The sequence below is a fragment of the Corvus cornix genome, chromosome 1 (assembly GCF_000738735.6).
Source record: "Corvus cornix cornix isolate S_Up_H32 chromosome 1, ASM73873v5, whole genome shotgun sequence".
Classification (NCBI taxonomy): Eukaryota; Metazoa; Chordata; class Aves; order Passeriformes; family Corvidae; genus Corvus; species Corvus cornix.
The window spans coordinates 11,340,224-11,628,581 of record NC_046332.1 but is presented as its reverse complement, the minus strand read 5'-3'; the positions used below and the strand labels follow the sequence as shown (position 1 = coordinate 11,628,581).

The window sequence follows — 288,358 nt, the reverse complement described above, 5'->3', positions numbered from 1 at the left end:
ATATAACAGTGATGTTTCAGCATAAAACACCCCACAGTTTTATATCATGTTCCAAAACCAGCATTAGGGTCTACCTACAGTTGCTCTGATCAGCTGAAATCCTCAAAAATAGTGTACTTTAGGCAACTGCATATGGAAACCATGTGCAACAGTCAATGCACAGACAAACCAGAGAGAGGAAGGAATCAACATGCCACACTGCTGATAGTCTTTCTAAAGCCTTGGTGAGGAGCCCATGTAAATCCTCAGAGCATAGCAAATAGCTAAATTGGCAAAGCTTTACAATAACCAGCAAATCATTATTGCTTTACTCACCATTTGTTTTTAAAACAACGTGCTGTATTCTGTTGATGTTCATGTGATGGTTACGCTTACTTGTGGCAAGAACTTTGTTGCCCTTTAGTGTAAGAAAAGAGAAAAAAGTGTAGAAAAGGAGGAAAAAACTCAGATGTCCCCAAATTAATCCCTGCTGTGCTTACACACTCAGGACATCTCAATGGAAATGTTATGTAGGTTATATTGGTGAATTAAAGCCAGGTGAAGTTTGTAATGAGTCAGGATAATTATGGCAGAATTCCTCCAAGTCGAAGGCCTTGGCGGCTGCTGGCTCATGTGACACAGCAGCTGCTTCAGAACAAGTAGACTGATGCTTTGTCTTTGACTCTCCACTATTTTCCAAACTTTATTTCTATTAAGGACTCTCTCCAGGTAGTTTTCCTTGTTTTATTATTAGTTTTAAATATATTGTCCAGTGTAGTTTTGTGGAACAATTAATGTCAAGAGGAAATCAGAAGAAAACCAATTAGCAGAAAAAGGTCAAGCCTGTGAGTATTTTAATTTTCATACAAGTACTTGCCTGCGTAAAAACCCCAACAATGTGGGGTCACCCCAAAAGACAGGTACATATTCATGCTACCTGCGAGGCAGCAACACAGCAGCTGACAAAACCTAGACAACGCCCTACCATTAAAACATGTCAATATTCATACCAAAAATAAGAGCATCAACTGCCAGTCAAGACAAATACAAATGCGTTTCTAGTGTGCCTTCCCAATTCTCTCTGTCAGGTATAACTTACAGACAAGACTATTTTAAAGAGCATTTTTAGAGCACTATTAATTGTTTTACTGGTGCTATTTTCAGTCTCTCTTTATGTAAAAGCTCCTTCAACAAACAACCTGCACATGACAGACAAAAATGCACAGATTAAAATATCTGTAAAGATCTGTTAGAAACAGCCAACATTTCATGAACTGTGATAATTAGAGTGAAACATACTCCATGACAGTTTCAATTTCTTGGCTTTTCCACAGCTTTTTGGCAACTATACAGGAGCCTTAAGCAAGCAGGAAGATGGTGCTTCAAATGTGTTTTTCAGAAGGCTGACACACCTGACACACCACATTTAGGACCCAACTTTCCAAACCAAAGAATGACCCACCATCACACTCTCTTTTTGATGAATTAGTTTTTCTTGATACATATTCTCATCAGAGAACTTAATAAAAAAAAGGAGCCTTTTGATTTTTTTTTTTATGTCCACTTGGGTTTAACAGCAATACTGTGAGTCAAAAACAACCAAGGTGAAGTATAACGACACAAGTACATTTAGCTCCCTCAGGTTCAAAGCCACTTGAAATCCCTGTACTTCCTAAAGGCCATTTCTAGGAGATGTGGATCATAAAGCAGAAACAAAAAAGTTTTGACAATTAAACTTTCAAAACACTTTAGACAGTGAGAACCAAGAATTAGTGTAAATGTTTGACAGAGTGGTTGCATAAATTATTGAATGTACACTGGATCTGCTGGTTCCACCCTGGTGTAAGATATCACTTGGGCAATATCTTTACTGCCTGATTTTTCCTTAAGAATTTCTAATCTCTGTGGGTTTCTAGAATGCATGTTCAAATATATGAAGAAGTCACACTGAAACCTATGTTAACTGGACTTCATTATGGGTTCATATGTATGACTTTATGTGCATAAATATGTAGGCAATGCTGGTTCCCTTCTACCAGACGATCAAGCAACATGGGAAAAGGCATTGCTAGTAGAGAAAGGTTATTCTTTAAAGATGTTGAAGCAAAACAAGGCATTAAGTACTTACTTTCTGTCAAAAGTGTTACAGGTAGACAGGATGGTTAAAGAATTAAAGCTCAAAATATCCTGTGCATCGTACCCTGTATTAATGAAGCAGCTGAAGTATAAAAATTTAAATCCCTAGAGGGCAACTTTAATATCAATTTAATTCTTATTTATAAATACAAAACTCCTTTTTGTATTGTAAAACTAGGCTTTTAGTCTAGTTTTAGAATAGAATGAAAAAAAGTTGAATTTGAGGTTAAGTTTGAAAAACTGCAGTGGGATCTTGAGTTTTAGTGGTTAAAAACCAATTGCTTAACAGAACTGGTAGAACAGGAACTCTTACCCATTTATTTGTGAAAAAAATGTATGCCATTTTTTACTGGAAGTTTTCAAAATGGAGAATTCTTTTTTCCTATGTAATATGTAAAAAATACATATTATATTTGCCACATGTTCACTCTCTTCCAAGAGGCAAAACTACAAAAAGAACCTTTCATAGATCACAAAAGTAAAAACTGATGATAAAGCTAAAGATGATGAACTGATAAAAAGATTTGTATCTATAGAATTTGGATTAAAACATTTTTCTCTGATTCCCTGAAATTAATTAAAAAAAGAAAAACGGCAAAACTCTTATGATACCTGTATTTCTCACTGTCAGCTGCTCAGAAATATCATGCAGACTTTTTCTGCACTTTTTACTAGATATGGAAATACAAAACCAAGATATGCAGAAATATATTATTTCTTCCACACCGAACAAAATTCAGATTTACCCAAAATGTACAGATGTGAGATGAAGACCAAATGAAATATTCAGCTTTGTTTCGTAGTACCATAGATAGGTCTAATTCATTTCTAAGTGACAGTAGCAGGTTAGCCTTTGATTTTTTGCCCAGTAATTCAATGTGCCAGTAGGTTTTGGGGAAAATGTGCACCTGTAGGAAATTGAAGATATATGAAATGAGGCTCCTGGGAATTTGTTATCACTGGAGATCCCAGGCCCATGTGAGATAAGTGCAGGTGGAAGAATCAAGACAAAGAACAGCACAGCTTTACACTGTTGGTGTGATTGTCACTATTCTCCTCAGAAGTGAAAAAGGAAACTGAAGTGGGGTGATGGTGTTTCCCTCCAGCCCTGAAACTTGCAGTTATAATAGGTAAGCAAGGGGTCCAGAGCAAGACAGTGTAAAGAGAAATCATACCCAAGTAATAGTAGAAATGACAAAAAAAAAAATTGAAATAGCAAGTTTTCCTGCCCTGGGTTTGCTCCATAGTGGTGTAGAGCACTTTGCAAAGGCCAGGGCTTTGTACTGGGCTGGAGGGAGGGAATTCAGTGGGGGCACTGATAACCATCACAATGCAAACAGAGTTAAATAACTTATTACAGGAACTGAGCTGGAGGGGATATATGTGTGTTGCTAAACAAATGCCAAAATTTCTAACCTAACTTTTAGCTCCCTCTTCCCTCACAGACAGCCCACCTGCTGCAACTGCTCCAAAACCTTTAATTGCTTGCAGGTTCCTCATGACACTTCTGCCACAAACCTGGGAAATATTAGCATCCCTAAAATAGTTATATTCTAACTTTGAAACATGCCCTTTACTTCCATCCATCCCACTGCTCCAAGCTCCTCAGCTGCGTCATTGAACTGCTGATTCATGTCACAGATGGTGCTTTTAGCTAAAGGCTGCCTTTTACAACTGGGCAGAAAAATGCCTATACAGAGACGTTGCTCAGTACACCTAGAACAGGATGCGCTATTTCAAATAAAAACACACTTTTAAAGCTAGAGTCAACAATATTTAATCACTATGCAAATCTTGCCATATGTCCAGACATAAACCCAGACAGTCATGTCCCTCCAGCCCTGTTGGTCATATGGTCAACCTGGTTTCTGCCAAGTCTGTGGCAAGGGTGTATTTTTTCAGGGCCCTGGAAGCTTTCCTCCTTTTCGGATTAGAGCCATAATTATTCAGGGATCCCAACAGTTTACAGAAGAACTGCCTGTGCTCATGCCAGGTAGAAACCACTACAGGCCAGGCACTCAAGCACTTAGTATTATGCTGCCTGACATGTGCATTTGAAAATGCACTGAAATCTGTATGACTGAAAAATACAACCACTTTTATCTCTCATTTTGGAACCTTAATTCCTATATACTGGTTCAGAGGTTTCCCTCCTTTGTCCCCAGAATGGAAATTTCAAGTGTATAATGGAGTGGGAATAACAGAGAAGTAATTGTAAAACTAGCAGTGCTTGATATTTTTGAAAAAGCTTTTTTTTCCTTTCCGCCACTGCAGCTCTTTCTGCCTGCCTGCCTGCATCCCCAGTGATGACAGTGCAGTTTCTTTGCCTTCAGGGTCCCTTTTGTCATTTAGGCTCAGAATTCACTAGAAGATGTAGACAACCAGGCCTTTCATTGATCTCTGCTAGACAACTGAGGTGGTGACTCAGCGTCTGTACTGAAATATTGCCTTAGCGATAAGCAATTAACCTGATTAACTGCCCAGATTATCTTCAGGTAATTCTGAGCTCCTAGCATATGCTCCATATACTTTTCTGAGTGTTAGCTGCTGCATCTCCATGCTGCATTCATATTTCTCTGTCTGGCAATAGCTATGCATGTAGACTGCTAGATGGATATTCGCAGATAAAAGCAATGATGAACAAAACTGCGTCTCCCCCTGTTTTGGTATTCTGTGACATTCCCATCTCAGCAGACTGTGTCTGGCAGTCTCACAATGAGGCACTGCATGTGTCAGGGAGATGGATTATATCTGCAGTGTCTGAATTTCAACCCTGACTACATTGGCTCCTGCTTAACCTCACCTCAGAGATCTTGAATTTTGTGTCATTGAATTAGAACAGCAAATACATATATTTTTGTGCGCCCTTATGATGGCACATTGCAAACATTTAGTAGTGTGAGATAACAAAATTAAAGAAAACTGTATCCTTTTTACACATTTGGCAAATAGCATGTTTACTCTTTACTTTGAACTATAAAGATCAAAATACTGCAAGAACAGTGCAATAGTAATTTTTGGGGTGATTTGCTCTAGGTACTGGGAATTTTAAAAAAATGAAAATATTATGAATTCCTTTTCAGGGTCTTTAGGCAGATCACATAGAAACTAGAAATAAATGGATTAGTGTACTCGTTTCCACTAACTGAGGTGTGAGCACCAATGCCAAAAAAGCCCATAATGAAATAAATTGATTCATCTCATCTCCTTCTGACTCATTAAAAAACATTGGTGCTGCAGCTCACAGCTTAGCTGAAGTTTATATATGGTATGTATTAAAAGAAACAATGAAATACTTGGAACATTTCAGAGTAACCAATACCAGGATGAAGCAGAAAAAAAACCCCAAAAAAATCACAGCAACGGGAGCTGCACACTGTTTTTTCCATGAAAAAGTTTTTCATGAAAAATTGCTAAACTTGGACCTTCCCTGCTATAAATTGAGATCTGGGCAAAACCAGGAAGATACTAAACATGTAGGGTTCATACTTTGTAATTCTTGAAGGCAGTTTTATGGGAAATAACTTTGGCCATTTGAGGTTAATTTTGTCCTTTTAAGTTATGACCTAAAATTTATCTTTTGGAAATTTAAACACTGTAATATGTGTGTTACCTTGAGTAGAGCAGTGAATGCAGATGAAAGGAAAAATGTAATTAAATCTGATAGCACACACCTGCAGTTGGATATCTCCTACTGCTCACAATATTGGGCATTACACTGATTTCAGAATGGAAACATCAAGCTAAAATCCTGACAGGTAAGTTTGTTTTACCACTATTTTCTCCTTTGTAAAATCACAATTAGCAGGACTTATTGCACCAGCAATTTATAAAAGCTGCAATGTGACTTTTTCTGAGAGATGGCTACAGTGCTGCATTGGGAGCACTTTTCACCCATCCTTATCCCAGATGGGGTTTGGGGTTTAAAGTACCATCTGGAAGAGTACAGGGCTCTGGTGACTACCATGCAACTGAAAAGGTTGGAGTAACACAAGGGATTTTAGGACTGTTTAATTAATCTCAGTACCTGCACTTGAAAGGCTAACTTCTTAAAATAAGAACAGAATAACTCCCTGGTTCTACACCAGTTCTTCCCTTTCATAGTCCTGAGTCAGAGAAAATAATATTAAAGAAAATCTTAATAATACAATAGACTGGGACCACAGTGCTATACATATATCTCTCTGCATGTTCATTTCATGCTAACCCTATATAATTCCCTATATCAGAACAAGTTGTTAGGAAGAGAAACACTTATACATGGTTTATTGTCAGAGATATAGCTCATAAAATATTTCAGGTTTTACCCTTAAGCTTGGTTCGCAAATAATATTTATCCATCCTGAATCAACACATTTGAAAATTTAGAATCAAGGCAGTGCAATAACGAAGCACTCCAAAAGATTTGCAGAAATAGCCTCATACTCTAAATTGTAATTCCTGGCTCATCCCAGCTGAGGCAGAGCCCAGGAGGTTTCTCATGCGCAGACAACACAATGGTTTAATTGATCACCTTATTTTGCATTTCAACACCACTATAGTGATTTAGTTTTCAAATTGTCCTTGTTTCTATAGCTGTTTCATGCTCCCTTTCCTTCTTCCTGCTGGAGACCAAGCTCTAACTCCATACGGACATATTGCACAACCCACAGTATTTCTCATGACTGCAGATTCTGCATATCTTGGAAAGCAATAACCAGAACGACACATTCAAAAGTCTTCAGTGACCTTATTTTAGAGACAGGCTTGAACAGTAGAGACAACTTGATACATTTGAAGATCAGTGACAGACTCACACTGTCACTGAGATTATTTTTGGCTGCCCCCGTCCTCTGAATGGTATGAAAAGCTGCTTCTACAAGTCATTCCAAGTCTGAATATATTGCCTCAGGGTATACATTGCATTAGTAGTTAATACAGTTACTTCTGTTATGTAAACACTGTTGATGTTCTGTAATTTCACCATGGATCCCAAAGGCATTTAATGCTGTCTGGTGCTTCTGGACCTAACAATATTGATAATGCCTTTGGAGTGATGTCTTTGGAAACTAGCAGCAATGTCTTTCTAGAAGACTGTACTGGGATTCACGCTCACCTTGGGAAGTTCTGCAGAAGCAATTTCTTATGAGTTTTTGTTTTGCTAGAAGGAAAAATTAGATTATGAACAACTGAGCACCAGTAGATCATATCCATTGTGTCAGGTGCAATGCAGAAGACTTCTGTATGCATAAATACATGCCATTCTCTCCTCCTTCAATCAATCAACATACATTTGCTCACAAACATAGACCTACCCCACATTAACAATACCTGTAGAAGGTTGAAACTAGCCAAGCCAGTCTAAAATAAGTAACATAATTCAGTGTAATTCTTCATTATTTGAGGGCAAAGAGTAAGAAAACAGTTGCACTAAAATTGCTAAAACTTAAGTCTTGACAATGGAATGTTACCTCTATTATTTTATTATAGGACCTGATTTTATTCTTTTCCTCCAAACTGATGCCAGGGATAGCACCTCAAGGTCTTCAATAAAAGCTTTTGGGTTTTTCATCTAGAATTTCTTCCTGAACTTTGTCACTTACAGTAAGAAAACTGCATTATAAACAATGTCTGACAGATGGTCTTGTTGTTTCTCTGCAGCTTCAATTTTTCACAAAATCATTGTTTAGATTTAAAACAGAGGACCAACTGAAAGCAGAAAATAATCAGTGAAATTCACCTGTAGAAAATGCTATCTGTACTACATTGGTAAGCCTTTAGAAGACTTTTAATCATCATAAGGATGTCTTAGTATTCCCCCCTTCCCCCCGATTTCTCCCTTGGAAAAGTCAGTCAGTTAGGGTAATTGTCCCATGGATCGAGCAGCATGGCTGGAAAAGTTAGCTGCTGGACAAGTTATATCAACAGATTCACCCCCTAGAAATTAGGAAGAAAATTGTTTTCAAGAGTCAAACTTTTCATCTTCCTTTTATAACTGAATTGAAAACATACTACCATAATCGCTGGGAATTGTCAATCTGACTACTTAAGAAATAGAATGAAACAAAAATCAGGTTTTGATCTAAGATGCATTTGTTGAAATCAAATTTGCATTAACAATATTACTCTTCAAAGTCATCTTAACCTCACAGGTTGGCAACACATTCCAGAGGCCGCTGGCTGAGTTATGTTGCCATCAGTCAAACAACAGGCAAATAGCAAGAATTTAAAAGGCAGAAATACTTAAAAACTGCATGAAAGGAAAGGGGTTGTTGGTGTCATAGGGGGCTCATACTGAACAGACTGTATATGAACAGAGCAGGTCCACTTCCCCCCTTTGAAAAATGAACTATGAAAGGAAAGCTTGCAGGGCTTTATCCAACAAGAACAAGGGAAAAACACTGCTCTTTCTGTTCATAGATTGCTTTATCTTACTGGTCATTCCTATGAGCTCTGACTCCAAGTAAACCATGACAACCTGACAGTGTGATCTACGTCTAACAACTCAACCAGAAAAAACAAACAGATTGCTCATCAATGCAGAACTAGAGTTCAAACAACTGAATGCTCTCTGCATAACAGGTGAAATTCAGTCTCTCTAGTTACCAGTTATTTTTGACCATAACCAAAAATATTTCTGACTTAGAGCAGTGGTATCTTAACAAGCTTCCTTTAAAAAAGATGTACAAAATGACAAATTCCTGCTGAAGTACAATACTCCCATTGTCTTAAAAACAAACAACCAAAAATTAAGGAGGGAGAACAGAAAAAAAAGGACTTTCTAGATGTAATAAGTAACCACAATACCATCTCTCCCATAAAACAAAGGAATGCTTTGGAGAAGGAAAATGACGCAGCAAGATGACAAAGTAGAAAGAACACCCAAATGTCCTGAAAATGTGCTGACAAGTTCACTTATTCACCTTTGTGCCATGAAGTTCTTAGGTTACTAAACTTACTATCTTAGGAATGGTAACTTAATCAAAAAACTTCACCACAGGAGGAAAAGATTAACATATATAACTCAAATGGGTTTCACTTTGTTTCTACTGGTCAAACTCTTTGGACAAATTCTCATTGGTCCTACACTTGAACCTCTGTCCGTTTCCTGCGCTTCACGTGTCGGAGGAAAATAACTTTAAGGGATGGGACTATGCAATTACACGAATTTATTGTTTAAAATAACAAACGCATCAGTCGAGGCGTGAGATTTTACAACACCTCTGAGTAATGGCGACTAGTCACAAGATTTAGGGTTACATCGTAATTTATAACTTTCTAATCCAATAGATACTTAAAATGACACTTTGTTTTAGATTAATGACCTGTCACCTGTGGCACTTCTCACTGCAATGCAGCTATGTCTTGACCAATAACTTCTCATGTCATGTACACACAGTTGTCTCTCTTATACCATCTACATTCTTAACTTAAACTATATAAAACCACACTATTCTATTTTAAAACCCTTCACCAAAACACCCAGTGTACAATTTTACTTATAATGATAGGAACACAAGTTTGTAATCCTTTTGCTTAAAGTCCACAAATCTCTGTCAATTAAGCCAGACCTAGTCTCTTCCAGGGTTGTAAATCAAAGCCTCCTTTAATTGCAGGAGTTTCTACTCCTCTGTCTCCCACATCTCCCCCTCCTTTCTGCACCAAAAAAACTCCTTTGATGGATTTATCAATCATTCGCTGTACACATTGAAACAGACAAGGCACCATTATGAGAACTATTACTATGACTGCCAAAGTGTATAGGCCTGTTGTAAGACATTTCTTTACCCACGATGCTAAACCCCATCCACTAAACAAATTATCCAGCCAAGTTCCATCATCGATTCTTACTTTTCAGCACACCCTCTTTAAGTGGTTGTATGCTCTTATAAATAGACTCTGAGTGGTCAGACAGATTCACACAGCACATCCCCTCAAAGTCTTTGCATCCATGTCCATGGGCTAGTAAAAGAAAATCAATGGCTGCTCTATTTTGCAAAGTTGCATGCCTTACATTTTTGACATCTGCTAAGAGGCCACTTAGTGCAAGGGATGTGGCGTTAGATTGTTTACTCAGCCAACATCCCAACCGATCCAACTGCTTTAACGCAACTACTGAGGCAACTGGTGGCATAAGAAGAGATGTTACAAGCCTTTTTCCATAGCCCCATGGGGTAAAATCATCTTTGCAATCTGGTCCATATTGATGTGGAGCAGATCTTTTTTGTCTGTGTCTCATGTTGGCAATTGTCTTCATATTAGGAGTAAATAATGTAAGCTCTCCCAAAGTACACAGACCACCCTTAATGTTTGAAGGGATAGCTGGCCATGCCCTGTCTCCACATACAAAAAACATTCCTCTTGGTAATTGCAGAGGAATAGAGCTAGGTGCAGATGAAACTACAAAAGTACTATTACACCAAAAGGAGTGGTTCTTATAGACAGGGTGATATGGAGAAACATCTCTCATCAGTGATTGATTAATGTTTGTAGAATGGAACTCAACACAGAATTTCACTTTTACAGAACCAAGGATTTCCAATTCTTCAGGTTCATCAGAGGTTTTAGGAAGATAGGGAGTCCACCATTCCCATATATTTACTGGAGTATAGTGTTCCCAAACTTTTGATCCTGCAAAGGTACCTCGTAAGGCCCTGTCAATTTTCTCTGGGATTGGCCAATTCTCTATTGGAACATTGACTAGACAAGTTGAAAATGGATTTTCTGGAGTTGTGGCAGACAGACATAGAGTATCCAACTGTGAAGCATTAGCTAAAGTCACCCAAACATTGGTCTTAGGTTGATCGACCAGCAAAGCTATCCCACTGAAAACAAACAAGACAAACAAAGCAAAAAACAAACTTAACATTTGATTAAATTTCATGTTTCTTGAAAGTTCTCTTGGCAAAAGACTCCTTCTCAGATCTCAATCTCTAAATGAATTTATAAGAGTATTTTGTATTTCCCAATTTTTCTTTCACTTCATCTAATGATGAAGCACAAAAATATTTTATACCTTCTTTAAATAAAAAAATGAGGATTATTTGCCAAAAGATCTTTACAACACATTTGCTTATGCACTCTTACATCAATCTAAAACCTAAAATTTACAGCTTTAACAATAAAACAAAAGATTGCAGGTATGGGCTGCGAAGTTCACGTCTGCGTACTCTCTTCTCTACTCGTAGAGTTGTCAGCTTCTTTCTGTGCGTGATATGGTTTCACATTCTTCGCAGGAATCCACCTAGGTCCCGTACCTGTAGAAACACAAGCAAACCCTTTGCCCCAGGTTATTAATGGGAATGGACCTTCTATTTGTCCTGTTTCTGGATTTCTAATCAGAACCAAAGGATTTTCTTTCAATCTTGCGTGTGTGCTATTAGAGAAATGCCTAAATATTGGAGGATCAGGCTCTGTAGAAGAACTATTCAAAAAGTTATAAACATACAAAGCCTTACTTAATCGCATCTGTGGTGTTGCTTGTGCTAGATCTCCCTTTTGCTGATCTAAAATACGCTTCAAGGAATGATGTGTCCTTTCTACAATTGCCTGACTCATGGGCGAATAAGGAATGCCAAAAGTATGGCGAACACCCCAATTCATCAAAAATGTGGCTACTTTCTGGGCTGTATAAGCAGGACCATTATCTGTTTTTATTTCTTGAGGCACCCCCAAGGAAGCGAAAGCTTGCAAAAAATGCTGACACACATGATTTGCTGTCTCTCCTGTGTGTACAGAAGCAAAAACTGCATTGGAAAATGTATCCACTGACAGATGGATATTTTTATATTTTCCAAAAGACGGATACTTAGTAATATCCGTTTGCCACAATTGCAAACTCTGTAGCCCTCAAGGGTTTACTGCTCCCATGGAAACAGGAGGCTGCACCAGTTGGCAATCTGGGCAGGTATTTACAATTGCTCTAGCCTGATCTCTGGGAAGACGAAACATTCTCATAAGAGCTTGTGCATTCTGATGAAAAAAGGCATGACTCAACTTTGCTTGTTCAAAAATATTTGGCAAGGTGTTCACTATGGCAACTGTTAATTTATCAGCCCTGGAGTTGCCCTCTGCCAGGAATCCTGGAAGTGAAGAATGAGCTCTAATATGGGAGACAAAATATTGATTAGTTCTATCTTGCACAAGTGTATAAAGACATTTAAGATAACGATACAAAGCATTATTGCTAACATCCTTCAAAACTGATCCTTCTATTCTCTTAACTATATTAGCAACATAAGCAGAATCTGTAATCAAGTTAAAAGGCTCCGGGAAAAGCTGAAATGCTCTAACTACTGCTGCAAGATCTACTACCTGGGTCGAACCCTCTACTATTTGAATATTCTGTTTCCATGTTTTAGTTTCTGGGTCTTGCCACGTTACCACTGAACAATGTGTCTTTCCTGATCCATCATTAAAAATTGTCACAGCATCCAAAGGCACTTCACTTAACAGTGGTCTTTCTCTAAAGCTTAATTTTGCCTGAAATAATTTGTGACTAGGGAAATGAACAGAACAAGTACCTGGATAATTCAATAATGCTATCTGAAGTTCTTCTGAGTTTAGTAATGCCCAATCAAAATATTGCTTCTTCAGAGGCAAATAAATTATAGCAAACTCTTTCCCTGCCATAGTTAACAACCTTGACCTGCCTCTGATTATAATCTGAGCTAACATTTCCATCGTTGTGAAGATTGTTTTTGGAGATCTGTAAGGCAAAAAGACCCATTCTATTATCAATAAGGGATCTTTGGCAGAAGCATCCCATTGAAATATAAGACCATACAATTGCATTTTTTCCCCCAGTACTGCAAGGAAGAATGGTTGTGAATCTACACAATGATGTGCTTGTCTTTTCTGTAAAGCCTCGGTTACTCTGTCAAGTGCCTTTAGAGCTTCAGGTGTGAGGGTTCTTGGGGATGTAATGTCACAATCTCCCTTTAACAAATCAAAAACTGGAGCAAGTTCATCATTAGTAATCCCTAAAATAACTCTAATCCAATTTATCTCTCCCAAAAGCTGCTGCAAATCTTGTAAAGTATGAACTTTAATTCGAAGCTGTATTTCCTGTGGCCTTATTGACTGTTCTGTCATTTTCCATCCCAAATATTTCCACGGTGGAGTTTCCTGTATTTTTGACGTAGAAATCTCAAGTCCAGCCCTTTTAATCTCTGTTACAACACTGTCACGAACTTCCTCCATCTCGGGTTTGCTCCTCTTCTCTCATATCTCACCGGCAAGCTAACAATGATTTACGAGCTGGGACAAGATCATCCTCTTTAGATACCTCCCGATGTATAACATTCCAATTTGTTAAAACAGGCTTTTCTCTTAGATTTATTTCTCTCTGCTTATCGGCAGAGGAAAGCCTATTCATACCTTGAAGGCTTAAATTAGATTCATCCACTGATGGTAAACACTCATCCTGAGTTTGCACATCTGCTGTGCTACCGGCAACCCTCCGAGGTGTCATGGGGCCATCCATCTTTGCTTTCATCACTTCTGAAGATGTCATTTCCTGAGATGTAATTTCCGGGGCCTCCCGCCCTCCGGCACCATACATCACTTCCAAGGGCTCCCCCTTCTTTTCTTCACCACCCCTCCTTTCGGGTGCAATATCACAAGCGGCCGGAGGGGGCGACTGCGAGGGAGCCCGTGGCGCAGTTAAAATTTGAGAGCCGCCATTAATCACCGAGCTGTTCAACAATTCTATCACCACCCGGCAAGCAGGGATTAACATAGCCGCCGCCTTATCGCGTTTTGAAGCAAGATCATAAAGTCTAGTTGTGATATCGTCCCAAACTGATTTAGTAAGAAGAAGGTCAAAATCAACATCAGGGCAATTACGGAAAACCCAAAGCAATAAATCTTTCACTTCTTTGCTGGGAAGAGGCTCAGAATGTAACTTCAGCAAGGCATCTAACTTATTATAAACATCCCTTCGTTCTTTTGAAATATTCTCACCCATCTCTTAACCTCCCCGGGCCCTGCCTTCACTCAACGTTGAAGACAGTTCTCCTACCGGCGTGCTTTGGAGAAATTGGCCCTCGACCCTTTGTTTAAGCTTCCTTTCAGCTTTAGCTCCCGCCGGATCACCCTTCGTTTCAGGGTTTGGCTAACTCATGTTGACGGGGGGAATCCTCTTCATCCTACTCCGACCTCTGCGCTGTAAATCCGCCGCACACCGGGCACCACTTGTCCGTTTTCCGCGCTTCACGTGTCGGAGGAAAATAACTTTAAGGGATGGGACTATGCAATTACACGAATTTATTGTTTAAAATAACAAACGCATCAGTCGAGGTGTGAGATTTTACAACACCTCTGAGTAATGGCAACTAATCACAAGATTTAGGGTTACATCGTAATTTATAATTTTCTAATCCAATAGATACTTAAAACGACACTTTGTTTTAGATTAATGACCTATCACCTGTGGCACCTCTCACTGCAGTGCAGCTATGTCTTGACCAATAACTTCTCATGTCACGTACACACAGTTGTCTCTCTTATACCATCTACATTCTTAACTTAAACTATATAAAACCACACTATTCTATTTTAAAACCCTTCACCAAAACACCCAGTGTACAATTTTACTTATAATGATAGGAACACAAGTTTGTAATCCTTTTGCTTAAAGTCCACAAATCTCTGTCAATTAAGCCAGACCTAGTCTCTTCCAGGGTTGTAAATCAAAGCCTCCTTTAATTGCAGGAGTTTCTACTCCTCTGTCTCCCACAAACCTCCAGTAAAGTACCTGAATAAGCATGAAACAGTAAGTGGAAGTGTTGGGGTTTTAGTTTAGTTTTAGTTTTTTTTCCTGTTAAAGGAATTTTCTCCCATATGCATGTTGCTAGGGGACAAATAGCTGTATTTAAGAAAGACAAAAGAGGGGTGGGACGGGCCTGGCTACTCCTTTGTTTACACCTGGGTGTGGGGTCAGTTCGCTCTCAGCGTTGGGAGAGAGAAGCTGCAAAGAAAGGAGCTGCTGGTTCTTTTTTTCGTCCGTTTTTCTTTCTGCTGGAAACAATGCCGGGATCCCAAAAACCGCTTTCCTGCCCTGCTGGAGGCCAGGCTGTGGCCGCCCTGCCCTGCTGCTGCTTCGAGCTTTCGCTGCGTTGTAGTCGTGCTCACCCTGCCTGCCTGGACCTCCGGGGGGTTCCCCCTTTTGGATACATCTCGTCTGCCACCCAGGATTTGTGTTTGTGCCTGCCGCTCCAGCCTGCTGTTCTAGCCTGCTGTTCTAGCCTGCTGCTCCAGCCTGCTACTCCAGCCTGCCGTTCCAGCCTGCCGTTCCAGCCTGCCATTCCAGCCTGCTGTTCCTGAGAGTCCGGGATCGGCTGCCCAGCGGTTTGTGAAGCCTTTGTTCCATCCCTTCCCGGGATCCCAGGCCACCGGTGCCGCGTGCTCCCCGAGCTCGCTCCGGAGCGCCCCCTGCAGCGCGGGGGAACCATCGCACCTGCCCTGCTCACCGGGAGCCGCCAGCGCCCCTGCCGGCTGCGAGGGGAACTGCACCCGAGGGGAAAGGGCCCGACAGCCGAGAAGGCTGGGACTGGGTTTGTGTTTGCTGTTACTGCCATAGTTGTTGTTGTTTTGTTTGACTGGTTATATATATATATATATATATATATATATATATATAGTAAAGAACTGTTATTCCTATTTCCCACATCTTTGCCTAAAGGCCCTTGATTTCAAAATATAATAACTCAGAGGGAAAGGGGTTATATCTGCCACTTCAAGGGAGGCTTCTGCCTTTCTTAGCAGACATCTGTCTTTCAAAACCAAGACAGGAAGAAATAACTTTTGTGATTCTGATATCTTCAGCTAAGTCTGTAAAGAAAACCTTGGCTGTTTTAATAGAAGAAGGTCTGGCTGCATAGCTCAGGACATAGTCTTCAAAAAGCATGAAGTATCTTTTAGGAGTTAATGTGAGTGCATACATTAAGAGGACAACAAACAAGAGCAAATGAAAAGTAAGCAAACAGGCCTTAAAAAAGACCAAAATAAAAATTGGGAGCTCCAGCTCCTTTAAATCTGTTTCAAGAAGGCTTACAGGCACAAAGTGAAAAATTAACTAGACTGTAGTCATTGAAATATTTTCTAGCTCTTCACTGTGCTAAAGCAGGCTGGGCTTTGCTCCCACTGGATCTTTGAACTGCACTTATTTCTCCTTCCACACCACACAAGCAAGATTCAAAGGTTTCCTTTGCCTATTCTTCTGGTTTTTGCAAGGAATGTGATGCCATTCTGGTGCAGCATAACTCATGAGATGCTGAATGAGTATCTCATTCTGAGCAAAGTTCTATCCTTAGCAACAGTTCATGACTTTATTTTATTATTTTAATGAGAGATGGAAATAGCAGGAATGTTCAGCAATGCTGCAATTACATCACTACATTGCTTATTCAAATGAAACTGTATTAGATACAAACTATTCATTAAAATACCATTATGTGAGACTTAACCTTAGAAAGAGGGCAATTCAAAGCCAAAGCTGAGTTTTTTCTTTCGTTTGTGCCTGCACACTGCAACTGTCACACCCCATTGGTAAACAGACAGAGCAAATGATTTGCAAGAACTAGACTAGCAAAGACTTAACCTGAAATTCTTTCTATCACTATCTTAAACATCAATAAGAAATGTTATTCTATAAATTTTTAAAAATTTTCTTAGTACCACAACTTGATAAAAACTATGAGTCCAGGAAAAAAACCCAGCCACGCTGTGTAACAGATTGGGAGTTTTCCAAAGCTATGCATAAGACAGATGCCCATTTCCAACAGAAGACTGAACAAGTTTTATAAAATGTGGTTTTTTTTCTAGATTAGTAACAAATAAACAGATGTATGGAGAAAAAAAATGGTACACAGGTTTCTCACACACAAATAGACTCAGAAAAATCCAGACTTGACAACTCATTTTACACATGGGGAGGGAAGGTATAGCTCTTCTGTTCTCTTTCCACATGAATATGTCTCAGTGTCATTCAAATCAGGCGCATGAAGGCCTTCCCCTAGTTATTTATATGAAACAAAGGGATAAAACTATCTTGATTGGCTGAATCAGTTTGGCAAGAATAACATCCATAGTAGTTTTGCTTGTTCAACTGCTAATAATACACTGAGTATCACAAAAATCATAGAACGGCTTGAGTGGGAAGGGATCTCAAAGCTCATTGAGTTCCAACACACATCTTCTACTAAACCAGATTGCTCAAGGTCCCACCCAATCCAGCCTTGAACATTTCCAAGGATGAGGCATCCAGAACTTCTCTGGGCAACCTGTTCCAGTGCCTCACTACCTTCTGAGCAAAGAATGCCTTCCTAACCTCTAATCTAAATCTCTCTTCTTTTAGTTTAATACCATTTTGCCTCTTATCCATTATCTGCTTGTGTAAAAAGTCACTCTCCCTATTTTTCAGAAGTCCCCTCTAGGTTCTGGAAGGCCACAATGAGGTGTCCCCAGAGCTTTGCCTCTCTTCTCTTCCTCTGAACAACCCCTGTTCTCTCAACCTGTCTGCAGAAAAGGAGCTCCAGCACTAAGAGAATCTTTGTGGCCCTCTTCTGGCCCAGCTCAAAAGCAGCTCTTCCTGATATAAACCTGTCCCATTCTTCTCTCTCCAGAGATACCAATATATGCCATAGTATTCAGGAGGAATGACAGGAGATAGCTGGATTTTTTTAGCATTTATTAATTTATGTTTATGATACATAAAGCACAGCCAAATAAGCATACTTTATCCATGAAACCAAAGCAGAGTGGGGGTTGGTGATTCCCTAGGGGTTTGCAGAGATGTTGAATTTGTTTGTACCTATTGTCTAGAAAGTTCTTGCTCCACCTGTCTGACCACTAGATATGGAGTGTGTGTGTGCGCATATATATTTGACTTACTAATTAAAACTGGGTCATTTTCTTCCATGTTTTGTTTTTCCTTTGCAGTACTAGCTGGAAGGAGGGTGTCCCTGGGGATCTCCAGGGTTATAGAACAGATTTTGAGATATTTCTTCTGAATGCGTTCAGAATGTATTAACAATATATATGTATTGACTTCACATTTCAGTCAACATCAAAATTTATCGACCCTTGAGGTAAATATTAATCTCAGCCTTGAGTCAATCAATATTTACCACTTGGTTCAATGCATCTTGATGATCATCTCAAGTTAATTCAATATATACTTGATATGCAAGAAAGTTTATTACACTGTTACATGGGGTTTATGTACCTTGTATGTTCTTTCTATTTTAGTTTAGGATGAAGTTTCTAAATAATATTTTGATAAATAATATTATCTACCTTTGAATTATATTCTTGATCATAAATAAAATTAAAGGTTCATAGACCTGATTCTCAAGCTTGGGGAATGAACTGTTTTGCTTAGTAACAAATTCAAGAAAATGTCAAGGACAAAGTACACAAGTGCCATCTTTAAAAAAAATTTTTGAAGTCAGTATTTTTCAATCCTTCATGCACTGTACAGAGCAATAGAAAGGCTTCCAAGAAACAAGAGAAATTATCTATCTTCAAACAGGCCTGCTTTCACAGGACAGAGATAAAATTCAATGATTTCAGACTGCAGTACTTGAAGATTTTGTATCTCTGACCACACAGCTAATGAGTACTTTAGATATACATTTCCCAGGCATACTGATGTCGAAAATGGCAAACCTGATGCTGTTTACTGCCTCTGTATTGATTTCCACAGGAGCAGCTGAACCTCTCAAGGAGAAAATGAGCACATAGAGCACTCCAAATGCTGCATGTATGAAAATATGGGCAAAATATGCCTAGATTACCTATAAATATAGGCACCTGAATTTGAAGATGTGCACAAATTTACTGTTTACTACTCCACAACATTAGATGGTGAATGACAAGTAGTTCTTAGGTCCCAACTATGAGCTCCCAGAAGCCAGCAGATTACACCTGCCTGCAAGAACTAAGAGAGCAAGCCTATATTCAGCAAACTAAAATTGCTGAAGGAAATCTCTTTCTCCACTGGAAAGTTTTTGATTTATGCATTCTTCATAAGATTAGGTACTACTGATGAAAGTCCCATCTATTTGTTATACGAGACTGAAAATGGGATCAAAGCTGTAAACTAACATACAAGATGAAAATTAAGCTAAAAGTAGATAAAGCTCCTCTTAGTGCAAGGAAAACACTCTGAAGAGAAATTGGGATTCTGGAGAAACATATGGATCACAATTTTTTGGTCTGTTTCCTTTCTCTCCCATCTTTAACTCAACTTTACCACCTCACTTCTGTGGCTGTAGAAAACAGCAGTAGAAAAAACATTGCATAATTACAGCACTGAAATGGCTACAGTTCCCAATGAAGCAGCAGAAAAAATGTAGGCTGGAACAAAGGAAATACAGACATAAACAAGGTCAATATAAGAGAAATCTTTGTTGCATAGGAAACCAGTAAAATATACATTAGGATAGAGAAAAAAAATCAGAAAACAAGAAAACCACTGATAATATAAAGTGTGAGAAATTGTCCTTTTTAATGAAGTGGATCTCTCAAGTCCTTCTGTAAGCAGCCAATGCCCCAGACTTGCATTTCTTTACAAGATGCTGATAAGTCATGAACCTGATCAGCCAAACCCAAGGAGGAACTCTCAAAGCTGAACTGAAGATTCTTCCAGACAGAAGAGTTTTGTCCTTTGAGTAAACATTCAAGTCAAGGGCAAAGACTGGATACTTAAAAAAAGAAAAAAAAAGCATGTAACAAAAAATATGTAGGAATTTGGTGATTGGAATAATAATTCTAATCCGCCCCAAAATAAAGAACAAATTATTAGGTAAAAAAGAGTTTTGCCATTTACCAGTACCATCAGGATTAGGGGGAGAGCAAGGGTGGCCCTAAATAATTAATAAGTCTTTTTTGGCCCTATTCTCCATTTTCTTCCTCTACATTCAAAATCAATATGTCAGCAAAGAAAAGAAAAACTGAAAGGTGGACAAGATTTGCCAGGGGACTTAGAAACGCCCCAGGTACATCTCATTTCTTCCTATTCCCAACTCACTTTTCTACTATTGTCTTAAATCTTGGATTATATACTTCTGACAGGACAACATCAAACCACTGCAGGAGACCCCAAGGAGGCTGTGTATTTTCAAAAATACACCGAAGGTCTCTGTGCTCTACCAGAGGTCAGAGATGCTGCCACTGAAACCTCATCAATAATTGCTACCAGCGAAGTCAGACAGCCCAACCTCATGCTTCCAACATGTAGTGCAAACTGTCTTACAAAAAGATAATAAGCTTTCTTAACAAAAAAACCAAACAAAAAAAAATGCACAAAACTCAAACAAACAGAAAAACCCACATAAAAAACCAGTAAACCCCAAAATGAAAAATATCAGGATAAAGACCCATTTTTCAGCCAAAAGTTAGAAAGCTATTCTTCTGCTTAAATCCCTTGTTCACAAATCAATAGGGTCCCTTTATGTAACTGCCAATGATGGTATGTCAGCCTGCACAACATATAGTACAAAAATAGTTAAATCACTGAAAGCTGCATCATTTTACCTTTACGCTTTAAGATGATTTTGCCACACATTTTAGACACTGGGTGATCTCTGCAGAGACAATACAGTAAAGAATAAGATAAGCAACAATTACAGTTAGTGAAATGATCTATTTAGAATATTAGTACAGATTTATGAAGTCCAAATAAGTCAAGATTTGGACCTGTAAGAGCATGTCCTGGCAAAGGGTGATACTGTCAACAATATTTGATGTTACACCTCTGTGCTGGTTTGGGCAAAATTGGAAATATATCCTCTGAGAGAAGGCAGGTAACAACCATCCCTCCCCTACCAGGTTTGGGAAAAAAGAAATTTTCCTCAAAGTAAAGTGAAAGAGATAAAAACTATTTATTTAACAAACACACGGGAAAAGGATAATAATACTAAATAATAATAAAACTTCTCTCTCTGGAGAGAAAAACCTGGGAAAATTTCAGAGTCCTTCCGTAGATCTCTCTCTCCCCCTCCTTGGAGCTGGGTCGTGGTGGGCCCACCTCCAGGGCCAAAGCCTCAGTGGAAATTTCTCCCAATGTATTCTAATGCTGAAACAGTCCAGCAGAGAGAAAGGGAAAAAAACAAAGTTCCAGGAAAACAAAAGTTCAACTCTCCATCTCTCTCCGGAGAAAAAAAAGCCAAAAGCTGGCTGGAAAGCAAGCAGCGTGCTTCCTCCGCTCTCTACCGCAGAAAAGCAGAGGAGTCTGTGTGTCCTTGAAACAAAACTGCTTTGAAAGTTTTGCTGGTTTTTTTCTCTCTCTCCCCTCTCAGGCTCAGTTTAAAGGAACAGAAAAGGCAAAAAATTAATTTCTAGGCATAGGGCAGTGATATGGGATACACATCATAAAGTCACCCCAAGAAAGCCTAGAAGATGTGAAAAGGCTACTGGAAACTACTCTAAGAGCCATATTTAACCATTCCTCAAAGTAACCCATGCATTCAGAGCAGCATTCATGGAAAATAAACAATGTGTTTTAGAAATACTGCTTTCTGAATTTTGCCTCCCCCACAGTTTCAGTGAAATAAATCAAAAGCAAAAAGCACACAAGGTTCTATATTTCAAACCCCAAGCAACACCACGTGGAGCAGCACATGCCAAGGCAATACCACAAGCCAAGATGCAGTGGATGAGAGCTGAAAGGGTCATCGTGTGCAGGCTATAGGCACATGAGGGCACACCAGGTAAGGTGGACTGATCATTAGCCAAAAAAAGGCAGAGATTATTTATGGATTTTAGGCTGAGCACAAGTTCCCAAATAAATCTGCTGTTAATATTATCTTGTGGTCCAGTCAAATAAATAGATAAAATACAGGACTTACAATGTGTAGCCATTTTTCTCCTCTGAATTTAAGTCTGAAATTCAGTGCACAGATAACCAGACAGAAAGATAATTTTATCAGAAGAGAACAATTCATCAATTACACTGATAAACCATTTAGTTAACAATTATGAATCAATAACAATATTCTCAACTGCAACAAGATTGCATTCAAAAAGAGGTAGCAGACTAGAACTAAGGAGTTTACAGAAGTCATCCTTGAAAAACAGAAACTCACAAGACAGAGTAGAAGGGCTGTAGAAACCCAGCCATCTTGTGATTCATATGATGCTGACATATTCTTGATGCAAATTTACACATTACAAAAATCTAACACATAGGAAATATTATATACTTAAGCAAAATAATGTGCATATTTGTAAATAGTAAAGGAATATGTAACAAAGATGGTGTTTTGCTATCGATAAGTTCAAAAAGAGTTTGGAATGGCTGGCTGCACTAAAAGCCCAGAAGGCCTTCAACACTCAGGGAGGTTTGCTATAATCTTAGCAGACCCCTGAACTGGGATATCCCATTTCCTCCAAATAACACTTGCTCTGTATTACACAGGATGCACATGCAGCTACAGCTTCTGATGGTACAGATGAAAAAAGGGTGAAACAAAATATGTGAGAGGCAGAGGAAGGGCATGCCCAGTCAAAGATAGATTATCAAAACTTCCACCAAATCACTTCCAGGAAGTGAACATGGTTATTCAAATAAGGTGGTTGGATCAGCATATTTCTTCCTTTTGTTAGGAACTTAAAGAGAAGCTTTCATTGTTAAAGGCATTTTTTGTAACCACATGAAGACTGGGTAATTCTGCTCCTTTATGTAAAAGAAGAGCAGAAGCCACAGAGGAATTGAAAGAAAATCAAAGAGAAGAGGTGAGAAAAAGGAACAGTGCTACTGTGAAATTGGGGTATTTGTTAAAGTATGAACCAAATGGAGAAAGAACTTCATGTGAAAATAGTGAAGGAAAGGCTGCCCTGACACAAAGTATGCTAACAGTTGGATAACAATAGCTGGAAAAAATATAGCTATGACTATCCTAGATCAGTGTTCTCACTTTTCCGAGGTAGCCTTAATGGGAGTTACTGCAGTTAGACAGAGCCTTCTTTCACCGAATGCATCTTGTTAAAATGCATTTCACAGTGACTCTCACTTGATGAGCATTTTATTGGGCACTTAGCAGTAAAAGATCATGCATGCCACAGCTAGACGTCATCATCTTTAACCCATAAGGCAAACAGCAAATGTTTTTAAAATATTAAAACATATAGATTTAAAAGAGCTACAGGTTTTGCTATACTCTCTTGAATTTCAGAATGACACTATTGAAAGTTTTGCTGACTTTTCCTTTTTGCAGAAAACAAGAAGATATTGAATGATCCAATGTCTTAGGATTTACTTTATTGTTCCTAAATTAAGCTTACATCTGCAACAAGAAACAAAAAAATACAAAGATACCACAAAAGAAACCATGCTGTCACAATGAGAAGCTTTCCTTGGGCAACCAGAAGTTCTCTGTGAATAAATGGATGATACCTTTACAGAAAGAAGGGAGGCGGTAGCAAGTTGTGTGTTTCTCAAAGATCCGTGTGGCAATGAAACAGGTGAATCCCAGAACTGAGGATACTCAGACTGAAGCTACCAAAGGCTCAAAACTCTGGTGCAGTTTACACAAACCATATCTACTGAGCAACAACTGGACTCCAGTGTGACCTCTGAAGACAAGACTTACAATTCATATTCCCCAGTATAATAGAAAGTAGTGGGAGGAAATTGAAAATTTCATGATGGGATCATGGGACAACCAGAAGTGGATGCTTCCATTTTCTATTCTAAAATAGACTCAAAACTCAAGCTAAAATGTTTATATTTTATAGTCTATGGGGTAAGAAATTGAAATAAAATAATTTTAAGAGATCTGTGTTATCATCATGACTCTGCAGGGCTCACTCCTTATCTCAGGCTTGCTTTCATTAAGCAGCCCCCACTGCCAAAGTAATTTACCCTTACAGTCTAAATAATTTCGACCAGTCTTTACACAAATGTTACCAAAAGTTTAGCAGCAAAGAAATTCTCATTGCATTCCAAATACTACTGCAGATCATCAGAAGTTCAAATTGTTTTCTGAGGTAGTTAGCCACACCTGAAGAAAATGGAAAAATAGATGGTACATATACATTGATTTTTAACTATTTTTGTCGCATTTTTACCTACTGTTTTGAGAAGTACTGGTAGAGTCCTCTGTGTTTCTCTAGATGAGAAAAAATAGTTGAGTAACTATTTGACCATCAAGGCAGACTTAAGTAGAAATAAACCTACACACTTAAATGTAGTCATCTGGCTGGCATGTTCACAATTCCACTTGTACTGATTTTTGGGCTGAAAAATAATCAATTTCCCTTCAAGCCAGAGCACAAGTGTTTTTTTACATAATTTCACCGCTGTTCCTAGCCTTCACAGGGTAAAGAGGCCTCTGTCTTTGAATTTTAAATAGTTACTGGGTTTAGTTTTCAGTACCTCAAAAATACTCTGTTTGAAACAGGAAGGTAGAAATATAAGATATTATCAATTCTCTCCTAAGCTGAATCCATGGGTCCTTTTGTACTTTAGATGTCCCTCTTTGGAGTAATGTCAACAAAGCTGCCGAGTTTGAAACCTTGGCAAAGGGGTCCCTCTGGGCTCGCTGAGAAAAGCTCACATATTTAGTGCCGCTCACTTGCTTGGCCCAGGTTAAAAAAAAATCATACCAGAACCCTGCCAATAGTTACCTATTTATATTTGGAAATGCATAGTTTTATATGAACACAAATCTATTCAGCGGGAAAGCTTGCAAACCAGAAATGAAGACTCTTGTTCTCTTAGGAGTAGAGAAATATTTAATTTCTCTTACGATTTTTTTCATATTTCTCCTTTTGATTTATTTTAAATAAACTCCCTTTAGGCTCGTAAGGCTGAAAGGAAGGGGGGTTCTCCCTCCCCTTCTTTGTAGTACAAACAGAAATTGCTCTCCATGCAGGTTTTTCCAAATGCCCACAACTTTGCTCTTATATAAAAGGTCTTCGAGAGACAACCGTGTAGGATGGTTCGTCATCGATTTGAGATTTTTCTAACATTCCTACACTGCTCCAGTTTGGAGGGGTTTTTGGTCAAAACCTCAGCTGCTATTTTCATCCAGCCATAGATATCAAGATAAGCAGAGCACACTCTGGTACTTGATACTGGAGTCATGCACATCATCAAGGATGTAACTTTGTTGTTAACAGAGACTGTCACAGCACCCACTGAATTTTTCTTTGTGCATATTTTTAAATTCCAGGCCACGATCTTGTTTCACTCTTTAACTTAATGTCACACCCTCTGCTTCTAAATTTATTCTTAAGCTGAAGTTGTTCAAAAGGCACTTTCAATGATATGGAAGGGAAGCTAAATAGGTGTTGCTCTGTAAAATGATATATTCCCTAAAACTGTTTCCATTGGGTATTATAAAGGCTCAGCAAGCAAACTCTCAGGAGGCATAACTAGGTAATGCATCAACAAAGACACAGAAAAACAAGAGGCAGCTGGGCTATTATTAAGAAATGAAGCAGAAGTAGTTGAAAATATAGGGTGCAAGCTAGAGGAAAAAAGCAGTTTGGTTAAATAAAAAGAGCACCAGCATCTGCATCTACACTGGAAATCAAGAACAGCCATCAACAAAAAATAAACAACAAAAAAACCAAAACAAAACCAAGAAATACAGCAACCCCCTATTTCTCATCGTATAAGTCTTCTGTCTTTTAGCTGCAACCAGAGCGCACAGCAAAATCCATGTCTGAAGGGCTCTTCAAAGCAAAAATTGCCAGACATATTTCCACCTTCACTGAAACCAGCAGGACTTTTGGGGTGTGGGCAACTCTGGGAGGAGCGGTGTGAGCCCTGAGCTCTTTTATCTCCACGTGGGGGCACAGTTGTACTTGCATGAAGTCCCACTGAGCTGTATGGGTCAATCACCCTCCCTCAAACCCTCTAAACCACATAAGGGCATCTACTTAATCACCTCAGTACAGACTTTGGCACTCTTCTTTGTCTTTTTTTCTGTTTTTTTTAATAATTTATAACCAGATTTTTATTCCCACCATCAACTATCTTCACTTTTCCTCCAAGCTGGTCCTTTATCCATGGCACTATGGAATACAATGGGAAACCATGAACTGAGATATGAGCTGCTCCAATTTTTATTTTCAATGTATTAAAACAAAGTTAGAAGTGATGCTTACTAAACTCAAATAGAGATTTCCTGTGGAGGCATACAATAAAGACTTCAACATTAGCTGATCTTTAAGCACTAAATATCACACTAAAAATTTGTTTTCGTAGTGGTGCAGACATAACATTCAGCTTGAACTGTGGAAATATGTTTGAAGTTCATCACTTCATGTGCAGAACAAAGTCTGGACACTTCAGTACTGAAAAACCAACCAAACAAATTAGGAATTACAACCATGCAGATCCAATATCTAATTCTATAAATAATTTCCCTGTCCTAGTGTATTACACATCCCAGTGAAGCAAAGACAATAAAAATTCAGCCAGAAAACAACAAAAGAAGGAGATAAGGACCTAAACAATTTACAGGAAGTATCAGAGAGCAAGAATACAATTAGTGTTTACATTGCAGTGGTTTTGGACTGAATTTGTTTTATTGTAATAAAAACCAGGGCTTGACCCTCAGCCACCTAGTTATGGAACATCAAGCTGGGCTAGAGTCCTTCAAACCTCTTTGATAGAACCAGTCCCCAGAATTCAACATTCCAACACTCTACATGTGACTTTGCCCACAGCACAGGCGCCATCAGAAGAAGCACTTGCTGCCTTGAACGTAGTAAAGGCTCCCCTGGTCAGACACAATCGGCACAAGACACTCACCTGGCAAGTGACCCAGGGCTGCATCAGAGCAAATGCCCTCTTATGACTCATTTTAACATACAGAAAATTATCAATTCATCCATATGCAGCATCCATTTTAATGCCTTAGACATAGTACCAGGTAGATGTGTTTCAAAGAGCATCAAACTATCTTTTAGTCCAACCTACAAGTCAGTTTTTTTGCATTTCATCTTTCACTGTCTATGATTTTCTTCTTTCTGTGTAGTTAGTGGGTTTACCTGTCTCAGGTTAACAAAACCCCTTTATACTCATACTCAAAGCTTTGGGGGGGGGGAATATATATATATATATATGGCTTTGTAAATCCCAGGCTGGAAGAAATGACATTGTCAGCTCTTACTGTAACTACTCCATACAAGTAAGACCACAAGGCCCATTTTTTTCAGCAGACCACAAGACCCATGTTAAACTGCCTAGAATCAGCCTCTTCTTCTTACTTACCTACATTGTTTTTTATTTCCAGACTTTCCTTTCTTACAGTCATAGTTGTAGTCTTTTAAAATTGCTGCCTTTAGTGTGCAGCAAGAGATGGGAGAGTAATTAGGGGCTCCATTAAGCCTTTACATGCTTCAGGTACATGGAATATACAGCCATGCCTTGCAATATCCCAGACCACAGCCAGCTCCTGACCAAATTATTGCCTCAATGTTAAACTGCAGAATGGAGATGCAGTTCCAGCCTTCAGATTATACATCTCTGTCTATTGACCCGACACTAAAGTCACAGATTCAGTTGTTTTTCTTACTTGCAGTTTTGCAAAGTGGTGAATTTTCATAGGGCACATGCATTAAAAAATTGTGAGCCAGTAAGTGCTCAATGCAACAGAAGAAAAAAAAAGGTGTGAGCTAGGAGGGACAGAGGAGTAGATTTTGTTAAAAAAATTGTGCAGCTATGAAAAGGACATACCAACTGTCAAAAGAAAGATGATCCAATTTCTATTTGTCAAACCTTACATTCATGCAGAGCAATTTAAAATATTTATTTCCAGTCAAGACAAAAGCTAACAGAGGAGGCATTACTGAAACAGAATCACATTAAAAATATTTTAAAGGAATTTTTCAAGAGGCTCATAAGGACTCCATCTAGTTTCCTCTGAAATCACTAAGATACTCGCCATAGATTTTTTATAAGGGACATTAGGAAAGAACCTCCCTTGAGAGAAAAAAAAAGGTCTTTCCACCAATTTATGACTCTGAGAATTGTGCAAGTGGAAACAAAATTTTGTTGCCAGCACATGCCCTGCCATAACTCAGATATTACATAGCAATAATAGCAAGAAACTACCAAATATTGAGTAAACGCATTGCCACATTAAGAGCAGCATATACTGGATGAGCACATATTACATTTTAGAAAAACTACTTTTTAATTAAAGAGTGTTTAATTTCTGACTGGAAACTTGACTCATCCCATGTCCCAAAAGGAGTCACTCAGTCTGGCCATAGGAAAGGCGCTTTCCTGGGTCTGCATGGAGCAGCATGGGTTAAACAGGTTATTACTATCCCTGCCCTTATGAAATTTAAATATATTTAAATACATTTTTAAAATTTCAGTGTAAGAGGAAGATAACTATCAGCTGATATGGAAGTCCCTCCACAAACATTTCAATGTTTCAATCATTTCATACTTATTTCAAACTGAAACATTCTTTGTAGTTTCAATGATGACATATGCTTTTGAGTTCTGTAAATTTTTTTGTGTTAATAAAGACACTGGTATAGGTATATATATCCCCTATCAGAACCAAAAAAGTAATAGTAGTAGTAATTTAAAATAAAAAAAGAAACAAAAAACAACAGACACTAAAAAAGCCTCAGAGCAAAACAAGATAGGAAGCCATTGAAATTGGTTATATAGAAAATATTAGAAAAATATGAAAAATAGAATTCCTCCCCTTCCTAAATTTAACCATTACCTTTATCAGCAGAGAAATAGTATTTCAGATGTGTGACATGAAGTCTGTTGTGATCTTAAAATTTACTAAAATTTTAGAAATTTCATTAAGTACCTTCACCATGATGCATCGTAACAGTTAAACTTATTACCAAGAGTGAAAAAACCCCATGAAATACACAGAATTTCCCAGCAAACTCATATAATTTTCTCCTCCCTTTGTCTTACTTTCTTCTCCCATGACTACAACTCTATATTCAGAGTGAGTATAACTATAATACCACTATATAAAACCATGCCATTGCACCATAAAATCTTTTTTAAAATTATTTTTCCCACAAACAGATTGTAAGATAAATTTTTGTACATAATTTTCTTAATCTAAGTGATGTCTTGGTCTGCAAAGAAAGCAATTAAGTAGAATGAGAGGCATATTCAGTACTCAATTTTCTTTATCATAAGGAAAATACTTTTATTATGTACAAAGGACTGTAACTTATGCCTAAACATGGTAAACTTTTGTATTCTGTGGTATGTATGTATGCATCTCAAGACATCTAGAAGGGAGCCTGTAATTGTCTGCATGTGAATCACCCTAATATAATTTTTCTTTATTGAAATGTGAGAGGGAAAAAAAAATCTAACCTTTAAATTGAAAATTTTTGAAGCCCAAAACAGACTGGCATGCACTCTTTTGAAAGCATTTAAGTAGACTGAACACTCAGCTCAGCTTTTTTTATCTTTCTTTTTTGGTTTTTTTTTCCTCTTTCTGGGCTTGTCGACACAAGAAGGGATAATGGGGAGGTGTATCATTCCCAGCGAGCTGCAGTTCAGTAGCTGCTGCATATTTAATGTTACACTGCAGCCATGGCCACGCAGCCAGCTGGCTCACATCTACAGTGCAAATAACTGCTTTCAGAGTTGGGGGGATTTTCTTGACATTAGGCATTACATGACCATACTCCACGTTCCTTTCCCCCCTACCAGCCCATCAGCATTGCAGAATTTCACCTGCTGTCCACTTCAAACCACAGCAACAAACAAACAAAGCACATTTACCAGTCCTCTGATCCCTCTCCTGCCATGCAATAATCCATCTCCTCCTCCCATTCTGGCAGTACCCCCACCCAGACCAGCCACCCAAGTGGAACTGGTGCAGCTTTTGTGGTTACCAGAAAAAGGGCATCTGGAGGTATATTTGGAGCTTTGCCAGGGCCCAGGGCAGCTGCAGAATGCCAGCCTGCCAAAGCCAAGCTAGAGCCTGGTCACAGAGCAGTGATTGGCCCATCTGCAGCCACAACAAGGGGACAAGGCACAAACATAGCTGGAAGGAAGTTCCTTGGGATAATATCTCCCCAAGCCACTGCCCAAAATTCAGGGCCAGATGCAGATGGTCAGCTAAGCTGCTCTGCTTGGCAACATTTAACAAAACACAGAGACTCATCTATCAGCCAGAGTAGTAGAAGTGAAGAAAGATCAGGACATGTCAGCTTGGGACATCTGTAATGAGATCATCACTATTGTCGATGGTAGTACACAGGTAAGAAAATTTGGGCTTTCTTAATGAAACAAAAGGGTTTTGAAGATGCCCTGTCAATGTAGGCCTTTCCAGATCAACCAGTATATTAGAAAATGTGTGAGCTCAAAGGACAGAGGACAACAATACAAAGAATATGATCATAGACACCATTTGTTGCCTCAGTGCAATTTGGGAGCCACTTTTGTGCAGACACCCCAATAGTGTCCTACAGGCTGGCAGGTTTTATCATCTGGCTGATAAGACTTTCTTAATGAAAACACATCTCTCTTATCAATGGATCTGCCCCCATCATATTTGTAGGCTAATGACTAATAGCTAGGTTGGAATTTTGGGGTAAAAGCAGCTACATGATTTCCAATGAGCAAGGGATCCCTTGTGCTCTTAATCTGCTGCTGTTCCTGCGGCTCTGGGAGGAACCTGTCCTAAATGCGCAGGGTAATTTTTTTTCTATGAGGTTTGTTTTGAGAGCATGGCAAAGGCATGGATACTATACTCATTATTCTGCGGGAAGTCACCTGCCAGATGCTATCCTGACTGATAATGACTTTTATTGGACAACTGGATATTCAACAAAATGGTTTAACCACCATCAGAGCAATTACATTTGGCTGAAGGAAGTGAAGCTGGTGCTCTTTCACAAGTTGGTTAGTGCCTGCTAAACAGTGTCTCCACCTGGTATTTTCAGAGCACGTTAGGTGTTACATAACACCTGTGTAAGCATGAGACAGCAGCTCTCTGGTGGCTGGAAGGCACAGGTTCAGTCAGCCTTGCAGAGCCAGCAGTCAGCCTTCTCCAAGATGACACTTACAAGGGACATGTCCAGCTCTTACTATATTCTTTCTAGCTTTTCTTGCTAGATAAAGACTTGTCTTTTAAAATAAAGATTCAATTTCCAGTGGTACATTATTTTTCCAGTACTTGTATAGTTTTCATGCATATTTCATGGGCAGTCGACGCAACACAACATGAATATTTCAAGGCTTTTTATCCCCAGAATGCTAGGGAAAGTTGTCTTTTATTTGAGTATGAAAATTTTCTTATTACTCCTTTTTAAAAGCTTTTTTTACTGAAAAAGGAGGAAAATGAAGTATGAGTTAAATACAGGTTTAGCAACTACTGCACAGAAATCCTGCTATGATAATACTATGATCTAAACTAAACTAGATGAGATGGATCCCAACCTGTGCTGTCTCATTCCAGCATTCCTGAGGATCCACTGACCCTGACTGTCTATAGGCACCTTGCAGGTCTGAGAAAACAGCAAATTACTCTTACAAGTAATGGGGTGTGTTCACTTTGGGCTGTGGGAGAAGCAGGACCGATTATCAGGCCACTTGGCACTGGTGCAAGTGTCTCTTCTAGCAGAAGAAATGGGAACAGGGAGCAGAGAAAGTTTCTTTAGGCAGACTAAAGTGAGCTCAGCACTGTATATAATATGTCATTCACCAGGACAGTGACATTTGGTGTTAGTGGAAGGGCAAAGCTCCCCACTGAGGGATGGGTGACAAGGCCTCTATGCTTGGCACAGTTTGGATTTAGTAAATTGCTTTCCCTATCTTTCCATTTCATACCCCCTGAAGTCATGCACAAAGTTCACTGTGAAATAAATGGAGTTTTGAAATGATTGCTGACAATGTCTTCATACTGATATGTATTTTCATGGAATTATCCCACAAAATATTTTTTTTCTTCCTTAGAGTTCATTGCCTAAGAGCAATACTAGGTTTTGTTTAAGGGCAAGAACTGAAATGCCTTTGTACAGCTGTAATGATCTAATCTACATGTGAGTAAATGCTCCAGGGAATACCTTGCATGTTGCCTTGCTGGTACTCTGAAATGCACTTCATAACATGCTATGATATTTGTAGAACCAAAAAAGGGCTTTTAGAAACCTGTTTCTTTTCAGCCCTCTCAGACTCCTATTGCCTCAGCTTGGGCTTTTGTTGCAAGAATTGCTTCTCCTGCTCTGAGAGATAACCCAGGCCATCTGCAGCCAACTTGCTGCCCTTGCATGCACCGTAGTCCAGGATTGGTGTCACAGGACCAAATACCCCTCGAAGGAAGCTGTTCTTACTGCTGGAAACTAACACAAACCATGCTGTTTTCCTGAAATGGGTTCTCTGTAAATATACAGGAGAGGGCTGCTTCTTGACAATCCTTGCTAGCTGAACTCTCAGATTCTTGCTGTTCTTCTGAAGCCAGTGGTCAATCTGAGTGCAATGGCCAGTGGGGAGGCCACAAACACATATAGTCACCTGCCCACGGTCATGTAACAAATGTTTCTGCTGTAAGAGGTTCCTGAGCTCCTATCTCACTGGAAATAGGCTAGCCTAAGGACATTCAAGGCTTCCAGCAATTTGATTTTACTGTCCTTGCATGCAAGCCTAACTGAAACTAGACTGGTCCTGGCTGAACTCAAACAGCAAGAAGATAGCTAAGTAATAAAAAATACTCTAGCTGTCCTAGTGGGGACATAAACCAGAGTGAAGGAAGAGCATAGGGATGCCAAAATGTAGAATAGGCCAATTTTGTTCATTATTAGCTCCATGCTGTCTAATTTATTACACTTTGAAACAGAAGTATGGAGCAAACAATATTCTGTCAGGTGTATGTACTATAAATTGTATTTTGGCAATGAAGTTTAGCTCACTAAGCTCATTTGAGAAACTTTACTCAGAACCAGCTTCCTTTCCATCCTCCCTTAGATAATTCCCCTATCTCACTGAAGAAATGAAAGCATACTAACAAACCATGCAAAAAAGTCCTGACAGCACCCCATTAATTTTACAGAAACAGACTGATTATTTGTGAAAATGAAAAAAATCTTCCCTTCTGAACAGAATTTCCTCGTTTATTTGTTCAATAATAAATGCATGTTAAAAGTCCAAAGTTAATCTACTTCTCAAAATCATTCTTTGCACGTTCCTCCCCCTCACCTTCCACTGCTTATGTAGCCAGTAGTCCTGTCATCTCTACACAAGCTTTTCACTAAATCCCAGTGTTCCTGTGGATTAAACCAAGAACATGAATTCTTTCTGTGTGTTTAAATGCTAAAAATAAAGCATCACATTTTCAGCTGACATAAATCAGCCTGATTACACTGAAGACCCATGAAAGCAGGGAATAACCCAGCATACCAAATCCAGCTCAGAAATTTCTGAAAGTTGCCCACGTACCTGCTTCAGTGTGTACCCATACAGACAAACGGCAACACAGAGAGAATAGGAAATGTATACTTGCTTCAGTAGGCTTTCCACCAGAAATGCTTTAATTTACCTGCTCTTGATTCTAACATACATTTGCTAAATTTTAACTAAGCTAAAGGTGTACAAAATAAACACTGTAGCAAAGCTAACCATAAACAGGCGCAGAAAGAACCTGTTCACCCGCTTATGTTATTTGCACAGGTAAGACCTAAGCATGCCTCAGATGATACTCCCATGATTTTTACCCCGTGTTACCACAGATTTCCATCCTCAGGATGAAATTTGCTGGTCATGCCTCTGCAATGCTGTTTCATGATGTCTGCAGAAGTACTAATAAAAGCAGCTGGAAGGTTTATGCTTTTTGTTAAGTTTGTGACAGTTGTAAATATTTTGTACTTTAATGAGATGATAGAAATCTTGAAACTCCAGATCTTATGCTCTGTTGCGGATTGCACTATTTGGGCCTTAAGGCTTTTGTTTGGAATGTCTCATGCCAAAACCACTGGCTAGGGACAGAGCAGAATCCTAGGATTTACCCAGGCCCCCCTCAGCTTCAGAAAGGGTCACAGCACTTGTCTAACATTTCCCAAGACATATTCAGCAATGGAGCATCCTTAAACTTGCTGCTGCAGTGTTTTACTTTCCTTCCTGATATAAAGATTATCTAATGTTTAAATTTTAGGTTTCTTACTGAAAATGAAGTCCATTACTTCCTTCTTGGCATATTTGTCATGAAGATAGGGAACAGATCATTCCTTTCTTCTGTGCATTCTTAAAGATTAATGTCATGTTTCTCATCAGACTTCTCATATTTAAAATATATAATTTTACCCTGCAAATGAAATTATATGGACTTCCCAATTTCCTTACTTCACTCCAGATTCTCTTCAATGAATCTGGAAGAGCAGTGGCCGAGACTGAGCACAATGATTCAGTTGTGCTTCTTCCTGTTCTGTAAGATGAGTGTATCTTATAAACCAAACCTGTTGGTACACCCTGGTATATATTTTCCTGGTTTTCAGCAGTATAATTATCTTTACTTCTGGTTTTAGTCTCAACAATTTGCAGGTCCCTTTCCATAAACAATTTACCTGGCTGTTCTCCACCTGCCTTAGTATGGTAGATTATTCCTACCTAAACTTTGCATTCTGCAGTTGTCCCTACTGACATTCATCCTATCCCCACTAAGCTCCAAGAAAATTTCTCCCATTTTTGAAATAATTTTAAGCTCCAAAACTGTCTTTCACCACTCTGGCAATCCCTTCCTACCTGGAGCTGAACAGGCAACTGCAGAAACTTTGAAAGATCTTTCCATCTTGATAGTGTTATGAACAGTGGCTTCCCAAGTAGTTTCTTTGCCTTTTAATTTTTTCATGTAGGTCCCTCTAATTTGTTATGTGCTACAGTTTAGTAGCACAAAAAATGCTACTAAAACCTTCTTGAAAGTCAGTATATAACATCTGCTGTTACTCTGTTACAGATATTCGTTAAATTTCTTTAGAATGAAAAACTCTGTTTACTGTTTTGTTTTGCTGCTGTCTTCTAGCTGCCTGCAAAAATTCATTTAAATCATTAAGTGTGAGGTAAAATAGGGTTTTTTTCCAGTCTTTTTATTCACTTCCATGGTAGTTAAGTTCAGGAAGAAACTTTTTCTAGCAAAGATGACACTCAACAGTGGGATCTTCCAAATTCTTCTTCTATTAATAACATCAGTACAAAGTCCTTTAAGTACCAATTTCTATAGATGTTAAGGTTAGCTCTTACCACATATGGCTGTAAAAGCTGAAACAGTATCAGCTAAGCAGGAAAGAGCAGTGAGAGCCAAACTTAGCCATGTTGTGAAAAGACATCTTGCAGAGGAGGCTGTGTAGTACTTCTACCTTCCAGAACTATAGTACTAAGCAACAGAATTATCCTTGGACTTGTGCGTGGTTGTCTGCTACTTCTGCTTTTCTGTGTGCCTTCTGGCAAGTAATTTAACCTTTTCCTGCTACAGATTTTCTGCCTATATGATGGACATAATGATACTCACCATCCTTTTTAAAATGTGCTTTAACAGCATGAAAGACAAAAAAATTTCTATAGAGTGCTAAGGTGTTATTTATGAATCACTGTCCCTGGGCAGAGGAAAGTGAAATTTAGAAAATGGTGAGGTTAAAAAACCACAAACAGGTAGCATCCAGGGTAATAAAGGTAATATGTATGAAAAAACCTAAGAAGTTTCAGAGTTCATTGTTCTGCTCTTAAAAGTAAATGAAGATGTAACATATGCTTTTAACTCCTCTTTCATTTCACCAGCTGTCTCATGCAACCTTTAACTCCTCAGAAGAAATAAGCACATAAGAAGTGCATTATTGGTTGGAAAAAAGAAATCCTGTCAAATTTTGCTGTACCATACTCACTCCACAAACATTAATAAGAAATGAGGATTTATGGAGTTCAGTGCCACTTTTTTGTAAGATTATTTTTTTCCCATAAACTTAAGTACCACTCTTGTCTAGACCTTGATGACACAAGGTAAGCTGTCATCTCAAAAACCAGCTATCAATGCAAGCAGCTATAGAGATTCTATGGAAGAGAGCAGAACAGGTCAAGCAATTTAAGCCCCAACAATTAAACTTTTCTCAAGAAATCACAAGATTAAATAAATAAATATTAGTATCTATAATACTAAGTCAGTTATATATATTTTACGACTCCTTGTGAAAGAATGTGCAAAAAAAAAAAAAAAGAGAAAAAGAGAAGAAACAAGAGAATGGCTACTGGGGAGCCTTTTTAAGATCTTTGTAAGACCAGTCTGGCCTTGACTAGACCTTTCTTTCAATTTAACTTACTTGAAATATTTGATTAAATTTTGTTTACACCTGTATCATGCCCCTGACTTAAATATCATTGAACATTTTGTCCTACCACGTTCTGTCATATTCCTTGAAAATTTGAAGTAGTTGCTGAAACAGGAAAGTAAAGCTTGAAATCTGATGTGGGGGTTTTCCCTAGTGAACTTTAAAGGTACCCAACACATGCTGGGGGGTGGTATTCCTCTAAAGAACTTGTCGAAGCTATAAAATTATGTGGTAACATTTGTAAATCCCATTTGCTAGAGTGTCGCCAAGTTCAAACCAGCAATGGAAGTGGTCCTCACACACATTTCCATATGCTTGCATTTCTGAAGTACTTCAAAAGGAGTGTCTCCTGCTTGCATATGGCCTGTGGAAGGCATTTACAATTCTGGAGTGCTAACTGTGGGATGGGAAGCAGCTCTGTACAGGAAAGGTGGTTTCCATGTGCAAATGCAAAAAACTAGAATTGTATCCTCATCAGAGACTTAGCATTTACTTTTTCTTTCTTAATTCCCTTTATTGGCGTATACTGGGGTTACACATTTCAGATCTGCTTTTAGCTTTGCTGTGATAGTCAGCAAATGGAAGTCCATTCCTAATGTTTTGTTCTTTTATTCTTTCCTCTTCTTTTATTTTCTTAAACTCTCCGTTACCCCCCTTCAATATCAACCTGATTACCTTCTTTAAAACATGCTCACTTTTGCTCTCCCTTCTACTCACCACACCCACATGTTCATGATAAACTGTTTTCATCAACTCATCCACCAATTTTGAAAATACAACACTGTGATCGTTAGTTACACCCTTCTACATTTCTTATTTAACTCAAATTGTCTCAAGTTTTGTCTTGCAACTCTGCTTTTGCTGACAATGCAATATATTGACAGTAAACTTTGGTTTCAGGACCATTCTCTTTATATTTCTCACAATTCTGTTGTATAGTCTCGACTATATCAGCCAAACTACCTTATAAATTCATTGCCAGCTGAATAGATCCCAGCTGAAATGTTGTTTCTCACTTCAGTGTGGATTCTAAGAGTTTTAACATGCCCTTCCTGACTTTCATCAAGTCACAAATGTTACTTGAAGAAGAATATTTTATTTCTATATGGATAGTCTTCATGATTGTCCACCACTTCTAATGGGGAAGGAAACACTGGCAGTAGGCAGCACAGCTTCGGAATATTCTCGTGAACGGGATACTTTCCCAAATGAGACCACATACCTCAACAAGGACTTGAGCCACACATTCTGTATGGTTTTAGCTGTGTTTTAATTCTCCCCAGGATCTGGAAAATGGGAGTAAACTTTCACTGCATGATCACATAGCTCTATCTGTATCTACAAAAATTGCACAGAAGACATTTGTGTCTGGATTTCAGCATAACCCTGGGAGCAAGATCCATCCCCTCCTCCATGCCACATCGGAGCAAAGCTTTCAGTTACATTTGCAATGCCACACTGATGGTTTTGGCAGTGAACAGCCACTACTACACAAGTCTGAGATGTCATCCAGGTTTCACAAGTACCCTCACCCATAGATTTAGATATTTTCATCACGAAAAAATATTGGAAGACATTTGAAGTTTCCATTTGATGCATACAGATCTGCAGCTGAGCACATTTTGTGATTGTTTCCCTGTACTTGGCACAGAAGTTGGTGTACCTCAAATTCTGTGTTTAGTTTTGGGCCTCTCCCTAAAAGGAGGACATTGAGGTGCTGGAGTGAGTCCAGAGGAGGGCAACAGAGCTGGGGAAGGGTCTGGAGCACAAGTCTGATGAGGAGCAGCAGAGGAGCTGGGAGTGTTTAGCCTGGAGAAAAGGAGGCTTGGGGGAACTTTATATCACTCTGGACAACTGCCTGAAAGGAGGTTGTAGCCAGGTGGGGGTCAGTTTCTTTTCCTAGGTAGTAGTTGATAGGATAATAAAACAGCCTCAGTTTGCACCAGGAGAGATGTAGAAATTGAAAGAAATTCTTAGTGGCAATGGCTGTCAAGCTTTGGAACAGGCTGCCCAGGGAAGTGGAGTCACCATGCCTGCAGGGATTTAAAAGCCGTGTAGATGTAGCACTTGGGGACATGGTTTAGTGGTGGGCTTGGCAGTGCTGGGTTAATGGTTGGACTCGATGACTTTAAAGAACTGTTCCAAACGAAACAATTCTGTGATAACTTAAAGTGTCAGGATAATAAAATCATTTTTGGCAGATTATTTCTGCCAGGTGTTTTTGATATAAGTGTTTGATAATTCTGAAGGCATAATCTCCACGTTTCAAGTTGGTAGGTAGCCTCACTCAGGGATTTCCATAACAAGGCCAATCATAGCTTAAGAAGCAAATGTAAATCAATCACACTAACAACCAAGTAATCAAACAACTCAGCTCCTCATCTGTTGTGAAGAAAGTTTGTAGAGCTCTTGCAAAAACTCTAAGCTTACTGTTCCAAGACTGTTTTTCAGTTCAGTACTGTTTCTTTCTTTGAGCAAGCTCTACAGCCAAAAGTATAAAAAAAAAAAGAAGCCAAAAATCTGTCCCAGGTCGAGCCAACTCTATCATGGTATTTCCTATTATAAACAAACCTTTGGAATCACAAATCAAAACTTAGTATCTATATTGTTCTTTTTCTCCCCAAGTTAACTTTGTTCTCATCCTCCAAACTCACTTTATCCAATTATCTTTGAGGGATAGTTTCCTTTATATATACACAAACCATCATTGCAGTGATTGATAATATAAATAAGCTGTAAGCACACATTCCAGCTACGCTTGTACTGATGTCCATTTGCTTGTAGCATTGTGTCAGGGACATTTCTGACCAAACCTAACAATTAATTAAAATACCACTCAACTACACAGAGGGAGGATGCCTCACACACCCAAGGGAAATGAAGAGTCTCTGTCACACTTGCTCCTCCTTTTGGACTGGCATAGTTTTTGAAAGTAAGCCTAGTATGAGACCTGAGCTTAGATTAATCCATCTTTTAACAGGACTCTGTCACACAAAGTATTTCCACAGTCATTCTTTTTTATTATTCTATACTTATATTTTTTTCAGAAAAGATGATTCAGTTCTTTTCCTTGTCTTGCTAAAGCATCCTGCTTCCTTTTGGGGTAGGCATAAAAAACAACAATCTCTTACTGTGTGGTGTTCTTGCTCTTCCTTACAAGCTTGAAGAGGAATCATTAGATAATAATTTTACAGGTAACCAATGACCATATTTGTGCTTTCTCAGCTAGGCCAGAAATCATTTAGCACCTCAAGTTTTCCAGTCCAGCAAAATCTGTATCAGAACTGTCCAGCTCAGCCTCTACATCTGTAGACTGAATTAATGTGCAGAGGTATATTTCAGTGCTCTTCCAAGTACAAGTTTTCACAAGACTCTCATGTGCCATTTTTCTTCCCCTGTGTACTCATGCAGGATTCTTTGGTTCTTCCAATTACTACTTCTTTCGGAGGAAACTTTCTGTGTCATCTGACATCACAGACTATGACCACCAGAAGGTCTATTATTGAGAGACATTTCCTAACCCTTTCCTATATTATTTTCATCTGCAAAACTCAGACTTCTTAGTGAGGGCCAAAACGCCCATAACAACACCAGGGTTTATCTAAACTTATAAAGAGACGATTCAACTTATCCCAAGATAAAAGCAGTTCACCCAGTTATTAAGAAGTCTCTCTTCATTTGTTCCCTTTTTGATTCCTTCTGTTGTACTTCCATCAGATAGTCCCATAAACAAAGTTCATTATTATTTTATTATTAGTTTTCTAAGATACTTCGAAGTCTTTATTTAATGGAAAAAATAAATCTTGAACAGAGAAACAAGCTATTTAAAACAGGCTGTGCCACTATCAGTTTCCTATGCTCTCCTGAATTTTCACTTAAAGGAAGAATAAGGAAAAAAATCTAAATAAAATAGGAAAATATTTTCCTTCTGCTTTTTCCCCCAATAGAAGGCTCAAAGACTTCATACCATGCAACAGAACACATGGCACTTCTACAGATCTTAACTAAAGCACCTACAGTGAAAACAACTACTTTCTGCAGAGGATCTTTTAGAGGTAAAAGGGCTCTTCAGACAGGGCCTCTGAACAGGCTGTTGGTAGGTTCCTCTTCATGAAGAACTCCAACATGCAGTTGTACCCACCATTCTCTAAGGAAGATAATGCTTCCCTTAACTTCCATTTGATGGGCCAAAGCTCAGCACCAAAATTAAGCTTTCCAGACTGCAAAAGTCCCCCATAGTAGGAGCATGAGTTCATATAGAGCTGGTAGGTCCACAGTTGGGAACGTGGGTGAGGGCCCCAAGCAGGGCTGGTTAGAGCCATTAGGGCCTACTCAAGACCCTGTTATAGAGTAAATAGTAAGAAAAGTGAGAATATGGCCAGATTCAGAAATAATAGTAATAAAAACAAACAAAAACCCCGATATTTTTCACTTTGCATGAATTTTAAGAGAACTGCTTGAAGAAGATTCCTTGGTAAGGTACCATGCTTTGGGAACTATTAAGTGAAGTTCTGAAGGCTGTCCTTTAATGATACGAGTTATTTGAATAATGAAAGCTTGTAGAAAAAGGAAAGCACCCAGAAAAAAGCAGTCATTATAAAATAAACTACTAACAACACAGAGTGTATATCTCCACCTGTTTTGGTATGCTGTTCTTTAAATTATTCAGCCAGTAGCCACAGACACATCTTCATGTGGGCTAGGAAATATGCTTCACAAAGATTTCCAGAAGACCAAAGTCTTTTTCCACCACATCAAAAAGCCATGCAAAAAAGTATGCTGAAATAGAAAAGAAACTCCAAGTACTTGCACAGACTTCTTTACTTGTTCAGTTCATATTTGTTCATGGTAGCTTTTGACAAAAAACAGGATACAGTTCACTGGATATTTTTTTCAACTATGATCCAAATAATATGATTTTATTTAATTCTTTCCCCACATGATGAACTTATCACACAAAAGTTTTCAGAAGAGAAAACACTCCAGCCTTTTGAAAATAGAAAGGGGAACCAACCGCCAAACTAAGAAGCAAAGATGATGATAAGTGCAATCTGACCTCATCCTGGCAGCAATGTTGGTTGATCAAAGCAAGTTAGACATGAAAATCTAACACATGAGATTTGCCAGTAATTTCAACTCCACCTTTGTCAGTGGTGAGTGAGTCAATGTCCAGCAAATCCATTTCCATACCAGCAGGACTGGAATAACCTTTACATGACTGATAGACTGCTTCTGAAAGGACCACTGATTTTGATCCCTTGAGCACTTCAGAGGGCAGTGTTAGTCCAGTACCTTGAAGAACATAAATTTATAAACAAATACAAGATCAGATCACAACATGCCGTATACTAGACTGTTTGGGGTTTTTTTCCAGCACATTCATGTTATCCAGTAAATAAGCATTTGGAATGTAATAATTTAAGTGTAGGAAGGGGAAAAAAGGCACAAATAGTAACAATCACCAGGGCCATTAATCTCCTCAAAGCTACCTGCCAGATCTTGGCAGTAGAGGCAATAGACTAGTTTTTTTGGAAACGACACAAATACAGTACTGTGGTTGATTACTTGTCCAGATATATTGGTTTGGCTCTACTTATATGACGTAAGTGGCACACATTGTACAGAAAGTAAGAAAATACTTGAAAAACATGAAGTCTTCATGTCAGACAACGGACCTTTAAAACAATCAAAGTTTTCATAGAGCTGTTACTTCCAACATTGTTGGCATAGTTTATTTTGCCCCCAGAGCAATGGGACTAAAAAGGTAGAGATGAGAAGAGCCCAAACTAGTACATATTAAAAGAAAAACAAAACCCACAAACCATCTGCAGAAATTAATGGGATGATATAAAAAAGTCTAGCCAGTCAACAGCCGTTGCACCTGGATCTGCTCCTGCACAATTTCTGATGGTAAGAAGATTAAAGATGATTCTATCCATGGCACCCAGATAGCCTTAAACTAAATGTTCCAGCTGAAAGGAATGCTGAACATGAGAAGATGAAATAAAAATCCATCAACAACAAATGTCAGTGGTTGGCACACAGCAAAACCACTGCCTGACCTGCGATCGGGGACTGGAGCTCTCAGACATGTGGAACTTTTCAGAATGTAGCAAATATTCCCAGCCTCCCTTTAGTGATGATTCAGAAGGATTTCTTTGGAGGATCTGGGCTCATCTGCAGAATTTTCCAGTTCAACAATGAGAGAATCAAGGACCTGTTTGCATTCTCTAATGAAATGTAAACTACTTAGGAGGCTTCCCACAAGACCCCATCAGAAGCCAGAACTGTCTTCCCCATGAAGTGATCTTAAAACCTCTCTCTATGGATATGGTCCATAGGCATGTGTGTTTGTGCTTTAGAAATGTTGATTTATCATTTTAAGTTTTAATACAGTTGCCAGACAGAACCATGATATAGCATAAGGTTAAGATAATGAACAGGGCAATTTCAAGAAAGAGCTTTTCCTAGCAGCAGCATAAGCCATGTTCTTCTTTAAAACAGGGCAACACCAAATATTTCATTTTGTACGAGATCACCCATATCAAAAGATTACCCTTTTCTAAAACACAATACTACTTTTCATGTTGGGAAAGGTTTACGTTAAACTCTAACAACTTGGAGCAGTTATTTGATGCAGTTGATGCAGTACCTTGTACTGCAAGGATCTTATTTTTCCCTCTGGTGACAGAGGCTTTCCTTAGTTTGGAACTGCCAGACACAGTTACTTCTGGAATTGAATATACAGTCCAATCCCAGAGTACAGATATCCCATGTCTGTAATTTTATACAACAAAGTAATCTTACTTTAAATCTAGACTCTTCAAAGCCCTAAAAGAAAGGAACACCCTAGCACATCTTATATGCAGATATGGAGGCTGTATGGTTTATTCTCTTCCTTCCAGTCTTCTTCTTGCAAGATGTTTTTCTCACCATCAAGCAAATTATTTCAGCCAATATCAAACTACACTAATACCAAAACCACAAAAAGGAAAAAAAAAAAAATACTGTCCCCACCAGGGACAGTTAGAAGAAGAGCTGGCTATCCTGAATCCTATGGTGGGTTTACCCCAAAGAACCTATGCTTCCTCAGTAATTTTGAAAATCTGCTCTTGAAGGATAAGAGGAAGAATTTGCTGGAGTGACAAAATGCAGAAAAAAAAGTACTACTTCAGATGGACTCGATAAAGCAGCTCCAAACTGATAATATCCTGAAGTAAAACCTTTGCCGCTGACTCCAGCAGAGATCAGATCTCCTCTGTAACTTTGTTCTGTTGGGTGGATTTGGATTCACTTGAAAATATAACATATGGTTGGGATCTACATGATACACATTGACATAGTACCAGTATTTCCAGTTCAGGAGATTTTTGGCCATGACAGGTGCCCCTGAAAGGAGTGCAACTACTGTAAACATCCAAATCTTGACAAAATTCATCATTTCATAGCTGCAGAAAAAACTGGGTCTGAGTGTGATCATCCTAGTCTCCCTTTCATGGTCTCCCAAAGGAATAGGGAACTGGCACGAAAATGAGAGGGAAAGGCTCCAGGGCATCTTTTCAGCTGTAGCTGGACATGCCACTTTTCTCCTGCAGAGCCATGTGTGGGCATACGAATCTCCACACTCCTAACTTTGGGGTCTGCAGAGGCACCAGAGGAGCCCGAGTCACACTTTCAAGACAAGGAGTTCACTCAAAGGCACTGAAAAACCAAAAAGGAGGTTGCAGACAAAGTGCGAAACTCCTTCCCAGCCTCCTCAAAATAGATTTGTGTATCCTTTCACTGAGATTCTGTCTTGTTACTTCAGTTCTTCCATAACATTATTTATCAGAGTCTCATCATTTTAACACGGTAAATTTGCCTGCCAACCAGGAGGAACTGAAATTCATGAACTTCCCAGGCCCAGGTTCAGAACTGAAGTACATATTGTTTCTTCCCGCAGTTAGAGACACACAGCTGCTCCTGTGTCAGCCAAAGCAGTGCTCAGACATCCAAAAGTCTGAGAGTTTATTTTTATCAGTCAGCAGTCCAACAGAGGGTTTACACAGATTGGTTAGAATCCTACTTTTATGTGTATATTTTATTTATCTATCTGTCTATAAAAGAATATTTATATACATATATATTTATGATACATGCATCTCTTAAAGCAAAGTCAAACCTATCATCAGCTGAATATTTAATGCAGATGCATTACTTGCCTAGAAGAGAATCTGCACGAGGGAGTCCTGGTATACCAGCAAAGTGCATTTTGTACTTCGGTGCAAGATTATCTCACCTCCATTTCCCCTAAAAATCTTGGTAGAAGAGGAAATTAAGGGAGACAAACTGAACTGTGATGCTTAGGGAGTCCCTTGATTCTGCCTGTCACAGTTTTAAGCCTGCTCGGGGCCTCAGGGGAGTCTGGCTGTTCTTACTCCTCCTCTGCCAACCAGACAGTAACGGCCCAGTGCTTTTATTCATTACCCTGAATGTAATGCACTAAATTTAACAAGTAACACACTCAGCGGGAATTTATTGGCCTTTTGCAGCATGATTGCAAGGTAGGATATGGATATGGGTTCCAATTACTGCTGACATCCAGATAAGAGGAACAAAGCCTATATATGATTGTTATTAATCAAAGGTGATATCTGGTATTACAAAGAAAAGGAAAACAAACCAAGAATAATTTAAAAATACTTAACTAAGTACTTTTTTCCTATCAAAATGTCAGTTGTTGAAAATAAAATTATGCTGGCATTTTCTAGCTAGGAATAATAAGCATAATATACAAAAATGGTCAGAAAGAAAATGTAAATAACAACTGCTATTGATTATAAAATGACATGCAGAAAATTCACATCCCAGGAGATGTAATATGCTGTGTGAAGCCTAAAAAAGAAATATGCCTAGGTTCACAGCTATAGAAGTATTAATAATCACTAAACAAAATGAAAATTCTGTGTAATATATTCCAGGGAGCTGAGATTCATATTCATCTGACAGTATTAAAAGATGGGATAGGAAGAAATTAATTTTTCTTGTTCACATCTGGAGTTTAAATAGGTACAATATGAATGGGCAAAGAACAAGTCAAAGACCACTGCATCAAAATTACAGAAACCAATAGATGTGAAACACATGTGTATCTCTCCCAAACCTCTCCCAGGTGTGCACAGAATCAAACCACTGAGTCATATGGGATTGCTTTCATTTCATAACACTGCAACCCACAGCATGTTAAATACTATGGTCATTCAGAGCAGCGAGAGGCAAAGGATTTGGATTCATAGTGTTTAGAATTGCCACTCAGCTTGGACCTAGAAGATGAAAGTCCTTTCCGAGTTGTCTAAACTGTTAAGGTCAGTAGAGTGGGACAAGAGAGCTTATGAAGTTTTTTACTACTATTTCCAGTATTCAGGCTGAGCACATCTGAACCAAAAGCAGGATGAATTACTTTTCAAAACCAGAGGGTTAAAAAGAATTAAAATTTCTGAAAGACACAACAGTAAAATTTGCTTGAAATCCAGTGAGTCTGCTATTCACTGATAGGCTGCCTTATATGCCTATAACTTATGTATTACTTAAAAAATGAATCAGAAAATGGGAAAATTATGTTACAAATACCACAGTGGTCCTTCCTGGATCTATCCTAGACTCTTTCCTGCTTCTTGAGAACATTTTTATTTCCCAGTTCCTTCAGTGTTTGTAAAAGGCAATGTATGTGCCCACTGGGACCAGAACTGACACAGTAGCTGTCTCAAACAAACCATCACAAACTTCTCAGTGAGGCTTCCAGAAAGGAATGTAATGCAATGACCTGCAGAACAAGCTTGAAAGAACTTTGACAATTCTCCAGTCTTTAACTAAAGATTTTTTTCTGCAAGACATCGCTGTCACACCCTCTACATAAGGCATGGCATATGCATGAGACTTACAGCACATATAACTGGGGTTAGCCTGCCTTTCATGGATGCTGCCTCTCACCTGTGAGAAGAAAGAGACCAGTTTTTGCTGATATTGAGGATTACATTTTCATCTCGCTTGTGCGGAAAAGTGCCATAAGCAGTGATCATGCCCTACACACACAAGATATATAAAATACAAGCTATAAAGATTTACACATTTCATCATATAAAGAGGGGAGACAATTTTAACAAAGGCCCTTAGTGAAATAGAAAAGCAATCATGTTTTCTCACTGCTTTTTGCTACTTTACCGGTATATGAAAGTGTTTTCAGTGTGGGTACAGCAGGAAGGAGAAGAGAATAAATAGGAATAATATATTTTTGGAAAAAAAAGTATTTTAAACATATCCTATATACATTATATACTGTATATTATCTATCACATGGCATTTGCTATGTATATATGAATGACGGATTGCATGAGAGTATAAAATCATTTTAGCTGAATTTGATGCTGCAAGGTTTTACTGATAAATATTTGATTACAAATATACATGATTTCAAACTGGGGGACAGGCAGCTCGGTGATGCAGCCTCGGATGTCGAACAGATCTTTTATTTTTATTAATAGCTCTAGCATTTTCTTGCAATAAATGAAGTTTGTCACTGAGGCTGAAACGGAAACAGCTAAAATTTTGATTCATCAGAGCATGCAGCTATGTTTATAAATTTCAGCTTGAGATTAGTGCTCACCAGGGCTTTGTAAATAAGGACTTTACTAAGCAATGACTTAGTAAATACACCATTTCCCCAACATTGACTGCAGATTACTGCAGTAACTACATATTACTTCTGTAGTCCTCTAGCTAAAATGCATGCTAGTGTTTTACAGTCCTTGCTCACAGTAAAATAAATGCACAGAAGGCAAGTTTCTGTGATTGTCTACACACTGTTTTGCAAAGGACATGAAACTAATGTTGTTTCCTCATATTGCAGCTAGAACCTTATATGAGTAAAAGCCCCATGGGTGGCAACAAATGTTGAAACTTCAGTCTTTTGTTCTCAAATGTTAATGACAAAAATCCAACAACATTTTCTGAAAAAGATTACAATTTAAAATTGTAATGGTGCATTTGTCTCAAGAGAATTTGTATTCTGCCTGCAAACCAATCAAGATATGGTAAAAGGATTTAGAGAGAAATCACAGCTGAATGCGTAAAATCCTGGGAACAAAGAATGGTACCTGCATGCAGGAGACAGCTGGCAATACCCATCCGTGGACAGAGAATGCAATTCTCTTTATTCTTCCAAATAAAAAACCTTCTAAATTCTGGTAGTTTCTGCTATATGTGACAGTTTTTGTTCACAGCGCACTGTCAAGGAAGTTACTATGTCCTCCATATTTTTGCTAGCCCATAACATGGATGTGTATTAGATCCAGACTCTTCTGATTGGAATAAAAATCACCGAAATGTGGATCAGGTTGATAACTCTAATGTAAAATATTATCTTCTCCTTCCCCCCCCATGCCTCCCCCCCCCGAATTTCTCACAATGCATTGAACACACTAATCCTTAAGAATCATTTAAGCAATAAGAGTAGGAGAAGGCATCACATTGGAAGGGAATAATTTCATGCCTCAGATGTGTTGTGAAGCATGAGGATGAAGAATAAGTGACTTCAGTCACCTGAGAAGTGCAGTGATTCCCAGAAATGCACTGCCTAAAGTATCTTATTCCTATTATTGCATGGAAATTATTTTAGAAAAGGTCACACCCATGGAGCTAGTAAGAATGATTAGATTTGAGTGATCAAGGTGGCAACCATACAGCTTGTAATTCACTTTTTAATAAATAAGTAAGTTCTCCCATCATGCCTTTAAATATAAAGTGTACATTTTAAAAATTGAAAAGGACCTCCTTGCTCAGGTGAAGTTCCACTCTGGCCAAGGTCTGCCACAGCAGCTGGGAGAACTCAGTGTTTGAGCCACTGTACCCACATCAGGAGACTTTCATGGTGATGTTTGTCCAAACCCAAAACAAGCATCAGCATTGGGAAGTGCCCGTTTTCCCTTCCTCTGAGTGATTCCTCTGCCACAGTCTTCCAGGATTTAGGAAGGCCAAAGAAGTAAACATATGTTCTGCACCAGTGTACAGGCAAGAGACACCAGTGCTCTCTGGGTCAAACATCTGTTTGGGTTAGGAATGGGTACTTCAAATTTTATTATTAGTTTTGTTAGTTATCACCATTTTGCTTCTTTTACAGTGAAAAATTACTTCTATTCTTCAGAGTTGAAAAAAATGGTGTCTTCTTTGTGCCGATTTCATTTTTAATAAAAAAGAGGTTTCAGAAAACCTGTAAAAATGAAAAATTAAAAAAAATCATTTTTCATTACACAGATAACAAGCTACAGTTCTGCTTGCTGAGGCATCATCTCATGGGTCCTACTAGGCAAATTATCAAATATTGAATGGAAACAACACTTTGGTTTTGGAAAAAAACATCTTTCTTTTGAAATGAATTGAGCTGTAGCCAATTTTTAAAGTTATATCATTAATCTAAAGTTTAATCTTTAAAGATCACACTCCTCTCATTCTTGGTATATGTTGTAATTTGACAATACTGTAAGATATATTCTTCCTTATTTATGTCATTTTATGTTTCTTTAAGTCCGTGATACTATTTTTTATGACACAATTTTTTGTAATCTGCCTGATAACCTCAGTACAAAAAAAAAAGAAAAAATAAAGTTAAAAATTTAAAGAGCCAGAGGAAAAGAAAAAGCATTTCAGATTTTAAACCAGAATATTTTTTATTCCTGTTAGTCTGTTATGGCTCTGAGGAACTGATCAGAGTATCCGAAGCACTTTTGACTTTGCTGCCGCAATGAAATATTTAAATTAAGGGACTTATTTTTGCTCCCCTGTTCAAGTACCTCATAAGGGTAAAATGTGATGAGAAATCAAAAGGGTGAGGCACACTTGAGGAGGTATTCTCACAGCTTACTCAAGGTACATAACTCAGACATGATTCCACATAATGAAGTTTAGCAGCCAACGTACAACAGAGGCAATAATGTGTCAGAGGATAGTAAAGAACATTATTTAGTTCTAAACAGAAAAGAAAGTCTTACATTCAAGATAAATTTACAGGGCATTTACTGATTGCTAGAATGCAAGAAATGCTGTAATTTCCTCTTTCTAGCCTGAAGTTCTACTGTTCCATTTTTAGCAATTGTTCTGGCAATAAAGGGAAGTGAGTGTATTGGTCTCAGCACCTGAGAGCAGGAGAGATCCTGCAAGCGTTTGTCTTTCACATTAGAGAGGATCAGCTGTGGAAGGACTTTGGGGACTCAGAAGGACTTGACAGCTTTGCATCCTTGGGAAGAGACTAATTTGCTGCCAGTTGTGGTAAACAGTATATACTGGGCTGGGTAGTGGGTTTAATTACCTACAATAATGGTTCCCAGTATAAGCACTCAAACTGCTAATCATGAAATAATTTTCTCTTAGTCATCATCTTCCCCCTGCCCCTCCCTGCTTTCCTTGTGATCTGGTTTACATGCCCTCATTTGCAAATATTGTTGGGACAATGTCAGGTTGCTTCAGGCCAAACAATGAGATTTCTCATCTATTTTTATAAAACTTAATCCCACTGGCAATATTGGCTTGATTTCTCTAGTGGTTCCAATGAAAACAGTGTTTCATTTGTCTTTAAAACATTGATCACAGATGAAACATTACAGGACTATGCCAGGCTATGAGGGCCAGGCATCAAAACCAGCTCTAAACAAAAACTGAAACTATGTAGTCTGTATTTTCATTATAAAATCTTAAAAAAAAGAAAAAAAATGGTAGGGGGATGGGAATAACCCTAAAAACCCCATAAAAGTTTTTTATATAAAGAAATAAATCTATTAAATAGCAACATACCACTGCTATATTGTAACATGCTGCTGATGTGGTATCAACCAGAGCTGTGGGGTCTCAGATGGGGCAATGTTTATTAACACCCAGCAGCTGGATAGTTTATCAGCCACCCAGCACGCAGAGTTTCACACCGCTCGTCTGTAATTCAAGGGGGACCTTCCCCTCCAGCTCACTCCCACTCTGAGTTTAACTCCACAGCAAAACTTTTATGCTATCATTGCAAGGATGTCTAATCCACACTAAATACGCTAACCAAGGAATACCTCCAGGGCCTTTTTGGATGGTTTTGGTTATACATATATGCTAAATCTGCAGCTTTCTGCATTATCCTCAGTAGGAAGTCTCCATCTCTGGTTCATGAAATGCCATTTTCTTTGTCTGGTATAATAGGCAGGTTTCAAACATTATCAACAAACGCAGGCTGGCAGATTAGCTCAGAAGGACACGTTCCATAGCGGCAAGACGGATGCGCCTTCTACACTTTGACCTTCTAATCAAGAGACCTTGGCACAAATAATTTGGTGGGGAAAGGGGAGGGAAGCTGAGAAGAAGTGTCCACCCTGCCATAGAATGCACAGAGCTGTATGCAAGAGCCCTGTGATGGATAGTGGTGCAAGTCCATCAATTTTTACAGCCAGCCTCTTTTTTTTTAAATGGCGAGATTCCGCAGAAAGAATAGTGCCAATAGGAACCACAGGTGGGATGAGTCCCAGCAGCACTATGGTGTGCACTGCCAGATGCCAAGAATCTGCAGCCTCTGAAAAATAGAAACACAAATCCTGCATCAACAGTCCTGTGCTTCTCTGGAACACCCTCTGGGATCTGCCAGCTTTGGGAGAGAAACCTCCCTTGCTCTTTTAAAGGTATGAAAAACCCATGGACAAATTAAGTAAATAACTGTTATTGAAATTTCATTGATTATCCCTTCCATCAGTAACATTAATTGTGAGTTTTTCATAGAAAGAAGAGGGGTTTATGTCCTGGCTTGAAATCACTAAAATTGCACGACCATGTTACACTGCATATAAATCTTGGGAAAAAGCACATTTGAAAACTGGACTGAAGAAAATGGTGGATATTCCTCCTTCTCCAGCCTGATTTTGTTCACTCGAAGGTCCATATGGTGAGGTGCTGCTCTGCCTGCACCTACCCCAGGGCCAGGGTGCTGGGCCCTGATATGTTTTGGTGGCAGATGCCCAGCGCCTCCAGGTTGGACCCCCCTTCCTCCTGGGGAGAAAAGGAAAATCAGGGAGGCATCTACAGAAACAATATGTCAGTTCCTCGTAGCTTTGCTCCCTTGCTGCAGGTACCTAAGATGGGGCACTGTGTGCTAAAACCAGACCTCTTGTAAATATTTCATATTCCTGAGACAAGCAAAGAAGGCCTGTCACCACCCTGTGCATTTCTATTATTTAAAGGGTCACTAATCAAGCAGTGAACTTACCTTTCCGACAAATCTCCATACCAGACAATCAATATTCATCTGGTGCTAGCGGTACCCTTTCCCCGCCCGCCCAGCACAGGGGTGCAAGCCGGACTGTCCTCCTCCTCCCTGGGGATTAACACAGCCTGGGCAACGAGCCCTGAGGACTCAGGAGGGTGTGCTGTGTCCAGCACCCCCAGGAAAAGGTTTGGAATTGTCACCAACTGCCGCAGCGGGTACAGTAGTGGCGGGACTAGGAAGGGTTAAAGTTTTGTCTGTGACACTGAAATTGAGGCCAGCTGTAGGTCATATTCATGTCCCAGTCACAGGAAAATGAACCTGTGAGACAGAACCTAATTATCTGCTAAACCAAAAGCCAGTCTCAGTTCAATAACTTACGACAGAGCTGGCAGCCAGATATAGTGTTGTCATGGTAACGCCGAAAAAAAATGCACTGCAGTAGAGAACAAGAAGGAAAAGAAGGAGACTGTAACCCTAAATATGCTGTAGCCGTTTGATCTTGGACAAGTGGATATGTCTAAAGAGCCAGATTGCTACAACTGTCAATCCACTTTAATATCCTCTATAATTACTGAAATGAAAAATGCAATTACAGTGTGCTCTGAGCTAAAAACCAGGAGTAACTGGCTAACTGGGAATTAATTTTAGAGGGAACAATATCGGTTTCTTTCCCCTCTCAACACTCATGGACTGAGAAGTATGTGGGGGCTGGAGAGCATAGACGCCTGCTTTCTGCTAGTCCAAAATCACTGCATGCCAATCAAACCCTTGCTTTTCCCTATCACCTTCCCCTCCTCCCTCTTCCATCCACAATCCGTTACAGACAAGGGAAAAGTTCAGTAGAGCAAAGCATAGAGATCTCGCTTTGTGGACTGCAATGTCTGAACTACGTGAAGTTACAGGCAGCTTGAGTTTAGAGCTCACAGAAAAACGTCCTGAGCGTGGCCCCTTACATGAGACACACAATAAGTAAGAGCACACCACAATGGACCCATGCTCCTGGAAGCCAGGGGTCAAGGGATCCCATCCTCCCAGCATGCTCCTATTGGGAGCTGAGCATAGCATCCTCAAGCAAAGCTGGTGCTGGATGTGGGGCTTTTTCCAGCTGAAGCCCTCCAGGCAGCAAAACAAAGGACATCATCCTTGGATTGCTCGCTGAGGTGGTCGGGCACATGGGCACAGACCAGCAGCTCAGCTGTGGACCACCAGCACCCTGCTCTGCCAGGCCCCTCGTCACAGCTGAAAAAAAGTTTATGGCAAATCAGACACAAGTGCGTACCAAACACAAAATCAAATTGTGCTTTGAAATATATATTCAAAAAGTCATATATCTATACATATATATATGTGCACATATTGCTTACTGCTGCGAGGACCACAAAACCAATCTCTGTTCGTTTTGGTCAGAGATGCAGATTTGATGTCGGAAAGATCAGCAGTGATTCTGTGAAAGAACATATATCTGTTTATGTGTATTAAAGACAGAGATTGGAAGTGAAACATCATGGTTAGAACAGTATAATTAAAGCAAATAAGCCACTTATTTGGCACTTCTGTATCGGTGTTTCCAGCTGGCTGCCAGAGCTATCTGTGCTTTTCAGAGCAGCTTGCTGAACAGTGAGACTTCACTCCCAGATGCTGGAAAGTACATGGTTTCAGACTCTCACATAGACATGCTATTCAGACTCAAAATGTTCTTGCCATTATTAATTGCTAGAGACTTCTGAAAAAATTACAGTATTTCAGATGGTCAAGATAGAAAAATCGTTTCCAACCTGAGAATGTGACCAGGAAATGTTATTGTCCTCATATTTTTACTCTGCACAGGCTTGCTTTCTTCTGACTGGGCAACTGAAGACCAGATTTGACATTTCTTTTCCAGAAAAAAAGCTTTTATTCTAGTAATAATGCTGTCTGAATAAAAAATACTCATTTAAGTATAGTGCCTTCTGAAGAAGGTTATGTATCAATCATTACTGAACAGTGCTGTGTATGTGTAATGAAAAAAAAGGAATATTCATTCAGCAGCATGTTATTGGCATTCTAGTTTTTTGAATAAAAAATGCAAAAAAAACCCCACCAAAAAAACAACCAAAACTCCACAAAACTCCACAGTCAACATATCATGTAGATCTTCATATCTCCATATAGTTTGACACCAGCATCCTGATCTTGTAAATATTTACCCTTAGTACCCACTCCATGAGTAGTTCAGTTGAGGTAGTAGATGTGTCTGGTATCGACAGAGAAGTGCAGCACGACCTTTCTACACCTGCACAGTTTTTGTCAGCAATAATGCAGATCAAAGGATGTCCATAGCAATATTTTCAATGAGCCAGCCTGACACTTGGCATACATAAGGTCTCCTAAGGTCTGCAGGTCCAAACGTGATTAGGGTGGTCATTAATTTGGTCTGATTTTCATCATGGAAAATATGAATGACCTCGTGCTTTTCTTTCATTGATATCTGTGTTTCTGAAATTTTAGCAACTTGTTTTTGTACCAGTCTGAGAATTGTGCTTAGTATTTTTAAATTGTTTAAAGGATTTTTTAGGAAAATGTCTTCTGTAACTGCTGGAAATTGGCTTTAATACACCAGTTTTCAGCCTTCAAGGAATCGATGTAAAAAGGTAACTCATTTTTGAGAGAAATTTCCCAACAAGGCCTCTGATTCTTTTCTACAAGGATCACTCTCACAGCAAATTCAGAGGCATGCAAATAATGCAAAAGAAGAGAAAAATTATTGGGAAAAGGTATTAACTTCAGCACAGGGAACAGAAATTCTGCTTCCATTTAAAAAACTAAACTGAAAAAGACCCTGGTCTTCACACATGGTAAAAGGAAAAAAGTCTTGATTTTGCTACTCAAATGTGCTTTGTTTCCCACCTGAGCCTGCAGACATCCTGAGACAGCACTTCCAAAACCAGTGGACGTCCCTTTCCCTCTCACTTACAAGGGTCTGCTGAGGAGAGACAGGCTCATCCTGGGGATGAAGCAAAGGAGAGTCGCAGTGTGGGTCTGCAGAACCTCTGTGCTCGCTGTGAGTCTGACAGGGCCACTCTTACAGCTGCAGCTTTTTCGGGAAAGAATCACCCACCCTCACCTGTGATGCTGGCAGCACACTTATCACTAACAAATCCCTGGATTGTACACTTTAAGCTGCTCATTGCAGCTATGAAAGGGGTAAGCTAGAGTACTGATATGTTTACACAGCTGAAATCCAAACGTGTGCCTCAGTTGGTGTTCTGACATTTGTTGAAAACAGACAAAAAAAAGACCAATTAATGAAAAATGAGAGCACCATTTTGTAGTGGCAGAAGCATTACAGACAGCTATTGGTTAAAAAGTCTACCTTTTAACATCAACATTAAAAAAAACATAAAGAAGAAATTAAAGAAAGAGAAGCCATGACCTGACCATTATAGCAGTAACTGTGGTCAAATGCTGTCTTGTGTCCCTGTATGAAACTCCAGCTTTCATAAACCTGAGCTACACCAATTTTATTAATCTGTGTTTTTATCCAACATCCTGAAAATACAAACTCAAAAAAATGAAGCTGGTTGTAATAATCACAATGGAGTATTTTAAGGCAGTATTTTAATTTTCTGAACAAAATAGTTTGAAGTTCTCCAGATTACAATGGAATGGGACAGGTAACACAGGATTTGGTTTCCTATGTATTAAGTGTCTGTTGCCTTTTGTAATGATTTGAAGCATCTGAGACACCAGTATGAGGCTGGCAGATATGTCACACAGTCCCAATGGACTTGCCATCTTTGGGAGTACCACCAGTAGGATGCCCTGAGGCAAATGGCAACTGTAACTTTACATTTTCTAAACATTTCTAATGACTTACAGCTCCTCCAAAGTCCCAAGCACTAAATTTGATCCAGGTCTGAAAGAAATACCAAGTAACCACATGAATCCATTTTGATTTGTCTCATCAGCTGCACTGTAATTTCTCCTAACAAACTGGCATTATACTGCGGAGTGGCTTTATTTAGTCTAACCCTCCTAAAATCAGCACTTACTATTAGATGTTAAATTTTGTTCTAAAAATGAGAATTCAATCACTATATTAAAAAATGAGAATTGTGAATTACTTCAGGTAGAGTTTTTGGTAATATCATACAATTTACAAATTTTGATGCTATAGTTCCTTTAAAAAAGTTACAAATAGCTGACATGAATTATCCAATAAAGCTGCTATATTAAAAGCTAAAATCTCTGTTTAAACTAAGCAGTTAATATTTAAACTCATGTTCCATTAAAAATATGCCAGGATAGTTTTGCATCAAGTTAAATGATAAACAGTGAGGCCACTTGATTTGTTTCCATTTTTGTTGCAGTTTTTAGATCCTGAGCAAACCAGCTGAACATTACATTTCTTTGCTTGAATCTAAACAGAACCTTTCAGTCTTGGAATATAGACAATTTAGACTCTTTTTTCCAGAGCTAGCATTCTGCTTTTGTACAGTCTTCAATGTAAACTTCTCATCTTGTTCTTGAAACCTGTAACTAGGTAGGAATGATGTTCTGACAAGGGAAATGCTTTCCAGGGTTCACTACATAGTTCCTCATGTAATTTGGGAATATGTTAAGTGCAAAAGGATCCACCTCATAGTATGGAGCCTTTTGAAAGTGGAAATAGTTTAAGAAAGTGTTTTGTAAGGATGGTGGCCACTCTTCAAAATGTTTAAATTTGATGATGACATTTTAGTGCCTGAAGCCAAAGGCTCGCCTTGACTTTAACAAGGTCAAAGAATTCCTTTACAGAAACTACAAGGCTGCAAGGTACCTCTGTCTTCCAGAACATGCTTTGTACTGATAAAAACATCACAGTGCCAAATGTCACAGTTCTGATCTAATCCACCTTTAAGTCCCTCCATTGCACAGAACAGTGTGTGTCTGGAAAAGTTTGCCAGTAAGCTACATGCATCAGAAAAAAACATTGGCCCCAGGTAAAATCTGTCATATAACTGAACATTAAAATTCTCTCTGCCAAGAAAACACTTAGAGAAAACATATTAGGTGAGCATAATGTTGCAGGTTACACAGAGGCATTGCACCTTGGAAATCCATGAAAACCACTTACTCATAGCTCCAACATTTTCTCAGTCTTCCTTGGATGCAAATGAATCTGCAGAACATGGAGGTATTTGTAATCAAGAAAAGATACCATTGTTATCACACCAAAAGTTCAGAAAATTAAAGCACAAGTAATTAAACACATGCACAAAAGAAAGGAAAAATTCTGCCAAGGGTGCTTAAATATGTTGGTACCAGCTATTAGTCACTGCATTGAATTCCTCAGGAGACAGAAAAAAACCCCCACAACAGAGAAGTATCACTTTACTTGTCCTGATCTTATCCCTTTCCCTGGGCATGTCCTAGTGGCTATTGTCAGAGGGAAAGGATTCTGGGCTAGATGCTAGCAATCTGCTAGATTGTTAGCATTTCTTTCCACGCCAGAAATGTTTTACTGCTCCTTAAGATGTGCTGCAATAAAGCCCATGGACAGTGTCTAGACACAGCACAGAGCTACGGCCTTTCAAAGTCATTTGATGCACTTGGGGCTGTGTTACACATGCATGGTTTTAATGAGTTTCTTACAGGTTTTCCAGGAGTACTGTGCAGCAGGCAAGAGACACACAAAGAGAGAGAAATCCTTACCTTTGATTTCACACCTGTTGCTACAGACACTGCAACGTGTTTCACACTATCCTGTTTAAGGGGCTTAAACATGGAATGGCCATCAGATATTTTTAATCCTCTGTATGCTAAGGATGCTTTTCCTTTCTTAGTTTCACATAGGAATGCATCTGTTGGCAAATTTAGGCACAGCTTACTCATTGGCATAGATTCTCATACATGCATTACCTTACGCCACCTTCCTTTTTTTAACCAGTGTCCTCTAGATGATTTTGTTTTGCCAAGTAAGAAAACTGAAATTTTGCACAACGTGGTAGCTCCTCATAAAACTACTGGAAAGAACATTTCCAGGTTGGTTTTGGACCTTCAGTCACTGGAGGTCTGATGCCATTTCAAAGCCTTCACCTTGGGCAGTGGCCTTGCTCCAAAAGGGGTGTTGTGCTACATATCAGAGCAGTTGAAGTGAAGGAAGCTTGGGATAGTATTTACTTACACTGGTTAGTGCAACAGTTTCATGGGTACTACAATCACTAAGCTCATTCCCCTCCCTCCTTGAATGGGGAATATCTCGTCTTTACAGTACATTCTTATAGATCAGGCAAAAGAAAAACAAAATAAAAAGTACAGCTGAAATCTTTAGAACTTCTGGGCCATTTTTGTTACAGAAAGGCTGTTACAATCATGAAAATTTATTGCACAATGGGAACTCCTGGTGTGCCAATACTGCCACCCCTTTGGAGTACCCCACAGGAATTCACATGCAGGACAGCAGGGCTGTGGCATCACATGCTTTGAGCCTGCCTTTTCATCCTTCCAGTGCAGGACAGCTACTGCCTTTGGAGGTGGGAAAAAGGTAAGGTAGGTCCAGGAGCTGTGCCCATCACCTTCAGCAGGCTGTCAGAAAAGGGAGTTTCTTTCTCCATGATACCAGGTCCTGTGATGCACTGCACACATGTGTATTTCTGTAATCTTGCACTGTACGTAGGAAAACAGAGTTGTTGTCCAGCCAACTAATCCTTCAACAAAATCATGGAAATTCTGAATAAGGCACAAAAAAAGGACCATGTTTGGAGTATCCCAAGATTTGTGAAATGAAATTGATTTCCATTCAAATCAGGTCTTTTACTCTTCTTGAAAATGTCAGGGTGTCAGCCTTGGCCATTACCGGACTGTGATTTATAGTTGAGGCAGAGTGATAATACTCAGGTGACTGTCTGGAACTGTACTGCCGTGTCTGGAAAGGCTACAGATGACAGCTTCCTCCTTTCTTAACCAACTTGCATTGCTTATCTAAGGTCAGTCTTTCCCCCCCGTCCCTGCTCCCCAAACACATGATAGGAAAATGATAAAACATATAGGGTTGCAGATATACTGAGATCAGACAAATAAGCCTTGTGAAGGGACTGGGTTACAGAACTCTGGAGAAACACATTAAAAATAATCCTTTAGCTAGCTACATCCTAGTTGTTTGGATGGATACCTGTAAAATGTGAGACTGATTGCCTGGCTTCAACACATGGGTATGTTTTAATCCATCTGTAGGATCTATTTCTGTAACTCAAGCATACAAGAACACAGAAAATGCTGAAACCAACTAAGCTTTCAATAGTAAGAATAATAGAGCTGCTGTCATTTCCTTCTGAAATTAAACACAATTTGTTCAATAAATAGATTAATGGAGGTCAAAACCTACCTGGTTACTAATTACTCAAAGAATGATAAGCTAATTCTGTTATTTCTCCCATTGACATAAGGTTTTGCTTAAATAAAGGCAACAGAAGTACTTAACAGTTTAGGTGATAAACACCTACTAATTTTTGCTGGAATTGGGCACCTTCAAATACCTCAAACAAGACTTTTACAAATCTTTTTCTCTCTTTATTCCTTTAGCTATACTTGTGCTCTGAGTATAGTGAAGCAAAGAAGAGAAACAATAAGATAAATGAGCAAGTAAGTCAAACAAAAGAGGAATTACTAGCTAGCTAGTCATACCATTCCTGGCATCAGCTCACTCATTTTACTATGCATATTTGCAGAGGATATTGACAAAAAGGGAAAGACTCAAACAAGAACAAGCAACATGGTCTGATCTTCCCACAAAACTTAGAGTAAGACAATGAAGACAATCTCATTCGCTTTTCAGTGAAAATCCTAAGAGGAGGAAGGAAGCAAATGACCATTTAAATTGTCAGGAAAATTTTTTGTAGCTGGAAACTGATGCTAAACATATTCTAATTAGAAATAATGCCTATGTTTTTAATATTGATGTAGTAGACTACTGGGACACTGTTCCAGGGGGTTATTCTCTGCCATCCCAAATTATAAATATACATGCTAACCAAACAGAAATTGTTGGTGTTGACGTGGGAGTTGCTTGGTGAATGCTTTGGCATGTTTTATGGAGGAAGTCAGACTGGATGATTGAGTTTGCCTTGGCAGCGGACAGGATATTTCTGCTGTGTGTGGGAGACACAAGGAAGGAGAGCAAGGGGGAGGGAAAAGGAGGGAAAGAAAGAAAAGAAAGGAAGAAAGGGAAGAAAGGAAGGAAAGAAAGAAAGGGAAGAAAGGAAGAAAGGAGGAAAGGAAGAAAGAAAAGAAAGAAAAGAAAGAAAAGAAAGAAAGAAAGAAAGAAAGAAAGAAAGAAAGAAAGAAAGAAAGAAAGAAAGAAAGAAAGAAAGAAAGAAAAAAGAAAGAAAGAAAGAAAAAAGAAAAAAGAAGAAAGAAAGAAAGAAAGAAAGAAAGAAAGAAAGAAAAAGAAAAAGAAAGAAAGAGAAAGAAAGCAAGCAAGCAAGCAAGCAAGCAAGCAAGCTAGTTTCTTGCCTAGTCCATGTAAGGTGCAAGTCCTGTGTGGTACCAAGTTTCCTGGTTTATTGAATGGCACATGGTAGCTGGAAGCAGAGAGGATATAGGATGGCATCCATGGCACTCATGGATGGCATTCAGCCATAGGTTTTACCACAGGCAGAAGAGTCTGCAAGTCCTCTCAGAAGACTACTGCAGGTATTAAATTCTGCTGTCATTTCATAATCCAAGCTGAAGGATTTTTTCACCATGGTAAAACCACCCAGGATTGAGACACACACATTAGACTGCTTCATACAAAAATGATGAGCCAGAGACTTTCTGCGGAGCTACTTCTTTGCAATTTCTTTCTTACTGGCTACGACAGAAGATCATTGGGACCATTAAAAATATTAATCTAAAAAATGTAAATGTGCATGTCAAAACAAATCTGTAGAATTTAAATGGATCCCATAGCTTGTCCAGATGCAACTCTCTCTCTTTCCAACCACTTCAGTAAGTTACTGTGAACAAATGAAGGACAAACAGCAGAAAGAAGATGGTAAAAGAAATGTATAAAATGTTCCCTCACACTGCCACACTAAATCATGACCTTCTGCTTTGCTAATATTTGCTTTATACAGAGGTCTCAGAGCTCCAATAAAAGGTCCCCCTGTGACAGTCACTGCACTCCCATTAGTGAGTGGTGTCCCTCACATGAAAGAGTCCATGGTCTGCCTGGACAGCACTGGGAAAATGGCAGGGAAGGAAAGTAAAGGCTCGAGGGAACTTGTCTGTATTCATGCTGGGTGCCAGGAAGCGACCCTGAATCTTTAGCCATCGATGCAGCAAAGACGAGCACGTAGGCAGCAGTTTGGAAACATTTCAAACGGTTTTAAAAGTGTTAGTTATTGCATGTAGTAATTTTGATTTCCCACTAGCATTTAGGGAATGATTACCAAATTTCAGAAAGCCAAGCTGCAGCCTTTGGAATTTATTAACTCATAAAAGACTACCAAACCTCAACACTCAGATACTGGCAACACCCACAAGAAATCTAACCCTCTGAGTCAGCCAGGAGAGGTTTCCAATGCTGCACTGGTAACCTGCTTCACTTCTAAACATCCAGCCATTGTTTAAAAAGCGGGTGCCTCGATGGCTCCTAAAACATCAATATTTTGACCATACTCCTCTATTTCAGAAGGATACATAAGTTTGAGAATTAAGATCCAAAATAATATGCCAACATAATAAACAACAGAAAAGCACAGTCTCCTACGTTTATTTAAAATCTAACAGTAAATCTAACTCCCTGAATACCCCAGTGTGTGTATATAAATATACCAGCAAGAGCTATAAGCACTGTGTATCCTCAGACTTGTGACAAATCTTCCCAACAGAGGGATGAACCCTGTGTTTGCAGTGGAAAGCTATAAATCCCACCACAAAATGGCTGTGCCAGCCATTTCACGTGCTGGGCTTGCTGAGTGCTGATTCCTGTGCTGTTGGGACACCATGCCATAGGGATGGAGAGGTGCCGTGTCTGGATTAGGCTCATGCCAGCTGCTGCAGGATGGCTGCACTGTGTGAGTTTATGGACCTGCCTCCTGTATGCCCAAAGCAGAACTAGGCTCCCTGAGAGCAAGGGCCCACTGTCAAAACTTCTGGAAATATGAATCTGGCTGAATGCTGGTAGCACAAGTTTCATGCACATCACCAGCAGAAGCTACCCCTGCTGAAGAGAACAGCAGAAAATTGTCCCATAGCCTGCTTCCCCAATCACAGCTATTAAATCTGATGTTCCACAAATGAACCTCCATTCTGATTGTGCAGAGATCAGGAGTATCATGCCATTCTTCAAAAGAAAAGGAGAAAGAAGAGCTTTATCTGGAAAACTGCAACCAGCAACCTAATACATAACCTCTGACTGCTGGTTGTTTCTGAATGGGGCCAAGGCAGGAGATGCAGATTCTGCAAATATTTACAGGTAGGGGCAATTTATACGTCCTTCAAGATGAACCACTGTGGAGAGAAATGCAAACAATGGGAGAAAGGCTAATTTAAACTCTTAGGAGAACAAAGCCAGCATCTTGTAGGGCCTTACCGTGGGGCTGTGGAAGGGGCTGAAACAAAGAGATGAAGAGAAGAGGAGGAGAGGTGATTGTTACTCACTAGTAATATTGTGATTCTATTTCACAGAATAACTTTAGCAGAAGAAAAGCAACCACCTTGTCCAATTCTCTGCTGTACCTACACCCACATGGACAGAAGCATTTTAGAAGTAGAGAGTAAGTGAGGATCCCACAATCAAACTTTTTCTAGACACAAAGTTTTCCCTTGCACTTCAAAGGCAGTTTGCAGAGGAGAGAGAGTGTAGAGGAACAGACAGTGAACCATGAAGACTTTTCATCTGCTAACTGTCTCACTTGTATGAAAATCAGTATATAAATCGGATAAACAGAATCTATTTTTTTATGCATTGAAGGCACTCACTTCATCTGATTTATTGTCATCCGATGGAAATGCTTTGAATAAAGTGATACACTATGAAGAAATGCATTCTACTAGGAAATGCTTGAGTTTGAAATTAAATCCCGTGCTAAACTTTTCAAGAAGTATCTACCTTCACTGAAGTCTTTTCATGTCCCTGGTTATTTCTACTTTAAACTTCTCATTTATTGTACTTTAAGCCCCATCAGTGAATGTAAATGGGGTTTCACTATACGTTTAGTGCATTCAAGCATTCTTTGTTACAGTTCCCACCCTGCTGCATTATGTGAGCTCTGCCACGGAAGTCCAGCAGTCGGTTTGTTTTCTGCTATTAATAAAAGAACCTACTTTTCCCCACTTCTTTGAAGAAGTTGAAAGGGCTACATGTTAGAGGGGGAGGTGGTGGGGAACAGACTGTGGTGTAATCCCCAAACGCAAATGCTGTCTAGATTAGAAACCTCCCTGAAGAAAATTTACAAATGCTAAGACTGTGCTTTTTGTGTGATGAACACTAGAGCAATAACTTAGCCACATACTGAGTTCTGCTTAATGCTTAGGGAGCCTACTAGGTGAAAGGAATTAAATGAGAAAAAAAAAAATCTTCCAGTTGGCTCTGTGCCGATACCATCCAACCCTTTCAGTATCCGGTGACTTACTAATGCAACTATTTTCATATGTATTTCATCACTGAGGTATCTTAATATAATACTTAGGAATCTGTTAAAATAATAATAACAAACACACAAATGGGATTTACACTTTGCCAGTGTTTTTACATAGTCCAGGAAAAGCTTAATTAAAGGGGTGGGATGTGTCTCTGCTGAATAGCTGTTTTTCCTTCATACCTTCCCATGCATGACACGCACACATCCAAGAAAAGAAGTTGGGGGTGGTGGTGGTGGAAGAAAACCACCCAAAACCAAAACCAAAATTACCAGCCCTAAACTACTCAGCACAACCCTGTTGATTTGCTTGGCCATTTAAATAAATGAACATGCTCTTTGTAGAGAATCACAGCCCCAGTGCAACAGCTAATGAGTAAAAGTACAGAATATTATCTGCCTTGTTCCCTATAGGATGCTCATATTGCTCAAACTATCATTGCCATATCTAGTTTATCCCACAATTACAACTAATCCTTAACTCCTAAATAAGTAGGAACAGGCACTTCTGAAAGCCTACCAGATAAACTTTAGTCTATAATCAACTGTAAGATTCTGCAATTAGTTTTAAATCCTGCTTAATAGGTTAAAAATGTTTTTAAAGATGAAATAATTTTATTAGTGTTGATTTTATTAATCTGACGTTCACTTACTCTCTAAGGCTTCCATACTCCATCCACTTGTTGCTGCTCAGGCACTGCAAGTGAAGCTCATCAACCAATTGAGCTGGATTCTGGTCAGAATATAACTCACCAAAAGAATCACTCTAGTGTTGCCAAGGAGTGCAACAACACAGCATCCAACCAACTCTGAAGATGCCTATTATAATCATCAAACAATGAAAAAACTTAACAAGGTGATGAATGCCTCAGATACATTGTTTGGATAAAACCACTTTACATGAACATAATAAAATAAATCTGCTTTTAACTGAGTGATACAGTTTCAGCTGGCATTTTTATAGTATTCCAGATATGTTTTTTCTATTGTGTGACTACGTAGCTAGTCATAGACCTCAGACAGCAGTCGTTCTTTCTTTCTTATTTTTCTTTTTTGTAGGCTACATTTGGTCCCTAAGAGGAGATGACTGCTTTTCAGTGTGAAATTATGTACCTAGTCAGGAATTGAGCATAATCATCACATGGGCGAATCGAAATGATGGCTACATTTACTGCCTACAGAAATTTCTGCTGCACTGCATATTAACACACTGAAAATGTTGTGTTAGCTTATCGTGGATGTGCTGATTTTCATTACCCACGGAAATGCAGAACATCTTCTGTTAAACCTCACTGACATTTTTCATCAAGTGAATAGAGCAATGCCCTGAAATGTGATAATTGTAGATTCTTTAGTTATACAACTTCGAGTAAAATATTCTTCCCTCTAATTCCAACAGTAATTAACTTGGATTGGAATTCCCTTGACTCATGTAGCAGTCTTCAGCACTGTATTAATGGATCCTAGAGTTTATATGGTTTGAAAAGGAATCCTGTCCCATATATGTAATACTATATGAAGGTGCTAAGGACTTTCAGGCTAATGAAAAGAATTGATCAAATCACCCCAACTTGAGCTATGAGCTTTTTTTTTTTTTTTTTTTTATTGTTTGGGTGAAATATGAAATGCTATATTGCTGAAACTTAAAATGCCTCAAAAATGAAGCTCCAGAAAATTGTTGCATCTCCCATGAAGACTAAAAATTAAAGTAGACAATTAGCATAATAATAACTCAATTGTACATGGCAGACAAAAGAGAAGCTAATACTTCCCTCTGCTTTTTGACTGATGTTTTGTTGGGCTGTAGCTAAACAGCACTTTAAGTTGACAGTAAATTAGCAAACAATATGAGGGAGGAAAAAAGAAAAAAAAATCATGTAGGGGTTAAGATGTTTATGTAAAACAGTGATTTTCCTTTTTAAAATTAAAACGTACAAATAAGCTGGTGTCAGAGCCTAGGTGATCCTTCATTTCCACCGCATTGAGCAGGCTCCCATCAGCAGCAGACAGCCGCTAATATATGCGTCTGGCTCAGTCTGCTCTACCAACTAGGAACCCATCGAATTGTTAATATCAGTCCTTTTTTGTATGCACCACACATCTTTTTCACTCTCTCTCTCTCTTCCTCCCCCTTTGCAAGAGCCTGTGTTTTTGTTTTTTGTTTTTGTTGTAGCACAAGCTGATTACTCCAAAATCACATATTAAAGGGCATTTAAATGCATTTTGCACTGAAACAACATCAAGTCATATAGAAATATATGATTCCTATACATGGAAATAGATACAAATTCTGTACATATATCTAAGCATAACATACTGAAGATGATGCTTTCTATTTATTTGTGCTAATAGAGACAGCTTTCATGTACTGTCACTGGGTAAATGGGACTGCTTGCTGCATGGTCTCTGTAGGCGTTGTCACGTAGTCCCAGGACATGGAAACACCTTGTTGATCTTGGTGGAAATCCTGCCTGAGTGAAGACCCTGCTTCTCCTTCCCCTTCATCTACCCCTGCCCTACCTGTGTACCTGAGGTTGGGCTGGCTGTGGGGAGACTGGGGAAGAAGGGGGAGCAGGAAAAGAGGAAGGCAGTGCGCCAACTTTCCCATCACTGTGGCAAGGGGCAGCAATGAGTATGATGGGCAGAGCGGAGCCACTGGAGTCATCCCAGTTCAAGCAGTAATGCAGAGGCAGAGCTGCATATTTACGACTTTTGCTGGAGCACCAAATAAGCCAGGCAGGGGTTTCTAATGACTCATTTTCTTCTCACTCTCAATGCAGGGCAGAGTGTAGTTGAAATCTTCAGGCTGACAGAGACAAAACGTTTCACACCACAGTTTCACCTTCATTGTACATACAGTGCTAAATGCAAAATTATTTCAGAGTGCTGAATGTGAACTATCCTCATTCAAGTAAATTTTGCTGATTGAGAAATAAATGCAATGACAATCTTTAATATGCATAGATGGGTGCATCGTACAGCTGATTAAATCTATAAGGATCTTTATTTTGATAAATACTATGGGAAATTTAAATTGTATATAGATGTATATACCAACACACTATATAGTTTTATCTCATTATATAGCTTGAATGAACAGAATATGTGTTCACCTGCCCAGTATCTTAAATAACCTGTTTTCAGTATTGAAAACTGCTACAGAATATGTGTAAATTTCTAACAAAGTGCTTCACGAGTGTAGCACCTATCTGAGTCCATTTGTCTTTCCTATACACATTCAGATCTACTTTTCCAATATTGCCTAAACAGAAGCCAACGTTGAATATCACGTCTGTGTTAAAAAAGTTACCTCAATATCTAAATTTTTACATGTAGCTCTTTTGGGTGTTCTTAGCATGTGGGATTGACAGTTTACGAAGAAAAGAATTACATATTTACAGGAACTGTATCATCACTGAAATTGCTAAGGCAATATTTTTTATGACTATTTAAAGACTAATTATATCTTGAGCAACTTGAAAACTATGTACTGTGCATAGTTTCTGTCTCTTAAGAAAACAAGACAAGAAGAAAAAGTATTATACTAACAGATAAGAGCAATTTATTTTAACAATAGTGTTGATGCTTACAATAAAACACAATTCCTCCCACACAAGTGGAAAAAATATACTGCAGCCAAAATACGACTTTTGAAATGAACAAATAGTTTAGATGCCTGATCTGTGTGAAGCCTTTGTTTCATTGAAGTCTGATGTATCAACAAGGTCCTGCAGCATCTTGGTTAGACACAGGAAACAGAGAAAAATGATTCAGAACTAACTCACTTATAAAATATTAAGAAATACATATCAAATGATGTGTTTTAGATCAGAAGTTTGAGAAAAATAAGCAGTGCAGAATAACTCGTGCTTGTGAATCTTCTTACGCAAAGTCAGTGAGGTACTTAACACATGAGGGACAAGCTAAAGCTCACACTGGCTTTTTTCAGAGAGGTAAAAAATACAAGAAGTGATGGAGAAGTTAGAAGTTGAGACTGCGGCTTAGAGCATTGTGGGTTCACTTTAAATAGAACAGGTACAAGAAATATGGTTCTGAGTGCAAAGGGATTTTAATGTTGCAGTATGATTTTTAAACCAATATTCTCTTTCAGTTTAAAATGTAAATTAAATGAGAGAATATACTAAATGCCATATTGTGTTCCCACTAGAACAAAGAAAAGGAATGGCAACTAACTACAAAATCCTCTTTGTCCCATGTTACAGGAAAAGCTAAGCAACAGTTTTCCTGTAGACTGAAATCATTATTCAAACAATAGAATGAATGTTTTCTAGGCCTTAAACATCAGTGTCTATGTTTTATGTTTTAAAAATCACTTGATGCTGTAACAGTAAGGATGAATATATACTTTGCGGTAGTTATATATCAGAATTGTCTACAATAATAATAATAGTAGTAATATTATGGCTGGAAGTCTTCTGTATATTTTAGTATCTCTTTTGAGTGGGGGTTTTGTTGTTTTTGTTGTTTGGGGGGGGGTTTAGGTGCAAACTAACATTCAGGTTAAATTTTAATTCTAAATATTACTGGACATCTAGTCCAGTTTTCTAAACATATAAATATGTAACATCCTAGTGTTGCACAATGGGTAACAGTTGTTCAGATTTTTTTTCTTTTTTTTTCTTTTAGGAACAGTTCTGATGCTTAACATTTGAAATAGGTATATTTTCCTTTTTACCCTTCCAGGCAAGGAAAGCTCCTTTGGTTCTCTAAATTCTGCAGAGAAACAATCACAGTCCAAAGCTGCTGGTTCCCCTCCGCCTAGGTCCCAAGAGCCTGACTTGTGATTGTTGCTAAAAACCTCACAAGTTAGGGTCTCAGGGACTAGGAAAAGTCCGATATGATCCAGTAGAATTCGTCTTCCAATAAACTGAATTGTTTAGTAGTCATAATCGCTGTCAGCAAAACTTTCACTGCTATTGTTAAATAGAAAAAAAACCAAACCCGAAAGAAACCCTAAAAACAATGTCCCCCACCCCCCCAAATCACCACCACCTCCTTCCCCCCAAATAAACAAACCACAGTTTCAAGTAGGGGGCAGAAAAGATCAAATAAGCAGGCAAGACACATACATACATTCAAACAATGTATCAGCTGACCGAACAGACTTTTCTGAGAGTATAGTCCTTAACTTTTGAAAAGAAAAACCAAGGAACACAGGAAAAAAATCTTCACTGCCTTGTCTCGCAAGTAGCTGTGTTACTATAATGCATCAGAGGGAAGCGTCTACAAATGGGTTAAAATCTGCTTCCAGCAGATTTGTACAGTAACAATTTTATTCTATTTCCTTAATGCCTGAAAGAAGGATTAAATGCTTGTTAAGGGGGTTCTAATTGAAATAGTTCCCCATTATACTTTTAGTCCTACTGTTCAGGTGGGCCCTGGGTTGCAGAGTACTTTAAACCCATTCACGATGCAAGGATAACCTTTGGGCGTGTATTCACTTTTTGCCTCTTCCCCACGTTCAACATTTAATCCTTCTACAGACTGCTAGAAAAAGCTTCTTCCTTTCCAATGGCAAAACTAGCCTTCACTCCATAAGCTGCAGAAAACATTGACATGCAGAGATTGTTGTCACTTGAACCAGATTACTTAAAGCACACATAACTTTCAAATACTGTCGATACAGTAAGAAGAAATGCTCGGATTTCCCAAATAATTTTGTTCTGAAGCCGAACACTTTTAATGGCACAACCACAATCCTGAACTACTTTTGCATTCATTCTCCTCCGATCTTTAGCCTTGTTTGCAGAATGAAAAAGAAAATTTCTACTTTAGGGACAGGATCCATCGTGGCTTTTTTTTTTTCCTCCATCAGATCCCAGAGCAAAAGAAACTGCAGCCATAAAGGTCCTAGCCACTGGAGCAGAATCTGGCATAGAAAACTCAGTGCTCTTCGGGAAGCCGTTCAGCTTTAAAAAGGAAGAAAAAAAGAGAAGGGGGGGAAGAATTAGAATCTCTGCTGGTCGAACAGGTGAACCATCCATTTACAAGAAAGCTGTACAGAGTGCTCTGCTGAAGAAAAGATTTGCCAGTGCCCCCCACCCCCACCCCTGCCCTTCACCCTCCCCTCCAGACTGATACTTCAGATTTCAGAACATTTTGGATTATTTACAATATTATTTCAGCTGATGATATAATGCAACATTATATAAGAGCCGTTTCTTTGTCACTGTGCACCATTCAATCAGTTATGCCTCAGACACAAAATAGTTAAATGAAACAAAATATATATATAAGAGAGAGATATATATGTATAGCAGTCCCTAGATTTCATTCAATTTCTTTTTTTAAAGCTGATCATGATTTAACAAACAATTTTGACCACAGCTTTCAAATCAATAATTAGAATGAAAAATCTCTCCCCTCTATAAATATGACATTAACATAATTATACCACCCCCATCGCATAGACCCATCCTCTTTAGGGAATACATCTGATGCTCTGAAGATGGAAATCAGTCAGATTTTAGTTGCTCTCAAACGTACCTTTGCTTCTCACTGACTGACTGGCTTTACCTTCCATGCACACACACGGTCACAGCACACACACGCACACACACACACATGCGCACACACACACACACACACGCACAGAAAGGCACGGCAAAGCAGCGGATGCTGACTCAGAGCAGTTGTGTGTGGAGGGGGTGGTATCGGCTGGTATTTTCACTGCACTCATCATTAACATTAACTCACTCTCTAGCATCCACCCTCTCTCAGACCTGCTGGACTGCAGCATTTGCATGACGCTGTCACTCTAGCCCTTGTGGGTCAGATGTTAGAAGAAAAAAAAAAAACCTCAAGGCTCTCATAAGGAATGCCTTCATTTCTTCCAAAGGGTCCCTCTTCTTATTTTTCCACCTTTCTACTTCCTCTGTTGCTGTGTCTCAGTTGTTTGACATCTTTCCGGAAGAAAATGTCTTGAGCTGCAATAAGCCAGTAGTCAGTCGGTCCTCCCCTCACCTCACACTCCTATTCCCACCCCCTTTTTTTCCTAATCAATAAGACAGATCTCCAAATGCAGTTGTGAAAACAGGCTCTGACACACAGACTTTCATCCTCGATCCTCTGCCTCAGGAATAGCAGGCAAGCCAGGCTCACACGTGATGTAGAGAGAAATAATGCCAGTAATTCTTGAACAGTCTTAGGAGTTTATTCTACGCCTTCTTCATTTTTTCCTTTGCTCGAATAAATACCAGTGGGAAGGACAAACTAGCTCTCAAAAGCTACAAGGATTCATTTCTTCAGAAAATAATGAACATTAAAAGACTAATATTAATCTTCCCCAAAATTAATGCTATCTTCCCCCCGCCTTCATTGTACTCTTTATAAGTAGGAATTGTCTCATAGCCAAAACCCTGCCAGGGTCTGAATCACCATTCACTGTGCTGAAATCGTGAGTTTCTGGGCTTCAATTGGCATTTAACTGGACTAAGCAAATTTTTTCCTCTTTTTTTTTTTCTCTTTTATTTTAGACTTCTTAGTTAAAATAAAATAAAAAATAGAAGCTGCTTGCGTCAGAGGGAGCACTGCAACAGAACAATGGCAATACACCCGCACCACCACACTGAGTACTGAAAATGCATGTTCGAGCCCTACTTGTGTATTTTTCTGTATGGTATTTGCTCCGTTTTGGTAGAGAAGTCTGAAAGCATACACATACACCGAATACACACACAGAGAAACTCAAGACGCGTATAGAACATACACAACACAAAACAAAGCACAAAGGCTGATAACTGAAACACAGGCACGAGTTGTCTGACAGGCTATGAAAATCCACAGAGCGTAATTATTGTGTGCATTTTTACCTTGTTCCTTTGTTCTTAAGGCAAGGGACTTTAATGGCTTACGGTGTTGACAGTCTTTCGGCTTTTCCCTTTTTTACGCCAACAGTATTTGGGAATTACTTTTCCAGACAATACCACACCACTGTGATTCGCGGTATAGAAATTATTTACCGGGGGGGGGGACAGGTGATACGCAATTCACCAGCCAATTCTCAGAGCTGCCTGGTGCTGTGGAAGCCCTCGGCATAGCCGGGCGGGCAGGTCCCAGGATGCAGCGCTGCAGTCCCGGCTCAGGTAGCCTTTTGGCAACCTTATGGCAGCAGCAGCAAATGGGAAGGGCATCCACTTGCAGGAAAGGTCCAAAAGAAAATACCACACAGCCCCAAAGTAAAGGAAGGAAGCCAAAATGCCAGGTACACGCCCTAAGCCCGGTTAGTGCGCACTTGGGATCAGCCGTGGTGATGGTGATTAATTTCTTGGGAGAAGGATGGAGGAAAGTAGACAATTAGGAAACAGTTAAGTTTGTAATCTCAGAGAAAGGGAGAGACGGAGACAGACACACACCCACAGACAGAGAGCGAGCGAAGAACGCCAAGCATGAGACAACAAAAACAAGACCAAAATCAGATTTGGGAAACTGAAAAAATACAGGATTACAGCATTCAGCTTAGCATTTACTGAGGTATAAAAAAAAAAGAAAAAAATTACCACATGCACAGCATGGCTTAAAATACTTATTGCCATCAACAGCCTGTGACGGATGCCGGCTTCTTACTGCTATACGTACATTAGATTGGTCATCGCCTCTTAATCTCCTTTTGCTCAGACCCATCCATTTTTTGCTGCTCCAGCATCTGTGCCCTTTATGCTTTTTTTCTGTATAGTTACCCACAATACCCTGGATAAATTAATGTCATGACCTCGCTACGGCTATCAGACAGAAAAAAAAGTCTACTATTTTAATAATTGAACGTGCGCGTACAGCAAACTGCCTACTGATAGCCCAGCTTTGTGGACTGCCTCCAAAAGCAGCCTTTGCTAGCTCTGCGAATCAGAGACAACAGATGCAAATACTGGCCACAGAGCCCCAGCTCTCTTCCTTGCCTTTTTTTTCAAAAAACCCACCCTTTGCAGTCTGTGCCACTTCATTTTCCCTGTGCCTGTCCCCTCAGTGGTTAAAAACATTAGCCTGATGAAATTAGAAGCTTCTGAATAAAAGGATGAAGATGAGTGAAAATTATAAACAGCTGCAGATTCTGGAAATTTATAACCAAACAGTGAGTAGGGAAGAGTACCCAGGTTCAAGTGCTGAGCCTCACTTGGGAGTACCTCTGGGGCCAATGGGACTGCAGACTAGATTAAATCAATAGTCGTCTGAAACGAGATGTCGTAATCAATCAGCTCAATTACCACTGTCATAGATCTGGGCTTAAGGTCTTTCCTGATTCCACTCTTCTAATCATTAACCCTTATACATCCTCATAATAGGAACCCACACTTGCTCTGCTGCCCTACCTTCAGACCATCAAAGTTTAGCTTAGCATTTTCCCCTTTTTTTCCTTTCCCTATTTAAAAAATATAAGAGTGGGTCAGCAAGAAATATTTTAAATGTGAATATGGTGAGATTGGATGCACTCCTTTAAGTGTACCTATTATATATGTGCTGCTGTGCACTTATATATTATTATTATGCCTCCGGGAGTGGCTGGGTGGATCAAAGACTGCTGTTTAATTAACATTCAACTCAGCTGTTTCCTTGGAGATTAAAAATAGAAGACTAGTTGAATTAAACTGAAGCTGTTCACTCCTTTCACTAATCCAATATTACAGAACCCTCCTCCCCTCAACCAAGTTAGAAACAACTCATTTCTGGTTAATCAGCCACCAGGAAAATCCATTTTCAGTTTGAAGGTAAGTGTGAAAAAGTTGGAAAGACAGTTTTGTGTGCATGTCTGAATTTCACGGAATTGCCCATCATTTACATTTTGCATTCACAGTACAGTAAATCCTCATGCAATGCAAGGAGAAAAGAACCATCAGGCTTGACTATGAGCGGAACCACTTTAAATTCTTGCCTGCAATTATTATTTGCTGTATGAAGATTAAATGTCAACCATTAAACTTTTTTTTTTTAGTTCCTGTGCAGGAAAAGATCTAAGAGCTTTCCATAAAAATGCTCCAGCAATTCTCACATATCCGTCTCTTATTTTCTCAGGAGGAAGGAAAGAATCCAGGTAGCAGGTATCCAGAATTTAAGACTCTTAAACCTGATTTATTCTGTCAGACTTAAATAATAATAGTGAAAGAAAACGCTGGTACATTTACACTTACATCACTGCCTGTACACATTGCCTCTGTTTCTAAGCAGAACCACACCTTTTTTAACCATAGATCTGCTTCTCATCTGGAAAGACTGAACGCAGAGCCCCAGCCCAGGCAGCACTGAGAATACCAAATAGCAGAATTAGCTGTGGCAATGGTATTTTGGGAAGGAACTTGTGCTCCTAGAGATGCTAGCAGTGGGTATGGGACAGGGGCAGCAAATAGGGGTCTCACAGCTGAGGCAGAGGCCAAGGTTGGGGATCTGTCTGGGCAGAGCTCCATGCTGTCCAAGACAGGTTATAATTGGAGATCGACTGCTGGATTTAATGACCCAGCTGTTTTCATTAGTAGAAATATAAAAAATTGGTCTCGAAAATGATTCAGCTGCTAGCATAGGTGCTTTTTAACAGGCTCATACCTCAGCCAGGAACAGCTTGGTTGCAGTCACTGACCCCTCACAGATGGAAAAAAAAAATGACCTCAGCTTTGCCCCTTTTCTGGGAAAGCTTTAGCTGGCAGGGGGATGAGAAACAAAAAGAACCTTAATTTTGTCCTTCAGTAATGCTAAATGAATGCACTGCACCAGACACCACCTTAAACTGTCTGAAGGGCACTGCTCAGTTTTGCAGGCATCAGCTCAGACTGTGAGCATCATCCACAAGGGGACAGCATCCACATCCACACTGGAAAGATGCAGTTTGTGTCTGTGAGGAACAGACAGGGAAGCAGCCATTGCTGAAAGCACCCAAAAATTAAAAAAATAAAAAAAAAAAGAGAGAGAAGAAAAAAGAAGGCGTTTCCTGGATTATTACTTCTGGATGGAGAGGGAGGAGAGGTGAGGCTGGATATGCATGTCAGATACCAGAACCTGCTCAAATACGGGATGAGCCTTTTGTTTCTTAAACAGCAAGAGTGAGGTGATCTGCAATGCTAAGGCAAAATTTGTGTGACAGATAAGGACTCTCTGGAATGACAGATAGTAATGTTAATAGAATGTGATGACAAGAATTAGATACCATTGGAGCAAACTCAGAAGGTATCTAACAGGAAGAGATGTATGCACTAATAACAAATGTTATTCTGATTTTACCGTTCTCATCTTCATATCCTCAGCATGCACCAACTGGGACATAATGTGCTCATCCCTTTCCTTTTTCTAGAAGCAAAAGTTTCTTCATCACAGTGCACATGGAAAGGATATTCATAAAATAAATATTCTCTTAATGTAGCATTTAAATGACTTAGAAGAGTGACACTGTTAGAATGACCCATGCCTAGAATGACCTACATCATAGTTCTGTATGATTATCCATAACACCTTCTCACCTCACTGATGAACAGCAAGGAGATAAAGACTTCAGAAAATTCCCACAGCTCTCTAGTCCCAGATCTACCTTAAAAAAATCTACCCTCCTATTTTGTTGTTTAGAAATGCTACATCCAGAATTCATCTTGCAATTTAGTACGAGTGCCTTTTTTAACTTAGCTGAAATTCCCACCTGATCATGAAGTATTAAAAATATATATAGCCTACACAATCTACTACAGAAAGGAAATCACAGAAATAAAATTACAGAGAAACAGCAATATCCTTCTCTTCCTACGCAAGCTCCATCTTGCTCGAGAAATGCTATTATACCATCTCCTTGCTGACTTGTCAATTTACCTGCCCTTTATTAAAACACAGACATATGACAGCAGAAATTATTGCAGTTTGAATTACTTTGTGTGTGAATACTGTTCAATAGACCTTGATTTTACCAACACTTTCAATTAAAAAAGTAATTGATTGTGAAAACAAACCACTATGATATTATACTTTTTTTGACCTGTTTCCTTGAGCTGTGAAAGCATGAAATAATGAATGAGTTAACTTTTCTATTTATGTGCACTTTTTATACTTCACTAATTGCTTTGTGTTACTACTTAATACAGCATCAGCACAATGTGAAGAAAGGAAGGGCCCAGTACTAAAATGAAATTCCAACTGTTCAAAAACCTGGTTTTGCCTAAACAGTCAGGTCTGCATTCGCAGTCTGTTCAATAAGAAAAATAAGAAAGACACAAAGTGCCAAGCACTATTTTAAAAATCCCGCTTCATAAATTTTCCAGTCTGACATTTTTACTGTGTCCTTACATGCAGGTATACCTACTTACACACACACACACACACACACACACACACATATATATACAATTGATAAAAACACAAGATTACATAGAACTAGATCACCAAAATATGCTGTTTATCCCCAGAAGTCACCCCTCCATGCTGGTTACACACTATTGTTGCAACCACCAGTGGGCCTGATTCTGAAATAGGGCAATACTAGTCCCTTTATTTGGATGGATAATGTCTCTGAAAAGACCTGAGCCATTTCTCCGAGCACTGGTTCCTGGATGTGTATTTGCCACATAAAAATCCAAGTTTGTAAAAGGAAATTAAGGGCATTTGGTAACATGCTGCAAACACTACGAGAATGTACAGACTTCTGATGTAGGAAAAAAACACTTATTTTCTTAACAATGTAATCTGAAGATAAAAATTTGTGAGAAACATCCAGACACACCATTTCTACAATCTTGTTTTTAGAGGTTTAAGAGGTCTGGGGAAAAGCAAAGCATTTTAAGAAGAAAATACAAAATAAGTTCAATGCCTGCAAAACCGGAATATTTTAAATTTTCTAGACAGTGAAGGTTAAAGCTATCCTGCATTCTCATAGTTCTCTCTCTCCTTTCAATCAATCTCATTGATTTTTTTTAAAGGTCAGAGGCTATACCTTCATTGATCAAAGAAACAGCCTGACACAGCGAAAGAGTCTGCCAATTCCAGACAGATCAATCACACCTTTGTCTGCTTTTGATACATTATGGTTATTTATTCTGCATCACCACGACTTTCTGTCGCATGGCTCTTAATGCAATAATGCTGCTCGGGGACAACAATAAAAGAAAAGGGGGGAGGGGAAATGTTCTATTTAAAATATTTTAAGGCTCCCTCTGGTATTTCTGAGGGTGGCTTATGATGGAACTTGGCCAACTTGTCTGATTTCATTTTTGCCTTGGAACTCCTGTTCTGGTATTTAGCTCTCCTTGGTCAGCGTTTTGTACGATTTTAAAAAGGCGATCCTTTGAAAACAATTTGTGCAAACTGTTTTTAAAAAAGTAATTAGATCTTGATAGGACAACAGTTATGATCTAATCACAACCATAATTTTCCACTTTTATGCACTGTTTTAGAAATGTTTTAATAAATAGGATGTAACTGATACTCAGCTACAGCTACCGACTGCTTTATGACTGTAAAAGGAAACTAATGGTCAGCCTAAAATAATTACTAGGAAATATTGCTGAATAAACAGATATAAGTGCTGAAAAGCTCCTGGCTTTGCAAACTATTATGCTGAAAGCCAGCTAAAGCTTTAAAAAATGCACTATATGCTCACTGCCTGCCATGACTGAAAGTTCTGTGCTATTATTTTGCTCTCCACAGTTCCTGAAGGAAGCCTTCAAAACTCCTGTTGGTCTAATATCAAATCTTTTGTTCACATTTTGTAGCCTATCACTTCACTAGCAGTTTCACTACTTAAGAAAAATCACTTGTGGGTCTTGGGATATTGGTTATAAGTAAAAGCATTAAAATCCAGTCTTAAAAGTGAAATTGTAGCCTAAGAGAAGCCAGTGGAAAAATGCCCAGTGACTTCAGTGGAGTTGGGACTTCACTGGAAGATGTCAATCTCAACTCCTTCAACCCAAGATACCTGCAGTAGAAAAAGCAGCTTGTGAGATTTCAAAGGACCCTAATTGTATAAAGCTTTTAAAAACCCAACACATTTCTTATCAAAATAGCTAACAAAGCTGTGATGAACTCTATGCACCACTCAGTCCTATCAAGCAGAGTGGAACTGTTCAATAAAATTAAGCATGTAAATCTTTGCAGAATCAGGATATCAGGTAATAAGACATAATCACCATCGTTACACATTAAAATAAGATATGTGATAATCCAAACACCTGGCATTAGTTTCTGATTTCATTGTCCCTGCTCTGTAAATTATTGTGCACCCAATTTACAATTACATCAGCACTATTATGTAGAGCAAAAGGTAAGTGGTATACAAAGCTGAAATATTAAACCCATTAAAAAGTTATGAGTTTGACAGAGTCCCTACATGTATTTGTGTTCATGCCAAGAAATGCATTTGAAAACCTTTAACAAAAGGAAACTGCCTTCCAGTGATAAACTGCAGTGCCTACAAGACATTGCTAAAATCCTACTGCCACTCTCAAAGGCCAAGAGACCTTAAAAATGGTTGCTGGCTGACAGCATTATACAAAAACATACAGTTTCTTCTGTAAAGAAATAAAGCTGAATGCACAACATTTCAGACAAGTTTTGAATAAGTCTATTTGTCCAGCTTACTTTGCAAAGGCTCCGAAGAAAACAGCACCATAAACACTTTCAGTCCCCACACAAGGGCTAAACAAAGAGTCCTCTTTCTAGCCATTTAATCCAGTAATTTATTTTTTCAACCATCACATAAATCGAAACACAGCTGTAACCAATGACTTGCAGATCCAGTTCCCTGCCAGCTGGATCCTGTTCTGCTGAAGCAGCAAGATTTTTACATTGTTCACTTCTGTACATCTGGAGAAATCATTTAGGTTCAAAGGTGACTAGAAAAGCTCTTTAAATAAACTCAACCAACAGTGAAGAGAGGCCTACATATCTACAAAAGCTCCACAGAGTTCCATTTTATAAGTTTTTTTTTCATATTAGTACATAGAGCAGTTTGCTTCCTTAACTATTTTTGATTATGACTTTTTAATTGAATTCTACATTCAAATATGTATTTTGATAACAAAGAGATATTTAGTATTTCCCAAGAACTTTCAAACAATGTCAATACTCAAAAGTGATCACAGTCAATGGCATGTGTATTTATCACATTTAAAAGAAAGACCAGACAAATATCAGTGGAATGAAAAAAAAATATACCTCAATTAATGCATCTTAGCTGCTGCCTGAAATGCATCTCGACTTTAAATTAAAAAGAAAGCAAAGGATAAAAAAGCATATACTATGCTTGTATATGCTGAACCTGAAATCTCTTAGAAGTTAGTCCTTAAAATAGCCTTACTTCAAAAAGTCTGCCTCATCCCATACTGCATACCCATACTGAGTCTGCAGGTTAAAGAACAAAAATGTCCCTGACATTTTAAACTGCACAAAGAAAATTGATTACAATGCAGCATTTCTTTTAGAAAAGCAATCACAAAGAAAACCAACAGAATCTTTCAGAGGTAAATAACAATGAATATTAAAGGCTTGTATAATCTGTACCTTTGATTACTTTTCCGACAAAACAAGCACCTAAGCACATTTACAAGGAAGGGGTTTGTGCCTAGCCCAGGCCACACTATCAAAAATATTTGCAAAGTTGAAAGTTTTGATGGTAGGTCTTATTTAAAAATTCATAACCATGTGCTCTCAATTACAAATTCAGCTAGAATTTGTCTCTGTATTTGTGTTTCTCTTGAAAGCAGGTAAGCAAGACACATCCAGAACATGCCCCAGTTGCTCAGGTAAAGACGTAGTCCCTGTCCTGCACATTATTAAAAGGCATTTCAAAATTCAGTTAGGCTTCACTACTGTAATTGCTTCTTTTCCTCTTTTAGTACTTACTGTAATAGCTGCTTTGAAACAATGCTGATAAAAGTATCCATTCTGCTTGCCTCTCTGGCCACATCTCTTCACTGCTTCATGTTATTGCCAGTTATCTCTCCTCACAGATTAACTGAGTAGCTACCTCACCTTCAGCTCTTGCTTCTCCTTGTCAACTCTTGCCTGCACTTTCCCCCTTCACTCATAATTATAGGAATGCTATCTGTGCTCTGTTGTGGAAATAGGTGCATTAAAAAAAAAAATAAAGAAGGAAGATATAATGTCTTTAAAAGCCAGATAAACCAGATAAATCACCTGCAGAAATCAACATGCACAACTCATAACCACATAATTACCACATCACTCCAGGGCAAACTTCAGAGTATTTAGACATGCATTTCTGTCCATTAACATGTATAGATTCACATAAATATTCTAAAATTAAAAGTATCTAGTTTTCAGTTAATTGCAATGTTTTTGGAAAGCTTTCTCCCTTCAGTTCCTAATGTATATTTACCCATAACTGTGGTTGAGTTTTTGCTTGTTAACCAGTGTAAATATCACAAAAGGAAGTGAATTTTGTCAGAACAGAAGCCATCAGTGCCCAGTGAGTGAGGCTTTGCAGGGCTTGCCATGATCAAGTTTGTCAAAATCATCAGCACGATTCAACAGCATAAACTTCATTTACCACCCATTCACCCAGTTCTTTTGTTTCACCAGCAGCACCCTTCTGTAGTTCAGATTCTGTCTTGTCAGAACTATTTGACTCAATAGGCAAATGGATAATAAATTTCTATCAGGAGTTATTATCTAGTTCAAACATCATCTATGGTCCATGATGTGACGTTGCATGTTTCCTGCCTGGCTGCCTAGGGTTTCAGGTAAGTTAGATTTGGGTAGCTTTAAGTCATGGTCTGAAATACACCCTTTGGAGGCCTGTGACAGTCTAGGAAAAGTAAAGTAGCCTATTTCTGTCAGCTGCCTTTGGTTACTTAAAAGACCTCGCTTAGCTCTCTCACACTGCAGTTGGCAGTACAGATAGTACTCTGATTTATCTAGGAATATAACTCCCATGGCAGATCCTGAGGCCATGGCTTTGGAAGTTTTAATATATATCTGGTTTAAACCTAAGCTCTGCTGAAAGAATTGCCCAACTGGAAATCCAACTCACCAAACTAGGAAGACCAAATCAGGGATTTTGGGATCCCGAAGGCCAATTTCAGAATGTGCTAAGCCAGATATTCCAATTATCTGAATTTTCGTTTGGCAAACATTATGGGTGCTTCTACCTAAGGGTTTGGATAATTATGCTTATCTTCTATAAGGCATTTACTTGTGCCAGATTACATTGTAGAGAGTAGTTTATGTAACCTGTACCACTGGGTGCTTGTAGCAGGGATGAACAGCTTACAAAGCCTGGAGTGCCAGACTTCACATACATCTCCTGCATTAAAGACAGAGCTTGTTAATGGGAACCAAACAGGGGGACAGAAGCTGCTGCCATTTAAAGATGAGTGATGTTCACAATCACTTTTTTGGCAAACTCCTGCTCCCACACAAGGTAGCAATTCCCATTTGCCAGTTCCCAGTGAGTGCGCGGGCCAAGACCTGTAGCATAAATCAGGACATCTGCCAGAAGTGGTGGTCCTTTCTGCTCTCCCACTTGAGCTCACTCATTTGTTCCTCCACCTTGTTTGTGCTGGCACTCTCACAGCTGCATCCTAAAGCAGGTTAAGGAACTGTCCCAAAAAGCCAGCCAGAAGAAATAAAAGATTAGTTTGCAGCAGATCAATCCTTCATCTGGCTCGTTTAGCAGTCACATAAACTAAGTGCCAGCACAAAAAGCCAGGTGGAAATGAATGCCACCAGCAAGAGGATGGAGTTCTTCTTTCAGTGGCAACCTTAACTTATGCAGAATGTATGTGGCCTTACACCTAGCTGGAACCAGGAGCTGTATGAACCAGGGCCTCTCCAAGGAGGCCTTTTGGCCTTTAGGATACTAAAATTCCCCATCTTCTGACCATGAATTAGTGTTGCTACGCTCCCAGGCATCCGTGTTGAGCCCTGCAACACAAAACTAAAAATACTTTCTGATGCAAAGGTATGAGACTGATGTACAGCCAGAGAGAAATTAGAAGCCAGGGGATAAAAGATGAGACACTCCAAGAAGTATCATGTAGAAGGGCTGCTCAGGGTGGTCAGAATAGTAAATGAGATATTAGCAACAGTCAAGCAATACATCAAGGCTGTAAGTAACTGTGAAATCAGGTATTAACAGTAATCATACAACACACAGAACCGGTGCTCAGAGATTCCAGTACACTCGAAATGCAGATTACAGTAGAGCTAAGAGTAGTTGTGACAACAGACTTGAGCCAAAAATTAGATCTCCAATTTTCAGACACTATGAAGAAATTTCTTTGAACTTTGCCAAAACAGGCTGAAATGTACCATATATATGTAATTACTTGTACAGTCTTCTCCTTGCATGTATCTCATTCCACTTATCCAATTTAGAACAGTGTTCTCAGTCAATTATTTACAAAGATAAAATGGACAGGCTTGGGGTTTTCATAAAGCCCATTATATCCATAAAGCATACAGAGAAAATCAATAAATTGTATGTTGTCTCCACATAGCATTCAGCATTTTCCTGCCTTTTTTTTTGTGGGTAAGTAACACGCCTATTACTGATGTAGTCAGTTCACTTTTCATTGGATTTTGAACCACAGGCACACACCACACAGCAAACATATGCCTTTTTTTTCACAAATAAAGTGCCATCAGCCACCGCACCCATGTTTGTAAATCATTTCCGAGATGCTGTGTTCTCACACATGCAATCTGAGAGCAACAACATAAGACGAAACATATCATTGTGAAACACATCACATACAGGACTTATGAAAAAAAAAAAAAAAAAAAGAGGTGGAATGGCACAATCCACAGCTAGGTTTACGTTGTGCCCTGAATTCCTAAGCAGAACATCTCAGCGCAACGACTGAGCATTTCAGCCCCCAAAGGACCATGCCTCTCCAGGGATCACAGCATTTGCAAGTGCATGGGGATTCCATGTGACAGGAGCATGTGACAGACTCTGCCTGGGAACCCACCAGCTGGCTGGAAGAGACCAGCAACTTTTGTTACCAGGCAGCTTTAAGAATTATTGCACAGACAGAAAATAAGCTTCCCATGTCCATGCCCAGTTACCTTTAAGATAGCCCCCAAAACATAACTCATTTTGATAAAGTAAATTTGACCTCTAATGTTGGCTCAAAGCACTTCATTTGCATATCCTCAAGAGAATATGTCCTTGAGCATAATCCTAGGGAGATGTAGGCATCAGAGAATACAGGTATCTTTCCTATCTCTTCTTCTTTTTTGACTATTAGGTTGCAATGGCACCTGTGTGAAATCCATCTGTACGAAGCCTTGCCTTCCCAGAGCCCAAAACTTCAGTTTAGGACAGCAACACAAGGATATTGAGCAAATCCTTCTTAATATACCAGTTTTCTCCATGAAGAGCAGAAAGCTGTGCTGCACTTTGAAAACACATGCTCCCATGCTAGCAGGAGAGATGCCTGTAGGATAACCAGCAATAGGAGGAATGTAACTCTCAATCCCTTATGTAGCATAAAAATGGCCATAATGGGTTAAATCCAAGAGCCTTCTTGCTCAGTATCCTGTCTTCAACACTGCATATAAATAGATGCCAAAGGTCTTCCTTTGAATGAGACAAGCACAGATGATCCTTCTAACAAGAGACTGTGAGGTGACTATAAGGAAAAGGAACAGGTTTGTATATTATTAAGAGAGACTCCAAGTGGGAAAAATGAAATATCACAGAATTTTTTAGTAACATTTTTTCAGGAATTGAAGAGTGGCAGAGGGTGCATAGGACAGGGAAGGGGATAACATGCTGTTCTCCGAAACTTACTAAAACTTCCCTGTTCCCAGGTCCTCTCTGTTTTCCATGGATATCATTACAGTGATTTCAAAGCCTCTTTGCAATTCTTTCAGAAAGGTCAAATTCCACACTCTGTTCAACATGAGCAGTGGTAACTGCACTGCCGTTGAACATCAGCTCTCTGGTGCAAGGACTATGTTGTTACCAAAATGTGAACTGCTTCATCAGTCAGACCCTGGAGTCTGCTGAGTGTAGGTACCCAGATGACAAATAAGCAAAGCCAACAAAACCCAACAACGACAGCTAACAGAGAAAAATTATGTTTAATAATTACTTTTGGGCTTTTTTCTCTCTATCCAGGGATCCTTTGGAATCCATCTTGGGAGTTTTGAAAAGAAAGAAAAGCTACAAATAAACTCCTAATGACAAGATCACATATTTCAACTGCATCTAGAAAGTTCAGAAAGCCACTTTGAAGATACAGTCTCTAGGTGAGTCTGATAAGCATAGTTAAAAGCTATTGTCCCCTACGTGTCAACAAGTGCACAACTGACAACTTCAAAGAGAGATACTCCGCTAATAAAATGTACAGGATACTCAGTAAATATACTACTATGTTACATTTCTGAGGCATAAAAGTTCTTCATAAAGCCTTGAGCCAACAACTGAGAGTCTTATAGTCTGAGTTCTTATACTGTTTCCTTTATTAGACACAAACATTATACCTCTGGACAGGGTACAGACACCATAAGCATAGTTGTTTGAAAAATTAATTACCAAAATTTTCTGTGGATTTAATTAGGTAACTGCAGTCTTCCTCGGCTGAAAACAAAAACCTGTGATCTAGCCAAATGTCTAAGTCCCCAGATTTATGAAGTGGTTCATTGCAATGCAGAAGGCTGCTTTCCTAAATCTACCTGCAAGAGAAGTGTCACGTGATCTTTTTCCATAGAAAAGTGGCCCTCTGAATCCTTGATTATATCAGAGTTCTTTAAACGCAAGTTGAAGCACAGTATTTTTTCAGCCTGCCAAACAGTGTCTTTGCAGCTGCTTCACTCTCAAAATTCAGCAAGTTAAGTCAACAGGCATTTTCATTACTCAGTGAGAAGCATCAGAACGCATGAGGGAAATACATGAGGACAGGCTTATAACTTCAACCTCTCCATCAATTCTTACAGATTTCAGTTTTTTAAAATTGTCTTCTGCACTCCTGTCGCTACTTTAGCTAGTGAACTCATAGCAGCAGCTGTTAATTTTAAATACGAGGCATTCACACCTCAATAAATGTGCAGCAAGTTACACTACATCAGCACAGCTTCTCCTTGTTCACAAGGAAAACTGCTTCTCAAACTTAGGACTCATACTCTTGTATTCCCAGATTTTTTGGCTGAAGAAACACTGAAAAATTCAGTTCATTGTTAATCTATTAATACTTTTCTATCATTTTTGAAAAAAGAAAAATACAATGTCTTGCATTCCTTTAAAACCAACATTCATTTGAAGGAAAAAAAACCCAACCCAAACAAAACAGTATCAGATGACACTCCACATTCATTCATTTGGACTCTTGGTATCATTATTAGTACTCATGATTGTGAACCCTGGAATCCTCTCACTCTATGTTACTCCAGGTTGTATTCTGCTCTTAACAGGCAAAATTTATTCGACTCTTTGTTTAATCTGAATACAGGAGTTTTCTTTTGAATTGTAAGAGTTTCAAATATGATGTTCTTAGTTGTGGGAGTGAAATCCACAGAATCTATGCAACATTTCAGTTTATTACCCAAAGGGTTAAAATAGACTTGATGGAACAATAACATTTCTTTCACAGACCACCCTTTCACTTTAAAATAAATCAAGGAAACGGATCTCAAGCAAAGGGTTTTTCCATATAAACCCAGGCATGTAATTCATTAAGGTCTACTGGCTCCTCTGCTTCAGGACTACAGTCAGAATTTACCCAAATTGGCTTTGAACAGAAAGTTTGCACTACACATTTTTCCTATATGAATTTTCTCCACTGGTGTAACCTATATGCAAACGAAGTGTAGGAAAATATTTTCTCATTTACCATTGCTACCAGCGTACAGCCAAAATTAGCCTAAAATGAGATGTACCAGTCAAATGAATTTTCATTAGCTCATCCCATTCTGGCCATCCTGTTATCAGAAACACTTTGAATATGAGGAAGGATTTCAGAAAAAAAAAAAAAGGAGTTGTGATTAGGCCAACATAGCCTGAAGAACTGTCAAGAGAGGTGAATGTTTTAAGCATTTGCACAACAGCCTACAAGTATTTTTGGGCAATACCTCCACAGAAAAAGTGCAGAGTTTTTCCATAAAGAGTTCTACATAGAAGCGAGATAGAAATAAGAATTTCTATTTGTGTAAGAAGGAATTCTTTTTCACAATGACACTCTATTTCAAGATAATGGCTAATGTGTGAAAAACTAGCTTACACCAAACACAGGTAGGGACTAATCCTTCACTGGCTCAGAAAGCATAATGGATCATTTTTAGCTCTAGCTCTTACGGGCTTCCACACAAAAATAAAGAAGTCAAAGAGTGACATCACTGGTGAGAATCAACAGAAAGGAGGTACCTGAGAGCATGGCAGCAGTTCAAGGTTTCATCTGCCTTGATAGGGACTGAAAGAAAACCACAACAGCAACATCACAGTGAGAACGCTGCAACCTGCCCTTCCAGGAAATTGAGGTTTTTATAAGGATATGAAAATATTGTAAACTGTGGAAGAGAACAGGAAGTAATTACAGAGTAAGAGGACTATTCAATGACAAAAGAATGATGAAAGCCTTTTGATCTCGAAAAAAATTCAGGAATTTAGAGGAATTTTCAAGTATATAAAAGAACATAGGACAAGATAAAACTACCAGAAAGAAGAAAAGAAGACAAAGAATAGATTAGTACGTGGATTTACCTTGGAGTTAAGAGTAACTATCAAAAGACTTAAATTAATTTCTTTGGTTTGGGGTTTTTCTGAGATTCTTTGCTGCAATTGTGATATGGAACAACCTGGCAAAAGTTGAGATAGCAATTTAACTGTAGGTGAAATCTGTACCTTTTCTTTATGCTGAACAATAGATATATGTCAGCATCTTCAACTCATACGAAGTTCAAACAAATTTAGTAAAAGAGTATAGAATCAGAGCATCAGAGAATCATCTAGGTTGGAAAAGTCCTTTAAGATCACCAGGTCCAACTGTTAACCCAGCCCTGCCAAGTCCACCACTAAACCATGTCCCTCAGTGCCATATCTCCAGGAACAGTGACTCAACCACCTCCCTGGGCAGCATCCGACCTCCTACCTCTGCCCCTGTGAAATCCTTGGCACCAGAAGTTCCATCAGCAGAATGAATCACAGCCACCTTAATGAACACCTTTTAATGGATTTCTACAAATCCACTATTTTCCAAATATTTTTAAAAGCACAGTTGTTTGAGTAACTGCACAACTATCTTTTCTCCTTGAAATCTATTTTAATCAGTTCTGTACATAATACTAAAAAAAAATGGATGCTTATTTTACTTTTTCCTTCCTCTCCTCCCACGTGTTCTACTTGGAGGTACACTGTGTAAAGATCCCTGTTGTGGCTGTGTGACTGTCCATGGTAACACTGGCATAGTTCTTGTACAACCATATAGTTAATTTTTTTATAGCATGAGATTTCCTATTAACCTTACCTTTGGACTGGAGAGAGATACCTGTAGCCCAGCAGTTGCAGAGGATGCAGTCTGGCTAATTACAGGGGTAACTCTGTAAACCTTAGCTGTGCTAAGTAACTGAAATATAAGCAAGGAAAAAGGAATCCCTCAGCTCTTTCAACTGTGGCAAAGACAGGGTAAATCTTGCCCCACAGAGGGAACATCAGGACAGAAGGGCTCAATTAAGACCTTCACTGACACCTCCCCTCTCTGAATTTCTGAGAAAGAAGAAAAGTCTCTATGGGATACTCAGCACCCTGAAAGGGTTGATATTAAAAGCACTTTTATCTGAGTTTGGCTTTACACATCTCAATTGCCTTCCCAAATCTAAGCACCTACAAGTTTGGAACCTTCTTGCATTGACTAGCATTTAGTTACTTACTTAATGAACAAAACAATGTTGTTTCTGCATACATAAAACTTGTGTCTCCTCACTTTTGCCAAACCTTTACTCATTCTACTTTAGAAAGAGGCACAACGTATTTGTTAAGACATAGGCTGTTTTATTCTTCTTATTGCATATTTCTTCTCTATCACAGCAGTCAGAATATGAGATAATGCTGCATTATACACTATCAGCTGTACTGCATGTAGTTTATTGCACAGACAAGGTCTTCTTGTCATTGATTCTTGTTTTGTGATGAGGGGATTCTTTTATTTGGAGAATTTATAAGGGGAGGAGAAAGGTTGCTGAAACCTTAACGGAGATCACAGGTTTTATTGAGTTGTCCACAATGACTTGATCTCTTTTTCTGGTATTTCTAAATTAATTTAGAACCCAAGAGAGGTCATAAATAGTTCAAATTACTTCTTTCAATGCCTGCTAGCTTTCATACCGTTGAATTTTGTTTGACATTGTGTCATCCACTGCTGTAGATCTCAGGGCTCCCTTTTGAAGTTCCCCACATAGTGTGTTTTGGATTTCAGTAACCCAGCTAATTGTGACATTTGCAGATGCTGCCATCTCATTGCCTAACTTTATTTCCATTATTTCCATGTATTAAATAACAAACATCATATCATGAAGCAGTGGAGCAGCCCACTCTAATCTTTCAGCCACAGAGGAGGATGGCTATATATTTTTACTCTAGACTTTGTCATCTAGGCATTTTCACCCCATGATGAGGATTTTCCTCTCCCCCAGTGACTACTTAGCTTCCTTAACAGCTGCTCCTGTGGAGAAAATTTTTGCAGTCCAAATAGTATGTTGACTGATTCATTTTTCCCTTCTTTTCAAATAGTTGGTTAAAAAAAGAAAAGGCACAAATAAAAGAGCTAATAGAATAGTGAGGAATTAATTTCTTTTCCAAAAAAAGAGCTGGTAGCTATGATATTAGCATTTCAGCATCTTACTCTAAATAGAGCCTCCTCTAATTCCCAGTCTCTATTTCTTCCTATTGTGCAGAATATACTTCACTAGATTAACAGTTTTCTGAAAACTTGTCACAGTACTATTAAATTCTTCAGTACTGAAGAACCTTCACTCTTGGATTTGTCAACAGAGAAACTAAAACATGGCCACATATAAATAGGAAATGTTTATATACTTTATCACATGATTCCAAAAAGTAAATCTCTTTAAAGCAAGAAGTGAGAGGTATTGTCACTTTCACAGACCAGAGAAATTGAGACCTTTTAATTTAATTTACATCCAAATACAGCAAGCAAAGCCATTCAAATCAGAATAAAAATCCACACGCCTAGATATTTTTTGATCTCAACCTTTCTGAACTTCTACTTTTATAATATTGAACTGAGAATTTTACAGCTAAACCCTTTCCCACACAAGTGTCAACCATTACCCCCACAGCTGCGGGATTCTTGAAATTCGTATCTGAATACTGCAATTTGAGGTTATGTAGGGGTTTTTTGCCACATACTTTAAAGAGTGAAGAGAACAATGCTCACATAAATACTTTAAACTTGTCATTCCTAAGGTGCAGAGCATACAGTTCACACCTTGTGGCAAGTGGAAGTAAAATGGATTTAATCCAATTTTGAGCCTTCTCTATCCTGGGCTGCTCTGCATCTCCTCACATAATTCAGTTGTCTCTTTGAGTCTGCCTAGGTCTGAGCAGGGAATGCTCAGCTGCCCATGAGCTCCAGTAGTGATGGCTGGGGTTTTTCCAGCAGTGCCTGGCACACTCCAAGTTCTGCAGCCTCAGGGTTTGCCTGGAAAACAGCCTAATGGCTATTTCCTTGCTTCCCTCCACAGCAGAGTTCTTCCCTAGATGGACCTGGAGCTCTTAGGGCTATGTCTGGCAGGTCTAGTGGTCCTTTCCACAGGAAAAGGGCCAGGACACAGAGGGTAGAGAACAGGTGAAGTCAGATGCTGTTGGCAAGGGCATTTCTTCAGCTTCCTTAATGAAAAGTCAATGCTGCAGATTATTTAAAGAAAAAAGTTTGAACTTCCCATCACTCTTCACCCTCCTTGTCCATATGCCATATTCCTCTCCTCTTAGACAATGAAGATCAACAAGGGAAATTTTAGTTTTATTTGTACAGCTACTTTTACTTTCAGGATCCTCTGAGCTTCAGCACTTGAATTTTAATCAGTGTTGTTTATTTTAAACACCTTCATTATTGCAGTCTTTATATGTGCATATATTATGTAGCTTTTAATATTTATGACAATAAAATAGTCTTATTAAATGTGTGTTATTATTAAATACAAGAGATACATTAATTTCAAGAAGAACTGTGGGGCAAGCTGTGTAATTACTACATTATAAAACACAATGTGAAAACATCACACTGATAGAGAAAACACATTCCAATGTGATACACAGCTTTCAAACTGTGAGATGGTGCTTTTTAACTCAGATCACAGGGGCTAGGCCTTTAATGTACTGCCTGGAAAGAACTTTCATAAATATGTATTTTGGACTAGTCATCATTTTGGCAAACTCGAAGGCTCATCCCTTGATCCCAATGCTGACCATGACATCTAGCATGAACTTGAACAAACTATTAAATTGTCCAGAGCTCCTGCTTTTCACCGTGGGTATCATGTCACAAAAGGATGTCACACTCCTAGGTACATCCTGTTTGTTAGAAGTTGTCTGTGGAAAATTATTAAATAGAGGTAAGGAGCAAGGACCTTTCCTTTCAAAGCAAATCTGAATGCTTTCCTGAGTACAAATGCCCTTAAGGACTTCAGTGAGGTTATCATGGAAGAGGAGAGACTTTTGAAAGATTGTGTATTTCCCTGTTTTTCTAACTATTCCCTAGCACTTGATGAATGTAATTGTAATGTCATATTCATGGATGTGTATCACTTAAAGATGCATCATACTTATTCTAATGAAATTTGTGAATCCATTGAATTTCTCGAAGTGCTGTGGCTTGTAGTCCTTGCAGTAAATAGATTTAGTTTTTTCCCATATACTGGTGATAGTAATATTTTTAAGAGGATGCCATTGAACTGCTATATATAAAGCTGGCTTACTTTTAGATAATAGATTTTATCCCACAAAATATGTAGATTAGCGAAAAGGCAACAGTTCAGACAACTAGTTGGCAAACATTACCTGCTGAATAATTATAAAGACGATTTACATTATGCTTTCTATTTTATATTTATTCCCTTTTCCTTCATGTTCTTCTGTTCAATTAATTTGAACTGGTTGTGTGCACTTTCAAATGAACACTAATATTTACACTCCCTGGACAATGTTATTCCAAAGATGCTAAGACACATAAGTACAGGGACTTTTAGGATTACTGAGTCAAGTATTGTGGGATAATTTTCTTTGTCTAATAGATGGTCATTAATGATTTATTTCTCTTTTCTCCTTGGCTACTCCTATGGCTATCAACAAGGCCCATTTCTCTTGGCGGTCTGTTAGGTTTTTTTGTAAATACTTTTTTTCCATTTACTTTTTTTTTTTAAAGTTAAATTGAACAATTATTTTGTCCCCAGAAGGACTTGACATTGTTAAGACTTCATTTGTACACTTTCTATACTTTTATTTTTTCCTCAATAATGTTCTTTATTTAGTCTTCACTTAACTATTTCCATAAAACACAAAGCTATTGTCTGTCTGCATGCAACTGATTCACAATATCTGGGGGAACTCTTACCCCCAGTTTCATAGAGAAGCACTTAGAAAGGGACAAGAATCCACCATATTCCCTCCATCATTTATCATTTGCCTTGTTTTTATCTAAGAATAAATGAAGAAACTTTTATACTAACAAAGTAATGAATTGGTGAAACTATATTCATGAAAATTTCACCCTGGAACAAACACTGTTTTTTATTAAATAGCTTTAAATTCATAAGAAACACGGAGATTCTAAAATTTAAAATAAATTACATGAATTTGCATCCTTGTAGCCTTTTGGTTACATCATTTACCACCATTTTTTAAGAACTTTTTTAGATTCTTTACAAATCCTCAAGCTCAAGGTTGGGGAAAATAAAAAAAAAACCCAAACCAAACAAAAAAACAAACCAAACCAAGTAACAACAACTAAAAAACTCAACCAATCAACCAAAAAATAAACAACCCCCCCCCACACCTATATACATTAGGAAATGCTCTCGCTCCCTTATATACCAGAGAGTTACAATGTGCATGCTCTCATTAATGAACACACTTAACTCTTTGTCAAATACATTTCTACACATTTGCTTCAATCCACAGATTTAAAGCTTAAAGCAGCTTTAAAGCTTCTGAAGTCCCCTGCAGTTCTGAAGCCATAGAGCAATTTTTAGAACAAGTATTTTCAAATGCAATTGCACTTAAGAAAGATAGTTACATTTCCCGTATTTCCAATACCATGATATGGACACTACTGATAAAAGTGACTGGGACTGAATTTATTTGAATATTTTAACATCAGCAAGGATTTTATTTATTTCTTCTTATAGTGAGGTTTTCTGGTTTTTAAGGTATTTTAGGGTATTGTTGTGGATCTACTCCCATTTTAAAAGAAAAGCTGTGAGAGAAAAATTACATAAATGAAAGCAATGTACTTAATACATTTTAGAGAATTTGACTTTCTCAGTCATATTTCATACATGTTAATTGCACTATAGAATCACATTAGCTAACACTCCTCTTTATGCAGGGATCCTGTTTTCATGATCACTAGTTCTGAAATAAATATTCACTCAAGACTTCACTCAGGGAGAAATTTACTATCAGGTCTTAAAAATGTAGCATCACATTTGGGAAGCTGTGTTGGAGATGCAGTATATAAAATGCACTGACAGAAAGCAACACTAAATGGAGGTTTGACTGGTATATTGTAGTTCTATCAAACGGAAAGAAGAGAAACAACTGATGATGATCAGACAAGCCAGTACAATCCTCTAATGCCACGTTAAAAACATTGTAAAATTACTGTAATTCTCTCTAATGAGAAATTACTGTCTGGTAAATTAGGATTGTCTTTTAGAAGACAATACTGTTTAAATATTTTTTTATTTTCGTCCTCAAAACTGCCTATGAATATGATTCACTTCACTTTTTGTTATACTACTTTTTGTTTAAAACAAAGCCTTTGAGGATACTTTATGTGAAGATTAAGGCAAAGAACAAATCACCATTTCGTAACCATAGCAAAAGCCTGTTTTACTGATTAGTCATTTTACTTAACAAGTAAATAACCTTGTAATGCAAAACTCAAATTTGAAAATACATAATAATATTATTGTATATCTCATACCATAAATATTCATATTTCCTCCTTTTACTGGATAGAGAAATTAAGTATTCATGTATAGAACAGAGAGGCACAAATTCTCCTCAAAACAAGCTTGAATGTAAATCTTCAAGGTCCTTTTGGGTGCTAAATGATCTGATCTCCATCATAGAAAAAGCTGAGGTTAAGATCTTGGTATCTCCCAATGTAGACCCTGCTCTTTTAACAGATTCCATATTCTGCAGATGTTTTCACAGAACTGAAAAATTGGAAGCAGCTAAATTTACTTCAAGGAGATGGAAACTTATAATGATGGCCAGTTTAGTGACATTTAGGGAATTAATGAGATATTCCATTAATTTGTGTCATGTGGAACTGCTATTACACTCTGAAAGGGACTAAGAGACCACTGTTCGGTGTCTGGAAGCGATCAGCAGTCAATAAACTTCATTCTCTCATAATTTTAAAAGGAAAGAAGTTCTGTAACCTCAACAACTCTTCAGTGCATGGTTTGAATCAGAAATATTGCTACTTCTAGCGCCACTGCACATACTGTTCTTATTCACACAAATGTTTAGCGTACTTGGTTCTAACTAGGAATTTCCCTAAATTAAGTTTTGTGGTAACAGGCTGCAAATTAATTACAGTTGACATAAAATCTGGGGTTATCTTATTCTTTTTGATTCAGGCTTTTGAGAGTATTATATTTCTCATTTATGAAAATAAACTGAGCAGACACCAAGGGAAGAGCACACAAATGAGTTAGTTCTCCCTTATGAGGATATTGTGCAGTTATAGTATGGCCCTAATATAATCACATTTTAGTGTTTGTTGTCTTAGACTAAACTGAACTAACCAGCATCATTAGATACATTGCCTATGTCAGTATTAGTCAGAGTTATGGCTATCAGTGTGCCCTAGTGCTGGATTTTCAGTTTATCCTTAGATTTAAATTTTTGGGTTCCTAATTCTCAGTAGTGGGGGATAATTTTGAGATGGTTTCAATACATCTGAAATGCGTACTACCCTCAGATAATACTTCTCAGAGTTACTACCCTCCAAATTTCTATATTATAATGGGGTTTCTGCTTATAAAAGAAATAGGAATTGACCGGGAAATACAAAAACTTAGTCCCAGGAGGGAATATTCTGTTTATTTACAAATATAAAGCTTTGCCTGTAAATCCTTCTTTCTTTTAATATTTCACAGTTACCAAGATGAACCAAAGTGGATGAAGCACAGCAATGTGAAGCTACAACACTCTCATGTCCTTTCCCCATTCTTTCAAGTTCCTTTGTTTCTTCCACCTTCCTGAACTCCTGTGCCTACATGCCCAAAGCATATGCACAGTGACTGCAGTCCCATTCCTTGTAGCCTCTCTCTTATTCCACGTGCAGCTTCAATTTCCTTCCTTCTCTTACATCCTTTTACACTTCTTATCACATAATAATTCATCCTCATTATTCCTTCCTTCTTCCCATACAGATACACTCTGTGTCTCTTGCTGCTTTTTTCATTCATTAGTTAAAGTGCAAAGGTTTGGTTTTGGAAAAGGTAACAAAAATTATCATTAATTAACCTCTTCCTAGCTCCTCTGTGTTTGGAGAATTCATTTCTAAAATTTATGAATATTAATTTGTAAATATTAAAAAGAAAGAAAGCTTGTATTTATAAAATTACTGATAGATTTCAAAATCATATAATCTATTATTTTATGCTTTGCAATCTTTACTTTGAAAAATACCCACAGCTTGAAAATAACTAGGAGACTGCTGCAGCTACTTTTACAGAATTTGTTCTGCATTTGGTAAACTTGTTACTAATGAATGAAATGATAGAATTCCAGAAGTTATAACTTATTTTCAGTGAAAGTTTTGCAATTATAATCTCCAAGATGTCCCCTTTAAAAGCCCATTATGCAAAACTCTAAAAATGAAATCTTTAATTTACCTTTGAATAGATATTGAGTTCGGAGGAAAAAATCCACAAGAAAGGTGGCGTTTAAATAATGGATTTGCCAATCCACGATTTAAAAAGTGAAGTTTAACTAAGAAATTTCTTTCTTAAAATATTTTCACACTGCACCTCACTGACTTGTTATTGAAGCATTTGAGTTCAAGTTCCATCAAAAAATTCCTTACCAAGCTGGTTTTGCAGACTTTCATTAAATCTCTGATGAAGCTTCTGAGTGCAAGTCCAAGTAAATTAAAGGCCCAATCAATAAAAATGGAAATCAGCCTTGCAAATCATGTTGCCTACTAAGAACTGTCATTAAATTAGAGTCAAATCAAATTACACAATAACAAACAACAGCCGCTCCTCACGGATGAGAAGGATCCTTAACACAAACCTCCTCTTGCCTGGAGATGAGCACACAGCCTGCCACTCGCTCTGGGCTTCCAGGGTCGCCCCTTGGTGAGGATTCCCACGTCCTTGGCTCCTGGCTTAGGGAGCTGTGTGGGCCCAGCCCCGTGGCCTTGAATCACAGCCGTTATCCGCTTTGGCATTTCCAGCAGCTCACCCAGCTAATAAATAGTACATTCATCAGGCAGACTGCGTGTTTACTTCCACAGACCAACACTTGGATTTTTTAGCCAAAAAACCCAAACTGACTCAATGCTACACTTAATTTTTTCCTTTTGGGCATGACACTGCATGTCCCTGTCCTTGGTGGGGTGGTGGTTGCAGCCTCTTACAGTGAGAGCCACCCCTGCCCCAAAAGCGCATGAAGGCTCCCGGGTGCCCCTGGTAGGACAGTGCCTGCTGGTGCTGAGAATGGAGGCAGGAATGCCTGGCAGCATTCCCTGACAGCATTCCCTGACAGCACTGCCCTAAAAACATGAGGCTGGGGACAGCTCTGTCTCCCATGGCAGACAGCTCCTCCTGCAGTGCAGGGCAAAGGGAGGAAAGGAGTCCTATGTCCTCTTGGAGCACCTGCACGGCTGGCAGCAGCATCAATAGGAGTATCAGGTGTGCAAGCTGTGTCTGTTTTCTCTGACTGCATTGTTTATATTGCCTTTCTTTACAACAGCCAGAGGAGAGAAATTAAGGCACTATTATCTCATTAAAATGGCTAAGAATGTATTGGCACTCCATGTTTAAGTGTCTCACATACTGAAGCACAACCTAGAGGCAGCTCCAACCCCTTTATATATTCAACATCCTGTCATTGGGTCAAAAAGCTGTAAAAATGCCTTTTCACCTGAGGTTTCTCTTTTAAAACTTGCCCAGATGTTGTAAATCAACAGGATTCTGGCTCTTAAATGCCCAAGATATTTTGGGAAAAAAAGCAGGATTGCTTCAAAATGTTATACTAAGTAAAAGTTAGGTTCTTAGACTCATCACTAAAATTTACATTTTGGCCATTCTGTTACAGCTACAATTCAAAACTGAAATAATGATAAAAATACCTCTAAATTCTTCCTGTACAGAAGATAAACATTCCAGAAGAGCAACAGACTTTACAGTATTTAATAATAATGGCTCTCAAAAATGCCTTTATCACCGCAGGAATCATGTACTTCACCAGTCACATCCTGAGTAAATGTCATCTAAATACAAAAATACTTTCTCAGACAAAAACCTCCCTAGGGCTGTGGCCAAACTGCCAGCTGTGGTACCTCAGATGGACTCAAGCTTGCAGTCTTGTCTCCAAGTGTTGGTGGGCCATAAACAGCAGAGAATTTTCAGACACTGCCTTCCTATCCAGGCAGTGATGAGACACAATTGCAATGCATCATTTAGGTGGTCTGCACTTAGTCCTTTACGATACACAACCTGGAAATAGATATTTGGGCAGTAGAGCTGAGGATATTAGAAGTGAATATGGTAAAATACCTCGTGTTGGAAAAATCTAGCCTAAGGATCAAAAGTTAACGTTTGGACAAAGGAGCAAAGAACATTACTTAGCATAGAGCTGAACTGCTTCCTGTTCCCCAGCTCACAGAGATGTACTCTTACAGCGACATCAGCCTCAGCAGCAACCCTCAAACAACTGAGCTCAACATAGTATGGATCATATTTTATTAAAAATTCTACACCCAAAAAAATCTTCCCAATAAAAGGCTCAACACAGGCAAATCAGCAGGTTCAAGGAACTTATGGAATAAATCCCCTTCAGTTGTGCAAACTAAATGCACTTAGGCTTTTTGAAGAGGTGGAGATGGAAATACTCTCTAAAAGTGCAAGATTTGTAGGACAAGCTGTGATATAGAATAGCAGCCAATGATCCTCAGCCCAGGACACTTGAATACCAGAGGCACTTCCAAGCCATGCCTCTATCTCTGCTGATCATAGGCTACCACGGAATCTACTTCCTGGTCCGGACAGAATATCTTTCTTGGGTAACTTCCCAGGAAAACAGCCATTTACATGGATTTAGCATGCTCCAAATGCTATCCATAGTCTAAAGTGGAAGTTCTTTCAAGCAGCAGTGAAGTTATCATAGTCTAGTTCCCATCTAATGGTTTCTTCCTAACATGGGAAATGAACAAATTTGTCTCAGCAAACTAATTGCAGTGGATGAGACAGAGAATTTTGGGATTTTGTTCTTTTGTTCATTTCAGTGTAGTGCCAAGCAAAAATCCCTGACTGCAAATATACATAAAGATACATGTGACTGACAGTCATCTTTTCTCAGACATGCAAATCTGCTTTGATATTGCTGTAACCACAAGCCTGGGTGTTCGTCAGGGAAAAGTGAGCCTTAGACTGCTTTTATTGTCGAGGGACTTTGACAAATGAGAATCACACAGAGTTTGAGCAAATTCAACCCCATGGTCTCAAGGCAGACCTACAAAGGTGATAGTAACAGCTTTATTCTCCTTCCCAAGCTGAAGGGTCATGACAGAAAGGACTCATGGAGAATATGTTTTGAGTAAATTTTGGTTTCTGCTAACGTTAGAAACATGACAGCAATTTCATTCTTCCCTCCAGCCATCAGGGCATTCCCAATTCATCCCTGTTGCTAGTATATCTGCAACATTCTACATTCATTGCCAGGATTATCATGATGTCAGGAAATGAAGAATCAAAAAAGGACCAGTGGAAAAATGTGTGGAGACCGAAAGTAAAAGGAAGGAAGCTGCATTTCCCAGATAAACTGCAGATTAACCGTGATAAATCACTCTCAACCATGGACATAAAGTTTAGTTGAGGTGACTCATAACATTCAGATAAAGACAATAAAACCATAATATATATATGTTAACTACATGCAAGAAAATAAAAGTGTTCACCACCCCCTTTTCCCCCAACTATGAAAGCAAAGCAGTACACCAGGCTGTTGTGACTCTCAGAAAAATGGTTAGTCTGCTGCTCTGTATTTGTGTCCTTTTGCTGAGGCTCCTGGTGCAAGGGTTGGTGTATGTCCCAGCCAGTCTTACTCAAGCCAGACAACTGCCTTATCCAGAAAACCTCCAAGTACAGGTGTTTATGGGGAGGATCTTTCCATTCAAAAGGAGGTGCAACAAAGCCCATATAGAGAAAAGGGATCCATGCCTATTTTGCTGTAAGATCAAATACCATGCCAATCATATTTGTAAAAGAAGAGATAAGGAGACAGGAATTCCTGCACATGAGGATGTCATCCTAGGAAAAAAAAAAAAAAAAGAGGCCTGATCTTTGACTTTTTACTCAGATTTTGCAAGTATTCTTGAAAAGACTTCATCAACATGAGGCTTGCTCTTACTGTTTCTAGAAGTGGCGTGAAAGAAGAGGTGGAGGAAAAAAAAAACCAACAAAGATTGCCTGAAATTTTCATATAAATTATATATTTTACAATGAAATAAAACTGAAATATCCAGAAGCCTTATGCAAAATTAAATTCTACCAAAAAGATCACTCTGATGTAAATATCTTTACTTTGTGATGGACAAAGCTGGAACAATTTCATTCTTCTGTACTGTGTAATACAAAAGTACTAGCTTTTCAAACTTGTATTTAACTGTGCTATAAAAGCAATACCCACATTTAAGCAGGGACTGCCAGATGTATTTAATGTTAGTTTTATTAAAAATACCAGAAGCTGCTCTTAATATATAAATGAATGTCACATGAAACCACATCCAAAAAATTTGAAAAATTTCAAGTGCACTTCTATTCCAACTTTATCAGTTAGGCAACCTATCCCAGGTTTGCTGAAGAGTTTCAATAAACAAGTTTTGGAGATTACTAAAGGCTTTTTGTCATGTTTTAGGGACAGATTTGCAAGCAAAACCTTTTCTGGGATTGCTTTTAAGTATTTTAACACATTCTTTACCTAAAAATCTCTGAAGAACTTCAACTGTTTTGAAGACAAGGAAGTTAAACAGATGAGATCAAGTGAAACTCAGCATTTTCTTCTGCTGAGTAGAATAACAAAACCAGAAATTTGCTCATATGTTTTTGACTACTCTGTGCTATTTCAACAGCACAAAACTACTAATAACTTACTTTACCTCCTCAGGTAAACTGGATTAGTGGCAGCTTTGGAACAGGGAAAGGTCCCAAAATGGCTGCACTCAAAATACCCAAGTTCTGTTAGTGCTTCCAAATCATGGCTGTTAACTCATAAATTTCCTTTTAAGTCTGTTTTCTTTGGATGTGCCTCTGGACAAAGACACTGTGGGCTGCAGAAGGAAATACAAATTCTCCCCAGCTCTCTGAAGTGACTTAGCTCTTAAGACAGGCAGAACGTGGTACTGCAGTGGGTTTTTTCCTTGCTGTAATTCCTTTGTTGGGAACCAGGGCTAATCTTGGATCAGACTTAATCTTTACCAAGGAAATTGTGGCAAGCTAAAGGGTGCTGGGTGGGTCAGAGCCTCTGCAGTTTTTCTTTAGGACCAAAGTTTTGAAACACTGAGGACCTGTCTCCCAGAAGAACCACTGGGAGTTGCATATCCACAGAACCTCAAGATTTTCCCTGAATATCTTAATGGAGATTTCCTCCAAGTGCAAGAAGCAAAGTAAAGGCACAAGAATGATGATGCTCTGCCTTACTTACAGGAATAAGCACTCTCAGACGGGCCCTAGGTTGGAACACATCCACATTTAGCCATGTCACATACTGCATTTATTTCTTACAGAAGCATCGCATCAGTGTAATGCTGAGTCTAGGAGACATACTTGTATTCCAACCACACTGCAAAGATAAAAACTATCAGACTCCACCTAAAACAGACAATATGTTCTATGACTTTAAAATGAAATCACAGAAGACCTAACTCCATCCAGCTGTTCTTAATAGAGCTTTTTTTCCCCCTTTGTTTTTCATTCTCTACCTTAATCCGCTTCAAAATTACCTCACAGTCTCATTCATTTTTGCTTGTAACTTGATAACTCTTACCAAAACAATGTATTGCACATGACAGGGCAGAAACCTAAAGTAAAGAACAGAGAAAGAAATAGAGAAAATGTATATTCATTAAAGCTGGTGATGCTGCAATGAAAATTTGCACAGCAACCTGCAACTAGGCGTGATAGAATTAAAAATTTATCATGCCTTTGAAGGACAGATGAAACATTCCCACATTTTCTGCATCAGTCATTTCTATTCAGTTCAGCTTTGTATAAACAATTCCCCTTATTTTGCAACTAATTGAAGAATTAATATAAAAGGATTGAACACCTGTTGCTCTGCTGGCAGAAACCAGCAATTACAAAGTTTCTTTCCAGTGAACGTAAACTACAAAAGAAAAAAATTAAAATAGCAAAAGAAAATGTACTGGTGACCAGACCCTTTTTGAATCCACAGAGGACACTGCAGTTTTTACTCAGATTGTGAGTAGTCCCTGCTAGGCTTCACTGGTTGATGGAGGTCTCCCCTCTATCCTCCCATTTAGCCACTGCTCCCTTAAGTGTTTTCCATCAGCTTGGAGCAATTCTGATTCACTCAACCTCATCTCCCCTCTGTCCCATATACTGTAAGACAGGCTGAAAATTCAGTCTGGATCCACCCCTCAGGCAGATCCTCTTTATCAATTTCCTATCACAATCCTTAATCACTGAAAATAAGTGCTGTTATAAAGGCAAACTAAATCAATTTTCATCTCCTTCTGTGATTCCTTGTCTAGGAAAGGGTTCAGGTAAACCTTAAACTGATAGGAAACAAACATAGGGACCTGTGAGCAAGTGGTTTTTTGAATAGACAGACATGGAAAGAAAACAACAACCAAAACACCTTCAACTTTCAAATCCACTTAAACATTCTTAACTGTCCTTGCTGATGCAAAACATAAAACAACTAAACATTGGAAATATCAGACATCTTGTTATGTTCACCTCCAATAAAAGTAAAGTCAGAAATTCATGGCTTCAAAATACCCAGAAGAAAGAACTCTTTGCTGGTAACTTGGGAGCTCCAGGAGCAGAGCCCTCATCCCTATGTGCAACAGCCACATTTCAGCCTCTCCTCATCCTGTAGGAGTCAGATCTGCCCCTGACCACAGCACCACAGGGGCATTGCTCCTCTCTTTTGCTTTAGCAACAAACTGAAATCGCTTTCCAGCAAAATTATCCCTATTGCTGTCTTTAATGATAAACTATTATTCTTGAAATTAATACTCCTTTTCACTTTTTATGGAAAAGTATGTGGAAAAAGTATCAGTTTATCCCAACTATTTTGGAATGAGCATCACTGTCTGGTCCAGATGCTCTGACTTTGGCAGTAATGTGTGTTCCATCTCACTGGGGAGGCCTCATCTTTGAGGTCAGTTCCAGAAGTAGCCCTCTCTTAAAAAATCATGGTGAATATACAGGCACAGTTCTTTTCTCTCTTGCTTCATAGCTCACTCTATTTTTCTTTTTTTGTTAGGATACTTGATCATGGGATGTACATATTAAAGGATTTCTTTGTTTTTCCAGACTGGATGAGGAAGACTGCAAGCCAGATTGAAATGGGGTCACACAAATTAGGGCATAAAAACTCCACAAGCCCAACTTGGTCTCCATAGTCAGATGGGGATCAAATACACTTTTTTCTTTTGCCTTGCTGCATTCTGGTATTGCCTTTAAAAAAAAAAAGGGCAAGAAAAAAAAAAAAAAAACAACCACGCAGACATACAGAGAACACCAGGGTTGAGGAGGGATAATCTTGTCTATGGCACCCATCCTACATGGGTGGAGGCACCCAGCGCTGGGACCTGACACTGGAGGCAGTTTCCAGTGCTTTGGAAACTATTCACACAGGGAATGTGACTTCTCCAGGTCTTGCTGTGTTAGAAAGATGAATCAAGGATCAAAAAAGACAAGGGCATCGTGGGTCAGGTTCAGCCTGACATGCTGTGTAAGGACACAGGTGCTGAGACCCCAGAGTGGTGCTGGGCTGAGTGAGTGAATCACAGGAAGGTGGGAACAGAGGTGGGCCTGCAGGTCATTTGGATCTGTGCTCATAACACTGAGTTGTTCAGGCACAAAGAAATAATATCATAAATCCAGGGAAGACCAGGATCAACTTGTGACGTTGCCACTGCTACCCAAACAGCAGCATGAAATATTTTCTGGAAAGTATTTTAAGGACAAATGAAATTGTTCTTTTCCTTTTCAAAAAATATAGACCTATATAATGCCAGCAACAAAAATCAACTGCATAGGATAAGCTATTCCCTGAAGAAAGAAAAAAGCATTAAATACTTGGTATTTTCCTGAGTTTATAAACCAAAGTAACTTTTAAAGCTTTCCTGTTAATGGAATTAAAATAATCATAATTCTTTCCTTAAGTGTCTGCAGTACATAGTCACAGTCCATTAAGGCAATGTGTCAGCATTGTTCATACAGGATTTAAATGAAATAATCAAGTCATCAGGACTATTTCAACATCAATAAAGCCTCAGAGTGATCATTATGTACAGCCATGAAACAATACCTTTTTCCATATTTCCCTGATCAGATTAAAGTGGTGATGAATTCCTCGATGGCTCAAGTGTGCTCCAAGGAAAGCTAGAAGGTTGTACAGTTAACTCCCAGGGTGTAACTCTAAACCATACAACCTACTACCTCAACCCGGATACACACAGCTTCCAACGGTGACCATAAAGTCTTCTTCATTTCTTCAGCCTTTCTTTGAAATGTGACAGCAGCCACTGGCCTACATATTTCCCATGGGGGTAGGCTTTCAACTGCAGTTATTCCCCTCTTTTCAGACAATAAGGCATATTCTTAGATAGATTTTTCTACTGCAGAGGTAGAACTTCTGTTCTATCCTGTTGACATACGTATAAAGATATATATGTGTGTTGTGTGCATATATATATACATACATATTTGATAGGGATGATGCCAGCCCAGAACATTTCTGGAAAGAAATGAGTACTTGGCCTTATTTTACCATAAGAATAAAATATAAATACCTTATTTCTTTTTGAGTGTAATACCAGGGAATGGCATATTTAATAAGGCCAGGAAATTCTATACCCTACACTCCCTCATTGGAAATGCCTACAATTCCCTCACACCTCTTGCTGAATTTTAAGAAGATATTAAGACAAAGATGTTTAAAGCAACCTATAGAAAACAAATCCCTTAATCAAGTCGGAAGGCAATGGACAAGAGAAGCATTCCAAAATCAGTACATTGTTTTGTACAGTCATTTGGGCTTGTTGTCAAACACCACTGCAGTGGGTGCTGCATGAAGTTTTGCCAGATCACCACACTGACACAGACCCATAGAAGCGAGCTTGTGCAGTGCGTTTCAACACAAGATCGGATCTACGGGTTTATGCCAATTGGCATCGCTGGTTAGGATTTTCCTTTTACAGGGAGTGCAGAAGACTTTAAACAAACAAACATACAATGTGATGTGAGAACGAGTATTCCAGAGCGAAAACATTACCATCTATTGCAAAGAAGGTTGCTTAACTCCTCCAAGCTTAACTGCATAAATGGTGGGGGCAACAAACAAGCCAAAGATTTGTGACTAGTTTCTTTTTGAAAATGGAAGAATTTTTTTTTTTAACAGATTAATGGCGAAAGATTTTTTTGTCTTCAGCAGGAACTAATGTCCTTTTGTGTGCTCTTTGCCTTACTTATGAACTCTCAACTCCCAGCTTGCATCTGACTATGGTGTGCTCGACTAGAATCAAAAACTGGACATCACACAGAAGTGAACAATATAGGTTTTCCTTTGTGTCTGAGCTCATATCATGTACTACAACTCAAAATAAAATCCACCCCACCAAATCCAAGAGGCAATGAGGCAGAATCGAGTGCCGCTCCCATACAGCATTGTGAAAACTGCGTAGCTATTTCCTCACGTTACACCACAGCTAAAGTACTGCTTGACAATAACTTGTTGATTAAACAGTGACTAATAAAAGCAAAGAAGTTAATTTGTCTATTTTATTCACTAGCCCTCCCATCAGTGCAATTCCCTAGAAATAAGAATGCAAGTGGAAATGCAATCTTGCAAAACTTCAGGGTTAACACCTACAACAAACTCATCCTTCTTGTGACCGGCAAGCAATCCAATAAAAATTATCGCACACTGAGAATAGGGTATCCTACACAACAGACAGAAAACAACTCCTTTGGGGCATAACCCAGTAATTCAGAAAGGTGACACACAGACACAGTTTTATAACTTTCATACTCTAACCAAGAGCACTGATAAACACTGCACCTTTAAGCACAACACCTGACACATCAGAATAACTTGCAACACTATAACTGCCAAGGCATTTGTAAAATACAGCCAGGAGATGCAGGTATCATTATAAAACCAGGCAGTATAGAAAGGGGTATTTTGATTTGAGCAGGTTACTGAAATCTGTGTCTGAACAAAATTTTAATGCCTTTTTTCCACTAGCTCCCACCATAGTCCTAATTCTGCCATTGTTAGTTGGGCAAAACACCTTTCAAAAGCATAAATGTTTGTCAATAGCAAAGTTTTTTCATCAAGGCAAGGCTTCATTTTCTTTCAGACTTGAACATGTATTTCTGGTTCAGTAATGACAACTGAGCATTAGTGAATTACCTTTTCCTTCCCTTTTCTTTTTTAATTTAGTGGATTAAATCTTGCATGTTCACACCCTCTTGCATTTTAAAATAACTTTAATTTATTTTCTAGAAAAGTCTCTTTTAAACCTGCTTTTACATTATATGCAACACTTCAGCATTCAGAAGGAATGATATTTTTATGACTACTTTCTGCTGACACTGAAGAGAATATGTAGAGACAAGCCCTCAAACTACAATAGCTATCCTAGTATCAGAAATAAATATGCAGACTGCATATACAACTTACTAAATGATTGTAAAAAGTGCTATAAAATTCCATTACCAATTTTCTTTCTTTTTTCTTTTTGTGAATGGAAGATATATTCCACATTTGAAAAATAATTGGTCACTGCATTATAGTTACGTAGTAACAACTAGATATATGTACTACAAATGTACTAGTAATATGAGTATACTAGTAAATATATGCCTTACATATATGATATGTCTTATATATTTGCTAGGCATAACCAAAGAACAAATTATGTTTTGATTTTTCAGTTAATTCTTAAGCTTCATGTAAACATACAGTATAAAGCTTCAGCTTTATGTGTCTACAGGTACACAAACTGCAACATTCCCAGCACCAAGTAATGATTTAAAAAGTTTAATACATATCTCTGAAATTATATTTGTAGTCTGTCTTAAGGAAATTTTTTTTTTGTTTGAAGTTAAACTGTTTCATCTTCTTGGCAATAGCTTTATTGTATAGCAAAAAAAAAAAAGTATTTAAGATCACTGTATTACCTTCGCTGAATTCTGGTATAATTAACTTCTTCATTTTCCTTTTTCATTTTAATTTTTCTTTCACTAAAATAAAAGAAACAAAACCAAAAAACAGTGAGAAAGATTTTGAAATATCTGTTTTATGTGAGTGTTTTCTGAACATGAAACATACACAAAATTAGTAATTATGCTTTTAATATATAAACCCGACACTGCTGACGCCCCTCCTCAGGGCCATGGGAAGACATGCTGTGAACAAGCATGCTTTGGCAAAGGGACTCTTTCTTTTACTATTTTCTAGCCTTTTTTTCAACCTACAAATACTTAATTTCTATTAGGAATTTCAGGAGAGAGGGGGCAAACTTAACAAAAGGGAGTATTTTTTATCAAGCAGTGAACATAATGAGGTAATTTGGTACGGAACTTCAGAAAAACACGGGGATAAACGAAGTGACTTAAATCAAGAAACATTTGCAAAAAATTTATGGGCAAAAAAAAAAAGTGATTAGTCTGACCAGATAGAGAAATTTTAAAAGTTATTTTAAGCTAATGCAAGCCTTGGTTTCTCAACAGGCTTAGGTATGAATGACAAACAAAACTATTCAAACAAACTATTGGGGAGGGCAGTATCGTCATAAATACAAGAAACACTTTCTGGCACAAAATGGGTATATGGAGGTGTATGTGTCATATATATAAGGTCTTCATTCAGCAATTTCCCAGAATTCATTGCAGAACAACAAAAATATAAAGTAGCAAAATTTGCATAGACTCTTAGAAACTACTCTCTTATCAGTAATGTATAAAAAGTAGAGAACATCTTAAAACAATTCTAGTTCGTAAAGTCATATTTATAAATCCTTTTATTAGACATACACATATAAAGAACATTTTGGAAAAATCCAAACAAATGTAAGAGTTTCTGATGACAGAGACACTGGACTTTCAAAGTAATTTCTAGACGAGGACATCTGTATTTTTAACATAAATTAAAAAGACTAGGAAAATATTAAAAAAAAAAAACCAAACTACATAAAACACCGATTTGGCCAAGCTTTTCAAAATCTGTCAGTCAGAATGAATTTTGTTACACACTCTTCTAATTGCCTAGGAATATGTTACAACAGACAGAGAAGTGCCTTAAGAAAAAGTCACTACTAAAGCGTCATATGCTCAAAACTTACTTTAACTGTACATGCACTTATCACAAACATCCTGAATGGGTATCTTAAATACTGTTTTCAGCTATTCCTGGACAAGTGCTGCTTTTCCAAATATCTTAAAATAGTTACTGTTACTGGCTGCAAACCAGGCGTGCTTCATGAATGTCCCAATAATGTGCCTTTTATTCCAGTGTTTATCACACTGATTTCTTTGTAATGGATTTAGATACAAACTGTAAGGAACTCATATATGAATTAACTCAGTAACAACTTTAATATACAGGCTACAAGAGCGATCCTTTTCTGCAGCTTAACACGGTTTTTTTTCACTTCTCCTCTTTAAAAACTGAAAGCATGAGTCACACTGTAAAAAAAGAATTTAATTTCCTTAGCAACCAGATCTAAATACCCACAACTTTCTTAGAGATAACCAAAGCTTAGACTGAGTAAATGTAACATTAAGGTCTTTGCATAACTCCAGTGCTTAGCTAAGACAAAATGTGCCTAACCACTTATTTCTATAGACCCTCGATTTTTTGTTTACTTTCTATTTTTAGCAGCATTAGATCAAACACACCCCCAAAAAGTTAGTTTTTAAAAGTGTGAAGAGATGACTACGTTAAAATTAATACACAAGAACTCAGTTGCAAAACAACGTTTAAAACGTCTTAAAAAAAAGAAAAAGAAGAAAAAAAGAAACAGAAGCTATACCTGATATGAAAGGTACGTGTTCACCCAGTGCCAAATACTGCTATGTGAGCAATAGTGAAAAAAACAAGCAAACAAACAAAAAAATTAATTCCATCTTTCTGTTTTCTTTTTTTTTTTACTTAAAGAAACAATCTCCCATGCTCATTTTGTTACACAGTTTTAAGAAGCTCTAACACGTCCTGATGCCTCTGTAGTGAAACATGCCAGATTTTTTTTTTTGGAAGCAGGAGAGTCACTTTTTTTTTCTGTACTCTTGTATGTAGGACAAACTCAGATTTGCTTCTTCTTCTTAGGGCTCCTGTTATTTCTCGGAAGAAGACCAGGATGCCTGTCTTCTCTCTCTCTCGCTCTTCTCGGAATTCCAGGCACAAAGCACTGCGCAAATGCTGCACCAATCCTTGCCGCAACTGCCTGCCCAGGACAAGAGGTGGGGAGAGACCAGAAAATTCACCTCGCCCCTGTGCCGGTTTTATAAATGGGGATTGCACAAATGTGCCGGAGCAAAGGGGTGAAAAGGCAGGGTGCCAGTTTGCTACACTAGGCTGCAATGATCTCATGTTCAATGCTGTCACCCCGCTTGCCCAGTTCAAACGCCTGTTCATTAAACAGGAGGAAGGAAAAAAAAAAAACAACGAAAAAAATGCCCAGAAAATTAAAAAAAATAAAACTTTTATCCTTCAGACACTCAGGAGGGCCGTTCTAAACTACACATTACCAATAAAAAAATAAAATGTGTAGTTCTAAAATGCAGTTATGAAGTATAATTATTCTGCTTATATTTTCTTTCTTTCTTTTTTCTATCTGGAGATAAGAAGCAGAATTTATCAGGCGTGAAAGGGACAGCCTCCTGGTGGTGTGCCAAAAAAGCCAGAATAAAGGCAAAGTTGTGCTTCAAAGCTCAATCGCTTGCTGAGTCTGGCTAAAGTCAAGTATTAAGATCCACCATTTTCTGAGCCATGTAAGAAAAGAGGAAAAGAGTCAGAACGGGCACCGCTTTCCAAGTCTCCGTTGGCACCATCACAAAATCTCAGCCGTAAGGTCACATGACGCTCTGCCAAATGTGGAGCGCATTCCCATAAACCATTCTGCTGATACTGCGAAGGCAGCTATTGTCTAGTTTATACCCAAAGTTCAGCCCACTCTTCATTGAATTAGCTGAAAAACGCATCACCTTTGGGGGTTGGGAGCCATGGAAACGTCTACCTGGCAGGCTGCCCACTTTTTCTGCCCATCAACCAGAGATGGAATTGTGCTGCCTAATGTAATGATGACGAGGAATGTGAAGAATCGTCCAAAGTGAATCTGATTCTTGCAAAGCCTGCTTCATTTGCACAGCAAACTCTGGCTTCTTGTCGTTAAAAAGGGGAGGGGGGAGGGTAGAAGAAAAAAAAAGCTCCTTTCTCCTAAATGTAGCAATTAAAGGTCTAGTAAACATGCCTAGTCTGCAACTTTCCTTCATAACACACTGAAATTGTTCCCAAAATAAAGCACTTGGTATAACACAAGTTTTCTGATTTAAAGCAGCACTTGCTTCTCCCCAAATTAATGTGGCATCCCCTGGACATTTTTTTCTCCCTAAGAAAAAAAAGAAAAATAAAGGAAAAACCCTACATAGCAGATCTCTCAACCCTTCTTTTTACCTGTTTTTATTACCTTCTGATTTTATCTAACACAAATTATACATGTGTGCGGCAATACCCACCAGTAACAGTGGGGCTGCAATATTGCTGCAATCTCCCTCAAAGCAGTCTCCTGAGAAAACTGCTTGGGTTTCCAGCAGCACAAACCCCTTCATCTGAGCCCTCTTATCTTCACCAGTGAGTAGGACAGCTGGTCTGCAAGTTTGCAAACCAGCACATTTGAAACCAGTCAGCACCCTCCCTTCTTCAAAACGCATTTAAACTGGATCTTGTGAAAAGAGATGCAGTCGGGCAGAATTTATAAATGATACAAGTTACTATATAGACTAAGTAATAGACATTACTCTTCTGCTACAGACCTGAAATTTCAATTTTGCCCAGCTATTGTTCTAAAGTAAAATGTCACGTAAAATGTCATTTCCAAATGAAAATACCACATAACCTACTGAGCAACAAACACATGCTCTCCCAGCACCTGAAAACCTCATACAGAAGAACTGACCTCAGAGCTCTGTGTTGTGAACAAATGAGCTCACTGTTTCTACACCATGAACTTTAACAGCTATTGCAAAAAGCAACGTTAAAAACGTGGCAATTTCTCTGATCCTCCCATTAATAAAAACAGAGCTTTGGGAGGAGTCTCTCTACCTATTAGCACGTTTCCAAATGCTCCTGTGAAGAGGAGGTTGCATGCTAGAGAGCTTATAGCTAAAATCTGGGAAGAAAAGGCAAGCAAAGTAGGAGACAACAGATTAGAAACTGCAGTGGGAGGACAGGAAAACCCATTCCCAGGGACACTGCAGGCCATAACTCTCCAGCTCAGCTACTTTCATGTTTTGTTTTACAGTTCTTTCCAGTTTCACTTTATTTACCTGGAGGAAATTGAAGGTTCATTACCGAAGGAAGGAAGTGTGAGAAAGGGGGCTTTGAAGTAGAGGAAGATGGTTATGATGGTGGCACAGCCCTCAGAGGGAGGTCCTGGGGCTGTCCTCCAGCTGGGACTGGGACAGTGCAAATGGCAGCCTGGCAGCCCAGGTCGCACCCTGCCTTGCTCCTGGCACATCCTGGCGGCTGGCACCCGGGTTTCTGGGAAGGCAGGTGTCACTGGGAGGAGGAGAACACTCGGGGCGGCCTCTACAGATGGCGGCGGCGATACTGGTGGGACCCAGAGGATGGGGAGAAGGTACAACAGTGGCAAGGGGTCAGCAGGAGGTGCTGGGTACAACATCAGGGGAAGGAAGTGGCCCTGCTACATCTGCTGAGCCAGTGTACATGGGGTCAGCCCCACTCTGGTCAACTGGTGGGAGCTGTCTGTCAGAAGAGAAACTTGCTATGGCCCCAGAAAATCAGTTCATGGCTTAGTTTGCCTCTTTTCCATCTTTGGAGGTTTTCAAGAGCCATCAGCTGGAGGAAAGCCCTCTGATGCAGTGACATGGTGTAAACTCTCTCAAATGGTCTTCCAGAGTGTGATGCCATGTGCATGGTTTTGAATCCAGACATCCTTTTCTTTTCCCTGTGAGCTAAAGATTGCTGAGTAGGTGCTGCCAGTGAGTGGAAATGCTGTTTATCACTCCAGCTACTTTTCACAAGACCCATGACTTGGACCATAGGGAGCACACTGACCTCCAAGGACCACAAACAAATTCTGCATGTTATTACCCCTCAGCCATAAGAATGATTAATGAGGGGATTCTTCCATAAAGGTCTTTGAGATTTAATAATATATCTTTAAGATTATTTAGAACTTAATTAATTTCTCCAGACTCAGAAAACTCAGAAAGCCAAATATCTTTAATTAACAATTATGCAGAAACTGAAACTTGATATTCCATTTATATCACTTCAGTAGTTTTCTTATTGATTTGAGCAAAAATCAAACCAGAGTTTTAAATTTTTTTTTCTAATAGAGAACCTGGGACTCAAGTTCAGTTCGTCCCACCTTACATTTTACCATTAACCATAAAAATGTTCAGGCCATAATACATCTCCAGCGGAACCACCCACATACCCAGGTGCATTTTGCACCACAGTGAAAAATAAGGATTTCATTAGAATTGAGTAGAAACCTTCAACTAAACAACAATGAATTAATATCCTGTTCAAATTTACTACTATTATTTAGTGGTGATATGTGAAAAGGACAAGAGAATGGTCTGACTTTCAGATCTCAGAAGAAAATTTGCAAATAATTACATATAATAGATAGTCTGAGCTGGGCAAATCTGACCAGCAGCTTTTGAGGGGTGACAGGCACAGCATCCTACAGTCTTTTTCATTTTCCATGTGTGGAAAAACACTTCAACATGTGGCTAGCCCTCAGTAATGAGTACTGACTTCACCAATATTCAAGAAGGATGTTAAAAAGCTGTTAAAATACCACTTGCATAAGTGCCTGACAACAATTAGAGATGCAGATGAGCCTCAGAGTCCTTAGCCTATGAACTAATGCAAGGGCAACACAAAGGGAACCAAAAAGTTGTTTCTGTGGGAAAATCTGAGAGAGAATGGGAAAGAAACACAACAACTGTGCCGGTGTAAAGGGAGAGGGATGAAGGGAATCTCTGCTCTTTTACATGGCTATTCTTGAACATGAAACCAAACCTAGCAAGTTTAAAACTTTAAAACTACAACTTAAAAGTTGAAACACACACAAAATGAAGAGGATATGCAAGTGCTGGATATATTGCACATTTCTGGATAACTTTAACATACTATACTGCACGGCGTAACACTTTAGAACTAAATGGTCTTGCCCCACAGATCACATTCTCAAAGGCCCTAGTATATAGAGGTGACAAAGATTATTTGTAAAATGCATGCAAATTAAAAGTTATCATCTGCTTGCTACTTTAATTTTATCCCCAAATGGCACTATGCCTTCTGTTTTTTTCTGCCTTAAGGTTAACAGCACCAAATTAAGAGACTTAAGCAAGATGCTCTGTGGTAAGAGCCAAATATGTCATTCCTCTTAAATTTAAGTGTAATTTTCCCCTTTCCGAAATTTCCATGAACCATCTTGTTTTAAACTCCTTCTGTAAACTTTTCATTGTGTTATTTGAAACTTATTTAACTTTTGGCCTTTGGCTGTGTGGCTGGGTGCCAGATCTTCACAACCTTCTTTCTGCTTTGCTATGGGATTAAGAAAGCCTTTAGTAATACATCGCAATAGAAAACTGAATAATGCTCACCCAATGCTCTTGTTCATGCAAGAAAAGCCTTGTTCATGGATTTTTTAAGACTAGCTCTTCCCTTAAGTGTGCAGATATTCATAAATAACAAAGGGTACAAATAAAATGAAACTAAACCGCTACTGAAATATGGAAGAGGGCTTCGGTGGATTGATGCCGCATTTGTCCCTACAGGGTCCCTCATGGACACGCTTGGGTGGCACTCTGCCAGCACCTACGCGCGCAAACAATCTCACCTTCACAGGTGGTCGTGAACAGCCGCTCACATACACAGTCTGTGCATGAACTGGAGACAGAGAGGTGAGAGGGATTGTCTGCGTGCAATTCTGAGGCGTTTAATGGCAACACCCCAAAGGGAACAGTGGCAAGAAAGAAAAACCAAACCGAAAGCCCACGCCCGTTTTATCCCCAAAACTCCCAAAGGTGGGCAGAGCATCCAAAACCAATAGTCTGAGGGCTAAGGTTGAATGACATAACAGGGGCCAATGGGAAAAGGGATGGGAGGGGGAGAGGGCCAGTGACCAGCAGAATCTAGACAAAGGGAGAACTTTCTAGCACCGTGTTGTAAGGAGAGACCACTTTTAAGGCAACTTGGGGGGTGTAAAGTGGGCTTAGCCACTGCAACACTGAAAATTCAGGTGAGCCTTTTCCAGTAACCTTTGCATGGTATAAAGAAAGTACCAGGAGCAAACAGGAGACACCCTTCTCTTCTTCAGAGGGAAGCACAGTTATGGTAGAATAAACAGCATGGCTGCTGGAGAGATGGTTTGGAGATGAGTTCATAGCAAGGCCCGAGCAAAAGCCAGGCTCTATCGCTACTCACCATCTCTTAAAATAACTTAGCCTTTTACAGGTGATAATTCAGGCACAAAGAAATATGGCCCTTTCTCCACAAGCACCCACACAGTGACTCAGACAGATAAAAATGCCATGGTGTTCTATCAAACCAAACCTGATGCTAGGAAGATCTTTGCCACAGATAATTCCTTCAACATACTTGTTTCAGCTGCAGTTTATTTCACTACTGTCACTCCAGAAACATCATGTCAGTTCACAGCAAGAGGTAAAACATTCAATCCTCTCACATACACCCAATCTTAGATGTAGAAAAACACTTCTTATATTCTCTTTACCTTGTTTGTCTCTTCTGGGTCTAAGTGCAAATATGACTGAGCATTGTCATCACCATTCAGTGGGTGAAATAATCTGAAACATCTTTTTGTTCCCTAAATTTAAAAGCTTTTAGCACATCACTCCTCAAAATTCCTAGGTAGTGTGACAGTTAAATGTTTTTACCAGTTCTAGAGCCAAAGGAACCAAAAAGTAACTTGTTTTCCAAAGCAGCGTTGCTGTACTGATCACAGAATACCTGACATTGCTCAGTGTTAAGTACACCTCACTGAGTCATAAGTACTATCTTGAATTAGATAATTTCTAAATGCCACCCACAGGGTTTGCAGCAACTTGACCACTACCTTTGAAAATTGAAATCTGAAGATACCTTGGTATAGTTCCTGGTCATTAGAGTAGGAGAACAGTGCACATAGCAAATCAGCTAGCAAAGAAGGCAAACAAAAACTCCTGACAGCCTTCTACTTGTGATAAACAAAGCAATGTCTGCTTCTTTTCCTAATGTTCCTTCTTTTCCTTTCAAAACAAGGACACATATAGCCAGAATGGAAACCAGAAACTTTTGCTGATTCCTGATTTAGCAGCATGCCTAAACCTGTCCCAGTGTAAGTCCCATCCCAATGATACCCTTCAAAAACTGCAGCAATGCTTTGTTGAGTTCCCACCCATGTGCAGAGAATGCCATCACAACAACAATCCTCTCCCAAGCTTCAGAAGGAAAAATCGTCAGGGGCCTGGGGTTGCAGAGATGAAACTCAGCAGAAAGCCCAGATGATTTCTTGCTCCCTACTGCCTGGCAACTTAGGTAGCAAGTGTCCCCCAGGGCCACTTAGGACTAGGACTCATTCTTGACCTGAATACAGACCAGTAATAGAAAGGATGTCAGAGAGGCATTCTTTGTACCATTGATTTATCAGTGATAAAGAGTTGGGTTTCTTTTTACTTCATACTTTTCCTATATGAACATGTATGAATCCTGGCTGCTTACACCTAAAAATCTTATTGTTAATGTTATTTAAGAGGAGCATTTTGCTTCGCTGCGTTGAACCAAAAGTGGAACACAAACTGTGTGTCACCTATCCCCTGACTGCTATAGATGACACAGTCTTACACCTCAATATGGCAGAGTACATTGGCAGAAAGAGAAAATACAAATTTTTGAAACATAACTAGTTCCGGACAGAAATTGCATGCGTCTTTATGTCCTTATATTCCTACAGTTCTGGACAGTACCTTCCAAAACATCAGAATGTTTTGCTGGTAGATATATATGTACATGTGTCCAGGAATATCCTACACATTTTCTTATTTTAATTACAAAATAATATGGGACCTGTGCATGCACTTTGCTGGGTTACATTCCCAGCAGGTTGAGTTCTATTAGCCTTAAAAACCCTGATCAGGTCATAAATCTTAGTTTAAAGAAAGAACTTGTGCATTATAGTTCTCTGCAAGGTGTGTTTTTGATTCAGCAGACCAAAGGATCAAGTAGTTTTGAAGTAAGAACGATTATAACAGTTTTCAATATAGCACTTTTCAATTTCCCTTCTGTGAATTCTTGATTCTGCAAAGTAATCTCGCCCCAAACAGCACAAACCCTCAAATCTAGATTTTAAAGCACTTTCATATTTAAGAAATTAACACTTCATACATTGAAATATTTTAAATATTCATTCTAGATTTTGACTTCTTCAGTGTTTTTAGTACAAATGGCTACGTTTTCAGGTTATTTTAGTTTGAATTTACTTAATTTTGTGAGGAAAACATACACTTCAAAATAATCAACATCCCCAGATAACCTGAAGAACACAGAGATAGAGGCAGAGGAGATCAAAGGCACAGAGCCTTCTTGTAAGATTGAGCAGGCTATGAGTGATCAAAGGCAGGGAAGAGAGGACTCTGGATCTTAACTCCTACTTCCACTATACATGTATAATTTACAGGTTATTGACTTGTAGAGAGGGGAACTATTTTTACACTAAATATAGTTTACAGGCCTGAAAAGTTATTTGAAATACAAAAATTAACTTTGGTTGTTGAAAATATATAGGCAGTATCTTTTAAAATCCCCTTTTCCAATAGGAAATGCTGTTAATACAAGCAGCTTTCTTTTCAATGTACTGTCACTTTTTGACAAAATCAAACAAATAAAAAGGCATGCTATGGCTGGTGCATGTCATCACAGAGAAGATATTGTGTTGTTTGGAAGTGATAATTCACAGGAATAATGGAAAAATCACTTTCTGAGTAACGATATACTAATTATATTAACTTAATCTTGAAAAAATTTAGCACAACATAAAATCAAAGAATCACAGAATGGTTTGGGTCGGAAGGGACCTTAAAGCTCTTCTTGTTCCAAATCCCTGTTATGGGCACCTTCCACTAGATCAGGTTCCTCAGAGCTTCATCCAACCTCGCCTTGAACACTTTCAGGGATGGGGCACCCACAGCTTCTCTGGGCAACCTGTGCCAGGGCCTCATCACCCTCACTGTAAACAATGTCTTCCTAATCCCTAATCTAAACCTACTCTCTGTCAGTGTGAAGCCATTCCCCCCTGTCCTGTCACTCCAGGCCCTTGTAAATTGTCTCTCTCCATCTTTCTTGAAGGTTCCCTTCAGGTGCTAGAAGGCCACAACTGGGTCACCCCGGAGCCTTCTTTTTTCCAGGCTGAACAATCCCAATTCTCTCAGCTTTTTCTCATACGAGAGTCCTTTATCTCGTTATCAAGTTACAGTTCCACAGTATCTATATGAAATTTACACTGTGCAGTCATATCAGGGCATTTCTTTAGCTTTTGTCTCACAAATTTTGGTAATATTCCTGTGTACAACCAAACTTCCTTCCACAAGAGTTTTCACATCTTCCCATACAGGATACTCAAATCAGCACTGAGATCAGCTTTCATGCAATCAGTTGAGTATCTTAGCTACCAGATCCTTGGTTACTTGATTATCCATCTCTATCAGAATTAAGTTCTGTACTGGACAAAACATTTCTAATTAAATTTTTCCTAAAAAAAAGGAAGTATTGCCCTCAGGTTTTGATTTGGTCAATCAGTTAAAAACATTTACTCAGAAAATCCTGAATAACTACATAAAAATAAATACCAAACATTACATGTGCATTAATAAAGAATTCAGCAATGAACAGATTCAGTCGTGATATGTGAATTCACGTAACTTGTGACTCCACAGCTCATTGAATTTCATGATATTACATATTTCTGCTGCCCCAGACATATTCACACACTGTGAATTTCATGTTAATATCCAAATTTTCTTTTTGGTGGAGGAGCCTCATCACAGCCAACATTACCATAGTGTTGTTGAAAACGGATCTGACTTTGAGAGATGGTTCTAGTTCACACTCGACAGCAAGTTGCAGATTTGGACAAAGGGTGACATGTAAATAAGCACAGAATGATTATTGAAGAACCTGAAATATGCTGAACCATTAACCAAAACCAGACAGCAGAGTCATTGTTTTGAAATTTTCAGTACTGGATGAATGACCAGCATAAAGTAGATTTCAGAGGACCAACAAGGGTCATGCACCTAAATGATGTTTTTTTCTTTCCTAGTAATAAGTAGAAGACCTTTATTTCTTATTTCAAATTGTGACAAGAGTCCTCAGCTGTCTTTCAACTTCTGCCTGGAATTCTGAACTGCTGGTTTACACAGACTACATGAACTTAAGAACATTAAAATGTTTTTACTTTAAACTTGCACATTACCTGGGTCTTTGGGATCAAAGTCAAGAATTTGCATTTTTTTATTACAATAAAGACATGTAAAGCAAAATTTGGACAAGAGGAATCCAGTATGAATATAACACTTTTTGATCAGTACCAGGCATATCCTGGCTTAAAAACTGGGAGGCAGGGCTCATTCCAGTGGCTCAGAGATAAGGATCTACAGAAATGTCTACAGTTTGGGTGGAGGGAACTGTCTGGGTTTGCTTTTCAGAAAGACTTGGTTGCTTGAAGAGAGTCAGTTTATAGCAGTCACAGGACAATCATAAGATATACGTTCAAAGGGTTGGCAGCTGCAGGGTACCTAGAGGGATACTTCTGGACTTACTGACATGCCATCTTTTTTATATTTTTCTGACTGTAGCAGGAAATTAAAGTTTAGTAATCATTAAATCTATAAATGCATTGCTTTCAATTTGTTAACAGATGGTTCATTCACCACAACTGCAGTGGACTATATTTGATTATGCTTCTGCTTCGTGAAAAGGTATTTTTCTAAAACACTATGGTAACCAATGCTCACAGAGCATGAAACCAAGCAACAAGATTTCTGGAATGCATTTCTGGATAGCTTTTATCTAGTGGGAAAGAAGCAGAATGCAATATGTAGGCAAGAGTCCCCTCAAAAGCAACTTAGTCCCCTGGTTTAGTTCTGTAAGCAGAACCTAGTTCTGTCCTCAGAGATAAAACAGCCATGAGATTGTGAATTCACAGAATCACAGAATGATTTGGGTTGGAAGGGACCTTAAAGCTCATCTCATTCCAACCCCCTGCCATGGGCAGAGACACCTTCCACTAGACCAGGTTGCTCAGAATTCCATCCGACCTGGCCTTGAACACTTCCAGGGATGGGGCAGCCACAGCTTCTCTGGAAAACATGTTCCAGTGCCTCACCACCCTCACAGTAAAGAACTTTTTTCCTAATTCAAGAGAAATAAACTTTCACAAGGAACACAAACATCCTGTATCAATTTGAATGATAAACACCTGATTGAATGTAATGCTGTGCACAGAGCATGCAGAAACCTTGTCTTCACCCAGTATTTCCCATGATAAACCTTTTATTTCCATGTTCTGGGAGAGGAGTGGGGCTGTATAATGTCTCTAGGCCTTAATCATGCAAACTCTTGCACTTTATTAATCTGTAGAATTAGCCCTCTCATTGAAATTAGAACCATCCATATGAACGTGAGCGAGTCCGCAGAGCTTTATTGAGTACGGGAGCCTTGAAAACAAAGCCACCTACAACAGATATTAGGCTTAATTACATGAACAAAGAATCAGTGTAGTGAATTCCCTTTAAAATACTTTATTGAGGTCTTTTGTGATGATCAAAACAGCAACATAGAACATTAAGATGAATCAAAATATCCATCAACATGTCATAGTCCACCTCAGATCATTATCTTATGCTGGTATCTACTGACAACTTGTACAAGTTTCAAATAACTAGCCAAGTGGCTTTTCCTACATATATGGAGGATCTCCTAATAAATTGCCTCCTTATCCACATGCCAAAAATTTGTTTTTGACATGAGCAGTGTCTACTTGAATCTCCTCCTCCATTTCTGTCTTCAAAAGTATCAGCAATCTTTCTTGTTCAGGACATAACTGTATATCTGGATGCCTAATGAAGAGCCTGAGATACACCAACAATCTAAATAAATAAGGCTAGAGTACTGCTTTGCTCTCAAAGGATTTGGCAACATACTAGCTGTACCTAATAATGAGAAAGAAAACCAATATAGTATTTGCATGCATTTTTGGCCATAATGTAAATCCTAATCTCAAAGTGTTTGTAAATCAAGCTTATCACAAGAAATAGCATTTCCTCCAAAAAAAAGACTTCCTACCACAGCATTATTTTGTTTTAACCTCTTTTTGTGATTTTCATTCTGCAAACCTCTTTTTTTTTTTCCTGTGGGAGACAAATTATGCATTGCAACCTTGTACATAACAAACTATTTCCCTTCTTTATTTTGGCAACTCCTCCCAAAAAGTCAGTACCTTTTGAGTGAATGTGATGTGACCAAGCCCCCATTTACTTTGAGTATTAGGGAGTTACTTGCCAAGAGTGACTTCTGTTCTGCAGTTGTCTGGCCCATCCTGAGTGACTCTGTAGATACTGCAGTGTGTGTGTACACTCAGACACATGTGTAGTCAAAGAACCCTTGTGAAAATATTGCTTGGCAGTGAAATGCATGCATTACTGTCTTGAGTCCAGTGCATGACAGAATAAATACTTCACCTCTCTCACACCCCATCTTTCTCTCATGAGGCGCTCTTTGGAACGAGGTTCTGGAGCAAAGGACACAAGGGAGACTAGTACGGATTTGTGGGTGCTATAAAAAATTAAAGCTCTTTACAGATAACTAATCAATTTTTGTCTGCTTTTGGCATTGTCCCCACAGTACTGTAAGAAACTGCAACTAAGAAAATTCACTTCTGGAGAGAGAGGGTAATTGGTAGGCTGCTGCAGTTGAGAAAACAGATTCTACAACTGACATCATGTTGTGCAATGTAAATCATAAAGTCTGCAAAAATATTTCTGCAGAAACAATTCCAGCTTCAGGTAAGGTCAAACTGCGAGTTCCTAGAGGTACTGTTCACATATGATGCTTAACAACTGATGCATCTGCCTGTTGATAACATGCCTTTTCCACCTATAGTCTGGGTTAAACTACTCTTATCTGACCCCTTAAATATCCCAAGTCACTCAAATCAGCAAATAATGCATATTACAACGAGGAAAATATGTAGCTTTGCCTTTTCAGGATTTGTGAAAACACGTTTGTTCATAAACTGCTTTAGGTAAAAATCCAGCACAATTTTAAATGATACCTGAGACTAAATCCAAGCCATGTATTATTTTCTGAATTTAACCTAGAGCAGGGTGAACACTGGTATTTCAGATGCTGTGCTCTTTCTAGTTAAAGAAAATTTGCAAAATGAAACATCCATTTGATATTTGACATAACTCTGAACTCTGTAATGGCCATGAGAAAGACAGTTGCAACATTTACAAAATAACCTGTGACACAAAATAAAAACAATGCAAGGACATCCTGTTCTCAACATGCTTCAGACTCCTTTTGCAAATAACAGGTTTGTAAGCAATTAGACATGGATTAAAATAAACTGATCAATTAATTTTGAAGTCTGATACAGATGAAGAATTATCCATTTAATTAGCTGGGAATTCCTTTAACACATACTGTACATGCGTATTTTAAATATATAAATTTAGAAATTCTTCAGAAATTTTCTTCATTGAAACAATTACTGTAAACCTAAAATTTTCTTGGACCTTCCTGCAGAAACTGACACAAAAATACATCAGGATTGCAGAGGTTTTTTTAAATATCATAAAACTCAGTTTATATTTGATAGAAAGAGTCCTTTCAATTGTTTAATATATTTCTAATCCATAGTTTTCTAGCTTGTATTTATTTACAGAAGCCTCTCAGCCTTACTGCTTATATATTTTCATCTTCTTTCTTTTTCTGGGCACAGAATACAGTCTTATTTTTGTTGGGTTTTTTGGGGGGGATTGGTTTTTATTGTTGGTTTGGTTTGGTTTTGGTTTTGGGGGGTTTTTGTTTGTTTTAGTTTTGTCCTTTTTTTATTTTTTTATTTTATTTTTTATTTTTATTTTTTTAGCTTAATTGCATTTGCTTAGTCTCCCTATAAATCTTTCTTTGAGTATATTCTGATTGCAGTTTGTCTGGGTACCTCTCCAGCATCACTCAGTGAGAGCACAAGGTCACAGGTTTCCCAGGTACAACAATCCTTGCTGGGCACAGGAGCATTCACCAAAGGTTAGGGTCTCCAAAACTCTGTCTGCCCTGGGAATAATCCCACAGAAGAGCTACAAGGATACTATATTCTGGAAACTTTTTTTCCTTTCCAATATTGAGTTGATTAAAATCCAAGAGTTGAAAATTCTGGCATTTTCTGTCGGTTGTAATACCTTCGAACAACCTATCAGACATTTCTGAACTACTCTTGAAACAGATACCAACCTTCATGGGCCAAACATCAACTTCTTGATAGCCTAAACTTCCAAAAGTCTTTGCTGTGTTAGCCAGCAAATGTCAATGTGTTTTCTTTCACCCAGTCAGGCATCATTTTCATTCCTGCTCTTTCCTTCTCTCATTTAGTATTTCCACATGTAGAATTTTTTCATATTTAAGCAAGTTTTCGCATCTTTCCTACTCCTCCTTCCCCCAAGTCTACAGGTCTCGTCCTGCAATGGCAGAGTGCTAAACAGCAAATGCTAATCCCATAGTGTAATGCACCACCAGAAAGTAATCAGATATTATGATGACAAGAACTGTATCATATCCTATGTGGAATAAACTAAATCATTGTTCCTTCTGATCTTCTCTCCCAGTGTGGATTTTTGTGCTTTGAGGGAACTTATTTCCTAGAAGTACACCTATGATGTACTATTTAAATAACAGCATCATTAACAGGAATTCTTTTCCTCTGTATAATCAAGTCTATTATATTGATAGCAACTTCTAGGAATATTTAATTGCCATTCAAACACTTAACCACACAAATACCTACTCTTTATTCTAAAATGAGGTGTAATTTGTCTGCTTGTTACTGCTAAAAAGTTGGGTGCAGGGAAAAAAAATACTGTTCCATAATCCATGTGACCTGTATTTCATAATTTCTCATTGGTAAAATGTTTTATTTGGATTAGACAGGTCCATTTGCTCTCCTTACTTCAGTTTGCCTTTTCTTGTTGGAATATAATCTAATCTAAATATTTTCTTCCTCCTTTTGCTCTTCTCACTTCAGAGTGTCAAATGTACTTAATGATCTAGATTTCTATCAGATTTTAACTTCTCCTGATATCAGTTCCTAAAGATTCCTACTTTCTAATTGGAATACAAAACAAGAAATCTCAGTATATGTAAAGTAAAAAACTGTTGCATTTTTTTGAATTAAGGGAATAGATTATAAAGTTTAAACATAAGTAATAATCTTATATCTATATCCTACATGTATATACCTATTACATTTTTACATATTTTCAATAACCTTAAATAAGTATTTCATAGATGTAATTTTATTTGGTTTTATTCAGAACTGTGCTTTTTCTAGAGTACCTATTTTTTTTTTTCCTAGAGGAATGAGCAGGTCTGTGAGCAGTACATTTTTAACAAATTTGGATAGAGAAACATTAGAAAATGCAATACTCCACATAAAATATTTTGCTCATTTCAGAATTAAATTCAATCACTTTAAGTGTGTAAGAGGATATTTTTCCTGCTTAAACTGAAGATACATAACCATGATGTTGCTGGTGATATTTTCGTAGTATTGCCATTACAACTACATGCTTATAGCCAAGTGTGTTGGTTAATTTATTAAGTCTCCAAGCAAGACTTCTTCACTGCCAGTAGATTTCCTAATTCGAATCAAAGTGGTGTTTTTAAACTACAATTGCTTTTATATAATTTGTCGAAAAGAACACACATGAATTGAAGCCTAGAATGTCCATGTAAACAGAACATGAGCAATATTCTGCAGTACTTCACGATAAAAATAGGTTCACAAATGGGGAGAAGAAATGCTAGCACTACAGGGCACAGGTACACTGCTATTAATGGGAAGCCTTGATCAGAAAAATGAAATACTGACTTTCAGATGCTACCAAGATTCTACAAAAGCTGTGATTGTTTGCAGACTTTGGCAATTCATTTGCTTGCTTAGCTGTAGTGTGGAATTCTGGCATTTAAATCCATGTGTTAAGAACAGTTCAAAAACTATGATGTTTGTGAGAGACTGGTGGGAGAAGGGGGGGAGTAGGAAGGTATGGCCTAACCCTGAGCACCTAGAATTGCTGCTTCTTTTCCAAAGTGAGTGACAGTATCATATGCATAAAGGTAAGTCTGAAGTGGGAGTACAAGAAGGACTCAGAATTAAACCCTTTTTTCCTCCCATATGCTGCTTAGGGGCAAAACATAGTAGTGCTGTATGCAAGAAACAGCAAAAGCAGTTCAGAACCTGCCCCATAGGAAGAAATTGATATTAAAAATATGTCTTTTTGGTAATGCTTGAAATGTATAATCTATTTTTAAAGTGCTGAGCACAATATAAATGCAGACTGTGCTAGATTCTACTAACCAAAAAGCCTAGTCACAGCGTTATGACAGCTTTATGACATTTAACCATCATAGCATGTGAAAACATGGAAGAGATGGCAGGTGGGAGGAAGTACTTGATATTCAAGAGAAAATATTAATGGATGTGTCTAAAATGTAACTACTTTTTAACATGTCATGCTTAGGAATATTTGCATAATATTATCCTTTAAATTGCAGTGTGTACATATTAATTTCACAGTGTCACTCCCAATAAGTCTGGCATCTGTACATTCAATGGGCCCAGTCTAGCACACTTGCATCTCTTTATCGCAGACATTTGGAGTCTCAATTTAGCAAGTGGCTCAAAAGCAAGACAACCCAGACAGGGATGAAGTTTGTGGGGGAAAAACTGAAAGCCTCCAAACACATCATGTTCTAGGAAACCTATGTGTTGCCATGTGAAGGGTTGTCCCAAGACACCTTCTGCCCCTTCCTCAAATATATTATTTCTTAAATTACTCTTCTTCCTCTGGATGATGCCTAAGTACTCAAAGTCCAAAGTCTGTTTCAACCTGCAGAAGAGGTGAGAAAGAAAGGAGTACAGAATAGTTTAGAAATAGGACGGGGAAGTTTAAAAAAAACCCAAACAAAAAACCTCAGTGATGAAGAACAATAAAGCAAAGCATAATGCTCCATATATGCCCTTAGTGCTTGGTGTTATATAGTTCCTAGCACATTTTTAACTCTTTCATTCTGCACTCTACACTTTTCCCTAGGAATTACATCATTAGATGCACGTGAAATGTGGCTGTAATTTTTTTTCTCCAGTTTTAAAAATATTATGCTTTTTATTCACGGAATAGGTCAGGTTGGAAGGGACCACAAAGGGTCATCTGGTCCAAGCTCCCTGCTCAAGCAGGGTTATCCCAGTGCACGTGGCACAGGATTGTGCCGAGACAGTTCAATGCTCAACAGAAATAGACAAAAAAAACCCAGAGTTGTGTGTGTCTGATCTCATTATACATATGAACAAAGTCTTCTCTTCTAGGTGATGGCATTTTGGACTTCAGTTTGATACCCATTTGCAGTGGGAAGCAGGAGTTGTACCACAGATCCTGTAAGCTCAGGCTGACAGATCCATGATGTTTTTCTTTTGCTATATGCCACACCATTAAAGGCACCCTGCACATAAAAACACCTGCAATATTTAAGGTTTCTACTCTGTTTACTCTTAAAAGCATGAAGGGAACATTACAGTCACTGAGACTCAAGGAGACTAAGATACACATACGAGTATGAATTTGAGCGCCATAATTTTCTAGCAAGTCCCTTCCACCTTAGGTCTTCAGAGTGACACATGGAGAGCAGATTTAGACCTGTAAATCTGCCATTCACTTGCTTTCATATGTTTCCCCTTGTAACACAAGCAACTTCCTTAGAACAAAATTTCTTCACAGTGTAGTTTCTGTTTAAGAAGAATTAGATGCTCCTGCTAGAAAACATTTTGTTTTGTTTTAAAACTTTTGTAAGCTAATAGGATACAAAGTCTTTAGGACATATTAACATCTTAAAAGACAGTTGGCAGAAAAGCTCTATAATCTCCCTTCTTTAATTTATTATAGCTGTTGGTCTTTCCAACAGGGCAGTTGTAGAAAGGTTGGAAAATATTTTAACTCATTTTTATCAAGCCATCCCTCCCCATCCTTTCTAGAATTTTCTTCTTTACTGTTTGCTTAATTGTATTCAAGTAGATCAGAAAAAAAAGTTGTCAATACTGTGTAAAAACTATCCCCAGAGAGGGTATAAAAACTGAAACAGTTGAGAAATCATGAGAAAATTGTAGAACAGCTGTTCATTTTTGCTATATATTATGAAAAGTAATCAAAAAACTTCAGACATAAAAGATGCAATAACAAAAATAGCATCTTGAAAATACCAGTTCAAACTACAAAATAATACCGCAAGTATATTTAGATGAAATTTCCCTTAAATGTTCCAGGAAAAACTACTTAAAACTAAGCCTTTGGACATATGACAGTTTTTAAGATGCTGTAAAAATGAAGCAAGTTAGTATCTCATCCAGTTATTCATTTTGAGAAAATGCCAAAGCCACAATAGTTGTATCTCTACTGTTCCAAGATGAGGCTTGTAGCTCTCAGCTCCTGTAACTTCTGACATTCTACTGCCTGAAGATATTTGAGGAAAAAAAAAATCACATAACACTATCCTATTTTTACATGTCTGACTAATTTATAAAAGTAAATTGGAAGCTCTACAGAACTAAATCAATGAGATATTTCTGCTGAAATCTTAACACTTCAAGTAACCAATAATTTATGTTTCATTTGCCACTTCCTTATGAAAATAAGAAAATATAGAATGAAGAAAAAAGTCATAACAAGCAATTGCCTTAAATACTTGCTTTACAATTGTTTAAAAGGTATGAAATTATTTTTCAGACTTCTTTCTCCTTGGAGCCATGATTGCAAGAATACTGCATAGATGATGACATTTAAAAAAAACCAAAACAACTTGGTGCTTAATTTTGTGTCTTGGATATTCTTTCTTTTATAAACTCTGTTCGAAGTCTGAAGTTAGAATGAGTCTTTAAAATCATCCTCTCTAACTACTAAGGCAAAGTTAAACTACAAAGTTAAAGAGAGCATGAAAGGAGGAGTTCTTTCACACTCACACCCAACCTCTGAAGCATTAATGAAATTATCAAACTTTGCAAGATTGATGGCAGGACAAAAAGAATTCCCAAGTTTGCTGAGAGCCTGACCCTGCAAGTGGCCTCCTGTACTCATACAAAGATCTGTCAAAATCTGCATTTTCTGAAAACAAGGGCTTCTTCTGTCTGGATGTAACTCCAAGAGAAGAGCCCATATATGTGTACGCTGACAACTTTGTATGAGAGCTTTGCATAAGGAATATAAAAAAATATTTTAATTGGTTAGTTAGCTTAAAGCCTTATGGTTAGGCTTTCCCAGGTCTATAGACCTAGCACAAAATGCTAGGACACCTTCTATTCCATACCCGTCAGAACCTATTGTTCCAAGGCTTGTATTTAATTTCAAATGATCTCAAAATAATCTCATTTTCCTTTAAAAAAGGAAAGTGGCAGAGCTACTTGAAGGGAGACAGAGGTTTGGATCCTGACTTCTCAAGTGTACACAGTGGGCCAGGACAGCAGCCCTGATCTGGGAATGAAGGCTGGATTTCCCTTCCCTAAGCATCTCTCTCCCAAGGACGGAAGCACACACTACTTTTATTCTTCAGGGGTGGCTCCTCTTCCTGCCTAGGTGAGATCTGCACAGGACAGGTGGGGTCCACCTGAACTAAAGTTGTGTTTAACTGTGTGGGTGCAGGACCTGACATGTGAGCAAAGTGAGGGGGAATTTCTGGTGATAACCTCCTGCTGGGAAAAGGCAGATATATGTGTTAACACCCTGAAGAAAGTCACTCAGGAGCAGAAAAAATGTGGAGAGATTTGCCGTACAAGTCATCCTCAGGATTTAGCATAGCTGACCAGCAGATATTACTACATAAGAAGGGAAAATGCAAGTGAATATAGGACTAGTTAAATAAAAATACTGCAAACAAAAATATATGTGCAAACGTAATGTGAGTTCTGGGGTCTTCCATTACCGATATAAACTGAAGAGAAGTACCCTCTTAGCAAATCAAAATGCCACAACAGCAAAACCCACAGGAAACCTTTTTATAATCACTTGTACTAAAGTCCATATTCTTGCACACCCAAGCTGAAAAAGAAACAGCCCTTCTAACAAATTTAAGCCTCTCTCAAAAATGCACATATTCATATGTTCTTGTCACCAATTAAAACAAAGGGTCCAGAAGAGCAATTATTTACTGCTGGGAATTATTAAAAATTTCTCTGAATTAAGTTATTTTCAATAATTGAAATTCTTAGCACATGAATGAAATTGCATTTTTTTAATAAAAACACTGCCTTTTAAAGGACTTTTTTCACTCAGCCAGAGATTTGTGGAATTCTGAGTACAAATGCATGCAAAGCCCTAGACTTAGTAAAGAAACTACTCCTGTTTGTTAATTTTTAGGGGCAAACTGAAATTATTTCTTCTGTACTGATCCTGTATGAAACTCATCCCTGTGCACAGAAACACACAGTTTTATGCCATACATGACTTCAAAACAACAACAATATAGAAACCACCACATGAGATGAAACCTGAGGCTTGTAAGTCCAGTACAGAGTTTCTGAGAGAGCCAGGACCAGGTATTTCCAAGAAGGTTTATGTGAAGCACAATTAATAGAGAACCACTGGTTTATTTAATTCCAGCTTGCATACCTTTTGGTTTATAGCTTGTGAATAGATCTCCTTACGTATTTGAGACCTGAGTGAAGAGAAATTTGGTGAATCCTGTGGTTTTGTTCAAGTGTAACACTGGCAACCAGATTCCGCTTGTGAAAACTCTGAATCCAATTTTCACCCCCGATGGCTGTTCCTTATAATTTTTTCTGTATCTGCCAGTAACTTGATGTGCTACAACAGTCCTAACTTGCTAAAACTTCTGAACATTTCAAAGAGGCACTGTCAGAGTACAAATAGCTTCTGAAAAAATTGCCGTGACATTTACCAGAGCTCTCATGGAAGACACTTCTATGATACTTTTTTGCCTCAAAATAGCTATTTAGAGCTTTTATTCTTCCATACAGAACCCAAATTTACTCCTAGTAATGGAAATATAAGATGCCACTAGTTGCTCAAAAGATTTAAAATTAAAATATTAAAAATAAGCCTTTTCCTGGTTCATTTTCTATGTCCATATAGATAATTCCTGGTTCACAATTTGTGTACTGCACAGAAATTGTATAATAACAATGCAGCCATACTTTTAGCAGGCTTTCAAAGCCTCTGAGAATGCCAGTGGCCTGGTAAACTTTAAAATACAGCTTTTTGCCAGACAGTTAATTCTTGTAAGAATTGTTGCCTATCAAATATCTATGGAAAATTCTGCTCTTGCACAGTATTGCAAGAGCAACCCAATATCTCAGTCACCAGGCAGTCGTGCAGGCTCACAGCATCCTACCCCACAAATATCAACAGAATAGGGGCCTCATCAAAAACATGAATAATCTTTAAAATACTTTGATTCCCATTTTAAGTTGGTAAAGAGATATGAAAGGTGCCAAATCAGCTTCCATTTCAATACTAGTATTAAAGACCAGCATTACCCTCCACGTTGAGCTGCTGATCATCACCTGTATTCAGCCAAGCCCGTTACTTCATCACAGACTTGTTCATTAGCTGGGATACAATTAATTCATGGAAATGTACGGAATACGTCCAAAGACATATTATGTCCATGGAGCAGAAGTATCTATTTTAGCTCATTTTTTCTACTTCATAAAACCTACAATCCCCACCATTAAGGTCAAAGATGGCCATAAATGAAGCTGGTAAAGAGAGAAAACAGTTCTTAGAATCATAGGATGGTTTGGGTTGGAAGGGATCTCAAAGTTCATCTTGTTCCAACACTCCTGCCATAGGCAGGGACATCTTCCACTAGACCAGGTGGCTCAAAGCCCCATTCAACCTGGCCTTGAACACTTCCAGGGACCCTCCACTGCTTCTCAGGGCAACCTGTGCCAGGGCCTCACCATCCTCACAGTAAAAATCTTCTTCCTAATATCTAATCCAAACCTACTCTCTGTCAGTTTGAAGCCATTCCCCCTTTGCCCTGTCACTCCAGGCCCTTGTAAATAGTCTCTCTCCATCTTGCAGGCTTCCTTCAGGTACTGGAAGGCCCCAATTAGGTCACCCCAAAGCCTTCTCTTTTCCAGACTGAACAATCCCAGTTCTCTCAGCCTTTCCTCATGGCAGAGCTGCTCCAGCCCTCTGATCACCTTGGTGGCCTCCTCTGGGCTGGCTCCAGCAGGTCCCTGTCCTTCCTGTGCTGGGACCCCAGAGCTGGATGCAGCACTGCAGGTGGGGTCTCAGCAGAGCGGGGCAGAGGGGCAGAATCCCCTCCCTGCCCTGCTGCCCACGGGGCTTTGGATGCAGCCCAGCACACGGGGGTTTCTGGGCTCCCAGAGCACACGGCCAGGGCATGTCCAGCCTCTCACCCACCAGCACCCCCAAGTCCTTCTCCCAGGGCTGCTCTGGATCTGTTCATTCCCAGCCTGGATTGGTACCAGGGGTTGCCCTGACGCAGGTGCAGCACCTTGGACTTGGTCTGTTAAACCCCATGGAATTCTCATGGGCCACTGCTTGAGCTTGTCCAGTTTGTATGAAACTTTTTTTGAGGATCTAATCTCTGCCTTTGGACTTGTTTTCTTGAAAAAAATGTCACTGACTGCCAGACATATTTTATCCAGAAACATAGACCAGGCAGTCTTTGAGAGTGGCTGACAAAGAAAAAAGAGTATGGAAGGTGCTGGCATGAGGTGGGAGAAAATAATTTATTCACAAAAAATAAAGTTCTCATGATGAATTTTATTTCAGTCTTTTAATTAAAATAATTTTAAAAAATTGTCCTGTCAAAGACATATTTGGTGAAATCTTACTAAATTACATTGATTTTTGTTTCAGAAAAATGATTAATGATATTTAAAGAAACAGAGACTTAAAAAAATTAAATTAGTTATTTGAACCAGAATGATTTGTTTTCTTGGATATCTCATATTGATGAATAAACCAATTATTATTCCAAATAAATCCAAGCATTACAATTTCATTACAATTTATATCTGTATTGCAAACACCATGACGAGTTCTGCAGGAGACACCTTGATATGAGAATAAAAAGATCAGACAATATCAACAGCCATCTTTTTGCTACAGCTATTAAAATTATATTATTAATAGATTCATTTACTGTTGATCATTTTATCTTTCAGTGTTTTGAACAAAATACCATAAAGAAAATTTGAAGTCTGCAGAATAATGGGTCTTGGAGAAATGACTGATTTGGATAAGCCAAAGATCCAGAAAAAGAGTGCACAGTTGTTGGGGAAAAAAAATTAAAATTGTTTTATTCTTTGATCACTTGTCCAAACTTTTAATATTAAGTGCTTTTGAGAAGTTCTCAAGACTAGCATTTGAAATCACTAGGTATTTTTAAACCAAGATTTTCTCCTTCCTTGCAAGGGTGATTGCAGACTAATTTGCAAACAAAACCCAGGAATATCAGACTAGGCAAACCCAAAAGGCAGCACTAGCTGAAGCAGACATCCATTTTTCTAAAGGAAATAAAGGGTACTGGGACCAATGGGTCTGAAACAAATTTTCAGAAGATCCAAATGGAAGAAATTTCTCCTTGGTGAACTGAGACTGAGAAAGCTTTCTAAGTGTTGGCAGCACCACAGAAAAACCCAATGTCAAGAAGGTAGAATGATGAGAGGATGATCAAAGAACAGTTTATCTAAATTAAAGGTGAGATGAACAGTACTGATAAAAAGTTAGAGCTATGGAACACTTTAATGTGAAATAAGAGAAAGACTTGCAAAGGAACACCATGATCTTATTTACTATTTTGGCTGTATTTGGTTATTCTAGACAGGGCTAGGAAAAGCCTATAAAAAAGCACAAAAACTTTTCAGCTAAGGCAAACCACATCTATATACTGTGAACGTAATATTCCGTTCAAAATAGCAACTTTAATTCATTTTCTCCACATCACTCTATTAAAAAATATCAAAAATTATCAAATTTGTGTAGGCAATATTAAAGCTGCACTGCATGTAAATTAGATTGCCCAACTCCCTCATTAAAACCCATACTGGTAAAAGAGATGGACAAAAAGTGTTTTCTGCAAACTACCTACAACAACACATCCAAACTGAAATTCCATAGGTAAAACACAGAATCCTGCCTACAAACCTGGGCACAGTAGGAGTACAGTTTGGTGCTTTACCTTAATTGTTTTGGTGCCAATCAAGCCATATCATTAGCTGCAATTTCATTAATTTCTGAATTGCATTTTGTTAATAAATTTCTAAAGCCATCTCTACTTTCCAACAGTCACTGAAGCATTGCTTTGCCATTCCCATGGCATTAAAATATCATCCTTTAAGTTCTCAGCAAACAGTTTTATTTGCAGTGCTGAAAGTGGTAGGTAGAGGGAAATTGATAGCAAAAAAAAAGTTCCACTTGTAAGACTTTGAAGAAAACAAAAAAAACCCACCAATGTAAAATGTGACAAAACAAGTACAAAAGAAAAGAATGGAGAGAAAGAATAAAAATACAAACATCTGGAAAATGTGGAAAATTGTCTAAATGAAAAGGGTAGAACTCTTCAAATTCCAACTTTTTTTTTAATTACAAACTAACAAAGACATTTTGAAAATATTTATAACAGATTTTGCAAATTTTCTCCAACAATTCAGAACACCAGCCTCTCAGTTGTCAAGTGTCTGGAAAACATTTCTGTGAAAAAAAACTATGCATATTTGCTTACCTGGTCAGTTAAACAAAATTCACTGGCCTGAGCTGAATTGTAAAAGAAACCTGCAAAGAGGAAAAACAAGTTTAATTATAATTTATTTATCTCTCTCATATTTTTGATGGAAAAATTTAGTAATGAGTGGTTACTCTTATATAGAAATTGCAAGCAGCAAAATCATTCAAGTCATGCTATCCAAAAAAAGGTTTACGACTCTCTTGTTTTATAGGTGGTATCAACCTTTGTGTATTTTTATTCAAATCCAAATGTATAACTGTCATTATAAAGGATACTCAGATGTTCAACTGGTGAAATAAAAAAGCATCTATTTCTCATTAAATGTTCTTCAGGCACTGAAAAATACAGAGTTAATTTACTTTCTATAGCATTTCAAACAAACACCATGCCAAAAGAACATTATTAAGACTGTAATGTGATGAATATTAATGTCAGAAAATGCCAAGAGTTAGCCTTCCTGAGCAACTTTTATTTCTTCAATGAGTACAGAATATGCTACAGCTGTTAATTAGTCACACAGTATTTCCATGGGAACTCCTCTTCAGCCCATGCACAAACAGACATTCAAGAAGTTCAAGTACTGATATTTTGTGTAAATTTCATTGATTAACGTGTGGTCTGAGAGACATTAAACAAGTAGTATTCAAATCTTCATAGAAAAAAAGGTGATAATTTTGCTATGGCCCATATAATCTAATCATGAATGCTTTGACTGTGTTGCAAACACTGCACAACTCAAGTTCAGCAAATTCCTTTGCAGGAATAACATTGTCCCAGATGAGTTCCTCAGTGCCAAGAGATCAAGCTGAAAAGTGAATACTTAATTTGAGTCACATGGACTCATTTTTTTCAGACAAGTCAGCATTACACCAGACTTTATATATTCAAGGCCCTGCTCAAAGGTTTCAGTTGCAAACAAACACCAGGCACGTTGCAAATAATTCTCTTGATAAGTAAATTTCTAATCAGTGTGCTTGGATTGGATAAAATCTTCAGAGATTCTGTTAGGAAGAATGGTATCCGCCAACCTCTATTACCAGCTCCAGTGCTGGAAGATGTAGATGATCCTCCTCAAGGTCAGGGAATAACTGACAGCACATTCCATCCTTTCTGCAAACTGGTATGGCAGAAGGGGTTTTTGGGAGCATTTCACTAGACGCTTATTGACCCCAAAGAAACAAACACAGTTTTAATCCTAGACTCTGGAAACTGAGCTTATAACTACAAGTGTCAAAAACAATGCCAACAAGAGACTCTTGAAAAAAATATTATGATGACACAGAAAGAGAGTTCTATCACCTCTCTACCAGTCATCAGAGACAGCAGTTTCTGGCATCATTCCATGTACTTGTATTGGCCAACGCGCCTTATGTTTTTCACTAAAAGTGAAACCACCAACCATGATGCTGAGAATTTTGGGATGGACCAATAAACAGGAACAAGAAAAGGTACAGACAAAGTGCAAACCCTGTCAAATCAGATCAGTATGCAGCAAACCCCAGAGTGTGTCCTGCTTAAATAAAGGTATCTCTTGTTACATTAGCAGCCTTCTGATGTAGTCAGGCTAGTTTATCTTAATTTAAAAACTGTGATTTGGGTCAAACAACTTTGAACTGAAAGAGTCATGTCCTCACTATTTCCTTAGCCACCTGTCTGTTTGTGACTTTTGGGAACATCTATCTCATTTCAGAAAGATTTATCACAAGTCCTAACCCCAGCCCTGTTACTGGGTTTGCACCACTGGACTGTGAATGTAACTGTAGATAAAACAGTTTCTCTGCTCAGATCTAATAGCAGGGAAGCATTTTAACATCAAGAGAGTTTGAGCAAATGCAAAAACAGTGAAAAGATGACTGATGACCGGATAAATGATAAATTAAACTGGACACTGTGGTTTTGTAAGATTTGCTGTACGTAATCCTTTACTCTGAGGTCCTACATGGGAGTGGAATGAGTTTTACTATGAAAAAAACAACCAAAAGCCCCCTAATGTAAAACCAACAGAAAACATAACCAGAATCTGTATAGTTTGAGAAAGCCATTTTTGCCTGAGAAAGACTATCACTATGTGTACTAAAAGACAACGGCCTTTGCCGATAACTGTTCGTCTCCCTTTTTTCCTGACAGTGTTTTTATGTCACCAGTTATGTCCCACCAACCTCAATCACTCATGGTTAGACTCCAGAACCAAGCATGGATGCTCCTGATGATTACATTTGTTTGGCATTAGAGAGCAATCTTTCCCTGTTAGGCTTCTGGGTACTTTTGCTGTTCCTTTCAGTAACAACAGGACGTACACGAAAACTCACAAGAGTTAATGCATTGATGAGATACAGGATGCAATTTGCTGATTTGGCCAGGTCTCAGAATTGTGATGGCCGCCCATCCCTGCTGATGCTGGCATTGCTGCCAGCACTCCTGAACCAGCCAAAAGCTGGACTCTGCTCTGGAAAAAAAAAGCAGCAGCTCCACTTCCTTCATTATTTGTGTCAGAGCAAAAGATACTGCTCAGTCCTCCTCAGTCAGCTTATCTCTGCATTGCTTAGAGAAAATAATTTAGATTCTTTACCTTCTGGTGAATCACAAACTGTTATCCTCACTTTCTCTGGAGGAACAGGCATCATAAAGAGTCTGATGAAAGACTGGGTTTTTTATTTGTGATGAAATCCAAGGAAGAAATGAAGCAAGTTTCCCTTCTAGTTTGCAGACACAGTCACCAAATTCTTATTTTCAAACTGAGCACATATGATGTAAAAAGCATCAAGTTACTGGGACAATTATGCAATTCTAAAGATACAATTTTCACAATCCCTTTAGAGGAGAATAGTGTTTTTATTCTCTTTTTATCCCTCAAACATTTAATAATAATCCTATTTTATGCATATTAATCTTAAGTCATAATGAGATTTGGAAAGGTATTGATTTCAATGGGAGTTAAGGGCTAAATATTGTTAGATGGAGCCTTCATCCTATTAAATCTCTACATTTATTGTCTGCACACAAATCATTATAAAGCAGGCATTACTCAAGAAAGAGCTCAAAAGCAAGAGAAAAGCCCAATTAACAAGGAATTCCATGCAATTATGGAAGTTCGGAAGTTGCCTGGGGTGGTGTTTGCCTGCAAATCATTGGGGAAAGATGAAAAGGGAAGAGTTTGTTTCATCCCTGCTTCCAAAGTATTATTTTCACTTCAGGTCTCCATTGTTGATATTTAAACCCAAAGTATCAGGATTTCTACAAAGCCATGGGTTAGGAACAAAGATGCCATTAACTGGGTTTCTGGGGGATCTTTATTTTGCAACACTCATCAGTGCTGGGGTTACTCTTATCAGTAGCTGGAGTTCTTGTCTATAGCTCTTGGATGTTTGTACATAATTAAACTGGCTTTTCTGACCCTAGTCCTGTAGACATTAAAGTCAGCTCAGCACAAACAATCCTGGAATGCACATTATAATGCCTGAAGTTCTCCCATCCCATTCCACACCAATTTATGTGAAGAAAGGAAAAGAAATAAGAACAGAGGGCCAACAGAAATGCAAACTAGATAATTAAAGTAAGGAATTTTGAAGTATTAAAATCGACCTTATTTTATTATTATGGACTCAAGTCTTCCTATAAAAAATGGCTTTGCAAATCCTCCATCTAACCATGGATAAGAGAAACCTCTCAGTTTATATGCCTGCTTTAAACAGTTGTGGAAATGGGAAGCATCCCATCTGAATACCTTTGTGGTAGCATCAAGGCATTTCAGGATGGCACAGATTTCATTGCAGTGTTTTTATGGCCTTTTTTTTGTCTAATACTGCAGTGGGCTTCATGCATCTTATACCACCAACATACTTGGCTGGTTACAAACACAAGAACAAATATGTCCACTGAATTTTGAAAGCTGCAAATTCCTGCCTTTCAGCATGCAACTGTTTTAACCCGTGTCAGCTACCCACGGCTTTCCAGCTTGGAATCGGGTTCCTGTTCTCAAGGTGGATTCAGATACACCGTGGTGCATCACTCTTGGGGGCATGATGTTTATTTCCCCAGTTTTTATCTGTAGCACTACCCTAGAATACAACCAATTGAACCTAACAAGTGTTAACAGGGTGCCCCCAGTGCTCCTAGGACCCTGGCAGCTCTACTCAGCATGCAGTGACACAAGGCAGAGATGCTGGTTTCTCTACCTCAGTTCTGCTGGGAGGGATAGCAGCCCTACACTGCCAAGAGTGAAGGGAAGAGACAGGTTGGAGATGGACCTCAGACTGGCTAAAGCTCCCATGAAATGGAAACGTAGCTCAATGGAGTGAGGGATGCTCAGGCTTTACAACTGAGGCAGGCTGGAGCTGAATGCTGCCAAGGGTGAGGGGTGACTCCAGCTGGTGCTGCAGACAGAACCCTCACTGTGGCAGCTCTTGAGGGCCTGGGAGAGACCAGCAACACCTCAACACCAAAACCCCACCTAAATGGGTTCATCTTGCTCAGCAGGCAGAGCTCTGGCAAACATATTTTCGCTGTTTGCAATAGAGATAATGCAACCAACATGCAAGACAGCATCCAAGAAGGACACACACCCACTCTCCCAACTGAATGACAGCATGTTTGTCAAACAAGACTAGGTCTGACCCCACAGAGAAGCTACCAAAAATTAAAGTTATAGTTCATGGTGCAGAACTCAACAGTATAAAACAGCCTAAAAAAGTGATATTTCAAATAAAACTATTTGATTAAAAAAAACCCCAAAAACCAAAAAACTTACATTTTTCAGGAGGAAAAGATTAATAATACTAGAGATGGTAATAAGTGCATGCCCATACAGCAAACGAAATCCTCTAAATTTCATCAAAAATGCTGACAATTGTTGAATTGTCATGAATTGAAATGTTTAAAAAAATACCCCTTTTTGAAATGCATGTTTCTAGCTGAACATAGTCAATCTGAAAAGACTGAGAAGTCATATTTAATTCAAAAAAAACATTAAGAAGTCACCTACCAATACCTCAGATACCAGTAAACCTGGACTGGATAATTTTGTAGGGAAAAAAAGTGTTCGTGGTATTTTTTGTATTTCAGGTAAATACTGAGGTATGAGAAGAACCAAACTCTCTTTCTGCCTTTCTCATGCATTTGTGTGAAAAAAACCACAAACTTTTTAGAGGGATTTTAATTGTATGAATTTTCAAGTTTAAAAAAAATATTTTGTGAATGGTTATGTCTCAAAAGCATAATAAAGAAAAATGAACCAAACACTTCATTAAATGAATTTGAGTTCTTCAAGTTTTTGCAAATTATTACTGATTTGGGGGCAGAAACTTAACTCTTTTTTCCCCAGTGAGATCGATTCTACTTTCAAGATCAGTTCATAAATTAGGGGTAAAACTAGACTCAAGCATTGGCTCTGCTATTTGCAGTCAGATTCCACAATACCCAAACTATGATCAATTTATCAACACAAAGCTTATATAATTGTTTTCATTTTGTTAGTAGTAGTTTCACTCACTGCTAAAAAAAGAAAGGACAATGTCTTCTAAGTCTTTTTTACTCCTAAAATATTTAAACCAGCATTGATTGTAATATATTTGCTAGGGGTTGGATTGTGCTCTAAAGCCATTATAGCAGAAAAAGAGAGAAGTAAAACCTCTATCGTGTTTGGAGGAGGATTGGAAGACACATCCACACTTCCCACGGAGTCACCATCCCCTGCAGCTCACTTTCCATTGCAGCCACTTTGTGGGGCACTTGGAGCAGATCTACAGCCAGGCAACCACCCTGGAAATCACCCTCTTCATCTGCCTTCAGTAGGCAAACAGCAAATTTCTGCTTCCCTGTTGTTCCCTGCAGCTTCTCCAGAGTCCAAAGTGTCTCCCCATGGAGAAGAAACCCCTCATCCAAATGCCAGTAGGAGGCAAAAATGTCCTACATACCTGTTCCAGACTGGTGAATACAAAATACTACACAGGAATAGTGGCTCGCAAACTGATCTGAAATACCTCACTATAGGTGCAGAGCAACTCCATTAAACCATACACCAGAAAGAACAAAATACATCCCACTCAGCACTGGCTTATTACATTATCATTTCTTTTTGATTAAGAAAAAAAAAAAGCAAACCATTAAGAACTATATTAGTTATTTATCTAGTAGAGTAACTTGGTTAAGATTCTTGGCATTATTTCAGTTGAGCTTTGTAATTTGTCTTGTAACATTTTTTAATATACCACATGAATGGAAAGCTGAATTTCAAAGAACAGAAAAGCCACAAGTTACATAACAAAGGCTGCAAAGTAGAATGTTTTTTAATTCATAATAGGTATAATTAACTCAATAGAAAATAATCATATTATGTTTCACTGCATCTTTAAAATGTTCCAGATGTTTTATGCTTTCAATACTTCATTTGTATTTACTTAAATCCTTCTTAAACAAGGTTTGTACAGGAACAGTACATAAACCTGACAGTTAAACGCCAAATTGCTCATTTTTTCACTAGTGTGACTAAACAGGAGAAATTTATATTCTGTTTGCTGCTCACCCCCTCAAACAAACCAAACAAAAACTTCAGATAGCAAATCTATCCAAATATAGTGTTATACAGGAGGTGAGATGGGATGACACGTCACTCTGTACTTTTGGCTTTTTCCTATGAATCTGAATGGTTTTAGCAAAGCAAAGAAAATAAAAGCACAAAACAAGGAAAAAACCTCTAATCCATGAGAGTCTCCAAGATAGTACTTGAATATTACATCTTCCAAATCCAGTCAGAAACTCTCTATACTTACACTTTATCCTAAAGATTATTCTCTGCCTTAAAATTTTGATATCTGTTCCTAGAAAAATTCCAGCTCATCTTTCCCGGTACAGATTCAGTATTCCTGCTGCTTTCCCTTTTGTTGACTGCCTCATCTCTCAGTATTTTTCCACACAAGTCACATCCCCCACCCATAACTATTTTTACATGAGGAACCTGTTGCTTCCATGGCCAAATACTTACTTACGATGCACTTTGCACTATCCTGACTAAGGAACAAGCCGTGATTCCGTCGCCCATGGACAGCCTGGCTCCCTCTCACAGCCAGCCTGAGGTCTCCTCCCAGGGCCTGGTGCAGACAACTGGAGCTGGTGGAATTTACAGCACCACCGTGACCTCTGCCTTTAACCTTGAGAAAGCTCTGTTATCTCTAAAGCACCCTTCTTCCCTCTGCTAAAACAGATTCCTTGCAGAGGTTTTTCAGCTGGAGAGAAGTACTTCAATAATTATTCTTCCTCTGACTATTCTAATGCAGTAATCTTCTCACACAAAATGTTTTTCTTTGCTGCAAACTATAACTCTTCTGTTTTCTGATCCTTCTGTGATGTCCTCCTCTGCACAGCTTCATCCACAACACTAGTGTTTCACCAGTCAAATACAATAAATTGACATCAGCATTCCAGTAGCTGCTACTGTTACTCTCTCCCTCTTCTCCAACATATTCTTCCTCTCCTTTTCCAACTCCTCAGTTTTGTGTTGAGCTATATAATTTGCCAGAAGAAACATCCTTCTGTTCTTCTTATATCCTGTTTCCTGATTTTCTTCCATTTTTTGTTCCTGTATATCTGACTTCCAAAAAGAAGCATCAGTTCTAGAAATATTCCCTCTTATAAAGTACTTGCTTGTGTTGCTCCTCCACTTCCTCCTCTCTCAATGGAGAATTTCATAAGAGCTTTCTGTCATTCCCCAGCATCTCTTTGGACCAAGCAATTCAATCATTTTCTACTTAGATCATGTCCAGCCACATCTTGCAGAACTGCCTTCCACCAAGAAGTGTCCCTTGGTTCTTACACGAGAGCTGAGCAGTGCATCGCTGATCCTTCCATCCTCTAAGGTGCATTGGCCCTCTGTCCTCCAAGCTATTAAGGAAGTCCCTGGTGCATGGATATAGCGTATACACATTCCAGCCTAAACTGTGCTTTGAGGTACTTAGACAAGCTTCATTACTGAATAATCCAAGCACTTAACAAGCTTTAGGTATTTATCCCCACAACAGCCCTGTAAGAGATCCCTATTTTTACCTGATGGGGAACTGAGGCATAGGAAAACTACTTATGCTACTTAACATCGGGATATCGGCGATAACTCAGGAACCATGACTAAGTCTCTGATAACCCAGACTAGAATGCCAATCTAAAGACCATTCCTCCCACTTCCTGAGTGATAAGGGTTCAGCAAATCTTATGTATGTGGATTTTCCCCTGCTGCCCTTGGAATGTTCTGTGCATAGATGAGCTATCTTGGCTGGCTTGAACACAAAAAATGGTGTCTTTTCCTCCCTGTATACGCCTTCAGCCAGAAACTAGTTAGCCAGTAGTATTTTGCTGTGTGCAACATTTTTTAGTCTTTGATACAAAAATTGATGTTCCTATAGCTATTCACACATGCAGTTAAAGAAAAGCAAAAACAAAAAAAAAAGAAGAAAGGAGAGAAGAAAGAAACATGTTATGTGTGGTTTCTGTACAGAATTCCAAAGCAACTGTGAAATCCGTGTTCTTCTTAATTCCTCGAAAAATTATGTCCCGTCACACCGTACTGCTCCACACCCTTTTTCAAAGCTTTCATCAAATATGGAGCAAAAAGTAAAAATTCTAAACATTGCTCTGTTTGGGACAATGATAGCCACTTTCTTTACTGAAGACTGGGATTTTCTCCCTGCACCTGAGTCTGCTTAAATGAGATAGCTCCACTATATCATGAAGAAATACTGCTTACACAGAGATAGCAGCCAGAGGTAGCCACTATGACTTTGCCAGTACAACTCCTCAGATACAGAGTTATTACAAATTATTATCTCTATCAGACAGGTAAGTCTGCTGAAGTGAGGGGAAGAGACAGGAGAATGAAGAGGAAAAGGTGATGAAGGCAAACACTGCTCATAAATCATGTGCCTAATGCAGACAAAATCATAAATAAAAATGATTTCCAGTGAACCAGTAAAACTTCAGGAGCTAAAATGTTTTTGTTCCTCATCAAACAAAATTTCTGTTTCCTAGGACTGAAACTGTAAAACCCCTATACCCAAGTTTATATGAATTTCAAAACAAACCAAATTTCTTTCTAATTAGCAGCAACTTTGTTAAACAGGATATCTGCTTTGCTGATACTAAATACTTACCACATCCCACGTATGAGCTAGTCAACCTTAGTCCATTGTTTATTCTCCAAGTTTCTCAAAGTAAGAAGAAGATAATACCTGATGATGGTGAGACCGTTTAAACAACTTAGACTGCATCTATATTTGTTGTTTGGTCCTGTTACCATAACAAAGCACAGGTGAAACATCTCTTATCTAGCTCACTTCATCATTTAAAACCTACTGAGCAATATCAAGAATGTTTAAAATAGCAGCTTAAAATTTTATCACAGGAATAGGAAGAAATGGCCAGTTGTGCTCCAGGGAAGAAATAACTAAATGTGTTGCTAACTCATTTAATATGACCATGAAACTGTTTTTGTATAAAAGTATAAATATAGTAATATCTGGAGGATGATCTGGAGGAAATTTTGAGATCAATTAACTTCTAGAAATACTATAGCAGCAAATATTCTTTATGAGAATCTATAGGACCACCACTGCTGCACTGCTGGGGCCACATTATACTTTTACAATGTACAGACAAGTCAGTTCTACCAATATATGATATCCCTTGTTTCCATGTACACATTTAGAGCCACAATGTCCATTTATGTATAATAGATCCATCTGAAATTACCCTAACTGGTGGATGTGTCCCACACTGCAACTTTTAAGCTGGGCCACACTGAATCAAAAGGGAAAAAACCACAACCAACGAACCAAACATATAAAACAAGGCTCTGCATGCCGTGAAGTCTGGCACAATCTTAAACCATGACAAAGCCATGGATGAGCGTATGGCATTCTCAAGTACCGACACACTAAAATATAACTAGCTTGATATATCTTACAGATGGCAGTATTTTGCCACAACAAGGAGATCTTGGCAGGGAAGCACAGAAAACAATACAAGCTGAAGCTTTTAGAACTGGATATTCAAAAACTAGCCTCCATGTTTGAACATGGTCTGGAAATAAAGCTTTTAATTTCCTCTGTAGCTGTTGCCAAGAACACAAAAACCTTGAAAGGAGAGATGAGTGAAGTGGGTTGTGGAAGGTAAGGATTTGCAGCAGCAGGATGTTCTGGTGTGACCCCATGGCAGAGGAGAAGACACTGAAGTTGGGTCTCTATGCAAAAAATCTCAGACTATTGAAAGAAAAGCTAACTGCTAATTTCCCCTCAATATATATGTAGAGGCTAAATGCTCTAGGATACTCAGCCTTGCAGCACTCGCAAAGCCCTTGTAGAAGTACAGTTGCATCTTTGTGACTCACCATTAGCTTTCCATGATTCCTATTTATCTACAAAACCATCTTAACATAGCCAAGGAAAAGAAAAGATGGCGTGACTCAAAACTAGCACCAAGAAAAAGCTGGACCTCAGTCAGCAGAAGACTCTCCTTGCTTCCAGTGTGACCCAAACATTGCTGCAACAAAGAACTGTCTTCTTCATCTTCATCCCTTTTTCACTGGGGTTGGAGGCTGCAGGGTCAAAGCCAGGGACAAGGGATTGCCAGGGTAGTGTGGTCCCAATCCCTCTCCAGCCCCTTCCTGCAGCTCCCAGTGAGGTCCATGCGGGATAGTGGTTGCTCACTCTCTCTTCCAGTAGGAGGATTTACTCCTAACACATTCCCTGTCCTCCTGGAAGAGAGGAGCCAGAAGGCATGGTGAATCACCACTGCCTACCTGCATGCCCTCCAGATGCACCACTTCGCCTCATCCTCCACACAGGAGAACTGGTAAAATCCCACATGATGCCTGAGAGATTTCCACTTTGCAGTCTCCTACTGAAAGCAGAATTTACCATCTAGAAGAAAGAGCAACTGTGCACAGAATGCTTTGTGGTTTGGTGGGCAAGGCTCCTGGCAAACATAGGAACCAGGCCTCCAGCCTTCTGTGGTCTTCCTTGCAGCACTCCTCGACATACTGACTAAAAGCTGCTGGTAGCCTGTAAGATATCACAAGATAAACTCCAAAAATATAGTAGGATTTAAAAACAGAGAAGAAAACATACGCATATCTCTGCACATGCAAGCCAGTACACAAACAAGTGGGGAAAACAAACCTCATAAGAGCTTCCAAAGTTTTGCTTCATTTTTATCTATTGGTAAAAGAAAACCACTGCACTATCATTAAGAGGAAGGGCTTTGGTTTGTGTTCCCCAAAACGTTCAGTAGTCCTTTGATTAAATAGGATTGGGAATCACTACTATAAAGCAATCATCACTGTAGCAGCAGAGAACCTCCCGAGTAAATTAGATCTGCACAGTACAGCACCAACTCAATTGAAAGGAGCTATTTGCTCTTCAACCCATTCTTTAATGTGTTTTTTTTTTTCTTTTAAAAATGTTGAGAGACTGAAAGAAAGTTTTATAATCATCATTCTGCTGCTGGTAGTGGAAATACTTTGTCAAGAAAAGCTCTGGAAGGTGTGTTGGGAGCTAGTCTTTCTTATAAGATACTCATTTATGGAGGATAGTATTTTAGAAAGCCAGTTTGTCATATCACAGCAGTTTTCTTTTCATTTCCCTGACCATTTTATGTTCAAATAAAATTGTTCAAATGATCTCATCAGCTCCTGTTTGGTTTTTTTTTTTTAAATATCTTTATTTTATATCTTTATCTTCTTATTCAGTTTCCCAGCTCCTGAAATAGTAACCATTACTGTTATGATAAGCAAGCTAACCACCCTGTTATCATGCATAAGCAATCTAGTCCCACTTTCCTTGTGACATGTTCCAGGTTAAGGAAGAAAGCTAAAGGTTATAATGAAGTCATGATGGATTTTGTGTCTTGGTTTTATCCTATTCAAGAGCTCTTCCCAACAGCCATTAGCCATACCTTCAGCTTCCAGCCTGCAAATCCTTCCAAGGAAGCCCTGCCCACAAGGCAGATGAGCCAAGCCACAATGAGCAGGGTGGTGCACATCACATACTGAGATTTGCAGGTGACAAAGGGATTTGCAGGTAACAGCTGCTACATTTTTGCAACACTATGAAAGTCTACCTTCAAATCTGCCCTGAGCTCATCAGAGATGGCTGAAATTCCAATACTTTCTCCAGTGAATTGCTCAATACCTTTTTCCTCAATCTGCAGTAGATGAGAGCTTTTTAAAAAATGAGCAAGCATGACTCATTTTTATGACCAATGCGCTATTCGCAAAATGCTTTCCAACCAGATTGCAGTTCAAATAAGACATGTGTATTGTTGCAAAACAAAATATGCTGGCTGAACAGAATGTATTCATCTATATTAGTTTTTCTTTCTAAATCCAGCACACTGGGAGCTAAATTAATCTGCTGAGTGCTAAATTCATCTACTGAGAGCTACTGTAGATTCAGGGAAATGTTTTGAGTGCTGTAGCAAACAAGTCTCCCTCACTCAGGAACCCTCTGTGGGCTGTTGGTGTTTTAACCATTTTGTCTGCTTCCAAGCAAGGGAGCAGCTGATAGACGAGGGAAATGCTCACTGATTTGCAGTGGCAGCACCACAGCCAATCAGCCCTAGAACGAGGCACAAGCACGAATCTCTCCAACTATGCATATTTATATGCAGCTGTCGTACCTCCAAGTCTCCAGTGAATACCAAGTGCTTGTGTGGCCACCAAGACACACAATGCTATCCCTGCAGCCTGCTCTCGCTTCGCTGTGGTAGGGGAAGATGGAATATACAGGAACACATTTCATTATCCCTGGCTTGGCTACCCCAGCAAATTACATGCCTAATACAAGTACACTGTAGTTGCATAAATTCTTAATCCAGAGGCATTTTCAAAGGGCTAAAGGAAACAAACCTCTTGCAAGAATATATTTTCAGTGGGGGAGGCTGAGCTACAAAAATGGAGTAACAGAGACAAGCGTCTTGTCAACAGTGTCAAAAAGCCCTGTGGTATTGAGGGGAGGGTAAGGGAAGGAGCCTTCCCTGGTGCTACAGTGGTGATGCATGGGCAGCACCCAGAGATGTGTCTGTGAATGGGACTCCTCAGCTCAGAGGTGGGGCTCAGGGATTAGGAGGAGTGACATGGGGTTCTCCTTTTGGTTTAGCAAACTCTAAGACTTGAGAACATACCCAAAAAGAGGGAGGTCTGTGGATCTGAAAGAGAGAAGTCCAAGTAGAAATGCAGGTAGAGAAACAGCTCTGTGAAAATGAGAACCCAGAAATCTGGCACTTAAAGGAAGGCTGGTGAAGTAAATGTACCAAGGATTCAGAGAGGACTAATTATTTAATGGTCAAGCCATTACTTGCCTACTGAAGTAGAATGGTATTTAAAGCTGTTTTTTACAGTCTATGGGCACACAAAGCTTCTGCAGACTTGTATCAAAATCAAGAGCTGGAACACAAACTATGCAACATCCAAAAGTAATTGAAACAAAATCCACAGCCTCCATGTTCAGGTGAGTAGGGCTGCCTGTGCTCAGGTTCCCCACAACTGGGCTCATTGGCAAATCCCTTGAGGAAAGTCTATCCTGGGATGAGTTCTCTTGTGTTCCTAAATTACACAGAAAACTCCCTTCCCCTCCCTTCTTGCTACTCAACAAAGTCACACTTGCAAACACTAAATGTTGAAATATAAAATCATTACAAACCAAAGCCATAAATAAAAATTATATATAGAGAGAGAGACATCTATATACACATACATATATACATATAAAACATCTCACTGTGTTGCTGGGAATACTTACATTTGCTACTCCCTTGCAAGCAAGCCATACTAAGACATAAAAGGGGAAAAAGAGAACAGGATAGAGTATTTTCACATCTGGTATTTACAATTGAAAAAGACTACAATCAGGGTTTATTTATGGTGGCAATCACATATAAACTTAACTCCTACTATGAAATTATTCTCATATTTTCAGTTCCAAAGAACAATAGAAAAAGGCTTCCACTAAATGTCAAAAGAGAAATCTTCTACATAGTGTATATAGGCTGAATAAAACTGCTAATCTGAGAAAGATTGTTACAGAAATCTACAACATTATAAGATCAAACTCCAAGTGGTATCGTATCAAAATGATGAAAATCTTGTACAGATCAGGAAATGAAGCAAATGGACCTATTTTATCTTCCAGTTTATTACTGAGAATGGGTTTTACAATTTGCTGTGCATAGTTAAAGTGCTACCCAGACAAATTACAGCTGCTCTTTTAACCTGAACATAAGATGGCACAGTTCCAGCCAATCTGAAGTATGGTTTCTAGGCAGGATGTCAAATCTCAGCCCCCTGGGTTCCAGAATGATGGATTGAACCTTGAAAGTTGCAACAGAGCAGCATATGTGATTTCTGTACTGTATTTTGATCACTCATGAATATATTAAAACATGTCCATGCATGTTATTCAAAGCTTCGGTTTATTGCTTTAAACTTAATTCCAAAAATAAAAAAAATTAAAAAGAAAAAAAGAAAATAGGTAAACAAACACATACTAAATATGCAATGCTAATTTAAAGGCAAAAGAACCGTTTATAAATTTGGGATTTTTTCTTTTTTTACTGAAAAGGACATTAAGATAATGATGCAGTGAAGGGCACCATTTTAGAAGCCATGTCTCACACAGCTATTGGCATATAGTGCCAATGAATCAAAAAAGAAAAGAAAAGAAAAAGAAAGAAAGAAAAAAAAAAAGAATCCATTTTTGCATTATCAATAACAATTAATCTTTTTAAAAACAGTTTTTGGCATGCAAATACACTATCCAAGTGTTAGATATCAGACACACTCCTCCACCTGCTCATTCTGGTGCTCCAAATGTGTCATAACTCCATTTCTTAATTTATTTTCCTCTCTTCTGTGTCCCTTTTACCTTCAGGAACAGTTTCCCTAAAAAATTATAATTAATCCGAGGGAAGATATACCCCAAAGTGCCCCTTAGAAAGCTGAGGGAATGTGTGACATACCAATGTCACACATGGAAGCTGTTGGGGAGTTCACCCTGACTGTGTGCTTGAGGAGAAGCTCCTTGGGCAGGAAAGTCTCCTGCTCTGTGCTGAGGGCACCTAACACAGTGAGGGGCTCTGAGCTCAGGCTCTGAATGCCATCCCAGTACAAGAAATAAACCTGTTAACAACATTGTCATATCACACTTGGACCCCACTGAAATCTTTAGCTCTCCACATAAACACACACCAAAGTTGTCTGAATCAGGGACAGAGCACATCTCCTAAAAGACTGGGGCAGCTTCAAGGTGAAAACAGGCTTTTAATAGAAGAAAGAAAAAAAGGTGGAAAGTCAGCCTACAACAATTTTATGAATGATCTGTGCAACTCAGCATTTTAAAAGATCCTAATTTACATGCTTTTCAGCAGGTTAATGTCTGCCTCCAGGACATGGTTTTAAACACGGTATTAATATTGTGACTTCTCTGGTTTTTCAACCTCTATGATTTTACTCTTCAGAATCCTCTTGTTTATGATGACAATTAAAAATAGTTCAATTTTTAATTTAGTAACAGAGCTACCAAGTTCTGTTTTAAGGTTGGCTTTGAATACTACCCTTAATACATATTATCTATATATTTTATATAATGTAAGTGCAAATAATACAATTTCAGATTCTGGTTGATTTGTGTTTCTGTAAAGATTATTAGCTTAACATCTCCTACATTTTTAAAAGTTATTACATTAGCCAAGACTGTATTACAGATTCACACAGAAAACTGAAGCAGGAAGGCACCTCTGGAGGTTGCCTGGGCCAACACAGCTCAGAACAGTGTCAGCCAGAGCAGGTTGCTCAGGGCTATGCCCATTAGATTTAAAATACCTCCGATGATGGAGTCTCCACAGTGTCTCTGAGCATCCTGCTTTAGTGCTGACCACTCCCAGGTAAAAAGCTGTGATTTTTTCATATTACCTTTAAATAGAATTGCTTATCAACTTTTCACTGAATACCACTGAGAAGAGCCTGGCTCCATCTTCTGTACTGTATCACATTAGTTTTGTACACATATCATGCACATAATGTGCTGTATTTAAACATGAGAAACTAAAATGACTAAAGTTCATTAGCTTGCAAACATGCCTTCCCATCTTCCTAGTTAATTTTTAGCATGCAGTTGAGGGCATGACACCAAGAACAACAAAATAAGGAAACAAATCAAGATGTTCTAACTTAAAGATGGCAGAAATTCTTATTATCTTCATCTCCTGATCTTTGCTCGTAAGTATGCACAGAGAAACCAGAAATGACTGGGTGCGATTCAGTTTAGATCCTCGGGGTTTAAAAATACCAGAATTTTTTTATAAGTTTCAAAGGAGAGCACTGAGATCACTATAAAACCTAAGGCATTCCAGGTGTGAAAAGCAAGCCCTTTAGGTTTTCATTTGTTCTTTAAGCAACACTGTGGACTACAAAATAGGTTTCAAAATTTTACTGTATTTAAAGTTTCGAACATCTTTGTCGCAACTGAACATTCCATAAGAAGGGCTATGAAGAAACATCTCTTAAACTGGAAGTATAATTACACTGAAGTTAAAAGGAAGCTTCAGTCAATTTCAAAATTAATTCAATAGATGTTTTTAATAAAGGTGTGGAAAATTAGGAATGTGATTGTCAGACACTACTTGGAATTTGCAGTCTTTTGAAAGTTTGTACTTTTGAAACTTGATTGATTCTATTTGCAAAAAAGTGGCTACCAGACAAGTGGCTACACCACTGAGCAGTTCACTTTTTTATTAATGTCCTAAATCTATGTATGTTGCCAGGATATGCAGCCCATAAATAAATCTACCAATGGGGTTAGGTAAAGCTAATTCATTAGCTATAACATTTGACATGAGGATCACCATGGTTAATTGATTATGCTCTATATCAAAGATAATTTTGAATTAAATCTGTCTAATGTACGCTGTTGCTGCTCTTGGCCAAATAAATCACCATGAAAGAATGACCTCCACAGTTCCCCAACAATAGTATGTATTTGGTTTTTATTTTTAATTGAATCATTTGGTATTTTAACTGGCCAGCTTTCCAGGCCTAGGATCCTACACATTATCATCCTTATGCTTAATTTGGTGCCAATTGCTGAGACTTTCTTAGTTATTTCATTCTTTGAAGTCCTACAAAACTGGTATACTGAAGTCTTATTTACTAAAAGTTAAAGCAGAGAGGACATAGCATCAACAACTCCTTCAAACTGTTTTTCCACCGCTTCTGGAAAACAAAAGTAATCCAACCCAAGAGAAGACTACATACCTTTCTGCCTGTCCCATCATGTCAAACTGTGGCACATCATCAGATAGTCTGCTGGGAAAGGCACAAGTGGCAGGGGTTGGATCCTGCTATGATACAGACACAGGGACTACAAACATTTCTACCAAGGCAAGCCAAAGAGGCAGCTTTCCTCTGCTTGCCACAGACTGACTCAGGCTGTTACTTATCACACCCCAGCACTGAAATTTTGACTCTACTGAAATCAATGGCAAAACCCTTGTTGAGCAAGGCCAAAAACTTGCCTAAGTTTATTACTGATTTTATGGCAGTGACAAAATCTGATATCCTATTACCAAACTCTTAAGGCACCAGCTGCCTTCCTGTTTAGGATCATGCCTTACCATCATGTTTTCCCAATTATTAAATAGATATTTATAGCCATAAAAAGGGAACCAAAGAAGAAATAAAAAGGAAAGCAAAAACAAAATAAAGGACTACTGCTAACAGTTAGCATATATTCTCTAAGTACAACAAATGAATTTTCCAGTGTAAAGGCACCAGCTTATTACCAAAAGGCTTCTTTTCTTGGGATGGAAACTAAGTTCTCTTTTGTCTTTTTTCTTTTATATTTTATTTTTTGTTACTATTCATTATCGTTAAATTTCCTGCAATTAAAACTGCTGAATTAGAAACACATGACTGCTTATGAAGTCAATGCTTCACTACTTACTGAAGTCCCAGAACCATGTTTGGCATGAAAAAACAGATCAGCTTTAATTATTGCTATAGGATTTATGAAAATTTAGTACAGCTACAAGCTCTATCTACTGCCTTACCTGTACCTGTAACAACTTGAAAGTCATCACACACATCATGACATTATAACATAAAAATTCAACTTCCAAAAATATGTGCTGATTTGACTTCCAAGAATCCATATAATATGTTCTGCATATCCATTATTTTAAACTATCTCAAAAACACTGATTTTTATGGGAAAAAATCAAGCAAATACTGCTGAAGCAATATATATAAATATATATATACACACCTCAGCGGCTCAGTAACTTTCCCGCCACTCCCAAATTTTTATATAGTTTGCTTGATTATTTAGCAATTGCAAATTGCAGTTTGTAATGTGTTATTTACCCATACCTGCACCTCTTATGTTTTACATTCTACCTTCAGGCCTAAAGAAGAATTACTTATTTTTTTAGATCAGAGGAACAAAATAGTAGAAATTCTGTACAAACAATAGAGCAGCTTCTTTCAAAGAAACAGAGAATCACTGTTCCTAGAGAGAGATGCTGCCTAAAGATACTGTAAATGTGCTCCCAGGTTCTCATGAGGCCAACTTGCTCTGAAATGCCATTCTGGATCTACACAAGAGCAATTCCAACCATGTCTGGTTTTCACCTCCAGTCCCACCTCTGATATGTAGCAGAGCTCTTAATGTATTATCTGACTGGCATTCAGAAAAAATGCATTACAGAAGGTTTTGCAGGATGCCATTTGTGTATTCCTAACAAGCAGAAAAAAAGTGGGAATGAAATTTAAGTGGGAAGAGCAAAGGACAATCCTTTGAGTACAAATATCCCATTCAACTCTTATTTTATATACTTGGGCTATTTTTTGAAACACACAAAAATGGCAGCTTTTGCATCCTTCATATGACGAGCATTGCATGTGTAAAGGCACAACCCAACTTCTGTATTTAGCTTCATCCTTCAGATGGAATACTGACATTTTCTTAGGTTTTCAATAGAAGTTATAATGATGTAGGAGTTGGTCACCAGGAACACAACTGACTAAAATTTATATCGAGATACACAAATGAGAATCTTGCAAAGTACAAACTTTCAGCAAATATCATGGGGCAATATGTTCTCTGGGACACAGAACTTGTTCTTTCCGGATTAAAATACAGAAGGTCATTGTTTGGGGTCATGCAGGACTGTCCCTAAATAAAAAACAATGCAGATTTCAAAGCATAAGAAGACTATGCACTACTTCAACTCCTGGAGAAGAGAGTCAGGTGGGAATTTTGAAACTTACTTCAGGCCAGTTATGAGAATCCTCTAATTTTCCTCAAGCTTAATGACACACGTTACAAGCGCTCAAAATGAAGGGCAGTGATTTTCCTATAGCTCGGCTTTTGGTACCTAATCTACTCATTTAAGAAGGCACATTTCCATGCCCATCAATGGACAGAGAGGGCTTTTCCAAAGGGAAACTCCAATTGTCTCATTTTCTGAAATGTCTTTTAACGTCAGATTACAGAATATGCCCCGAACTCCCCAAGAATGGGTGCCTGAGAATCATATCACAAGATAAAATATTTCAGTGAACGATTATTAATTTTTTCTTCTTTGTCTCCACTGAGGAGGCAGTAAGTAAACTGTTTATCCTAGAAACCATAGGAAATTTTTCAAATCTACAACTGAACTATAAGAGTAAGGAATTAATTCAAACTGTTAGAAAATACTGTGCTGCATGAGTAAAGACAGACCCAGATGAGATAAAACACTGTAAGAAAAACACACAAGGATCTCATTTAATTACCTGCATCAACATAAACTTCAAATAACTTAATTGAACAGAAAAGCCTTATGACAGGATGCCACTTCTTTATTTAAAAGAAACCAAAACTATGCCTCATAACCACTATTAGCAAAAGCAATCATCAAAGGTCCATAAAGAAAGAGAGAAGTGCCCAGTGTATGTGTGATACAAAGGTTAGCCTGTGTTTCCAACACAGAAAAAGAGTCAGGAACACCACTGGGAATGAGCAATAGGAGGGAATTGAGCAGAACAGACCAAGGTGTAAGCAGGACAAAAATGAGATACCCCAAAAGTGGCATTACAGGGAGCATTGGACAATTTCAATATCCAGGAAAACAACTTCCCAACTGGATTTCAAAATGAAGATGTGGCAAACAGAAATAACCCAAGTTTGATGCGACTACAGATTTCTAGAGTGACAGGCTTTTATTTATATAATGCTGAATTTTAAATGCACTGTCCTTTTGGAGATAGAGCTCTAAAGAAAAACAAAAGAACAGTAACTAAACCAGTAAGTTACAGGGGAAAACAGAAAAAAGTTCTCATAAAAAACCCATAGGAATTATACACAGAAATCTTCTATTTCAAAACTGAATTCTTATTTTAAGACTGAGGTCTTTTGCTTGCCTGCTGCTAAGAAGGTGGTGAAAATCACTTTGATATCACTTTTGTGTTCTCAGAGGTAAAGCCTGAAGTGTTTGACCATCAGCAGACCCAAATAAATGAAAATCATCTGTATAACAAGACCGCTATTCCTTCCTAACCTCTTCTCAAGCAGCGCATTGGAAATAAATCCTTTCAATTTTATTCTGGTGTATTTTCCACCAGGTTATGGTGCACACAATCTTATCTGGGCCATTTTTCTAACTATTGTGACATCACATTAAACTGCTGAGAAGTGAACCGTTGTTGCACAATCAACAGAACAAAAAAAACCAGAGTCTGTTTTCTTGTTTTAACTGAGACTTGGGGTATGTATAGCTAGCAAGAAGAAAAACAGAAATGAATGTTCATTACTAGAAAATAAACAGAAAACTGCTGAATGAGTACTGTAATTCTAGGATAATGGGCCTGATGCCTCCTCTTCTGTTTTGTAAATATTTTTTCAAGTATTTCCTTTATTTCCCATTGAAAGCTGTTTTCCTGTTCTCAGTTGTCTCATTAACCATATTGTGTATAAGGTGGAAAGTGACTTTGGTCTGGCTGGAAGATTATCTGTAAGATGACACGTGATCCACTCCAGGACATTTAAAAATTTGTATCTCTGAAAGCAATATTGACATTTAACTTGAGATTTGGAGGGCAGGGGGAAGCATATTTCAGGTTCTTAGTACCAAAACACTTGGTTTATATTGTTTTGCAGAAATGCCACCTCAGAGATGAAGTAAAGCAGCAATTTCACTTCTAATTTCATCCACCAGTTATTCTGGTCTGAGAGCTGTACATCATTAGTCTCCCATGCCACCATAATCACTTCCTGGGCTGTGTCATAGATTCCTCACCCCTTACTGGCTCATTACTCAGGAACACGCTCTAACAAAGTATTCCAGTTTAAAACACATTTTTCAACCGACACTTCTCGGATGGAACGTTGCACTGGTTTGTAACAGGCAAAATGTCAGGGACCACAGAGATTTGATTTGGGAGTGCTCTGAAAACTTTGAAACCTTACCCAGGATTATCCACCTCCTTGTGGTGTCCCTTCCTGCTCTCTGTTTCATAACTTTGGTCACAACAGACCCCTATTTGTTTCCTTCTCTGCTCCTCGATTTCTGCAATCTCATCACAAGCCTGACATCTATTGTAGATACTCCTGTGTCCTTCAATTCCCAGAGTAAGCTCAGATTTCTAAGTTCTGATTCCTTGGATATTGATCCGCTGTGAGATTTTTTTTGGCAATAACAATTCTTCTCAGCATTTTCTTGATTTTTAAAACAATATAAAAGTAACAGTTTGCTACCAAAAAAAAAAAAAAAAAAAAAAAAAAAAAAAAATCAGTTGTTTTGTGCTCAGAAGACAAATTATGCTTTGAGTGAAATACAAGCCCAGCACAGAACGGCAGCAGAAAGACCAGATACTGCCTCATTCCTACACTTGCTGTATCACAATTTTGACCTTGTTTGTCATCTTTAAGGTGTTCAAATAGAAGTTTTCAGCACCTTGGCAAATCAACCACACCAGAAAAAGTCAGGGTGCAGGCAACATCAAATGTGTTGTCTAACACCTGAAAAAAAAGCATCTGTGCTTAATTCAACGGTGAAAAGCTGGAACAACTTGGGAGGACTATAGCTGATAAGCAATCAGTTTATGAAAGGAAATAGTTTCTTTTTTTTCCTTTTTTTTTTAAATCCAAGGAAACTGAAAAATTTCTAGCTGAGAAGATAAAAAGAAAAATGAGGTTTCAAAGACCACATCACACCAGTGGATTACACTGCTTAAAAATAAGCAGATACTGACTAGAAAAGCTCTTTTCTAAGATTCCTCTTGACATTCTGTGATACTACTGCACAGTTTCAACAGGACGAATTTTAACAAATTTACCTCCAACTATGAACCAGGATCTGGTCATCGGCTGGTCATATTTTAATGTAATCTAGATATGCCTTTAACTGCAAAGAGTTCAATTTGCCTTTGAAAACTCTAGTTTTCAGTGCACACAGAGATTTTAGTGCACACCTTCTACTCAGTAACCTCACAGTTCCTAGTGATCTGTAGGTAATATGAAACCTGCTTCTACCTAAACTTGCTTTCTAGAATCCTTATCTTGCCCATTTCTTGCTATATTTTAAGACCACATGGCCTTCACTCCATCATAAATTATATTGTTTTACTTTAGTACCTCCTTTCCTGTGTTTCACAGAGTTGGGTTTTCTTTTTCCTCCTTTTTTTTTTCTCACTTGTATTCAAAACACCGCAAATTGGAATTTTCTTCATTTTCTTCAAGAAAACAAACATCTCCAACACACCCTCTGCTCCCTCACTCCATCTATTTTTGTTGGTGTTTTCTATTTGCTCTACCAGACTTGGTTTGGATGCCCCGGTGTATTTTGTCTCCATCCTATGTTTGCTTTCCAGTTTGAGAACTTCCTGGCAGACAGGGTCTGTAAATTTGCTTTATAGAGCACTGAGGCAAACAGTCAGCACTTAGTGAGGAAGACACCTGGTAGCTCAGGAGGAACAGGTGGTTTTTATCATATAATGGGACATATTCTGCCCTACAAACTCCCCAGTCCGCATCAAAAGAGAAAATCTGAACATTACTTTGAACAGTTTTGACAAGAAATTACCTATATAACTTTGATGACATTTGATTAATTTCTCAGTGTCCAATATCCGTCATATTTTAAAGGAAGATACAGTATCCTGGTGCAGCTCTAACTTACACAGTATGACTTTACAGCTCACCATTTTTGTCAAGGGTTTGCCATTTGTGTGTTCTCAAAGCTTAATTATAGTATGTTACCGAATGCATTGGAAAAATAGACTCCATGTACACATGGTTTATGTACAAAGGGATTTGTTTAGCATTAGACACACATTCTTAGCATTGTACATGTCTGTTTCACTTAGTGGTAAGAAAAGGCTAAAGTAAAAGCCAAACAAAATTACCACAATGTTCAAATTCCAATTTATCTTCAACTATTCTGTAAGTACAGGATCTTCCCATGGGCACTTTCTTACCATTTAGGAAGCTGCCATGCTGAAGCCAAAATATTTATAATTGGTTAAGGATTTGGGGTTTGGGGTTGTTTGGGTTTTTTTTGTTTGTTTTGGGTTTTTTTTCCTCATCTATCCAGAATTTGCTAGATAAGAACTTCTCACTATTTACACTTTTCTGAAGCAAGACTTTCACACTGAATTTTCAGTGGCACATTGCAGATGCCCATGGGATGGAGATAAAAATAAGGCAGAGAGAATTTGCTCTCAGACTAAGAGCTCCAAGAAGGTTGTTCCTTGTTATTTCAGAAAGCAGTGGAAGTATTCAGGCACTACACCAGGAAATACAGTTGGAAATAGGAGCAATGATAAAGGCTGAAAAGACTTCTTTTAGCAATGCTAAAGTAGTTCTTGCCATACAAATCAGTTTGCCTAACGTGAGACGTTAATTGTAACGAAAGAAGTTAAATTTTCCCAACCAACTCTTTATAAACTTAACAACAAGAAGCACTGTGCATGAATTCCCCCTGACAAGTTAGAAAACTGTATGTGTTGGGGTGGGCAGTAATAGGAGCATGTGGAAAATGGTAGAGGGAATGGGAGGATAGGCTGAAGAGAACACATGGAATCACACTCTGTGTGTCCACAATGCACCACCAGTTATTCTCGTCCTTCCTAACACATTTTGCTAATGACTCCACTTGATTCAAACATTCCTTGTAAATCAGACCTCCTTGTAAATCAGGATCTCTGATTATTGTCACTGTACTCTGCCCCCTTCTTGCTGTTGAGTGCCCAAAATGGGATATAATGCTCCAGACTACCAACACAGTCCCAGCTAACAGGGAGTGTCTGTCAACAGCAACTGCACACACTGCACAGACATGCATTTTAACTGAGCTACTGACAGAAACTCATGTTCTGACCCTGAACAGCTAAAGCTCTTTTCTCAGAGATATACAATATCCCTTTAATCATCCAGACTTGGAAGGCAGGTCTAACAAGAGACTGGATAGCTCAAAATAAAAACCTCTCCTAGCTGCATCACAGAAAAGTGAAAATAATATTCAGAACATATTTACCCTTCTGTATGTCTAGTAATTGAGCCAGCACTGATCAGAAGCAACCTCAACTCTGAAGCACTCAATTAGCAAACAATAGAAAAGGTTATGCAAGACAGGAGAGGAGGGGATATATTTGTCTTCAGTGCTACTGCCACAGCTGATGACCCTGCACAAGAATAGAAGGCACAGTGCTCACATTTCTGGCTGAAAGCAGATATTCCTTCACAAGAACTGTAAAAAAGCAAGGTATAACCAGTTTGAATGACAATGCTATTAAGAGCTGTGCCTTTAAGCCTTCCTGAAACAACACTGAAACATTTCAACACGATGATATTAGGAAGTAGCAAAATACCAAGGGATTTCCCCCCAGTTAAATGGAGGGCTGATGCTGGGAGAAGGCAAGTGATCAGTCACCCAGCTGGCAGTAGAATATGAGGCCTCCTCAGAGAACACCCCTGGTATCCCAAGGACTCTGTCTTGCTGCTGTTCACACTGCTCTGGCTCAAGACATGCACTGCACAGGCTTCCCAGGCACCAGGGGAAAACCCAAAGGAGGTGAAAGCTCAGGGCAGCAATTACTGCATGGCTGTATTCAAAATTATTTGCAGTGTAACTATCTATGTGCAGGTCTTATGTAATGTATTCATAATGGCGTAACACACACTGACCTCAAGTAAATCACTAAGCACACAACTTCTGGTGCTTTCAGTGCTCTTATTTCCATGAGTGTATGAGACTTATTCACAGCCAAAGCCTTTGAAACTAGATTTTCCATATATCTCTGCTATCACGTACTTCTTTCTCTTTAAGAATGAACATGAAAACTCACAGCTTAAAATGATAATTTTTGTACAATGCTTCACATTGTACAAAATCACAAGCACAACAATTGAAGAAGTGCAAAATATATGTTTGTCACATGATAGAGTAAGCAGGAAATATTTTAGACAATTTTGCCTCAAAAAAGGCCCTTTCTTTAAAAATAAAGTTATTTGCAAGGAAATGTGTCAATTTGCTTTTCATTTAAAAAAGCAGAGAGCATTTTGAAATTGCTCAAATATTCTATTTAGATACTTTCAAGATTAAAAAGTTCTAGTTTTAAGTTCAAAATTATCTTTTTGGTTTTCTTCCTCCCAAAGACTAATATAGATGTAGAAAAGCAAGTCAAAATGAAATATTTCAATATATGCTGATAGCAAGTATATAATTTCATCTGATTCACCTTTCCTTGACCTTTATTTATAAGCTAAATGATAGTTTATCTTTTTTCTATTTCAGAGAGCAGAAAGTTCTGAAGCTTCAAAAAAATCTTGACACACATGATAATTACTTTTGATCTATCTTCAATTCTGTAAAGTCATTTAATCAAAATATTTGATGAATACTTGTAGCAATATTTTGGATGTGTCTTTCTTTCTCCTCCCTGAATTTTTTCATCTTAGGGACATACTTTTTAAAAATCAGTCTTAATATTAAAGAGTATTTTTTTTTTTTGCTGTGGCTTAGTCTTCCCAAGTCCTTAGCCAATGACTTCTAACAGTATAGACCATATTCTTATAGCAACTGATTGTGAAGTCACATCCAGAAGTCGTTAATTTAAGGTGAAGAATGGGCATCTGGGAAGCATAAAAAGTGCTGGTAGTGCTCCTGATTTACAAGAAAATATTAAAATCAACATTTCAAAGCCCAAGACAAAAAAAAATACATTCTAAATAGAGATAAAATGCAGCATGAAGCAGGGACTCTTGGTTCTTTTCTGGGTGAAATAAGGAGCACTGCACTTGTTGAATCTGGAATACTACCCAAAAAACAGGACATAGATTTTCAGAAGAGGAAATCCTTGCAAAATTGGAAATACATAGGAGCAATGGTAACAGATTCTCCACTCACAGTCATCAACTCCCTGGCCTCTTATAGAATTGTACTGTATATCTGGCAGAGGTTTATACCCCAGAGGAGCAGTGTCTCATCTGTTTGAGCTACACTGGACAGATTTGCTGCCCTTGGGGGGTGATACACTTTGGGAGGCTGTCTCCTACATCTATCAGTCAGGGCAGGATCTTCACCCTCCAATAAAGCGCCTTTGTTGTGCCCCTTGATGCACAAAAACACCCCAAAACAATTTTCGTGCCCCAAAAGCCTTTTTGACATCTCCCCCATTCAGGGCAGCCTTTTGCTTTTGAAGTAATAGGTATGTGAATAATCAAAAAGCACTCAAAATTCTGCAGGTTGCCAAGGATGCAACCTCCCCAATATTTAAATAACCTATTTTTTCAGTAAACTATTTCTTTTTACTATCCCAGCTGACCTTCTGTGGAAGCTGACCCTTTATACAAAATGGTCATGTACAAAACCGTGAGGGTCTGGCCAGGGCTGGTCTCTGATGTGAGCAGCCAGTTCAGAGGAGTGACTATTAACAAGTCTTAATTGCAGCAGAGTGTGATTTAAGTGCCAGGTAGTGTTCATTTTGCACATTTTCACATCTGAATGTCTGTATTCTTTTAGACCTTTCTAAGTTTGATGTCAAATGGCATTTTTCCAGAAAAATACCCAAACTTATAACGGTTCAGTGCTAAAATCCTACCGCCTGGGCAAAGAGTGATTTAAATGGGGTTTAATATTAAATGTATGTGCATGTGTTAGTAAATACATCCTTGTAAAACTGTCACTGAAAGCACAAATATGAAGTCTTTATGCCACAATAGAGCATTTATAATATGCCATAGCCATCACAATGTATATATATTAAAAAAACCATCAGATGTGCTAGTAGCCAGTATTGACAAAATCAGCATTTTCACTATGACATTATTAATATTCTTCTTGTTGATTATCATCCATTTCATTGTATCGTCAGTGTATCCCCATTCACAGACAAGATGCAATGAGCTGATCTGGACCCTTTGTCTCAGAGGCATGAAATTATTAAAGTCAGAGCACTCTTGTTTAGCAGCACCAGGACCACAGCAAGTTATTATGTTCTTCCATAAAAATCAAACACAAAGGGCAATTTGCTACCAAGGTTGCTTTTTGCATCCCTCACTGAATCCACCAATGCTTTTGTAAGAACTTACAAGGTGTCAGACAGAAAAGCTAATCCAAAAACTTAAGTACAGACTACATGTAAAGTTTTAAATTAAAAATTATTTGGTCTCAGAGGCCATTTTTCTGACTAAATCTTCTGCATATTATTCTGATATTCACATACTTCAAAAGAGAGTTTAGATTCTGCTTAGTCAAGAAAGAAAGATTTAAATGGAAAAAACAACTGCTTTATGAAAGAGTCCAACTAAGAGGAAATATCCAGAAATCCATTTGATTTACTCAGTGCCAATATTTCCCTAAGACAATTGCTAAGGATTAGACTCTCACTTGAAAAGGGAGGCTACAAGTCATGTCTGTGGAAGTAAAGAAAACCTGTGCAAACATCAAGCAATATTACACAGGACATCCTAGAAAATCTTCTCTTGTCATTTAGCAGCCTGGCCACCAGTCCAAGACCCCCAGAGCAGTACATCACATCCTTCATTTTTTTCAAAATCAACTCAAAATCATAGTTATGAGTAACTGCAGTGCTAGAAGAAGAGTCAGTAAGAAGGTGGCAGGCACAGCATTCTTCCCTTGTGCTTGTTCCAAGCAGCAGCAGTAATTAAAACTTCTAGAACTGCAAAAACTTACTTCTGAAACAGGGATTTTATTTTAATAGCAACATTTCCAGGGGAAATACTAGCTTTAACAAAATTAGTGGGATGTTAGGGCAAACATGTTGCTTATTTAGCTAAAACAAAAGGCCTGAAATCTTCTCTTAGCAATATTTTAAAGCCTAGCACATTCTCTAATTTTTTTCCTGATTTATTTTCTTCCAGATAGCTCAATTAAGGATGCATCATGGAAGCCTATAAGTAGAGATTTTCTGCTTTCTGTGTGAAACAAAATTAAAGGTCTATTTTTAACATATCGTATTTTTCTTGTTTCCTGATTATTACCTCATCTTGAAAATTTGTTTAAAGAAACGAAATCTTAATCTTTTACAATATCATTTATTAACTGCACTGAAAACAATCAAACAAACAAAACCATACAAATTTGCTAGATCTACCTGGTAAAAAATGAAATCATTAGCATGGAATGAACTCTCATGTTTTCATGAAATAAGTGTTAACTTTTGTCCAGAAAAATTTTGCATATTTGCTACAGCTCAACTATGAACTACCCACAGAAAAAATCCTAAGAACACAATGTGAACACAAAATGCTGTTGTCTAAAGACGCCTCAATTTTACAGTGGGGGTGTTGATGCCTCCAGCTTTTTTATTACCTGAAAAACCATCAACAACTTCATAACGATGAATGCAATACAATTCAACTTGTAATTGCAAAATTCCCTTTTAAAAGCGGCAGATGTGTGCCAGCACATCTGGAAACCACTTTTAATTATGCTTTCCTCACATGGGACAGCAGTAGCTTGTACCCATAGCAAAGGTTTTATATCTGACCACACAAATACTTGCAACCACCTGTGCTTTACACTGATTTTCATTATAGACTGTATCACATTACTGCCCTATTATTCCAGAATGCCATTTGAAGCTGTTGTGTGACTAAGCTGCATCAAGTGTGGTCTTGAAAAGGCCTCTACTCTACAAAAATGTAATAAACTTGATTGCAGTTAGGGTACTTACCACTGCGGGTATCACAATATGCATGGTCCTCAAGTTGGCTTCTCTTGCTCTGAAAGTCATAAAGGGGATACAGTAACAATCATTATTACCAGTCTGGGAATTGACATTTACCAAACTAATGCATGTCCCTAAATGAGATACCTTGTAAGTATTTGGAATTCCTTTCCAGTGTTTGTTTCTTTCCTACTATTAATACAGTGGTATTTTAGTCAAAGACTCGGCTGCTTCAGCCGTGCTCTGAGACCACAGAAAAGAAATTTCAGCTGTGATCTGCCAGCATAACACAATTTCAATTCTGTCATCAATATTTTCATAGGCTGCAAACACTGTGAGCTACACCACTAGGTTGGGTTTTCTAAACTCAAACCTTCCTCCCTTACTCCCCGTTGCCCCACTCAAGTATAACAGGTTTTTTTACATCACTGTTCCTCATTTCTCACAATTAAAAAAAAGTTTCAGATGTCTGCAAAACTCTTCTTCACAAGACTCTTTCTATATTTTGGAAGACTGCAATGTTGACATGCAAGATTTTGTACGTCTCGGTGGAAGGGAAAGATCAAACATTTGTAACACTCAGCCCTTGGGAGATGTGGCATGCCCAGGGACAGACTGCTCAGAAATGGACACTGGGATGTGCAAATTTGTAAAACACAAAGTACACCATTTTACAGATTATGTTTTAGGATAATTTGCTCTGCTGACCTGCACAATGTGCAGGTAACTTAAAGAGCACCCAAATATGTCTTCAGTATAATTTATTCTGCTTAATAATCCATTACTATGCTTGAAAGGAAGGTTTCCACATAGTTATATATATATATAAGAACCCACATTCACCTGTCTCATATTTTCAGCCTATAATTCAGGTCTTAAATTTTGCTGTAACTCATGAAGCCCCAGAGGCTCCCTCACAGGACTAAGCCTTCTCCCAGTGCTCTGCCCGCATAACTTCTCTGCACTCTGCCAAGGGCTCTGGGATCACAGCTGCAAGACACTGGCCCCACTTTGAGAAAGGCTCAGAGCAGAGCTCAGATCCTAAACCAGCCACTGTGCTCCCTCTCTACCAGGCAGAACAAATGCTCTGTACAGTCACAAGTGCCTTGGCTTCGCTCCTGCCCTCGCTCCGTTCTCTCTCCCGCCTTGCTCCGCGCAGCTGCTCCGGGGCAGCGGGGCCCAGAGCCCCTGGCTCAGCACCCCTGGGAGCTGCTTCTCCTGCGGTAGGCAGGACTCTCTGGGTCAGCAGAGGGGGAACAGCAGGCTCTGCTTTAATGCACCTTTTTGTTTGGTCATCTCGGGGCCTCACACACGACACCTGGTAGGCGTTTCAACATTCAGCCAAAATTAAAAGGCATTAAAATTATATAGGGGGTGTTCACTGGGTCAGTGAAAAGTATAGATACTTTTGCAGAAGCATCTATAATATTCTAAGATTGAGTATTTCAACTGTCCGTAACCCCACTGCTGTAAAAGCACAACTTAATTTCACACTGCAAATACATTTATTACCCATGCAAAGAAGTCACAATATTCCTTCTACTATTCTTTAGTTTTCTGTGGTAACATTTTAACATTGCTAAAAAAATGTTCATTTCTATGAATTAATTTAAAGAAAAAAGGATCATTGTCTACTTTAAAATAAGACACACTCTGAATATAACTTGTTAAAGATTTCCCAACTAAACACATTTATAGGGCAAACAAAGACTGAAGCACCCTACGGTACTCTAAAAAAGATAAAAATATCCTTTTTTTTGTTTGAAGATGAAGGTATTTTGGAACCAACCTTGCTGAAAGAAAATTATGCCTGACTATCCAAACAATAGGCCTAGAATGTAAATTCATTTCATCTTGGATATACACAAATGTAGCATTTTAATGGGAATGCACTAGAAGACAGGTAGCTGCACATACTGAACTCCACTTGAAATGGTGATATGAATTGATAAATCAAGGTCAGGAACAAGAGTCGTTTCTAGAAGGGGAGAAGGACAAGGGAAAGGACTGTAAATACTCAGACTGCTTCTTTACAACACAAGGACGGCACATTCAAGCCTTTTATTCAGTAAACCTCCCTCTTTGAGGAGTGCCAACGAAGACAAGGAAGCTGCTTGAGTTAGGATGGCAATGACAGTCATGCTAGTGACATCAGGAACTAAGGGGGAAGAGCAACCAGGTCACAGGGTGTGGGATCCAAAGACACGTAGTCAGGGGGATTCTCTCTGCTGACTGCAATGGGCACTGGATCAGTCCCTTGCCCTTATTCCTCTTTAACTATCCCACTTGTAATGCTGTCATCATGAGCTTAAGGATGTGACTGGGAAGGAGAGAAGAAATGTCTTTGAAGTCACGAAATACATCCAAGATTCTGGACACCTGCCATTTTAAAACACTCAGCCGAGCACACTCGGCCTTAGCATCAGGTTAACAGTCGGGAAGCAAGGAGCAAACAGAGGAAAAATCCTACCACGGATGCATCCTCCCTGCCTCACTCCCTCTGATTCCAGTCATTTTGGGTGCACTGAGCCATCCTCCCATGCCCAGCCAGTCAGGCAGCCCCCACGTCTGCAACCATGCTGGAGCCTGCCCATCGTGCTGCCATCCCTGAGCCCTGCTGGAAACCAGCTCTGGGGCCAGGTGCAGGGGCTGGTGCTTGGGGCTGCACATATCTGAGGAAAGGAAAACATGTGGGCTCAGGTTCAGGGTGCTGGAGAGGCCAAGCAGGCAGAGGGATTGCTCCCAGGAGCAGGGAGCAGTCGGCAAAGAGGCAGTGCTTTCCCCAGAGCAGGGTGGATGTCGTGCCTGTTCTCCCCTATAGCGAACTGACTGAAAATACTAAAAAGTCTTTGCAATCCTATTGGTCCTGCCAGCGGAGCCTGACTGGCAGGACAATGCATCTTTGTTCTCAATTAAAAACATTATTTGGGGGCAGTAATTATTTAAAAGCCAACAGGAAAAAGATTTTGTGATTATAACCACAATTTCTCAATTGAAGCAAATGTTTTAACAAATCAAGGTTTGATAGAGACAGACGAGAGAAGGAATAATAACAACCACTACTATGACTACATGTAGCCTTCATCCAGCCAGTACAATTTTACTTGTATTCTGAAATCAATGCACCATAATCACAAACCAAAAACATGCCTGTAGTGAAAACCCACATACAACACATGCAGATGTGGAGGGATTCCATAAGGACATTACATTACTGGATACCGTAAGCACCCTGCCTGCTCTGTTCTCCTTTTCCTAGGAACATAGAGCAACCGTGGCTATTCTAATACTGAAAAATGGGAAGCAGAGCAAGAAAGAAGTGGAGAGAATTTGTGTTAAATTGGATTTTCTTGTCTACTCCTGTAGTTTTTATCACCCAGATGACAAAATATTATCATTAGCAGCTTATACCAAAAGTTAACATTTGCCCATGGTTTTCTATTTTCTCTAAACCACAAAGGTTGGAGCCTGTTATGCACTCCCCTTATCTTACTCTGTTACTTTAGAATCTAAGAGAGCACTGTGCACATTAATCTTTCATGGCAGAGTTCACTGAAGTTCTGCCAAAATTCAATAATTATGTTCCATCCAATCCAGCAATTTATTTATCTCATTGCTGGAATTTAGAACATATAGAACAAAGTGCTTAGTTTATATGAAAGAAATCCATGCTAAAAAAACAACAAACCCATAAGACAAAATAAAACAGCCCTGTTTCATTTCTAAAGTTTTAAAACATGCAGCAGAATCTACTGAGAAATAAAGCTATTTTTACAAGACCAATGTTTTGATAAACTGAAAGTATTCCACGATGTTTAGGGTTCTTTTTCTTTCATGTAAGTGAAAGTATTTTATAAATACATTTGTAACTTTTATTCAAAAGCATAACAATATGTACCACTTACACTGCACTACTAAAATATGAATGTCTAATGATCAATAAAAATACCAACTAAAAAGCAAGAATTTGTTTTCTGAATGGAAAATATATTGATTTACTGCACTGAAATGGGTAACTGAGAGTTCAGCAGTTCTATGGAGCAAAATCTAAGATACAAAATTACAACGAAGTTAAGTTTTATAATTGCACTCTTTCTCAATATGTTTGCAAACAAATAGAAAACATAAAACCCTCCAAGTAGGAAGATTAGAGACACATTATTCCTGAGGGCTGTTAAAAATGAAAATGGCACAATGGACAATACTTTATATTCTTCACTTTTTGTAATCTCAGGAAAAGTAACTAACCAGTTATTTATCAGCCTATTTATAAAGAAACATTAATCTACTGGTTTTGGATTTTAAAATAGAATGCAGTGTCTATGCATTTTAAACTTCTGAATACAGAATGCTGATTTATCTGATGAAAACATGACTTTTTTATGTTCATACCGACAATAGATTTCTTGATGAAGGAAAATGTTTATTTGGTGTCTGCAATCAAAAGCCAAATTTATAAAGTTTTAATTTTTTAATTTTTTAAGAAAAACCTTGTTACTTCATATATTAGGTTTTACATTTCAGTCATGCTACCAGAAAAAAAATATTCTGGATTTAAAAACTGTTCACAAAATTTTTGGAGAATAACTTGCTGTGATTTAAAATACAGCCCTTCACCAACCAAAATAGAAAAGAAAACCTCTAGAAGTAGTACACTAGGATGTGTTCATTATTTCACAGTAAAGCCTTCTAGGCAAAACTAGGAATATCATAGTAAAACGTTTTAAAGTTAGTTTTACAGTAACAAGGTGGGTTTGTGCATATTTTAAATTAAGAGTACCTAATTCAGTAACTCAGGAGAAACTACTTCCACACACCAGCAAATAAATTCCATAATGATTTGCAAAAACTCTACTATCACATTTACATTTGCACCAAGTATGATCATTTTCTGGCAATGCTTTACATTAAAATAGGATTCAACAGTGACATATTTTTCCCCTGTTGTAAAACTTTACAAAAGCCCCAGAAAAATGCAATTAAGTTATATGAGTTTTATTTTACTAATGTTCTCCATCTATTCGTTTGCAACATGTTCATCTTGTCTGCTTATTTTCATCACAAATACAACTTGCTATAGTTAAACTTGTAGGAGACTTTTGAGTACTGTAACTCAGTCTGCTGCAATGTAACAATGAACAAACTCTCCCAGCCAAGTTACATGAAAGTACTGATTCAGGGAGTCTGTAAAGCTCGAGTTGTCTCCCAGTGTAGCTGTGTCTTGCATTATGTAATAAAGGAAAAACACACACACACACACACACACACCCCCCCAACATCTTACAGAAAATACAGTTTAACAGAAGAAACACAATACCTGTAAAGCCCATTTTAACAGCAACAAAAGGGATCAAGGCTGGGGGCAGGGGGCAGGGGAAGGTGCGAAAAGGCTGTTCCGTATCGATATTGCTGCCGAAAGATGGTGTTGCTTATAAATGAACAACACACATAGGAAGGAACGAGCAACTCCTCGGCTACAGCCACAAGTGCAGAAATCTAAAATAAAAATACCTGCCAAAATTGCTGCCTAATGCATTTTGTCTTTACATTGAACACATGTCGAAACGACACTGGGGTAGGGCATACACAGCATGTAATAGGAGGTCCTTAATTTCCAATTCACAGATTAAATTCACAGAACGTTCAAGTTTACAATAATAATGTATTCACCTACAGTGCCAAACTTGTTTATATAATATCAGTGAGGAATAATCACCCATTTATTGCACTGATGATCTCCACAAATTTCAGAACTTTGAGCACACTTGAAACGTGAACTTTTGCAGCTCCTTATTAATGTTTAGACTAACTCCCTTTCCCCCTTTTGAACAACAAAGGACTACCCAGCTCCTGTTCCCCGTCTCACAGATCAGACCCATACCCAGATTTCAAGGAAATGGAATAAATCCAAAGGTACATCCAAGATTTTCCTTGCAAATTTCCCCCCAGTGGATCCAGGCATGTATTTTTTAAATAGATATATCAAAAAGCTCCACTCATACAATTCAAACAGAGAAACTTCTCGAAAATATCATTACTTACTGTTCAATGAGCATAATTTACTGAGATTAAAAGTTTAAAGATTCATCTGCTTTAAGTCTACAAGTGTTTTAAGCAACCCCTAATACTGTATCTTGCTTAAATGTGACAATTAGTGCTGCTTTGGCATGTTGAAAAATACAAAGATACCAACGATCCTCATTATGCCTTAGCTCTCTGTAGCCTGGTTTTTGGAGGTGCGTAAGCTGCGGAAATTTAGAATGATAATAGCAACAATTTGGTACAAGAGGAAAAAACAGACCCTCCCCCCCAAATGCTTCAGATATACTGTATAAAGTCATTTTGACATGCCTACACAACTGGTTGTGGCAGCTTTCAGACATGATTCCTAATCACAAAAAAATGCTTCAGGTTCTTTTAGAGAAAGCTTGCCTTGGGAAGTTGATTTTGGCCAAGTGCCAAAATCATGTGCAAAAGGGGCCCTCATTACCAATTCATGGCAGCCTTCAGTGCTGACAAAAAATGTGACCCAACAGGCTAAAGCAACAACTAAAATTAAAAAGTATGAGACAAAGACAACTTACTTAATATTCCTTCCATCGCCACGTTAAACTTTTCCGTAATTAAACCCTTGTTAGTTCAAAGCAGTTTTCAACTACTTTTAAATGATTGCACAGGCAGTCTGTAACAGTGGAAAGCTTTCCCTGTAAATTCTCCCCAGCCACTCCACTTCTAACAGCATTTGGATCCAACAGCAGAACTTTTTTGCCTCTGCAAGAAACCCCTCTCCAAAAAGAAGCGAAGCGTCCGCGTGTATTCCAGCCAAAACTAAGCAGATCATTACAAGCTTTTGCAAGCAGTAAAGGCATAGGAGGAGTGAGGAGGAGGGAGGAGAGAAAGGGCTCGAGACGCAGGAGCAGCTATTTCCTAAACTTTCTAAAAAGCTTATCAAAATGGGCATGCAAACTTGAAGCAATTGCAATTAACAGCGCTCGCTGCCCCACTCTCCCATAAAAGCAGATTTGATACACGGCCTTACCTAGATGTCGTCTGGCTTTTCTGTGGATCAAAAAGTTTCCTGCCTAAGCACAGAGATATTCTTTCACAAACCATAAAGGCCCCTTTTATTAATCCAGCACTGTAACAGCCCGCTTTCTACACCACGTTGAGAGCAGGATGCGTCAGCTTTCGAGAGAAAAACAGTCTTAACATACAATTAGTGGCAGATTGTATAATAGACGATTTATCTTAAAGAGTGAAAAGGCATTTTTTAAAAAGCAAAGAGGGTGCGGTCAGATGTTAGGCTATCCCTGAGAAAAGGGGCCTAGGCTGCACTAGTACCTAAATACTAGCAGAAGCTTACTGGGAAGGGAGCCAATGGAATGACTTTGTTTGACCCAGCTGCCAATCTCTCCTGAAGCACTGCGCCAGACTAAACACTGACACTATTTTAACTCAAATCAGGCTACAGCAGCTGTTTGCTTTCCGGCTCTCAGCTATGCACCATGGCCATGATGACTCTGCACAGCACATATGATAGAGCTGGGGCACTTCTGCTAAAATGTGTTCCATGTTTGTGCTGGTGGTATAGAAGTGGGGGCTGGCGTAGCTGTTTCGAGGGGGGTTTTCTTCCCTTTCTTCTTTTTTTTTTTTTTTATAATATCTCTGCCACCATTTTCCCCAAAGTCAACTAAAAATGAGATTTGGGGCTTGCAAAAAATTCAGAATTGAAAGTCAGGGGAAGAAGAAAAAGTTCCTGCTTGTGACAGACAAGAATTGAAATACATTGTAAAGGTGTGTGTGTGTACATGATTCCAAAATCCACCTACTACTTAAAATGATTTATTTTCCTCCTGTTATTTGCTCTAAAATTGATCAGTATATAATTAATCAACAGATTCTCCCTCTCATTTTCAACTGTAAAAGGAAAGTGCTTATATATATACGCAAAAAAGCAGGCATTACATGTGTGCATACATGCACACATTTACCTATGCATCCAGATTCTGATCTAAATTACACCAGTGCAAATTGCACTGCAAGCAATGAAGTTATTACTGGTTAAAACTGAAGGTGGAACTCGATAGCCAATTTACATATGAAAGCATATGAGACTGAAAAAACCCCGTAGGCATTAGTAGTAACAGGCGCATGGCATGGAGGTTGGCACGTCTTTTCTAATTCAAAAAAAGTCAGGGTCGCAGCAACAGAAACAAAGCTCATACACATTTAAAATCAATGGAGGCTTCTGAAGCACTGGGCATGTTGCACAGTCTAACATGGCACCTACAGGTTTTTAGTATTTACACCTAAACTCATGCACAGTACTTAAGCCAAAACTTTGTTTCCTCTCACCTTGCCAGAGAAGGCTGCTGGCTAGTCTCAAAAACTGCATGTCATGATAACATCTGCAATCAGTAAAAAAAAAATCAGAAGAATATACCCACCTAAAAGCAAAAGGCACAGAGAATGAACCCAACCCTTATAGTCAATATAAAAGTGTGTGGAAGGTCTGGCTCCTGACATGTGAATGCCTTCAGTAAGCACTGCTGGGTATCTCCAATTCAATATGTATACTCAACAGAGATAATGGAGAAAAAAATTACTAAACAGAAATGGAAAAAAAATAATATGAAAAAACCCACAAAAAAATCTATTCTGTAAAAGCTGAGCCTGTTGCTCTGTCACAGGCTGTTGGCACCAACAGATTTCCATGATCTGTGCAACAGCCTCCTACCAAAAACCGGTGGAAATCATTCATATCGCAAAAGCTTAAATCTCACTAACTACCCTCCCCTCTAACTTGTCCTCAAGTACATTAACAGTTTAAGAAAAAATCCTGGAAAGGATCTTAAATAATCCACCATAAAATGAATATATGTTACAAATGGAATGACTAATGGCTAGCACAACAAATGTCAACGTTCCTATCTAACATGGGAATTGAAATGGAAGAGCAGACCTGTACTATGCCTGAAACACCATGAAAGAATGTGATTGCTACAAGAAATGCAGTTACCTACACCTGAGAAGTCTGAAATCTTAACATAGCAGATAGGTGAGGCAAACACAACAGTTTTTGCAGTCCTTCTCCTCTCTCTCTCTCTCCAGACAAATGTTTATCACAAGATTATTTTGCAGGCCCCCTAAAGAAAATGTGACTCCTCAGGTGTTTGTTCTGGGAACTCACACCTCACGTTGCCCGGCACTAAAGACAAAACCACAGCAATAGCTCTAGAAAGACTTTAACAGCACTGAACTTATCATGGCTGGAAAAGAACAGAAGTACAGATAAAAAACAAAATACAGGCTGGAGTGAAGCTTTGCCAGTTCCTTGAGGCAGAAGAGAAGGCCAAATCAACAGACAAAATTTGAAAATGACAGGAAGGGAAGGATGTTCTCAGTGAAGCCAGCAAGGAATATATCCAAGACAGGACAAGATTAGGATGCAGATAAATTATGGTGGATAGACACTCTAAACCCAGTCATAAAAAAAGACAAGACTATACACTTAAGTGTGGAACACAAACACTTTTCATTCAAACACAGTATAACTAGCAGAAATCTTGCACAACCTTCTCCTTCTTGAAGATTCAATTGAAAATTTATTCCTGTCTCAGTTTGTAAAGATGGGTCCTATTGTCAGAATTGCTGCAGGGTGGCTGCAGGAGAGGAGGGTGGTGTCTGGCATTTCTTTCATTTTTAAACAAACTTTTTTCTGCTTTGGGCAATGCATTAAGAAACATAGGGAAGCACTGGAACCAGTAACTAGTAGAGCTTTTCTGACAAATACAAATCTCTTTCCTTCTAGAAAACTGTTTTGAATTCTTATTATCTAATAAATGAAGCATTATTACAACTAAGCATATTTGCAGTTCCTGTTGTATAAAATCTCTGTTTGTTCTTAAAAGGGTTTTCTGTTAGAAATAACACATTCATTTTTTTCCCTTGATTTTGAGGTTGGGAAGCTGAGTGTGTATGTGATTAAACCATGGGCATCTATGCCAACCTAACCTCTTCAAATTGTTGGCCAATATTGATCAAAGTTATGATCAGAGGTTTCAGGTGTATTTTATAGAAACTCAGTAGTGTTGGGATCTCCATTCCATAAAAAATATAGGTCAAATGAATAGAGGAGTAAAATTTTCTTGGCATTCCCATGAGTAAATATGGAAAATCTGTGGAAGAAAAAGACCTAATTGCTTCATTACGTGATGGAGAAAGCTTCCACCAGACTCACATACTATTTTAAATACCAAAGTTAACCTCAAAAAATGGTTTCACAGGAAAACAGGCTTCACTGGTTGTGAACTACCTTTGTTTTACTGGGGAGCTGGTAGAAAGTATATTGAACGTATTGTCCAAAGGTTTCTTTTGTTTGTTTTGCATTTTGATTTCAACTACTCAATTAGAGTAACTTATTTTCAACCTTATTTTTTCTATGTTTAGAAGCACAGTTTTGGCCTGGTACTTTATGACCATATGATTCCCCACTTCATGTCAATGACAAAATTCTAATTGATTTAAAAGGGTTTTATCCTTTTCATCCCCAAGCCTTACGTATATTGCCAGGAGGTCCCAGAAAATGATGATCTAGAGCACTGTGCAGGTTGTGATCTACCTATTAATCGGTGTGAGGTGATCAGTAACTTCCAGCTTCCACTTGTGCATCAGTCACTTCTGGAAGAGATGATGGCCAAAACTATGACACTACACTCTAAGTCAATGGCACTGGAGGCTCTGAGCTCCTAAAAGGCTGTGCGTTTCTTCACATACTGAGCCTTCTATTATTTGAACTTTCAATAACCATCACTTCTAGGCTGGAAGCCTTTCACTAGTAAGAGTCACTGGGGAAAGAGGAAAAAGAAGAAATTAAACACAAAACAGAATGTACATTTCATTGTTTCAGATACTTCAGGGGAGTAAGTTAAATTTCCAAAACTGAAACTGACTTCAGACAAATTTATTTCCCTACCTACTGCATTAGCACATCACACAGCACTAACGTTATTAGTATGTTTCATTTATAATATGTTTATTTGAAGCTGGAAGACAATGGTAAAATACAAGAGGAAAAAGAAAAAGAAAAAAAAGCAACAGCTGCCTCCTAGCAAACAGGAATACATGCTATACTCCCTATTAAAAAGTAAGAAACAAATAAATCCAAGAGGCAGTCACCTATTCATGGCAAAATGGAACCCAGATGCTAACAGCTGAGAAGAAACTTGCCTCAGAAATTTGATTGCATAACTACCTTTCATGAAGGATTTTTGTAATCCTCTCAATAAGCCAGTGCCCACCACACCACCACCAGCAGTAGTGCACTAGACTTTTCAGTTCCATTTTGTTAGGAAATATGGGCTTGCTGTTGTCCATAGACCTTTTAAACAAGAGCAGAAAACATGGCAGTGATTTTTCTAGCTATGGAGTTAGTTTAATTCAGACTCTAAAATTAGTCTTACACAATCTCATCATCTCCAGATGCTCCTTTATGCTCATAAATCCACTAAAATGTTTATATTGTCCCATGCAAAAGGGTGAATGCCTGCTGTGGATTGTTGCTCCAAGGCAGCAATAACTTACTATGTCTTTTCTGTAGCAAGTTGCAGTGGTTTTTTGAAGTACAATCTATAGACATTTGCTCTTTCCATCACACCTCCCACATTTCCACAAGCCACAACATATTTATGCTTCAAGACATCTTCTGGAACAAATCAGTTTTAGTTTTGAATTAGAATACTGCATGACATGAGACAGATATAGTTGGGGTTTCTCCCAAGAAAAAAAATTGTCTGCTTTTAGAGCAGAGAACAAGCAAATATCAAGCTTGCATATAAGCCTCAGTTCCAAGCCAAGGAAATAGCTACCATATGTATTAAAAAGTCAGTATCAAACATAATTAAATTAGATATAACACAACTGGGCCCCCAAAGACCACCATCCAATCTTACTCATTCCTTCTTTGGGACCAATTATCATGTTATTATACTGAGGAGTGCTGAGAATCCATCAAGGAAGAAGATCCTATTGTGTTGCCAGACAAAAAGGCAGTTCTTGTCTCAAACATCATCCTACTATTTTGTCAGTCAAATTCACCATTGGCACATAAGATCCCTGAGCTCATACACAAGCTTAGCTCTGTTCTCCCACCACCATAATTTCTTTTGCAGTTATGACTTCCGAAAAAGGGAGACATTTCCCAGTTTTTCCTCTGTGGGTAAATACCTTGCATGGACTTACTTTCTATTACTTTCTCTAATAAGAGATTAAACAGGATAAAGGGAAAAAAAAACCCAAAAATTAGCAGCAAGAAAAATAAAATAATGAAGTTTTTTTGGTAATGAACCCCTCCAAACACTACCATTTACAGCATTGCACAGTACTGAGATGCGAGCATTTCTAGGGGGAGTGTGCGACAGCAGCTCAAGGTGACTAGAGATCTGGATTATTGGTGCTTATTTCTCCACTGATTTCAGCTGATGAAAAGGCACAAGGCTCAAAAGGCATGTGAAAGGACATGCAAAGTCAAGCCTTTGGTTGTCTACATCTTAATTTCTCTTAAATTGTGGCAGACAATATTCCTACTGATTTCTAATCAAGTAATAATGTATTAATATGAAAAATATTAATTCTTTCTAAGTGATTTAAGATCCACCTTTGAAGCAATCAAAGAAACTATTTGATCATAAATTAATGTAAACTAAACTCAATTTCTGAGCCTGTAATTTTTCTCAATTTTTCATTGCCTGTAATGTTCGTCTAGAGTAGAAATAAATATTAAACAAGGTTCAATTGAATATCCAGAATAAACTTGTGGTTGGTTGAAGTGCTGTTTTTGTGTAAATTGGAGAGACAGGGCATCAGATTTAGTTTTTCACTGCATACTTCTCAAAGATAGTCCTAAGCACTAATGTCTGGAGTTTTAAACTACCTGCTTCACTGCAAAGCTTAAACAACCAACCACTCTGCCAATGCCTATGCCTTTAAGTCAATGCTGTGTTGACTCTTTAAATATTTTCACTCCTTAATATAAACTTTTCAGACAAAAATTTCTCTTAGAGAACAAGGATCCTACACAACCAAAATGGAGAGAAGTTACCAGGTCCTGGTTTTTCAGTCTCACCTGTTTAAGTACAGCTGACACAGCACAGATGGATGCATAGCTCTTGTCTGGGGGAGGGCCTGTTTATCAGCCTTTTAATGATTTACAGAAGGAATCACCTCATTTAGGAGTCATGATGGTACTGACTATTAATATCAATCAGAAGAGCCTACCAGCTACACCAGGAGATTGAAAAAACCTGTGTGTTGTGTTCTATTCCAGCCTCTGGAGAGGAAAAAAGGCACTTGGGATTTGCATACGCTGATGATTTCAAAATCCTGCTCAGCAGGAATTTCTTCTGCTGCACACTTAGGCACAACCAAAATTAAACCTGGCAACAGGAGAGAAATTCTTCAGCTATCCCACATCAAAATAGCTGGTCTTCATGTGCATCCTACACCAAAATAGCTAGGTTTCCAAAATATTACATCAGAGGGTTTGGAAATTAAAGCCTTTATTTGCATAATATAAATCCACCTGTAAATTGCCTGTAGAAGAAACATAACATGCAACTGAAATAACATATATAATACTATTACTGTATTCTTCATGCAACACTGGCTGTCTAGAGCCTTGTCCTTCCAAATCCAACACTAGACAAATGGTACATCTCTAGAATGCTTTAGTCTTTGCCAACAATTACCTAAACAAATAAGCAGTGGATAATGAAGCTTAGCTATTACCTGCTATTATTGCACATCTATGAAGGCCCAAGAGAAAAGACCACCAGCTCCAGCCTCTTGACTAGGTAAAAAAAAATCATAACATTACATGGTTTTTCTTAGGTCTGTGGTACAGCAGAATAGATTTTACAAAGACACAAAGTAGAGGAAAGCAATGTAATTGATCATTCATCAAAACAACAGCAATAAAATACAGTGCTGGAAAATGTACTTAATAAGTTTTGTCATAGTATTTTGATGTTCTGCATTTTCATGACTACCACTAACTGTCAAGTGAAAGTTCCATGAAATACAATGACTCGCATAGATTAAATTCATACATCATATTCAATAACAGTTGTTTATACAAACATTAACCTCTGCATAGAGACTACCTTTCTTGATACAATGCCTCCTTATGTATAAACCCTGCTTTTATTCCACGCCCATCTGCATTTTATTAGTTATTTTAGACAGCACTTTACTGTCACTGGAGAAGTTTCAAGTTTAATCTAAGTCAACTTCTGCATCCCAGCTGAAAAAGTAGCAGCTATGAAAAGTAATTTGCAGTTAGTCACATCATCACAAGTTGGTTTACATTTACTCTATATGAAGTTAAATTACCATTCCAATGTGAAACCCAGAAAACTGGAATTCACTTATGACGAAGGCCTTGCAAAGCCTTTTTCAAGTTGTGAGCATGGTCTGTCCCATCTGCTCAACACATATAGTTTCCATCAGCATTAGAAAGCTGATGCAAGTCCTGATGGGGAGCACATGCTTACTACTGGAGTCTCCTGAGTAATCACGTATCATGAACAATCAAATGTAGAGTTTTTGTTTATTACTCTGGGTACATTCAAAATGTAGAAACTCAGTATGTTACAGTCCCTCTAACATCACAATATTTAAGGAGCCAATATTTGAGGAATGGGTTTCACAAACTTCTACACATGCCAAATCTTTCTCAAATATTGTATTCTCTACAAAATAAAAAAATTTCCCTACAGTAAGAAGAAAAGAAAGACAGCAGTCTGCTCAGTTTGAATTCACCTGCACTCAAACTGATGCTGGAAATGATGGTACCTCCAGGTGCATGTGGTTTCTACATATGCTCAGCATATTTAACAAAAACTACTTCAAAACAGTGACAAGTGCATGCGAAGATCTGGAAAGTAAGCTGACTAATTTTCTTCAGTTAAATGGTGTTTCAAGAGCTTCAAGTATCCACTGCTCATCTGACTAAGCAATGGAGAGAACACAGAAGAGATGACATAGAAACAGAACAAAGGAAAACTTTTTTCTGGGCTTCAAACAAAAGAATTAATGTTTTCACAGCTTTTGGGGGGTAGTAATTGAGTCCCCAGACTGGAGGGGGAGTAATGGAGTAATAGTTCATCTTTCATCATTTGGTGCAAAAGCCTAGAAAGCTGCTTTCAAATGTAAGGATAATGCTCAAGGGCAATAGGACCAAAATTGGGGTGGTGGAGTAGAATGGAATGATGAGCAAGAATTGTGGATACATCACTAATAATACCAAGAAAGTACAAAAGGGAAAAAGACAGAAGGTGGTGGTTTAGATGGAATAGAAAGAAGAAGAGAAAATGAAAGGGACCTTTTTTTCCTTGCTCATCAAGCCTGCAACAATGAGGCAGGAAAAACAGAAACTTCAATTCTTTGCTGCTTCAAGTTCTATTGTTGGACAGAGCTAATGATGGACGTCTCACAGGTCATTCAGTCCTAGGAATGAACCAATTTGGAAAGTCACAGGAAAGCTTTCCTAGTAAAAGGCACCTGCCAACTAATAGCAGTAGTTGTGTCCCTGGAGGTTCAAAGATTTTGTTAAATTTTGGAATTTCTCTTAGCAATAACTAGAGGGTACTTCAGCACACGACACTTTTGGTATTCCAGTAAACAAAGTGACTTCAGATATAGAAGAAAAAATGTCTTTAAGTGCCCATTCTGTGCCTCCATAGTTACACTACACTAGCACAAATGTTATATGAAGCTTTACATACAAAAAGATTGTCTGCTGTGCCGTATAAAATTTTTAAAAATCTCTATTGTTTGCAAAAAACTATGACAAATTACTCATCACAAGCTTAATGATGACTCATATATTGGCAAAAATGGACAAAATTACAAATTGCTGATTTTTTATTCTGAATCTGTGTTAAACTGAAATATGTTCCTTTAAACTAAATAGGTTTATTTCAGGGATGTGGGGGGGATATAAGAGAACCTAGGACTTTGCAGAAATCGTTCTATCTTTTAGAGAACTTCAACTGATAAGAGTATCAGTTGAAGTCCATTTCCATGACTATGAGGCTACAAAATTTTATACCAGCTGGAGATCACCTCCTATACATTATTTTCTCCTAACAAGGAACATGCACTAGTTTTAGATTCAGAGTTAGGCAGAAAAAATAAAAATGAAACAAAGAGAGAACAAAGAAATACACGGTGTGACTTTTTTTCCTTTTCATGAAATACTTTCTTCTAATTAAGCTTTAATTTTGTAGGAAAACATCATGGGTGTATATATTTAAAATTTCATAATGTACAAAAAAGAATTAGGACATGCAAAATCCTGTACTTTAATTTGGGGCATGAGAGAAAATCAGCCAAAATATTTGCTTAACATCAGAGGCAGAGAATCCATGGTCCTAAATATTATATGGAAGAGATGGAACCAAACATAGTAATATTTAACAATAATATACTGTTAAATGTCCATGTACAGAAAACAAAACACAACAACAAAAAAAGATGTTGTTTAGCCATGCCTTAATTACTAAGCCATGTTTTTTAAAAAAAATGTAATAAGAAAACTATTTTTCAAAAGAAAGAGTTAAGCAACAAAGCTATTTATGCAGTTTTCTCAGCACTCAATATAGGACTAAAGAGCCTGCAATTTTCAAGGTGATTTGCAATTTCCATTAATTTGTTGGAGGTTTTGTAGCTCAATAATGAGACACTTTCATCAGTTATTAGTGAATCAGAGCTGTTTGCAGCTTTAATTCAAACGCAGTAAATACAAATGCAAATGTGCACATGATTTTCTATTATTATTTCTAGAGGGTGAAAGAAGGCAAATGATCTTCAGGAGAATGGGGATGTTTATCATTACTTGCCTAAAATTGGTTAACAGCCCCATACCACTGGAAGTGAACTGGGGCTAGCTGGTGAATGCCAATATTTGGGTTCCGATGAACTGCAAATGGTCATTCAGGGATCGGTTGACGCCTTTACCCCCCCCAAAACCTGAAAATCTAAAGATTTTGTCTACTTTAGGAAATGCTATTGCTGGACTGTCATAAAGATATGATTTTATTCACACATTAGCTTCTTGATTCAAGGGAAAATTTCTTGAAGTTTAGGATCTATGTTAATTCTAGTCTTTTAGATCCAGCACGTTAAAGTCCCTGCCCAAGTCTACAGAGTGCATCTACATTTTGGAGTTCAGATGGAATGGATTAAAATGAGACCTTAAAAGAGAAGATTTAACTGCATGTTAAGGTGCCTGAAAATGCAAATAGATATTCAGAATAGTTTACAAAGTGACCAGAGGGATTCCTAAAGTCTGTTGAAGCTGATATAAAAGTCAATGTCAACAAAATTTGATGTTACTGAAATCCCATTCTTTCAAAGTGTCTTTGAGCATCTACCTCTACAACTCTGGTCCAGAGCGCAGTAAACTTTTTTTTTTCCCCTTTCAATTAGCAAGTATAGAATATTTCCTTCTTTCAAACCATGCAGTTAATTAAAAAGAAGAAAAACATTTAAATTAGAGATGGGTAACACAGAGGTTCTACTCAATAGCCACTTGATGGCAGCGTCATGTGTAAAATCATTTGCCTGTGAAGTTAAAACTTTAAAGAAACCCCTTCAATAGCAGTAAGAAGCCAACCCAAATGATACTTTGTTTACTTCAGAGTATTACTCTCCCAATAGAAACTTTTTTAGTGATATTTTTAAGGTCAGCAACTAAATCAGTAAGTAAACCCGTAACTATAATTAATTTTAAACTTCAGAAATGCTGCCATAAAAATTATTCTTTTTTAATCTATATATGAAAATTTTAATACCTGTTATGAACTTGATATTCATTCTAGCATGGTATTCATTCTAGTATAACACAGGGTTAATTTCTTTGGGAAGAAACAAACTAAAAGAATTCCATGAGGATTTACTAAGAAAGAGTTCATGGGCACTTTTAAAATTTAAGAGAAAAAATTTAATAAAAATATATGTCATTAATGTTACCAGCACAGTATTAATTCTGCAGCATATACTTGTGAGAGTGCTTTACATTTCCTGCCATCAAGATAATCCACATTCTTTGATCAACAGACACAACCTAATAAGCTTGGTAGAAGAGGGAAGGCAGTTCATGGAAGGATATTGGTCAAGTTCAAAGGTTTCTCTTCCACCCCTGGCTTACTCATCTGTTTGCACTTCAGCCTGGAGAGCAGACCCAGACTGTTTCAGCTGGAAAATGGGAGGGACTAGATCCCTGTGCTGAAAGTGAACAACCAGTTAGGATCTGCCTTTGCCTCCCAGGATGTCCAAACGTGATCACAACCAATTTCAGGCATTTTTACACTGGTTTGAAAGACAGATCATCCCCAACAGGTAATGACAGCTCAGCATATTGAAAGTTTTCGTCAATAACATTGCAACAATGCAGCAGCAAAGATAGCTCTCTGAGGAACATACTCTACCCCTGGTTTGCCAGAAAACATTTGTTTGCAGTACTAAACATGTATCTAGTGAAGAAAAGACAGCTGTCTTATTCCAGTCTTTAAAGAGTTAGGCAACTGCTTAAGTCTAAATACTGTCATTCTCTTGATTTATGACTGGAATTTCTATTGCCATTACTGATTATTCAATATACTGAGTGCAAGAGGAAGAAATCTTTCATGTGGTAAAACTAACAAAAAAAATCAATGTTCATATATTTCTGAGTTATAGAAACACTAAATAGCATCCTGAGCTGCTACAGAATTCATACCCACAAATTTTTTCAAAATTTGGGTAACTTCATTCTAAATGCTAGAGCTTGGAATGCTAGTTTTTCACCCAAAGTAAATTTTTTTGGTCAAGTTCTTAAACCTCTGCAAATATGGTTTACAATAGAGGCTGACAATCCATCAAGTGCAGAATGACAAACAGAAGCAATGTTTTAGATCTAAAACTAATGTTACATTTCTCACTACTTTTGTGAGTCACAGCATTCATATGGAATAGTCTCAATGGTTCAATTGTACTTGAGTTTTAAAATTAGATATATGTCCTAGGAATTTCTAGAAAATTTTGAAAAAGAAATTAAAAACTATTTCCTGCCATTCCTCCACCAAAACCATTCTGCATGAAATGAATTAACATAAAAAGAACCTAAGAAAGTGGTTCTCTGATAGTTTTATCAAACAGGATTCAACATACAATGACAACAAGATAAAAACACCAAACAGTTCTGGGACCGTTCTTCCATCAGTATCTTGAAAAGATATTTTTTAGGTTTTATGTGAACCCTAATGTATTTAAGCGTGACTTTCTAAACTTGATGTTTTATTTCACTTAAATTTATATTTAACTATAAACACTGTTTTATTTTATACCTAACAATAAACAGTTTGCTAAAACTGGGACTGGGAGGGTGAATAGAGAGGAAGGGAGGAAACAGGACAAAAAGTAGCAACTGTAAATTCAATTTCCAAACGTAGCATTACTGTGTTCCTTCCTGTACTGAGTACTGCATTGTATTAGTCTTAATTTTCATATTAAAAAAAAAGGACAAAAGACTACTGTAGTCTGAAAAATGTTATTTCAGGTAAACTAAAAGACTATGAATCATGTATGACTGAAATATGAATATAATAGCTGAAATTACTTCTCTTCATACATAAAAGAAAGTCCTGAGGCTGCAACTTTAGTGATTTAGTCAACTGCATATGATTTATGAACTACTTTTTTTAATGAAAGAGTCCACAAACCTGCTCCTTCTCAAACTAGAGGTGTAGGGGAGGGGTTTGCTCATTTATTAAGGGCCATCTACGTCAGTATGCAATTTTATAGAACTCCTTTTTTGTTGCTATAGGCCAAACTTAGTTATTTCACCATTTGGAAAATATATAAAAGGGGCATTGCCAGGATTGATGTATTCCTGACTAAATCTTATAAACATGGGGCGAGAGTCTATTACTCATCGGATTTACACTTTCAGCATGGTGGCAGACACAAAGGAATTGTCCTGGAAACTAAGAACCTGGAAGACCATTCTGCAGACCATAGTCAAGCAGCCTCCAGAGCTGACTGTGAATGCAGTACTGTGACAGAATACAATCAAGACCAATAAAACCAAGTAATTTCAAATTTTAGTGGTGAAAATGAGAAACAAAAGGGTTTAGTTTGTTTGCCTCTTCAGTTCACTCATGAAATTTAAGTTTATTCCTTGCGAATCACAAAGCTTTAAAATGGACCACTTTGGAATTAACAGCACAAATAATTGCCAAACATTGCAATAAATGGCAGTTCCATGTTTGCGATGACATTATGCATTTTGGTGGAGTCTGTACTGTAAGTGAGCTTAAAAGTATTTTAAAGAAGAGGTTTTAGGGATCTTGCTGCACAACAGTAACATTCTTGTTAATGGAAGGGAATCAAGCAGAGGGCAGAAGGCACTGGCAGAACAAGAGGTGCTGATTTTTGCAGCTACATGCAGAAAATGTAACCAAGGTACAATGACTCAAGGTGGAGAGAAGCTGGAATGGTGAAGAAGCCTGTGAAAGTGGAGCCTGAGTTAAGGTGTCAACTTCTAAAAAAAAATTATTTCCTAAAACATTATGAAATTTCATGTTCAAGTTCTGAGAAAATCTTGTTTTAACCAGTTACTATTATTCATCATTTTATGTGTTGGGAAATTTTGGAGATTTTGGGGTTTGTTGCTTTTTTTTAATTAAAATTGACATCTAGCTTTGAAGCTTTATAACGCCCTTCCCTTTACCTGCTAAGAAGTTAATATTTCATTTAACAAAATTGTTTAGATTTCCACATGAAGTTTCTTTCTTTTCTAGACAGAATTGATGAGCAATAAATACAAATGTTAAAGGCCCTATAGATATTTCTTCTTAGCACTGTTTCTATTTACTTATTTCCTTTCTTTATCAGTTCTTTAAAGAATCTTCTCTCTTCAAACAGTGTGAACTCCCTTAATAATTAGGTGGAAGTTGTTTTTATACAAAGGTATATAAAAGCAAACTGCACGTGCAACTTCATGAGAATATATTTATATATAAAAATATATACAAGTATGTATATAAATATATATACATATAAATATATGTAAAAGCCTTCCTTATTTTGCTATCAATTGTTTACTTATCAACACACACACACAATACTGGGAAAATATTTCTATTTTTACTGGAACAGAATGGACAAAATGAGAAAATATGACAAAGCAAAATTAATGATTTTGTAAATTTCAAATCTACAATATCTTTAACAGATACATGGAATAGTATTTAAGATTAGCCAGGCTACTTGAGCCTACTTTTTTTAAAAATAGATGTAATTCCCAGATTTCCACTCTTTCTAACATGAGTCAAAGGAACACAAGTATCATATTGCACCAAATAAATCATAATAAATGCTTAATAGACAAATATGCTTGTTGTTTTTCCTCTATTTGTTAATGACCTCCACAGACTTATCTTTCCACTCAAAAGCTGCTGCTCTTATTCCTGACTGTACTTTTGCATTGAATTGACCTTTTTTTATCTTCATAAGCACTGCAGAGAAAATCTTGTAGCATGGCTAATAATGTTTGGTTTCAACTTTGATAGCATTCTCATAGTTTCTTTGTGTCATCTGATAACATATACATGTAGAGTGATTTTGCTACTCATGAACAACAAAATATTTTACAGAATAATCTAATATAAATATGAAACTTGTCCCACGTGTCTGTTGCTCTATTTACAAACCTGCTTTTTGTATCAAAGATCACAAGACTCACAAGGATTTGTCAATTAAGTGGTCATCTTTAAGGAGAGAAAAAAAAGTACTTCCCATGGAAGAAAAATTATACCAGAATAATTTTCCCCTCCCACCCCACTGCCAGCCTCTTATGAGCATACATGAACCATTCCTTAAGAAATAGTGCTACACTGTGCTGATGGTTCTGGCTGATATTATTCCTCAGGTTATTTCGAAACTTAAAGTGGAGACACTGCTTCAATGGGAACAAGGCACAGAAGGATTGAACCCACAGTAACACAACATAAAGAAGTGTTTTATAGAATTTAGGACTTGTTGTTTTGAAATACTTAGAGCTCAGGTACTACTAAGAGACTTCCCAAAACTTTCAATTTAAACTCTTATTTATCAAGATACTTTAGTGCATATTTTATAGTATGCAAGCAGTCCAACTAGGAAATGATTAAAAGCTGTCTGAAAAATATCTGAAAGAAATAACAATATTGTAGGACTCTGTCACTTTGAAGCTATTTTCCATTGGCCTGTCACTCCATGTGCCTTTAAATAGTCTTTCTCCATCTTTCTTGTGGGCTCCCTTCAGGTAGTGGAAGTCCACAATTAGGTCACCCCAAAATCTTTTCTTTTCCAGGCTGTGTATCAAAACATCCTATTAAATCTGGAATTGATTTACTTCAGTCCATTTTTTTAGGTTGCTATGCTTGCTATTCTTTTACTGTGTACAAGCAACACTACAACAAGCTTTGACAAAATGCCAGCTATTTTTACAAAATTTACAGAGAAGAAGAAAAATAGAGCTTTTGCTTTAATTTTAGGCATAAAAACACAAATGGAAATAAAAGAGCTAAATCTAAAACAGTCTACAATAAGCAGGAATGAAAATGTGCCTTTAGGAGCCTATTCCCTTTTTAGGGCTTACTTCTTTTATTTCTAAATTCTGCGTCAATGTTCTGTGATGCTTAAGCTAGTCTTTAAGTTAAAGAGAAATACACAACCAACTATTTTTCAACATATTAAATTATATTCTCTTGGAAAAAAATCCTTTCTATGACAGCACATAATTACTTAACCTCAGTTTCTTAAAGGGTAGAAGGAGTTTGGACTTTTTATTGGGTAACTGATGTTCTCTAGTATACCCGAGATCCCATGTACCACTATAATCTTGTGTGTCCTATTTCATAACGTTTCTGACATTATATGTTTTAAATCTGAATGCAATAGTAACCAAAGCAACTGTGTATGTTTTCACTTTATAAATAAGCAGACTGCTTAATTCAAGGTGTTATTAAAATAATTTTTAGCACAACTTTTTCATATCAATTTATTATGTTGACAATGTTCAGAGAAATGTTGGATCAGTCAAATGTTGGCAATAGGCTAATGGTTATCACAGCTAAGTTAATGTCAGCTTAAGAATGACATCAACATTTCTGTTTCCAAAACTGATGATGCTAATCAAAATGTGGAAATTACACAGCCACTGGGATGGATGGGAAAGTTTAAGCATGACATCCACAAAGTATGTGTTTCATGAGTGAAAAATTAAGGTTTTCAAGCAGCTGCTTGAATGTTTGCAAGGGGGAAAAGTTGATAAAAATCACATGAGGTGAAGCAGAGATCTCTTTCAGAACATATAATTGGGCTAAGGATGAAGAGAGACAGAAACAGGATTTTGCTCTGAAAGGAAGGGGAACAAACTAGGGAAAAGCAAAAGTAAAATTATGTCCAGCAGAAAAAAGTAAAACAAAAACCTACTTTGACATTAAAGAGAAGGATTGGGTGGCATAAAACATTGTTCTTTCTAGAACAGTACATGTAAGGTCTGAAAGGGTTTGATTAAATTTTCTTTTTTTTTTTTTTTTCATAATATAGAAAAGAATCTTTGCAGGAATACTTGTTTTGGGAGAAAAATCATCCAATGAGGTTGTGTAGTTCAGCAGTCATTTAAAGGCCAAGAGCATTTACTGTAGGTGCATCTCAGAAAATGGTTGAGATTTTCTTCTGGGACACCCAGCTGTGGCCAGTGGATTCTGATGTGGAAGCTGAACTACACATTCAGTGACTTACAGGTAAAACTATTGCAGATAATTTCAAATGTAGCACAGAAATAAGGTGAATACAGAGATAAGGGAATTTTGCTATAAAGAATTTGTACCTGTGGAGATCTCCAGGACCAGAATTGGAACACATCAATTGTATTTTGTCATATAATTTTCCATATTGGACAAAGCAAAGGGAAGGTGTGCTTGGCAGTAGAAAATACAGTCCATAAAAGGAAAGAAGTTAGGGCATGTAATTTTTCCAACAGTAGAGACAGACTACGCAGCTAAGGGCCAATCCAAATATATGCACATGCAAAAAAATAATGTAACAAACTCTACTACATCATGGGGCAGACACCTACACATAGTGAAAGACAATTCATGTCTGTGATGGCAAATCAGGAAGCATGCAAGGAGGGAATATTTCAGGAAGAAAAGCTCTTCCTATTGAGATTGAAGGATGTTGGAAATTAAGGGAAAGCTTTGTTTTAAAGATGAAAAAATGTAACTACCCAAGATACACATAAGGTAGTAAATACAGGGAATGAACCTAAGCCAAATGACCCCCTCCAAGACTGCACCCAGCCATGACCTCCAGTCAGTGGGATCAGAACAGAGCCAGACTGAAGCAAACTCCCTTCTCCCACTGATCCCTACGGTGGGGGAAGCAGGATCCTCAGCACAAACTGTTTCACTCTGCAGATCAGGTCCTATTGCTCCTCACTACTTGCTAATGTAGACATAGCCAAATTATATTTATTTGGAGACTGAAGCAGGGCTACATATGGAGAATTTCACCTTTGACAAGTACTAACTTCATTTACATTAACACCTGTCTAGACTGTTTTCCTAAGTATAAACATAAAAATCTCCTTAGCGTATTTGGCCCCTTCTTACTTAATTAACCATATGTGACGTAAAGTGATACAACCCAGTTAAAGGTATGTCATTGTTGATAGGATCAATTACAGTCAGACATAAGTATTCATTGCTTATACCATCTGTGCTGTACTCCTAAGTGCAGAACCTTGTCAATGAAAGTATACACAGATTAACCGTATTCGCTTTCATTAAAAACCACCAATCTGGTTTGTCAGCTCCAGGCACTTTCTTTTAAAAAGTTGCAATATTATAATGCACAGTCACCTTCTCCTTCCAGCATACCATGGCTAGATAATTTGAAAGGTTTAGCATAATATTTGTGATTATTCCTCGTTTTGAATGATTTTATTCTTAACTAGTGGCAACTGTCCAAGAGTCCTCCAAAACTCCACTTATATACCAGCCTGGGAAATCATTGTGGTCATAGTAAGGAAGTAAATCTTGACTGTTCTGTTACTTGTTTATCAACATCTTCTAAGGCTTCTGGTTTTTGCTGCTTTTCTTCAATAGTACAGGATCTGATCATATCACATTTGAGGAGGAAAAAGCCCCTCAAACAGTAATTAAAGACTTGGAAACCTTCAGTTGCCATGTATTTATGCCTACAGACAAATACACACATGTAGAAATACTACAACTAATTTCATGCCTTTGATGTTGGCTGCAATGAGAATTCACAGCTAGATTAAACTAATATTCCTGAAGTTAATTAACAATTTCATGGATTATACTTTTACACAAAAAGCTATATGATGTGTTCAGCTCTATAGGGTTTGGAATAGGTCTTATTTTCATTCCTATCATTACAATGAGAAAATTATTTGTATTAATAGTATAACGGTAAGACAGGCAACATAGTCTCTGGATGGGTGAGGAAGGGGTTTAAAGGACCAGTTTGGAGTATGGGAAAAAGCTACATAACCATGTATGTTTAGAGATCAAAAGTTCTAAAAGCAAGTTGAACCACTATTTACTTTCCCCCCAGAATTAAGGAAAGAAATTGATGGGTTAAAATATGTTTCTAATCAAGATCCCTCCAAAGATGACAACTTCAAGGAAGATTAGGAACCAGTGTTCTATTGTTAAATGGTTACAATTAAAACTCTAATCAAAACAGGTCACATGGGAAAATAGGATGTGCATCTAAGTGCATTTCTCTCTTCTAGAATATTTGAAGGCCACACTTAAGGATCCTCATGGAGAAAAGCAAGAAGGGATACATAAGATGCACTTCTATTGCTATTGTTTGCATACTGGTTTTATATCTCTGTGTTTAATTTGGACAGGATTTAGAGGCACACCCATGTGGGAAGAGTTTAGTCAGTTTAAAACCGGAAAAAGGCAACAAACCAACCAAAACCCAACTTTTGGCTGATAAGGACCTTTCCCTGTGTTTATTTTAAAGTAGGTCTAAGGACTTGGTCTCCTGAGATATTAAACAGTGCTGATGAGGATACTGACCAAAAGTTAAATAAATTAATCTGGAATAAATAAAATTATGGAGAATAATATGGTAATTAGAAAATGAGAAAAGATAAAACAATACTAATTTAGAACTATGACACTTACTTCTTTTAAAAGAGCTAAAAGTAAATCACATTTTGGGATGCTGGGAAGGACATTTAACAAGGAGATATTTATTTGAAATCTATGGCGGGGTGCCTAGAATATTATTATAATTGTATATAACACAACTGCTGCTTACAGCACCTTTTAAAGACAAAAGTAGAAAAAGTAATTTTGTAAAAAATAAGTTCCTCCTTCACCCACCCAGCACCACATGTAAGTATTTTAATGAAGCCCTTTTTATGAAATGGTGGTATGTGCATGATTCAGAACAGAAAACATTTAGAGTAATTGCCATAAAAATTTCTGAATTCACTTACAAATAACTATAAATTTTTATATACTTTAGTAATATTTTTATATGCCATATTGACAAACCAAAACCTCACAAATCTCTACGCAAAAGGGCCTGAAATTCTCTTCTCCTTTTGTTCCTTTTATTCATAATCTCAAAATCTTGCCTACTTTTTACTTATAACAAAAACCATATGTAGCTTGTTCTATAGGAGCACAGATGATATGACTTTCACATTAATTGCTGACAGATACACCTTTGAAGAGGAAGAAATTTTTGAATCTCATCTGGAGGACAAGGTTGAAGCAAACTAAGCAGAGAGGTTTGCTGTGACACCACCAAACAACAGTTACATGATTATGTGGAGCTGTCAGAGTTGGCAGGTTCAAAATCCCAGTACAGACCCAAACAGCTTGCTTGATTTTTGAAGCCAAAGAAATTACATAACAAGAATTTTGTTTGTGCTGGGAAAATTTTCTCTGTACCCTTTCAGGCCTTCCATGAGTATTTTTCAAAAGGCAAGCAGTGGCATATTTGTCTTGAGAAGAAATTTTCTTACATTACACAAGCCAAATGCACACATCTGAAAGCAAAACTCATCTTCTGTGCAGTGTAGGCATACAGACATTATACAATGTGTTATTCTGTTAGAGATGCTCCATGGCAAAGGATGTAAACATACCACAGTCTGTGCTGGATGGATTCAGAAATGTACATTTGAATTAAAAGCATGCATTAATTAATTAATTTAATTTTTAATACTTTTTAAGGTTTGGGATCTGCAAATTGGATGAAGGCTTGCAGCTCAGATGTCTGCTTGAAACACCACAGACCAGAGATGGCTATGAAGGTTTTAGGCTGGAGAATGAAGAAAAAAGTGTTAGATAAAGGTCTCAGAAGTTAATAGTGGCTGCTGCAACAGCAAGTCTCATCACACTGCCTTGCTCCTTCCTTTTCTCCTCATTAAAGACAGACTAATTGGAATGTAGTACAGCATTGGTACAACTGTAGTAATTCTGTTGTCTTGCTCTAGGAAACAAACTTTATCAACAAAGGAAACTAGAATTCTACCATTCCTTTTCAGGTTACATCTCCTCTTAGGAAATGCCACCAAATAGCTATTAGGTGTGTTATGCCACTCATCTTTACTTCACCTATACTACAGAACATATTTTAATAACCATTGCATACAGCAAGCAAGTTTTCCAAATATAAAAATTTTCATAATTATCCATAATGTTCACACCAGCAAAAATTGGTGTAGGAAACCTAAAATATTAAGGCATTATTATTGTAAAGGGGTCCATCTGAATTTAAAGTGTTCAGTTATTCAGAGTTTAACAATGTGCTTTGTGCAGGAAATAAAGTTGTGACAAAGTTGGTCTTTATTCCCCCCAAACCATAAAACAGCTGCCTACTTTATACAATTTTTATTAACAGGTCAGGTAGTTCAACCTGCATCATGAATTGTCTTGTCTTACACTGTCTTGTAAGAAAATAATAATTAATTTGAGGTAGAAACTATAAAGAAGATGAATCTTCAGAATCTGTTTTGGAAAACTTATTCCAACAACAGTTTGAGAGAATGTAAACCGTTTCTACACCTGCAAGTTGTTGTCCATCCAGTTTGCATGAGAACGAAAGCTTTCACAAAGAGGCTGTGAGAAGCTGAATTTCTCTAACTGCTTTCTTATGAGAAAGGAAAGTTTCACAGGAGAATTCCTCTGCTAGCATCCACACATTTGGAATTTTTTCTCTATTCATGTTTGGACATAATCTTGAATTAATTATTTTGGCAAAAATTTTTCATATATTCTAGAGAAATCCATCTGGAAAAAAAATACCAAGCCAAATGGCAACTATTATAGTACACCAGCAAACGCACTTTGAAACTAATTTTATAGGAAGAATATATGATCAACACAACAAAAACTCAAAAAGAAGACTTCCTGGTTATGGCACCAGCCTTAAGATGGCAGATGTAGATTGAACCCCTAATTCAAGTCCAGACCACTTTGTCAGCTGTCACCTGACCCTCAGACCACAGATACATAAACCAGCAAGGTACCAAAACCTTTCCTTATGGTGTGTACTTTGAAGATCTCAGCCTTCCTTCCTTCCTTCCTTCCTTCCTTCCTTCCTTCCTTCCTTCCTTCCTTCCTTCCTTCCTTCCTTCCTTCCTTCCTTTAACTTTTCTCTAAGTCAATAAAAAAGGTCTAGTAATCCTGTCGTATAAGTTTATATAAACGTAGGTGAAAAAAGCCATAAATAGCTTAATTAATGCAAAATAGGCAACCCCCAGACTTCACTGAAAATCTGGAAGAGAAATCACACAGTAGCTCACCAGGGTGCTCTGAGAAGGCTTTAAAAATATTTGTATCAGTAGTCAATGGTCTCTTTCACTTGTTTCCCTCAAATGATGAATTTCTGCCATTCTGCATTTTTCCCCCATAAAAGAAAAAAGACTCTTTGCTTCCAGTGTCATGCAGTTATCCAGGCTGATGTTGTTCATTTTAAACAGCAGCTTCCCCTATGATTGTCATTATTGCTGCTTCAAGTTTTCACTACTCTTGAGTGAAGTATCCTATTTTCTATTTTAGTTCTGCCTCTTCAGCACAGTTCCTACCTATGCTTTTTAAACACTGTATCTTCAAAGCGTTAACACACTCAGCTTCAGATGACCATCTTGTACTCAACACAAAGTTCAAAGATGAGATATGTTTCCAAAGTCCCTCTGGACAATGTTTGTTATCTATGAAAACACTGAGGAGATGAAGGATAGAGAACAGATGACAACTAAGACTGGAACAATACAATATTCATAAAATGCAGTGATCCAGAATACATCTGCCACTCCATCAGTCAGTCTCTGCATTTATGTCCTCAGTGCCCACAAGCAGAGCAACCAAGAGTCCTTTCCTCTTTCTTACTGGAGGTGACTGCAGCTGGCTGAGTCCTACAGAAGCTAATGCCAAGACTGGTTTCTAGGATGAAAGCGACCCCACCCAAATGTATATCACAGCTCAGCACAGCAACGCAACAAACTAAAAAATGTTTTACATACAACTGACATCCTATACTGACTTTTCACATTTTGTATTGTCTCTTTAGCATGGTCTTTATACTACTTCCCTTAGAGAGCAAACCTCCTGAAAATTACTGAATAGTGGTACTGCTCACTGCTCCCAAAGAACCTCTGTAAAGGAAATGGAGGCTATAAAAGCTGCTGATAGCCTTAGCCACCTTCAGTTACCTTCTGACCACTCACACAAGGATACAGAAATTAAATCCCATTATTTCTGTGGAACTATGCTGAAAATCTGTTTAAATGTAAGGAACACAAAAACATCAATGAAGCAGCTGAGACTCTTTTTACTTTGCCACAGTGGAATAACTTGCTTGGATGCTGAGAGTGAATTTGGATAGCCAAGCAATAACAAGAAACGAAGTAATCGTCTCACTGTTGCCAGGACTGGATATTTTGCCGTATTGGGTGGAGGGGAGAGAGGGGCAGGGGAAAAGGAAAAAAAAAAATTAACCCAATTGTTTATATATAGTTTATGTATGTTTAATATAAATCAGAAAGACTCAAAGTTTGGTACTGGTCTATTAGCCTCAGCTTTAGAGTTTTCAAATATAGTTAAATGAAACCAAATGCAGTTAAATGAATTCGAACTGATTTCTTATAAAACACTGAATTCTTGTGCTTTTTGTGGTTATCTGGTATTCACTTCCAATAACTGAAGCTAACAGAGCTCAGATCTGGAAAATTAGCTTTGCTGAAAACAGACAAGCAACTCTTCTCTAACATTTACACTAACATCTTCCTGAAAAATTAACCCAAACCCAGCAATCTTCTGTACCCCATTTGAAAGGATTAATATATGTCAGCACCAGGCATTTTCCCATTCTAAACAGCACTGGCTATCTACATGAAAACACAAAATTGCTGGTAAATCAGATGGCTGATTACCTGCTCTGTTTTTCCTTCAAATTGTCACCGGGTACTGCCCCACATCTCACTGTCTGTGCCATTTCCCAACAGCTCAGAATGAAGAGGATTGCACAGTCAATGCCACAAGGTTTAAAACCAAACTACCTCACATGTTTTCTCATTAATCATTATTCAGAACTTATTTTTTACTCTTCAAGGAAACAGCTTTCCTCTAGAAAATTCTCATCTGGTCTTCCTAACATTAAGAAGGGGACTTTTTTTAGTCTGTGTAAATATTTCTTAGCTTATAAAGCAAGTATTGATTAATTCATTTTTATTAGATGTCTCTCAAACTCCACCTGGCTTCCAAGAAGATCAATCAAAAAATGAACTAGATGTCACTCACATCAGTGAAAAAGCAAACATATGCAACACTTCAAGTCTGTAAAGTATACATGGAGACAGCCAGCTTGCAACTCACACACTCATACCATCCCCCACTCTATTTAATCTTTTAGAAGGAGCATTCCTCTATCCAAATTAAAAACACTACTTTTCAGTTATCTCTCTATGAACATCTGGCCATCGACTCAAGCTGTGCATCACTAAAACAAAAATTTAAAACTTGGTCTCACAGAAGTCTCTTCCATAGAATCCTTTTCAATTTTTCTAAAACCTTTAACAGCTGGCCTTCACTGATAGGACTAATGAATTTCCTTCTATGCTTTTATAGGTAGGATACTTGTAGGTATGGCCTTTCTCATCTTTATCCTCAACCAAATGTTTCAAAATATTATGTGTCAGTTATGTCATGTCATCCTTTTCTGCCTTTGACAAACCTTTATGCTCAAACCCATCTGAGTTTTTTCTCTATTACTTCACATGCTTCCCATCGTGCTAGAGAGTTACAGCTGTAAAAGCAACTTTACCTGTGTTTTGGCCTGCTATCGCTTTCTCCCACCAGAGATTCTCTCAGCATAATGTCATGATTTTTTAACATTTTTATTTACCATAACTGCAAAAATTGAGAGAACAGTTGTGCCAAATGGATGCTCAGACTGCTTATAGCACTAGACCATGGCCAGCTGTGTGTCCTCTTCCACTGACATTTATTATCATTTAGATTACATTTAGGTCTGTTTTTTCAGAGCTCTAAATTCAGCAGTCTTCCATGAAAAGAGCTCTTCAGCAAAATCAGACAAACGATCAAACTTTCCCATTCTTTCTGCACTGTGACCTTCTTGTGAATGAAATAAAGAAGGAAAAGTGCCTAACTTAGGTTATAAAATGTTTCCATTTTTCACCTAATGTCCTACTCTTTTAATGGTTCCTCATTTTTCCTCCATGACTTATTTCATGAGTGAGCCTTCATTTTGGTTTTGCAAAGTTGGAATGCCATGTCAATAATAATTACAAAGATCACTCTGGAATAAGACAATGATATCTCTGTATATACCAGTGAATAAAGGAAAAAACAATAAAAAATGATGAGGCATTTATTTGTAGAGATTTTATAGCATGCTGATGTTAGAGCCTATATATGCATAAACATATTGACCTTGAAATAATCCCTTAAAAATCATTCTATTGACACCCATTACACTACAACTATGCTGAGCTGAATTAAATCACAAAATTTTGAAGACCATTCAGAAATCAAAATACTAAACTTTACAGTAAGGAACATAACCTTCCTGGAAGACTTGAAACCTCAAAACACCCCAACAAACAAACTTGTTTTCTTCCAAATTTTTATTTGATATCATATTCAACCATCATTTCTAAGAAGATTCTCAAAATTAAGCCTATAGTAAAGCTGATGAAAACCACAGATTCCAAAGGGTCTTGGAAAAGTAATCATGTGCAGACAAAATTTAGAATTTATGTCTGAGTGCCAATATAATATTCATGAGAAGAAAAATTATGCATCAAAGCATTCATTATATTAAAAATTTTAAAATATAATACATCTTAATTTTCAGATGTGCCTATTTATAGGCTATTTTCTGCTGCTCAACTTTGTAACCTCAAAGTAGCTTCAAAATACGAGGTTTTGCTGTTTGATATAAAGACACATTGATATACATTTCATATATAATACACACACATATTTTACTACGAAAACACATTTTAAAAAAAAAAAACACAACAAAAAAAAGAAATCCTGTATGGTAACTCTTGGTTTATATTCTTATTGCAAAACAGTCTTTCCAGGACAATACATAATTTATAATCTAAATAGAGACATTGCTCAGTGCCCAGGAACAGCAGTTGTCATTGTCTAAATACCTTTTCAGCACATCTTTTTGGTCTTATCACTCCTTTACTGAAGATACGTTTCAAATTACTTGAATTTTCACATGCAATTATTAATTTATGAAAGTTGTTTTTTTGGCAAATACTGTCCTAACTTCTTCACTTTAGATAGAAGAACACAGCACATCCATATGTGTGATCATTGTGTGGGAAGGCACCATCGCACTTCCATTTAACCGGCAGAAAATTATCAAGGTTACTTCATTTTGGGCACCTGAAACAAACCGCTAATGAACTGATGTTTTTCAGAGTACCTATTTCTGTACTTTCAAAACACATCCCCCCTATTTTCTTCTGCTTCAGTTGTGAGAGTTCTCAGGTGTTGCACTGGATACTACAAGTACTTCCCTTAAGTACTCTGGAAATAAGGAATGGAGTGGGCTACTCACTAAAGAATCAGACTTGATGATCCTTGTGGATCCCTTCCAACTCAGAATGGTCTCTGATTCTGAGGGCAGGGAAAGATATGCAAAATAAAAACATAAACTGCATAAAAGATCTCAATCCTACATCTTCTGTTCAGCAGTTTTAAAGCAGTACATAAATAAAACACTAATTTGAAGCATAAAGACCATTCTAGATTAAGATGCAAGACTAAAAATCAGGTAAAATAAAAGTTAGAGGTCTTGTGCATCCCTCTCTAAATGGAAGGGCAACACTCTAGGGAAAGGAATATCATCATGGTGACACATTTTTGAAACTTAACCTAATCCCATCTGTAGAAAACAAGATGTCAATTTAAAGTGCTTCTCAGATTAAACTAACCTGAACAACTTAAGATTTGAAGTTCCCTGAATATTACAGGAATAAGAAGAGCATGAAATACAGAAGAGTTTGTTTTACTTGAGATATTTGTTCAAGAGCAGCCAAAATTGCTTAGTGTCCTACACTAAATTACTTTTCTACCCCAGAGAGAGGGTGTTCCCTCTAAACCAGAGATGATTTCAGAAACTATTGTTTGCATTTTACTGATCTTCAGATTGCTATCACACAGAATTTTCAAATAAAGCACTGGTAGTCTGAAAGCTCTAAGGTATTTAAATTAATTTGCTTAAAAAAAAAAAAAAAAGACATCCATTAAAAATATTGAGTGTTCTATTAGAAGTATAGTCTTTTTACTACCTTTAGCACCAGGTTATCAAGGTACCCTCAGCAGTCTATTAAGAACTAGAAGTAGTGTCTGTCACACTTGGTTCATTTCCTCTTTCTCTAAGGGGAAAACAAAGTATAAAATAACATGTTTTGATAAGGTTTCTTCTCTTTTATTATTTTAGTAAATGCATATACATACTTCTGTGTTTGTGTCAGAGACAAAGCTATGTAAAAGAATTGTGCCTTCCACTTGAATTTCTATAGGAAGTGGCTCCCAACCACCCCAAACAGTTCTTAGAAAGGCTGAGGAGACAAGCTTTATAAAGGGTCTAAAAAGTTTCAGTGTGCATAAACTGTGTTCATTGCAGTGATTTTCTACCTCAAAATTAAGGTAATTTTTTAAAAGTAGCTTCAGCCAGTCATCGCCTTCAATAAGTATGATCTCATACTGGAATCTTTATTCTTTGGGAAAATCTTGTCTTTAGAAGGCTAAGTTTTCATATAATGGAATCACAGAATAAATGAGTTTGGAAGGGATATTGAAGTCACATCATAAAATGGCCTGGGTTGGAAAGGAACATAAAGATCATTTAGTTCCAACACCCCTGTCAGGGGCAGGGACACCTTCCACCAGACCAGGTTACACAAAGGTCCGTCCAACCTGGCCTTGAACATTTGCCAAGGATGGGGTAGCCACAGCTTCTCAGGGCAACCTGTGCCAGGGCCTCATCAACCTCACAGGAGAATTTTTTCCCAATCTCTAATCTAAACCTACTCTCTGTCAGTTTGAAGCCATTCACCCTTGTCCTGTCACTCCAAGCCCTTGTAAACAGTCTCTCTCCATCTTTCCTGTAGGATTCCTTCAGGTACTTGAAAACTGCAATTAGATCACCCCAGAGCCTTCTCTTTTCGAGGCTGAACAATCCCAATTCTCTCAGCCTTTCCTCATGGCAGAGCTGCTCCAGCCCTCTGATCACCTTGGTGGCCTCCTCTGGGCTGGCTCCAACAGGTCCCTGTCCTTCCTGTGCTGGGACCCCAGAGCTGGATGCAGCACTGCAGGTGGGGTCTCAGCAGAGCGGGGCAGAGGGGCAGAATCCCCTCCCTGCCCTGCTGCCCACGGGGCTTTGGATGCAGCCCAGCACACGGGGGTTTCTGGGCTCCCAGAGCACACGGCTGGGGCATGTCCAGCCTCTCACCCACCAGCACCCCCAAGTCCTTCTCCCAGGGCTGCTCTGGATCTGTTCATCCCCAGCCTGGATTGGTACTGCGGGTTGCCCCAGCCCAGGTGCAGCACCCTGGACTTGGTCTGTTAAATCTCATGAGATTCCTATGGCCTCAGATTTCAAGCCTGTCCAGATCCCTCTGGACAGCATCCCATCATTCAGGTGTGTCACCCACACCCCTCAGCTTGTTGTCATCTTCAGACTTGCTGAGGGTGCACTCAATCCCTTTGTCCACGTCATTAATGAAGATCAAAGAGTCATCTGAAGCAGGTCTGAGAGCAGGTTTTTCAGCAGCTTATCTAGGCATGTCCTGAACCAAGAATGGAGATGCAATTATCAAATACAAATATCACATCTATCAATCAGTGTTCCTGGAAAAGTGCATCCACTTCCTCATAGATTTGTAAAGGTAGCTGTGATCATTGTGGTGCTCTGTTCTGGTTTCCTCCATAATGAACTCAAAGAGCTGGACTCACTCATTTCTGTATCAACTTCTCATTGAGTAAGGACATGTCTATAAACAGTTTTGATTTAAAGAAGTGAAATTTGAGATACTTCAATTCATTCCACATTCTGACTTTATAACTCATATTATATAGCCTTAAACTCTATCCCACCCTAACAAACACTCTAGAATATGGTCATTTTTGGTTCAGAAGATATATCCTCCTAACTTTGTCACTCATTATTTCATCTTTTCCTGCAAGACCTTCTCTTACAGTTTAGCTATCCTAAGCATAGAGAGCAATTACCATCTAGCACTCAAATTGCTTATAAATGGTGATTATAAATAAACATGTGAAGTTATCCAGGGGCAGGGGGTAAAAGGGGAAAGAGAGAGGAAAATGAAAAAAAAAAAAGACATCAGTATACAAAAAAAACAAGATACTCCAGAAGGCTTGCACATCAGTGTCACTGAGATTTCAAACACTTCACTGCTGGTCATTTTACCAGAAGCAGAAAATAAAAAGCAGCCAGTTTTGTAATCAAGAGATAATCAACTTAGGTGCTCCTTTCATACAGCTCAAAGTAAACTTTATGTTGAGCTGAAGGCTGGAAGAGAGAACCAGGGATCATTTTTCCCCTGAAAGCTGTTCACTTTTCTGTTTTGCACAAACTAGACTGAGTCAGAGAGAGTTCTTTGCACTGGATGGTTCAAGCTGTGGGCTTGAGTTCGAAGCACTTAATATGTGTTCATGTAACCACCCAGCACTCTTGCTGTGAAACCTTCCCAGTAAGAGCCTTGCTATGTGCAAAGTGTTTGTCTCCTTGAAAAACCATTAGGCAATGACATTGCAAAGTCATGAAAAAGTACTTCCTCTAAAGCCTATGAAGAAATCAGACACCTGCATGTGCAATGTAGTCTTAAAAGCAGAATGACAGGATTACAAGGTCAATGGTTTTCCTTTTGACAGATCTTATCTGGGCAGGATTCTGGCTCCTAGAGTGTGCAGAAAAAGGAAAAAGACAAAAAGAAACAAAGAATGACAACAGGCAGCAAAGACCAACCAAGTGAAAAATAATTTTAAACAAAATATACAAGAATCACTTTTCATTCACTTTACTAACTGTTACATCCTATGTAAGAGTTTTAGCTCGAGAAAACCTAAATAATTTAATATGCATAAAATGCCCCACAGACTCCCCTGATGTTCTACTCATATGATTCCATTCCTGTTGGGCTGATCCTTCAAGAAACAGGCAATAGTTTACATAGGTATATGTCAAGGAGGACCAAATCTGCAGCACCAAAGAGGAAGTCTAAGCAAAGAATGGAGGCAGAATTAGCACAGATATTTTTGCAGCTGTTTAGTGGTCATCTCTAATGCAGAGTCCAAATTTATCGGCAGGATGGAGCACCTCTCATGTGAGGAAAGGCTGACAGAACTGGAGTTGTTCAGTCTGGAAAAGAGAAGGCTTTGGGGTGATCTAGTTGTAGCTTTCCAGTACCTGAAGGGAGTCTACAGGAAAAATGGAGAGAATGACCATGTAGTGACAGGACAAGGGGGAATGGCTTCAAATTGACAGGTGTAGATCAGAGATAAGGAAGAAATTCTTTACTGTGAGGGTGGAGAGGCACTGGCACAGGTTGCCCAGAGAAGCTGTGGATGTGGATGCCCCATCCCTGGAAGCGTTCAAGGCCAGGTTGGATGGGGCTCTGAGCAACCTGGGATAGTGGGAGGTGTCCCTGCCCATGGCAGGCGTCAGAACTAAATGATCTTTAAGGTCCCTTCCAACCCAGGCCATTCTATGATTCTATGAAATGATGATAGGAAGTGCCACATGAAACACTGCGCAAAGTGTAAAATCTCCAGCTGTGAAGAAATATTCTGGGAACAAGGCTTTTGTGTGATTATTGGTATTAATCTAGTCCAGGAGTTTGGGCACACTGGCAGGACCACAGCCCACATATTGCATACCTATTTTCTTTCCCATATTTCTCTACACTTGACTAATTTCCAATTCAGCAGGTCATTCTGTATCACTGAATATTTGAAATTTCTTTCAAAATCAGCAACAAAATGCTAATATTATATATAGATATATCTATCTCTGTTTATAGACACACGAACACATCATTCACACAGGTGCAGAGGATGTAATCCTGACAGAAATGCTGCCAAGGGTTGGGCTATAACACTCTTTTCCCCACCAGATGGCAGTAACTTCAACTTAATATAACCTGAACTGGTCACCACAGGCGCAGCAAACAATGGCATACTATATATTTGGGGTTTTCCTTAAGAAGGAAAGCTGGCTTTTTGAACAGGTACAGTAGAGTTATTTCAGTTTCCTTCTATTTAATGGAAAAGTGTTCTACTAATAGCTAAGCTCAACTTTGATCAGTATATCCTACAACGTTTTTTAAACACTTATCATTCCATATTATTCTTTTTCAGTGTGCTGTAATTTTGTCAAATTGGAGAAGTACAGGTATTATTTCCAATCATTGTCTTTTTCCAAGAATAATTCCCAAACAGAAATAACTGGGTAACTTTCAACTGCATAATAAATGAACTTTTACAATATATGTTAATGATTAAAGAGACTAAAGGACTCCAAAGAAGGAGGGGAAATTATAAACACCTTTTGCATAATTTTTTGACAAAAGTTTTCAGTGTGCATATTTCTTGACTTATAAAAGCCCAGGGTAACATCTGCAGCAAAAATATTGCAGCCAGTACATATTACATACACAGGCTAAATTGCCTTTAATATGGGAGCTGACAATTTCTTCTACTGGCAAAAGCAGGAAAGTTTTTGTCAACATAGTCCAGACACCATAAAAAACAATGTAATCTGGTGGATGGGGACTGCTCTGTAGGATATCCAGCTCTAGGAGCAACTGATCCGTTGATTCTAACCAAAAGATCATTGTTCCCTTTTCATTTCTTTAACTTATAATTTTTTGAAAGAAATTTTCCAGAAGAAAATGTTCCATATTATAAAAAGAGAACTTCCCTCCCATTCTACTAATATTAGTATTCAGAGTGATTAACTGGGTTTATATTCAGCTTTATTCTGACTGCAAAGATAATATCAAAAGCGCACATTCTTATTAATAAAACACACTCTTCCAATAAATTTATGACCAAATATGCAGTCTGTTTGGACAGCTGGCTTCCACCATCCTACAAGCAGGGATTTAGATCCCTTTTTTTTTTCTTCCCATGTTGTTTTTCAGCAGAAAGTAGAGTAAAATTTTCTCTAGCTATACAATACAAGTAAGTACAGTAATGGAAAGAAAAGACCATAAAAATAAAGCAAAAAGTGATATAACTACATTCTACTAATTAAACATTAAGCAGCCATTTATACTTGTCTTTCACACTCATGGGTAATATTTCTGAATATTTCACTTTTAATACCAAAATGCAAATCCCATTTACATGGATGTATCCTGGATGAGCAGTATCCCAAACCAGTGACATTTGAACTGAAGATGTTCTCAAGATATTTTTTAGTTCAAGAGACCTGTTCATAAACTTTTCATTATGGCTTCTGAGATTATATATTCACATCAGCTGAAAGGATGAGCAGAATCCACCATAAAAATAAGTCATTCTTATGACATGTCCTCTTCCTGAAGGAAGAGGAAAAATAAAGGTATCAAGTAATCTTTAGTATGAACCTAACCAAAATTATTTGAAGTGGAGAATGCAAAACTTTGTGAATAACCATGAACTCAAAATCCATCCTTGGCTTGGAAGGAGAAACTGAATGAGTCATTGTTGAAGAGGACAAAGTAAACACAGAGTAAACACAGGCATTCACCATTCAACATAAAGTCCCAGCATAGAAAGTTTAGCACAACCGTGTGATGTTCCGAGGGATGGTGAAGTAGCAGTGACAGACAACTGCTTTTTCCTCCAACTGAAGCATCAGTAATAATCCTACAGTTACATTTAGAGAATTCTGCATATTTTGAAAATGATATGGGAAAAATAGAGGTGAAGGAAGAGGCACAAGTACTGAATACTGGAGAACACGTTACAGTGAAAGTCTTGGGAGATGTCAGATATATTTCAGCTGACTTGAACAAACATGTAGCAGTAATCATAGGAAAACAAATACCACCTATAACTGCCAGCAGAAAACAATGGAACAATGGCTCAAAGCTGAAGCTGGTCAAATTTAAATCTGGTAAAAGGCACAAATTTTGATACTTCATTTCATGAAATGAGCACTCTTGCTATGAAGATAAATAGTGGATTAAATAAAAACAATTTCTTGCTGCAAAGACAAAATGCAAGGGAGTATAACAGCACAAAATGTAAAACCTTGAGAGTTTAAACTACATGGTCCAATGCCCCATTTTGATTCAAAACCCAGCCCTGCTTTGTGAGGAGAGGCACCATGACTGAGCTCCTTGGGAGCCATTTGAAACGCAGAGGGAGCGTCCCCTCGCTGTCCTGGGAAAGCCGCTGTGGGATGGAGAGCAGCTGCCCTGCCCTCAGCTTCACGTGCCAGGGGCTGGTCATGGTGACTGGGACACAAACTTTGGGCAGTGGGCTCAGGGCTTACCTGCAGTTTGTGGAGCAGCAAACACAGTCCTGCTGTGAGATGGAATGGCAGCTGTACACCTGGAAGAGACACAGCACATCAGAACAGGGATACAGGACTCGTACAATAAACTATCTGAGTTTCACCTGGTATTCCAAAAGGAAACCTGTTTCAAAGAAAGACATAGTGTTATATCCCACACATACACAATATAAAGACAAAAAAGAGGTAGCTTTTTTTTTTTTTTACAAGACTTGATGAACTTTAACAAGTTTACAAATTTAAGGGAATTGTCATATACCTGTAGCTGAAACAACAAAGTAAGGTGGTACAACATCTTCTGTCTTGCAGGCCCTACAACCTTTCAGCACATCTCAAACTGGGGGGACTCTCTTGCTGGATGCACATTTAGTTGTGTGCTGAGCTTTGCATGCAAATAAATTCACGATTTCATTACTTTTATAAAGTAACCAACTCTTCCTAGACTGAATTTTAGCACCCAAGAATTCTGTTTTCTCTTTGTGGATTGTTAGAAAACATATAGAATGAATTCATGTACAAAACCTATATTTTTTCTCATTCATACTAACATCTTCACAGCAAACACAAAGTTGCATTTAACAGAATGTATAGGGAAAGTATTAATCTACAATCACATGTCCAGTACAATAAATACAATACTAAGAGAAAACACATGCAGCAGAACCACTATTCTGGCAAAAGATATTTATCTTACCCAGTAAGAAATCCTCTGAGCTGTTTGTAATCAACAGATCATATTTAGTGCCTTTCTTTCATTAGCATGGAGTTTTTCAAGAAGTGGGATAAGTTAGCAAACTGTTGTTACACTCAGAGAAAGCACAGGATTTTTAAACGAGGAACCCTTCAGTTTCTGAGAGCTCAATTAGTATTAATTACAAGTTTAAAGAAGCACCACAACATATTCACATTGATAGTATAGGCATATCTACAGCATAATTACTGTCACTTCAATAAGTGCAGTCATGCATACACATCGCCTTCTAGGATCAGAGTTGTGGCATACTCAGTCCAAGCTCCTGTATGAGAGGCAACCGTGTTTCACATTCCCTTTCATAAATGTATCATTTTCCACCTTGCAACAGTTAGGCACGTATGGAAAAACAAAACCTGACCACTTGATTAGGAGTCTCCTCCAGAATACTACTGCTTTGATGGCTAGAAATCTTCTAACTTCCAGTCTGATTTTCTACCAATTATTTCTGTCCCAGCATTGTTCTCCAGATTAGATTGCTCTCCTTCACTCACAATTGTCCTGCTCCAACTGTGTACCTTTTCTCTTGACCTTTATTTTATTGAAGAGAAATAAAAACTTTTAGTACCCTCACAATAACCTTTCCCTTCCCACTGTTTGTTTTAGTCCCATTGCTTCTCTGTTTGCTACACCTAAGTTCATGCTTCCTACACCTGGGCACTCCGAATACTTGGCGGAATTCCTGGGGAGGTTGCTGCGGTGCCTCACATGGAAACATTAATAATTTTATTTCATTACCTGAAAGGTCTAACTTGATACTACATTAAATGGCATAAACTTGCTCATGGACATATCAGATCACTGGTGTTGCAGTTATTTTGGATTAAATTCCTCTTACCTAGTTTTAAGCAGCATCTCTGAGCTAGTCACTGCAGGTCCTTTAGAATCAGAGAGACACTTCACAGCATGACTCATCTGATTTATTTTTAGAGATTCTGACTGGATGAAATCTGTTGTGCTCTAGAAATACTCTTCACTGACCATGCCTAAACAAATGCCTCAGTTGGAGAGAGCTAGACGGAATCAGCTGAAGAGCTTGTTTTGTTGTTTATTAATACAGTCAGCTCCTTCGTTTCCTTTAAAAAATCTTGTGATAGCAGATAATAGCAGAAGTGATCATCACCATGTACATAATTAAGTTTTCAGACTTCATCCTGTTTCTATTCCCCATCGTCTCTTGGTTATGAAGTTTGCTCTGGATTATTCATTGATGGTACATTCGAATCACATATTGAAAATGGCTCTTCTAGTACACTTTTAAAACCCGCAGTAACTAGAGGTACCAAGGTTTCCCCTCAGAAACCAAGTGCTTATGTAATGATTTGACAGAATTACAGTTTGACAATTGATATTCTAGACTAGCACATGAGAAAGAGGAACAGGTATTTCAAAATATGTTGAATTTTAATCAATCATAAATAAAAGGATGTAGACTTGGGGAAGTAGGCAGGATGCTTTTTTGTCATCTCTATTGAACCTCATTAGCTGCATCCTCTAAGCAAAAAGCTTGAAATGTTTGAATAGTAAAAGATAAACATTAAAATTTAAAAAAAAACAAGCATAAATATATATTTCTATCATCATCTTCTCCAGCTGAATGATTACAGAATTTTTCTGCACAAAGAACAGATTAAAATCAGAAGGAATCTGATACTTTCCCTCACCTCCAGAGACAAATAAAGTTAGTTACTGTACTATATGATCTCACAGTGGATTAATATTTAAAAATTGACTACCATTGAATCTCAAGAATTTACCAGAAATCCTCCTAACATAAGCTATAAAAGAGAAAAAAGTGTAACCACTATACCACTTTTTCTTTCCTTCGTGAAGGAAGTGCTAGTACAGATAAAGAGGTTTTACAGATAAACAGGTTTTGCAGCAAGTAACATGTTGGGCTGAGTATCTCAGGAGTTTGATTTGGCCAATACAAAGTCATGAAGGTTTTCTTCACATTTCACCAATTGCACAAACAATTCAAAGTAGAGTTACTCACCAAAGCAGAAGTTATCATGAACACTTGTTATCCTACTTGGTGCTCAGAAACCAAAAATCAGAATAACTCTCAGAAGAGCAAACACCGAACAACTTCACTTTTTGAACCACAATGCCAAAAGGATTCAATTCCAGATAGTTCAGGCTCATGGACAAATTCATGGACAGGATGTCCATAAACAGATACTGAAGAGTACAAGTAGGATGTTCCCTCTAGCCTCACACATCCAAAAATGATGCATGCCAAGGGACTACAAGGGAAATGGATTACCATTCAGACCCAAAACCCCAGTCACAGCAGGTTCAAAGGGATCTTGTTTCACAGAAATATGAAAGATTTTTTCAGAATGAAATTTCTGAAACTTTTTTAATGTCAGACCATCAACCATCATGCCCTTCATAAACCAAAAACCATCAGATTTTTCATGCTTGATGAAAATTCTATTTTCTTGGGTCAGAACTCTCATGAACATGTCCTTGACAGTGGCATTATTAATCATATACACTGATCTTTTCAAAGTATCTCTTTTCTGAAATGACTGGTCTCATTTTGCAGTCTACTATGTATTCTTTCACATATTGTTAAGCAAAAAACTTTGGATGCTTGTTCTAGTTTGCAAAGTACCTTACTCACAAGCGTACATGCATTACAAGATTTCTTCACAAATAATTCTTATCAGTAATGTATAACTTCCAGAGCTCTTCAATAGATACAAATACAAGGCAAATTTCCACTCCTGATTCTGAAACAGGATGTAATAATTTTACCATAGGCATATCTATATATAAAATAGACAATTTTTATTCCTGAAAACTCCCTCTTTCACAACTAACTCTTTAGTTAAGGAACGGAAAAATCAAATATGAAAAAGAAATTAAAAAAGGAAGAAGCAAATGCTGAGAAAAAGGCATGTTTTAAGTAAGAAGAATCATTGTAATGGTCTTCTGAAAATGTTAGAAAGGCAAAAGCAACCATGTTTCCTACTTGTTTTCCATTATTTACTACTTGTTTTCTACTTTAGGACAATGAATCTTCTTGAAGACCGGAAAGCAAATGATATTTTGGGCTGCATCAAAGCAGTGTGGCCGGCAGGTGACTTTTGCCCGGTACTCCACTCTCATGAGACTCCACCTGGCATATTGTGTCCAGCTCTGGGGCTCTCAGAACAATACAGAGGTGGACTTATTGGAGAGAGCCCAGAGGAGGCGACAAAGATGATCAGAGGGCTGGAGCAACTCTCTTATGAAGACAAGATGATAGAATAGCAATTGGCAGGCCTGGAGGAGAGAAGGCTTGGGGGAAACCTTACTATGGCCTTTCAATACTTGAAGAGGTTTAGAAAGCTGGAAGTGACTTTTTACAAAGGCTTGTAAGGACAGGAAGAAATTCTTCATTATGAAGGTGGTGAGACACTGGCACAGGTTGCCCAGAGAAGCTGTGGATGCTCCATCCCTGACAACGTCCAAGGCCAGGTCGGATGGGACACTGAGCAACCTGGTCTAGTGGAAGGTGTCCCTGCTCATGGCAGGGAGGTTGGAACAACATCGTCTTGACCCTGAGAGGAGCTCAGTTGGTCAGAGCATGGTGTTAATATTGCCAAGGCCATGAGTTTGATCCCTGTATAGACCACTCACTTTAGGGGTGGACTTTGGTGATCCTTGTGGGTCCCTTCCAACTCAGAATATTCTGTAATTCTGTGATATTTCATGTCTCCTCCTGCCAAAACTATTTTATGAACCTTGGCATGACCAGCTCTTTGCAATAAATATTTTTTACCCGAAGATCATATGACTTGTGATTGTGATTTTAACTTAGACAGGGTCTACACAAGAACAAAGCTGTTATTGCCATTGTTCTACATGTCTCTGTTAAAAAGCTACCAGAAATATCAGGTTATTTTGGACTAACATTATTTCAGTAATGCTAAAGCTTCCTTTTCTTTGAACAGGATATAAGCATTAAAGGGACTTCTACTTATCAACAACAGAGGCTCAGAAAACGACAGGCCTGAAAAGAACCTCATACACTTGAGATGCTCCTGGAATCAGACTAACTTCCATTTCAAAACGTCACGGAACTACGACACTGAGTGAGAAAATGTGACTTTCTGATCATTTCAGAGTTCATCTTGCATCTGTTATTTATATTCAATGCATTTGGAAGGAGCCTTGAATAAGGGGCAACAACTTAATCAGACTTTCTAATGCTTTTTGTGGTGGGGATTATAGACCAAGAAGAATACTCAAGAGCCAGAGAGACTTAATTTTTTTTGTACCTTAAATCAAAGCTGATGCAGTTAGTCATTCCCAAGTTCATAACAGAGCAAATCCATGTACAGTACCAAAACCAAATAACTTTTGCTGACTTAACTGATCTATCAATGCTCTTGGTTTTGAGGGGGAAAGTCTAGAGGCTTTCAAATGCTACCAAAATTCAAATCACATGTGTTGGGGTCCCTCCCCCTGCCATGGAGCCCTGGGAGAGGGGCCCTGGGGGGGAGACACGGGGTTTCCCTGCCCCTGGTCAGCTTCATTCCCCATTGGTTGGTTTGGGTTCCCTGGTGCTGATAACGCCAAGGACCCTCGGGTCCCGTGACTGCAGAGTTCCTGAGCTGAGCCCCAGCCATGCGGCTGGAGAAATAAACACCTCTGAAACATCTACCACGAATCTGTCCATATATACTTCACTTTCCACGAGACTCCTGGTTTGATATATGCGTGTTGCAGTAATCCCCGCTGCAACACACGTGGTTTAAGCTTTGATGATTCTTTGCTCCATGGGTTTGTCCAAGTCCTTGCTCTTAGCAAGTCACAGTCAGGTTTGAATATTCTGGTTCATTAAGATAATGTAGAAAAGGATTATCTGGAGAAGAAAATCAAAGGAGTTTTAGTGGGAATTAACCTGGAAGCACTTTTAGAAACCTTGGGTTTAAAAGGTGCCTTTTCATTAAATTTCAGTCAACTGTAATTCATCTTGTATCACCAGATTAAAACCTGGGGTTTCATCTGGTTTTTGCTGCCTTTACTTTATCTAGTAGATTATTAGGATGTGCAACACAATAAACTACTGTCCTTGAAATGGTGATTTACAGCATTATTGCATATCATAAAAAAGTACAGCGTCAAAATTGCTTAAAGCCAGAGTGCAAATTACTTAAAGGTGGTCCCAAACTGCAGAACTCTCATCTCCACTGAGCAAGAGTATCATGGTCTCTTTGTCCTCGTTTGGCATACTATGACAGAGATGACACTTTTTTTTTCATTCAAGTGAGCAATTCAATCTAAAACTACCCTAAAATAAGCTGGTGACACAGCAAACCTTGCCTAGAGCAAACCATGCAAAATCTTTGTCTACTTCTCTAGTGAAAAAAAAAAAAAAAAGAAATTCATTCTGAAGATAACAAAGGCATGAATTGCATTGATTATGAAAGAAATTGTGTCTGACAACCCTTTTTATGCAAACCACAGAACTTCCCAACATCCAGGAATCTTCAGTATTAAAAAACAAGCAACAAACCCCTCCTTCCCCCTGGTTTCTACCTTCATTCAGAGAAGCTGAATTGGCTTCTATATCACAGTGGAGGTTAGAAAACAGTGGTGATTCTTGAGGATCTTTAAAGTATTTAAGAAGGGGAATACGATGTTTAGATTATTTACTCCTTCATTTAAATGAATGGCCCAAAAGGGAAAAATAAAGAGGAATCTCTGGCTCTTAGTCACCACTGGCTGAAATGAAGTAAAAGGCCTCAAACTGGCAGCCTGAACTTTAGCTTGAATGAACCAGGTGCGAAGTTGGCACATGGCTCAAGCAACAGCCCAATTTTTTTTCAGAATCTCAGTATCAACAACACAAGAGGGAGAGGACAATGTGTACTTTGGGGCAAGACATCAACACATGGTAAAAATCCACCCTACAACAACACCAACAGGAATAAAAATTAATGGTTTCACAATCATGTTTTCATTGTTCATGGAGATGCAACTTTTCCCTTCAACACCAAGTTTTACACATCTTTCATTCCTCAGCTCCTTACAGGAGGAGAGTAATTATTTCAAGAAATGATCACAAATATAATTAAGATCAGATCCTCCCCTTGGTAAACTGTGCAGACTTCTGTGAATCTAGAAATTATTTTATCAATTACATTAAAATGGACAAGAGGAAAGCCTTCCACTTAAAAAAAAAATCTCCCTTCCAATAGAAAATCTCCTTCTTTAAAAAAAAAAATTAAACTGAATGTTTTATTAGCACGAGAATAATTTCAAGCAGTGTTTGAATACCAAATACAACAGCACTGTCTTTTGCACTGTTTATGCCATACATATGACAGATTATTTAATCTTTTAATTTATCATTGCATTGTCATAAAAATGAAGAGGATTTCACATAGCCTCAATAAGGCTGAACACAAAACATTTCCACACAGTGTATGATTTTGTAAACTGCAGTGAGTATATGAAAATGGCTGCCATCATTAACATGCATCTATAGTTCAGCAGGAATATCAAAATGTCTTATTATATCCAACAGCTTACACAAAAGATCAGCAAACAGATTCTTCTCTTAAGGTAATGGGACTAGTTAATGGACATTCTGGAGAAAAGGTACAGCTTGCAATCATGTCAAAGTCCAGCTGAAAACTGAATTAGTATGCAGGGCATAAATTATCCAGAATGAATCCAATTAGTCCAGATTGTGACCATTTTAAGATAATGGGATTCCTACTTTTTACTGTTAACATTTAATTGCTTATGCTGCATATTTATATTTTCCTGTGCATGTTTATATTTTCCTATGCAAATCTGGGGGTTTTTTCTTGGATAATTTTGGCCCATAAATGTGCAGGGTAGGCCAAAAACTTTTTTTCAAAAAAGCCTGTTGTTATTTGAGGGCAACTTACATTTAGTTCACACACATGCTTTCATTTCAAATACACAGTCCTCAGTCTGGAGTTAAACCGTCCTAAAGATCAACAAAAGTTCAGAATACACCCTGAGAAAATACTGCCCTCGATACACTCATAAATATTAATTACATTTATAGGATAGCAATACAAATTCTACCAAGTACCACAGGTCACTGCAGGAAAAAATACTGATGGAAATGATGTGAGTAATTATTAGTGTTTCTGGAACTTTTAACTCTGTTCCACAGTTTGTCAGATATTTCCCTCCCACTGCCCCCCCTGTCACCTTCCCCCCCCCAGTTTTAACAAGAATAGTTGGAATAAAATTAATCTCATATTGATAATAAGAAGACAAATGCTGTAGCTTGTAATAATACAGACCATCACATAGTAAGTATGTAACAGAAGCTACTAAAGCAAACTCTTTTAACAGTAAAATTCTAATAAAATAGTAAGCCATCAAAATTTACAAACAACCACAAACAGTTAAAATATCACAGAACAAATGTAATAAACACAATTTAAAAATCAGGCACACCTATGCCAAGGCAAATACACTGCACATTTTAATTTTTCAGGAGAAAATGTAACGCGTCGCAGCTAAAGGAATAACAAAGCATAAAGAAACAAGTGCAAACATAACGATTCTCAAAGGTTAATGGTTACACCACAGGCTTATAGTCACTGATCACATTTTTACTACCTGTGCCTGCAGATAATTCTCTTTTTTTTCCCCCCCTGAATATGGCAGGACTATTATGTGTTGATTTTGTGTGCATTTTCAGTTGTCTTGTCTAGAAGTGCAAATCTTAAAAACTGGAATTGTAGAGCCAAAAAATGAAGAAAAAAACCTGGCAAAATGTTGGAACAAAAAAGTTATTGCAGAGAGACAGAAATTCATTTCTTTAATACTCTGTCAAACTTATAATAATGTGCACTTGGAAAGAAAAGCAAAATCTTATTTTAAATAGCATTTGCTAAAGCTACGCTAACAAAAGGATTTGTGGCCCTGTCACGAAAAAACATTGACCCTTGACCTTTTTTCACTTTAGAGAAGGAGAATAGCCAGAATCTTGTGTATCAAACAAATGTTTGTTTTGTATAAATCTTCTCCGAATTTTCTTAGTTTGCTGCAAAAGCGGAGGAAAAAAAACTAAAAGACAACAAAAAAAGAAAAGAAGAAGAAACTGCCCCAAACGAAAGGCTCGATTCAGAAACAGTGCAAGGCTGCTTCTAAACAGTCATGTGACTTTTTTTTGCTAACAGCCATGTGCTCGCGTATCATTTTACTCTGAAATAACTCTGCGGATTTCAGCTCAACCTGCCTTTGCTTAGAATGCATGACATAGCCTGTGAGGGAGCCTGAGAACCGTCCCCCTTCAAAAGCAAGGTTCCCATGCTTGGCCTGTAACCATGGAAGCAGATGCCTTTTTTGCTTACCCCTGCTTACCTCTTTGCAGCCACGAGCTGCTCCCTATTGTTAAAAGGGGTACGCCTTGATTTTTCTTCGTCGTGACTGAACTTGCCTCTTCTTCAAAGGGCACGATGCTGCAGGTCATTGGTCTAGACCGTTTGCACGGTCCAGAGAACAGCCTTGATGTAACCCTTGCTCCGTCTGTGCCACACCACCAGCCGTGCGACTGCAGACTGTAGGGGGACATCGGAGATCTGTATTTGAAAAGAAGTCCGTCCGATTTTGCCATTGTGCCTTTTCAGTCATCGATCGAATGAATATCGAACCTTCTGTCGTTGCATGTGTGAAATAGATAGCTTAGCAAGCACTTTTGTGCCCAAACCTGTGCAGTGGGCCAAACTCTCCTCCTTTATTCACAAGTATTGTTGGTTTTTGTAGTATAGTAATTTCTCAGGAACTTTAAAAACGGTGTCTTAATGTTAGACCAGCCTCATAGGAGAATCTATTTGTTTTAACTTGCTTGATTTAGCACTTAATTTTTAATTTTTTTTTTAAAGGTGCTTTCTCTTTTAGTCATTCCCAGTTGAATATCAGCCCCCTTAAAGTGCAAGGGAGGCTGATTTGGAATCAGTATGAACAGCCCAGAATCGTGAGGGGTTTCAAAACAAGATACTGACTGGAGGTTTTCTGCCATAAGGCTTTAAAAATAACACAGAAGAAAAACAAATGTAAACTTAGAAAGCTTCCAAGATAAATTCAGAAAGTAAAAAATAAAAAAAAATTGCATTTTGTTTGTTTGTTAAATACAATAAATTAGATAGTCTTAGAGAAAAGACAGATATTCTAATAGACAAAATAACCTGGCAGTGGTGACTAGAACCCTAAAAGAGTTTATATTATTTTTTTCTCTTGATACAGAAAGACAAAAAATTTGGAAAATGAGTTTCTGATAACATGGATTTTTGCTCTTCTGTACTAGTGCAAAAACATTTTTGATATTCACAGGTCAACCTTTTTTTTTAATATGTATTTTATTTTCAAGATGAAACAGTTAAATGTCTGCACCACTGCAAGAAATTATGAAAATCAGGCTAAACCACTGAGAAACTGTAGCTGAAATGTTCAGTCAAAGAGTTCAACAGAACTCCAGGAATTTCAGGGAAGAGTGAAGAAAAAGATTTTCTAACACCTTCGAATTAAAAAAATACCCAAACAGAATTGTAGCTAACATGGAAAATTATATCAGTCGGTAAGCAAGTTTTTACTCTTCTTTTGATGTAACGGTAAAATCTCTGATCACTGCTTGTCAAAAAAACAATAATCTACTGAAAGCCATCAGCACCTACTCGTTGTACAATATGTGAGCCTCTACTCTGTTCTAACAAAATTTGGACTGCATCAAAAAGGGCTTATATATTCTTCAGGGTGCTGCTAACCCAGGGTTTTCTATATATGACATCAGTATATATATTTTTGAGATACCACTATCTCATACTTCAAGGCATACCTATTTTCTCTAATTGCCGCAGGCAAAGGGGAGGTGCACTAAAGAATAAAGAAGGTTATTGTGACAGATGAAACATAATTCACAATGAGTACTCTTTTCATCCAGCCTTAAGTAGCAGAGGATTACTCCAAGCTGAATTTTAGGGGAGTATGTATGATCTGATTTAATAATACAAGGACAGGCCACAAGCTGAAAGGCAATATAAACCAATTATGCTTTTGCTGATTGTTTGTGGGGTTTTGTTGTTGGGGTTCCCCCCACCCCCCCGACCCCCCACTTTCTCTTTTCTGGAAATAGAAGAAATAATATGAAGAGGGTCTGAAGAAACATGGGGAAAAGTAAGAAATGCGGAGAAATAAAAGTTGGGATTTTCTGGAATGGATATTAACAAATGCTTATTCTATATTTCTGCTTCATGAAACTAAAATGAAATAAGATCATGCCTTTTCTTCAGTAATTATGCGCTGTGAAAGTAGGTAAACTAATTTTGATACACTTACTGAACTTGTCTTGCTTCTGAGAAATTCATACTTGAGTGTCTTCTAAAAATGCTGTGTGATGTCAAGTTTAGATGTAGATAACTGTGATAGTAAAACAAGTTTCTGCTTAGTGTGTGTACATTGCTTTTCTGAGTCACTGTTTTAATATTTAAACAGTAAATGGGTAAACTTGCATGAGTATTTTATGTTTGTTTCCTTTTAATATGCTTTGTAAAAAAAGTGCTTAGCACAAATTACTGTATTGCATTCTGAAAGGTTTAATCTTTTTATAGTTTCAGTTTTCATAAAACAACTCTTTTTTTATGATCTAAAATTGTATTCAGAATGCCTGGACTTTTTAGCTAGTTAAACTGCAGAAAATGCTAAGATGCTTGGCAAAAAAGAAATAAACAATGTCCCATTTTGTCTACAGAATTTTTAATTTAGATTAATTACTTTTTAAAGTAATAGGTAACTTTTAAAATTCCATTTTAATGTAATTTTATTAAAGTATTTATTGATCTCAGAGAACATTTCTATAAATTTTTTATAATTCAGTTTGCAAAATAAAACTATTTTTAGACATGGATTCTAAATGTGTTCTTTGAGTGTTCATCTTTTTTGAAAAATCACAGACAAAAAAACCTCAAACAACCATGAGTTAAATGTTTATTTTCATATATTTAGGGTTTTTAAAATTACACAATAACTGCTTAGGAGCAGAGCTAATAAAACTGTGTTTCTAAAAGGATATTTATTACTAGGGGTTAGTCTATATATTTGAGATTTTGGACTGAAATAAAAAATAAAGATTAATTGGAACAGTCTTTCTCTTATTCAGTGCTGCTACATGTCAGAGCAGTTAAGACGATTTAACAACTTAACATCTAATGTTCCATAAACAAACAGCAAGGAAATGGCATAAAAACAAGCACATGGAATTATTATTAATTATATTTTCTAAACCAGAAAAGAACACTGTCGTTTTGTCTTTCTAGAGGTAGTTACTGAACTATTCTCTTACGTAATACAATTTCATGCCGTTCTTAAAAGCAAACATAAAACCAATGTAAGTATTTATTAAACACCATAAGCAATTAGGTGGATTTTGGCGAATAAGCAGCATGCATTAAGCACACAGCAGTACTATATTTTAAAGAAAGAATAAGCAGTCAGAAAAATGTATAAGATGCAGTAAGAAAGCTGCTGGATTGAAAGCATAGATTTTAATATTTTAGTTCGCGAGAGGAGCGGCAGCCAAAAGACCATTCTAACCACCTGACAAACAGCAACAAACAACAGCTCTGGAGTCAAAATATTTATTAGGGTGTCATGTCAATGTACAGGCTAGCATATGTGCCAAGGAGAAATTATTCTATTATCTTCAGCTGAGTGAACCAGCAACAATGAATGTACAGATTTGTAAATATACATGGAACTGAGAATGTTCTTTCAAATTGTACAACCATTTAATTTTCATTGATCATTTGAAAAATATATCAAAAAGTGTGAAGTACAAGTTACATTAATTCCTGTGACAATTTTTATCCAAATGTTATTGTTGCCCTGTCACTTTGCACTTGCAATCCATCGTAAAGTTTCTTAGTAAGAAATATATACTTTAGTATTTGTTTCAGAAGTCAAGTGGCATTTTAGCTATACTGAATGACATCAATTTAAGCAATATATCTTCTATTAATAAGCTTTCAAAAATGTTTATTTTAGGGGCAGTCATATCAGTAGACTTGTTTTGTTTTCTTCAAAATTAGTTTGAAGTAGAATTTATTATTGACACGGCACATAAAACTTTCAGCAAAATTGTAGATGAAGGTTGTCTTTGGAAAAGTAGGGAAAAGAGAGCACAATGATGCCTGTGTGCAACAAAAGAATCTCTTAAGATGAATAATGTTTTAATACTGAAACAAAGTACAAGCACTCATATGACTTACAAATCCAAAGATATATAGTATTACACATTATTTTAATTCTTTTCTGCAAAACATACATCAGGCAGAATTAATATATATCAAATTCACCACATAGTTTTTAGTTGCCAGTGTTGAGGTTTTTTTAAAAGAAGAGGGAGGGGAAAAAGAGCTCTTCCCCTCCCCAAACAGCTTTGATTTTAACCAAATCTAAGTGTGCAGGTACAGTTGTCTCATCCCATAGCCTATAAAGCTTTGAAAACCTATGACTGAAATTAAGATTTGTAATATTTTGGGAGCTACAAAGAATATAGCAACTCAGAAGACAACACTGGGAATGTAAGAAATCACAGACTTTGATTCTATACGACAAGCTGGATAGGAGTCAAAGCTGCCACATGTGGTGTGAAAAAATGCCACCCCGGTGTGAACAAAGGGTTTAAAATGGAGTCAAAAAGCGTGCAAGCTCAATGTCTAAGCTTTTCCTCTGAATTGTACTGCCACAACCTGCAGGATATCAAGTGGGCTGGGAAGAATAGAGTGCCTTTGGAAGCTACAATGGAGTAGCGGTGGCCGTCGGTGCATTGGGGTTTCTATTGTTTTGCTCTTCTTGTTTGTGTGGCGCCACAATGTGCTGCTCTACTTCAGCGAGAAATTAAACTCTAAGCACCAAAAATAAAGTCACAAAATTCACCGAGAAACTGATGAATGCAGTAACTCGGATCTTGCTTGTTGCAGTCCTGGTTTACAGCTCAATGAGAGAATTTACCAGCTGGATTGTGCATTTTACTGGGGCCCGAACCGCGATCTCATACATGCAAAAAGAAAAGAAAAGAGTAATAGATGTTGCTCATAAATATCTCTGTGGCCTTTTACTGAGATAATCATTGCAATAATATAAACATTTGTTAGGCTTATTCAAATAGAAAGAATGTTGCACCTTATTTCAATCAACAGCTTTCCTCCCTTTATTACAACATAAAGATGTTAATCTGCATATTTAGTTCAGAAACCACTATCTTTTAGAAATAATCTGTGATAGTGCATGTAGTAGCAACCCAAAAATATATGGGTCACACGCTCACAAAAATGCTATGCTAACACTGTTCAACAGAGAAGGTACTAAAAGTCATAAATATCCTACCCAGATAAAGGAAAATGCTGTGTAGTTAAGGCAAAAGGAATAATAAGAAAGGAAAGAGTCAAATATATTTTCCAAAATTATGTGAACAGCAAAAAGTACAAGTTCCTTGCAGAGAAAATAGATTACAGTTACTAGAATTCCTAAACAAAATTAATTAAAATCCAAGAAAGCACACAAGAAAAACCTGATAAACAGTAGATTTTCTAAGAATTAAAGAAACCTTCCAATTTCCTATATTTCATTTGCATTTTTTATTAAGGATTAGGTCAAAAGCCACTGATTTTTAGTTTATGAATGCAGGTCAAGACAAGAACATTTTTCTATTTACTCTGTGTAACTCTGTATAGAAATCAATCCGTTACTTTCATTACAACCACACAATCAATTCCATTTAAAGTACAATGCAACAGCCAAGTCCAAGGACAATATGGATCGCTGAAAATCCTTCATACTATCCACAGAATTTATTCAGTTTGACTGGGAGGATTTTTCTTCTCATTAGTATTCACCAAGCTTTCACAAACAAACTTATCCTGGCTTCACCTGTTTTTAGCCCAAAGCATAAACCAAAACAAAGCAAAAACTAATTTACTGATACTACGCCGTTGTGTAAGTATTGCTCTTTGGTAAATAAGACAAATTATCTATTAAAGAACAGTTTTATGTGCCTAAGTCACACTGAGCCATGAATATTTCTACAACTGCAATAAGACAGGACTACATGGTACATAAACTCTACAACATCTGCACACGCAGACACATGTGATGAATGTAGACGATGTATTTAAGCACTCTGTCTTAAACAACTATTTTTTATCACCTTACAAATACTTGTAAACATGATCCTCTCATTTTTCTCTCCCTCATAACACTTTTTTGAAGTTCCTAGGGGACACAAAGGCAAGGTATTTAAAAACTCTAAAATATTATAAATGTCTTTCCCTACATTCTCAAAGAATTTGCTATGATCATTTGGACAGATGAAATTTAGCCATTTTTATAAAGGGTTTAAATGTTCATAATTTTTTTAACACTTCTAGTTCAACATATTAAAATCTAGACATACTACCAGATTTTATAATTGCAAAACTCCAAACAGTACGTTTATATATGGTAATTTTAATTTATTTATTCAGGTTTATTTTGCTGGCTTTCTTTTATTCCCAGCCTACTTTCTCAACTTATTTTCTCCTGCATCTTAGTATTTTTTGGGGTTTTAAAACATTACTTTATCTTTCTGGCTGCCTGAAACCTAAGCCTGTCAAAAAAATATGGAAAAGATAACAGAACAGATTGAAAAATGTCCTGTTCAGAGATTTCTGCACAATAAAACCCTGTCTTGAATATTCTTAGCATTTGTTCCTTATTTGTTCTTTTATTGATCACTTTTTTCAACTAGATGTCTCCCTCCCCAGCAAGATATCAGAAAATGAAAAATGAGTCTTGGAATATTGCTCCAGAATGTGCAGCCCGATGTTGACTAACAACACAGAGGCTGTGTTTCTGTGTCCAACATTTCCTCAGCTTTGATAATTTGAGATATGTAATCTCTGGGTGTTTCTTAGGGTGCCATCTCCTTTTTTAATCCAATATATGTTTTTAAGTTGCTCTTAAATTGCTGTCCCTGCCAAGTGGTGATTCAATTAGCAACCTCCTCTCTTGGGTAGAAGCCAGCACTGCACACACATACGTACATACGTGTGCATGTACAGGTGGGAATGTGCCTGTTCTGCCTTGTTATTTCAGCTGAGCCTCCAACTGGGGCTCTTTTGAACCATTTACATATACCTCTGCCAAACCTCACTGGATTCATTTCAGTCATAAAGAAAATTGCATAATGCCAAATTTCTTACTCACACATAACAGCATGTAAATAGGTGAAGGGTTCACAGCACTGTGAGGGGAGAAACTATCCTGGCAGACTTGCAGTTACCCCCACTGCAAACCTTAACCAAGCACATAAACATCTTTTTCCTCTTGTTCAGCTGTGTTTACTTGCCACTGCTTCCCTCCCCTGGCTTCCACCAGCTCATTTTTCTCCAACTCCTGAACCTGTTTATTTTCTTTCTCCTGCCTGCCAGCAGCAGTGCTGAAGGATCCCCCAAAATCTGCAGCCCCACACATCCCTGTGCTAGGGGCGCCCTGAGCGTGTGAGTGGGATGCAGGACTGAACAGGTTAATTCTGTACAGGTAGGAAGAGGAACGACTCAGGCTTTGAGAACACGAAGCTGGACAGTTTGGAAGGATTGCATTAAATGTAGGATGTAATATCTGCAAGTGAGATAGCAGGGATACTGTTGGGAGAGAAAAATTCACTTTCCCAGAATGCTCTCCATCTATTCAGACATTAAACAGCTAAAACGTGTGTGCCGCAGAGGTTAAGCTTGTCAGCTGAGAGCAGGACACCGAGCTGCTCAGCAGCCCTCACCTCTCCCTCTGACTACTGCGCCAGCCTGGGGAGCCGTGACACCAATTTCACCAGCAATCTGCCCCCAGGGGCTATTTGAAGACCGTCCCAGACCCATCTGCAAAGCTGGCCCCAGAGAGCCTGCTCAGGTCTGTCTGAAATGCTACGGAACGGCTGCGGAATCCAGTTCAGAGCCTGCAAATAAGCGATATAAGGGATATTTATTTATTAATAGCAGAAAACAATCCAAAGCTTTCCTGACTCAGCTGTGTAAATTGACAAACAAGGCTTTCCCCTGGCTAAAATGCACACTGGACCAGTGCAGTAACTACCTCCAAAATCAGCTTGTCCCTCTCACAAAAGGTTATTTGTTAGGGCAGCTCCTCCTGCCATCTCCCAAAGCCTGCTGGATCTACATGAGCCTCACAGGCCAGTCCAGGTGACAAGACCAAATGGACAACAGGCAGAGTTACACGTGGGGAAAACACAGTCTGACAGACCTTCTCCAGGATGGAAGTGCACCCCCAAGCAGCTGCTTCAGAGCCATTGCCCCTGGATGAAGCTGTCAGAGTGGTAACAACAAACATCAGGGCCCCTGTTACGCTCAAGAGCTTGGGGGTTATGTCCTTAACCTTTTTCCATCCCCTGAAGAAGATGCCTGGAAAAATCAGTCAGGAAAAGTATGAGGTTAGGAAAATATCACCACCCTCTTCTGCTACAGCCATTGCCAAGCATTTACTACCACATGGGGTTGCAAAGTCAATTCAGTTTTCCCCGTGCACAAGTGCTGGAGGCCATCACTTGGTATAAGTGCCAAAATTAGTCTGATTTCTTGTGACAATATGTTTAATTTACACTTCTTGCCAGTTCAACAGGAACATCTTTGGTGCAAGAACACACTCTATGCATCATCCATCCTGTGGTGCTTAAAAATGAGAGACAAAGTGTAACATGAGAGTATTCTCTGCTTGGAAAGAAATTTTTACTGCCTTCCTTAATTTATAAATCACCTTCTGTGGGTTTATTTTAGTACCTTGATTCTATTTGAGCATAGCTTATTATGATTTAATTTCCTCCTTTCTTTTTTTTTAAACAGAGGATGGAAAAGAAAAATAAATCTCTCATGCTCTCAGCATATAACAATTGATATAATAGACTGAAATGGCTCCTTCTAATCACTTGGGGATTTTTAAGTGCATTTTATTGACATGATAAGCCATTATGAGTCCTTCAGACTTGTTATGGTTTATCATATCAAGGCTTATGGTTTTAAGTAATATTCCTAATATGCATTCACAGCATCCATTCCAACAGCTTTTTTAATCTCAATTAAATACCATTAAAGAAATGTATGGTACCTATGTATAAGTGGCACTAGAAGAGTATTTTTATGCACTAGTGACCAAATAATGTCAGACTGGCTCAATTGCCTTCCACCTCATCCCATACACCCAGAAGTCTTATGGCTCAGTACAAGTTCATATGAAGAGGTAACATTATTCAGCAGAATTAGGGGGGACAAAAGTTTCTCATGGTGTGTTTTTTGATAGGGTTTCTTTCTTTTTTTTCTTCATGTTAGTCAACAAAATGAGATCCCTTTTGCCAATCTCCAGCAGCTGCCTGAGCAGAACTTGAAACCTCTTGATATGTCCCAGCAAAATGGACTTTATCTGTAGTGCCTAGGACAATATTTGTTCTCAAAAATAAGTAAAACTGAATGTCAAAAGTCACCTGAAACAGCAAAACTCTGCACAGAGCACAACTGTGCAGCTATCCTGAATGGCCACGTAATTCACCTCTGTCTTCCCCAACCTGTGCTGCAGATTTATAGTCTGCCCCTTTATGTTTTTTGCACTGCAGACTACTGTTTTTCCCCATTTCACCTTCCTTTTATCTTTACATTCTGACTTCTCCAGAGCCCTGGGTCCCATGGCCTTAGGAGAAAAAAGCAGAAAGCAGCAAAAAGAGAAGTGTGCAAGGCAGAGGTGAGGCAGTAAAAAAAGTATGGCTGTCAAACTGGTCAGACCTTCCATGAGCAAAAGGCAGGGACTCCTGCATTAGGAGCAGCAAGAGAGAAAGCTGTTAGAAGGTTATAAACCACTTGGAACTTAAGTGTTATGAATTTATGGCAGTCATTCTCTAACTTTGAAATTAAAAAGGTGCAGCTGCTTTGAGGTTGAACTGGAGAAGAAGACAAAGCAAGACCTACCAAAATACAGTAGGAAAAAAGGAGTGGGCAACCTGGGAAAGCAGGCACGAAATCTGGCCTAAGAACAGACATTGAAACACCCAAAGGGACAGTAGGTTGCCAATGGTCCACCTTGCCATCTGGTGCTCTTCCATGCAACCCAAGGACAAAAAACCTTGGGAAAGGGTATAAAAATAGACCAAAAAGTGCAGTGTTCTTTAAATTGAAATTTAAAAGAAACTGGTAGCTTTCACCCTTCACAGAGGCTAGATAGTATTAATCAGCTAATGCTGTATCATCTTGCCTCTTCAAGTAGAAGTACTCAGCACACTTACCTCTCATTTAAGGAAGCAAATTATATATACATAAAAGATGAAGAGTACGTGTCATTTAACTAGATATACCAGTGGCTGAAACAAAGATATTCATGTTGTAAAACTAAAGGATGTAGATTCAAATTGTACTCATAGTTATGGCCAGAAAGATGCACAATTCCCTAATCATTTTATGCAAAATAGCTGCAAAAATCAAAGTCAGTTTTTCACTGTTGTCAGAAGTTGGCCCACTACTGACATTACCCTCAGTACAGAATGTGGTGCCTCTCCTATAATGGATTTTGAGTTTATGATGCACTCTCAGAATCATTTCAATAAAACCAAAGGCTATCAAATGATTTCATAATCAATTAACACTACAGCTTAATTCCCAGTCTGCTGCATCCTTCAGTGATGCTTGGCCACATAATTGATGTCTAATTTGCCATACCATAAAACCGGCCTTGTTTATCCTCATTCCATTACCAGTAACTAAGTGATTATTCTAATGCACTCTGAAGTATTTTAAAAATAAAAGTGAAAGAATATTCCATTCTATTCTACATCCATTAGTTCTCCTTCCAGGTTAAAAAAACATGTGGAAATCATTATAGCCTTTTCTCTTCATACATACCAAGTAACTAATTTGTTGCAGAATATGGTCCCGTTTTTAGGAAAGCTTGTTGTGGTAAGACAAGAGCATATCAACAGGCAGCAAGACTGATACATATCAATCCTTGAACAAAGCAAATAATTTCCATTTCATAACTTCCTGCTTTATTTGGATGGCCCAACATGATAGAAAAAGTCCAAAAGTCCCTTCTAAGAAATAATTTTATATCATCATATCCTTATCATCAATAACTCTATTCAGAGACTCCAGAACAAAACCAGCATGCAAGTGCAACTGGAACCGAACCAAAAAAATAAAAAAGTTTATAGCAGTCATAAAACTACCACAGTAGAAGAAATCCCCGTCACCACCACCACAAGGATGTTAAAGTCCACTTTACTTTTTTGTTTGGCAAAAAGTCACATAGCACAGGTCAGTGATCAATGGCTTACCTAAGCAGGTAAAAATTGATCGAACAACTACAAATGTCTCCTCTACCACTTATGGAAGCACCAGGAGATGGAATTATTGAAAATAATTTACTGCCCACTTGAAGTCAGAAAAGATGTGCTCTTGAGTCCCCTAAACAGAGCAGCTGCAGTGCAGCATCTGATTGCATATTTCTATGTTCATTCAGCCAACTCTGAATTCAGGCAGAAATCCAAAAAGATAAAGTCACTTCCTAGAACCCTGGGCATTTAAACTACTGTCCTGATCTCATCTAGTCACTTGCTATTTCCTTAGGATCTTAAAGACAGTATTACATACTTATTATTCATGCAATATTCTGTCATTTAGTATTTACTTTCCAGGATGACTTGGTTTCCTAAAGATACATTACTGCTCTTCGATTATATATAGCCATTTCAAAACTCCATGCAAGGGGGAAATGATTTTTTAGGAAATGAATTAATAATACTCATGTGATTAAACTCTGTGATAAGGTATTACATTCCTGGACCACAAATATTAAATGATATTATAGCATGATAATCTAGAAGGCTCCTACCCACATCTTTTTCATTCATAATTTTTGGACTTATACTGTGAGTCAAGATTTCATACGCAAAATTAATCAAAAAATGAGAAATAATCAACAAAAGAAGAAAAATAGATCAACACTCAAAAATCTCAGACTTCAATTTCCCTTTGCCAGACCGGGGGACCAGAGCTCTGATATCCATGTCATTTAGAACACCTGATGATATCTGATCTGTATTTACATGCCACTATCAAACTTCTGGGAATATCCACAAATTTTATTTCATTGCTATATAGAACTCAGCCTCTGCCTTTTTCCAAGAAATAAAAAGTTTTCAAGTCTGATTGCTACAGACCACCCAATTTGTAAGAAAGAGATTATTCATCCCATTGTTTTACATTTAAATATAACTAGTTCAGGATTTTCTGGTTTGTCAAGAAAAAAGGTCAATGATCAATTAGATATAACCACCTAAAGTATATAGAGAAAGAGGAAAGGCCTAGGGAGGCTGAATCTTGGTACCCTTAATAATGGAAATTAATCAATCCAAGCTCTCCTTTATCTGGAAATGCTCAACAGAACCTCTGTCATCCCTGTAGTTGACCAACACAAATTTTACTGTTAAACAGACTTCAATTATTTCTTTGAGGGAATTAATATATTCTCATATACACAAAGAAACAAATGTAGGACTACTTTTTTTGAGTTGGGTGTATTAATTTTTTCCCTCTGCATAAAATAGAATCAGGTATAGATAACACATTAATGTGATATGGTATTATAATAATGACCAGAAATGTTGACTATGATCCTATAAACACAATTTGTATCCACAGGCACATCAATCTATCCATCCATCCATCTGTCCACCACTCCAAGACATTTGAAAGAAATCTAATGTACATAGTCTGAACAACATTCAAGTGAAGGAAGCACAAACAGCAAAGCACAAAGTTTGGCCCCATGTTTTCATTTCTTTGAAAAGGCACAGTCCTTTATACTTCAGTTTGTTTTCCACATTTCCTCAAAACTATTTAGAATATACTTAGACATAGAAGAAATTTATGCAGTACAGGACTAATATGTGAGGTTCTCAGTAGCGAGTGCCATGATGTGGCAGGGGCAGGACAATCAGGGGATCAGCTCCAGCCAATAAGGGTTTGTGAAAGGCAGGTCCTGCTTGACCAACATAGCAGATGAAGGAAAGGCTGTTGACGTTTAATATCTTTATTGATGATCTGGATGAGAGGATCAAGTGCACCCTCAGTCAGTTTTCAGAGGACATCAAGTTGGGCAGGAGTGCTCATCTGCTGGAAGGCAGGAAGGCTCTACAGAGGGATCTGGAAAGGCTGCATCCATGGGCTGAGGACAACTGTATGAGGTTCAACAGGACTGGGGAAAAGCAGCTGGAAGGATTCTTGGTAGAAAAGGACCTGGGCGTGCTGACCAACAGCAGCTGAACATGAGCCCAGGTATGATCAGGTGGCCAAGAAGCCAATGGCACCTGGCTTGTATCCATGATCAGCTCCCTGTACTCAGCACTGGTGAGGCCACACCTTGAATCCTGTATTCAGTTTTGGGCTCCTCACTTCAAGAAGGACATTGAGGACCTGGAGCTTGTCCAGACAAGGGAACAGAGCTGGGGAAGAGTCAGGAGCACAAGTGTGGTGAGGAGAGTTGAGGAACTGGGGGGTCATCCTCGAGAAAAGGAGGCTCAGAGTGGAGGCTTATCACTCTCTACAGCTCCCCAAAAGTAGGGTGTAGCCAGGCAGGGGTCAGGCTCTTCTCCCACATAACAAGCAACAATATACAGGGAAATGACCTCTAATTACACCAGGGAATGTCTAGATTCGATATTAGGAAAAAATTTCTTCACAAAAACAGTTATGAAGTATTGGAACAGGCTGCCCAGGGAAGTGCTGGAGCCACCATCCCTGGATGTATTTAGATGTGCAGATGTGGCACTGAGGCACTTGGTTAAGTGGCGGCCTTGGCAGTGCTGGGTTAATTGGTTGGACTCAATGATCTTAAAGGTCTTTTCCAACCTAAAGACGCCTATTAGTCTACAACAATATACTTGCCCACCTACCTTAGCAGTTTGACAGCATCTCAGTCTTAAAAGAAACTTAAATCTCTCTTCTCAGCAATTTCAAGGAAAGTGTTCCAATTACAAATTTTAAAAACAGAATCTCTTTTTCTTTTTAATTCTCTGAAGATGATCTTGGAGTCTTCGGATTTTGCTTGTAACATCGCCAAACAGAAAAGCAGAAAAAGTAAAAGGTCACTGATTTTATTTCCCCTCTACAACTATGAAACTAGCAAGAATAATTTATTTCATTTTGGCAAGATGTCACTATTCTGGAAATAAAATCTTCAAAACATAGTCTGAATTTCAGGAAAGCAGACCAATGAAAAAGAGCATGCCCAAACACTTTACAACTGCAGAAGCTTCACACCACTTTACAAGCAGGCCACACAGCACAGTGACAGAACACAAGCCCAAGTAGCAGAAAATTAAATTAAACAGAAAAAAATCCCCCTCTCATCTCCTCAGAGAAGCCCCTGACTAAAGATCTCATTCTTGACAACAGCTAGGAAACAGCTGTATTTTTCTTCCAGCACTTATCCCTAAATTCCTGCAAAAAGACAACACTCTTTCCTTTCGTCAGGACTTGGTGAGGTTCATGTGCCCTTTTGCTCCTGTGTCCCTTACGAAGTTGTGCAATTATTTAGGAGACAGCAGTGCTGTTGGGAAAATGAAATGCAATCCTCTTGAGCAACAGCCACTAAGGTTGCCCACACTTTTATTTTTAAGTATCTGCTTTTCTGTGAATCAAGCAATCATAAAAGGCATGAGCAAAACTTCCTGATAATTTTGGACACCTCTTCAGGGATTTAACTCACAAAGTTACCCCATGTTCCTCAGGGACTGACATTACACAGCATAAGAGAATGTAGCAGCTCAAGAAAGATTAACTACTAAGAACCAAGGAGTGCTCATGCAAGAACATCACATAATGTTCTGTAATGACTGCTCTGAATTCAGAAAAAGACAATTACAAGTTCTCTTCTTCAGAGGAAAATTACAAAAATATTTGATCTTTCTCCAGCAGGACAAATAAGGCTTCATCTCTTTGTCTCCTTCAAGAACAAACAAGGTGTTTGCTGGTCAGGAAAAGGTTTAAATTTTTACTGTGCGCTATTTTTTATTCTGTTTTTTTTATTTCTGGTTCCTCTACAAATGATTTCGATATACACAATCACCGGTCAGCTGGCCACTAACTCCATTTAAAAACAATCCTTGAAGGACTGCCTTACAAAACTGAAATCCAAAAATTCTTTTTGGGAAGCATACAGGATACTGATCATTAGAAACCATCCTAAGCTGTCCTGAATCACAGAATCATTTAGACTGGAAAAGACCTCCAACATCATTGAGTCCAGCTTTTGACGGATCAGCACCTTGCCAACCAAACCATGGAACTAAGAGCCACGGCCAGTTATTTCTTGAACATCTCCAGGAATGGTGACTCCATCAACCTGGGCAGTCCATTCTCATGTTTAACAACTCTTTCCATGAAGAAATTCTTCCTGATGTCCAACCTGAACCTCCCCTGGTGCAGCTTGAGGCTGTGCTCTCTTGTTCTTGCCTGGGAGAAGATACCCTAAACTACAAAGAGCTTCAAGAGTTCCCAAATTACATAAGCAGAAATACACATAGTGATGCATATTTGGGGCATGTATCCTTTAAAATTTTTCCTTTCAATTTTTCCTCACAGGAAAATTCTCACCCATTGTATTAGAAGCTAGACTTTGTTTACCTATAAATATAAGTAGCTTATCTTGTTTTCAAATTTACTGTCAGCATCTGACATTTGCTGGAAAGATACAATTTAGATTTTGGAATCCCTAGTGCTAGAAGAGAGCTGTCAAAAAAACCGGAGAACCTAAAAAAGTCTATCCTGCCTTTTAAATGGGAGATCTTTATTGTAGTTTCCAGAGTGGACACCACCTTTAATCAAAATAGCACCACAGTACCATGTTTGTGGAAAAACCATAGAATCATAGAATAAGCTGAGTTGGAAGGGATCATTAAGCCCAGCTCCTGGCCCTGTACAGGACACCGCAAGAGTCCCACCATGTGCCTAAGAGTGTTGTCCAGCATCCTGAGAGCATTGTCCAAACTCTCTCAGGCTTGGTGCTGTGACCACTTCCCTGGGAGCCTGTTTCAGTTTCACCACCCTCTCAGTGAAGAACCTTTCTCCAACCTAACTCAGCTTCAGGTTGTTCCCTCAGATCCTATCTCTGGCCACCACAGGGAAGAGATCTGGGTCTGCCTCTCCCCCTCATGTTGAAGACCACAATGAGGTCTCCCCTCAGTCTCCTCCAAACTGAACAGACCAAGTGCCCTCAGCCACTCCTCATACAGCTTCCCCTCCTGACGCTTCACCATCCTCATGACCCTCCTTTGGACACGCTCTAATATCTTAAGGTCTTTCTTATATTGTGGCACCAAAAACTGACCCCAGGACTCAAGGTGAGACTGCCCCAGTGCAGAGCAGAGCGGGACACTCCTTCCCTTGCCTGGCTGGTGATACTGTTCCTGATGCCCCCCAGGACATGGTTGGCCCTCCTGGCTGCCAGGGCACTGCTGACTCATGTTCAACTGGCCATGGACCAGGACCCCCAGGTCCCTTTCCATGGTGCTGGAAACTACAATTTTTCAGGACAAAGGCACCACCACATAGATTTGCACCTCCCATTGTTTGCCAACACTTGGAGCACAGGGTAGAAACACACACTGACCACTGAGAATTAGAGGTGTTCTATTAAAATTGAAATAAAGAGGCAATATTTCTACTAGAATATAAAGATATGGAATGGGTACATTGATCACAGCTATATCTTCCATAATCATTATTAATGTCCACATAAGCTCAACATGCCCCGGCCGTGTGCTCTGGGAGCCCAGAAACCCCCGTGTGCTGGGCTGCATCCAAAGCCCCGTGGGCAGCAGGGCAGGGAGGGGATTCTGCCCCTCTGCCCCGCTCTGCTGAGACCCCACCTGCAGTGCTGCATCCAGCTCTGGGGTCCCAGCACAGCAAGGACAGGGACCTGCTGGAGCCAGCCCAGAGGAGGCCACCAAGGTGATCAGAGGGATGGAGCAGCTCTGCCATGAGGAAAGGCTGAGAAAATTGGGGTTTTTCAGCCCAGAGAAAAGAAAGCCCCAGGAAGACATTAGAACCCCTTACAGTACCCAAAGGGAGCCTACAAAAAGGCTGGAGAGAGAGACTTTTTATAAGGGCACACAGTAGGAGAAGAGGGAGAATAGTTTTAAGTTAAAACTAGGTAGATTTAGATTAGATATTAGGAAGAAATTCTTTACTGTGAGTGTGGTGAGGCACTGGAACAGGTTTCCCAGAGAAGCTGTGGATGCCCCATCCCTGGAAGTGTTAAAGATCGGGTTGGATGGATGTCGGAGCAACCTGGTGTAGTGGAAGGTTTCCCTGCCCATGGCAGGGCAGCTGGAGTGAGATGATCTTTAAGGTCCCTTCCAACCCAAATCATTCTGTTTCTATGACGATTTAATGATTGCTAACATGACTTGCTCCACTACTTCTCTCTATTTCCAATTACCCAGAATTACAAAAACAGATTTTTGGAATTGCACATAAAAAAACAGTAGAAAGGACTTTGCCACTTGTTCCAACCCAAAAACTGATGATGAGAGATTTGTTCGTCTTCCTTAAAGCAAGTTAATATGACTGTATTCCTGAATTTACTTCCAAAACCTTGGTAATCACCATTACCACATCTAATCTTTATTAGGACTAAATTCATAAAGCATTCCACCTTTATTTATGGATACTTTTCAAGATTAAACTCAGTTTACTCTTCTCTAGCATATGGTTCTTTTACATCTACCATCTGACATTTTCTGACAATCAGAATTACTACATGTCTTAAATACTGAACTTCAGGTGGAATAGAAGCATAAACACCATCGATTCCTCTTCAGTTAGAACACTGTCTGTGAAAGACTGCCCCATTTCTGGTTAATGGAGAAGACTACTTAATACTGAAAAAATCAAAAGGCAAGGATAAACAGGGCTATTCTACTATCTTTAGTTTACTGGATAAAGTGCAATAAAGACAAATGGTGTTTATTTATTCAACCTTCACACAGAGATTGAATGAATGTTTGCCATACTCTGGAGCCACATGTCCCAAATTCAAGCAGACTCTGTATACATCTCTCTTTTTCTCACTTAAAGTGTTCTAATTACCAAATAATGTAACAATACTTAGACATTCTCTGTATATTGAAGTGATAAAGGTGAATTCCACATGGGAAAAATGTGATTGTCCGCTCCACCAAGAGCTAAATGTCGAGAAGGAGTAACACCCAGGAATCTGAGAATCCCAAAAAGAATTCCAATACAAAAAGTAATTTTTCTTAAACAATACTAATATTTTCTACCCTCATGTTGGAGACAATTACTTGTAAATTCTTGCTACAGCTGATAATAGTCAAAAACATATCTGACTCAGATACTGACTTATTTTTTTCTGTTCTCAAGCTGTTTAAAGCTCTGCCTTGTGTCTTATATATTTAATTCTAATTCTTTATAAGCACTTGAAAAAATTTGTTGCCCATATGTTAAACACTGAACCCTAAGATCAGCTCAGAGCAGAACAGAATATGACAAGATTTGATATACTTTAGGGTTCTTTTCTCCTAGATTTGTATACATAATGTCAGCTATAATTTTTCAGGTCTCTTTTAACTCTGTTGCACTGCTAACAGAACTGCAGCTGCTCTTTATTTATTTCTATCCTTTTTTTTTTTTCCCATTCATAATACACAGTCTGTCTGGCTCATTTTCAAACTATTGAAATATTTCAATTCTAAAAAAAGTACAATAGGCCACAACCACTTGCATGCTTATGCTTAGGAAACCTCCCTCCCTCCTCTTGTCAATCTTCAGTGAATTTCTGAAGTCTAGAAACAAAACTGGAAATTCAAGTGTATGTCTTAAAACAAGTTTGGTTTGTGTTATAGCTGTTTCCTTCTGAGATTAAAATACTGTACAAAACAAGTAGTTCTTGTGGTAGTACTTCTGGAACTATGAAATGCAGACATCTACAAAAAGTGTGACACTGACACAAAACCATCTAACTCACGTTTTATAAACTTAATGCCTGTTCAGTTTCGCCTCCAGAGATAGCTGTCAGTGCATTGAATTTATCCAAAAGTACACCTCAATGAACTTTCTTCAGGTCAGGGAAAAGAGAAGTTTGTGGTGGAGAAATTATATTAAAAGTTGCCTTGTAGAGCTTATTAGTAGTGCTTATTTTAAAGACTGGTTGTCTTTCCTAACGTTATTTTACTTATGGCTGTTAGAACCTGATATAATTCAATGAAGCATTGAAAAAATCCAGATCACCAAATTTTAAAAATCATGGTCAGATTTTACATTGGTCACAAATATTTTAGATTGCTACTGCAAGGCCCCTTAGCCTCCTCCCACAAAGTCACATTATTTAAAAAAAAATTTTTCTTCTTTTTTTTAATACCACAAATATTTTCCTTCCTGCAGTGAAATCAACATTAATTAAAAATTCAAGGCTATTTTATATGTTACATTATGTGAGCCCGTAAAGCCAGGAAGGAGCAAAGCAAACTCTTTGTTTGGAGTGCAGAAAGAAACAGAAACCTGTGCTGAGTCAGGATGTTAAATGAAGAAATCACTTTAAGTGCTTTATGTTAAGAAGTTATACCAACAGCACTGGCTGTGAGATTGCCTGTAAAATCTGAGCAACACTACTTGCTTTAAATGCATGTGAATATTTTTGGTTTCATACCTGAGTGGCAAATGCATGATTTATCAAATGGTTCAGCACTGAAAGGCTCTTCAACAAAGAGGGGATGTTGCACAAACTATGCTGTCTTTGCTACAACATGTTATACCACGATTTAACTTTAATAATAAAACCATTACTTTGAGGGGGGGATAGAAGCGTAACAAGAGTCCACCTCTCTTGTCTTTCTTTAAAAGTAATTTCAAAAGATATTGGCAATGGAGCAAGTATTCAAGCTGTATATGCTCGGTATCCCCCAGACTTCAAGAACTGCAGTGGGAATAAAATATCCATGATTCACCTAAGCAGCATCTCCACTACAGATCAGCCCTCAAAGAGCAGGTCCAACAACTATTTAGAGTCCTGAGCATACCTATCTTTGCTCTCAGGCAAAAAACCAGCAATGACTGGAAGGGCCTGAGGCCCTTCTTGCATCCTCATGTCTGGGAGGCCATACTTTGCTCACATTTCCTTTCCAAAAGTCCTCAGAAGACAAGTTATAGATCCCTAGTAGAACTCCTGCACAAAGGGAAGACACTATACTCATGACAGCATAACCATTCCTGATTGATTCAGCAGAAGCATCTAATTAATAGCATAATATCAAGTTATTCTGAGAAACCTTGTTTCATCTCAGCCCTAACCTCTCATCTGAAATTCTGTAGTTCTGAAAACTCAAACCCCAGTTGATGTTTGATCTTCAAGCCCATGAATCCAGAAATGAGGCCCATAACTCTGTTGTAGGTTCTACAGAGGACCGAGTAACTACTGTTAACCTGAGGAACACAGCAATCACAAACAAGCACTCAGAATACTTATCTGAATGAGTAACAGAAGTGTGCTTTCATTTCTAAAATCTTAGCCTAGTCACATGTAAAATGTGGCTTAATGTTAAGTACCTTAAAACTTCAAAACATAATTATTTTTTAGTTAGTAATTAATGCCTTCCACAGTGGTAACTGTGGATTCAATAGTGGCAGTTACAAGGAAATACAGTCCTGAACATCAAAGACCCAAGGCTCATTGTTAAAATGTGGCTCCTAGGACTCCTGTGCTCCCCAGGTCAGGAAAAGGGATGTTGGGAGACAGCCAGACTGTGAAAGGTGGAACACTGTCAGCAGCCCCAATGGCTGGAAAGCCAGGAATACCAACCCTACATACTGCACATGGCACAGATTGGTTTGCTCTTTTGTTTTGGTCGATTGGTCTTTTCTTGTTTGTGATAGTTGGAATGGCCAGTATACATCTATGAAGTACTTTGGTTCTGGTGAACTGGCTTTTGCCCAGGTAACCTCATTTTGGCAGAGAATCCCAAACCTGCCCTGGACATAGGTTTTTGAGTTACAAACCCTTCCCCTGTGAGTTTCATGGGAACAGAGGAGAACTGGATAGACAGCCCTCCTACCTCCAAACAGAGAAGATGGGAAGGAAAACCACTAGATGAGATTTATCAAGGCTTTCCTCACAGCCTAAGGAAGCCCGATGACAAGAAACATGTCTGGGAATCACCCATGCATTCTAGGATTGTCTCATTCACATTTTAGGCAGAAAACTGTGAGTTAGATTGAAAGTAATTTATTAGTTCTGAAGCTACCACTGTGTGAAGATTGTGCAAGAGGTTTGGTTGTGAATTGATGTAGGTCTGCTTAAGCCCATGGAGCTAATTTCTATGTTTTTGTACTACACTGACAGAGCTTCTCAATGGGGTTTTTTTCACCATATTTAAAGTAAACAATGGGCTGAAATGAACAACTCTTATCTTCAGATGTTTATCTGGAATTACTGCCCTACAGCATGCAGGCAACTCTCTTATGCAAGTAAATCCTTTCATTTCTATCTGTGTATTAAATTCAGAAGAATCAAGTGTTTATTCATAAACCGTAGACAAGATCTGGACCAAAAAAAAAATCCAACAACATTACTTCAACTGCAATGAACAATGTGCTGGACATTTACAGATACTTATTAGCAAGTCAACAGAGAGTGCTAGCTCTGCTAATATTGCTTTTCAGCATAGCTTTAGAATAATGATTTTTTTAAAAGATAAGTTTGATCTGTAATTCAAATCACACTGTATCTTTGATTTGCTACCCCCTCCTCCCCTCACACTCTCTTTCCTCCTCCCTCCCCTCAAAAAGCTTTATATAGAGTGGCTGGAAAGCAAAGTAGGGATCTATGCAGACACTATCCATCACATTTCTGTCTTAATTGAATGACACCAGAATGAGATCGATAAAATGTAACAAGAGACAGCTTTGCATTTCCACACTCACTTATTCTCCCTCTCTATTACTGCCAGCCATCACCGTGACCAGAAAGCCTAAGTATTGAGTCTGAACATTGCTGCCAAGCAAGCTGTTAGTATATGAATAAACTTGTCAGGAAAACAATAAAACTTACAATACTGGGAAAGGCCAAAATGTCAAAAGGCCGCTGCAAGCAGCATTAAATATGCTGCTTTTAAAGCCGAACTATAGAAACATATGAAGAGTTTCTAAATAACATAGGCACTGGCAATTCTTCAGATATTATTCCCCTCATTCCCCCAAGACATGTCTGTGTGCGTGTGTGTGACCGTCTGACATGCAGTTGTCGTGACCTCTTGGCGCAAATCTGCAATTTCAACAATAAACCCACACCAGCTGTGAGTTCCCCATGTTCAAGGATTCTGAGATCTCCAATGCATTATTGATAACCTCATTGCTGTGCTAAAAGCAGAGGCTGACGCACTCATAATCCCAGACTTTTCCTGAAAAGCTCCAGCTTCTCATACCAATCGATCATGGGAAATAATATGAAAAAAGCCCATTTCAAAACCAGGCTATACTTTGAGTATTGCATCCATTTCAGTATGCATGCTAAGTAAAAATGTAAGCTTTTTTCAAACTCCTCTTTTTTTCCTAACCTTCGATTATGATGATCTTTTACTCCTGACCTTGTAAGGGTAATGCTAGATTATCAGAAGCACAATTCAGACGTCAGTTTTGGAGTCACTTTTATATTTAAAAGCTACATTGCTGTTGTAGCGAAACTCCCCAAGCAAAACCAGGTAATCTGCTAACTAGCAAATGCAGCAGCTAACAGTATTAATAAAACCCACAACAACAAAAGGAACAAGCCTCATCAAGTGAATACAGTAAACAAGATGACTTATAAAGACAGGAAGAGGAAAGAGTTAACAATAGTAAAACTGCACAGGATACAGCTTTAGTTATGCATAATTAGAAAGCTCCTGGAATCTGAAAACATAAGTATCACCAATTTTCTGGTCTCAGTTTAGTACGTAAAGAAATGCTCAGACATTGCATCACAGGAAATATTCTCTTCATGTTTCAAGACAGACTGTCATATTTCAACTTGAAACACAATTGGATACTAAAACAATTGCTGTACAAGTATAAGCACTTCTGCCAGGCACTATTAAAATCCGGCTGATGAGACACTTGGCCTCTTAGCTTCAATACATAATTCTTCATGCCTGGTTGACTACATTGCATTGTTTCTTCATTATTACGTCCATGCTTAGTCTATCTCTTTTTTTCTATCTTTTCTTCATGTACCAACAATCAAATATGACTTGACTGGAGGTAGGAGACAGACAGTCGTGACTTCTCAAGGTTTCCTCAAGTCATCCCTATTTAACAAATTTAAGCACGTAACCACTTTAGTTTCAGTTGTTTTTTTTTCTTTTTAGAAAGTATATTTACACAGCAGACCCAAAGGGAACTAATTTTGAATAATATACCCAATTTACAGAAAAATTACATTAATGATCACTAAATAGGCGGTGTTATCAGAAGTATATTGAAAAAAAGTCTGCATATACTTCTCATCTTTCAGGACAGTATCTAAACCTGAATTATCAATAGAAAAATCAAAGTAAAAGAGATTTTTTAATTTGATGGCTGTCCCCTGAGGCTATACTCACCCAGACCATCTGGGACTTGTTAAGATTAATATATTTTCCTTAAAAATTACTGCTGAAAAGCCAAAAATAACTAAGGTATCATTGAAAACTTCCAATCACAGAAATCAGTGATGAAATGTCTTACACATTTCTCTATGCTCTTACATAGAGCAGATAATGCCTTGTTAGGATATGGCCAATATTAAATACTAGACATCAAAATCATAGAATTTGCCAGAAAAGCTGGCAACATTCACTGAAGGGAAGTAATATGGAAAGTCCTAATGCCACAGTTTCATGGAAGTACCAACACCAAGACTTCAGGGTGCCTACACAGTCAGTGAGAAAAAAAAGGCTACTCTAAAATGGAAAGTCAAAAGAAGGATGCCCAGACTCTCTTGGAAAAAGCCCAGATTAGGTATTCAATTTGAGTACCTGAAGCAGGATGATGAGGTTGCCCCTCTGGAGCACTTGCACTGCTGTGAAGAGCAAACAGACCTAACAGCACATATTTTACCCTGGAGCCCACTCTATGAAGCCAGGGAAAACATAAAATTTTCCATCTACAAAAGGGGCACTGTAGACTGGGGGCTGAGGGCAACAGGCTTCTTTTCTTCCTCTTCCCTTGCTCGTATCAGTGGACAGAACCATAGACAAAAGCTGAAGAAACACACCAAGTACAAACCAGACACTATTTAAGACAAGTACTGTATGAATTACTCAAGATAGCTCCCAAATATGCCATAAGAAATGGAAGGCAAGTCTAAGGAAATTCTAATTTACTTCATTTTTAAGTTACATTTAGAAGATTTGGGATTTCCAAGAACATTTGCAAATTTCACAGGTTTCCATATGAAGACCGAGCCTTCTCCTCAATCACTTCCATCCACATGGTAAATTTCTCAGTGGTTTACAATAAAATGTTTCATCAACTGAGTCTGTATTTCATCACAGCTCATAAACAAACATAAATTTAATCCCTCATCAACATCAACTTACAGAAGTGTCATTGTGCTTTCTAGTAACCTACATAAACACGCTCAGCTATCATTCAAAGGCCATCTTTGTCATGAAGACTATTCCCCTCCTCAAAGAACTATCCCTTTCTTTTTGCTAATTTTCAGTGTGGCTAGTTTAGCAAAGCAGCATAAATGGCTGCTCAAATGGCAGCCTAAGACTACATTACTTCAGGCACTGAGAAGTAAATGCTGTGGGCAGATTCTCTGGCAAGATTAAATTCACGTTTTTATACTACAGACTGCCACTGTTCTACCTAATTCTAGTGATTCTAGTTATTCTCCTTTTCCTTTTGTTTACTTGTAAGGAGAAGTCATACCTGAGGTTAACTTATTATCTATGATGAAACTTAAACATCAGTTTAGGACATAAAGTCTCTGTGTAGGCACTGCAAGGGAGTACCTATTTCCCTCCAGAGGTCAAACTCAGAGCACACAAACATAGAAGTTTGAAGTCCAGCAACACCATCTTCTTCACGTTCAAGCAAAACTAAATGTAAATTTTCTCCCTCAAAATTTCTTTTTGGGGGCAACACGTTTTAAACAATCATGCCAAAAAGAGGTAACCATTTGTTTATAAAGTCAGTGATTCTAAAGATTTATTTAAATAATACCACCATGACTGAAATATTAAAAAATGTTAATAAATATTCATTCATATATAAATAGAAAATAATTTAAGCATAACTCATGACAAAAGATAAAACACTTCAAGGATTAGTAAATCACAATTTTGAAAACTTTCTGTGTATACCTGAGATTAAAGATAAAGAGAACTTTGTCAACAATAACAGAGACAATATTTTATCATTGGTGCTATCCTCTACCAGTGAAAGATACCATTCTCTCAGTTAAGTACTACAGGATAAGATGGCAGAGAAATAAGTATCATTTGTGAAACTATAAAAGCTTAGAGTCTAATTCCTCCAATATTTTGAAAACCTTTTGGCTTTTAATAATTTTTACTAAATTATTCTTACAAAGCCACTAGAAGTCCCTTTTAACAGTCATTTTGATATTTAGTTTCACTAGTTTACTTTAGCATATGCTCTTAAAAATATCAAAGTTTGTGACAAATATTCATTACTTTTCTTTTAAATTCTTAGAAAACAAACAAATAATACACACCATCTGGTTTTTCCATAGATCTTGTATAAAAAAACTAGAAGTGCCTTTTATTTACTGCGTCTATTCTAGACTTTAAAATATTTATGTATCATTAAAATAATTTATTTTGGAGAAACATGGATAAATACTGCTCTGTACCGAATACCAGTTACATTAACAGGTGGAAAATATGATGAAAAATTCTGTGGTGTTATTCTAGTCCACTGAAAAAAACCCTTTTTTGTCAAACACACTCTAAAATAAGAGAGAGGTAAGGGGGTCTTAACTGGTAAAACAAAGCAAAGTTCAGATTTTATAAAGTAGCTGCTGGGTAAGTTACTAAGAAGTACTTTGATATGAAAAAATATTGTTTCACCACATTAATCAATTAAGATATTATGTTACTAAAGTTTCTTTTCTATAGAAATGATTTCAAGCTCTTGAGCAATAATATTTATATTCTTTCAGGAAAAAAAATGCCAGAAATGTGTTTGTTATCACATTTCTATAAATCATGCCAGAAATCTGTTTGTTGTCACATTTCTATAAGGCAATTATTGCATACACTGAAGAAAAAAGTTTAGCCTGACAAATTATCACTAAGAATATTTATGGAGAAGGAGAAATACAGGAGAGGCTTGAACTTAATAATGTAAGGCCATTAATTAGCATCAAATGAAAGAAAAGCGATAAAGCAATTTTGTCACCAATTACTGACAATTTGCCTAAGTACGACCATTAATTTTGGATAATATAAACCCATAAAATTAAGGGACCAAAACTATTTGAATCAATATCTCTTGATAATCTCTTGCCACTAATTTAAATACTTTCAGGAGTATCAAAATGTTTGAAACTTTTAAATTCCGTAAGAGAAATGGAAAAACATGTGGTTATGATTTCCTATCTAAAAGTTGCTAGCTTTCGCTTTGGGGCTATTTTCCTTTTCTTTTGTGAGTGAAAATAAGGAAAACTAGGGCAATTAATATTGTGACTCTTTGGAATTAACACAGTCAAAACATTTGGGTCTTTACAGTTTTCCTACTGTTTTAGGTAGTTTTCATAAGAGGAAGCCTGTTTAGGAGAGCTAGAAATATCAATGTTTAGTAGTTTGATTAAGGAATCTCCAGTATTTACTGAAACTATTAACAATATACTGACACAATATTAACATCAAGTGGTGACAGGAAGTATGAATTATAGTCTTGCACTGGGATATGTTCCTAGCCTTTCCCACCTCCAGCCTCAAAAAGAAGTGACAAAACCCCCAGCAAAGCCCTGTCATCCACGCCCGGCTCTGCTGCCCGGCAGAATTCCCGGCAGGCAGCATCGCGCGCTGCCTGCCATTGGCGGAAAGCGATGGCCCTGCAGATGTGGCCACAGCAGCCTCGCCCCACGTCCTCCCTGTGCCTTGGTAGCACAAGGTCACGCAGCTGCACACAGCATTTCATCGGTACAGCCACTCAGGGCAGCCTCCCGAGCGCTGCCGCGCACAAGCGCCCGGCGCTGCTGACCCCCTGCGCTGCTTTAAACGCCAGGCACAGGGGATGAGTCCTCACGACAAAGTTCTGCAGAGCTCTCCTAAGGCTGGGGATGACTTTTGTTAACGAACGTGCTTTCTGGGCTCTCTCTTCCCTCAGCACTTGCCTGCGCCCGCTCTCCAGGAAAGCCAAGCAACCTTTTGATAAATATCGAAAGGTGTTCGGGAAAGAAAACACACGTGGAACACCTCTGTGCCTCCCAAAAAGACCCACCGAGCAAACTTACAGTTTAATCAGCATCCATATCAATTCATAAACCTCGGGTGCTAGAGTACAAATAAACACTCTAAAGGGTTTTAGCTGCAAGGAGATAAGATCTCTCCCTGGGGAGACGGCTAGAAACTGCTCCATTGCCTTTGTGCAGACTACTGGAATGTGCTTGCTTTTCATTTCGGTCTTTGTGTCTGGCACTCAGGCCTCACAGGCAGTGTCTTAAGCCATGCAGGGTCAGGGCAAACAGAGAACTGCATTCATGGACAGATCAAGTTTATGTGAGAATCTGCTCCTCCTGTGCCCTCAATTTCCATTTGAATTGTTAATAAAATCTCAGCCTGAAAGCACATGATCCCATCAGTGGGGAAGTCATGCAGAGAATCCTCCAGCTCAGAAAAACAAAATTTCTTTATCTTTTTCATCCTCCTCCTACATTCGTGGGAATTATGCCATGTAACCCCCCTCCTAAAGTAACCCCCCTTCCCCAGCACAACACCTGATTGCCAGCCCACAGCTCGAACTAAAAAGCAGTGGGGGGAAAGAAGGGGAGAGAAAGAAGGGAAGAGGATGCGCCAGCAATGCTCAGCAAAATCACAACCACAATAATTCCACCTTCATAGCAATTTAAAGACTCCCAGACACCTTCAAGCAAAAGGAAACACAAATATTTCAATTTTTAAGTTAATTTCCAACAGCTGATAACAGCAGCTGCAAGACTTTCCCACAGCTTTATGACACTGCATGAACTGCAGGGCCACAGAGATAATAAAAGGTCACACATAAAGGAAAGAACAGAGCCATACCCCAATTAACTTGGTCTCCCCATGCACAAATTGTACAGGAACAAGAGCTGATATTTGCTGCAGGCACCAGACATGCATCTCCTAACCTTGCCACGGTCTAACTGGGCCTCTTGTTTCTTCTGCCTTTGCTCCTTGCAAACTGGTTTAATATTGAACGCTTTTCAGAGGGATGGGCTGATGAACGAAAACATGAATTTCCTGCTTGCCCTTTAAGGTGGGTTAAAGGGGGTGCTAGTAATCAATTACAGAACAAAAAGCAAAAGAGACACTGAAGATTTTACAAACTAGACATCATAAAGTTTACATGCTGTTTCCTTGTGAAAACTCTCCCTTTACTCCTTCCTCAAAACTTTTTTTTTTTCTTTTGGAGGTACAAAATATAATAGAGTATTAAAGTAAAATCTGTGTGAGATGCAATTACACAGAGATTGATGCAGTTTTCATTTGCTCTTTAGAGCAGCACATCAGCCCCAGAAAAACAAAAACTGCACTAAATATACAATGGAATTTAAAATCTTGTGGTTCTGAGTTTTGCATGCTCCCAGTCCTGGCCTCCACGCCCTCCTTCTCCTCACACTCATTTGGGAAGACATTTCTGTTTGCAGCAATCACTGGAATGAGGAAAGTTTTAAGGCTGAAGCTGAGTCTCTGGGACCAATCCTGCTCATCATTTCACTCACCAAGTCTTCCTTTTCTGCCCGGCAACTACAAACAACTTGAACTTTCAGTAGGTACAAACTCCTGGAAAGGCAGATTAGACCTTGGCCTGCCTCTGAACAGTGCTAGTCTGAATCATTACTGCATATTATTAGTCAAAGAATATCATTATTGTGACAGTATCTCATACTCAAAAGCTGATTTAAAAATAATACAGGTATCTCAAGGTTCTGGAGGCCTGGCGGTCTCCTGGTTCAGACTGAGTGGGCTCACAAAACCAGAATCCATCATCTGTAATATTCCTATCAATAAAGGATATATCGCAGCAGGTGCTGAGGATGGATGTTGCTATTACATGATTAAACTGGTTTTGTTCTAGTCTAGATTTTACACATTTTTAGCTAGGGCTGGTGGAATTGCTCCTTAGGAAATCCAGCCAATGGATAGAGCTCTTAAATCTGTTCACCAGGTGTCTGCAAATAGGTCACGGGTGTTATTAATTACTTCATTAGCCACAAGTCCTTGAGCAGTGTATGCAAACATATTTGACCCTGTGACACAATTTTTAACTGACCGATAGGAACAATCACTATTCGTTATTTGTGATGCGTGACTGGCCACTTAAAGCACAAAACTGTGCTCTTTTCCTGGCTGGGGAGAAAAGAAGGCCTTTTCTGTTTGTTAATGCTCCACAAATGCTTGCAACTGCCTCAGGAGTCAGTTAAAACGCTTTGTTCAAGTGGGACTTTCCAGCAAATACTTGTTGCAGGTTGGTTTTTTCCCCACACAATCTTGTGGCTGGTGAGCGTGGCTGTGACTTCACACTGTGAATCCCTGGAGAGCTGCAAAGGGAACAGAGGATGAACTCCCTTACACCAATATGTGCACACTCGCAGAACACACCAAATGCCATGTGGAATTTACAATTTCAACACATCATCTACCCATGTGACAGGATGTTTACAGGCCTTCTTGCCGGAATGACAGCTTCCTTTTTTACCTGAGTATAAACTGGGAGAACTTCCCTTCTGGGTTTTTTTTTTTTTTTTTGTACAGCCACCCTCTCCTCATTCAAATACTTCCTTAAAACTCCTTTCTCTTGGACAGTTTATTGATGCTTGCTCATATTTTATGGATACAGTGAAAGCTGCCATATCACACCACTAAAAACAACAACTGAGAGCAACTGCAGAGCAGAAGAATGTCCTCTCATTAAATACAGACCAAAACTGCAATTCAGTGTGCATGTGGGTACAGAGAGGAGGAGAACATCCTAGCAGGAAGTTGCATAAAAATTATGCATCATTTATATACAGCTCATAGCTAAAATCTGTTATCTTTATCCAATTTGAAATAACAAATTTGACAGTTCTAAGAGGCTTTTGCCATAAAATAAAGCTAAGAGGAAAGGTGTAGAAAAAAATGACAGAAAACTAACCACATCGTATAAAAACAAGGCAGGTCTACTAAATCGCAGTCTCTGCAAAACAATCTGTTAAAATTCTCACTTATTTTCTCCCAGGAGATTAAAGTATCCATCTTGAATGGGCAATCATGAAAAATGTTAGATTTTTCACAGTAGAATTCAGCAAATTAACTCACACCTTGCAAGTTCTAGCTAAATGCCTTAACTAAACAGCCAGATTTCTCAAATATCTTCCTATTTCCTACATTATCTTACATATACATTCTCTAGTAGGTATTCCCTACATGACTGTCTGTGAACTTTAACAGTTTCAAATACTGAGGTGGGTTGGTTCCTTTTTTTTAATGTAAGAGAGCACTCTAAATGTCTGTATTAATAATGTACTAGATTTAAATTATTAGACTAAATAGATTTATTTTTATAGGAGTTTGATATCGGTATCAAAGCAATTAACTTTGGTACTTCAGGAGTCATTAAAGTGTTTTCTATAAAATAGTGAGATTTACAATGGGTCAACCCCAAAAAAAATCAACAAAATAAGGCTGATCCCCTCATTTTAAATAATGTACTTGGAATATTCCAATAATGTTCTCTAAAATTAACACTGACTGCTATTTTGTCAGCTAATAAGCTGATAAACAAAACACATCCCTTCTTAAGCAGCAGAATGTAACCAAAGCACACAGTCAACAGACTTTGTCTTTCAAAAAAATCTAAAGCACTAAACAAATATACACAGAAACAACAATGCTACCTAACTCCTCTCTTCTTAAAACATGCTTTTTTTCCTGTCTTAAATGTATGCAGAAGCAAATTAGACTTTACACGAAGTGGGTGTGAATTTTCATGAGTTTCAGAAAGCTGATAATTTGGCAGCAACAAAGCCAATCTCAGCCGCTGTGGCCCATTGTGGACTTGTCCTTCCATGGTTTTGCTACCTGTGCCAGCCTCTACACTGCACAGGGGATGTGAACAGTGTGACCAAGGACGTGGATTCAAAACACTAATTGACATAAGTTTGAACACATCTCTTGAAATGAGATTATAGATTTAGTTCAATCCCACTTGCACCTTCCCTCTGGTGTGTCTTTGAATAACAAAACCACAGCTAGGCAAGCTTTTTTTTTTTTTAACTATATAAAATATTTCTTTTTGGAGAAATAACATCTAGGTTTCTTTGAGTTCTGTCAGTAAAAACACAATGTAACTTTTGCTTTTAAAATGGTGTCCATGAACACATGAACATTTGAAAATACTTATCAAAATTTATACTGATGACATTCGAAGTAGATGTTAGCAGGGTTTATTTTCCTATAAATATTTTACTTTATGTATAAATATGGGGGGAAATTATGTGCCTATTAGTTCTCTACAAACAAGGGAACATGTACACAAATGTTCACCAGCAAATACAACAGATTATTTTTTCTAGCATATTTTAAGTATGTTTAAAAATCAGGATATTATTTTATTAATTCTAGAAAAGACTTAGAGGACTGCTTGTAGTAAAAAGCTGGGAAAAATTAATATCAATGCATCTGTGGAGCAACCAGTCACCGTCCTAGCTTGCACATTTTCTTCAAGCCCTGTGAGCCAGCCTGAAGTTGCCGAAGTATAAGCCAAGAAAACCCAATAAAACAAGGTGAGAAAGAAAAACACCAGTGTTACTCCTCCCTGTTCTTCATGTCAGCTGCAGGGCTGCCCAGGGTGGGAGAGCAAGGGAGAGCAAACAAGTTCATGAGCATCACTGCAGCTAAAGGATAGATGCAGAATTTATGCAGGATATCCATAAATTGAGCCTCTCTACTCCACCATATGATCAAAATTCAGTATCTTTATTTCACTGGCAATGTCCAGTATTTCTAATGTAACTGGAAGCTTCATCTGATATGACTTAGGTCTGGTTTAAACAAGTGAGCTTTCGGGGATAAATGCAACAGTTTCATCGTTTTTCGTCCTCTCTCTTGTCATTGTCCCTTCTGTGTTGTGATGGTGAGGCCCTGCACTTGTAATGCATCAGTTGTGTTTGCACTGCACACAATGCCCTGGGCCTCTGCTGGCATTTCCCTGATTTGCCTTAATCTATCCAGCTTGGATGGCAGAGGTAACCAAGACAGAGAGGCACCCGTGGCTTGTGGCCCCTGTGGTGACACACTCCCAGGCACACCTTGATTGTGTTTTCACCATTCTCCAACTCAGCTAGGTGTAGCTGGCCATGAACTTGCCACATATGGTGTTAGAGTTACTCCTTTTTCATAAACTATTCCCTCTTAGAACAATTAATAAAGCCTAATACACTGTCTTTTTCAAGTCACACACTCCTCTATGTTTCCAATAATATGGCAGTATATTTTCTTGTAGGTTTGGAGAAAAGCGCCAAAAAAACCCCAAACTAAATCAGAAATCTAGGTTTACTTCAGGCATCTAATAAGTATTTGTTTAAATTTATTACATACCTATTTATCCATGAAGATCTGGATCTTGTTGAAGACCAAAGACCTTGGAAAGCTTAACTTTGTAAGATGAACATCTGGCACATTGTAACTTCCTACTGTCAGAGGTCCTGTGTGATTTTTAACTCCTGCTATGCTGACCAAGCAAAATTTAAAAGCCTGCCGTGGTGTAAGAAAACATCCTCAGTAGTTGAGTATTCCCCCATCTTTAAAGCTCTTCTCAGCTGCAAGATAGTTCTGCAATTTCTGCAATTTATTACACGAAGTAATTTCAAATGGGTATTAAATTACGTCAAAATTATCAGCTCAAATCAGTATATATTTACAGTGAACAGTGGCAGGCCTGGAGTATGAGAAGGATGAACAGCAAAGCTGACTACGAAGTATGAAAGAGAAGCACGGGGTAGTTGAGTGATTTTCATCTGAGACAGCTGATATAGCAAGAGGTGAGGAGATTACTGAGAAATTTGGTCTTGTAACACCTGATGGTCTTCAGAAATTTAGGTGATTATGGTGGGTGCTCAACTCAGAAGGGATAATTTGCTGCAGTAAAGTATTAGAGAATTCTGGTTTTCCCATCTAGAGGAATACTAAAACCTAATGTAGGAAACAGCAACCCCTGGAAATGTACTTTAGGCTCATTCCCTCCGGATGCTGCTCTGTGGCCAGCCCATCCCCAGATCTGCCCTGTGTCAGCAGCACCACAGCAGCCATTACCAGTTTAAGGGATTGGTTCCCACTCCCTTGATGCAGGTCTGCTGGAGGTGACAAAATCCTGCCAAGCTACGGGGATGTTTATCTGTCTGGGTAAGCACATGATCCCGGGAACCTTTATATCACATAGTTTGTTAAGGTTACTGACAGGCATCAGCTTCATAATTCATCTTTGGGGACATTCTCAGGAATCTCTTCCCATGAAGTATCTTAAGGAATTTCTGTGGTAGCAGAAATTCTATATACCTGTGATTAAGGCAATAGTGAGTGAAGTTAGCACACCTAATCAAAACTGTACTCTAAAGGTACAGTAGGAAATAAGATTAGGTGATAAATCACCTTTTATTGCAAATTTAGAAAAAGAAGTGAAAGAAAGGCGAAAAAGATTCAATAAAGTGGTCCAGCTAGCTAACAGCTTGAGCAAACAGGAGTGGTAGCCCAAGAAATGGTTTCATCCAAAATGCATAAGTCAAAAGGGGCATAAATCTAGGAAGTTAAAGTAAATAAATGGGACTAAAAGTACATAAGACTTTAAAATTAAATTAGAAAATCATGTGTTTAATTCTGAAGGGAACAGTGTGTGCCAGAGTATTGAGTTCTACGTTGCTATATTGAAGAGTAGGTCAAGATCTTATCAGCTCTATTATGAGGAATGTCAATAAAAGACTGTGCAATGATAAAATGTTTAATTAAAAATGAACATTGTGCAACAGATGAACTCTTTGTATTATACAGAAAAAGGAGTCAAATGTATTATGTTTTCCAATTTACAAATTGCACTGAATCATTTTCCTTCCATCAAACATTCTTATCACTATAAAATCTTGTATAAAAAAAATGGATTTACTTATACTACGTTCTTTACAAATTAATGTACGACTATAGCTACAGGATACTTCAAATACTTGAACAACTGGGGCAACTGTGAGAAGAATACTAGGGTCTTGTTTTCTTGGTACTCTTTCAGGTGAATAAGTGGTTTGCTTTGGCAAGTTAATTAACAAAGCAAAGTGTTAATACTGATTCAGTGAGTTGCTCCAAAATTAACAGGAACTAGTGAGATTGAATATTTTGGTTCATTATTTATATCATATTCATGTACTTAACATGACTGCCCTAAACATCTCTCACAGTTCAGTAGTGAAGGTGACAATGACACCAGGAAGAGCACAGGGAACTAAATGCAGCAACACCCATGGTAGACAGACATCATGTTTCTTCCCCAGTGAAAATACCTTACCCCCATCCCCTCTGCAATGTTAATCATCTTAGACACGAGGCAGTGCCAGATCCAGGATACTTATCTATGAGAGTAAAGGCAAAGGAATTCAAGACGGAAAATATGCTTTTTACACAGTTTTAAAGGAACAATGCAAAATGCAGGGAGCATAAAGTGGTAAATTAGCACCATAGGACTAGGCAATAAATGGCTTAATACCTTCATGGCCTTCCTTCCTGGCATAACTTTGTGTAACAAAGCATAACAGAACATTCTTATTGGACACTTGGGCCTGAACATGCAGAAGATTTCTAAAATCTCTACTACTCAGCTTCAAACCCCCAACAGAGACACTTGAGCATATAGATGCATATGGACACATACACCGTATAAACTGTGTACTTCTTAAAACCCAGTCCAAACTGGAAAGGTTTCTAATGAAAACATCATAAAATTCCTAAAACGAGGTACACCAATAGAATGAAACTTCCATTAGGACCTGGTGAACCTGAGATACTGAAACAGATAAATCAGGTATCAGATGATATCACTCTCAGCATTTCATATCTATCCCTTTTTCAGAAACAATGAATACTTGCATTAAGAAAATATCTCAGAGTCAGAAATAGCTTTGGTGTAGCATTAATGTTTTTGGCAATCAAAATTTGAATTCATATGTCAATTCACAACGATTTTAATGTACTCATATGCCTGCACTATATCAGTTAACAACAATTTTAATATACTCTTATGCCTGCACTATACAATGAGTGGAATACATTAGAGCAAAGAGCTCCACTGATCAGCCAATAGAAAAGAAATATTATGTAGAAAATAAGAATTATGGTGCCCTTTAGTCAAAGGATTTGTAAGTTATGAATGACCTGCAGCTGGTACATACTCCAGCCGTGGGATCATGGAAGAGTCTATTACTAAAGCAAAAATAATACTAAAGTACATCTTTTCATCCATGCACAAAGATAAGCTTATCAAATCCAAACTGTTAGTAAGGGAAAATCCACAATATGCTCAATGAAAGAATTTGCATTCATAGAAACTGATGATATTAAAGAGCTATTAAGTGATCTAGTCTTTCCTCTCAGAGTCAAGCCTTGTTTCTTGCAGTTTTCACATAATAGTATCTTACCTGTAGGATTGTCACCCTATCCTTTGGTAAATTGTTCTGAAGTCCTTTCTCTTTTCATCAGATACTGTTTCCTGAGATTCAGTCTACAATTACCCATAACTATACAGTCATATTTAAGGATAAAAAAATATAGGTATAGAAACATGTTTTCCTTTGAGCATAGGATATCCCAAATCAAGTACAAATAAACTTCAATAAGAGAGAATTATTACCTAAGGAGCAGATTTGGTAGCAATATTAAAAACTAAGTCCTCAGAGGGGGTCTAGTTAGGGGCATGAATAGAACAAATCTTTCGCTAGGAGCCAGTAGAGATTCTCAGGGTCACGGCCTAGTTGAAATTAAGAGAAAAACTCCTACTGATTTCAATGGGGCCAGGATATGGTCCCCATATTTTATACATAGTATATCATCACAAATGTAAACTACAAATGAAGCACCATGAGGTGAGGTGCCTATAATTCCTAATGTTTTCATCCACTGTAATAGCCAAGACCTCTCCCTGAACTCCAACGGAGGCAAATTAGTTCCACATGTCAGATACCGACTGTAATATTTTCCCTTGCACTTGGTACACAATGAGGGGGTGCAGTACAGCATACAGCAATTAATACATTTCTTTTCATGAAATAATGCATGACAGAACAACTCAGAAAAGATGTCACTCACTTGAAGGTGGTGAGTTGCTAGCTCATGAAGAGTATAAGTAGGCAAAGCAATCAATGGAAAATAAGATAAATTAAGCCCCCCTTGCTGTCCAACACCTTCCTGTTTGGTGCCTTACTTGCTTCGTTGCAGCCCTTCTTTCCTTGCAGGTCTCCAGGCACCCCTCACTTCCAACATCACTTCTGAATCTGGGATTAGGATCTATCACAATCCAAACTAAACAAGTTTTTACAGTTTCCTGAAAGAGAAATCTAACATATAGGATAGGACTGCTAAGCATAGGCAACTCATGCATTTTGCATACCCTACATTATCCTGCCAAGGGCTCAGCTGCCATTCCAGATGGCTGTGGGTCTATTGCATGTTTTGTGTCATATTTACCAGTCCCATGTTTAAGTAACAAACTCTCACCTCAATATGTCTTTTAACACCAGTGAGAAAATAGTAAAGGAGAACCAAGGCTGTTAGGCAGTACTTATTCATTGCACTGCACTTTGACCAGAGATTATGTCTAATAATAATAATAATAATAATATCATAAATAATATGCAAACCTTCCTCTAATCACTCTCCTGAAACCATTCTGTTAGGAAATAATCTTGGCTGTGGAAGGCTAACTAAGATATGCTCTTTCTGATGACACATGCACAGGGACTACAGAGTATACCCGTAGTCACAGGTAACAGTCACAACAGCCCAAGAAAGCTTTGGAACAAAATTGTGACACAAATGAAAGCTCATGAAACACTGTAGCCCACTACAACACCTGGACTCATTAATAACTCTGTTGGGTAAATACCAACACAGAGGAAGCCACCAAAACCAATGACAAGTCAAGGTGAATTTGGACTTGGAATACCTGTCTGACTTCACTTTTTAAACAGAAAAGTAGCTATGAAGAACTTCATCAGGTCTTGTGGGAAAGAATGAAACCTACCTTATTACAAGAAGCCACTCTCCTTTGCCAGTACTATTCAGTGCTGCATGTGGCGTCACTCAGAGTGGAGCATCACAGCAGACAGAAGCTGAAATCTATGGAAAATATTACTTTTCAGTCCTGTAAAATAAAAAAAAAAAAAAATCACAGTTCTTTCAGAAACAAAGACCCCGTAAAAACACTTCACTGTATAATTCCAAGATTATCTTAACACAAGTCACCCTTTTTAAGTCTGATGTTTCACAAACGCGAAAAAAGAATTAGAAAAACAACAACAAAAACAAATGGAGAAACAAAAAAAACCTTCCCCCCTCCTCAAACTGGCAAAATGAACTGAACTGCTAGAGTTCAAGCCATGTTTTCATGGCTTTTATTTACAAATAGAACAAAGAACCTTTTTTAAAAAACTGATTTTCACAGTTTAGAAGTGTTTATAATAGTTTAGAAGTAAAGAGTAAAGAGAATATTTATAAGCTTTCATGTATTTGCCAAGTATCCAGTATACAATAGAATGTTGACTACCATGACAGCAGTTTCAAAATATCCCACAGAACCATTTATGATAGAAAACTAATCACCACTTTGTCAACTAGACCATGGCACATCCAGTTGTGCCTTGAACACTTCAAGGGATGGTGACTCCACCACCTAATTGTAGAAGTGTGAAGATAAGCACTGTAGGATTAGACAAAAGTGAAGTAAAGAGATCTATGTCAGTAAAGTTGATGGCCATACAACTGGAATTTCATTAATTTCTCTGGTAATGCATCAACCAAAGTGGAAACTGACTTCTGCCCCTAAATCCACACAGACTTGTATACAATCAATATGAACACACAGAGAAAGGGAAATGGAGAGGGAGGAGCTGATTATTTTAGTGCAAGCTGAGACCACAAGAAATACAATCCCTAATTAAAAAAAATATACAAAATGTATAAACATTATCTTCAGTCATTCCCTTTTCAAAAGGTTTTGAGCCAAACTTAAGATAGTTTGTAAACATATAATTTCAATGGAGTGACAATCAAGTTTACAAGAGACTAATTTAATACTTTATTGTATTAAGTACAAATGACTTCATGTCTCCCTTACTGTCTTTGTCTGGAGCAGCAGAACCCCACTAGCACTCTGTTTTAATTAAAGGCATGCAGACCACAGTTAAATTATATCACTTTAAGAGAAGAAGAAAATATTTTGCCATAAAGTGTCTTTCTGAGTTTGAAGTTCTTTCCATGACTGAAGACAGAAAAGAAATATTTTCCAATAAGCTATTTTAAGAAGAAGTTTTGTGAACCAGGTGCCAGAACAGAAATAAAATATTTTTCCTTATAATTGATGTGTCTGAGATTAAATAATTATTCCCACAAGATAAATTTCTTTTTCAGTTGAAAGCAATACATATTTTAGGTATGCGCAAATACAAAGCAAACGATCCCAATGTAATATTAATCCCTTTCATGAATCTCAAAAGTTAAATTATCAGAGAATCATAGAACGGCCTGGTTTGGAAAGGGATGTTAATGATCATCTCGTTCCAGTTCCCTGTCATAGGCAGGGACACCTTCCACCAGACCAGGTTGCTCACAGCTCCATCCAACCTGGCCTTCCAGGGATGGGGCAGCCAGAGCTTCTCTGGGAAACCTGTGCCAGGGCCTCACCATCCTCATAGGAAAGAGTTTCTTCCTGATCTCTAATCTAATTCTCTGTTCTGTGTCAGCTTGAACGCATTCCCCTTTGTCTTGTCACTTCAGACCCTTGTAAATTGTCTCTCTCCATCTTTCCTGTGGGCTCCCTTCAGGTACTGAAAGGCCACAATGAGGTCACCCCAGAGCCTTCTCTTTTCCAGCCTGAACAATCCCAGTTTTCTCAGCCTTTCCTCATGGCAGAGCTGCTCCAGCCCTCTGATCACCTTGGTGGCCTCCTCTGGGCTGGCTCCAGCAGGTCCCTGTCCTTGCTGTGCTGGGACCCCAGAGCTGGATGCAGCACTGCAGGTGGGGTCTCAGCAGAGCGGGGCAGAGGGGCAGAATCCCCTCCCTGCCCTGCTGCCCACGGGGCTTTGGATGCAGCCCAGCACACGGGGGTTTCTGGGCTCCCAGAGCACACGGCCGGGGCATGTCCAGCCTCTCACCCACCAGCACCCCCAAGTCCTTCTCCCAGGGCTGCTCTGGATCTGTTCATTCCCAGCCTGGATTGGTACCAGGGTTTGCCCCAACCCAGGTGTAGCATCTTGGACTTGGTCTCATGAGATTCCCATGGGCCACTTCTTGAGCTTGTCCAAGTCCCTCTGGATGGCATCCCATCATTCAGGTGTGTCACCCACACCCCTCAGCTTGGTGTCATCTGCTAAACTTGTTGAGGGTGCACTCAGTCCCTTTGCCTTTGTCATTAATGGAGATATTAAATAACACTGGTGATGTGTTTGCCATGTCTGGATCTCTATTTACATGGATACAAGACCAAACCACATGAGACCTGTGGTTCAAACCATCAGACACAGACACACTGAAGATGAGATCCAAATATGAAAACAAGCCTGACAGGCTTATTAGTTTTCTTTATTAGCATACACAGACATCTCCACATACAAACTCATGCACAAGTAAAATTCTTAGGCTTCAACTACTTTTCACATAACATTTCTAGCCTTTGAAATACATATTTTGATGCCATCAGGCACTGGTGATGTTTTTGCTACGTGGCTTAAAGAGTAAATGGAAATTTCATTTCCTCAGCTGGTAGCCATTCAATGTAAAACTCATAGCATAGTAGGACATTCTCCTTCATTACCACTTTGCATAACCTGATGTCCTTATTCACATTCACAGTGATAGCCACTCTTAATAAAAAGCACAGAGTAACCCGAAACACGTACTTCTGCCCTAAAATAAATCAGATCTTTTTGGGGAAAAGCAGTTATGAAGAATACTTGATAAAAATTCACCTGTGTCAAGGAATTTTGGTCTAATCCACTTTGAATGTGCTGAATTGAGGTCCACCACCAGCACTCTCTACTTCACAGCTGAGCAAACTTTGCTTCTAATATATAAATTATGAAGATGGATCAAAGTCCATAGAATAATAAGCTATAAGTTATGCTCAAAATTATAAAGTGCAAATCTTTAATAAGGGGCTGTAAAACACCTCTCTGAAAACAATGTTTTGTGGGGTGTCAGAAGAGCTACAATGGGAATCAAACTTTTTGTTCCTAAAGCAAAACAAAACCAACTCCTCTGAGAGAAAACAGAGCTCATGGAATGGGAAAAAAATACCAAAACAAAATTTTATGATACTTAGACATTAATTGCTAAATGCTATTATAGTTCTTCCCTTGGATAGGGAATGAGAACATCCTCTTATATGAGGTAAGTGTAATAGGAACAAAATGCCATGAAATATCCATGGCCTGCTGCTTTCCACACTAAGATAAAAGTTAAAATCATCAAACTCTGCCTAATATGTTGTAACCACTTGGCAAAGGAAAGATGCAGTAAGGTTCTGCTCCCACCATAGTCCGACTTCAAACCATCTTGTGACCCTGTCCTGTATCAGTTGTTCTCTTGGAGAGGTGGACCCTCAACACCATGTTCTCAGGGCTGCACCTACTCAGCCAGTTCCCAGACCAGCACCTGAGGGATAGAGGGTGAGATATTTCCAAAGTGTGCAGAAAAGAAAAGAAGATCACAGATCTGTCCAAAAAATTGCGTATAAAATGGGGGGAAATGGATGTTCCAAAAAATACATTCGGTACAGGGCTGAACAGCCTCCACTGGGCTGAACAGGCATTATAGGGGCTCTTGCTCTTTTCCAAGAGTCAGTGTGAAAGAGCCTACAAAGTGGCATCAGCAGAACCTGTGTTTCTGAGGAACAGGACTTCACTGACAGAGGTAGGGGGATGCTTGGATTCTATCATCTACTTTGCTTTCAACATAAATTTTTCCTTATCTAGATTTACAAGAGTAGATATTCTCATAGGATGGTGGTATGAACAAAGAGGACAAAGTGTATTCTGTTAGATTTTAAGGCACAGTCAGATTTTTGTCCAGCAAAAATGTAGGAATATAGAAAAAAAAAATCTATAAAGTTTTTAAAGTCTACAATCCAAATTGTGAAAATAGCATTTTGTTTGAATTAATAGTTCCTCAGCTTTTATCTTTGTAAACTGAAACTTCAACTCCTACTTTCTGCTCTTTATTTTTAAAATAAATATGAATTTCTTTCCCTGACCAAGACATAGATGGCTAAAGTACTAGTCTTGATGTTCAAAGCATCTGGAGTTAATTTGAAAAGATGCAGGTAATTTTGATAATTTTTAGAATGAAGCTCACAAACAGAATTCTGAGTTTTTCAAACATTCCAAAAAAATTCCCAGAGTGCCAGTTTGCCCTGAGAAAGGTTTCTTCTCTCACATCATTAAGTCAGAAGCAGAAGTGCTGGGATTCTTTCTTAAAGGTGTTTGAGATGGTGTGACAAATGGAAAAATAGTAAATAAATTATATATGGCATAATTTCTAGATTATATACTTGATTTTATACATACCACAGTCAAAGGAAACAAAAAAATTTTGACTTTCATGACTGTGCCTAATGGGACATTTTTTTCTTTCTTTCTCACAAAGGACTTAGAACTAATATACCTAATTGGGGGAGGATATTAACTACCTAAATATATTTATTAAATCTTTAGCCTTTGTATTTAGTATGTTATACTTAATGGCTTATTGTTATCATTACTGTGGTTTAAAATTTAGAACAATAGCAAAGAAAAAATGGGTTAAAAAAAATTAAGTGGGATATTCACAAAAGAAAAAAAGCTGGAAAACTCATTCTGTAAACCTGGGGTCTATTTCCCTTTTGAAAACATCCTCAGCAACTGCCATTTGTTGCCATTCAGTTTTATGACAGCAGATTATTGCAGAAAATAGAGTTTGAAATTAATTTGAAATGAATTTTTCACCAGCCACAGTTCTGGCATGGAGCATTTGTCACCCTAACAAATGTGTACTAGAATTAATCTTCATATTGTACAAGGCTTCCCTGGTAGCTTCACACCAGAGCAGATCACAGAGAATTATCAGATTTATTATCTCTTTATTGATATTCCTGAGGCATTTGGATGGATTGATTCAGATGTGCTACTCCTTGGACATATTAGATAGATTACTTAACAAATTTCCGAGCAGCTGCCCGTGACCCGGTCAATATCTCCCAGGAAGTTCCTGCTCACAAACACCCATCACTGGCCAGGAGCACGTCTGTCCTCTGATCTACAGCTGTCATCTTGTGATACACAAACCACAGTGCAAACAGAGGAAGTTAAAGCACCCCAATCCTGCCTTTTGAATTTAGACTACATGTGGGGCTTAATAATAAGTTTTGCATAAAAGCTTTGAAAGATGTCTCTTCTACTGTTATCTAATCATCAAAAGGAAATGTTTCTTGAGAGACAAATCATTCTTATATTACTACTTTTTGCTTTTAAAAATGCTAACTCCTGACAAGATGCATAGTCTTCTGCAGTGTGTTTTAGTTTGAACTGTGGAGCAGAGCAGATGGAAGGACACTTAAGCCTTTTTTAAGAGTTTCTACATGATAGAATCTGGTGATGGAACTTCTGGCTTACCACAGCAGATTCACAGCCTAGCACAGTTGTTCCCTATCCATGCTGAACACATCCCATCTCCTGATGGGAGAAAACTGCCCTCCCTGCAGATCTCATCCTATTGCCTGGTAATGGTGGGCTGTTCCTATTTTACCATTACTCAGGAGTCTCTATATTCTGTGGAGACCAAGGCTGTTCTCTGACTAGGACTGTGCATTTCTAAATCTGGAGTTTGACCCTCAACTCACCTCCTGCTCATTCCATAGGAACGACCCAGCACAAACATCTTGAAATCTCAGGATGGCACAGCAGGCTGAGCTACCTCATGTGCCAGTCAGATTCCCAGGAGGCCAAGCAAGCTGGAGCTGGGATGTTGGTGTACAGCAAGAGGTAATGCTCCCACAGCCAGGGATTGAAGAGCTTGTCTCAGCCTGGGGAAAAGGGTGAGAACTCCTCCTCCTTCTCCCTTCTGTCCTTCAGCTATACTTTACAGAAGTAAAGGCTGGATGGGACAGAGGGAGGAAGGAAGAGAGGGAGATGGGAAGGAAGGAAGGGAGGGAGGGAAGAAGACAGTACAAAAGTCCTTGGCATGTTTATCAGACCAGTGTCTCGAGTCAGGCAATAGGGAATACTAAGGACATGACTTAATCCTACCCCTCATACGCTTCACTCAGAGCTATAGGAGGGCACCTTTGTTCAGGAGATGATGTACAGGGGCCAGATTTCATCAGTGTTTCCTTCCACCTCACCATTTTTCCTTTGCAAGTCATGCTAACCATTGAAGAGGAAGAGCAATGCTGTTGGCTCATTCCTCCAACTCCTTCTCTTATTTTAAAAACAGAAATAGACTATTTGACCAGTTGCTCAGACAGTATGATGGTTAAGCTATTTCTTTTCTGTGCATGAAGGGGTCAATACACACAAGCCCCTTTTCAAGAAAATGCTCCAGATGCCAGGCTACAAGGTGATTCTGGCTGCATCTTGGTACTGAGGACCTGATGCCCATGCTATGAACAATTCTAGTTTGCCTCTGTGGTTTGAATGCCGAGCTGGGGAGGGTCTCCCACTTTTGTTTCATCTGAAATGAAATTGATTCATGTGACCAAAACCCAAAGCACAATAATAAATTATTTTTTTTCTGCAAGCATGTTTCACATAGATCCATATGAACTGCTTCTGAAGTTAAGGAAGACTATGGATCTATGAATAACCTAGAAGACATAAGAGTCAAGGAGTTGAGAAAGGTGGCTGAATTGTTAGTCATATGATAGTAAAAGTGAAAGTAACAAATATACTCAGAAAATTTTATTCACTGAAAATACTTTTCCCAGAAAATTTAGACTGATTAACTCAATATAATAAAAAATAATAAAATAAAATAAAACAAAACAGTGCTGACTATTAAGTTAGTCTGAATATTTTCCAGACTAATTCAAGATAGCAGTCCAAAGATAAATTTAGATATCTAGAGAGAGAGACAACAAGTACTTTTTCTGTTGGCACTATGAACAGAAAAAATATATATTTTTTAGTAAAGAGTCTTCACATCACAAATATTTCCCAGTAAAAGGAGTTCTCTTATCTAAATTATGCAACCAACAAAAAGAAAAAGGTTATGAAATCCTTAACACATGGTCTTTTTGGATGAGAGAAAAGAGAAAGCAAGAAGAAAAATTAAATTGAATTTACTCAATATGAGACAAAAGTCCCTCCACAAAGTTTTCTAAGAACTCAAAGTTTACCTGGGAATGTTTCATTTCTTGTTATCCACATCCATGTTTTTCTGAAGAACTAGAAATTTAGAATCCACAATTCATTGCTTTCAGTGATAAAAGAACAACAGATGCAACCCGTGCATGCTGGGATTATCAAGGAAGCCTGAGGTAATAAAAAGTTCAAATTACTTTTAAATTCAATGGGAGTGAGACTTCTAACTCCCTAAGGCTGTTGAAAATTATATTTTCCAATATCCTGGAACCAAAGAAATTAAAATTTTGATAAACCTTCTGTGAACTAGTAACTATTGATTATTTAATGGTTGATTAAACTTTCTTACTAACTGCCTCCAGAATTTCACATTAAGAACATTAGCACTCATATTTCTATTTTTCATAAATGTCAATTCTGTCTGACATTGTGTGTTATTCAACATGAAAGATATCTGGAAAATAATCCTGCATTGCAGTAGGATATGGCATAAAAGGGATCCACTGAATGCAACCAACAATGAACCAGTAAAATAATTAGTTATACAAGTAAAAATATGAGCATTTGTTAAGAACATATTTTATAAAGTAGAACTTCTTCATTTTCAGAACAGAAAACAAAATTGGTGATTCAGATCTATATCTCTGCCCTGGTCATGCACAGTAGGAGGCATAAACAGGATGGGATTCTAGCCCACCAACTATTCCACTATGGCTTCTCCTATTCCCATATGGTGCACCCTTTACCCATGTGCTACACCAAAAGGCATGAAAACCTTGTTTCTGTTGCAATGAAATGCAAAAGCAAAATTAAACAGCACAAAACTATTTTGTGAAAATAAATTCTTGGCTTTCAGCCAGCTCTGGTGAGTGACTAAAGTCCAATACTTGAGAAATACATTCCCTGCACTGCCCCACAAAACAAGCCCAGTGCCAGCTCCTCTCCTGCCCGAGGCAGGGATAGTCCACCCTTGCCTTTTCCTTTGTTACTGAGCCAGCAAAAGACGTTTTTATCAATACTTCTGAGAAGCTTTTAGCCAGCTGGAAACCATTTTTACAATTCATAGGACCTGAAGTTTCTGGTTGGGAAAGTTTCGTGCTCATATGGGATTATGCAGGAAGAGGTTCGGTGCACACGGACTTCACTGGGAAGTTGCGTGGGGTTCTTCAATTAATAATTTTGAGAGGTGGGAACACCTAGAATGTATGAAGCTTGGAGATTTCTCTGTATAACTTTAAAACAGGAAAAAGAGAAACTTGTGTTTGGTCTAATAATGGGCAAATCTCTAACAGCAAATAAATTCTAGTATTTCAATGTAGCAACAAAGAAGAGCACTACTTGTTCACGTGCCAGGTCAATCTTATTCTTTTTTAAAATATGGAGAAATGAGGGCACTGGAAAACTGCAACTTTCCATCACTAAACCAGTAGGTATTAACTAAAGGCAAGATTCTTAATGTATGTGTATCCTGCCTACAAATGCCTTCATTGCATTTGCTTTTCCTGCAGGCACACTGGTTTTGTCCTTCAAAATTCTCTCTTGCATGAGACCTGAAACCCTCATCAAACAAGATACAAGCAGAAAAATGAAAAAGGTCTTAAGAGGCCACATACAATATATCCAAACATGAAATGCTCCAATTTTATAGAGCAAGATAAACACTACAATATTTGTGATCAACATAGGGAGACTTTTATTGCTTTGCAGAAATCTATGCCGACAAAAAATTGCAGCTCTTTTATTTTTTAATGACGCAGCATGCTGTTAATTTGGGTATAATGCCAAAAAACTCCATAGTGTTATTCAGGAAAGAGTTGTCTAGAAACCCCTCAATGTCTTAGATAAAATTGAATCTGAATGGCTAAACCAATTTGAAAACAAATCAATTTAAAACTAATTTTATCCACAACAGGAAGTTTTTTAACAAACATCTTTCACTACAATAGATCTACTAGTGACATCCTTAAGCCAAATACATTTATTCTGTTCCTGATGTTGCATACAAAACAGGAACACCTTTCTGGTATTACTCAGACTACATACAAAATAAATGCCTGGATCCTTCCTCTATTGTTGTCCCATTCCCATTATTGAAACAAAGTCCTCCTCACAGCAAGGCAAACACCTTGGAATTTCTCCTGCCCTGGCTTCCTGCCTTTTCACCAAAACCATTTCCTGGAGTTTTAAGGTCATTCCAAAGCTCCACACAGGGAGTCTCTTCCCTTCTGGCTTGAATAGGTTGCCACTGGTATGAAATCTCACCCAAGAGGTGAGTATTCTTGTGCCTTTTGTACCCAGATGCTGCAGGTATGGGATTAGTCCTTCTTTTCAAGAAATAAGTGAAAGGCCAAAGCCTTCCAGAGTCCATCGTACACTGATTTGATTAATCTGCTGCCATCTTCCACTCACACACCAAGAAAACAAACATGACTGTATAAAGCAAAGCACAGGGGCAAGATGCAGATCTCTCCTGTGTTTGTTTGGCTCTAACAACTAAGTATCAAAATAAGAACTAGCAATGTAAGAGATGTAAGGGACAAAGGACTGAAAAGGGAAGGTTATCCTCCATAAAACTATGTGACTAATTAGCCACCTCAGTTCCAGTCTCCGTCTCTGAGTTTGCACAGGAAACAATCTTGGAAAATGCATGAAAAAAATCAAGCAAATAAATTGCATTGGTTGGCAAAGCAAGGATTTTTTTTTTTTACTTAATCGCTATTAATGCCTCAAAAGATAGTATGTGGTGTCTTTCAAAAAAACCACATAAGACAGCAAATTACTTCCCACTCTGTTATCCTTCTCATAGTTATGGTCTGGCCCTGAACAATAATGTGAAGCAATATGACGTTTCCTGTTATACTTTTCATTGCTTTCGCATTCAGCCTGAAAATTCACCTCAACCTTCTAAGTACTGCATTATTCACACGCTCATTTTTTTTGCATTGGCATAAGGAAAGCAAAAACATTTAAAAAATACTGACTGAATAACTTAGAAAACCTGAAACAACACAATCTTTTGTAATCTCTACTCGCCCTTTTATAATTACACTTCTATTAGTTCTTATCAAAACAAATCCCTACTCAGTTACAGTCTTTTCAAAGCAAGAAGAAAAAAGGTATCTGAACAAATGCAAAAACACTTTTGTCCAAGTTTAAGTTTCAAAAGGAAGCACAGAACCAGGCTGTTCTTTCATTTATTCTGAAGCATTCAGAAGTTGCTTCAAAATGTGCTTTCTGTTTTCTCATTAACCTTTAAAGCATCTTAAAATCACTTTGGAAAATAATAATAATAACAACAACAGCAAAAACAAAAACTACAACACCACAAGATAATAAGCTTAGTTCCTTTTCAGGAATTGAGGAGGATTTGTTCTACTGTGTAGTGCATTCCTTCGGGGTTTTACTTCTTTGTCCTGTAAGGATTTTCTGTCCTTACAGTGAAGGAAAAAATATTAACCTGCCCCAGAATTTACAAAATCGTATCGCTATTACAAATTCTCGAAGAATTGTTCAACAGCCAGAAAATGCTAGAAAAGGAACATAGTTCCTGTTACACAACAAAGAATTTAAAGTAATTTCTATTAATATTATACAGAACATTTTTGGATCCATTCCTACTAAATTCTTGTTGAAAAGTCCTGTGGGACTGAAGTCATTCAAGATATTAATGATTTTTAATTTTACAATTACAAAGACATTTAATTTGACCTGAAAGTTCAATATTAAATTTCCAGACTGGATTGAAAAATAGAGGGTTTCCCATTGAACTGAAATTCAGTTTTTCCGATAAATAAAACAGAACTATAAACAGTATATATTTAAATATTGATAAGAGGAAAAAACACAACAAGCAAACAACAAAATTTAGTCTGTGTATTTAGTTAATTTTATATTTTAACAATAAATAGACTAAAACAGGTTGTCTTTTTAATGTGTTTGTATCATTTTCACAGAGGGAAGACACTGATGAAAGCCTTAAGTTTTTATTTCAGTTCATTCTGCCAACTGAGTCCTTGCTCATATAGAACTTCTTTTAAACAGATGCTTTATTCATATGTTTTTTAAAATTCAAAAAGAAGACTTGAGGAAATTTAGAGACACTTACTGTTATTAGAACACTTCTTTGTATAAAATACATCCCACTGGAAAATAATATAAAACTAATTGAAATAGTTTCATAAACCATTTCACATCCATATCTCAAATTTTATGACACCTCTGTGGAGCTAAAAAACACTTCAGATTCATTCACCTCTGTCAACAAATAATGAAATTTTAAGGATTGTAAACAGTGGTAAATTTATATCTAAAGGCTTCCATTAACCTTGCTAAAGAATATCAATGCATAACTTAGTTTATGTATAACTAAATATATTCAAAATGCAAATGGTTTATAACCTAGGCACCAGACGGTCCTTAACAGCAGCATTCAATGAATCCCTAGAACTGTATCTACACCAATGCCAAAGCACCTGATCCTTAACTTTACTTCCATGTCTCAGTGGGACTATTCCAGGAGTAAAGTTACTCCCTGTGTTAGCATCTGTTAAATGAGATCCATAATTACAGCTGGCAGTTGGAAAACTGACACAAAAAATGAATTAGCATTTCAAATATTTCAGTATATATACTATTCCCATGTAACCAATTACAGTCCCATCTGTACAAAACTGTATCAAAAATACTCATATTTTAATATCCTTCTCTTTCATCTCTAAATACTTCACTTGCATTGGAAAATAAATTTTAAATTTGGTTTTTTACCACCAACCACCCTACAGCATGGTCAGCATTGCTATCATCAGCAACAGTGAATTACCATTGTACAAATGACTTCCTAATGTTGGAGTGAGTTTATTTCCACAGCAGTATGGCTTTCATTATTTCTGAGTTGACCATATTAACCATAATGAATTCTCTTATATATAGATAAAAGAAATATTATTTCATAATATTATTATGAAATAATTAGGTTATCTTAAAAGATGAGCTTTTTCTCTGAACTTAGCATATATGCTTCCCCCCCACACTTTCTACTTTCCTGCTTCTGCAGAAATAATAATTCACCACAATATTTATAAAACTCAAAACAATAAAATGCTCGAGTAATGCATGTGCTGTTAGAAAAGAAAGTTGGAGCAGTCTCAGTTTCTTTTTTTTTAAGAAGAAAACTTATCTTGAGGCCAAAAGCAGTCCAGAAGTATATGGCATTTAATATTTTACAGAATATATGTCTACAGAATGTACTCAGTGTTTCTGAAGAATAAACCTCTCTCTACTGAAGTACTTATGTCTTGCCAAAGAACCTGAGAAAGGGATAGTCATTTAATCCAAGGTAGCCTAGATAATCATTTTATTCGATGAAACGGAGAAAACTGTAATACTACATATTCTATTTTTTTCGTTTCCAGAAATATACTCTAGTATTATCAGAAATACAAAAAGCCTTAGTATAAGACGGAAATTTTTCAAATTATCATAGAAAATGCTCTATATCTGGTAAAGAAAAAACCCTGAACTGAGAAAGGAAAAATAGCAAAGGATGTTTTTATCTGTTTTAAGAAAGTCCTGTGTTGCAGTGGGAGACCATCTAATTTGCTGATTCTCTATACAACTTTAAGAAAAGAGTATAAAACTCTCTGAACTCAGTAAAAAAAAGAAGAATAGAATACAAGCTCTGTAATCAGAATTGAAATAGACACATGAAAATAAAGAGTCCTAGAGCATCTTTATCTAAGAACTATTATGTTAAATTAGAAGTAAAATAATTTTATTAAAACCTTAAGGTCTGTACAAAGGTAAATAATTTATGAGCACACCTAGGAACTGTTCTTCTAAAACTGGCAGTTCTGTGAAGTTTCAGAGAAGTTTGAGAAAAATATTATGGTCATGAATAAAGAAGCAAAACCAGTACTTCAATCTGTTTCCCAATACAAAGCTTTATTTTACATTATTAATTTAAAATGTAACTATGTATATGAAATAGAAAGGTTTCGATTCCACAAGTGCTTGCTCCCAGGAGTCCCACCACTTTGAATGTATTTTCCCAGACAAATAGGACTATCTACAAGTATAGTCATGTGAAGAATCAAGCATGCCCCCTGCCCCCAATATTTATGAAATACAATAAAACAGCAAACAAGCCCTGTCTGGGTATAACACTTCTGTTATGACACAGTACTTTTACTTTACAGCATTGTACTTAAATATGTCATTGTAAAGCTCTATTCTAAATTGTTGTGGAAAGGTGTTTTAAAGTATTTCTTAAATCCTGTGAACTATAAAAAAAAACCCAAATACTGATCATAGGTGCTACTATGAATTATGTTGTCCAGTACCAGAAATCTGTGCAATAACATCAACTTACAATGCTTATTATGACACTGAACATTTGCCATGTGAATAAATTTAACCACAAATAGTCTCAAAGATTCTGAAGAAGGAATACTTTTAACAACATGGTATTCCTTTAATAGAGACAATTGCTGCATCAGAAGTGACATAAAGTGAAGACAGGCAAGATGACCATTTCTCTCCACACAGAATAAACAAAAAACTAAACAAAACCAAGCCCCCAAACCATTACCGTGTGGAACAGAAAAGACCTTCTTGAAATGCAAAGTCAACAGAGGGACAAGCAGGTGTTTGCATTCTCTGCAGTTTAACTCAAGGGCTTCATTATGTGCTTCACAGAAAGAAAAACAGTTTCATTTGTAGATCTTGCTGGGAAACAAAGAATTTCAACAAGGAGACCCGATAAACATCTTACGCTGTTAAACATCTTCACCGGGAGAGAGAGAAAAATCTCCCCCGCTGCAAGCAACCGTGGACATCTTTTGTTCCCTGATAAATATTTGCTTTTGTCTTTTGTGATAAGGTCTGCTGCCTTCGCCTCCCGCACAAAAAGCGCCCGCTTGTTTTAGTACAGAAAACATTTAATTAAGATCATTTCCGATTCCCAAGCCGCCCGTGCGCTGAGGAGAGGGACGAGCGAAAGGGGAGCAAAGCCGACCCCCGCTGGCTGGGCGGAGGGCCGAGGAGCGCTGCACCGAGTCCGGCCGGGACCCGCCGGGGGACTCTGCCAGGGAAGGGCGGGGAAGGCCGGGAAAGGCCGGGAAAGGCCGGGAAGGGCCGGGAAGGGCCGGGAAGGGCAGAGAGCAGAGCCTGCCCGCTGTGCTCCGCTCCGGCCCACCGCCCCTGGCAGCGCCGGCGGCAGCACCGCCCTGCCCGGGAGAGCCGGGGCTGCACCTCCTGCATCCCACCTTCGGTACCGCCAGACACAGGCCGGGCCAGAGGGCAGGAGATGCTTCAGCTTGCTCCGGCTGGCCTGGGAGAAGCGGGGGAAAACATTGCTTTGGTTGTTGGGGTTTTTTTCGTGGGTTTTCTTAATTTTTTTTTTTTCCCTCCACATGGGATTAGACGGGGTTGCTCTTCCCACTACACTTTCGTTTTTGAATCCTTTAAAGAGTAACGTACAGTTTGGGGTTTGCCTCTTGGTCAAAATTCAAGGCTCACTAAAACATCAAAACCTTCTTACCAAAGTGAAGAAAAAGAGCAGCTTTAATCATGATTTAAAATATTCTGTCTAAGACAAACAAAAAAGCAATGCCAGGCTCTACGGACTCTGCAGTTTTAGTTCTCTGAGGACTCCACCTGTTTTAAGTACTAGAGTTGGAATACACAAATAGTTTCCCCAATGCTGTAGTGGTTTGAAACACTGAAAAGAATATCTAGGAGACAAAATCATTATGAAGTGTTTATGCACACACAAGCAGTACACGACTACCAAAGATCTTAGTCCTTATGTGTATGTTCATTTACTGGAATTAATCCTCTTTATCATGTTGACTGCCTGCAGAACCCAATCCTGGAATATTCTTGTATGGCAGGTGCTAGGAGCAATACTATTAGATGAGGTTTCACTGCAAGTCTAAGGCAGTCAGCAGTTACTTCCCTGCATACCTCAGGACAGCACACCCACCCATAGCCAGAGACTCATTACTTGAGTATGTATGAAATTTTGTTAAGAAATATTGACAAAAAAATCTGGCCTGAAATAGGAAGAATTAGAATGCCAAATTTAAAGCCACATGATACGAGTAAGAAGAAATAGAGCAAAGAAATTCCACTAGGAAATATGCACGAAGTTGCACGAAAGAATCATTCCTGCAACCCAAATATAAACCACAGGAGATGGTTTATACTGTGGACTCATACTGTGGACAGGACATTCCTGAGAAATCTTCCTTCCGTTAAATATTCAGAGCACAAAGTGACATTTTTTTCCTTCAAAACAGCACAATAAGCTACATTTCTATAACATTTGTGCCATGTTTCAGAGGGCACAACTAATATTTTTTCTCCAGGACTATCAAAGTTTTTATTTCATGAATGAATTTATATGACTCTAAAGACAGCACCATAAACAGAAGAAAAAAAATTGTTAATGCAAATAAATCAAAGTCTTTCTATCCTTCTCTGGCCATCTGTCTCCCCATGTGAAAAATAGAATTTGCTAAAAGCAGCTATTTTAAGTCTATCACATTATTGTTCCAAGTAAAAAAAACAAGAGCAGAAAGTGTTAACAGTATCATCTTACCTGCCTTTTAAGCAAAAGTGTAAAAACACAACACACAAGAAAGCCTGCAAGCTGACAAAGACTCTGGATTAGGAACAGCAATTGACCCAGTGAAAATGAATCAGACTCACTTTTTTTTTTTTTTAATGAGACAGATTACTCCCCCACATATTGACACATCAAAAAATTATGATTACAGATCAACTTGATATTACAGTGCATACCATACACTCCAATGCTCTTAGCAGGTTTCCTCATCAAAGCACTCATTCAACAAGAAGTATTTTTTATGATCCAATAAATGATGTGCTAATAGTTTTGAACTGAGATAGGTAAATGCACCTTATGTTACCTGCTATGCATAGATTAATTTCATAAGATCTCTAGAAGCTGTCAGGTGAAAGCCCCATTTTTTTTAACCTCTTGAACATCCTAAAACTCCAGTGTGAAACTAAAGTTAATTTTCTTAACAGCACCACAAATTTGACAGGATTGTTTCAAGGTAACCATATAAATAGTACTATGTGTTAGATCAGTGCCTAAAAGAAAATATTTAAAAAGTAACATAATCAAAATCTTGTGTGTCTGTTTTGTGTATCTGTGAACAGTGGAATGCAATGAGGGACACATTTACATTTTTTTAGGGAAGAAATTCCATAATAAATGATAATGACAGTACCACAAACAGAATAATGTCTTTTCACGGTTTGTGTGAATTTGCTGAAAAGAAAGCCATAAACAAAACCAAAGAGTGTAATGGGATTAATCCAAGATTATCTTAATTGATCCTCTTCATAAATACAGTGAAACCACATCCACTTAAGAGCTTTCAAGAGGATAATAAGTAGGCAGGAATTACCCAACTTCAACGTCAGCATTGGGCTGACAATATCAAAAAAACATGCAGAATAACACAAACTAAATTAAGATAAAGATTAAAAGCTTCTGTCACTTACAGAAGGACCAACAAGAGACCTACCTGTGTATCAGCTTTTGTTTATGAAGGCAGAACAGATAAAGATATCTGTAAACTTGAGACTACTTCAGTATGCCAGGGATATGCTTCTTAGCATATGCTTATACCCTAAAAGAGTGAGATAAAGCCTTTTCCAAAGGCAATCTGGGTTTTTTTTCTGCCTACGAAGTCTGGGGCCAAAAGAAAGACATTTTTATTTATCAAACAAAATGTGGTCGGAATATTTGTAAGTGGTTCAAACATATTTAAGAAATACTGAAGTGCACTTCGTACCTACTCCAATATCTGACCATTGTTTAAATAAAACATGACTAAAAACATTAATTGTAATAATCAGAGAAAGCTGGAAAATTTACTTAAGGACCTATGGATCACAAGTTAACCTTGTCTTTATCAACTCAGTAGGAAAAAGAAGGAAACAAAGACAAATACATAACAAACAAAACATGCTGCCTATCACCCACTGGCAGTTCAAGCATGTTCCATACAGAACATGAAAAAATATCTAGGTAAAGCTTTTCCTGGAAAAAAAAATTGTAGTTACATCACAGTCATTACCATCATATTTGTTATGTTGAATATTTATGCTATGGAGGGGTTTGGGGTGCTTAATTTTAACATAAATCATTTTTACATCATATATTTTCAACAGTCCAAGTTTATATTTTAAATCTGGAGCAAGGAAGTCTTAGATTCAGTGGAGGGGGATCAGGTTAGGGAACATTTAAAGGAACTAAAGTAGACATAAACAAATCCCTGAGACCTGATGGGATCTATCTATGAGTGATGAGGGAATGGGCTGATGTCCCTGCAAGGCCATCCTCAGTAGCCTCTGAAAGGTGGCTGTGACTTGAACAGGCTCCAGAGAACTGGAAGAAAAAAAATATCAGCCCCATCTTTCAATAGGGTCAGAAGAAGGATCCAGGGAACTACAGGCTGCTCACCTCACCTCAGACCCTGGGAAAAACCCACCAGAAAAATATTCCAGATGTATTGCAGACAAGGAAATGATAGGCATAATAAGCATAGGAAAAGGGAAAATCATGCTGAATTAACCCGAGAGCCTCCTATGATGAAATGAGCTCTGAATGTTCATCTTGATTTTACATGGCCTCATAACATCCCCATAGACAAAGGAATGAAATGTGGACTAGGTAAGTGGACAGTGAGGTGGACGGACAGCTGGCTGAACTGCCAAGCTCCAAGGGTTGTGATCAGCACAAAGTCCATCTGGAGGACAGTCCCCAGTGGTCTACCCCTGGGCTTGATCTCAAGGATAATATTTTTTAATTCTCTGCCTCAGTGGCATAGGTGATGGGACGGAACAGACACCCAGGGAGTTTGCTGATGATGCAAGAGTGGCAGAAGAGGCTGATATGCCAAAGAGTTGTGCCATTCAGAGTAGCAGAGAAATGGGCCAACAGGAACCTCATGAAGTTCAACAATGGAAAATACAAAGTCCAGAACTGGGGGAGGAATAACCCCAGACAGCACTACACACTGAGGCCTGACCAGCATGAAGTGAGCTCTTCAGGAAAGAACCTTGTGACCTGATGGACACCAAATCCATCATGAGCCAGCAACGTGCCCTTGCCACACGCTGACATCCTGGGTTGTACTAGGATAAGCATTGCTACCAGAACTATTTCTATTAAATTATCCAGGCTTGAGGAAAAAGAAAAGAAATCAAAACAAATTTGAAGTTAGATAAGTGTATATATATCCACAAGAGAAAGCTATAAAGTGAAGACAGATGTGTATCATCCATAAAAGAAAAAAGGAGAGGCGGAGGGAGCTGGGCCTCTTCAGCCCACAGGATGGAAGGCTCAGGGGAGAACATATTCCTGTCTACAACAGTCTGACCAGAGGATACAGAGAAGACAGGGCCATACCCTCCTTGCAGCTTCACAGTGGAACTAGAACAATCATAAGTCAGAACATGGGAAATTCCGATTATATATATAACAACTTTAATTCCTTTGTTTGTTGTTCTACCATGAGAGTGGTCAAACACTGACACAGGTGTCCAGACAGGCTGTGGAATCTCCTCATGAAGGAATTCAGTGGAGGAATTCAAGACACAACTGGACACAGCTCTGAGCAACCAGATCTATTTAGATCTGTTTCTGGAGGCCCCTCCAGCCTCTTTTATACTGTGATGCTGCAATCACAATGACTGCAGAAAGACTAAGTATGTATTTCTTAGGCAACTCTCCAAGTATAAGTACATGGAGTACAAGAGCTTGTAACTCTTTGCTCTTGATGAAAGTTAAAAGAATAAAAGAATGAATGTCACAAAAGACAACAAACTTCTCTTTCAAACGGGTTACTCTGCAAAACGATCAGCAAGATGTTTCATTAGTTATCAAAGATCGCTTTGGAAAACTTCCATAACTGAAACTTACTTTACATTTTATTAACCACATAACAAGCTACACAAACAAGACGGCAAGATTTTCACTTCTGAAGTCATATGTCATTTATACCTTTCACTGTCACTCTGTCAACACAGTGGGTTTTTTCCTCACAGACACACATAACCAAGTGTTATCTAACTCCTGGTGAAGGTTCTTGGATGTACTACAAGATACATCAGTATTATGAAGAGAACTTACACCAACAAAACAAAGCAAAGCAAACCAACCAACCAAAAAAAATGTTATTAATGCCAGAGAAGAATCCTGAAAATATTTAACAAACATGTGTTGGGTGGTGGCCTGGGGAGGGACAGAACATGAAACTGGTTGTTGCAATATCCTTCTAACATTTGTTGAGTAATTACAGCAACCCCCACAAGTACAACCCCTGGATAAGTACAAGTGCCGGATACCCTCACTGATGGCAGAACCCCAAGAGCGAGGGGATGTTCTCAGCAGATATTTGAAATCAGCTCAGCTGCTGCCTGGCCATGGCTCTGTCCATAAGTACAGTGCCAATGCAAGAAAAGCCTTCCTCACTTCAGCCTTGGCACAATCACTGAATCACACAAACAATGAGGGTGAAAAAGACCTCTGAGATCATCGAGTCCAGCCTGTGACCAAACACCACCACGTCAATTAGATCATGTCCCTCAGTGCCACATCCAGTCTTTCCTTAAATACCTCCAGGGACAGTGACTCCACCACCTCCCTGGGAAGTCCATTCCAGTGTCTAATCACCTTTTATGTGAAGAAAACCTTCTTAATGTCCAACCTGAACCTTCCCAGGCACAGTTTAAGACTCTGTCCTCTCTTCCTGTCAATATAAAGGGAGCTCCCCTTCTCCCACAGGAATGCCAGGAAGCCTGCACAGCACCGTGCTGGGTGGACAAGAAACTGGCAGTGGAGCTTCCTTTGCACTTTAACCAGTTCCACAGTACAGACATGCCCTGCAACAGCAGGATTTAGATCTCAAATCAGCATCTACCTCTGTCATGTTCATGCTGAGACCTCCTCCCCTCAAACCAGGCTGGGGATTACTTCCTCCATACATACCTCAACTGATTCCACTTAGGTCCAGGTTTTCTCCCACTGGGACTGATAACACAGCAGTCAGTGATGAGGACAAACCCCTCAGAGTGCTATGCTATTTGTTCATAGGGGGAAAAAATATGGAGAAAACAGGTCTGAAATAGATAGACATGCTTTCCTATTTTTCCTTGAACTTCATCATTCCTTGAATCCTCTTAAAGACCACTTGTCTGTTCCAGGTCTTTTCCCTAGATAAACACTGGCATTTAACAATCCCCCACACAAAAGGGATTTTTAACTGTTTACTGATCCTTTGTGCTCTAGATGCCAGGTAGACAGAAGTGTTGTGCCCCTTTACATTGGATTCTAGATGCTATATGAACTGTTACTTTGGTTTTCTCCAAAAAATCTTAAGACCAAATTCACATAAAAAAATAAAAATTAAACCAGCTGTATAACAAAACATTTTTTGGTAGAAATGACCCTAAAAGGAAATTAAACTACAGACATCCAAAGAAGTTTTCATACTACACTCTTACCAGCATAAATGGAAACAGCACTTCTTGGCACTGTGCTTGATGACATACAAATTTATTAGAAAAGATTTTGCTGCCCTGAAGACTTCATATATTTTTTAGCTACCTGAGAAACCTTTAAATCAGTGGTTTAATTCACTGGCTAATGTTTAGAGAGTTCCTATGAGGTGGAGTTAATTTTCTTCAGGGCATGAGTTTTAGGTTACATTTTTTGTTTGAGAGAAATAAATTCCAAATGTCATCCATGAGCTTTCCTCTGCCTAGCAATCCCTTGCAGGCATCATCCTGCACATCTTTTACTAGGGAGTTAAGATGGGCATCTTCATTCTTTCCTATTGGGCTTTTCTTCCAAAAGATTAATTTCCAGCCTTTCTTGTTTGCTTTTTACTGGTCTTGTATTCCCAGGCTATTCTGAAGGAAATTGCATGTTTCGTACTATCTTTAATATCTAAGAAGCCTCTTTGAAAGGGCCAGCTTGTCATGAAACAAGACTCAAGATAAATTGGGTATCCAGAAGCTTCATATACAAGCACCCATAGGAGAAGGTCAGATATTTTATTCTTAAAAATCAATTGAAGGCATCTACTCTCTGTGGATGTTTAATAATATTTTTAGGACACTTTAATGAAATTTTCTCTTTTAATCCTTTTCACCCTAAGCTTCCAAATGGACCCTTATTTTTCTGCTAATTTACGCACTAAGTGATGTGAATAAACCAGTTGTAATCACTTAGGCAACCAATTTTTGCCAATCCTTATCTCTGTGATCCTTTCTCTTCTATCTTTTGCTCATCCTTTCACTCAGACATAAGTTAAAGAAATAGCTGAAGGTTCTGAACCTTGTTTCCTCAGTATTCCCCTGACTGGTGGGCTGGTTACACTGGAGAGATCAGAGAGCCAGTGTCAGAGTTCACCATGGTATGCTCAGGCCAACAAGAGGAATATGAAAAATGCCAGGGTCTCTGAAGTATTCAGAGACCCACTGAAACCTAAAAGAGACCAACTGAGGCCCTGTGAGACCTACTAAAATGTGAAATTAAAAGTCTAGAGCACTTCTATGAAGTACCACAGCAGACCCCTTTGGAAACCCATGGACTACTTTTCCTTCAGGAAATTTGGAATGGATCTGAAACAATGAGAAATGATCTGTACTCTTCATGCATATTACTGCTTGCCAGTTGTTCAAGCTTCAGTGTATTGAAGCTCTGCTATTTTATACCAGTGTTGTAATTATCACCACACCAAACTGAAAACATACACTGAGTGCTATAAATAACTACAATTAATTCTGTGCTATAAGTAATTGCAATTAATTCTGAAGAAAAAAAATCTGATTTTTGGTTCAGAGTAACTGTAATACAAATTTCTCTTTCTAAGGGCAACCTTAATTTTATGTGCTCTTGTACTTGTCAGCTTCTTAAGCATAACTGCAGTTCTGGGGCCGCTTTCCATGTATAATTATCTCTCAAATGATACCAACCCAATTAACTGCCCTCCATGTCTAGTTTGCACTCGAGCCAAACCCAGAAGCACATTCACTGAAAGCCCAGAAAAGGTACAGTCAACCTGCTCTTGGTTTGAGGCTTCTATGCCAAAATTCCTATTTACCTGAAGCAGGTCCTGATTGAAGCAGCAAATATTCTGCTCAGTCCTAAGTTGTTTTCATAATGTGGAAAGAATACAGACTCTTCAGCTGCAGAGGCCTAGAGCTCTCTGCTTCAGGTTTTCCAGGCTCAGTTGTTCTGAACACTTGCTACCTGGGCAGATGTGAGAAATTTTTGTTGGAATATAAAAGGCACCTTCCCTTCTGCCCTGCTGCAGTAGAAGAAGGGCAGAATATACTTTCTGTAACAGGCTGCCTAAATATTGGAAGAAAGATGGGTTTCCTCTAAATTTCTGAATCCTTCTGGTGGAAAAGGAAACAAAGGAGAGAAGAAGATGGATCATTTTAACTTAAAAAATTCACAGCTTTCCAGAAATAGATTGAAAGTAGGATTTTAGAATGCAAAAGGCTAGGTGCCATTCAGAGACAATACTTGCCAGACTGCAGGCAAAATCATTGCAAACCTGGACAGGACAAAAAAAAGTCCTAAGGAAGCATATAAAGAATACTTTAAAACATTGAATACATAAAGAAGTACAAATGTATATAACAGAAAGTTCATATAAAAGGTCCAAGAATAGTGGTGAGTTCAACGGGAGCTGATAAGTCTCTTCACCTTCCTTGGCAGCAAGCTCCTAGTTATAAGCATGGAAGTGTTTAAAAACTGTGCTTTGCTTTATGTGTTTTTTTAAAAATTATTCTTTGGGGAATATATTGACTTAAAACACAAAAGTTCCAAGCAAAGAAACTAGAACTGCATTCCCTCCATCCAAGTCATCAGCTTCACACTAATTGAGTAATAACCACACAGTAATTAATGCGGCTACCCCTTACCATTCAAGCTGCAGACTTAATTTTTAAACAGGGATTTGTTTTTCCAGATATGCAGTGTAAAATTGCTAAAGACCTAGAAAAGGAAGCCAATAAAATGCAGTTAGAAAAGCATGTGTTTTTGTACTGAGTCTGACTGAAGATCTGTTAATTTTGTGTGATTCCTGGTTTGAGATCTAGCTGAACACATCGGTGGGAGGCTATTTAAACAAGGCTGGAATTGACACCTTCTGAATTTTCAATACTATTGCACTCATAAAAGGTAACCTGGCAGCATTAAAATGCCACATCACATGCCAAATGTTGTGTTCACAGTCACCTTCAAGTGCTTGGGCTGAACTCACACCAACAATGTTGTTTAGGAATGAGGCATTCCCACGTTTCTTCAATGTCCTCCTTTTTGATAAGGCACTGATAATACTACCTTTGCATTTATCCTTGTCTTTTAGCACAGATAGTTCTAAGGCTACTAGTAAACAATTAATTTGAATGTTAAACTATCCCATATTTACTTAATTAACACACTCTTCATATTTCTTTTTGTAAACTTACGTATTAAAGTAGGTGAGATGTGCCACACGAAAGTTAAGAACAGTTTTGACTGTTGTTTTTTTCCCGACCTTTCTCCTCAGAGCTAAAAAAAATGTTTTAAAAGTCTATGTTGTTTAAAGTTTCATCTGGCTTAATATTGAAAAATTCCCTAACTTACCACTTTACACTGAGCAGAACGATACTTCCATTATCACTTGAAATAATGATTAAGGTTGTCTCCACTACAGATTCTGATTATAAAATCTCTTTAGTTACAAGATAAATACACTGGCCTACAATCTTTTTATAACATATCAGAACATCTCTTTTGTCCACACAACAGTCTCAGCTAATGAGTTTCACAGAATATGGAGGAATCAGACTCCAAAAGAAGCTACAAGATAATTGTTTTCCCTTATACACCTTCAAAACCTAAATTCTGTTTTGGGACCTGCTGGGCAGGAAGGCTGGAACTCAGGGCATCCAAAAGGATAAAGAGGGAGAAAAATCAAAAGTAAGAAAAATATTTATAGTTCTGACGGAAATTGTTGTAGAAACCCAGTGTTCCTGTTTGTTTTTATTTTTAAACTAGGTGTATATTTCAAGTAATCGATAAGAGATTTTAAACAGTAATTTGGACTCTGAATACTGTATAATTAAAGCAATACCTGTAACAGTTACTATTTCAAAATATTCTCTGTCTTTCTTAAATTAGCATTTTACTTGTGATGTTCAGCAGATGTTATTCCCCCTAAATAGCACGGTATGAACAACCAATAACTGAAGTCAAATTAATTGAAGGAGAATTAATCAAAAAATAACATAATTTCTATTATAGCTTTAATGCTTCTTATGTAGCTATAATACTTACAGATAATGATTAGCTATAAGGGCAAGGAATGCACACACATCAACACACACACATCCCAATGCCAGAATCCATAAGAAATTACCACAGCATGATCTCCATTTATGTCCTTGTGGAGTGCTAACACTACTTAAAGTGGAGACTGCATAGAGGAAATATCAGCAAAGATCAACCATGTAAATCTTTCTGCAAGCACTGGAACTGACACAGCTAATTAAACCGGTTTCTATAAGAAACAGGCAAGTCCATAAACACAGTAGAAAGGCAAGTAATTCAGGAGTTAATTCGCATAACAAAAGCAAGTCCATAAAGTTGTTTCCAATTCAAGGCTGCCCTTAGGAAGTGTGGTCTCCTCGAGAGGGAGCGTGTAGAGCAGGAAGGGTCATCCACTCAGCATCAGACAGTATGTGTGGCAGGCAGAAATCAGCTCTCTGCAACAGGCTAAAACTTTGTGGAAGGGACAGGAGGGGTCCTCCTGTCACTGCTCAGGCCTCTCACTACCAACTTCTGGCTCACTACCATTCCTGGATATATTAAAAAGAAATCAAGATCCACTGCAAGAAACGCACAGCAAAGGTTCCAAAGCAAGCTATTAATTTCTCACCTCTATATTATTGCTTTAGAGAATTCAAAATATACATGCTTAGTAAGAGACACATGAATAAAAATCCCCTGTTGTGAATTTCCAAGTGCCAGTTCTCCAAAGAGTCACTTGATAAGAAGGTGGAGCTTTTTGGTTTATTTATTCAACTGAATGAAATTATTACTCCTCCTGCACTTTTTACTTAAGTAATCACACTGTAAAGACTTATTCTTCATCCCCTCCCAAAGTAAAGTGAAAAGTAATTTTATTTTCATGTTGGTTTCGGTATTGGAACTAGGACAACTCCTGGCATTGCTCCTTATTACAGGCTTTGCCTTTCTTCAAAGACAGCTTTGTTAATATTATTGAAATAAGAACCTCTGGAGTGATTTTTCTGAGCAAGCAAAAGTTTAAACCAGTTTTGGATGAGTGTGAGGGTACTTACTGGGAGAAGAGTGACAAGAAGAACAGATAAAGAAAACAAAAAGCCCAGCTAGAAGACTTGCAGAGTACTTTACTGACAGTCCAAATGTCAAGTAGGCTCTAACAGAATATAAAATTGTAAGGTTTGGGTAGAACTGGATTTTTTCAGGATGTTTTCACTTGAGCTTGGAGAATAGGAACAGGAAGGTGGGCAGAGATGTAGGCAGTGTGCCATACACACAACTTCCAGTTTCATTCTGGTTTATACACCATACTCACACTAAAATAGAAACTCTTTGCGTTCAGCCCCATTTTCACACACAAAAAAAAGGGTTCCTAAAAACCAGCTGCTTTAGTTTTCCACATCTCTTCTCCATTGACAGCTAAGCCAGCTGTCCAGTGAATGCTGTCCAACACTTGCGTGAAGCAGAGGAAGGACAAGACCAGAAAAATGCTGCCCCTGTGCTCCAATTGGAAAGTTTCACTGCTGTCTTGGGCACTGTGTTTTGTGAGAGCCAGCTCGGGTTTTAGAAGTGATACCTGCCAGCCATCCTGCTGTTCCCTATCAGTCTGGGAGGAACAGATGGAGCAAAATCAGGTCTTCTGCAGGGGTTTTAGTGACAAGTTACTGTATTTCCAGTTTAAAAAAAAAAAAAAAACAAAACAAAACACAAATATCAAAGAGAAGTCTAATGAAATGTGCTTGTTCATAAATGCACACTGAAGTGAACAGGAGAAAGAAATGTTGCCAGTGGCAAAAGAAGATATACAAATAATATTTAAATACAGAGTCTCAGTGTACTGTGAAATATCATATATATTAAAAAAAAAAAAAGAATAAAATTATGACTGCAATTGTTTGAAAGCCCATCTCACTGAACTTATGTAAGTTGGGTCTTTTTCCCCCAGTCATTCAAATATTATTTTCAAATGCCCTAGTTTCAACTTTGGAAAGCATAATCCAAGATTCAAGATATCTACTGGACTGCAAAAAGGACTGCAATAACTACAAAAATTCTATTCTGGGATAGAGCACAAATCTTTATTTTATTAATATTTACAAATGAGAACCTATTTTGGAAGGTAAATATGGATAATGCAGTTCCAGAGCTGGTTTGGACCCAATAGCTTGAGGGACACATCTACTTGCAAAATGAAAAAAAATATAGCTGAATAGAACTTCTTTCACAAATAAAAAAAACCCAATCAATTTCAGGACACTTATAACTTGCAGATCATCTCTACCAAGCATATTCTAAGCCATTTAAAGACAATTGTGGTGAAGTTTCTAAGTCATCTGTACCTAAAGCTTGGACACAGAGAAATCCGTCGAATTGCCAATGTCTTGATTTGCATGAAGTAAACCATATTTGTTTTCAAAGTAAGATGTTTTCAAAATATTTTGCTTAAGGTAATAGAACAAACAGAGAACCTGTTATGGATCTCAGAGACATTGCCCTGGGGCTATTTTATTCCACAGCCATCTAATATAGGGGCTTCTAAGCTCCTAAGCACCTGGAACTGGCTGCCATCACGGAAAACATATTGAGCAGATGGCCTGCAACCTGTTTCAGCTTGCAATCTCCATGGCCCTAAAACATTAATTTCAGTAAAATATGTAGTGAAACCTCACCAAAATGTGTGATATTTGTAAAGTAGGATCTCATTTTGAAACCTTCTTGAATCAACAGAAGTTTAATTTGCATTTTATTGTGCTAACCTAGTATATGTCAAGCACGTAACCCTAACCTATATCAGAACATCATAGGCACCTGCTGACAGAGAAAAACCTCACATATTAAATATTTTTTTTAAAAAGAGCAAAATAAAAAAAGGATGGGGCTGGTAGTTTATGAAAAATGTACTCTCTGATAATAAATGAACATTCCATACATAGAACTAGATTGAACTAAACTAAAGTAAAAACCTCAAAAGTGCCCCCACATGTGGACATCAGGTCCACAGCACAAAATGTTTTGCTTTTCAGATTTGCTTCTATTGCACTCTAATATTTGCTAATGTAAACAAGCAAACTGAGGCATCCAATTTTAACTATGATTTATTCTGAAGAGATACATTTAAAATTTTAGGATCTTGATAAGCTTTCAGCATAGTGCAGCTGTTCCCACAAAGATGTAGTGCAAGTGTACTGCCAAATCTTTAGTTTGGTTTCAGACATATGAAGCAAACCTAAGAGGTTTAAACAAATGGACATTTATTAAAGTTTATTCAAGGGTGATTTGGCCTGAGCCATCACTAGGATCCAGTGGTACTTCTTGGTGTGGGCAACCATTATGTTTCTGGCATAGTCCACTGAAACCTCAGCCACAAAAATACGAACAAAACTCCTGGGGCCATCAGCCATATAAGTCAAACTGAATAGAAGTGAGATTTTTGAAATTAATATTCAGTTGTTTCTGAGCTTTTTACAAACACATTTTTGAAAGTGTTTCTCTTCTGAGAGCCAGAATTACAGCCTTAGCTAGACATAAGTCATTAGTAAAGATATCTGTATGCCAAACATCTGGGACAAACAGGACTTCAGCCAGGCAGGAACGACTCACTGCATGAAGGTGCTCTGGACTCCCCACGGGGCAGCCGGCTGGCCTAAACACAGTTCTGGCTGCCAAACCGTGTCCTTTAAACAAGTTACACAGCAAAGGAGACTCATTCCACTCCTGCACTCCCCAAATATTTATCCATTCTCCTTAATCCTCGTCCTGCAGCCATTAGCTCTTTGGCAAGATGCAAGGCCAAATATGTCAGCCCTTGGCTGCCTCCGGGAGGCCCACATGAGCTGCAGCCACTTAATTTTTTTGTGTCCTCATAAAATCACCTTTGACTTTTGGGTTGGGAATGAACCCATACCCTTTGTAAGCGTTTCCACACATGTGAAGTCACAAGCTGCACAAATTCCCTCTGTCATGGTCCCTCTCTTCTGGAAAGACACCAGGGATCAGCAGGTGTTGCTCTGGAGAAGAGCCACCAATGACCAAAGGCAGTTCTGAAGAAATGTACCTGTGCTGCCCACAAAACAGGACACACTAGGATTGATTTAGAAGAAAAGAAATATATATATATCAAAAAAAATATATATATATATATCAAAGGGTTCTACAGGGAGGTTAGTCAACTGCACTGATTTTTATCTTTCTCTCAGTAGATTTAGCTCCCCTCACACTTCTGATTCTTGGAAGTTCATGTATATTTTCTGTTACATTAGACTTTTTAGACAGTTCTCCAAAGTTATCAAACTTTTATGGTATACCAGCAAATTAAAATTTGGTTTCATAGCATATCTATGGGTGTGCCTATCTCCTCTATTTTGTTGGTGTTATGACAAGTCAAACACACACAGGCTCAGAAAATAGACTTGTTCTATAAAATACTTTTCCTTAGTTTTAAAACAGAAACTTTGTGCTATCCTTAGATGTGAGGACAGATTACTACACAAGTTACTTCAAGTGGTGTAAATTATTCCATGGCAGCACAGCCCAGCCACAAAATGTCAACAGTACATAGTCAAATTATTCAGAAACTTTAGATTGTATCAATTGACATGCTTGACTCTTCTATTAAATGCTGGTGTCATAAATTAAGTCACTAGATAGGCTGTTCTGCAGAGCTAGGACCTTGCAGTAGGACTACTTATTATTCTATGATAAACTGTAAGGAGGAGCAATGATGAGTTTTAAAATGCAAAACCTTTACCTGAGCCCTCGGTATGCTTTACATCTTCTGCTGATGCTGCCTTCCAGTGACTAATTCCTAGGGTTATATCAAATTCTGCCTTTCCAACATGGAGCTAACTCAGTCTACGAGTATTCTTAGCAGACTTTTTAGCTGAGCAGCTTGAATGTTTATCATTAAACTGTACTGTCCAAGTTTAGTAGTTCACAATGCACTAAAACAAAACTCAGTCTCATCATGAACATTTACAGAATTCCCTGTCAAAATTGGTTCATCTCTCCCATTTTAGCTGCAGAAATTTTCAAAAAGCAGGTAAAAAAAAACCAAAAAACCACAAAGTAACTGTTAAAATATTGTATTTTTCTCCCTTGTCTCTGAATCAGAGATGCTATAATTGTCATCCAATTTCTTCTTTAAAGCCAAACCAAAACAAACAAAAAATCTGAATCAAATAACCCAACAGCAACAAAACCTCACTTTTTAAAGCAGGAAACACTTCAGCTTCTGAGCTTCACAGAAGGTACAACCCCTCAGATACTGTATCTAAATGAAAAACTGGGAAACTCATCAAATTTCACTACATGTATTATTTCTATTGCATTCACAACAACAGCGTATCATTTAGGCAGTGTGTTAGAGGTGTGTTATCCTAAGTTCCACACCATGAGTGTATGCTGAAAATGTTAAAGATACCTCCAACAGAGAGGGGAAAAGGAGTAGCTTTGCTTACTTTGTCACTTACATTGACCTATTTAAAAAGAGCTTTCACAGTAATTTAGAAGTAATCAATCATTTAAGGACAAGCCAATCTTTCTATTTACCCAAGCCAGAGGAGGATTGCTTTTCTAATTTCATAAGGACTCATTACTTGCTGGATGATAGACAAAACATAAAGCTAAAGTATAAAAAAAAATTAAAAACTGATTTTATTTAGTTTAACATACAGTCTGGAGAGCAGATTTACAACTTTGAAAACTTACTGCTTCTCAGTAGTGTAAAATACATTTTTGCATGCCTCAAAAAGCCAACAACTTTGTATTGACTAACGCCATCTCTTCCAATTGTTCATCTCCGTGACCTGCTTTGCTCCAATGAGTCATCATTTTAATCCTCCGAGTGCTTCTGCTGCACTTACACCATAGCACATAGATACCATCTGCTTTTCAGCTCAAGAACTGCTACAAGAAATCACTTCACACCCTCCAGCCCAGTAACTGAGATATTTTACAAGAGGCTGCTGGTCTTGCTCTTTCTAAATACCTTGTGCTGTGTTCCCTTCCTGAGAATGGCCCAGGTCAGAGCAGGGGGATATGGAGGTTTGGTCCCTGCATTGCAGGGCAAAGAGGAACACTGTCCCATTCCAGTTCCCTGCATTGTGGGCAAGCAAAGCCAGCACATGCTGGGACCACCTTTGGCTACCACTGAGGCTGCTGAAGGCATTTTCTGTCTGGCCTGCAGCACTGCAGGCCTGGTGCCCATCACAGGGCTGAGGATGCCTCACCACTGCCGGCAGCTGGAACCCCCTGAGGGAACACAACATGGGGCTGTGGCAGCTCCTCCAGACCCAGCATGGAATGTGCCTGAGCTCCAAGAGAGCACCCTCCACTGTCACCATTAGCCACCACCAGAAGGATCCAGAGGGAGCAATCCAAACTCCAGGTGATGAGTACCCATGTCACACTGCTTCAGGGCATGGCATGGTATGGCAGTCTTCATCATCCTCATGAGGAGAAGCTGAGGGGGAGGCACTGATCTCTTCACTCTTGTGACCAGTGATGGGACTCAAGGAAATGGCAGGAAATCATGTCAGGGGAGGTTTAGGTTGGATATCAGGAAAAGATTCTTCCCCAGAGGGTGGCTGGGCACTGGAACAGGCACCCCAGGGAAGTGGTCACAGCACCCAACCTGACTGAGTTCAAGAAGCGTTTGGACAACTCTCTTGGGAAAATGGTGGGATTTTTGGGGTGTCCTGTGCAGGGCCAGGAGTTGGACTCGATGATACTGATGGGTCCCCTTCAACTCTGCATATTTTATGATTCTGTGGTGGCCCATTGGCCTCACAAAACTGGAGACTTTCTTGCTTCCCCTCAACACAGCAGCTTCCCCTCTCTCTCCATGTGCACAACTCCTTCATGGCACAAGCCAGTAGCCCTGGTGAAGTTTCAACCCTGCTGCTGCTGGAAAGTGCATAACCATGTGCAACAATTCTGCCCCTCCAGGTGTCAGAGACCTGAAGTCCATCCTGGATGCCAGGTGGCCAGGAACAGGGAGTCACTGCCAACATCAGGTGCCACACTGCTGCCTCTCACACTGGCACAACTCCCTGCTGGCCACACTCGCTGCCTGGCCACTTGGTGGGACCCAGCACAGCTGCAACCCCTATAACTCACACCAGACAACTGCTTTATTGAAGGATTTCAAGAGAAAAGTATAACTAAAAATTATAAAGAGGACACCTTCATTTCAAGAAAGGCAAACAGCAGTTCAAAAAATTCCTAAGAATACCTACTGACATCAAGTTAGTTCAGCTCTTCTTCAGATTTGTTTCTACTTTAACATACAATTTGATATCTTGAGAAATCAGGTTATTTTGTTTTGTTTTTCTTTTTTTTTTTTCCAATAAAACACTTGCTCCTTTCAAATAGACGCTTTTAAATACAGAGTAATCCTAAAAGTATAAAAGTCTTTCTCTTCTACTTAGCACCAGGGAATAGTGTTCTTACATCTGGAAAGGGAAACAATAGCTTCTGCCCTTGGTGCAAGAGTGTCATGCTGGTAGCATCGATCCATTTCAAGAAGAGAGGGGCTCTCTCTTCCTCCTCTGTAGCCAGCCCAAGAAGTAGATTTCAGGTTCAAGCCCCTTTTCCTTGCAATAATTCATTTTTTGATGCACTTTTTAAAAGCAGAAGCATTTGAAATGGGCATAAACAGAGTTATCCCTGGAAAAAGGGTTGGGCTGCTAATGAATATTCCAAACCAGCATGATATCAGCTCTCCAGAGATAGCAGGGAAGGAGTACCACCCTGAACAGGGCTCAGCAGCAACGAAAGAAATTTAATCTTAAGTTAAACAAGATGGGAGGCATTTCATAATGTACTCGAGATGAATATTTTATTAGCCACACAACTACAGGAAATAATTAACCCCATAGATAACATTTTATAGTAATAATAATAAACATGATTAGAGAAACAGCATTATCACAATGCAATCCCTAAAGTATACTCTGTTCACCAGATGAAACTAGATCAAACCTAAAAGAAAGAGCATGTACAGCTTCAGCACATGAAGGAGAAAAATGCAAATATGCAGTCACACAAAGTACAGAGGAAGAAACAAGTAAATTACCAGTCCATTGGCAAGGACATAGTATGATATTTAGGAGCCTGATTGCTCCTCCCAGACTCTGAGAGCCTCTGGGTATGTCCATTCACTCTGATAACCAATTTATATATCTACAAATTAAACAAGAGAGTAGGGTTCTCTTGGCAGAGTGAGAGAGTTTATGCTGGGGGCAACATTTCTTAAAAAGGCTTGGCACTAAGAGTGGACATGACTCCGCCAAACATGAGCTCCCGATGTACTGTCAGGGCTGAAGGGAAAAATGCATCCCCAGAGGCCTCTGTGGAAGAAGCCTGAAAAGGATTGAAGAACTTGGATTAACTGTATACTTGGCAGTCAAGCATCTGGTGTTGGAAGGCTGTATCAATGTCTGGTGTGCACAATTTAAGAGACTCACTAAACAGCCTCATAAGTGAAGGACCAGAAGAAACTCTTTAACACAATTTCATTTATCCTCAAAAATTATGTCTGAATGGATCACTGTCTAAATCAGTTTTGACAGAAGGTTCGTACAGGTAAAAGACAACACTACAAACAAGTTCCAGCAGTAAAATTCAGATTATACAGATATAGATTAGATACAGATATAGATTTATATGATGCAGGTACACAGGGTACCTGGTGCACCACAGCAGTACTTCACCACTGGAACACCTTCCCAAGGATGCTGACATGTTCTCTGTCCTTTACCCTTTTAAATCAAGATTGGACTCTGCATTCTGAAAATCCTACTTCCAACAGGAATACATTTAGATTACACACACAGTGTTAACCTGAATGATCTCACTTTTCTGGTTCTGCTTTTTCTTTTTAATCTACAAGCACCCACACATAATGATATTTATGTATGATATCATATACTTAGGCTTATGCAATTCAATAGGCTTTGTAAAACAGCCTGAAAAGCCTCACTCATGAGTCACAGTTGAAAAGTACTGTTCATGGTAATACTGGTTCCTTAACATGATGCAGTTTCCATATTGGTGAGTTGAATACTAAAGATACCTTTTTCCTTCTTCTGCTTTAAATTAATGGAATGGCAAAGAATACCACAAATAGAGGAATTACAGCATACAAAATATGGCATACACTGCACTCATATATACAGATGTGGAAAAGGGGTGGATGAGAAGATGTAAGAGTGACCAAATAAAAGTTCTTGAGGAAAAACTCAGTCTAGGAGCAGCTACCACCAAGGTAAAGCTTCACAAAGCCAGCTGCAGATTTTCTCCTCGTCTAAAGCTTCCCTGTCAGGTCCCTGCTTATACTCTCCAGCTGCTGTCTCCTTTTCTTGCCACCCGAGGCCTTTCCCAGCTGTTCTCCACTTCTCACCCTGAGTCTCCAGCATCTCCATGCTCCAGCTGCTAGGTCATTCAAATGGATGCTACAGGCCAAAAAGTCTATAACCAAGTAGTTAACTCAAAAAACTTCTTAATTTACAGGGAGAGAGAGAGGACCATCCAATATGTGGGACATGTTGCTTTTAGACAAAGCACTCAGATTACTTTACGTTATTCAGGTTTATTATTTCAAAAATGGCAAAACAACAGGCTGTTTTCATTGACATGTGTTGATCTGTTGCATCACTCCAGTAACACAAAGCACTCATAAACCCTCTTTAATTGGTGTTTTAGGGCAGGTTTATGGCTACAAGCATTGCTAAAACATTGCAAAGAAGAAGCAGAACTAAACCTTTCCCCATTATCCCAGACACCACAAATGTCAACAGGTATTTGCACTGTGGTCTAGATTATTGATTAAATTGACAATTGCCATTTTCTGCTCTCTCATTTCTGCTCCATTTAGCATGTGTTCAGCTACCTTCAGCTAGCAAGGACTACAGAAACCAGATGACATTTTGAGACGGTCTTTTTGAGATGATCTCTTGCTTGTATATATATACATATATATACATATAGTCTATGTATTTCTATGAAAGACATCTACACTGGGCTAAAATTCATGCTCTGCATGGATGCACAATAAGATATGGTTGTAGGTACAACATAGAAAAAGAAGAATAATGAAAAAAAATCTGAAGACAGCATCTTTTATAGATCTTGCCATCAAGCACAACTGAGTGAAAATACTTACAGAGGGACTTTACAGGTTTCTCTGAATACATGCTACATAAGCAGGCAACACCAGGGATGAATTCAGACTGCCAATTTATGTTTGTCTTTGTAATTTTACCACTATTCATCTTTAAAAAGGATGAGGTTTCAAACAAGCAATGGTTCCTCCCTTATTACAAGACCAGGTTTGGGGGAAAGGGATCATAAGATTATGTCTGCATTTGAATAAAATAAGTCAAATTTCCCAAGTGCTTCAGTTACATATATAAATATATAACTGGAAGCACACATTTGCAGATACTCCCTGTACTTATATTTAGCTTTATTGTCATCAACAGTATGACAGCAGGATACTGTTCAAAGGAGTTGCTTTATCAGGGATTTCAAATGGAGGCTGTTTTAATCACAAATTCTGCCTTCATCAAAACCAACTTTTCTATTTATGGAAGCACACTGGTTTTAATTTAAATGCCACTGGTGCACAAAGGCTAATGTGAGACTCTAGCTGAAAAGATTTTAAGTGTTTCAATCTTATTGCAATAAATATTTTTGCTCCAATTTTTTTAAAATTCAGCATGTTTAATTGCCAGGCTTCTGTTATTTCTGCTCTTTATAGAGTAATTCTAGCAACACACTTCTAAGAGGGCTAAAATTACTCCCTATATAATCTACCCTCAGGGCTGTGATGTGAATAGAAACTGTGTTACTTGATTCATTGCACAGTACGTTTCTGTTGTGCATGTTTTTCTCTGTCACCATATGACAGAAGTTCTGGCACAGCTCTTTCCAGTTTATCAACATTTGAGACGTCCCAAGTGAACCAAATAAATTCTTCTTTTTTTAAAACTCAAGCAGCATGAAGCCAAGACTGAGTTCAACTTACCACATTTAAGTTATTCAGATAAATTATGGGCATTTCTGTGCATCTCTCACACAAACCTTGGGGTTTTTTTTAATGTTTCCCTCAAGCTACCAAGTATTGCCCCTGCATGGCATGACCTGAGCAGACTTCAGCATCAATCTGTTTCTCATTATCCCAATTTATTGTTGATTATGGATAGATATATATATATCTAGTTAAGACTCTTTTTCTCAGCCTTCACTCACTGAGACTTTAAAAATATTCCAATTTTATCTTTGTGAAAAGCTTCCAAGTCCTTGATTTTTTCATCATATGAAGTTCTGAGAAATTTTATCTGTCTCAAAGCCTCTACTTCCAGAAAACCTATTAAGTACCTATCTCATGGCTTTCCTCTTTTTCAGGACACTCAAAGGTCTCTTCTCCCACATCCCAGGAGGTTTTCAAGAGGGGTTCTACACGATAAAATAAGCAGTTTCATCTCTCTCACCACCTGCACTCAAGGGGTGCTACACAGAGCTGCTTTATGTCTTTCACCTTTCCATGCAGGTCTTCTTGAGCTACCATAAAACTGGAATTAGCAAAAAAGGAACTGCTGGGGTTTTATTGTGCTAATGATTCCTGCTTCGAAAGGAAACATGTGAGGCACAAGTAGGACTGAGCCTTCAATGCTTACATGTTTCACCTACCTCACATGACTTTCTGTCACTTACTGCATTATGTGGGAAAGTCACCTCATCCTTTTCCAGTGGCCTGCTTCCCTTAGAGGCATTCCTTGTGCCCAGCAGAACTGCCTGTTGGGAAAACAGCAAGGGCCTCTGGATAAGGGATGCCATGAACAGATGTGAAGAGGGGAAAAGAGAAATTTAATCAAGTGATTTTGCCTGCTGTATCGGCACACACAGTGCACTTGCATGACGATTTCCTAAGCCCAGGACACATTAGCCTCACTCTGTGTGCATCAGTGTACCTTGCACAGATATATGGGAGTCCTAAGCACATAACCAGCCTCTCTGATTGACTGGGCACTTCATCTATCTTTGGCAAGAGCCAGCTGAAGCATGAGTAGATGTCTGATTCATGGAGGAGGAAGGAGAAGAAGAAAGAAAAGCATTTTCTCTTGCAGTGGGACTTTTCACATTACTAAGCTACTGTAAGTATTGCACTAACTGCTACTGAACACCTCTGAGAAAACCTGCAGCCTGAACCTCCTGACTTCCAACATCCAGAGCCAGAGCTTTTGGAAGTCACGCACAAAGTCACACATGGATTTCAAGGCTGTGGGACGCAGGCCTTTCCACTTTATTGGTGCGTAAGCACATGCAGTAAGCTGTAACCAAATATGTGCTTACATCTGGAAGCACTTTAAAAAACGTGATTAAAATATAAAAAACATATGAAACACATGATTTTGCAGGAAGTTCTAACATCACAACATGCTGCTAAAAGGAAAAGCACACTACTGGTCTGGCCCCTTGTTACTGGGCGGACATGGAATGGGAGAGCCCTGAAAGGGAAAAGAACTCCTTGCTTCAAAGCAGTACTGGCTATTGCATGTACTCAGAATGTTTTCCTTCAGAGAATTGCCAGGGTTTTTCCACCAAAAAAGATGTTCAAAAATACCCACAAAGGAGCAACAGAAAGGCCTTCCAATGCCACAGAGGCCTTTATAGTCTGCTTTGCCAGGTGCAAGAATGGAAGATGCTCCAAGGAAGTTCCTCAAACTCTAAAAGCCCTGAAGAGGGGAAAAGACTTGTGTGCTGAGCACTGAACTTGTATGCATGGCAGATATTGGAGACTGGCTGCTGTGGCTAAATCCATCTGTTATCCAGCATTTCAAAGCACAGAGTACATCCTAATTGCTAGCAACCATTTAAATTCAGCTGCAAATTCCATCCAAAAGATGTTGCTGAATGGACTTCTGCCCACAGTGACCCAAATCATTAAGATTTCCTGTTGAAATGGTAACATTCCCATTTCTTGAAAAATGAAGATTTAGTAGTACCTTTCCAAAACAATCCATAAAAGACAACTGATCCTCAAATGTGAAATGTTTCTATTTTTCTGTAATAAATAAACTAACGATTGCTGATGATCATCATCTGGCATTGATGCTCATTCAGCTTGTAAAACAAAAAGCATAGTAATAAAAATGAGTTGGCATTTTCCCTTCTCTTGAATGACATTAGGAGAAAGAAATTATCTTACACGAGCTACAGCATTTTAGAAAACCAAATCTACATAATCAATAACATCATAAAAGGCAGTAATAATTAATTTCCATTGATGAACCTTGTTTGGTTGAGAATTGAAATGCTCTTTAAAAATATTATTTAAGTAACAATAATGGGCAAGCATTAATATTTTCAGTATTAACATTCTCATCTTTAGAAAAGACTAATCCCAAGTTTACAGAAGCAATTTGCAATTTGCCCAAGGTAAGATGGGATATGTAGGCATTTTAAGTGCAAAATAGAAAATACTGAACTGCTTTAAAATCAGGTTTTTATCCTCATCTAAACACATCTATGCTGACTTCAACAGAGCCAAGTAAAGAAACAAGTTCTGGCTAAATTCACACTTGGAAAAAGTAGGTTTCCTCCAATTTAAAGTTTATTACCATATTTCATACCTCGGCATCCCTATTTTACTATTTATACAGAATTTAACTGCAGTTGGCCGTCTCATATGAAAGATTAGTAGGAATCTCATGTGTTCAGTGAAGTCTGTGATGACTGAAATAGTATGTGATTTTTCCATGCACTATAAAACGCTCCGTAAATAGGAAAAAAAAAAGCAAACAAGATGTTCTTGTTTGCCTATAGCAAGCAATTTACATCCTTTTAAGATCTTCTGGCATTTGGTCCTTTATTCTTTTGCAATAGCAAACCCAAGGTGTCCTGTAAGCACCAGATTGGATGAAACCTGTTTTCCTGCAGATTTCTGCTCTTTGCTCTGTAATTCTTTCTTCTCACTGCAAATGGCCATATCTCCCCACATTGCTTATTACACTATCACCCAGCAGGAGAAACTGTTCTATGATGAGTCTGGGACTGCACACATTTTGTTTGGCCACTGAGCCACTGCCAAACAGAATGTATAACAGCTATGTTCTGCCTGCCTCTTCCTCAAAATTGGCACCAATCATGGGGTTTTTTTTCCTCCATACACTCACAGATTTTCATAAAACATGATATTCATTGAGAATTTCGCCTTTCAGATTTAACTGAGAGACACAAAATAGTTCAAAACACATGACAGAGGGAAATAAAAAGGGAGAACATGCAAACCTTAGTAGAAGTCTCACTTAGAAAATGAGAGTAACAACAAAGACCTAAGAATTACACTAATGTGACAGCTCTGTGAAATCCAGTTTGGGTTGTTTGGGATTTTTTTAAAAGACTCTAAGATTACGCTCTTAAATCTGTTTTAAGAACTGAGATGAGTGACCCTGCTTCCAATACAGCAGGAATACAGCATCTTACTTTTAATGTGATGTGCACCTTAATTAGCACTTTAAACTACAGCACTCTCACTTCCTGACTTTAGCTATTCCAATGATCACCTACAAATGCATCCAACCAGATGAAAAAAACTACTCACAGACCACAGGTAAATAGACCTGCAAAGTTAAAAACAAACAAAAAAACCCTTCTAGATGGATACTGTCAAGTTAATGTACTTGTAGATAAAAAGAAACACATTCATTTATAAAATAAATAGAAATTCTAAAAATATTTTAGCAGTAAGAAATTACATGTTTTAAGTGATTTGCCCAAAGGTACAAAGCAGTTAGATGACACCTTGAGATTTCTATATCCAGAGGTAGATTGAAACTTTTAGAACTTCTTAATGCTGTGGTAAACTCTGAATAAACCCAGAATGACAGAGATGGATGCAATGCCACTGTGTACTATGTTTCTGTAACTAAACCCCCATAAAATTGTTACCTTTTCAAATAGTTAAACTGAAATTAAGGTGTTCAACTGATAAGTCGGTATCTGAAGTTGGAAGTTCTTTCCATCAGTTCATAACTGGACTGTCTTAAGAACAAACTCCTCCACCTGAAAATCAGTTGGATGTGCAACTATACATATGTAGCTCAATGTAGATAAAAGAGTCAAATTTTCATCCAAAGTTTCTAATGTTTCAGTTTTGGCCAGGTCAAAACAACTGGTGTAAAAGTTTCCCTTTCAGAGTCCATCCCCAATGACTGAACACTGTCATGTATTGCTTTTGCTCATCATCTTTTTTGAGATTTTTTCTAAAAGACATGCTTTGGAAAGGAGTCGTTTTGGCCAAATTTTACGCAAGAGAGTGGTGGATTCAATACAGGAAATAAAGCCTCCAAAAAAAAATCCAACAAGACTGAATTCCCAATGATATAAAAGATGGAATAGATGGAATGAAGTCAAGATTCTGCATGTCACAAGCATGTCATTCCCTAATACATAAATATTAATTATAAATAAGTATTGCTGCAGAGAATTTCTATAGAATTTTCTGTATTTCTATTCAAAAAGCAATTAAAAAGCTGTATTTGCTATGACCTGCTGGTATGCAAAAATACAATGTGCATTTACTCCAAAATCTAGCAGACTATGGCTTGATTTAAAAAAAAAAACAGAAAAACCAGAAAAAACCCAATAGGTTTTTGAATATAAGTGGATGAAAAAAAGAAAGAAACTTAAAACAGTGCTAGCTTTGAGTTAAGAACTGGGAGGCGGCTACTGCCTGTCCTGCAGGCGAGTGCACAGGGCCAATTAGCTGAGCTATGTCTACCAAGGAGTCATAGAATCACAGAATCATGGAGGGACCAGAAAGATCCTCTAGTCCCAACCCCTTACCATGTGCAGAGTCACCTCCCACCAGAGCAGGTTGCTCAAGGCCTTATGCAACCCAGCCCTGAACAGTTCCAGGGTTGGACATCCACCCGGGCTGGCAACTCCCAGGGCAACCTGTTGCAGCTTCTCACCACCCCCACAGTAAAAAATTTCTTTTTTCAATCTAACCTAAATTTCCCCTCTTTCAAACTGTACCCATCAGTTCACAGCACTGTTGAGAATCACCTGGTGGCGATGTCAGGAGAGATGCAGAAGCGATTGAGTTATTGCAATTGAGTATATAGTGCAGGAGACAAAGAGGGAAAAAAAAACCCAACACATCAGTACATTTTTAATTAACACAGCCAGGTGCTGCTGAAGCTACAGTCTGGGAAGGCTTCATGAAAAAGAAGATGGAGAGAGCATTCATTCCTTGTCCCTGTGAGCTGCTCCAAGATGTCAATCTTGCTTCCTGTGTTTTTACTTCCCAGCACCCAGCTAAGTCAACCCTGGGTACATGCTCATGCCAAGTACTTGCAGCATTGTGGTCTTTAAGGACAGGACACTCAGTGCTATCCATATGCAATGCCCAGCTTGTCTTAAGATTCTCGTAGCAAATAAAAAAATCAGTCTACCTTCACATCTATTGCCAAAACGCATGTAAAAAGTAGCTATAATTTACCATCTCCAATATATAACAATTTAGATCTCTTTGTATGTCAAGACCTTTAAAAATAGTCCACAAACCACCTGTTGATTGCATTGTTCCAAAGGCTGTTTTTCAAAGACTTTTGTTGAGTTGGTTTTGTTTACTTCATTTTTAAAAGGAAAAATATAATGCATTCCTACTTCTGCTGCTTAAAATAATTTCAACAAACTTCCTCTAACAAGAAAAAAAAGAAAGAAAACAAACAAACAAAAGAATCACCTGTGGTTTGGGAGTACACAATGGAAAATTTCAGGCCAAAAAATACAGTTAAAAGAAGAGCAAAGTGATAGAAAGCAAATGCCTTGATATAACTTAAAACATGATTAAGTTACCAGATCCTGACAAATTTCTTGGTCTTCTTCCAGATCCTGGCAGTAGATTATAAATGAAGAGTAAAA

General features: G+C 38.2%; 2 protein-coding genes across 5 annotated transcripts; both read right to left on the bottom strand.

Moving 5' to 3' along the window:
- Positions 1 to 9,908: 9,908 nt before the first annotated feature.
- LOC120410403 lies at positions 9,909 to 11,003 on the bottom strand. The gene has a single exon (XM_039556458.1). It carries the CDS (start codon positions 10,976 to 10,978, stop codon positions 9,932 to 9,934), a length of 1,047 nt encoding a protein of 348 aa, XP_039412392.1. The 5' UTR covers positions 10,979 to 11,003; the 3' UTR covers positions 9,909 to 9,931.
- Positions 11,004 to 66,750: 55,747 nt separating this feature from the next.
- LOC104689428 lies at positions 66,751 to 209,919 on the bottom strand. 4 transcript variants are annotated; one of them, XM_010399540.3, is made up of 7 exons: positions 209,590 to 209,906; positions 200,466 to 200,524; positions 160,335 to 160,383; positions 131,123 to 131,172; positions 106,863 to 106,902; positions 105,010 to 105,072; positions 66,751 to 69,143 (listed from the first exon to the last, which is right to left on the bottom strand). In XM_010399540.3, exons 1-6 carry the CDS (start codon positions 209,840 to 209,842, stop codon positions 105,053 to 105,055), a joined length of 471 nt encoding a protein of 156 aa, XP_010397842.1. In that variant the 5' UTR covers positions 209,843 to 209,906; the 3' UTR covers positions 66,751 to 69,143; positions 105,010 to 105,052. The 4 variants fall into 4 exon arrangements, with proteins under 4 accessions (XP_010397842.1, XP_019141505.1, XP_019141503.1 ...); XM_019285960.2 differs by lacking the exons at positions 66,751 to 69,143; positions 106,863 to 106,902 and having other exon boundaries at positions 105,007 to 105,072; positions 209,590 to 209,907; XM_019285958.3 differs by lacking the exons at positions 66,751 to 69,143; positions 105,010 to 105,072; positions 106,863 to 106,902 and adding an exon at positions 121,595 to 123,249 and having other exon boundaries at positions 209,590 to 209,910.
- Between the last annotated feature and the right edge of the window lie 78,439 nt (positions 209,920 to 288,358).

Bases quoted from the DNA above. Each gene is read 5' to 3' on its own strand.
- LOC120410403 (XM_039556458.1), bottom strand. From the start codon at position 10,978: ATGAAATTTAATCAAATGTTAAGTTTGTTTTTTGCTTTGTTTGTCTTG.
- LOC104689428 (XM_010399540.3), bottom strand. From the start codon at position 209,842: ATGGCAAAATCGGACGGACTTCTTTTCAAATACAGATCTCCGATGTCC. The intron at 200,525-209,589 runs GTAAGCAGGGGT...TGTCTCTTCCAG, and splicing joins CAGCTCGTGGCTGCAAAGAG to GTGTACAGCTGCCATTCCAT. The intron at 106,903-131,122 runs GTAAGCAAATAT...TTGCTCACATAG, and splicing joins AATTTTGTTTAACTGACCAG to CAGTATTTGGCACTGGGTGA.